Raw genomic sequence first — 261,271 nt, 5'->3', positions numbered from 1 at the left:
TATCCCTGATGAATATGGATGCAAAAATTCTCAACAAGATACTAGCAAATCGAATTCAACAGCATATAAAAAGAATTATTTATCATGATCAAGTGGGATTCATTCCTGGGCTGCAGGGCTGGTTCAATATTCGCAAATCAACCAATGCGATACATCACATTAATAAAAGAAAGGATAAGAACCATATGATCCTGTCAATCGATGCAGAAAAAGCATTTGACAAAATTCAGCATCCTTTCTTAATAAAACTCTCCAGAAAGTCAGAATAGAAGGAACATACTTAAACATCATAAAAGCCATTTATGAAAAGCCCATAGCTAATATCATCCTCAATGGGGAAAAACTGAGAGCTTTCCCCCTGAGATCAGGAACACGACAGGGATGTCTACTCCCACCGCTGTTGTTCAACATAGTGTTGGAAGTCCTAACATCAGCAATCAGACAACAAAATGAAATAAAAGGCATCAAAATTGGCAAAGAAGAAGTCAAACTTTCACTTTTCGCAGATGACATGATACTCTACATGGAAAACTGACAGACTCCACCAAAAGTCTGCTAGAACTGATACATGAACTCAGCAAAGTCGCAGGGTACAAAATCAATGTACAGAAATTGGTTACATTTTTATACACCAATAATGAAGCATCAGAAAGAGAAATAAAGAAACTGATCCATTTATAATTGCACCAAGAGCCATAAAATACCTAGGAATAAACCTAACCAAAGATGTAAAAGATCTGTATGCTGAAAACTACAGAAAGCTTATAAAGCTTTATGCTGTGTGCTGAAAACTATAGAAAGCTTATGAAGGAAATTGAAGAAGTCACAAAGAAATGGAAAAACATTCCATGCTCATGGATTGGAAGAATAAATACTGTTAAAATGTCAATACTACCCAAAGAAATCTACACATTCAATGCAATCCCAATCAAAATTGTACTGGCATTCTTCTCAAAGCTAGAACAAACAATCCTAAAATTTGTATGGAACCACAAAAGACCCCGAATAGCCAAAGTAATATTGAAGAAGAAAATCAAAGCAGGAGGCATCACTATCCCAGACTTTAGCCTCTACTACAAAGCTGTAATCATCAAGACAGCATGGTATTGGCACATAGACACATAGGTGAATGGAATAGAATAGAGAACCAAGAATTGGACCCAAAAATGTATGGCTAACTAATTTTTGACAAAGCAGGAAAGAGTATCCAATGGGAAAAAGACAGTCTCTTTAAGAATTGGTGCTGGGAGAACTGTACAACAACATGCAGAAGAATGAAACTAGACCACTTTCTTACACCATTCACAAAAACAAACTCAAAATAAATGAAAGACCTGACTGTGAAACAGGAAACCATCAAAATCCTAGAGGAGAAAGCAAGCAACCTCTTTGACCTCAGCTGCAGCAATTTCTTACTCGACACATCTCCCAAGGCAAGGGAATTAAAAGCAAAAATGAGCTATTGGGACCTCATCAAGATAAAAAGTTTCTGCACTGCAAAGGAAACAATCAACAAAACTAAAAGGCAACAGACAGAGTGGAAAAAGATATTTGCAAATGACATGTCAGATAAAGAGTTAGTATCCAAAATCTATAAAGAACTCACCAAACTCCATACCCTAAAAACAAATAATCCAGTGAAGAAATGGGCAGAAGACATGAACAGACACTTTTCTAAAGAAAACATCCAGATGGCCAACAGGCACATTAAACGATGCTCAGTGTCATTCATCATCAGGTAAGTACAAATCAAAGCCATACTAGATACAACCTCACACTGGCCAGAGTGGCTAAATGAACAAATCAGGAGACTATAGATGCTGGCGGATGTGGAGAAACAGGAACCCTGTTGCACTGTTGGTGGAAATGCAAACTGGTGCCACTGCTCTGGAAAACAGTGTGGAGGTTCCTCAAAAAATTAAAAATAGAAATACCCTATGACTAGCAATAGCACTGCTAGGAATTTACCCAAGGGATACAGGAGTGCTGATGCATAGGGGCACATGTACCCCAATGTTTATAGCAACACTTTCAACAATAGCCAAATTATGGAAAGAGCCCAAAAATCCACCAACTGATGAATGGATAAAGAAGATGTGGTTTATATATACAATGGAATACTACTTGGCAATGAGAAAGAATGAAATCCTGCCATTTGTAGCAATGTGGTTGGAACTGGAGGGAATTAAGCTAAGTGAAATAAGTCAGTCAGACAAAGACAGATACCATATGTTTTCACTCATATGTGGATGTTGAGAAACTTAACAGAAGACCATGAGGGAAGGGAAGGGGGAAAAAAGTTACAGAGAGGAAAGGAGGCAAACTATGAGACTCTTAAATACAGAGAACAAACTGAGGGTTGATGGGGGGTGGGGGAGAGGGGAACATGGGTGATGGGCATTGAGGAGGGCACTTGTTGGGATGAGCACTGGGTGTTGTATGGAAGCCAATTTGACAGTAAATTATATTTAAAAAAATAAAATAAAATTGGTATAAAAAACAAAAAAGAAAAAAACCCTGCAAAAGCAGCCTCTTTGGAGTTCTGTAATACCAACTATAGAAACAGTCTTCTGTCCTAAGAACAGTAGATGCCCACTCTTGGTCCTTTACATTCTGCTCAACCTATAATTGCCTCTTGTTGTTGCAATGTACAGACACCAGCAACAGCAACTCCCAGCACTAGCCTCGGAGCTGCCTCAGGCCACCCACCTGCCTACCATCTCTCTCTCTTTCAACCCTCCCTTCAGGCTAGCTCCTGGGCTTTCTATTCCTGCCCTGGGCTCATGGTTCTTTTTTTTTTTCCCACCCTTAAATAGCTTTATTGAAATATAATTCACCTTCCATACAATTCACCCATTCAAAATGTACAATTCAATGGATTTTAGTACCTTCACAGAACTGGGCAGCCATCACCACAATGAATTTTAGAATATTTTATCATCCCCAAAAGAAACACAGCAACCTCCAATCCTTCTGCCACCAAACTCCCCATCCCCTTCCGCACTCTAGGCAACCACTATTCTACTTTCTGTTTCAATGATTTGCCTGCCTATTCTGGACATGTCTTGTAAATGGAATTAGACAATGTGTGGTCTTCTGTGACTGGCTTTTTTCATGTAGCATGATGTTTTCAAGATTCATCCATGTTGTAGCATGTTTCAGTGCTTCATTCCTTTTTGTTGCAAAATTATATTCCATCATATGAATATACCACAATTTATTTATCTTTTCTCCCGTTGATGAACATTTGGGTTGTGTCCTGTTTGGGGCAGTTACGTACAATACTGCTAGGATATTTGTATATAACTTGTTGTGTGGACATATGTTTTCATTTGTCTTGGGTGTACACCTAGGAGTGGAATTGCTGGGTCATGTGGAAGTCTATACCCAACCTATTGAGGAACCTCCGGACTGTTTTTCAAAGCAGCTGCAGAATTTTACATTCGCACCAGCAGTGTATAAGGGTGCCAGTTTTCTACATCCCTGTCAATACTTGCTATCATCTGTCTTTTTGATTATGGCACCCTACTTCCCACTATTCTCCTAGAGCCTGTTTGGCTCACTGACCTTAGAAATCCTGCACTTCCTTGATTTCAGGCATCTTCTGGGTTTCCTGTAAAAGTCATTCTCCATCACACTGGCAGACTCCTTGACTTCCTCCACTAAGGAATAAGGCTGGCAGATATTGGGGTTCTCAGATGCTACCCCCAAAATAAAAGAGGAGAGAAAGAGGAAGGTTAAATGTGACTGACAGTACCCCTTTTCTTTCTCTTCTACTCCAGTTGCTGGAGTGACCAGCTGAGGGACCGAGGAAGGGCTGAACTGAGGATGGGACAGCAATCATTCTGGAATTCCAACCTGAGAGTGGCAAGGATGAGATGGAACAGCCAGTGCAATGATCAGTTTAGAGGTGGACTCTCACTTCCTTCGGTCTTTTTATTCGCTGCAAAGGGGAAGGGAGAGGAGTCTCCGCATTAGGTAAGATAGTAATAAATAACTGTTTTTTGCTGATAGTAACTTACAACTGATAATGTTTATCATTCCTCTTTTCAATGACTTCTCTTTTATGGCTGGTTTATTTAGAAACAACTGTTGGTGTTAGTACCTTCTATGCATTCCAGGCTGAAGAGTCCTGGTTTGGGGTGAGACAGATTTCAATAGTACCACAGCTGAAAGAGAAAACCTGTCAGCACAAAGAGAAAGGCCATCAGAAAAGTCATGGATTGTGTTTCTGTTTAACCCTCTTTTCTTAGGCTGGGATGACTTAAGTAGAGGTTTCTGACTTGGAAAATTGACTTGCGTTTGAATCTCTCAACCGTACTTGAATTTTACCCTGGGAAACCAGGCTCAGTGAGTACACTTATTTCAGTAACAATTCTATACACAGCTGAAGGCTTTACTTAACAACCATTTAGATTCAGGAATAGATTAAATCCATTAACTAAGCCAGTGTTTTCTCCCTCACTGTGGTTCTTAACCAAATTGCTAGCATTAGGTGTAACACAGAAAACCATGTTTAAAGATAACCTACACCTACCGTTTTAGCATTTTTATTTTAATGTGCATGATTAGGACATACATTCTGAAACTACATAGTTTTGTAGAATTCAAGTATAAACTTTTAAACGTCAACTTTCTTGAGGTATAATTCACTTAACATTTAAGTGCACCACCTATTTAAAAAAAATTTATTTTGGGGGAGAGAGATCACAAGCAGGGAGGGGCAGAGAGGGAGGGAGAGAGAGAGAGAGAGAGAGAGAGAGAGAGAGAGAGAGAGAATACCAAGCAGGCTCTGCACTTCCAGCTCAGAGGGCTCATTCCTACGAAGTGAACCATGAGATCATGACCTGAGCTGAAACCGAGAGTCAGAGGCTTAGCTGACTGAGTCACCCAGGTGCCCCTAAGTGCACCCATTTTTCAGGGTACTGATTAGTGAGTTATACATTTGTGTAACCACTACTATGATCAAGATATAGAGCATCTCTATCACCTTTCCTCCTGTCCTTTACTGTCAGTCCCCGCACACTTTCCACTCCCAGGGAAACACAAATTTACCTTCTTTTCCTAGATTAATTTTGTATTTTGTGAATTTAATATAACTGGAACCAGAGTTTTTGAGATTTATCCATGTTGTTACTTGTATCTGTTTTCATACCTTTTTACTGCTTGATGTTATTTCTAGTGTATGGATGTACCAAAATGACAAATTAAAGTTTATCCTAGGAATGAAGGATTGGATAAACATTGAAAATCACCAATTACCAGAATAAAGGTGAAAAAGAATGTGATCATCTCAATATATGCAAAAAAGTTACTTGACAAAATTTGTCACCCATTTGTAATAAACATTCTAAGCAAACTAGTAATAGAAAGGAAATATCCTTAATATGATAAAGGGCGTTTACAGGAAACATCATACTTAATGGCTATATTAGTTATCTATTACTGTGTAAAAAATTACCCCAAAACTTAGCAGCTTAAGCAATAAACACTTAACATCTCACTATTTCTTAGGGTTAGGCATTTGAGCGCAACTTGGTAGAGTAGTTCTAACTGAGATTCTCTCATGAGGTTGCATTCAAGATATCAGCTAGGATTATGTCATCTAAAACCTTGATTAGGGCTGAAGGATTTGCTTCCAAGATAGCTCATTCACAAAGCTGTTGGGATAAGCCTTCAGGTCTTTACTACTTGAAGGAGGCCTTAGATCCTCACCATATGCATCTCTTCATAAGTCTTCTCATGGCTTGACAAATGGCTTCCCCCAGAGTAGTGATCCAAGAAAAAGAGAAAGCAAGAAGGAAGCTACAATACCATTTATGACCATTTATGAAGTCACATATAGCCTTTCCACCAGAATCTATTCATTAGAAGCAAGTGACTACTGCTCACATTCAAGGGGAGGGGGAAAGACTCCACTCTCTGAGGGAGAGAAACTAAATGAGACTTAAGTTAATGGAGAGATATGTTGTGTTCATAAATTGGAAGAGTTGCTGTTGTTCAGATAGCAATTCTCTCCAAATTGATCTATAGGTTCAATACAATCTCAAGCAAAATACTAGCAGGAATTTTGTAGAAATTGATGAACTGATTCTGAAATTCATATGGAAATAAGGATAGTGAATAGCCAAAATAATTTAAAAAAAGAACAAAGATGAAGCCTTTCACTACCTGATTTCAAGGTTTATTACAAATTTTATTATTATAAATTATCAAGAATTGTCTTATCCAATTTCAAGATTTATTATGAATCTTATTATTATAAGTCGTCAAGAATCATGAAAAAATATATGGACCCTAGTAATAGGCATTATACACATACAGTTTTTCATAAATATATATGAATTGAAAAAAATTTTTGATATATATATAACCATCAAAAATATTTATATATCTATATCTATATCTATATTCAGTTAATTTTTGAGAAAGGTGCCAAGTTTTTTCAATGGGGAAAGTTTTTCAACAAGTGGTGTTGGGACAACTGTGTATCTATATTGAAAAAAAAAATAACTTTGACCCTTAACTCACACCATATATAAAAATTAACTCAAAATGGGTCATAGGCCTGAATGTTAAAGTTTCAACTATAACATACTTTGAAAAACAATATCAGAGAAAATCTTGGAAAACTTTGAGAAGACAAAAATTACACAGGCTACAAAAAGCACCAACCATAAGAGAAAAAAATTAATACATTGGACTTCATCAAAATTAAAATCTTTGTTCTTCAAGTATAAATGCAACCAAGAGAATAGCAGGGATTAGGGGGGAGAAGGCAGTGTATACACCAGATCCTACGTTGGTGAAGGACAGTGGCCATGTAATCAGTAAATGACAGTGACCAGGAATGAAGATAGTATGAGTGAATATTAGGATTCTCAGAGGGTGGAGCATCCTGGCTTCCTACCAGAGGAACAAGGACATGGACCTCACCTCCTGACCCTGAAGTTTGTATGGTCTGAAAGGGTGATGTCCTGGGTGGGTGGGGGCAGTGGGGGATCAGGAGAAGAGCAAATTTCAGTTAAGGCAGGTGGTGGGGAGAAATGCCCAGGGAAGTGGTTCAGGATATAAGGGGTGTGTAGATCACAGAGTAGGACTCCTGGAGGCTTGGTGGAAGAGTTTGGGAGGAAAAGAAGACATGTTAAGAAGGAGAGGTTCTGAGGATATAGGACAGGAGAGGCATATTTTGGACTGCAACTGCAGGAAAACTTCCTCCTCCCAATCTCCTAAAGCAGTGGTCTTCAAACTTTTTTGCTTGAATAGTCTCACATAAGATTTTTAAAACCTCCTTTACTTTTGTTGTTGTTGTTTTTATTCAAGTATAACTTTTCTGGGGCACCTGGGTGGCTCTGTTGGTTAAGCGTCTGACTCTTGATTTCAGTTCAGGTCATGATATCATGGTTCATGAGATCAAGCCCTACATCAGGCTGTGCACTGACAGCACAGAGTCTCCTTGGGATTCTTTCTTCCCCTCTCCCTGCCCCTCCTCCACTCACATTCTCTCTGTCTCTTTCAAAATAAAAATAAAAATAAATTTTAAATATAACTTTTCTAAGGTACCTAAATCTTAAATGTACAGGCTCAGTGAACTTTTCCATATTTATACACTCATGTTATCACCATCAAGATGAAGATATAGAACATTTCCAGCACTAGCAGGTTCCCTCATGTTCCCTTCTTGTTGATACCTGCCCTCTCCCTCCTGTAGGTAACCACTCTTCTGACTTCTATCACCATCGTCTCACATTTTTCAGTTCACATGAAGATTTTTCTATTATAAATCTAAAGAATTTCAAAGGATGTCACTCCTGGCATATTATATAGTGTACCTTGGCCTGCAGATTGAACCTATTTCGTTTATGGAAATGTCTGCTATCTAATCTAAATGGCAAAGCCAGTCTTCATTCTTAAACCAATTAGCCAGATTGAATTTTCAGTCAGAAGGAGTCTGACTTCATTTATCAACTCATATATATGTGTTCCTAGGTCTCCCTGTGATGGATTTATCTTACTTTTGGATTCCAATTCTAAAACATATAAATGGGTGCATAAAGCTCAGGGGCTTGCCAGACGGTTTGTTACCTGCTTGAACCAAGGCACTGATGCTTTATCAATTTTATGAAGCTCTTCTGCTTTGCCCTCAGGGAACTGCCTCACAGATGCTCCTCACAGGAGAGAGCACACAATCTCATGTCCTTTTTTTTTAGGTGCTCTCTAGGTTTTTCAACTTGGGCAGGTTTATATGGGATTTGGGAGAAGGGTCATCAGGAAAGGAAGGCTGGAAAGGAGAATTGGCAGGCTGTAGCAGCCCAAAGTCAGGAAAGAGTACAAATGGAAACTAAAGATCTGTAACCAGTCAGCTTAAAACAATCTGTGCCTGCTCACTGCGTGGAAGCCTATGTGCACTGTTAGGGCACAGTTTCTGCATCTAAGCACTATTGACATTTTGGGTCCTTTAACTCTTTGTCATGAGGGGAGCTGTCCCGTGCATTGTAGGATATTTAATAATATCTTTAACCTCTACATACCAAATCCTAGTAGCAACCCCCTTCCTCGCATTGTAACAACCAAAAATATCTTCACATATTGGCACATGTCCCCCTGGGGAGCAAAATACACCTGGTTAAGGACCACTGCCTTAGGGTACTCCAGTTTGAGGACTGCTGTCCTGGAGGAGGATAGCTTCACAGACATCATCTGAAACCTGAAGTATGGAAACTATAGTCATAGTAGGGACCCAATTTTCCTTCTCTTTTAAGTCCACAGAAGTGGAACTTGAGTCTCATTTCCCACTAGGCTAGATGGTGACAGCAGCAGGGAGCCCAGGGGTATGGGCCATGTGGTCCTTCTTGCAAGGGTGAGTAGGAGTGGGCAGTGGTCTTCACCCTTGCTTCTAGCCATCAGCACTAAGGAGAGGGTGGGAATCTTTTGCAAATGTAGTTTGATGGCAGCATCAGAGGTGTTCCTTAGAGATGCCAAGAAATAACTGAACAAGATTTTGGAGGGCTAGGATGTTTTAACAATAGAGAAGCGTATTAGAAAACTTTTTTTTTTTTGCTTTAATAAAATATCAATCAACATACCGCTTCCTTCACTGAGAATGTCTTGCTATGAAAGAAATGTCAGCTGAATTTAGTGTTTAATGACTTTAGTGTATAGTGACATAGTTTATTTGCATTCTGGCTCCAGTTCCTTGTCATGGCAGCATTCCACACTTTGTGTGGCTAGGATATGAACCGAGGGTCTTTAGAGGGTCATGAAATCAATTCAAGACTTGCAACCTTGTTAAAAAAAAATAATGAAATGGAAAAAAAATCAGAGTATGTGCTATTTAGAATGAGTATAATTGTATGAATCTTTTGTTTCAGTTATATACATGTATATATACCTACACATGTGTACTGAGTCACAATGTCAAAATACCTTTCCAAGTGTGGGTATTGGTCAGAAAAGTATAAAAAGCACTGGTCTAGGAAAACGTGAAAGTGCAACTGTGCTCATTTAAGGCTGGATTCTGGTCCATTATGATTTTCAGAGCTTTTTTAGCTATCCGTCAGCAGTAGATACTGCCAACGCTTGATCCATATTTTTCAGTCCACCTGGAGTCACCTTCAGACAGCACCTTATACACCTAGTTCCTGCGTTTCTCTGCCTATGAGAGTTATCTGGCCGAGACAGCAGGCTGGGCCTTCCCGAAGGTCAGGACGAAAGTGCCTGAGAGTTAATGCCAAGAATTAGATGCAAATGGGGATGGGAATTGGTGGATATAATTCCAACTTCCTTATCCCTCTGTGGAACGCTTCTAAAGAGTTACACACTCTAAGAGGGGTACAACACAGACTAAAAAAAAGAAACTGAGGTACAGATACATTAAATGACTTATCCAAGTTCACATGCCAGTAACATTTAAATTCAGGTCTGTTTTATTCCAACGTTCACTGTTGTATCTGTGTTATATTTTTCCTCCCAAGATACACTTCCCTGGTCCATAAAGTTATTGACCTTATTTTTTCGTTTGTTTTTTTTTCAAAGTTTTTAAATTTATTTAAGTAATCTTTACATCCAACGTGGGGCTCAAACCCATAACCACGAGATCAAGAGTAGCATGTTCTTCCATGTTCAGCGAGGCACCCCTAAAGTTACTGACCTTCTAACAATTTCTCCAAGTTGACCAATCTTGTTTTCTGGGTCAGTCCTTAGCCTATGTCATTAATTCTCTTGAACTCCTCCATATGACAGGGGCAACAATTCCTACAAGCTCCATTTCCCAGGCTCCTGGGTTAGCTGGCTTCTTCTTGGGTTCAGGTAATGGAAGGCACTGGTAATAAATCACAGAGAGAAGGAGAGAAGCCAGGATATTTGTCCCTCTTTCTCTGTCTCTGGTTACATCTCCAGTACAGCTCTAGCTAGGCAAGTATACCATAGTTCTGGCTTCCCCCACTGACTGGCCCCCGGGCTGTGGTAGCATTGATTATGCTTTTTGTCCCTCCAGCTTAAGAGTGGTGGCACTTTCTGCAAATCTCTGAATAACTTCACAGTACTCTGTTTTGAATCTTAGACTTGTGTAACCCATTCATGGATTAATTTCCTCTGTTTATTTATTTGAATTTCTTCTGTTTTATTTATTTAAAAAATGTTTAATGTTTATTTATTTTTAAGAGAGAGACAGAGAGACAAAATGCAAGTGGGGGAGGTACAGAGAGGGAGACATAGAATCTGAAGCAGGCTCCAGGCTCCCAGCTGTCAGCACAGAGCCCGATGTGGGGCTCAAACCCACTTGAGATCATGACCTGAGCCAAAGTCAGACGCTTAACTGACTGAGCTACTCTCAGGCGCCCTGAATTTCTTCTGTTTTAAATCTTAGAATGGTTTGGGGCGCCTGGGTGGCGCAGTCGGTTAAGCGTCCGACTTCAGCCAGGTCACGATCTCGCGGTCCGTGAGTTCGAGCCCCGCGTCCGGCTCTGGGCTGATGGCTTGGAGCCTGGAGCCTGTTTCCGATTCTGTGTCTCCCTCTCTCTCTGCCCCTCCCCCGTTCATGCTCTGTCTCTCTCTGTCCCAAAATAAATAAAAAACGTTGAAAAAAAAAATCTTAGAATGGTTTTTCTCATTTTCTATTCGGAACTGGCTGATATACTTCCTAATCTTCTATTTCATTAAGAGTGATGATGAGTCCTCTGAGCTCAACATGTATAGTGTAGGGCCACATTATTGATTAAATGATACTCTACTCAGAATCATCCCCAAGATTCCTTGTCAGTGTTTGTCTCTAATTAACAGGATTTTTTTTCAGTCTCATTTTCTCTTTGTCAAGTATGCCAGTGTTCTAGCTCAGGTTTCCTAGAAAACAGAACCTGAGGCAAGGATTAAGTGATGATGTACTTGTGAGTATTTGGGAGATGGAAAACCATGGCAGCAAGAGGATGGAAAAAGGGAAATTAAACAGGGAAGAATGGAAAGCACTGCAAAGTGGTGCATAATCATGTTGCTCATTGCTCTGTGACAAAGCCACAGGAGGCCCAGCAGGTCACTCAGCAGATGCATCTTCTCAGTCACAATGGACATCTCAGGACAGGTTGCAGGAGGAACCAGCACGCCAGAGTCATCCATCCAAGGGAAGGAGGAGAGGAAATTTAACTGCCAGATACCCTTCAGTCTCTCATGTCCCCATTTATCAAAATTTGTCTCCCATGTCCCCATTCATGAAAGTTTGATATAGAATCAAAACTTCCATGTTTCTGCCTTACACCATCTAGCCCCTCCAGCAGTTACTCAAAAAGCCAGATTCTGTGCTCTGCAGCTGGTGTGTTGTCCAAGTGCAGAAGTGGCAAGAAGACTCCAGACACCAGAATGCAGTTCCTTGCGTGGAGGTGATCATCCAGGGCAGAAGCTACGAGTGTGAGAGGCAGATTGGGTGGAAAGAATCTGAGGGGACACCTGTTATGGATTGAATTGTGTCCCCTCAAGTTTCTATGTTGAATTCTGTAGTACCTCACAATGTGACTATACTTGAAGATAGGGCTTTTACAGGTGTGATTAAGTTAAAATGAGGCCATTAGGATAGGCCCGAATCCAGTCTGATTGATGTCCTCATAAGAGGACATTTGGATACACTGACGCCAGGGATATGTGCACACAGAAGGAAGGCCATGTGAGGAGAATCTAAAAGCCAAGGAAAAAGGCTTCAGGAGAAACCTATCCTTCTGACACCTTGGTCTTGGACTTCCACTCTCCAGAACTGTGAGAAAATAAATTTCTGCTGTTGAACTCACCCAGTCTGTGGTACTTTATTATGGTGGCCCAGCAGACTAATACAGCACATAAATGCTTCTGATAGAAAGTTCTTTCTATGTCGAAAAGTCCTCCCCCAAATAGGCTTGTTCTTGCACAACTTTGACATGGTAATTTTGGATAGAAATCCACTCGGTGGTGGGGAGTATTCATTTGTGTGTAAAATTAAGTGTTGGCATGTAAGTATTTCAAAAGCTGAAATACAAGTTGGTGAATGATTATAGTTTTGTAGTGAATCCACTTAGAGAGCCTAGCACAGGGAGCTCATTATGTCCCTTCCTCTCCGAGATAGAGGGCCAGGTAGAGCTGACATGGCTTGTGTGGACCAGGAAAAACCTGCAGTTATGGGTGAGTGGAGGTCCCAGAGGGAACACAGTGAAAGCCAAGGGAGCATGTTCCAATGAGTCATACAAAAAAGGGGGCCCTTAGGAACATTACTCCGTGTGTGACATCAAGGGGAGTTAGTTATCTGAGGTGGGGGAGGGAGCTGGACTGCAACAAGCCAGAACAGGTGAACAATAGGGCTGCCTGACTGCACAGTGAAGTCAGACAGTTCCTGTCCCTGACTTGTCTTCCTGGTACACTTATTGCATGGGGAGGCCCTATCCAACCAAAGGCCAGGGATGGAAGTGATTTGTAAATGGATTAATAAGTGAATGACTGCTGCCTCTAAAATACCCTTCCAGTGATGCACTAGGACACATTGCCTGTTATCGTCATTACTGTATACCTTGGATTATTTGGAAGTGGCTGTAGTCGAACTGGATCCTGATTTACTCATTCATCCAACTTATATTTACTGAGTGTGTGTGCTAGGCCAAGTGTATGCAAAGAGGGACTCAAATGGACACAGTCTGTGTTCTCTCAGCTTATTATCTTTTACGTACAATATAACTCAGATTATTTTACCTAATTGTATGAGCATTACAATAAGTTGATATGATACATATTTTTTTCTATTATCCAGTTTCATAGGTTATTTCCAAAGCTGGTCCCTTAGTTTAAGCATGTTTTTTCCTCCAACAGAGTTTTCTCAGTCTCTTAATTACCAAGATTTCACCTAAGTGCTTTTTGTTTTTTAATAGTTCTTGGTTTACTCACTAATATTTTGATATGAAGAAAACAGCTTAGGCAGATTTGGGCCCAAATTTAACTGTCATTCACAAGCTGGGTAAGTTTCAATTTCTCTATTAGTTTCTTTATCTATAATACAGAGACAATACCAACCTCCAAGGTGGTTGATACACACTTAATAGGTACTCAATAAATGCTTATCATGTGGAATCAACACTGTATTTACATTTAGTTTGTGCAAGCTAAATGAAGAGAAAGGAAGATAAAAAGCTATTTAAATGGCATACTTTTTGATATTCCTAAAACATTTCATAATAATTATTTTACCTTTTAAAGATTTTATTTTATTTTTAAGTTTATTTATTTAGAGACCAGGAGCAGAGGAGGAGCAAAGAGATATAGGGAAAGAGAGAATCCCAAGCAGGCTCTGGCATGGGGCTAGATCTCACAAAGTGTGAGAACATAACCTGAGCCGAAATTAAGAGCTGGAGACTAAACTGACTAAGCCACTTGAGGACCCCCAGATTTTATTTTTGTAAAGTAATTTCTATACCAAACATGGGGCTCCAACTCACAACCCCGAGATCAAGAGTTGCATGTTCCACCAAGTAAGCCAGCCAGGTGCCCCATAATAATAATTTGAAAAGAAATTGAAATGAAAAAAAAAAAAAAAAGTTAGGAAACTTCCACATTGAAGGTGGACCTACAGCCTCTCAAAAAAATCCAGTGAAGTCAATTTTCCTTCAGTATTAACTTGGTATCTCTTTAGTTTAACACCAGACAATGAAGGAGTTTTGTATTTACAGGCCATGCTGTACCAAAAAAAAAAAAAAAAAAAAAAAAAGTATCTTTAAACACCAGAATTACAGTCAGTGCAGCAAGATGCTTAAACTGTGAGAAGCCAACCAAGAGTATGGAAAATTCAAGTCTTTTCATCTCAAGATAAAACCAGAATATTTTCATCAGGGGGATGGAGAGCAAAGTCACTGGCATTCCTTGAATTGTACATTCTTTCTTCAAGATAATTTATAAGTCTATAAAATAAGTCTAGTTCTGTTAATACCCTGCTAATGATCCTGCATCAGCAGAAGTCCCTGTTTTTCCATGCCCTGTGCATTCCATCACAAACCCAGTTCTCCAAACGGGTTGCCCGTTACTTAGTGCTAAAATTCTGAAATTGTCAGTTAAGCTTTTTTAATACTCTTTCTAGCTTCTATTCTAATACAGCACAACAGAATTATGAAGCACTTGTCAGTACTTGAACAGTTGTTTTGTTCAGCCTGTTTTGGTCAGTCTTAGAGAAGTGAATTTTTTTTTTTTTTACAATTAGAGTGACCAAGATATAAGAAGAGATCTTCACCGTATAGTTTTAGAAATGCACATTAAAATGAAGTATATATAATAAGCTTGTAGAAATTATTTAATGCATGTTAAGTCTTCCTGTCTTATATATTTTTAAAGTTAAATATGGTGTGAAGAATGGAGTATTTTGGTCCTTGTTGGGATTTTCTGATAACAGAGACAGTATGTTGTGGAGTAGTGAGAGGCAGAATAATTTTCATTTAAAGACTTTCTTTTCTGACCACTGTCAAAAAAATAGAATGCTTTTGAAGGAGAGTTCTAGAAAGAACAAAGTACAGAAGCAAGCATTGATAGGAAATAGTAAACACTATTTAAGCAAGTATTTTCAATTAGTCTCAATAAACATGACTCCAAGAGGAAACAATTTTTTTCAGATTTCTACATTTCTAGGAACACTAGATAAAAGTCACAGATAAAAATCCTTATATAATTTCATCTAAGATTTTCCCACTTTCTATTAAAAATAAAAAGAAAGGCTAACTCCTGGACTGATTATTTTTCGCAGCACATACCTTTGTATATCATCAAATATATAAGAAAAGTTTGAACACAAATGAAATTAGTGGAGTATTTCTGATTTTTTACTCATAATTCTTTATTTCCAAAGCAAATACCAAAGTTCAGTACACACACATGCACATTTGCCAAAGGATTACTGTGCCTTTTACCACATCCTTTGCAAAATAAATAACTTATCAATTTTAGCTACACATTACATTGAATGAAAACAAACTAAGTAATCAGGAACTGTGTATTGATTACTCTTGTTTTTATAACATGATAAAATGAATACATTCTATTAAATCTTACCTCATTTTAATCTTGAATTGCCTTTTAGTAATCTGTTTTATAGCACATGGTTTGTAATTTATTTCTCAATGATTTTTAATATGCTTCAAAATAAGATTTAACATGCTCATTAGGATTGGCAGTGAAATTAGAAAGTGAAGTCAGATTTTCTTTGAAAGAAAGCAAATCTGACCTGGCAGTGTGGTTTGACAAAGGGGACAGTTTTTGCTGGTTGAGTTGTATGGCAAATATTTTCCACAATCTGAAAGGGCTGAATCTGAAGCTCCATGGTTTTGACAAAAATGTATTTAAAATGTGTGATAAGATGTAAGCGTCCGACTCTTGATTTTGGCTCAGGTCATGATCTCACGGTTCATGGGAGCACAGAGCCTGCTTGAGATTCTCCCTCTCCCTCTTTACTGCCCCTCCTCTGCTCAGGAGCGCACATGCTCTCTCTCTCAAAATAAATAAACTTTAAAAATGTGACCAATATAAATAAAATAAAAGAAAAAGGTTTTATTTAAAAATACTATATTGACAAGAAAGTATTAAAATTAAGAATATGTCCATTTGCCCTCCCTTTTCTGAGGGTGTTGGCTTAAATGTGTGCCTCTAAGAGAAAAAAATAACCAGTACAGTCGTTCATTTGGTAAGTTTTGGCAAAGTCTTTTTTGGTACTCATCAAGATTGATGTGAATTATAGTGAAGGACCGTGAGGACTGGGTAACAAATCCTTTTGTTAAGTCAGGTAGCTTTTAATTATTTGCTTTCAACACAAGTGAAGATGATCAAAATAACAGTGTAAGATTATAAACAATAACGTTTGAAGGAAGATCACTCCATGATATATTACTAAGGAGTTCAAAGAATTCAGTGATGGTTTAGCAACAAAACCCTATTGTGTGAATATGGTTTCTCAGAGTTTACTTCCATACACATAAAGAATAAGAATGGAACTGATGCTAAACTCATTCTCATTCTAGTGTTATATAAAATTTATCCACAGGTACAGGACCTAATTTTTTCAGGTCCCATCCATCTTATTAAGAGATTGATATCTAGTTCAATTTTGATTTTTGTTCAATAAGCTTTAATCAAAATTTGTAATACATGTATATTGTTTTGATTGATTGGGAATTAATAATAATTGGACTGATAATGTAATCTAGAGGGAAATTATTAATTTTGAGTGTCAATTTATAGAGATCTTTTTGTTGCAGAAAAAGATAGTAGGGCATCACCAAAAGACTTTTGGGCTTAAACATATTACACTGGGATAAAGTTCTTTGGATGAAATAGAATGGGAATTTGAGATCAGAGAGAAAAAGAAATCATAAAATTTCCTACTGTTAAAGAAGAAACATATTCTTTATTTATAAAAAAAAAGAATGATGGACATATCAAATTGCTGTGGTATTTAGATTCCATTGCATGCATTTTAAAGTATTAAATGAAGGCTTTCTTTTTAAAGGGCCACCATTACAATATTTTGGGAAGTATATCCTTTACAACTCTTTAAACTTATAATGGAAAAATTAGATGTCAGCTTGGATATGTGGAAAGGGGTATAGGTATTCACAATTCTTTTGAGAAGATCCCTTAAATTTAAAGTTACTGAGTTTGAAGATCTAATTGTGTCACCTTACAAAGGTGTGTTAGCCTGATGCATCTATCATATTTTCTTTAATTTTTTTTTTAAATTTTTTTTTTCAACGTTTATTTATTTATTTTTTTGGGACAGAGAGAGACAGAGCATGAACGGGGGAGGGGCAGAGAGAGAGGGAGACACAGAATCGGAAACAGGCTCCAGGCTCTGAGCCATCAGCCCAGAGCCCGACGCGGGGCTCGAACTCACGGACCGCGAGATCGTGACCTGGCTGAAGTCGGACGCTTAACCGACTGCGCCACCCAGGCGCCCCAATTTTTTTTAATGTTTATTTTTGAGAGAGCGTGGGGATGGGCAGAGAGAGAGAGGGAGACAGAGAACCTGAAGCAGGCTCTGCACTGACAGCAGAGAGCCTGATGTGGGGCTTGAACCCACCAACCGTGAGATCATGACCTGAGCCAAAGTCAGGCACTTAACCAACTGAGCCACCTGGGTGCCCCAAATCTATCATATTTGAAGGATGGCCGTAACTCATGGGTCAGATAGATTCTCATGTCTGTGGACCAGATTTTCTTCTTCTTTGTAATGAATGAGGATTCGCTGTCTTTTTTCATCTCTGTGAATGTTCTTTTCTTTTTTTCTGAAGACCATCCCCCTTCCGTTAACAGTGTTTGTTTAGGCAAAACTTACAATGAATTAGTCTTCTCAGAGACTAGTCATTCATTCCAACAAAAAATATTTGAGTATCTCTCAGGAGAAGTGGATATATTTACAAAAAATGCAAGTAGTTCAATCCGATGGAGAGCTGAATTGCTGGCATTACAGTCTTATCTGAAGCCATATTGAGAACTAATACTAATTGGATGTTCTACTTTAGGGTCTGCAAACTGGAAGTTCACACCATGATTTACTTAATGTGATATATTTGGCCTACACTGTGTTTAAAAATTTAATTAGTTGGCAAGTTTAAAAAAACAGATTTCACATAAAAATCCAACTTTCTAGTTGTTTTTGGAAAATTCAAATGTCTGGAAGCACTGGGCCTACATTCTTACAATGCAAAGGCCAGTCTGAGACTAAGTTAGTGGCTGCCCCTTTTAGGCAGGGTTATTATCTCTTGGTTTGCTATGGCCCCCACTTTTGTCTTCATATTAGCCTACTTCACCTATTTATCATACCTGCCTGACTACCATAGACTTTAACATTGGATAGCCTATTATTTTCCCTTGGGTTAGATGGAATCTGTAGAAAGCTAAATATTTGCATTGTATTACTGTCTTCCCATTAAAACTGCTTTTGGTAGGTCATATAATGACCCTCAACTTTCATGGATGGTCACTAAAAGAAACAGTGTTGTAAAACGAGCTAGTGAATTTGAAGAGGTGGTAAAGGGTATTTCCCTCTACATTACTATGTTGCTGTGTAGTGCAGGCAAGACATTTCTTTTAAAGTGTCCTGAAAAGCTTTGTTGCCATTGAAGAATTTGTGTATTTCTCCTCTAAGACAATGAGAATCAAGAAACTGATAGCCATTATTTATTTGCTTTGTCTCCAGAAAGCTGCAAACCACATCTATGGTTTAACTTTCATATTGTATTACATCTCATTACTTGAATATTCTTGTTTTGTAACTTTTTCTCTGTTGACCTCCTAGTGCATTTTGTTTTACTGGTCTTTTTTTATATTTACATTTTCTTTTTTTATGTATTTATTGTAAAACATCTCAAAGCACACATTTATAAAGTATTCTTGATTTATCTCATTTCTAAAGATGGCTAGAGCATCTATTACATTTTGGTTCTCTTTAGAGGGTTACCATCGTTTTAGTTTTGAGTCTTCTTGCTCTTGGTCCCATCCACCACATACAAGAATTATTCAGTTACAAGGACTGAAATACCGGAGAGACAAGGACTTTTATGGTGATCCTGTATTGCCTACTGTCCAGCACAGGACTTGTTCTCTATATAATGCCACCTGTTGTGTAGTGACAGGATAATAAAAACAACAGTAAAATATAATTTTTTATTCCATTCCCTGGAACAGGGGACTTTATATCTATACCAACTCCTGGAAGTCTTGTCATCAAAGAGAATGAAAGATCCATGTACATAAGTAGACTTTACACACTTTATCATAAAAGGAATGTGTTATGTAAGACTGGGCAGTAAACTTTTTCTCTAGTGATTGGAAGGTGAGAAAGTAGCTCTGCTTCCTTATACTGGAAATTTATTTAGTTTCACTATTTTTCTGTGAATCCTTATTTAATACGTGGCAAAGGCTACATAAACAGTGTACTCTGATGGAGAGAATATAAGCAGTCAAAATTATAAATGCCTATATGTAATCTTTGCAGTTTAATGAAAAAAGAATTTGCAGACGCTCTACTAAGTTCATCCGAGTACATGAGTCTCTGTATTTCTCAGACATGGCAAAATGGAACCTAAGACCACAGGTAGTTTGGATTAGCCAAATTTTGCTATGAAGAAAACGTTTCTCCTAGTGTTAAGTACAAGGCAGGTTGTTGGAGACACTTCATGATTCAGATCCCTGACCTAGTCTATGGGGGCTCATGCTGTGGTCAAGCAGATCAGGGCACTGTTTAATGGCTCTGTCCACAGGGCGTGCTTGCTGCAACATTTCTGAAGTTAATCACCTGCACTTAATTTCAAGCAACTTTTTTTTTTTTTTTTTACTCTGAAAACTCTAAACGCCTCATTGAGGACAGCACATACAACGTGTGCCAAGCCTCTGGTTTCAAAGTTCAGCTTTGACTGGACAAAAGGTCGAAAGATATCTTTCACAGCAGGGAAAGTGTAATTTTCCATGTCTTTATGATGTTTTGAAATGGTTGAAGTGATTTTTCCCTAAAATTTCCATAAATAAATAACTTTTGCCGGGGGAATAACTTTAATTCTAAGATGCCTTGGCAAAAATGTTAAAAGTAACCCTTTGCTCTCCTATCCATAATCGTATCTTCAGCTTCATCGTCCGTGTATTCTCTTGGAGGGGAGAATCAAAGGTGATCCCAGCATAAAAGCAAACCTGTCATGTTTGGACTAAAAGTATGGCAAGTTTTAGAATTCAAAAAAGGCTCTCAATTTCTTAGCAAAAACCTCAACTCTATCATTTAATACTACATGTTTTAGCAACAACTGGGAGAAGAGCTCTATGTCTGAGATCACTCTCCTGTGCATGTCTCTCTGTGGGTGTCCTGCCATACTTTTGATTGTATTTATATCTGACTTACCCATGGATGTGCCAAAATTTTCTCTTCCACATTCTAAACTTTCTTTTCCATATGTATTGTTATTTCTCGCTTCCTGCTTTAAGACAATAGTGTGCCAAGGCAACTTGGCATGATGGCTTGAAGCTTGCAGGATTTACCTCTGTGGGCTACCCATGAACTGTTAATGAATATTTCTGTGTACTTTGCTTAAAGTTGTTCAGGTGGATATGAATCTGCCAGGAGTTAGATTTACCTCTTCCAATGAAGAGGAAGGCACGTGCAGGAGTATGTGTATCTGTTAAGCCTTGTCCTCCCTTCTCCATCCATCCACTTGCCCACAGGACTAGTTTTCTTTTTGACCTAGTTTTCATTTTAAGCAAATGTTTGGCTTTCTGGGATGGAGGTAGAATTTTTGAGACCCGACTCAGGGCCTTGATTCTACTATTTTCGCTTTTCCACTGTTCTATCAAGTGTGTGCCCTGGACTATTTGGTGACTCAAAACCTCTTAAGATCTAATTTTTTGGGGTACGTGCACAGTTTATATTTTGAGTGTCTTCTCTGAATCGTGCAAGTCTACTCATCATTCTTTGCCTTTTTGATCTTTTGCCTGTTCTGTGATTGTCACTACCTTCCAAAGCCTGTCTGGCAAACGATCACTTCCATCGTCCACTCCACGAGCCAGTGCATGTTGACCTGTATCCCCCATTTCTCAGGTCTCTTCGGGAAAACCGCAAGGTGCCCGGTCGCCGCCTCTCATTCTGGACTGACCCTGCCGTCCATCAGTCACTTCTCCCGTTTCCCGGGGTTTTCTCGTGTCCATCAGTCTACTCCATCGGTCACCTTCTTTCTTTTTACTTAGGGAAGTCTGTCGAGTTGTCCCTCCACGTCTCCTGCCGGCCTCCCCCAATGTCCTACCGGACTAGAGTGTCGGTCAGTCGGTCGATTCTCCGCTGCCCCGGCCATCTCTTCGGCCTCGGCTGCCTGGACGTGGGTCTGTCCCATGCCCGAGTTTCCATCCGTCCCCCACTTGCCTACAATTCGGCAGGAACTTTACTCCGACCAAGAAGGGGAGGGCGGGCGAGCGCGGGTGTGCAGCGGCCCGTCCGCAGCGAGCGCGGGGTGCGGCGTGGGGCGCCGGGCGGGGTGGGCGTGCGAGCGGGCCGGGGGCGTCGCGGGCCGCCCTGCCCTATAAGGGGCCGAGCCGCCTCCGCCGCCGGGCGGGTGCCGGGCGGACCGCGGCGGCGGCGGCGGCGGCTGCGATTGGCTCAGGCGCCCCATCCGGGGACTGGGCTCGGCGCTGCTCGTTCGCCCTAAAGGTACCAATATGGCGGAGGTGAGCAGGGAAACCGGGCAGGAGCGGCCGGGCTAGAGCGGGCGCCCGGCGGTCCCCCGCGGCCCCGGAGACGGCCTGGGGGATCCGGGGCCCTTCCCCCGGCCCAACGTCGGGGCGGCGCGGCGGTGCGGGGGCTACGGGGCGGCAACGGGCCGTGGCGGGGCCGGCCGGGGGGCGGGAGCGGGCGCGGGAGCGGTCTCCCTCCGGGACTAGGCCGCGGCGGCTCCGGCCCCGACCCGGCCGGGCGACGGGGCCGGACGGGAGGTGGCGACCGGCGGCAGCGAGCCCTGGCCTGGGGACAGCGCCGTGCCGTGCCCCCCAGGCAGCTGACGCGGGCCGCCGGAGCCTCGGCGCCGCTTTCTAGGGCCAGAGTGGGTGGAAACCGGCCGAGCCCCCCCCCTCCCCATCCCCGGCCGAATTGCAAAGCGGGGAGCGGGCTGCGCCACTGTCCTGCGGGAGGAGTGCTCTGTGCCCCCCGGCCCAGCGGGTCAGGGCTGCGGCGCCAAGGAACCTCACGCTCCACTTTGCTCCGAGCTCGGAGGCAAGCGGGATGCGCGGCCGCGGGGCTTCGCGGGAGGAGAGCGGGACTCCTCGCCCCGCAGCCCTGGAGGTGCGGGAGCCCCTGGGTGTGAGGCGGCTGTCCAAGACTCTCGACGTTTTTTCCAGGGGGCTCTCGGTAGCCCCACTTTCTTCTGGCCTGGAGGAAGGAGGCAGGGCGAGCAAACCTGCCCTGGTCATGTCCCCCGGGACTGGTGAGCTGGGGGGAGGGGGTAGCGCAGCAGGAGCCCCTTGGACTGGAGCTCGTTGGGGCGAGGGGCTCTATGGAGGGCCTAAACACCCTGGAGGGAACTAGCATCTCTGGGACTGAGGGGCCGCGTTTCCAGTTTTGGGAAAGAGAATGGGGGGCTTGCGCTTTGGTTTGGGGGCGAGTGTCCTGTTTCGAGCTGGCCTACGCTCGGGTTAGAGGACAGCCTCAGAATTGGGGCTCCCGGGCCCCAGGGGGTAGACTAGGTGCTCCGAGGGCGATTCCCTTCCAGGAAACGGTGTTGCTTTGCGAGGTGGTGTTTGGTTCCGTGGGGAGCCAGGTGGGATTTGGGAGACCCCGAGATGTCGGAGACGGGACTTCGAGGCGACGGCTCTGGGTTTTGCTTCTTCGTTTTGTAACTTGCTGAGCTCCAAAGGACGGCTTGGGGGCTTGGAGTTGCCTGTTAGACTCTGGGCTTCGTCCCGGGTCTGCGAGTTTGCACACTGGGGACTCCGGGAGGAAGGCGAGGCAGCCAAGAGGGGCCCGAAAGGGGCTGGGAGCGATTGGAGCGAAGCTACGTCTTGTACTTTTGGCAGCTGCGGAGGAGCGCTGGGCTCCGCCTCCTCTGCGCCCTGTTGCCGGCGCTGCCTCTTCCCCGGGCTGCGCGATCTAACCTCACGTTTTCTTCTCTCTCCTAGGCTTCTTTTGGAAGTTCGAGCCCAGGTTTGTCCTATTTTCTTACCTCTTCAGTGGCTCCCACAGGGTAATGGGGAGCTCAGAGATCTATTGCTACAGGTTTTCCCACAAAAATTTGTCCTGCGAGTTTTTCATCACTTTGGTAATTGAATTGTTCGAGGAAGGAACTGTTACACTTCTCTTTTTTTTTCTTGCATGTTGAAAAAATAACTTGTTACAAAGCTGCTAACTGTCAGGTGTTCTTTTTTAAGTACTATGTCTTTAATTCTTACATGTCTTTTTTTGTCCAAGCCCAAAACAGTTAATCCCAAATCAACTTTCCACTAACTTTTGGAATTTAGTGTAGATAATAATTTTTTCCCCGAGAAACCGACTCTTTAATTTGTCGAAACTTTGGGATTACTTATATGGATTATTAACCATGACTCCCTATCTCCCCTTATTTTCTCTTCTAAATTTTTCGTAATTGAGAAATGTCTATGGGCTCTATTAAAATTGGAATATGAGAGTTAGGTAAAGCTACCTTAAAAGAAATATAGAATTTCCAAGTTTGACACAGAAAAGTGCTAATACAGACTTTTTGAGGTCAGAGGACCCTAGATCATCTAGTACAGTGTTTAACCTTTTTGGAATCAGAAACTTCTGTCAGGATATGATGACAGCAAGAGACGGTCTCCAGAAGTCTGCACATATGCATAATTGCATACATTTTGGGGCTTTTGGAGCCCCTGAATCCCATCAGAGAGAGGACAGCTTTGTTTAATTTCTCACCCCCTTTCCAGCCCCATTTTGGCTGCCTCTTTCCCCTCTAATAGTCTCCAGGAAAAGTACCTCTGAACTACGCCAACTCTCTTATTTTACACTTGAGAAGACTTTTAAATAACTCCACTGAGAGTCACCTAGTTAATAGAGCCTGGAAAAGTTCGGAAGTCTTCCCTTACAACATGTTGCTTTAGAGTGAAGAGCCTGTTTGCTTGTGTATTATTTTGTGCAATATTTAGGTGTCTTTTAAGGTCTCACTTGATTATCGTTGAAAGTATAAAATAATTGGTCACCGAGTAGAAGAAATTTGTGGTTGTTTTTAAAATAGCTATCTATGTTTTTACGTTTAAAAATTGTTTTAAAAAGTTTTTCTAATTTTGAGACAAGCATTTCTTTGTCATAACTGATTTCAGGAAGGAATATTTATATACATGATGCCAAACATCTGGATGATAATGGAATTTTTCCATTTTGCATCACTGTCTGCCTTTAAGAAGTTGCAATCTAAATAGCAAGAAGATTGTGTAGTTTTGGTGTTTAAACAAACTTTTATAACCTGTTTTTAATCATTTACCCAATTTTAAAGAAGATTTTAAAGCTTAGAAGAGACTCTTGGTCATCTAAGCCAGCACTATGCATCTTACAAATGAAAAACTGGACTCGGCCCAGAAAGTTGAAATGACTTGCCTCAGGTCCTCAGCAAGCCAGGGACAAAGCCTAGAGTAGACCTCAGGCCCTTTGCTTTCTGGCCCTTATTGAATACCTTCTAGTTTAAGAAGGAAGAGTGCTGTGACAAGTGATATGGGGATTACAAAAGAGGACAGAGCTGTGCCTGAAAGAGGTGGAAAAGTTACCATCTATTTCATCCCTGACCCTTAGTAATATTACAGAGGTTTCCAGGAATTCCTCAAAATAGAAAATTCATAATGGTGGATGTTCTGCTTTTGAGCTCTTTAACAAATATTCATCTTTCTCCTTAAAATTAAGCTCTGTACTTAAAATCTGTACTTCAACAGGTTTTAAAATGCACAGATAATCTTTTAACATTAAAAACATAACATCATATAATGAATGTAAGCTTCCTAAAGAATTAAGTGCCATAGAAATTGTGTTATTTTTAGAACTGATGATTATAGTTCTCCAAACTCAGAATCAAAATCACTGAATTATGTCTGTGGTTTTTTTTCATAGTGAAAAATCTTTGGTGTTGTTCAGCATTTTGGTAATGATTTCACACTGTCCTTAAATGTTTGAAATTTAAAATGTTAAATAGCTTGACGAAAAACAGACCAAACTTTTTATGTTGACTCTGCTTCCTTCCACTTCTCTTTTCCTCTACCCAAAGATTCTGGTACTTCTTTCCTTCTATGCTCTGAGAGTCACTGGTCTGATTGAATTAGATATGAGAGTAAAATGGAGAAAATTCCAGTTTTCATAAATTTGGTTTCATTCTCTTGGGATTGTGGATCTTATTCATTTCTCAACTTGGTTTTAAGAGTATCCTGTTGACTTCATATTTGCTATTAAAAAGCATTACAATTTTATAAACAAATATGAATTGGCCAAAACAGCTTGCAACTGGATACATCTCCCAGAAACTTTTAGATGTGATTTTCTGTTATTTCCTTCACATACCCTTAAAAACTAATTATTAGTAGTCCAAAGAAAAGTGTGCTCTTACAGTTTAATGCCTGTCTGGTTAATGCTGGGGAGCTTGAAATACAGGGGACATGAAAAGTGACAGTAGTTTTAGAGATTGATTTGCTGTATAGCTGCTTCAAAAAAACTTTTATTTGTTCTGGGAACCAGATTTCTATTGTTCCTATTGTTTTGTATCTTTGAGGGTTATAATTGAGCAGAATTTATATTCTCTTTGCCTGAAGTGTTGAGCTTTAGTGTATAATAGATTCTTGTGAAATCTTCCATTCATAGTCCTTGTAACATTTTTCTTTTGCTTTTAGACAAATGTATTAAACTGATAAACAGGTTCAACTTTTCTCTTAGATCATTTTTTAAGGACTGCTCCATTTAAATCACTTTGCTACTATTACAAGTTGTGTTCTCATGGACTAGACTTCTTATTAAAGTGTTGTTAAATTACTCTGCCTTGTTCTTTTGCTGATTTAGATATCTTTTCAGAACTGTATGGTCTTTATAACCTGTTGAGTGTATATAGTAAATGCATTTAATAAACCTTACTTATAAACATTAAAAGGGACTGGCAGAAGAACACAAATTATTTTCTTTTGTAAGTAGCATTGTGAATGTGTAAAGTGATGTAGTTTGTTTCATTCCAGTTGGGTCTTTGTCTTCTGAGGATCATGATTTTGACCCCACTGCTGAGATGTTGGTCCATGACTATGATGATGAAAGAACTCTTGAAGAAGAGGAAATGATGGATGAGGGTAAAAACTTCAGTTCTGAAATTGAAGACTTAGAAAAGGTAAAGGATTTTACTTTCATATCTTAATAACGTAAAGATTTTGAAACTGTACTATAAATTATTTTACAGTCTATCTGAAATAAAATTAGGTTCAGCATCCTTGTTTTTGACCTGACTTTTAAAGATTTTCACTGATTTTCTCATTATTTTGAGGGAAAGTCTAATAAATGAGTAAATTCTCATTTAATTTTTCAAAATTGTTTTATATGTCTTAATCTAGTTTTTAAGTTCTGGAAGCACAGTAAAATACGTACATCTGGTCACCTCACAGATGAGAATATTGGGATATAGAGAACTATCAGCCCTAAACTTGGTTCTGAGTCCTAGCCCAGCCCAGTGCATTATACCACACTATTCTACTTAGGGTCACACTTGAGTTTAACTAAACACTGCAGTAGATACAGGGAGAAGTACTATAGGAACATTGAAAGATAAAAAGTTTTAATTCTATTTTTAAATGTAATAATGTCCCATTTTTCTACCCTTTTTAGTCATCTTTTTAAAAGTTGGCAAGAGTAAATGTAGTTTATAACTCTTTAAATCCCAAATCAGTATAATTTGAACTGAACTGGATTTTAAACAAGTATTTATACCTGGACTGCAGAGAGAGGTCTCCATAGGGGTCACTTGAAAAAAATAGGATTATGCTTACTAAAAGTTAACCTTATCTCTAATCAGACCAGAATAACAAAAGCTTTCAGGAATAATATTGAATAATAATAATCCTTTGAATTTTTATACTTCTTTTTCTTGAAGAAGACAAGACCCTTTCTTAAATAATCTCTTCTGCTATCTTTGTGAGACAGAGATGAGCTCTTATTGCATTTCTCCCTTTGCATTAATATACAGGGAAACTGAAGGCATTCTTCAGGGTCTCGACCCTAGGCTTACTCTGGTGGACCTGAAAATTTCTAAACGTGTTCATTTACTTGGCAGAGTAATCCAACTCAATTGTTATTAGATTTAATCATTAAACCCCCACCAACTTATAGCCAAACAGATTTGGGAATATAGAGATAAAATGGTTGTGAAATACTTAAGAAGAAAAGTTTTGCATATTGCTCCTTTCAGGGGTGATAATAAAATGTTGCCTTTTGATTAAAAAAAAGGTGCCCAGAAGTCTCGAGCTCTGCCTTCGCTTTTTGCAGGCATTTGCTTCCTACCTCTTATGAATGGGTCTAGAATAACAGAATTATAATTCAGCTACTGTTATCATTAAGTCAGGACTGTGGTAGGCTCTGGGAATGCAAAAATGAGCAATTTGACAGTGTCCCTGAACTCCAGCAGCTTACAGTTTAATGTGGAGTGACAAAGGGGAACAAAGAATTTTAATATGATATGCTAAGAACTATGGAGGTAGACAGGCGCCTGGGTGGCTCAGTTGGTTAAGCATCTGACTTTTGATTTCCACTTAGGTGATGATCTCGTGGTTTGTGAGTTTGAGCCCCATGTCAGGTTCTGGATGACTGTGCAGAGCCTGCTTGGGATTCTGTGTTTCCCTGTCTGTTTCTGCCCCTCCCCTTCCCGTGCTCGCTCGCTCTCTCTCTCTCTCTCTCTCTCTCTCTCTCAAAAATAAGTAAATATTAAAAAAAACAAAAAACAAAAAAACTATGGAGGTAATAAGCAGTGAGAGCTGTGGAAGAATGTGTATAGTAAATGGTGTTTAGCCTAATGTGGAAGTTCATGGAATGCTTGTTAGAATAGAGAGTTTTCTCTTGTACAGTTTTAAGTGAAGACACCGCTTTGGGCCTGTGGCAAAAGTTTCAGGTGGTCTCATAATGTGTCTTCCTTGTTTATGTGTTGTTAAACATGGGAAGACAGCATAGTTAACACCATGACATAGGAAAATGGTATAAATGAATTGGACTGCATTTTAGACATGCAAATAGTCTTTTTGTCAGTAAAGTAGTAAGAATTTAAAATTTCATTTAATGTGATAACTCAGTTACTACTTGAGTGTGAGTAATCTGGTAGAGATTTTTATTGGCTCTTAAGATTTTGTTTTTCAGATGTGTAGGTTTTATTCTTCTAGAGATTGTAGTAATAGCTGCTTTGATCTGTGTTTAGTGGGTTTTAAAAGGACATTGGGGAAGATATGGAGAAATAATGAACAGCAAAGAATTACGGAGCTATTCACAAAAATACCTAGTCCTTTTCCTATGATTTTCATTTTGTTTAATAAACACGGGTAATTAATTTTTTTGCTTTGTAATGATATCTGTCACTGAATTTGTAGATTGAGAAAAATTATAGGTCTTTAGATATTTCAACTTCTTTCTACTTGGACAGTTTGGCTTCTTGGTATTCTATCACATTCTTAGAAATTGGGACAGAAAAAAAAAAAAGAAATTGGGACAGAAAGATAAAGGTTATCTTTAATTTATTTTTTTATTAAAACTGTTTTTAATGTTTATTTTGAGAGAGAGAGAGAGAGAGACAGAGCACAGGTGGTGGAGGGGTAGAGAGAGAGAGGGAGACACAGAGTCCATTGCAGGCTCCAGGCTCTGAGCTGTCAGCACTGAGCCCGATTCAGGGCTCAAGCCCACAGACCACAAGATCATGACCTGAACTGAAGTCAGACACTTAACTGACTGAGCCACCCATGCGCCCTGATACAGGTGATCTTAAAACAGCTTCTAGTGAAGACCAAAGAACTGTGTCTCCATCTAGAAGCCTAATCTTCTCTCATTGAACAATGGATAAGAGGAGCTATTTCTTTTTTTTTTTTTTTTTTTTAATTTTTTTTTTTCAATGTTTATTTATTTTTGGGACAGAGAGAGACAGAGCATGAACGGGGGAGGGGCAGAGAGAGAGGGAGACACAGAATCGGAAACAGGCTCCAGGCTCCGAGCCATCAGCCCAGAGCCTGACGCGGGGCTCGAACTCACGGACCGCGAGATCGTGACCTGGCTGAAGTCGGATGCTTAACTGACTGCGCCACCCAGGCGCCCTCTTTTTTTTTTTTTAATTTTTTTAATGTTTTTATTTATATTAGAGAGAGTTTGCGTGAGTGAGGGAGGGGCAGAGAGTCAGAGACAGAATCTGAAGCAGACTTCAGGCTCTGAGCCATCAGCACAGAGCCTGACGTGGGGCTCGAACCCGCGAACTGTGAGATCATGACCTGACCTGAAGTCAGACGCCCAACCAACTGAGCCACCCAGGTGCCCCAAGAGGAGCTATTTCTAAGAGTGACTGACTGCCCAGTTTCTCTGAACTATAATTCTTATGTGTAGTAAAGCATACCTATGTAAATGTGGTCCCTGTTCTTTATTGATGTTTAATGAAACATGAAAATGAATAAAAGAAACAGTAGATAGAGATACCAGTGTAAAGAGTAAAGATTATTTTTAGAAGAAACTTAAAATTATTTCTATATCATTTAATGTATTTTATTAGTCTTTTGTTATTGGAACATTGTTTTAGCTATTATTACATGTTCACAGTCTTAGGGGCTTGATGTTAATGTTTGTTTTTAAAAATTACAGTAAGGGGCGCCTGGGTGGCTCAGCTGGTTAAGCATCCAACTGTGGATTTTGGTTCAGGTTATGATCTCACAGTTCGTGAGTTCAAGTCCTACATCAGGCTCCACACTGACAACGTAGTGCCTGCTTGGAATTCTTTCCCCCTGCTTTCTCTACCCTTCACCAGCTCTAGCTTGCACTCCCTCTCAAAATAAATAAACTTTTTAAAAAAAAAATACAAAAATTACAGTAAATTTTTATTCTGCAAGTAAACAAACTCGGTAGCTTGTAGTCTGTAAATATGACCTGTATTTTAGTGCTTATAAATTTTTAGTTACATTAGATATTATGGAAAATAAGAGACAAAAAAAAACCCCACTTTGTATAGTAGCACTTAGAAGTAGAGAATACATTATGTGACTACATTTATGTCTTTGAACATATAAGGTTTACATCATGTCTTTCTATATTTTAATTTATTCATGTTAATTTTTGCTAAGGTTTTAATAGTCTAGAGCCATCACTTTTAGAAAAGTTATATACATTATTATGTAGATTTCCCCCTTGATAATCACTGTGAAATGAGAAAGTGAAAATCACCTTTCCTACCACTTAAAGTCTGGTATAGATCCTTCCTGTTTTGTGGGGTTTTTTTTTAATTATTTAAAAAAGCTATGTGTATTCTGCATGTTTTATGATATCAGACTGGTATTATATGAAAAGTGATCTGCATTTCACTTAGACCATTTCTGTTGACCAATCTAGCAGCACCATGAGATGGATTGGATGAGTATTAGCATTATTTTCTTGGTTAAGAGGCCTTGTTGATTGTGAAATGTACCATAGATTTAGAAATTATATAGATGGGGGCAGAGACCAACAGTACTATGGGAAATCTGTATGTTGGTAATGGAATGCATCCTGATTTGTGGTATGTGAAGTTATGTATCATAGGATCAAGGAAATTATGATACTCTTTATTTACAGATAAAGAAATGGAGGTGAGGGATTTTAGGTGATTTGTCTATGGTAATGACACTGAGTCCTCTGCCTCTAAATTTTATGTTCTTTCTGATATAAAACCTTTGCATTTAAAAACAGTTCCCTTAGGAGTAGACTCAATGTGCTCCTTAAAATATAAATAGGGTCAACAAAATACCCGAGAAAAATCCTCCTACCTGGAATAAGGTGCTAGATCAAACTTTTAAGATGTTGATAGGCTCTAATAGAAACTTCATTTGTAAAGTGCTTCAGAGATTAGATTCACCTTTTCTGTATTTTAACATCAGCTCCCTTTTAGTAACTAGTGCCATTTCTTGACTGTATTAGTGAAGTTTCCACTAAGATACCCAGCTTCTTTCTCAACAGATGATCATAATTATTTTTATAGAGAAAGTAGGGTTTTCATGAATGACTACCTAGAATCTCCTGTTTGCCCCACACATACAAATATAACTTTTGTACTCATTCTTTCTTCTTTCTTTACTGTCCCTAGAGTATATGCCACATCCCAGGCTAACTCTTAATTCTATCCCTCATGCTCTGAGTCTGTTCTTCCCACTTATTTTTTTTTTTTTATTTCAGCATAGCAAGTCCTACTCATATGTTTCCTACATTTGGAAGAACTTTTTTTTAAATGCCTTATTAAAAATTTTTTTCATGTTCATGTTTTTTGAGAATGAAAGTGAGTGAGACTGTGTGAGGGAGGGGCAGAGAGAGAGAGTGGGAGAGAGAATCCCAAGCAGGCTCCATGCTGTCAGCACAGAGCCTGATGCAGGGCTCAATCTCATGGTGAGATCATGGCCAGAGCCAAAATCAAGTCAGACACTTAACAGACTAAGTCACCCAGGAGCCCTAGAAGAAATTCTTTTTAACCTGTGTTATCTTTAGTGATTCTTTTTTTATAGTGTATGCACTTTTCCCCCCTCTATTCAGTCCTCAACTTTGTTTCTCCCAATAGTCTGTAGGGTCACCAATAATTCCTGATTGATAGGTACAGAGAATTCATGTCTCTCTATATCTCAATTGATTTCTCTTTGATATTTGACTTAAGTGACTATCTCTGGTCTCTCCATAGTTGTTTCTTCCTTAACTTATGTAATTCTGCTTTCACCTAGTTCTGCTCTCCAGTATCTCCCTCTGTTGTATTTATGAGATTTTCTTCCTTTGCCCGTGTTTTAACTGATGGCATTCCCCAGGTCTCTAGATTTTGTCTTCACACTCTGTATGGCCTTTCTGGATGATTTCATTCAGGCCCACTGCTTCAACTTTTGCCTTGAATTACATTTACCATCCTACCCTCCACCCTCAAGTTCATTTGTCTGATGTTTCTGTTTCATAATGGTGCTATAAGTATTTAGCCTTTTTAGGCCAGAAACGGGCAGTTCATGTAGACTTCACTGTCACTTACTTTCACTTTATCATGTAGGCCAAGAAACAGATTCTTTTTTCTTAATTTCACTCAGATAATTCCCTTCCTTAGTTGAGGTTCTCATTCTTGGACTCCCCCCAGAATGTTACTTTCAAAATGCATATTTTGTTTAAAATTTTTTAGATGTGTCCCATTGCCTTTAGGGTAATATATCTGAAAGTTCTTCTAATAAACTATATATTCCTTTCTCTTTTCTGTCTACCCTCTCAACTTCTGTGGCTTTTTTTTTTTTTAATTTTTTTTTTTTCAACGTTTTTTATTTATTTTTGGGACAGAGGGAGACAGAGCATGAACGGGGGAGGGGCAGAGAGAGAGGGAGACACAGAATCGGAAATAGGCTCCAGGCTCCGAGCCATCAGCCCAGAGCCTGACGCGGGGCTCGAACTCACGGACCGCGAGATCGTGACCTGGCTGAAGTCGGACGCTTAACCGACTGCGCCACCCAGGTGCCCCTCCTGTGGCTTTAAATATCATCTAGATGCTAATGAATGCCAGATTTATATCTTTAGCCCAGCTTGATCCTCTAAGCACCAGGCTCCTGGACAACTTGACTCTTTTGCTTAGATGTTTCATAGTCCTCTCAAATTTAACTCGTGTCTTCTGCAGGACTCTTAATTTTTTTCCTTCACAAACCTTTCCTTCAGTCCTTTCTATCTCAGTAAAAGTTATCACCATGCAGGCAGTTGCCCAAATAGAAATCTGGGGAATCCTCCTTGTCTCCCACTTTCACTCTCACATCCCGGAACTCATTTGATTCCACCTCCGGATGTATATCATCTATTTACTTCTCTCCATGTCTGTATCACTACCTTAATCCAGCATGAGGCTCTTAGGTCGTCTCCTTGCTTTTTTCTTACCTCTCCATCTTCTCACACTTTTCTTTATGTAGCTGCCCAGCATTGAAGAAGAAATGAAGTCATGGCACTCCCCACCTGCCTTTTTTTTTTTTTTAAGTCTCCATTTACTTCCCACTGTCCTGGGAGTAAAGGACATTGTCTTTCCTTTGACCTGGTGAAAGTAGATTCTCTACATTATTCTGTATTTCAGGACCCTGTTTATTTCATTGCATTCATCATAATTGGCAATTCTGTATTTGTGTATTGTCACTATCTCTGCGCCCCCGCCCCCTCCCCCCCCCCCCAGCCTTTGCACTTACTGTAAACTGTAGAAGGGCAAGACCTGTTTTCATACCAGCACTTGGCACACTGGCCTACTGGCACACAGTAACTGCTCAGTCAGTGTTTCTTATGATATACCATGAGTCCCTAGTATACAGCCCTCATCTGTCAAATCCCTCTTCATCTTTCAAGACTTAGCTCAGTCTTTCCATCCTATGTGGTACCTCCCTAACCTCATGTATTCCCATGAGGAAATGCCATTATTCCCAGAGTGTAGTTCTTCCCTTCTCTGTACTCAACAGTGTATGGTGCTATTTCCAGAATTGATTAATGCAGCCAACACATTGTATTATAGTTGTTAACTTACCAGTTTCTTCCATCAGGAGTACAGTCATTGAGAGCAGGGATTTTTCTATAAATTTTCTTTTCTCTATCCATAGCTAGTAGGCTCTGCACAGTATCTAGAATGCAGTAAATTCTGTATTGATGGAAAAGTGGACCTGCCTGTGTATGATGAGTGAAAATTGACATCTCCTCAGGTCACGGAGAGAATCTGAAACTTCTGAGGTTTTGGAGAAATACTGATGACAGATGGTTTGCAAAGGCTGCAACCTAGTCTCCTCTTAAAACCAATATGAGCCAAAGGGAATAGGCTGCATGGAGTCTGCAAGGAGCAGGGCTAAGGAGACTCTAAATCTGGTTCTGGGCACATTTGAGGGGTTCTGTTCATTGATTCAGGAGAAGAATAATTCACGAGGTTTCCTCATGGCATGGGTGAACTTCTGTCCATCCTGACCATCCAACTCAATTTGTGCTGACTCCATGCTACCAAAGCAGCTTTTTAACTGATTTCAATCCCAAGCTGAAAGGATTTCATGAGTGACATGATTGGTATGGTCACTGCAAAAGGCACATGTCTCCTACAGCAAATTTACAAAGTAGCATTCTGTCCTAAACCTTATTCCAAATTCATTTCGCTTGAATCTGTTTTAATAAGGCACAGTGAAAAATATAAGTTCTAGTAGACCTATAAAGGTGAAGGTCAGGTTCTTGGGCACCCCCAGAACCTGAATTCCCTGTGGGGCCTGGTGGGCAATCAGTGGCTTTCTAGAATCATCACTGGCTTCTCTCAGCTCACTTTGTGATATGCCGAGGATATATTTTACATACTCTGCTTTAGCATTTCATGCTTTTTGCATCATGACTTAGGCATTTTGCCTTAAAAAGAAAACTAAACCCATAAGCAAGCTTAATGAATCTCTTAATAGATGGGCATAAACATCTTTACAATATTGAAAAAATTAGTCTATAGATACATTGTTTTGTGTTTATATATTTGAATAATTATAAATAGTTCTATACACTTTAGTAGTTGAATTAAGATATTTTTAAAAAGGAAATACACTCCTTATTTTCTGATGGATTAGTTGGGGGAAGAGGGTGCCAGTATGTGGCACGGCATAAGTACTCATTACACAGGAAGCACTGCAGCCAAAGTATGTGGTTTTATCAAAGCAGTGCTGCCAGTAAGTGGTACTAGGATTTGAACCCAGAACTGAGCCTTCTGTTTTGTCACCTGTAAAATGGTGGTAATGATACAAACTTCAGTAGATGGTTATGGAAGAGAAACCTAAAACAACTGTCCAGAATATAGCTATGATAGTAGTAATATAAAAGGATAATTTTTAACAGTAATATATAAATATTGTTGGTGTTAGTGAATGCTCAGCAGTGGTTTCCCTTCAGGTATCATTTCATTAATATGAAGAATAAACCAAGTGGTCAACTGTTAATTGTGAAGAAACAAGCTAAAAATTACATGAAGTTATTGATTGATTAATTGTGAATGCTTTCAAGGCAAATCATTATACCAATGTGAATGCTAAAAAAATAAAAGTCACTAAAGCAAATATTTGAGGAATTTTTTAAAGGGTGAAATGATAGGGGGGCCTGTGTGGCTCAGTTGGTTAAGCATCTGACTTCATCTCAGGTCGTGATCTCCTGGTTCGTGGGTTCGAGCCCTGCACCAGGCTCTGTGCTGATAGCTCAGAGCCTGGAGCATGCTTTGGATTCTGTGTCTCCCTCTCTCTCTCTGTGCCTCTCCCCTGCTCACGCTCTCTCTCTCTCTCTCTCTCTCTCTCTCTCAAAAATAAATAAACATTAAAAAAAATAGTGAAATGATGCTGGAAAATAAAAATGAAGATGTTAATTTTTAAGGCTTTTGTTAATATGTTAATAAAAGCTCTAAGTCTTTAAGCCTATTTTCTAGCAGTAGTACAAAAAGAAAAACTAAAACTTGGCTTTGATTTGATACTGCTGTTTTGTTAATCTGTTTTATGAACATTAAGTTTATCTGTACTTCTGTATTGTGGCATTTACTGAGTTTATGTTTGTGCCTTGGCTTGACTAGGAAGGAAACATGCCTCTAGAAGATTTACTGGCATTCTATGGCTATGAACCTACAATTCCAGCAGTTGCAAATTCCAGTGCAAATAGCTCCCCAAGTGAACTTGCTGATGAACTACCAGACATGACACTAGACAAAGTAAGTAACAAACATTTAAAAGAAAAATTCCAGATCCAAAAATAGCCATTATCATTGGTTGTTTTTGATTAGTTTCCTTTTAATTGAAAGCATTTTATAATTCTGAAATGTAAACTTCTTATTGGCCCCCATTGCTCTTGTCATTTTGGTGACCCAATTTAAATATTGTTTGGATTTGATCACACTACTTTAAAAGTACTAATAGCTTCCCGCTGCTTTGTATGTTTGAGTGTTCTCCCCCAATTTTTTCTTCCCTATGTTGATATATTGTGTCTAAACTTAGATTTTGCCCTCACTTCTTTTGATCCTCTGACTACTTGAACGCATTGATTAATAAATCCCTCAGAAGCCTTCAAACCAAGCTGACTTAGATGTGGAGTGGTTAGAGAGAAGTTCTGTTTTGTTGGGCTCTGTGAGTGACAGCAGCCACAGTAGACAAGGCCATTGTGATATATCTGTAACATTGTTGGTTGTGGGGAAGGCATAGTTCCTGCTGAGGAAAGTTCACACAACCATGGTCTCTGCTAACTTTCTTTGGTCTTTGGAAAGCTTTCCTTGCCTTTCAGATATCAGGCAGGGAGAGGAATCCACATCTTGGAACCTCTTCCTGTGAGTTTTGTTGTTCCCCCTTTCCAGTCAAATGTGATACTACTGTACCATACCTTAATGACTATAGTCACCTAGCGAATATTGAGTGCCTACTAGGTACCAGGCACAAGATAACTATATACTTAAATAATAAATTCAAATCTGTTCTTTTAAAGTTATATCACTAGTCAGAGCTTTTCATTAGTTAGATTTTTTAAATTATTGGAAGAGAAGAGTTTGGAGAAATTTTTGGTTTTGTTTTATTTATGTTGGCAGAAAATTTAATTGTTAAAAAAAAATTTTTTTTTAATGTTTATTTATTTTTGAGAGAGAGAGAGAACAAGCACTAGTGGGGAAGGGGCAGAGAGACAGAGGGGGGACACAGAATCTGAAGCAGGCTGTAGGTTCTGAGCTGTCAGCACAGAGCCCGACGCGGGGCTTGAACTCACAAACTGCGAGATTGTGACCTGAGCTGAAGTCGGACGCTTAACCGACTGAGCCACCCAGAAGCCCCGAGTTTAATTATTAATCATTTAGAAGTAAGATTATTTTTGTTGTAAAGTCACTAAAACTTAGCCTGCAGCTTCATATGAGCTTTCTGTTTATCCATAAGTTAAGCAAAATTGTTTGTTAAAAGTGTGTAAGCAGTAAAGTTATTAAGTATTATATGTAATTAAATATTAAGTGTTACCACTATTTATGTATATGAAGTAAATTATAAGAGCATTTCAGACTTACTTATCTCAAAACTAAGGGGGCTTCAACAGATTCTTACTTGTATCATAATACCATAGTAATACATTTATGAATAATATCATGAAGACTTTTTCTTAAATTGATGAGTTGGAATAATTTTTTTATTAAATTTTTTTTAATTCTTAAATATTTTTATGAGATGTAATAATTTCTAACTCTAACACTGCATTCCTATTCTTATAGGAGGAAATTGCTAAAGACCTGCTGTCCGGTGATGATGAGGAAACTCAGTCTTCTGCAGATGACCTGACACCATCTGTGACATCCCATGAAACTTCCGATTTCTTTCCTAGGCCTTTACGATGTAAGAAACCCAATCATTACTGATTAATAGTAGCATTGATACTCTAGCTCAGGTACACTTAATGGCATTCAATAGTTTGTCAGAATATTCTAAGTGTTTTCTTTAATTGACGTGCAGTCCTTTAATAATCCAAATAAGATTATCACTTTTTTTTATTGGGATAGAGGTAAACTAATATGTCCTTTAAAAACCTAAAGTATTTGTTTAGTTTTGCAAGGCTGTATATTTTCTTTCCCAAGATTCATCTGTTACTATGGGAAACAATTCTTCAGCCATGAAATTTCATGGACATTTTTTGGACTCTCTTAAAAGGCTCTTTACTCTCCTGGTTTTGAAAACTATCAGATGCTCAAAAAGTATTTTTTAGCGATTTATTTCTTTATTTTTTCGTTTTAGTTCTTGGTGTTATCTCTTAATGTATATCAGTAATATTGAAATGTTTTTGAAGTGAAATAATTTCTTATCTGCAAACTTGCTTATTTTTTTAGGTATTTTGATTGTAGAAGAACTGTTCACTTAACAAATGCAAATACATATACGCTTGTATGTGCACAAAAATATAATTTTGATGGACTTAATGTGCATCTTGGTCTATGTCCCATTCTGGGTTAGTATATAATAAGACCTCCAGTGCTTTCTGTTCTTTTTTAAGGTGACCGTAGTGGTTTTCCTTTTACCTTCCTAAACTCTTTGACAAGACCAAAAATTTTTAATCTTTATTTTTGAGAGAGAGAGAGACAGAGCACGAGCAGGGGAGGAGCAGAGAGAGAGAGAGGGAAACACAGATTCTGAAGCACAGCTCTAGGTTCTGAGCTGTCAGCACAGAGCCCAATGCGGGGCTCGAACCCACAAAAGCAAGTTCATGACCTCAGCCGAAGTTGGACACTTAACTGACTGAGCCACCCAGGTGCCCCATGACTAGACCAAAAATTTTTAAGGATATATACACTTTCTTAGTATTTTCAGTGTCTTGTTTTGACTGGTGTTAAGATCTGAGAATAGTACAAGAAGTTGAGTATATTTGTGCTACTCTCGTGTATTCAGACTTTTATAATGTACCATGTGCCAGCTGTTCTTCCGGGTGCTGCAAAAGTAGGCAAAAAAACCTTTTTAAAATTTACTTTTCTTCTTTTAAGCAAATACTACATGTGATGGAGATAAGGAATCAGAAGCTGAAGATGTTGAAACAGACAGTGGTAACTCACCTGAAGATTTGAGGAAAGTAAGTTGAGTTACCATCAGAAGTTAGTGGACTGTTTGGACTAACATAACTTTTAAAAACATTTCTGAAGTAACTTAAGATAATTTTGTTGTTACAAGATGAAATTTCTTTTGACTTGTAACTGATTAATAAGTTGGAACTTGTTTTTCAGAATTTATTTTTATAGGGTGTTTTTACTTCTGAATTTTCTTGTAGGAAATAATGATTGGTTTACAATATCAGGCAGAGATTCCTCCGTACCTTGGAGAGTATGATGGTGATGAGAAAGGTAAGGAGGCTTTTGATTTTGATATTGATAATATTTGGTAGGCTGTTACCCCTTAATGTGTTTGTTTAGTTATCTGATTATATACCAGCCTTGGCAGTATAAAGATAAATTTGGAGTCAGTGAAAGTTTGGGACTGACTTAGGAATAATATATCGAAATGAACTTCGGAGCTTGGAGAACCACTCTCTTCTCCGTACAGTGCTTCTTAGCCTTACAGGTATGCGAAGGCAACTGCTAAAGTAGTGGGACGTCTCTGAGGGTGCAGCTGCTTGGCCCACATCCCACTTTAGTAGAAGTGGGTAGAATCTTACCACTTGAGATAATGAGTATTTGAGAGAGAAAATCCTCTTGGAAAGACAACTCTTAATGAATAAAGAATATAGATGAAATTTTGTGTGAGCCCTGAAAGAGAAGGTGGTAGAATACAAGGATTCTTCTTGTTTTGTACACCCCTACTTAAGTGTAATCAGTTTTTTCTTCACAATTTTGCTAGATCCTAGTTAACAGTTGGTTCTGAAAATGTGGTGGAAAATAAAGATACAGGTACATTTCTCTAGCCAAAATTGGGAAGCCTGTAGATTTGGCCATGTGCATTTGACCTTTTCCCTAATGAGTTTATTTGTTCTTATGACATGATGGGGCCAAAGCGTCACAGTGATACAACCCTTCCTGAGTCTTTCTTCCTTTTCTTTGTTAGCTCATCCTCTATTTAAAGGAAGGAAGGAAGGACTGGCTACTCTAGGGTTCTTAGCCTTTTCAGTCCCTACCAACAACATTTTCCTAAACTGCTTTCAAAGTGATATGCTCCCAGGGAAGCAAACAGTAGTTGATCACCTTCAGATGCCCCAGTTGCCCACCTAAATGCCACACAAACCTTGGAAGTCAAATACATGCTTAGCAGCTGTCAGTTCTTAGATTAGACATAATGGAGGTAGTCATCTCTCAGTTCTACACATTCAGAAGGAAAGATATACCTTCTCTATACTTAGAGGGAATAAACCCAAACTATTTTACCTGTTTCAGTTTTGACCGAAGAGGAAAGAAACTGGTTCCAGAAATTTACATGAAAAGTCAGTCTTATTATTTCACAGGCATATTTTATTTTTAACTTGCCTGCTCACTGGGAGTGGTGATTCCTGTGGTGATTCCCAACAGTTGTGAATGTAAAGCACTTACCACGGTCCTTGGTACATAGTGAGATTTCAGCAAATTATTTTATTACACACTTGAAGAATGCATTGCACTTGAAGCAATGGGATAAGTACTTGGGCCTCTGTGTTACTTAATTTTGTGAAGTAGAAGCTTTAATTATGGTGGCAATGTGGACATTGATAGAATATATACCTTATTTGAGTGACATGTCACTCATTAGTATATCAGCCTCTTGAAGAGATTTTGGAAAGTTTACGTCTCTTACTGTTAATCATTCATTTTTGATTAATTTGCTTCCTCCTTTAAATAAAATTCACCTTTTGGGAGGAAATCAGTAAAGTAAAAACCTACCTTTCTTAGGTATTTCATTATTGGCAGATATTTTGGTTTTTATTGATCTTTGTTTGCTTGTTTTATTTCTTTACAGTTTTTAACCTGTATATAATCATCATAAAGACAGGGAGTTCAGTGAGGTTATTAAAGAATTTTCACAGGTTATTTTTACTCCCTCATTAGGGAGAGTATAAAACCTCTCCTCTGAGTTTTACATTAGATTTTACAGGGCATAGAAAGCCTTCTGATTGGATAGTAAATACAACCAGCGAGAAAGCTACTTGCTCTAGCCACTGGAACACTTGGCCCTTAATAAAGTTAAAAAAATTTTTTTTAAACCTTTACCAATGAAGGACTCACCTTGCCAGGCAATCAAATTGCTTGTGTCCTCAAATAGTCCCAGTGTGTAGCATATCAAAGAAGAGGAAGAACAGTTTGTATACATCTATGAGCATGTTCATTATTTAGTATGTTAATGGGATTTTCTTTATCAGTGTATGAAAATGAAGACCAGCTACTTTGGCGTCCTGGTGTGGTTTTGGAGAGCAAAGTTAAGGAGTACCTTGTTGAGACCTCATTAAGAACTGGAAATGAAAAAATAATGGATAGGATATCTGCAGGAACACACACAAGGGACAATGAACAGGTATTCTTCAAATTTTGTCGAAACAGCAGCTAACTAGTCTCTGCTTGATTTTCTTATATTCGATTAAAATATTTCTTACATGTGAACTGGATATCTCTTTTTCTGATAGATTTTAATTTTTTTTAAATGTATGTATGTATGTATTTATTTATTTATTTATTTTCCCCCCCAACGTTTATTTATTATTTTTTTGGGACAGAGAGAGACAGAGCATGAACAGGGGAGGGGCAGAGAGAGAGGGAGACACAGAATCGGAAACAGGCTCCAGGCTCTGAGCCATCAGCCCAGAGCCTGAGGTGGGGCTCGAACTCCCGGACCGCGAGATCGTGACCTGGCTGAAGTCGGACACTTAACCGACTGCGCCACCCAGGCGCCCCTGTTTTTATTTTTTTTTGAAGGAGAGAGAGACAGAGCATGAGTGGGGGAGGAGCAGAGAGAGAGGGAGACACAGAATCCGAAGCAGGCTCCAGGCTCTGAGCCATCAGCACAGAGCCCAATGCGGGGCTCGAACCCACAAACTGTGAGATCATGACCTGAGCCGAAGCCGGACGCTCAACTGACTGAGCCACCCAGGCGCCCCAATTTGTTTTTTTTTTTAATGTTTAGTTCTTGAGAGAGAGAGAGAAACAGAGCGTGAGTGGGGAAGGGGCAGGGAGAGAGAGGGAGACACAGAATGTGAAGCAGGCTTCAGGCTCTGAGCCGTCAGCAGAGCCCAGCACGGGGCTTGAACTCATGCATCATGAGATCATGACCTAGGCCGAAATTGGACGCTTAACCAACTGAGCCACCCAGGTGCCCCCTGATAGATTTTTGAAACTTGGAAAATACTGGCTTATAAAAAGTCCCAAGAGCTGGTAGTGATAACCATTCCATATTGTTTGATGTCTTCTGGTCTTTTCTTCTATGTATATGTGCACATCTTAATTTGAGTCACTTACTTTCCTTTGCCATTGAAAATTCTTTAGTATCTCATTCCTGATGATTTTATGTATTCCATCTGTAGCTATAATGTCACTTAATTTAAACATTCTCTATGCTTAGACTTGTAGGTTTTATAATAAAGATATTCTTTGGATTACTCTCGAACTTTATTCAGGAAATGTTTGAAAGTATTTTGTATTAAGGTTGTATAAATTTGCTTTAGGAGCATTTGTTAAGCACTGTGTACCTATAGATGCAGAATACTCCTGATTGTATGTGGGATGGGGCTGGGAGTAATACCTATTAGGGCTTTTTTTTTTTTTTTTGGATGCCCCTAGTTTTGCCCTCTGATACCATTTTGCCCCTCTTGTATACTCTTCACCCTGTATCTTTAGCCTAGGTGATCCTAACTGAAATGAATATCCAGTGATAGTTGGACTCAGCCTTGAATTCCCAAGTAACATAGAGAAGTTATAGAAACTGAATTTCAGAGTATCTTTCACCTGTCAAAAAGAAATCCCATTGGGTTTTTGTACTGATAATCCATGAAACTATAAATTAATTTTGCAAGAATTAGTGCCTTTAAAACATTAAACCTTCCAGTTCAAGAACATGGTCTGACTTTCCATTTATTTTACTTTTTTAATCACTCAAATGTTTTTGTTTGTTTGGGTATCACATCCATCTAATTAACTTAATTCTTCAATATTTGAAATACTTACGTGATTTTAATACTTTTGTAAATGGGATCTCTATTATAATGGTATGTTGTTAATATAGAGAAATACCAATTTTTAAAAATTTATTTTTTCTCAAGCTGTTGAAACTAATAATTTTTCAGTTGTTTTTATCAGGCTTTCTAGTCTTTAAGTAGCCATAACTCAGAGATGTTTGGTAGTGATAGTGATTTGAGGCCTGCTTTTGATGGAAAGTAATCATCTAAGGTTTTTACATTAGGAATAATACCAGTGTGGGGCACCTGGGTGGCTCAGTCAGTTAAGCGACCAACTTTGGCTCAGGTCATGATCTCATGGTTTGTGAGTTCAAGCCCTGTGTTGGGCTGTCTGCTGTCAGCACAGAGCCGGCTTTGGATCATCTGTCTGTCTCTCTCACTACCCTTTGCACCCACGCCTGCTCTCTGTCTCTCTCCTTCTCTCCCTGTCTCTCAAAAATAAATAAACATTAAAAAAAAAAGAAGAAGAATATTGGTGCTTGGTTTGATATAGGTTGTCTTTATTATAGTAAGGTAGTAACATTCTGCTTACACATATAATAGTTTTTGTCTTTGCGGCGCCTGGGTGGCTCAGTCAGTGATGCGTCTGACTTCGGCTCAGGTCATGATATCACAGTTCGTGAGTGAGTTCAGTCCCTGCGTCGCGCTCTGTGCTGACAGCTCAGAGCCTGGAGCCTGCTTTGTATTCTGTGTCTCTGTCTCTCTCTGCCCTTCCCCTGCTCACACTCTGTCTCTCTCTCTCTGTCTCAAAAATAAACATGAAGAAAAAAGTTTTTGTCTTTTTTTTCCATGTTTTTTTTTTATTTATTTTTTTAATTTTTTTAAATGTTTTTGTTTATTTTTGAGACAGAGAGAGCCAGAGCATGAGCAGGGGAGGGGCAGAGAGAGGGGGAGACACGGAATCTGAAGCAGGCTCCAGACTCTGATCTGTCAGCACAGAGCCTGACGCGAGGCTTAAACTCACAGACTGTGAGATCATGACCTGAGCTGAAATCGGACGCTTAACCGACTCAGCCAGCCAGACGCCCCTTTTCATGTTTATTTTTGAGAGAGAGAGAGAGAGAGACAGACAGAAACATACATAGTGTGAGCGGGGAAGGGGCAGAGAGAGGGAGACACAGAATCTGAAGCAGGCTCCAGGCTCCGAGCTGTCAGCACAGAGCCCGACACGGGGCTTGAACTCACAGACCATGAGATCAAGACCTGAGCTGAAGTTGGACGCTTAACCAACTGAGCCACCCAAGTGCCCCTGGCTTTTTTAAATTAGAAATGGATATTGATTTACCAGATGCTCTTTTAGCAGCTAGATTGGTTTTTTTTTTTTAAGGTTTTATTTATTTATTTTGAGAGCACGTGGGGGGAGGGGCAGACAGAGGGGAAGAATCTTAAACAGGATTAAAAAATGATACGTTTCATAGTAGACAATGAGACTGTTATAAACCCAAGTCACTAAAATACGCATCCTCTTCCAGGCTAGCTGCTGTTTCCTTATATTGACACTCTAAAAGGCAGGGAGTAGGTGATGTGAAGAACAAGACCATATTTATACTAATTTTTCCCAACTGGAAAAATCATCTAAAATAGGGAAATTTCCCCAGCTCAGATGGCCTGACAATAAAAAATAAAGTCAAGAGTGATACCAGTGGGTGACTTCTGAGGGGTAGAGTGAAAATGAACAAACTTCTGAGATACTTGAGTCTATCATCAGGATAGGTATGTAGACTAAATGTTTGGACAAACATACCCTCAAATGTCTTACATATTTAGAGAGCATTTCAGACAGTATTTGTCAGGACTGTTACTGGTCCTGGTTGTTTGTCTGTTTTAATGCTATTAAGTATGAATTTCTGATAATTTTTATTGAATAGTTTTTTTCTTTCTCTTGTAGGCATTATATGAACTTCTCAAGTGTAACCATAATATAAAGGAAGCAATTGAAAGGTACTGCTGCAATGGAAAGGCATCTCAAGGTAAGCAAAGCTTGGGATCAAGAGAGGGAAATGACAGGGGATCCTCATTTGGGGAGTAGAATAAGCAAAGTATTATAAAGGATGGAGCAGTCCTGTAACAGTTTTGTAAGATCGGTGTTCATCTTCATAGCGAATAATTGTTTCCTTTTCTTGCCCTCTATTTTTAGACGTACCAGAGATTTTTCAAATACACATTAGTTACCCCCCTGTCACCTCCACTTCCTTGAAGAAATAGTTACAGAACAAAGCAGACCCCAGAGATGACAATATATCCAAAGTAATTAAAAAGAATGATTTTTATGATTTCACTGAACAAAAAGTTGTTTTTTTAAACCAAACAGGAAATGGAAAGGAGATTAAAGATAAAAAACATGTATAAAATATTCCATTGAATTTATTACAAGAAGGGTGTTTTTAGTAATCATGTAATAAAATTTTTACAGCGCTTAGGTTTTGCTTTGTGTGTGTCAAGGAAAATGGTTAACTTTAATTTCAGTAGTTTTGTTATTATATAAGTGAATTGCATGCACCATGGCTTTCATTAAGTAAGTAGGTAAAGAAATAATACTCTAATATTATATAAATGGCTTGGCAAAAATAGAAAAGCTGAAAAGAGTATGTTTAAACTTGTAGGTTGAGACAGTCTTTTGGAATGTTTCCTTATAAAAGTTGTTTTTTTAAAAAACTTATTTTAAGCTCTCCTAATGTTGAGAACTAAATACTGGGTTTTTTTCTTGAGTTCAAACTATGTTTTATCTTTATGGTGGACTATTCTTCATGGGGATGTAGTCTCCCATGTCTTTGAGGAAAAAACTCCCAAGTCTTTTCTGCCCCAAATAGATTTGAGTTTATTGTTAGTGTCTTCTGGGAAGTTGAATGGGATTTAGTGTTTTGAGAACATGGGCTGTTTCTTATTCCTGTTAGATTTCCAGAGTGTAGCACTCTGCAAAAAGACTTTAAATAAATGTATATTGATTACTCATGGTCTCTACTTAAAGCACTATGGTTTTGTTATAATAGCAAAATAAGGAACTTTTTTTCCCATAAAGGAAATAACCTTTTTTTCTAATAAAAAAAAATACATGCTTATCGTTTAAAAAAAATTAGAAAAACAATGAGCATAAGTTAAAAAAATTACATCCTTATCCTTTCATGCAGAGAAAAAAAATCTAGTTTTTATATTTTGGTATTGTAGATTTTTAAGTAATATTTATAATGTGTATACTTTAGGTAATCCTAACTGAAATCATTGGATTACAGAACTGTGTGTGTGTGTGTGTGTGTGAGAGCGAGCGAGAGAGAGAGAGAGAGAGAGAGAGGGAGAGGGAGGGAGGGAGGGAGGGAGGGAGGGAGGTACAGGGAGAGGGAGAGGGAAGGAGTTAGTTAATGGCCTTTTATAGGGGGAAACATACTGAAAGTAAACTAGCAATTCGCATAAAAGATGTGAGGTCAATCAATACATCTTTTTTTTTTTTTTTTTTAACATTTCTTTAGAAGGAATGACTGCATGGACAGAAGAAGAATGCCGGAGCTTTGAACATGCACTCATGCTTTTTGGAAAAGATTTTCATCTTATACAGAAGAATAAGGTAAATTAGGCAGATTAGTACAGATTGCTTAGTAATTACAATGAATATGAACAAATAAGTTTTAAGTCACTTAGGACAAAAGAAAGGAAGAACTTGTTAATGCTTTCCTGACATTAACATTTCTCATATTACTCTAAACACGACTGGGATTTGCCAACACCTACTCCTGGAAATGCTGATAGTGTACTCACCTATCTTTTGACACATATAGTTGTCATATTCATAGAATATGGATTCACTTGGGATGCCTGGGTGGCTCATTCCCGTTAAGTGTGTGCCTTTGGCTCAGGTCATGATCTCGTGATTCATGAGTTTGAGCCCTGCGTCGGACTCTGTGCTGACAGCTCAGAGCCTGGAGCCTGCTTCAAATTCTGTGTCTCCCTCTCTCTGCCCCTCCCCCGCTTGCACTCTGTCTCTCTCTCTCTCTCTCTCTCTCTCTCTCTCAAAAATAAACATTAAAACAGAAAAGAAAATGGATTTACTATATTTTCCAGGTAGTCTTAGTCTTTTACCATTTTCCTTGACTTTGATTTCTTTCTAAGCTATTCAGAGGTTTGTGGCCTCAGAAATGTTTCCCTTTAGTGGCCAGAACTGCAGTTGCTGAAAGAAGAAACATTGGTTATAAAAGCAACTATAAATGTTACCACAGCATGAAATGCTGGTGAGGTTGTGGAGCAACAGGAATTCTCATTCATTGCTGATGAGAGTGTAAAATAGTATGGCCACCTTAAAAAGACAGTTGACAGTTTCTTGAAAGACAGTTTGGTGTTTTTTTACAAAGCTAACCATACTCTTCCCATATGATCCGGCAATTGTACTCAGTGGTCTTTACCTGAAGGAGTTGAAAACTTAAGTCCACACAGAAACCTCCACACAAATATTAATAGCAGCTTTAGTCATAATTGCCAGAACTTGGACATAATTAAGATGTCCTTTGAATAGATGAATTAACACACTTTGAGAGGAAGATGGATAAATACACTGACAGATCCATTCCATGGAATATTATTCAGTGCTGAAAAAGAATGAGCTATCAAACCACAAAGACATGGGGGGACCTTTAAACGTGTATTGCTAAGGCAAAGAAACCAATCTGGAAAGACTATATACTGTATGATCTCAATTATATGACATTCTGGAAAAGGTAAAACTATGGGGGCAATAAATAGATTAGTGGTTTCAAAATTTTTCGTGGAGGGAGGGATGAATAGGTGCAGTACAGAGGATTTTTAAGGCAGTGAAATTATTTTGTATCATGTTATACTCGATAGATGTATGTCATTATATATTTTTCAATACCTATGTAATAAGTAATGACTGAGTGAACCCTAATGTAAATGATTTTGGGTAATAAACCCGTGCTGGTATAGATTCATTGATTGTATCAAGTGCCACTGAGGTGGGGAATTGATAGTGAAGGGAATTATGCATGTTTGGGAGCAGGAGATACATGTGGGAACTTGGACTTTCTGCTCAAATCAGCTGTGAACTGAAAACTGCTCTAAAAAATAAAGTACTTTTAAAAAAGTGTATGTGTGTGTGTATATTCTAGTAGTTTGTAATAATTTTCATTAAAGTATGCTTTGTTTATTATTATCTCTCTTTATCCTAAAGGAACATAAGATTCTGAAGTGTTTAGATGGGTAGGTCAATATTTTCTGCCTTTTTCATTAATAGACTTTGTTTTTTCGGGCATTTTGGTTTACAGAAAAATTGATCAGAAAGTACACAGGGTTCCCGTGTATCCCCTTACCCCCACATACACAGCTTCCATTATTATTAATATCTTACATTAGTGTGATATATGTTATAATTAATGAATGAATATTTATATATTATTAACTGAAGTCCATGGTTTACATTTGGGTTCACTTTTTGCGTTGTATGGGTTCTGACAAATGTGTAATGACATGTACCATTACATGTATAATGATATCCACCATTATAGCGTCATACAGCATAGTTTCCCAGCCCTAAAAATCCATGTAGTCTAACCTCTTCCACCCTATTCTTTCCCTCCCTGCAGCCCTACTCCTAACACCTGGCTTTTTACTGTCTGTATACTTTTGCCATTTCAGATGTCATATGGTCGGAATCATATAGTATGTAGCCTTTTCGGATTGGCTTCTTTGACATAGTAATAACGCATTTAAGGGTTTCTCTATTTTTTTTCATGGCTTGAAAGTGCATTTCTTTTTATCACATTTCTTTCTATCCCATTGTATGGATATACCATCTTATCCATTCACCTATTGGAGCACATCTTGGTTGCATCCAAGTTTTGATAGTTATAAGCTGCTATAAACATCTGGTTGAAGGTTTTTGACTTCTTTGGCTAAATGCCAGTGAGTGGGATTGTATGGTAAGAGTATGTTTGGTTTTGTAGAAAACCTTCCAAATGTCTGCTAAATTGGCTTTACCATTTTGTATTCCCACCAGCAATGAGAGTTCCTGTTGCTCCACATCCTTGCCAGCATTTGTTGATGTCAATGTTTTAGATTTTGGGTGTTGTAATAGGTGTGTAATGTATCTTGTTTTCTGCATTTTTCTGATGACATATGATGTGGAGCATCTTTTCATTTGCTTATTTGCCATCTCTATTTCTTTTTTGTAAGGAGGTGTCTTCTGTTAAGGTGTTTAGTCTTTTTTTTTTTTTTTTAGCCTATTTTTTAACTGGTTTGTTGTCTTATCATTGAGTTGTAAGTGATCTTTACATAATTCCAATAACAGTCCTTTATCACATAGGTGTTTTACATATATTTTCTCCCAGTCTTTGTCTGTCTTTTCATTCTCTTTTGCAAAGTAGAAGTGTTTAATTTTAATGAACTTCAACCTAACAAATTTTCTTTTATAGATCATGCTGTTAGTATTACATCTTAAAAGTCATGTCATCCCCAAAGTCATCTAGATATTCTCCTATGTTATGTTCTAGGAGCTTTATAGTTGTGCACATTACACATTTACATCTGTATTCCATTTTTAGTTAATTAGTGTGAAAGTTTTTAAGAACTGTGTCTTTTCTTCCTTTCTTCCTTGTTTTTTTATTTGTTTTTACATGTGGCTATTCAGTTGTTCTAGTACCATTTGTTTAGAAGATGACTTCATTGCGTTGCCTTTACTCTTTGTTAAGGATTAGTTGACTGCATTTGTGTGTCTTTTTCTGGGCTCTCTATTCTGTTGCATTAATGTGGGTATCTGTTTTTTCACTAGTATCACACTGTCTTGACTCCTGTAGCTTTATAGTAAGCTTGAAGTTGGGTACTATCAGTCCTCCAGCTTTGTTTTCTTTCAGTATTCTGTTGGTTATTCTGTTTTTGTTTTGTATTGTTTTGCCCTTCCCATATAAACTTTAGAATTAGTTTGTCAGTATTTACCAAATAACTTGCTGGGACTTTGATTAGAATTGCACTGCATCTATAGGTTAAGTTGGGAAGAGCTGACATCTTAACAGTAATGAGTCTTCTTATCCATGAATGTGGGATATCACTCCATTTATTTATATCTCTCATTTCTTTAATCATATTATAATGTTCCTTACATAGGTCTTGCATGTATTTTGTTAGATTTATACCTAAATATTTCATTTTGGGTGTGCTAATGTAAATGTTGTGTTTTTAAATTTCAAATATCATTTGTTCATTGCTGGTATATAGGCAAGCAATTGACTTTTGTGTGTTAACTGTGTATGCTACAATCTTGCTATAATCGTTTATTAGTTCCATGAGTTTTTTGTGGATTCTTTGGATTTTTCTTTGTATGGTCATGTCATCTGTAAACAGAGACAGTTTTATTTCTTCTCAATGTGTATACCTTTTATTTTTCTTATTGCTTTTGCTAGATATTCCAGTATGATGTTGAATTGTTTAATGCCTTTTTGTATGTATGAAAATCTTATGTTTTCTCAAAGATGAGATGAAGTATTTAGTGAATAGATAAAACTTTTTTAAAGAAGGCTGGGTTGTTGAAGTCAAAATAAAACATAAGTTTTACAGTGACTTAGGAAATTTATTCGTTTATTCCATAAATAATGAAGTTCTACAATTTACTGGACGTTGTTTTAAGCACTAGGAATACATCAGTGAATAAGACAGGAAAGTTTTCTGTTCCCAAGAAGCCTATGTTCACCACAAAGACTTCTAGTTAATGATGTTTATTGAAATGTACACTTTATTTCTTGGCTTAGAAAGCTTGTTCCCTGGAAACCAATTTGACAATAAACTTCATATATTGAAAAAAAAAAGAAAGAAAGAAAGCTTGTTCCTTATGTTATGCACTTATGTCATGATCAGTAATCAGGATAGAGATGCTAAAAGTTCCTCATAGGATACTGATTAAGCAGTGGAGAAAGTATTTATTAGAGAAGGACACAGAATTTTGTCTGCATGTTTGAACTCATACCTTTAGCTGCATATAGTTTGAACAGCCCTAGTCTGGATGTGGAGACACGTTGGTGAGGCTCAAATTTTATTGTTTTTGTTGTTGTTGTTACCCAACTCCTGTAGCTGTGAACCAAACCCACGTTGAAGGAAAACACCCTGCCTTTAGCTAGAAAATCATCTTAAATTGCAGATGCAGTAGAGTGCTGATCCCTTTTCTAAGAGTTTTTAGTCTCTTTTGCATTATGGAACCCTTTGAAAATCTGATGAAGCTGCAGCCCTTTACCCCAGAAAAGTGTACCTACATATAGTTTTCGGATTTAATAGATGCCCATTAATCCCATTCATGGACCCCTCAGGGTTAAGGACTCCTGCTGCAGTCAGAATCACAATGAGTGTTCAGTGAGGAAAAAAGTAAAGGTTGCCAGTGTTTTAGGATTTTCAGCATCATTTCTGGGTACACATTTATTTTATAAACTAATACATTCTGATTGAAATAACAAACCTTGGCCTTTTGAAGGTATCCTTATTATTAAATAGTATAAATATAAAGCCTTTTTTTTTCTAATAAAATGTTCAGAATTTCATAATTCGGGAGATAGAAAATAAGACCCATGGATTAAAGCTATAGTTGTATTAAAAAAATTACTAAAAAATGGATTGGGTTTGTTGGTTTCTACTGAAAAATTCAACTTTCTTTTGTTAGGTGAGAACTAGAACAGTTGCTGAATGTGTAGCATTCTACTATATGTGGAAGAAATCTGAACGTTATGATTACTTTGCTCAACAGACAAGATTTGGAAAGAAACGATATAACCATCACCCTGGAGTTACGTAAGTACCGTGGGCTTTAGAGACTTTTGTTTTAACTCTGATATGCAGTCATGAAATTATTGGGGTATGTTTTTCAGGGACTATATGGATCGTTTGGTAGATGAAACAGAAGCTCTGGGAGGGACAGTAAATTCTTCAGCCTTAACTTCTAATCGACCTGAGCCTCTTCCTGATCAACAGCTGAACATTCTCAACTCTTTCACTGCCAGTGACTTGACAGGTAAAATGAACATCTTTTTGTGTTCTTCAGCTTAGGGCAAAATTGTGTCTTCTTTGTTTCATGACACAGGACAACTTACTTAAACCATTTTCCATTTCTTTTTAGCTTTGACCAACAGTGTAGCAACTGTCTGCAACCCCACGGATGTTAATTGTTTGGATGATAGCTTTCCTCCATTGGGCAACACACCCCGTGGACAAGTAAATCATGTGCCTGTCGTAACGGAAGAGTTACTCACCTTGCCTAGCAACGGGGAAAGTGATTGTTTTAATTTATTTGAGACTGGATTTTATCACTCGGAGCTAAACCCCATGAACATGTGCAGTGAAGAGTCAGAAAGACCAGCAAAGAGATTGAAAATGGGCATTGCTGTTCCTGAATCCTTTATGAATGAGGTTTCTGTAAATAATTTGGGTGTGGACTTTGAAAATCACACACATCACATCACCAGTGCCAAAATGGCCGTCTCTGTGGCTGACTTTGGCAGTCTGTCTGCCAGTGAGACCAATGGCTTCATCAGTGCCCATGCTCTACATCAGCATGCCGCCCTTCACTCTGAGTGACACGAGTGAGGAGCCCAGAAACAGTGGGTGTGCAGAACCAGTAAACTTGAGGAAAGGATCAGGTTTGCTTAGTCTTTCACTGGAAGTTTGAACCTTTTTCACTATGACATCAGTGATGTCAGTATGTATAGAACTATATCTTGATTTATCAAGAGTATTTTCATTTTTCAATCCATAAATGTGGAAATGAACTATGATCAGCAGAGTTGGGAACTAAGATTGAACTCTGTGGTGCAGCTTTAAGCTCTGCTTATCTCTTCCTCATCCCCCAGTACCTCTTCTCCACTCCCTTTTTTTCTATTCTTTTCTGTTCCCCACTGCCCTCACTCCCGATTTTAAAACCTGTAGACAGAGGCCACCGGCTCAAAACCAGCACAGATGTTCTGAACTGAATGGAGTGGCTTCTTTTCGTGTAAATTCCTTTTGCCGTAATGGATGCAGTGGAATAACAATGTTTACAGGTACCGATCCCAATCCCTGCTCAATGTAGCATTTTTTGGTTTTATTTTCTTAATTAAATAAAAGCAGGGGTAGGTTTCTTTAAACTGCACAAACATGCAAGGATTTTTTTAAAATGGAAACTTCTCTCATGTTATTCAACTAGAGCACTTCAGTTTACAAAACAGCAAGTCCATCTTTATGGAAGCCAGCACGAGGAACTGCGTGCAAATTATGAAGACACTTGCTTGGATCCTGTTTCAAAATTCTAGACCAGGGCTACCTTACACAGAATCTGTCATTTTACTGTGGGAAGAGTTCTGTGTACCTTCATTGATTGGCTAAAAATTTGGCTTTTGAAGATGTGGTATTTAGATGGGGTTTTGTCCACCATTGTCAAGATTATAATTCTAAAAATCATACTGGTATTGATAATTTAGTTTATCCTGAGGCAACTGACTTGCAGGACACAGTCTACAGAGCCTAGGATGTTGCCACTCAATGGTTTACATTTGGGACACTTCTTATGTTGTTTGTAGCACTGCAGTTCAAAGTGTTCATATTTTGGAGGGACTTCTAGATTTTACACTTAATGCAGTAGAACCTTGAAGTATATTTAAACTTTTTTTGTTTAGCTTGAACAGTTGGCAAGAAAAATGTGAGTTTCTGTCTATTGACATAGAATGGTACTTTACCACTTTAAGTTTTAAAAAGTGATAGACGTTCAGATGCATCTCACACTCAGTTTTATTTCTATTCCAGACATTGTGAATGAGAAGCCATTGTCATAAACTTTGGCCATTTTTGCTCTATAGATATGCATCTTTAAGTTAAAAGGTGAATTCACATGATACACAATACAGTATTAGGATGTAATAAGCTTTGCTTTTATAGTTCAGTTACAATGGAATTTTGCTTTTTTTTTTTTTTTTTTGCACCATCTTAGTTGAAATTTTCAATTTCTGCTAGTTGTCGTGCTTTGCAAAAAACTTAAATGTTTGGCTGCATTGCTGATATTTGTAAGAATAAGTTGCTTCAAGGTTGTGCTGTTGAGTAGATAGGTTGTAGTGACCTTAGTAGTGATGGAAAGGGAGGGTATTTATTATACAAACTGTGAACTGCAATGACATCCTTAGTTTTGGATGATGTGTATTCTTATTTTTGTTTGCAGCATTTTAATGAAGATTGCTTTGAAGTGTTTACGCAGTAGCATATTTACTATAAAATTTAGTTTAGCGCAGTGGACAAAAGTAGTTAAATTAATAACTTAAAATCAGTCTCTAATTTATACATCTAAAGTCTAGCATTCCTGTATGCACACAGTAAATAATGGGTAGCCTGGGCTCTATGTTGCTTTCAGATATTTTTATCCAAGTTATCAGCTTCTTATTGCTGTGGTGTTGTGCTAAACTTTGAACCTTATTTCTTTTGTTAAAAATCAGTATACCTTTTATAATTTAGTAAGATACTGGCCATAATCTTCCATTGTTATAACTTTAATTTTCACTCTGGGTTTACAGTGGCTGGTTTGTATAAAATAATTTACACAAAGATGACTGAATGCTAATACCAGTTGCACTTAAATGAACATGCCCATTCTCAGTAGCTGATGCAGTAACATAGTCAGTTTATCTATGCATTGCTGGGATCTTGATATAAGATGGAAACAGTGTTTCTTATCTAAAGTTTTGATTATCAGCAAGTTGAATGGACACTTTAGTTATTTAAATAAAGATTTTTGACCAAAATCCAGAAAATGATATGAGAGAAAAATAAATTCCAGCTAGTTTAATAGATTTTTAAATGTCAATCTGATTTTAGCCTCTTAGAGAGTGCTAACTAGCTGGTAACGTTTACTTTTAATTCCTTGTTAAAATGAGGCAATAATTTGCAAGATTTTTGTATATATATGTAAATTCTTCATATCTTTTTAGATCTAATTCAATATTTTCTGACTGCTTCCGCCATGTATAATACCATTTTTGTGCATGCTTGATGTGACATTCATAAATTGTACCACTATGACTTTATCCATGTAAAATAGCTATTTATTGAATTTTCTTTTAAAAGCTGGATTTACTGGGTTTTGTTTCCTCCAGTTAAGCATCTTAACAGAGAATTTGTTGCTGTTTATTAGAAGAATTGCGTTTGAGAGCATGAAAATAACTAATTTGCAATTTTATGAAGAAACAATAATGCCTTTATTATGAAGTGTGAAGCACAATTCTTATAACAAACTGTGATAAATTCTTTTGTTTTCTTTTGCCGCATTATTTTCTTATGAACAAACCAAAAATCCATGGTGAGCAGTTGCATTGTTGGCTGATGTATCTTTTATGTACAGGGAATTTGAAGAGGACAACGGATCCATTTAGGAGTGTAACTGGTGCTGTGATTATAGCAATACTTTTGTTAGTCGTACGTCATCTTTTCCATGCTAGCATTTTAAATGTTTAGTTTTCCTCTTGTCACGGTCAACTGCTGAATTTACTTGAAGGATGTAGAATACTGTTTAAACAATACTAAAGTGTGTACAATTAGGTCAAAGAATTGTGCAATTGTTTCCTTTTTAATTTTTAAAATTGAGGGTCATAAATATTTGAGAACGTCAGATTTAATAGAGCATAGTGATACTATTTAATTTAACCAAAGTCTCTAGTGAATATTTCAACTTTGAATGTAAACTAATGAATAAACCTGACCACCAAGGAGATTGTTTGCCCAGAGTTTCAAAGCACATTGTCTACAAATGGAAATTGAAATAATTTATAAAAATATTGACATTACTATGTTTTTTAAAAAGTTCTTAATTTTTTCACTAAAAGGAGGAAACTATTAGTTTTATTGTTAAATATGGTAGATATTAAAATTCCTCTTAGATGACCAGTGATTCCAATTGTCCCAGTTTGAAATAAGTATCCTGTGAGTATGAGATTAATTAGTGACAATCACAACAAGTTTTAGTATCAGATGTTCAAGAGGAAGTTGCTATTGTTGCATTGATTTTAATATTTGTACATAAACACTGATTTTTTTGAGCATTATTTTGTATTTGTTGTACTTTAATACCTGGTGTACAGTTCCAGAAATAAACATCTGGAAATCTTTTTTTTTTCTTGGTTCGTGTGAGTATTTGCCACAATTAGATTTTTGTTTAATGAATCATAAGCTATAACTCATGGGACATGGGTAGATATTTAACCACTGTTCGGTTGGTTTTTGAGGCAGTAAATAAGATATTTGATAGTGACAAATGGCAGATAAAATACTTTTTCTTTAAATCCTCTATAACAAATTTCCATATGGAATAAAACAGCCATCCCAAAATGAGGCTAGCTTATACTTTCAATGTAATTCAGGAAATATTTGTTGAATGTCTGTTTTGTTTCAAACACTGTTCTAGGTAAGTATGTCTTTTAGGAAGACGTGATGTCTATTAATTGTGTTGTTATTTGACAATGTATTTATGGTAAACTAGTCTTTCTTATCCTAGTATACATAGTTTAGTAGCCTCATAGAAATATCTTTTCAAAACCTTCATCTTTCAAGCTGAAGATCTCTTAGTCTAATTTCACAAATTTGTTCGCATATTTCATTTCCTCTGAGCAGAGCTTTATCTAGTGTTTTTTTTTTTTTGAGAGAGAGAGAGAGAGAGAAGGGGGTGTTGGGAAGGGGAGGGCAGGGAGAGAGGGAGGGAGAGAGAACCCCAAGCAGGCTCCGCACTGCCAGTGGGGAACCTGATGTGGGGCTTGATCCCACAAACTGCAAGGTCATGACCTGAGCTGACATCAAGAATCAGATGTTCAACTGACTGAGCCACCCAGGCGCCCCTAGTCCATTCTTAATATGCAGTGATCAGATAGCACATAGGGTCCAGATTTTGTACAAGGACACAAAGAGGATAAAATGAAAGCAAACGCTCTTGACTCCTCTTCTTTGGTTACTTTTCTAAAATCACATTCCTTCTTGCACAGACGCCACAGAGCATAAATGTTCAGGGGTCTGTGGTGGACACAACACAGTAGTGCCTTCAGGTGGGGACAAGTACAGATGTTTTCAATCCAGCCAAGCATGTGGCCAAGTACCATGTGAGAGCTACAAAGTACTTAAGGCTTTTAGGGGAGAGAGGAGAGCCTTGTGGGAGCAGAATAATCTCTCCTGACTTGTAGACTTTATCTTTCTTGGCCATAATTTTCATCAATGATAGGCTTTGAGCCTGCAGCTTCTCTGACTTCTCAAAGGCCTCAGGGTATCTGTAAGTTACCTATTTCATTATGTACACTTTGAATTTATTTTTAAATTTTTTATGTTTATTTCTGAGACAGAGACAGAGCATGAGTGGGGGAGGGGCAGAGAGAGAGGGAGACACAGAATCTGAAGCAGGCTCCAGGCTCTGAGCTGTCAGCACAGAGCCCGACGTAGGATTCGAACTCACAAACCATGAGATCGTGACCTGAGCCGAAGTCGGTCACTCAACCGACTGAGCCACCCAGGGGCCCGTACACTTTGAATTTAAACTAGCCCCTGGTACATAGCACTGTTTACCATTTCCCATCCAGGTAGGCGTTCTTTAATCCTCACCGTCTATTTCTGTGTCTGTGTGGATTCTCTGGCAAAATTGTATACTAGGGGACTGAATTCATGGTTCTAGACCAGGAGTGCTCACGTTTTTCTACGTTTAATACATTAGTTCACATTCACTTTCGAGAGACACACAGGCTGTTGTGTAACTCAATTTTGATGAGATGCTTACACAAAGGTAAAGGCAATACTGCTACAAAGTTGTTTTCTGGTATAGAACTCAAAAGCATTTTGTAAGCATGTCAGAAATGAAATTAGCCATTTATAAATCTAAAAAAATTTTTAGTAAGAAAAAAGATAACATGGTTTTTCTATGTTTTAAAATGTCAGTGTTACATTAAAAAAAAAATTCACCCCTCCAGTGCAAACCAAGTCATGATACTAGGCAAGCTTTATACTCTCACCGTGAGCATTTTATGAGGAACCATGTTTTATTCTTTGTATATCCCAGGACCCTTCACCTAGTAGGTATCACTGAATGCTTGATGGCCTATATTACTCTTAAACTAATGGTGACTTGTCCCCTAGCTTTGAAAGAAAGACTTTTTAAGACAAAAATTAGAATAGTATAATGAACAAACCAGATTGAACTGACATTTTCCCATATTTGATCTTTTTCTATATAACATATTTTTTCCCTGCACTAGTTAAGTTATTGACATTTCAAGAGTTCACTCCTAAAAACTCCAGCCCATCCTACAGCCCCTCCTAATATGTCCACAGGAGTTAGTATTTCTGTATTTTATATAAGGTTCTGGGTAACAGGATCTTCTTGGTCAAGTAGATTGTTTTGGTTTTTTTTTCCAAATAAGATTAGTTTCTCCTGGTTTTAAGGATCTTACTGACACAAATAGAAGACAAAGGAGGCTAAGAAAAAGAATCAGATGCTGTCGCAAATATACATTTACTATTTATACATGATACATATGATAGAGAAAAAAAGTGTAATAGGAAGTTTCAGGGCTGGCACTTAGGGATTGTGAATTGTGATTGTACGATGGTTGGCAAGGTGACAAAAAAGGGGAAGACCTTTGCAGGCACAAAAAACTAGTGCAGAAGCCCTGAAAGTGTGCGTGTGTCCAACAGGTTCAAGGTGTGGGAAGGAGGCAGATGTGCCTGGGGTAGAACGAGCAAGAGGTGAGATCAGAGGTAGTGAATGGCTACATCATATATGTGAAGGACTTTAGCATTTATTCCAGTATATGAGGAGTAACGAGAGGATTTTGAGCAGAGGTGGGTCAAGATCTGAGTTACATTTACAAGAACCTCTCCGGGTGATCAATTCTGTAAAACTGGCAGGAGTGGAAACAAGGGAAGGCAATTACGATGCTATTGAAATTGCAATAAACTGAAGAAAGTTGTTGATGTAGCAGTTAAGGTGGTTAAAATCTGGTTCCATGTTAGGATTTGAGGTGTCCTCTCCACCCAAGATTGGAACTGAGAAATGTGGGAGTCAGGTTGATGGAGATCAAGGAAAGATTATGAATGAAACTCACTGGAGAATGTGGCTTCAGAGCTGTGGCCAGGTGAGCTCACTAATACTCCACCTCCGAACTACTAGACTCACTCTATCACTGGCTGAGCAGAGAGAAGACCAGGACACCCTCTCTGCTGGCAGAGTCCACAGAAAAAAAAAAATACAGGGGTCTGGGCCATGGGTGCCTAGTTCTCCTCCAAAGATAATTTCAGAAAATCATTCTTCCTCCAATGGGTATAGAGAGAGGCCAGGAGCATCACTATTGGAAGTGCTCCCCCTTGGAATAAGAGAATGGGGAGGGGCACCTGAGTGGCTCAGTCAGGTAAGTGTCTGATTCTTGGTTTCAGCTCAGGTCATGTACTCAAGAGTTTGTGAGTTTGAACCCTGCATTGGATTCTGTGCTGACAGCAAGGAGCCTGCTTGCTTGCTTGCTCGCTCTCTCTCAAAATAAATAAATAAACTTAAAAAAAAAAAGAGAATGGGGAATACATGTTCCTCCCATCACCACTATCTTATGACTTTATTTCCATGCTAAAAGCTAAAACAATCCTTAAATCACACACACACACAAACACACACACACACACACACACACATACACACACACACACACACAACTCATGGCAACAACATATATTTTTGGCTTTAGTTTATAATATAAAAATAGAGTTTTTATTTTATTTTTTATGAAATTTATTGTCAAATTGGTTTCCATACAACACCCAGTGCTCATCCCCAAAAAATGCCTTCTTCAATACCCATCACCCACCCTCCCACCCCCCATCAACCCTCAGTTTGTTCTCAGTTTTTAAGAGTCTCTTATGCTTTGGCTCTCTCTCCCACTCTAACCTCTTTTTTTTCTTTTTTTTTCCTTCCCCTCCCCCATGGGTTTCTGTTAAGTTTCTCGGGATCCACATAAGAGTGAACACATATGGTATCTGTCTTTCTCTGCATGGCTTATTTCACTTAGCATCACACTCTCCAGTTGCATCCACGTTGCTACAAAGGGCCATATTTCATTCTTTCTCATTGCCACGTAGTACTCCATTGTGTATATAAACCACAATTTCTTTATCCATTCATCAGTTGATGGACATTTAGGCTCTTTGCATAATTTGGCTATTATTGAGAGTGCTGCTATAAACATTGGGGTACAAGTGTCCCTATGCATCAGTACTCCTGTATCCCTTGGGTAAATTCCTAGCAGTGCTACTGCTGGGTCATAGGGTAGGTCTAAAAATAGAGTTTTTAAAGACGTTTGTACACATCAACAGTGCAAGAAATGGTGATGATTTGTTAAAATTTTATAAACCACAGAGATACAAAATAAAAGAAAAATTGAAATTTTAATTTCAGGCAGTAGGTTTTAATTTAATAAGCTACTGTGTTTTTAGGTGAAAACCAATTAAAATTATAATTGCATTATAAATTTGAAATTGTAATGAAGGAAATAGCTTTTAATATAAACACATTAACATCAATAAAAACAAAAAATTCCCACTCCAATTAGGCCTCAAAATATTTGTTCTATAGGTGGAACTCAGAGATACAATTAACAAAAACATTTAGAATAAATAGCTGAATAGAAAACCTAATTTCTAATTCATAGTTAGCTGACAATTGTATAGTAGTTTGAGAAAAGCTCTTCTCCTTGTTTGATGTCCCTGAGTGCTACAAGAATGACACATCGAAGTGGGCTGAGGACAAAAAGAATACACAAAAGTTAGAAGTATTAACAAATCCAAGCTCATATTTTTAATATAACCAATTTAGCTGTTATAGACATAATTTTATTCAAATTTTTTACTATTGTCTTAGCTATTTGATTTCCATGAAGAAATAGTTCCTATCCCTGATGGAGACCACAAATCAGTAAGTTTAAAAAAAACATTTTTTTTTTAACATTTATTTTTGAGAGACAGAGCATGAGCAGGGGGGAGGCAGAGAGAGAAGGAGACACAATCCAAAGCAGGCTCCAGGCTTTGAGGTGTCAGCACTGAGCCCAATGCTGGGCTCGAACCCACGAACTGTGAGATCATGACCTGAGCCGACGTCAGACGCTTAACTGTCGCTTAACCGACTGAGCCACCCAGGTGCCCCTGTGGTTTAACATTTTAAAATTAATTTGTATCTTTGTATTCTGCAAAGATGAAAACATTACTTAAAATTAATTGGGATTAAAAAAATACTTTTATGAACACCGTAAGACATAAGTAACCTTCAATGTTCCTACTCAGTTAACTTTTCCTGTATTTGTTGAACAGTAGTGATATTATGCTCCAGAGCATATAGCTAAAAAAAAAACCCAACTGTTACATACACACACATAGAGACAGAGTATGTATCAAGTACAGAGAATAGTCAAAGTTTGTTGTGTTTTTAGAGTAGGAGTCGGGGAGAAGGGAAGGTGCGGGGAGAGAGGGAGAGGGAGAGAGGGGAGGGGAGGGAGAGAGGGGAGGGGAGAGAGAGAGAGAGAGAGAGAGAGAGAGAGAGAGAGAGTGAATCTTAAGCAGGCTCTATACTCAGTGTGAAGCCCAACGAGGGGCTTGATTCCATAACCCTGGGATCATGACCTGAGCTGAAATTGAAAGTTGGACGCTACCTGTTTCCGATTCTGTGTCTCCCTCTCTCTCTGCCCCTCCCCCGTTCATGCTCTGTCTCTCTCTGTCCCAAAAATAAATAAAAACGTTGAAAAAAAAAATTAAAAAAAAAAAAAAAAAAGGGGCGCCTGGGTGGCGCAGTCGGTTAAGCGTCCGACTTCAGCCAGGTCACGATCTCGCGGTCCGTGAGTTCGAGCCCCGCGTCAGGCTCTGGGCTGATGGCTCAGAGCCTGGAGCCTGTTTCCGATTCTGTGTCTCCCTCTCTCTCTGCCCCTCCCCCGTTCATGCTCTGTCTCTCTCTGTCCCAAAAATAAATAAAAACGTTGAAAAAAAAATTAAAAAAAAAAAAAAAAAGAAAGTTGGACGCTCAACAAACTGAGCCACCCAGGTGCCCCCAAAGAACAGTCTAAGTTTTAAATCTCTTTCATCTTAAAAGGACAATTTAATGGGGCCCATAAAAAATAAAGTTTGCTAGCACCTGGCAGCTCAGTGACATGACATAAAGATTATATTTTCCTATAGCACTGTTGATAAAGAACTCTACAGAATTACTTACATTTAGAAATTGTTACTTGAACACTTTCAGACTTTCCACTTATTGAATACAAATGTTACATTAATAATATGTATTTTCTGAATATTTCCTCTTTTTTTTTAATGTTTATTTTTTTGAGAGAGAAAGAGAGAGAGACAGTGTGAGTCGGGGAGGAGCAGGGAGAGAGGTAGACACAGAATCCGAAGCAGGCTCCACGCTCTGAGCTGTCAGCAAAGAGTCTAACACGGGGCCCAAACCCATGAACTGTGAGCCAAAAGTCAGGCACTTAACTGACTGAGCCACCCAGGTGCCCCTGAATATTTCCTCATTTTTCATTAAGTTTCCAAACGGAATAGTGAAATGAGCAAAAGAAAGAATAGTGTAATTTAGCCTTTTTCTTCAACTGGGTGTTCTCAAGTGAGATGAAGAACATAATGCTTAAAATGATTAAAAAATGTATTTGAAGATTTTGTAAGTAGAAAAGTAACAATGAATCACTTGAAAAAAATTTTAAGGTTGATACTTATAAAGGACTACATAGAACGAAAATGGGTAATAAGAAGCAGAATGAGCTAAGTTAATGAAAAATATTAAACTTCAAATGAGCCTACATTAATACATTAAGGTATGATGAAAATCAAAATTTAAGTTATAATTTTTTCCTAAGAGAAATTATTCCAAGTTCTGTATAGCTTTTTCTTGGAATATATATATATATTTAAAAAAAATTTTTTTAAGTTTATGTATTTATTTTGAGAGAGGACACACAAGAGAGGCAGGGGTGGGGGGCGGTGAGAGAGAGAATCCCAAGCAGGTCCACATTGTCAGTGCAGAGCCCTGTGTGGGGCTCGAACCCACAAACCGTGAGATCATGACCTGAGCTGAGATCAAGAGCCAGATGCTCAACCAACTGAGCCACCCAGGCACCCTCGAATATACATGTTTTTTGAGTACAGCAGAACACAGGGGACAGGAAAAGACTAACCTTTGTTTGTCACAGCTGTAGGCAATGTTTGGAAGATACTGTTTTAGCTCTATAGGAAAAACTGCAGGCACATCAAATTCCTGGTAACAGACATTAGCGGCTCTGTCTAGGAACAAGTATATAATTTTTAGAAATAGCCATTTTAAAAAAGGTCATGGAAAACAGAACTGAATTTTAATACTTGATGCATGGTTTTCTAAATTATTAGAACATTTTCAAATTAATAATCACTATTACCTTCCAGGCATTACTAGATTATGTATGTTTTATTATTTACTTTTTGAAGATCAGAAAACAGAGACTCAGAAAGATTGAAGGTTACGTAGAAAAGTCAGGTTTCAAGTTCATATCTCCCTAACACCAAAACCTATGCTAAATGTAGGCGAGATCAAACTTATATTTTTAGGAAAGTCAAGCCCTAGAGAAGGTAAGTGATTCACAAAAGTAGCAACAGAAAGGGGATACCAGTCTAGTTTAACCTACAAGGTTCTACTGAGGCTCTGACAAAATGATCTCTAATGTTCTCTTTTTTTAACTATTAAAAAATGCTAAAATTATAATGATCAAAGGAGCATTTATCAGTTACCTATATTTACTGAAAAACCAGAAGAAAAATAGTAAATTAAAGAATTCCAATTAATGTATATCATTATTTCCCCAACTTCTTTAATATCTGCCTTCTCAGCATTACAATTTATTTACAGGCTTTGAAAAGCTGAGATGTTAAATTTAACTGCCTCTGGCACTCAGTCATATAGCAAAGGAGGAAAATTACTACTGCTATATTTATATCTTGTCTCACAGACCCATAATGTCAACTTACCATTTGAACAATTGTTGACATACTGTCCTACAGCAAGTGGATTACAAATTTCTGATGTTAGCCATGTACTGTCACTCATTTTTAAAGGACCAAGTTGATCCCTCCCATTGCAAGATCTGAAACAGGTGAAAGCATTAGGTAAGAGATTGTTCTTTTATGTCTTACAGTAAAATCCAAAAGTACAAAATTAATCCTAGAACTGAACAAATCCAATTTCTCTTAAAAAGTTTTGTCTAGTCTGGGATGCCTGGGTGGTTCAGTCAGTTAAGCGTCCAATTTCAGCTCAGGTCATGATCTCACAGTCCCTGAGTTCGAGCCCCGGGTCGGGCTCTGTGCTGACAGACAGCTTGGAGCCTGGAGCCTGCTTCAGATTCTGTGTCTCCCTCTCTCTGACCCTCCCCCGTTCATGCTCTGTCCTTCTCTGTCTCAAAAATAAATAAAAAAAAAAAAATTAAAAAATAAGTTTTGTCTAGTCAATAGGGCAGCTGAGTTGCCACTTAGCAGCTGTCTAAACAGATTTTTATTTAAAGTGAAAAGGCCAGGGTCATGGTCATTTTCCTGTGGCTCAGTGTCCTATCGTTATGTTTGAACATGGGCACTAACTTACCTGTATACGACTTTTGATATTCCTTTGTCATTTCCATCAATAAGTACCCCATCCAGGCATCTAAAAATAAATGGATTTCCAATGGATTGGAAAAAGATTGGCTCATACTTCTGATATACTGTACCTATTATAAGATAAGGACATAGCAATATGTAAAAATTATTAACATCATGATAAGCACCTCTCTCTGGAAAATAAACATAACATGAAATGAACTATTTTATTTTCTCTACCTTTTTCTAATATTTTACTCCAGTCTAGATTATCACATTCTCTTTGGCTACTTCTTCCCTTTAAAGAGTGCCCAAAAGTAAATGGAGCAGAGAATCAACTTGTTCACATAGCCAAATAAAATGTGACTATTTTGATTAATTAAAATGTGAACACCACATTTGAGATTCAGCTTTACAAAATTATAGGGGCTTTTTGTTTTGTTTTGTTTTGTTTTTGCTTTTTAAAGTAGAGTGTTATTTGACATCCATTAAAAAGTCTTTTGGGTTCCTGGGTGGCTCAGTGGTTAAGCATCGAGCTTCAGCCCAGGTCATGATCTCACAGTAGTGAGTTCGAGTTCCACATCGGTCAACTCGAGCCCTGCTTTGCCTCAGGTGAGCTCGAGCCCTGCTTCAGGTGAGCTTGGTTTCTCTCTGCCCCTCACTGACTTGCGCCCTCTCTCTCTCAAAAAAAAAAAAAAAAAAAAAAAAAAAAAAAAAAAAGTCTTTTAAGAAATGTACCTGTTAATAACCAGTTAAATAATGTAGACAAAATGGGAATAAATGAATCTGATATTCAGGTTGTTTCCCCTTTCGCTAGCAGTAGAGGAAAGGAGAAAATTAGTATTTACTGAGTGTGTCCTATGTTACTGGCATCCTAATCTATTAAATTTATTCTAGTATTAATTTGTTGCCAGCTTGTTCTATTTAGCCTTTACAGAGTTAGTTGTGTAGGAGGAAACCAACTCTTTTGCTTAGGGATGTAAAATTAGAAAACAGAATGACTTTTTGAAAACATGTCTGAATTAAACATTTACAAATAATGTAATCTTAGTTTAACAAATAACATACCCTACTAAGCATTCTAGTCAATGATCTTTTTGCAAAGAAGCTGCTTTACTTTCAAAGTGTAGAAATGGCAGGAAGGTATTTATTGATTTACAGGTTTAAACTCTGTCATACCTGTTTTAACCCGTACTATTTTTACCTTTAGTTATCAATTATGTAAGCCAACTGACTTATTCTCTAGTGCTTTCTAAGTAATTCATCTTATCAAAGTAGGCCATACTATATTCTACATTTAAACATTGACTACAAAAATTTCCTTAAAAGAAAAGTGCTTTTATTCAAATAAATACTCAAGGATGCTTTCTAGCACATAAAATAATTTGTAGTTATTTTCGAAATCAGGATTTACAAATGTGTGGAAATCTCAGTTTCTTTTTTTAAATTTTTTTTTCAACGTTTTTTATTTATTTTTGGGACAGAGAGAGACAGAGCATGAACGGGGGAGGGGCAGAGAGAGAGGGAGACACAGAATCGGAAACAGGCTCCAGGCTCTGAGCCATCAGCCCAGAGCCCGACGCGGGGCTCGAACTCACGGAGCGCGAGATCGTGACCTGGCTGATGTCGGACGCTTAACCGACTGCGCCACCCAGGCGCCCCTCAGTTTCTAATTCAACTCCTTACTCAAAGGATTATAAGAGTAAGTATTTTGTTGGACTTATATTAACTGATAAATAGGAAACTCTTGGCAAAGCACTAATTGTGTCATTACCAGGATACATAGCTACAACCGCGCCTTTTGGTACCAATCCTCTGGTAACGAAGACACCTTTTCCAGCAGAAATCAATGAGCTAGTTGCTCGGGCAACACTGAAACCCAGTGTCTTATAAAGAATTTCTTCTGGTTTAAAGATATTTTCCTGTTGATGTCTGTATTCAAGCAGTTTCACCCTTGGATGTTGAACTGACAGTAGGTCATGATATTTTGATTTAACGGTTTCTGGAAGCATAGTCAAGATATCTGATTGCTTATTGAAATCATTAATGAACAGAGCCTGGAAAACTTTCAGTAATGTTCCTAGGACATCTTCATCTGAGATAACTTTGTCTTTGGATTCCTCTGGAACATATCGGACGGTCCTGAAAACAGGAAAAGTTTCCATTCACTACCCTTCAAGTGATAAAAGTCAGGCTTCATGCCTTCATGCCTTCTAAGTTACTGGGCTTAATGATTATTCTCATGTGTTTGAAGGGCATAAAACTAAAAAGTTCAAGAAAGAATTGTTTGGGGATAGTTCTAGTTCGCTAACTCCTGGCAATACCTACCCAAGTTACAAATAGCCAGTTATCTGTGAAAAGTCTATCTGTACCAAATGCTGTTGGGTCCTTACATTCATTATCTCATCTTTGCAGACAGGGAAACTGAGGCTTGACGTTGGGGTGCTTGCCCAAGAGCCTAAAGCTGTTAAGCTGGAAAGCCACAGCTCAAACAGAACTAGTTCTTCTTCCCACTACATCCCTGGCCATTATGTGAATATCGCATAAGAATCCTCATATATTTTATAGGCATTTAATTACAAAGACAAATTTAACATATACTTTGTCACATTCTCTCCCGGGAATACTTACTTCTTTAATGGCTGCATCATTTTTACTCGCATAATGGTATTATTTTTTACTTCTTGACAAAAAGAAAGCCATTCCGCTTCACAATTCTATAGCAACGGTGGCCCTGAATTCACGTTTCCGCGGAATCAAACTTTGGAAAAGCTCTTCGGTTATTAACTGGCCTTCAGTGGAGCTAGCTTTGCCTATTTAAGTGAGCATTACGTGAGCTTCTTCACGATCGCTACCATGCCACTTACTAGAGCCGGAATTAACAGTGACTCCACCGCCACCCACTCAACTAGATCCCTTTCTTCAGGCATGGACTATTCTAAACCCCACATTCGGACGTGTTTTTAGTGACATTTTGCTCGTTTTTCTGCGTCAGCAAGTTGTTATCCTCACATCCAAGCCGGGCTGCTTTCACCATATAAACTATGGAGCTATGAAAATAAACCTCAGTTTGGCTTTTCTAAGGAACTTTGAAGTATGCCCTGGCGGAGAGAAGGCCATGCACCCTCACGCTGTATAAACTTCGCTCTTTTTCAAAAGTTTCTATTTTTTGCCCGGACAGAAACGCCCGTCAGCGAAGACCTCTAAAGGAGAGCACGAGCCGCACTGCCCGTGAGGGACGCCCGCCTCACAAACCTCACAGCGCGGGGTACTCTGGGAGAAGAGGCCTCACGTCCCACCCTCCTAAGGCTCCTCCCCACGGTCTTCGGTATCCCAGCTGTCCTCCGACTCCACCAGCCTCGGCTTCGCCCACTTCAGGCCCCGCCCCACCTCAGGTTCTGCTCGCTACGGGCCCGCCCACCTCGGGCCCCAGGGTCGCCTGAGGCTCCGCCCACCAGAGACCGCCGTTTAAAGTGCTTTTCGCCGGAGGTTCCGCCCACTTAGGGCCCACACGCCTCCAGTTCAGCTGCCCTGGTGGCGTCGTGGGGCTGAAAGAAGACGTCCCTGGTCTGCCGGCCTCGCCCTCTCACCTCGGGTTGTGGTTTAGGTTCAGCGCGATCCAAGGAACGAAGCGGTACTTGTAACGACGCCATCGCTGCCACAGGCCCCGCAGCAGGCGGCCCGGCATGGCCGTCCCGCGGCGCTGTAACGAGGACAGCGTCGGAGAGGTGGGTCACAGTCTCGGGCCCGCCCTGGTCTGGGGAGGAGCGGAGGCCACGCCGTCCCGCCCCTCTTGGGTCTCCGCCTTCAGTGCCTTGCTCCTTTGCCCTGGGACTCCCTTGGATCTTGTGGCCTCCGTCCCTCTCCTTTATTGACCTCAGCTGGCTGAATCGTAGGTGCGTATAGCTGAGGGAAGCCCTCTATTCCCCTTTTCTTTCTCCATTCGCTCGTGTATTTACACACACGCGCGCGCACACACACACACCCACTTCGGAGAAGTTCAGACCACGCTTAGTTCCTGTGGATGCAAACTACAAGAATCTCTGAAATCAGTACGTGTTTGTTAAGAATTTATGGGGTGCCTGGGTAGCTCAGTCGGTTAAGCTTGGTGGGTTCAAGCGCGATGTAGGGCTCTGCGCTGACGGCTCTCAGCCTGGAGCTTGCTTCGGATTGTGTGTCTCCCTCTATCTCTGCCCTTCCCCCGCTCACACTCTGTCTCTGTCTCTCTCAAAAATAAATAAATAAACATAAAAAAAGTTATCAGACTGATATGTTTTCTACCAGTCTTATTTCTATGTGTTTGTCTTATTTCAGTCGTATTTCTATGTGTTCTGTATTCCTACAGAAAATCATAGATATATGTGTGAATGTTTTAAAGCTATTACAAATATCCACAACTTCTTTTATTTATTCAAAAATGTATTTTGGAGTTTCTCCATATTAGTTTGTATAATTACACTCTATTATTCTGTTTCTACGGTTTTAACATCGTTTATTACTATTTAATTTTCTGGTAAGTGTACTTCGAATCTAAAAAGTTCTCTTCTAGTTTTGGTTTGTCAAGAATTTTTGTTTTAAGTTGATGAGTATCACATGCTTTTCTTTGCTATTTACTGAGGTGATCACATAATTTCTCTATGTTCTTTTGTTAATGTATGAATTATACATTGTCAGATGTTACACCATGCTTGGATTGAGATAGCTAGATAGTTATGAGTAACACATTGGTCATACTCTATAGGTTTTTATATGCTTTTGTTGTCTCAAATTTATTTCGAAGTGTGTTATAAAATTTTCAGTGTCGTGGCTTGTTTGTAGTTTTGTTTTCAGGTTTTGGTGTTAGACTTTTGCTGACCTCATAAAATGGATTGAGAAGTATTCTCTTTTCCTCTACTTGTGAAAAAAGACCAAAACATTTGTATAGGAATGGTGTTATTCCTTCCTTGAATGTTGATAGAATTCACCAGTGAAACCATTTGGGTTTGTAGTTTTCTTTGATAATGAATTTAGTTTTTAAAATTGAAGTACAGTTGTTATACAATATTAGTTTCAGGTGTACATAGTGATTCAACATTTATATACATTAGTAAGTGATCTCCATCAGAAGTCTAGCTACCATCTGTCACCATACAAAGTTGTTACAGGTTTTGAAATAGCAAGAATTCTTTTTTTATGGCTGAGTAATATTCCATTGTATATATTTATACCACATATTCTTTTTAAAAAATTTTTTTGTAATGTTTGTTTATTTTTGAGACAGAGCATGAGCAGGGGAGGGGCAGAGAGAGAGGAGACACAGAATCCGAAACAGGCTCCAGGCTCTGAGGTGTCAGCACAGAGCCCAATGCGGGGCTTGGACCCATTAACTGTGAGATCATGACCTGAGCCCATGTTGGACGCTTAACTGACTGAGCCACCCAGGTGCCCCACCACATATTCTTTATTCATGTTTTGATAATGGACATTTAGGTTGTTTACATATCTTGGCTATTGTAAATAATGTTGCAGTGAACATGGTGGTGCATATATCTTTTCCAGTTAGTGATTTTGTTTGCTTCGCAGCTGTGAAATTGTTGAAATGTATGGTATTTCTGTTTTTAATTTTTTGGGGGAACTCCAGACTATTTCCCATTGAAGCTGCACCATTTTGCATTCCCACCAACAGTATACAAGGTTTCCCTTTTCTCTGCATCTTTGCTGACACTTGTTATTCCTGGTCTTTTTGATACTAACCATTCTGACAGGTGTGAGGTGATATCTCATTGTGGTTTTGATTGGCATTTACTGAAGATTAGTAACGAGTATCTTTTCATGTGTCTCTTGGCCATCTGTATGTCTTTGGAGAAATGTCTATTCAGGTTCTCTACCCACTTTTTAATTGGATTTTTTTTTTTTATTGAGTTGTATCAGTTCTTTATATATTTTGGATATTAACCCTTTATTGTTTTATTAGTTGCAAATGTCTTCTTCCATTTAGTAGGTTGCCTCTCATTTTGTTGATGTTTTCATTCACTGTGCAAAAGTTTTTTAGTTTGATGTAGTCCCATTTATTTTTGCTCTTGGTGTCCTTGCCTGAGGATGCAGATCCAAAAAAATACTGCTAACACTGATGTCCAGGAGCTTACTGCCTATGTTTTCTTCTAAGAGTTTTATGGTTTCACATTTAAGTCTTTAACCCATTTTAGTTTAATTTAATTTCGTATGTGGTGTAAGAAAGTGGTCTAGTTTCGTTGTTTTGCAAGTAGCTCTCCAGTTTTCTCAGGACCAAATTATTGAATAGACTGTCTCTTCCTCATTGTATATTCTTATTTTCTGTGTTGAAAATTAATTGACTGCATAAGTGTAAGGTTTTTCCTGGACTCTAGTCTATTCTGTTGATCTATATGTCTGGGTTTGTGCCAGATCACACTGTTTTGATTATTATAGCTTTATAGCATAGTTTGAGATCAGGGAGTATGATGCCTTCTTAAAAATTATTTATTTATTTTTTTAATGTACATCCAAGTTAGCATATAGTGCAAAGGTGATTTCAGGAGTAGATTCCTTAATGCCCCTTACCCATTTAGCCCATCCCCCCACCCACAACCCCTCCAGCAAATCCTGTTTGTTCTCCATATTTAAGAGTCTCTTACGTTTTGTCCCCCTCCCTGTTTTTATATTATTTTTGCTTCCTTTCCCTTATGTTCATCTTTTTTGTACCTTAAGTTCCTCATGAGTGAAGTCATATGATATATTTGTCTTTCTCTGACTAATTTCGCTTAGCATAATACCCTCTAGTTCCATCCATGTAATTGCAAATGGCAAGATTTCAGTCTTCTTTTTTTTTTTTTTTTTTATGAAATTTATTGACAAATTGGTTTCCATACAACACCCAGTGCTCATCCCAAAAGGTGCCCTCCTCAATACCCATCACCCACCCTCCCCTCCCTCCCACCCCCCATCAACCCTCAGTTTGTTCTCAGTTTTTAACAGTCTCTTATGCTTTGGCTCTCTCCCACTTTAACCTCTTTTTTTTTTTTTTTTTCCTTCCCCTCCCCCATGGGTTCCTGTTAAGTTTCTCAGGATCCACATAAGAGTGAAACCATATGGTATCTGTCTTTCTCTGTATGGCTTATTTCACTTAGCATTACACTCTCCAGTTCCATCCACGTTGCTACAAAGGGCCATATTTCATTTTTTCTCATTGCCACATAGTATTCCATTGTGTATATAAACCACAATTTCTTTATCCATTCATCAGTTGATGGACATTTAGGCTCTTTCCATAATTTGGCTATTGTTGAGAGTGCTGCTATGAACATTGGGGTACAAGTGCCCCTATGCATCAGTACTCCTGTATCCCTTGGATAAATTCCTAGCAGTGCTATTGCTGGGTCATAGGGTAGGTCTATTTTTAATTTTCTGAGGAACCTCCACACTGCTTTCCAGAGCGGCTGCACCAATTTGCATTCCCACCAGCAGTGCAAGAGGGTTCCCGTTTCTCCACATCCTCTCCAGCATCTATAGACTCCTGATTTGTTCATTTTGGCCACTCTGACTGGCGTGAGGTGATACCTGAGTGTGGTTTTGATTTGGATTTCCCTGATAAGGAGCGACGCTGAACATCTTTTCATGTGCCTGTTGGCCATCTGGATGTCTTCTTTAGAGAAGTGTCTATTCATGTTTTCTGCCCATTTCTTCACTGGGTTATTTGTTTTTCGGGTGTGGAGTTTGGTGAGCTCTTTATAGATTTTAGATACTAGCCCTTTGTCCGATATGTCATTTGCAAATATCTTTTCCCATTCCGTTGGTTGCCTTTTAGTTTTGTTGGTTGTTTCCTTTGCTGTGCAGAAGCTTTTTATCTTCATAAGGTCCCAGTAATTCACTTTTGCTTCTAATTCCCTTGCCTTTGGGGATGTGTCGAGTAAGAGATTGCTACGGCTGAGGTCAGAGAGGTCTTTTCCTGCTTTCTCCTCTAAGGTTTTGATGGTTTCCTGTCTCACATTTAGGTCCTTTATCCATTTTGAGTTTATTTTTGTAAATGGTGTGAGAAAGTGGTCTAGTTTCAACCTTCTGCATGTTGCTGTCCAGTTCTCCCAGCACCATTTGTTAAAGAGGCTGTCTTTTTTCCATTGGATGTTCTTTCCTGCTTTGTCAAAGATGAGTTGGCCATACGTTTGTGGGTCTAGTTCTGGGGTTTCTATTCTATTCCATTGGTCTGTGTGTCTGTTTTTGTGCCAATACCATGCTGTCTTGATGATTACAGCTTTGTAGTAGAGGCTAAAGTCTGGGATTGTGATGCCTCCTGCTTTGGTCTTCTTCTTCAAAATTCCTTTGGCTATTCGGGGCCTTTTGTGGTTCCATATGAATTTTAGGATTGCTTGTTCTAATTTCGAGAAGTATGCTGGTGCAATTTTGATTGGGATTGCATTGAATGTGTAGATAGCTTTGGGTAGTATTGACATTTTGACAATATTTATTTTTCCAATCCATGAGCAGGGAATGTCTTTCCATTTCTTTAAGTCTTCTTCAATTACCAAGATTTCAGTCTTCTTGATTGCTGAGTAATACTCCATTGTGTGTATGTGTGTATATATATATATACAACATTTTTTTTATCCATTCATCCATCGATGGACATTTGGGCTCTTTCCATGCTTTGATGTTGTTGATAGCTCTGCTATAAACATTGGGGTGCATTTGCCCCTTTGAAACAGCACACCTGTATCCCTTGGATACATACCTAATAGTGCAATTTCTGGGTCATTGGGTAGTTCTGGTTTTAATTTTTTGAGGAACCTCCATACTTGGCTGCACCAGTTTGCATTCCCACCAGCAGTGCGAAAGAGATCCTCTTTCTCCGCATCCGGGCCAGCATCTGTTGTTGCCTGAGTTGTTAATGTTAGCCATTCTGACAGGTGTGAGGTGGTATCTCAGTATGGTTTTAATTTGTATTTACCTGATGATGAGTGATGTGGAACATTTTTTCATGTGTTGGTTGTCATCTGGATGTCTTCTTTGGAGAAGTGTCTATTCATGTCTTTTGCTGATTTCTTCACTGGATTATTTTTTTTGGGGGTGTTGAGTTTGATAAGTTCTTTATAGATTTTGGATACTAACCCTTTATCTGATATGTCATGGTCTTGGATTCTTGTGTATTGAGAGTTTTTTGATTACTGATTCAACTTCATTACTAGTTATAGGTTTGATCAGATTTTCTATTCTTGATTCAGTCTTGGAAGATTGTATGTTTGTAATTTACCTATGTCTTCTGGTTTTTCCTATTTGTTAGCCTATAATTGCAGGATTTTTCTTATAATCCTTTATATTTCTGTGGTGTTCATTGTAACTTCTCTCTCATTTCTGATTTTATTTATTTGGGCCCTCTTTGTTTTTTTCTTGTAAGTCTGCATAATGATTTGTTGATTTTGTTTATGTTTTCAGACAACCAGCTCTGTATTTCATTAATATCCTCTGTGATCTTTATTTCCTTTCTTCTACAACATTAGTATTAGTTTGTTCTTTTTCTAGTTCTTTTAGGTGTAAGTTTATTTGAGATTTTTCTTGTTTCTTGAGATTGGCCTGTATTGCTATAAGCTTTCCTCTTAGAACTGTGTTGTCTGCATCCTGCAGGTTGTGGACCATTGTGTTTCCATTTTCATTTGTCTTAAGGTATTTAAAAACATTTTTTTTTATGTTTTTAATTTATTTTTGAAAGAGAGAGAGAGACAGAGAATGAGGGGGGGAGAGCAGAGAGAGAGACACAAACAGAATCCAAAGCAGGCTCCAGGCTCTGAGCTGTCAGCACAGAGCCCGATGTGGGGCTCGAACTCATGAACCGTGAGATCATAATCTGACCGAAGTCAGATGCTTAACTGACTGAGCCACTCAGGCGCCCCTGTCTTAAGGTATTTTTTAAATTTCCCCTTTGATTTTTTTATTAGCCCATTGGTTGTTAAGTAGAATGTTGTTTGGCCTTCATGTGTTTTTTGTTTGTTTGTTTTTTTTTTCCCATTTTTTTTCTTCCAAGTGATTTCTAGTTTCATACTGTGTGGTCAGAAAAAATGCTTGATATTATTTAATTCTTCTTAAATTATTGAGACTTGTTTTGTGGCCTAACATGTGATCTATTGGGAGAGTATTCCCTGTACACTTGAAAAGAATGTGTAGTCTACTGTTTGGGGATGGAATGCTCTGTATATCTATTAAGTCCACCTGGTGTAACGTGTCGTTTAAAACCACTGTTTCCTTGTTGATTTTCTGTCTGGATGATCTATCCACCAATGTCACTGCTACTATTTCATTTACTGTCAATTCTCACCTTTATGTCTGTTAGTATTGCTTTATATGTTAGGTGCGTCTGTGTTGGGTGCATAGATGTTTATAGGTGTTATATTCTTTGGTTTGGTTGATCCTTTTATCTTTTGTAATGCCATTCTTTGTCTTCAGTTACAGTCTGTATGTTACTGTGTTTTTGTCTGATATAAGTATTACTCCAGCTTTCTTTTTACTTCTATTTGCATGGGCTATCTTTTTCCATCTCTTCACTTTCAGTCTGTGTATGTCTTTATATCTGAAGTGAGTCTCGTGTAGGCAGCTTATAGATGGGTCTTGTTTTTTATGTTTCTTTTTTTTCTTTTTTTTTTTTTTTAACCCATTTACACACCTTATGCCTTTTCTTTGGAGCATTTGGTTCATTTAATGTAGTTATTGATAGATAGGTACTTACTGCTGTTTTGTCAGTTGTTTTCTCTTTGTTTTTGCTGTTCTTCTCTGTTCCTTCTCTTGCTCTCTTTCTTTGTGATTTGGTGACTTTCCTTTGTGTTATGTTTGTATTCCTTTTTTGTGTATCTGTTATTTATAGGATTTAGTTTTGTGGTTTATATATAACATGAGGTTCATTCTGTTTTAAGTTGATGGTCATTTAAGTTCAAGTTAAAAGCACCATAGTTTAACCACCCTTACCACATTTTATGTTGTTGATATTATATTTTACATATTAATATGTTGTGTATCCTTTAAGTATTGTGGGTCTAGATGATTTTACTACTTTTGTCTTTCAGTCTTCATAACTCACTCTGGTTGATCATTTATCTTTACTATGTGTTTACCTTTACGAGTTACATTTTTTTTTTTTCACAATTTTCTTATTTCTAGTTATGGCCTTTTCTTTTTTCATGTAAAGAAGTTTCCTAAAGGTTTCTTGTAAGGCTGGTTTGATGTTAATGAACTCCATTAGCTTTTGCTTATCTGAGAAGCTCTGATCTATTGTTCGATTCTGAGTGATAACTTTGTCAGGTAGAATATTCTTGTTTTAAATGTTTTCTTTTCAACACTTTGAATATATTGTACTGCTTCCTTCTGGCCTGTGAAATCTGAAAAATCAGCTGATAGTTTTTTGAGGGTCCCCTTATACATAACTAGTTGCTTTTCTGTTGCTACTTTAAAGATTTTGCCTTTAACTGTTGACACTGATTATTATGTGTCTTGGTGTGGGTCTCTTTAGGTTCATCTTGTTTGGGACTCTGTGCTTCCTGGAATGGGATATCTGTTTCCTTCACCACGTCAGGGAAATTTCTGTCAATATTTCTTCAGAGAGGTCTTCGACCCCTTTATGTCTCTCTTCTTCTGGTACCCATTATGCAAATGTTTCTCTGCTTCCCACATGTTGTTGCTGAGAATGTTGCCCCAGAGGTCCCTTAAGCTATCCTCATTGTGTTTGATTCTTTTTTCCTTTTGCTGTTCCAGTTGGGTAGTTTCCACTATTCTGTCATCCAGGTTTCTGATCCATTCTTGTGCATCATCTCATCCACTGGTATTTTCTTCTAGTGTGTTTTTTCATTTCAGTTTTTCCTGGGCTCTGATTGATTCTTTTTATATGTTGTTTGTCTTTGTTGAAGTTCTCAGTGTGTTCATCCATTCTCCCGAGTTTGGTGAACATCTTATGAAAATTAATTTGAACCTTTATCAGGTATATTGCTTCTTTCTCTTTTCTTTAGTTCTTTTTCTGAGGTTTTGTCTTGTTCTCTTGAGCATATTCCTCTGTCTCTTGTGCCTGTTTGTGTTTGTTTCTGTTTCTGTGTATTAGGTAAATCAATTATATCTTTCAGTTTTGAAAGATTGGCTTTATGCAGAAAGTGTCCTGTCAGGCCCAGTTGTGCAACCCCTCTCCCACCTCCTCATTCTTGAGCCAGGTGCCTTAGAGGACTCTCCTGTGTGGGCTGCACGTACCCTTCTTTTATAGCTGGGTTGCACTTGGTGTGAACTCCCTGGTGTTCAGGGCAGTTGTGCAGCTTTTTGTGAGGGCTACCCATGTCGACTCTGGATGTCCTGGTGAGTGGGGCTGGTCCTTGGTCTGTCTGGCTGAGAGTACAGGCCATAACCACTATGGGCATGCTTGTGTCAGAGTTCGCTCCTTCTGCAGCTGGCTGTGAAGTCCTGCTGCAGCAGCTGTGGCCATGTGTGTGGGTGGAATAGGCTTCCACTGTGGCTGGCTGTGACCTCCAGGTGTAACTATTGCAGGTGCCCTAGTATTTGGCTCTTTTCCCCTGGGGTAGAGGCTGCTTGCTGGGGATGGGAGTAGTGGGAGGCCAGGGCTCCAGTACAGCTGCCTCCACCCCCAGGTGTGGCAGGGTGGGAGCTGCTTTGGAGGGGTGCTGGGCTGGGCTGGCACAATCTGCAGAGAAAGGCTGGGGCCAGGTGATTGGTGTTAGCACAGTAGGTAGAGTGTCAGAAATGGCTCCTGCCAGGCTGGACCAGCTAGGTAGAAGGGAAATAAAAAAAAAAAAAAAAAAAAGAAGAAGAAGAAAAAGGTGTCTGGTAACACACCCGTCTCTGGAGAATGTTCTAACAGATCCCTGCCCCTCTGGCACATGTCCTGAAATTGGTCAGTGAATCTCTTTTCAGCACCCAGGTGCTTTTCCAACTGCTGCCTCTGCTCTGGAACTTGGGATGATTGAGGTTATGCACCTGTCCTAAAGCATGGAACATAGGTTTCCTATTGCCTTCTGGGTCTCCCACACATAAGTCCACTGGTTTTCAAAGCCAGATATTATGGGCACTCATCTTTCCCGTGCTTAGCATAATGCTCTCTAGCTCCCAGTCTCTTAACTGGGGATCCAGATGTGGGGCTTGGACTCCTTGTTTCTCTTGGAGGGCCTGTATGTTTGATACCCTCCTGCAGGGGATCATTGTGCGGGAGGAGGTGTGGGTACTAATTAGATAATGTCTTCACCCCCTCCCACCCATATTAATGTGGCTTTTTCTTTTTTTCCTTAGTTGTGTATGACATGTTCTCGTAGTCTTCAGTTTGTTTTCAAAGATAGTTGTTCTTTACATAGTTGTAGATTTTGGTATGTCCATGGGAGGAAGTGAGCTCAGGATCTTCTTACTTTGCCATCTTGATCCCTCCTCCTGAATTCAGTTTCCTTGAAAGATGAAGCACTCTTGAAAATTTCTGTTTCATTTTGTTTCAAGTTTGATAAAAGGTTCTTCGTGAAATTTGTTTATTTATGCTGTCAAACTTTTGACATAAAGTTGTTCATAAATATAGTCTTATATATGATCTGTAGTGAGAACCCCACTTTGATTCCTGATTTTGGTGATTTTTTTTTCCTTTTTCTTCATCTTTGTAACTCGGGTTTTTTCTCCAAAGAAACAGCTTTTGTCTTAATGTTCTCTTTTGTTTGTCTATTTTACATTTTATTAATTTCTGTTCTCTATTATACATTCTACTTACTTTGGTTTTACTCTTCTTTTTCCAGCTTGATTAGTAGAACCTTACATCAATGATTTGAGACCTTCTGTTCTTTTTGTTTCTATGTATGTGTGTATGTATTTTAAAGATAAAGTGGGTATTTATTTGTACTTAAACCTATAAACCACCAGCCAAGCTGGCACTCAGCTTTCTACAAATACTGGAATAATGAACAAGTTAGGAGTTGTAATTAAACCAGCACAGGGGGCAGAGTAAATCAGTGATGCACATTATAACTTAACCCATCACCATAACAGTTGAAGTTGTTAACAAGCCTCACAATCTCAGAAAATACAAATAATCCTTCATCACATGTCTTTGTATTTTTACTTCCCATTCTTGAGGTTGAATTCTGGAGCCGAAAGATGTCCAATTTAGTATTGTATCTAGTTATATATAGCCAGAAACATCTTTTAGCATGTTGTCTATAGCAGCCAAAGCTACGGAATCCTCTTTGATTAGACTGCAACCATACCCCCTTGATTGACAGAATAAGCATAATGAAAAACAATATCAAGGAAGAGATACAGACCGTAAAAGACAAATCCTAGGAGAAGTAATACAGCCACCACCCACATTGAGATTGATATATTTATCGTCACACATCTTTAGGCTGTATGTTCAGAGTAATTTGGGAATAAATCTATTGTTTCCTGAGTACTAAAATACTTAGTGGTTTGCTGTATTACACTATGGCTTTCCCTAGCAGTTAGTTTTTGTCTTTCTGTCTGTCTTAATGTTTATTTATTTTTGAGAGGGAGAGACAGAGTGTGAGTGGGGGAGGAACAGAGAGAGAGGGAGACACAGAATCCGAAGCAGGCTCCAGGCTCCGAGCTGTCCGCACAGAACCCGACACAAGGCTCCAACCCATGAACTGTGAGATCATGACCTGAGCCGAAATTGGATGCTTAACCTACTGAGCCACCCAGCTGCCCCTCTCCAGCAGTTTCTAAGATGGACTCCAAATTGCTGACAGAATTTTGCTGGAACTGGATCTGGGCTGCAGGGATTCCTCTCCACAGTTGTGGAGCTGATTGTTCCAGGCCTGGCTGTTGCAGGCTTGGGGGTACCAGGTCTGACTGTTCCAGTAATGGTTGCTCCATATTGGAAGGTTTCCGGAAGTGTTCATCAGGTATCCCTGGTGATAGGAATAGAAGTCTGGGTATTCTGGAGAGCTGAGTCACCCTTTTGTTATTCTTTGGCCAGTTGTTTTTCTGCCATCTCTTACATTTCATTCTCTGGTTTTGGAACCAGGTCTTAAACTGCTTATAGCTAAGGTTCAGAGTGTTGGAAAGTTCTTGCATCTGCTAGAGACTGAGGTATTTCTGTGTCTGAAATCTCTCATTGCGTACATACAGCTGGGTTTGAGATAAGATGGTTCTAATCTTCTGTTTGTTGCCCTGAGCTGTATCTTCCTTCTTCCCTGTGATCTTCTCTGTAGAAGTGGGTAGTACTTTTACTCTGGGACTGGTGGAAGTATTGGGCCTGTACTGAACAAGCAGATCCATGGAGGAAGGAAGAGGAGGGATGGTCTCTGTGTGTAGGGTCTCAGCAGATGACATTTGCAAGGATGCATAATTTCCTTCAGGCCCATAAACCTCATACATTGGAGAAGAGTCCCTAGAATTGGGTGCTTTAGGGCAAAGTGGGCATTGGGGTTGAGCTAGATCCACACTCATGTTGCTGAGTAGAGGGTAGGTAGAAAAAAAAGAGGGAGATACAGGCTTATGTATTTAGATGGAAGAACTTAGAGAAATATGAAGATCTCCAGAGGTAAGAGTATCAGAAAGAATGAAGTGGCGTCACCACTGAAATAGCTAAGCGTCAACCAACCCAATTTACCAAAACACTCAATTTTTTATTGAAATTCCATCTAGTTACCTTATAGTGTAATATTAGTTTCAGGCATAGAATTTAGTGATTCACCACTTCCCAGTGCTCATCACAAGTGCCCTACTTAATACCTATCATCCATTTGACCCATACCCCCGCCTACCTCCCCTCCAGCAACCCTCAGTTTATTGTCTATAGTTAAGAATCTGTTTTATGATTCTTAAACAGAATCTTTGCCTCTCTGTCTTCTCCCCACCCCACATTCATCTGTTTCGTTTTTTAAATTACACATGAGTGAAATCGTATGGGATTTGTCTTTCTTTGATGGACTTATTTTGCTTAGCATAATACTCTGTAGCTCCATTCACGTTGTTGCAAATGGCAAGATTTCATTCTTTTTTAATGGCTGATAATCTTCCATTGCATATATATAACTTCTTTATCCATTCTTCTATCGATGGACACTTGGGCTCCTTCCATAATTTGGCTATTGTAAATAATGCTGCAATAAACATAGGGGTGCATATATCCTTTCAAATTAGTGTTTTCATTGTTTTTATAATATAATATTTTTATCACTATATTTTGCCATTTTTATTACAATATGTCTTGGTGTGCATCTGCTTTTGTAATTTTTGGGAGTTCTCTGTGTCTTCTGGATCTGGATGTCAGTTTCCTTCCCCAGGTTAGGGAATTTTTCAGCTATTATTTCTTCAAATAAATTCTGTGCCCTCTTTTCCCTTTCTTCTTCTTTTCTCTTCTTCTCCTGTAATATGAGTGCTACTCTGTTTGATGGAGTCACTGAGTTCCGTAAGTGAATTCTTGTTTTGCATAATTCTTCCTCTTTCTTTTGTTCAGCTTGATTACTTTAATTACTGTGTCTTTTAGGTCACTAATTTGTTTCTCTGCTTCTTCCAGCCTGCTGTTTATTCCGTCAAGCATGTTTCTCTTTTTTATTGAGCCCTTTATCTGTGCTATGTTATTCCATATCTGTATGTTAATGGTCTTGCTGGTGTCCTCCACTCTTTTCTCAAGTCAAGTGAGTATTCTTATGATCATTGCTTTAAATTCTCCATCAGGTGTGTACTTATATCTGTTTCGCTTAGATCCCTGGCCATGGCCTTGTCTTGTTCTTTGATTTAGGTGAAATTCTTCTGGTGCCTGAGTGGCTCAATCATTGAACATCGGATTTCAGCTCAGGTCATGATCTCACCGTTTGTGAGTTCGAGTCTTACATTGGGTGAGCACAAGCCCCGCTTCAGGTGAACACGAGCCCTGGTTCTGGCAAGCCCCACTTCTCTCTCTCTCTGTCTCTCTCTCTGTCTCTCTCTCTCTCTCTGCTTTTCCTGGGATTCCCTCTCTTTCTCTGCTCCTTGCTTACTTTCGCCCTCTCCCCCTGCCCCCCAAAAAAGAAATTCCTCTCTCTTCTCATTTTGTCTAAGTCTTTGTGCCTGCTTCTGTATGCTAGGAAAGTCAGCTATACCTCTTGTTCTTGAGAGTAATGGTTTTATGAAGAGGAGGTGCCTAAGTATAGTATCACCTATTCCCCGGGCCTGGTGGTTTCTAGACTATCTCCATTGTATGCAGCGTGTTCTTGCTTTGCTGTTGTGTCCTGGCTGCTTTATCTCTCAGGCCAGTAGTCTGCAGAGGCTCTCTTTGTTGTGGGCAGTGTTTCGTCCTTGGCCTGGATGTGGTGAGTTTTACCTAGGTGTCTTCTGGTCTGCTTGTGATGTGAGACCTGTCACCACTGTGCCACTGCTGCTAGAACCAAGGGTCCCCCAAACTCCCATGTCAGGAAATGAGGTGTGAGCATGGGTTTGGGCTGGTCTGGGAAGGGCCTGCCATGTTGGGACTGAGGCAAGCGTGACAGGAAAGGACGCCTCCACCAGAGTGTGGGGTGTGGGCCTTGGTGTAAGCAAGTTAGGTAGCAAGTGTCTGTGCTGGTTCCTACAGGTGGTCCCGTGCTTATGGTGAGGGACAGGGTGGGAAATTGTGCCTGTGAGTTCTTTTCTTCCAGAAGGGGACTCTCTGTGAATACTCCCTCTCTGTGACATGCTCTGAGATGAGCAACTACTAACCTCACCATGTGTGCCCCAGGTTCTTTTCAGATAACTGTTTCCATGTCCTAAGTCTACAGAGTATTTGACCTGCCTTTTCTTCAAGAGTAGCCCGATATCCTCCAAGCTCTCCCAGAGCCAAGCTGACCTTTAAAACTGTAGGCTTTAAGCACAACTGGGTGCAAGAACTCAAGCAATTTGGGCCCTCTTGCTTTCCTAGCCAATTGCTCTGGGGATTTGTTTTCCCCCTGTGCTCCCCTCTGTGTTTGTCTCTTGCTTTTCTCTGTGGCCACAGCTCCCTCCTCACTGCAGTGGCCACAATGTATTTCTCTCCCAGACCTGTCTCGGTACTTGCTGTCTTCTTCGATATGGCCTCTCCCTTTAGTTGTGGAGTTTGTTTTGCCAGTCTTCAGGTTGATTTCTGGGGTATTTAGGATCATTTGATAGTTATCTAGATTTGTTTGTGAGGAAAGGTGAGCTTAGGTCCCCCCTACTCTACTAGCTTCCCCTGTCTCAAGAATCCAGTCCTTTTATTAAGCCAGAAAGAAAATACCTTTGCAAAAATAGAAAAAATGTCATTCTTCTCACTACTTATGGGGGAAATGGATTAACTGTTTTTTATAAAGGTATGTCATCCACATTAAGATGTAATAGATTTTGAAATTTTATTTTTATTTTTTTTTTTTAATTTTTTTTTTCAACGTTTTTTATTTATTTATTTTTGGGACAGAGAGAAACAGAGCATGAACGGGGGAGGGGCAGAGAGAGAGGGAGACACAGCATCGGAAACAGGCTCCAAGCCATCAGCCCAGAGCCTGACGCGGGGCTCGAACTCACAGACCGCAAGATCGTGACCTGGCTGAAGTCGGACGCTTAACCGACTGCGCCACCCAGGCGCCCCTTTAATTAATTAATAAGTAAATATTTTAAAACATCAGTTTTCATGTGATACAGGAAATATCAATGGATATATCCCATATAAACGAAAGCTCCTTGGGGACTCTTGGTAATTTTCAAAAGTGTAATAGAGTCTGAAGACAAAAACGTTTAAGAATCGAGTGTTAGAACTACAAACTGTGATGCAAAATTTTGAGGAAGGACATTTCATTGGAGTTAATGCCCATTCTATGAATTACAGTAGTGTATGGCATATTGATAAAATTAGAGACAGAATATTTTGAAGTTATTTTGTGCCATAGGACCTAAAATATTTCATTAAAAGCAGAAGAAAAAAATGATCTCTGCTAGTCTTCGTGTGGATTAGCAAAAGCCACTTTTTTTTTTTTTAAGCAAAAGCCACTTCTTCCTTCAGCCACTTTACTGCCATCTAGTGGAAAGTAACTGTAATAAATACACAACTCTTTTAGGACTGTAGTGTGAATGATGCCCCATAGAATTGTGTAGTACACAGTTGGTTGTGGCAGCTTTGAATATTGGTTCTCAACCACTTCTCAGACAAAACTATGAGTTCAAGAAGTTTGAGAACCACTGGCATGAGCAAAGGTACAGAGATGGGATTGAACACAATGGGTTCACAGAGCAAGACTACAGTGATCTGAGTACAGCAAACAATTGCATTAGGAATGGTAGGAACTAAAGTTTTTAGGCAGACTAAGATCATTGGAAATGTTGAGGTTTGAGGCATTAGGTGGTTGATGGTCATTGAAGGTTCAGAGCATTAGCATGTAGAAGTAGTTTAGGAAGCTAGATCGGTGGGTAAATAGATGGTGGATGGATGGGTGGGAGCTTGAATGGCCAGCTAGGAGCTGGGTGGTCTTCAGAACAGAAGATCAGCAAAGAAGTTACCAAGTGTCTTGATACACCTTCTCCTTGGTTGTAGCTGTCTGTCAGAATGGGAAAATAGGAATGTCCTGTCAGACAATAAACATTGAGTCTAGATTTTAGATTGAAAAAATAGAAGTCTCGGTGATTGCCTTTTGAGCTTTTTAATTTTCTCAGAGGCACACTGACACAACTGCTTTATTCATGAGAGAGAGGTGACCTAGAGGCAAATGTTCAAATAATTGGTAAAGTTAACACCAAGATCATCCTTTATTAAAGAAAATTTTTACTTTGCTGCCCTCTTCTGGAAATTATATAATTGCTTAAATAATTCTTAACACTGTTGGTCAATTAGTGTGGGCTGAATTGCCATTGAAAGGCTGGAACGAACTGCAAAAGAAGGAAATCAAGGTAAAATATAAAAAAGAAATGAAGCCAAACCAAAAAATATACAAATTTAGAAATATTTTACCAACTTATATTTGAAAATTTCTAATCTGTGGAAAAGTACAATGAACAGCCATCTATCTTTTTTGTAGTTTCACCAATTGTTAATATTTTGCAATATTGCCTCCCTTTCTCTTTTTTTTTTCCTTTCCATTTGAACACGAATTCTCCATATCAGCTTTACAAGAACAACATTTTTCTAAGTAATCCCAATATCCTGTCTTTTAAAATGAACATTAATTCAGTATCATGACTATATAGTCCATACTCAAATTTCTCTCATCTCAAAAATGACTTTGCTAGCTATTTTTTCTTTTGTTATTTGTTTTTTAAATTGGATCAGAGTTTACGTATTGCTTTTAGTCTGTTTTAATCTGGTCTAATTTAGTCTACCCCTGCTTTTGTTTTTCATGACCTAAAACTTTTACGAAGAGATCAAACCTGCTGTCTTACATAACTGTTTTATGTTCACCATTTGGTGAGAGGGATATTTATGATGTATATTATATATAATGTGTGCTTCTTACTGCATCACATCAGGAGGGACATCATTTCAGGCTGTCCTAGTATTGTTGATACTACATGTGATCACTTTTTTAAAAATGACAACAGACCTTCACTGGAAGATAATGGTTTCCCTTTGTATTTATGAGTAATCTCTAGAGTGATGCTCTGTGACCATGAGAGTATCCTTTTCCCCAACATTTCACAGTGGTTTCAGCATCAATGAGGATTTTTTGCCTGGTCTGTTATTACACTGGGGTTCATGAAGTGATGTGTTTTTAATTTTTTTTTAATGTTTACTGATTTTTGAGAGAGAGGGAGAGAGCATGAGTGGGGGAGGGGCAGAGAAAGAGGGAGACACAGAATCTGAAGCAGGCTCCAGGTTCTGAGATGCCAGCACAGAGCCCGATGCAGGGCTTGAACTCATGAATTGTGAGATCATGACCTGAGCTCAAGTTGGACCCTCAACCAACTGAACCACCCAGGTGTCCCAAAATGATGTGTTTTAATTGATCCCCATTTCTATATTTATTAGTTTATTAGCTGATATTCGTTTGTAAAAAACAGCTTTCCTTTTCTCATTCTCTGCCCTCTTGTAATCACTGTGGATTCATGGGTCTTTTTTTATTCAGCATGATAACGTCGTTATCCCACTTACTGATCAAATTGCCCCAAATTTATTCTGTAGGAGCCCTGTTAAGCTGCATCCTTTATTTAATTAATTTATTTTATTTTGTTTTGTTTTATTTTATTATTTATTTTATCTTTTTAATGTAATTTTTCTAAATTTACATCAAAATTAGCATATAGTGCAACAATGATTTCAGGAGTAGATTTCTTAGTGCCCTTACCCTTTTAGCCCATCCCCCCTCCCACACCGCTTCCAGTAACCCTCTGTTTATTCTCCATATTTAAGAGTCTCTTATGTTCTGTCCTCCTCCCTGTTTTTATATTATTTTTATTTCCCTTCCCTTGTGTTCATGTGTTTTGTCTCTTGAAGTCCTCATATGAGTAAAGTCATATGATATTTGTCTTTCTCTGACTAATTTCACTTAGCATAATACCCTCCAGTTCCATCCATGTAGTTGCAAATGGCAAGACTTCATTCTTTTTGATTGCTGAGTAATACTCCATTGTATATATACACCACATCTTCTTTATCCATTCATCCATTGATGGACAGTTGGGCCCTTTCCATACTTTGACTATTGTTGATAGTGATGCTATAAACATGGGGGTGCATGTGTCCCTTCAAAACAGCATACCTGTATCCCTTGGATAAATACCTAGTAGTGCAATTTCTGGGTTGTAGGGTAGTTCTGTTTTTAGTTTTTTGAGTAACCTCCCTACTGTTTTCCAGAGTGGCTGCACCAGCTTGCATTCCCATAAGTTGCATCCTTTAAAAAAAAAAAAAGTTTACTTATTTATTTGGGGAGAGAGCATGAGTGGGGGAGGAGCAGATAGAGGGGGAGAGAGAGAATCCCAAGCAGGCTCTGTGCTGTCATCTCAGAACCCAAAGCTGGACTCAATATCATCAACTGTGAGATCATGACCTGAGCCGAAATCAAGAGTCAGATGCTTAACTGACTGAGCCACCCTGGCACCTGAGCTGCATCCTTTTGACATGTCCCATTAGGCTTATATACTAGGCTCACTTCTTATTTTATTGTGCCAGATCTGAAAGTAGCTGTTTATATGAGGATCCCTGTTTTGTTTTGTTTTTCAGCCTTAGAAACCAAGATTGAGAAGCTAGGTGTGCTCAGTGTTACTAAAAAGTATATTTTAAAAACCATGCGTTCATATCCAGTTGAAATTTACTAACATTTGATTTTTCCCCACCTCCTCCATTCACATTTGTATCTTCCTTCTCGCACACTGAAAACCCTCTTCCTTGGTGGCATCAATATATTTCTTTTTTTTTTTTTTAACATTTATTTATTATTGAGAGACAGAGAGAGACAGAGCGTGAACAGGGGAGGGGCAGAGAGAGAGGGAGACACAGAATCTGAATCAGGCTCCAGGCCCCGAGCTGTCAGCACAGAGCCCGATGCGGGTCTTGAACTCAGAAACCGCGAGATCATGACCTGAGCTGAAGCGGGACGCTTAACCAACTGAGTCACCCAGGCGCCCCAATATTTCTTATTCACTGTATCCTATAAAATGCAAAATGCTTTGAGAATTAGAACATCACTACTGAAACCAAATATGTATTTGCTTTCCTTTGTTCTTCAATATATCCCACCAGGAATATACAGTCAGAAAACTGGTCTCGTTAAACTATAAATATATTTTAAAAAATTTAAGTTTATTTATTATGAGAGAGAGAGAGAGAGAGAGAAGAGAGTGCATGCATAAGCAGGGGAGGGGCAGAGGGAAGGAGATAGAATCCCAAGTAGGCTCCACACCATCAGGGCAGAGCCTGATAATGGGGCTCCAACTCGCTAACTGTGAGATCATGACCTGAACCAAGATCAAGTATCAGATGCTTAACCGACTGTGCCACCCACGTGCCCCATTCAGCTATAAATGTTTTAATTAAGTTAGAAATCAACTGTATTTTTTTAGTCAATAATTTCTCCTTGCCATTTAGTTCAACAAACCTGAGTCTGTTTCAGTCTCTGTATTAGTCAGTGAAGGCACAGAAATAAGATACTGTTCTTACAGCTGCAAAACTCACAGTCTCATACAGAAGAAAGGTAATTCAAAGAGTATAGGCAAGTAGTGAGAGGACCAAAAAGTTAAGTTAGGGATGCCAAAGCATTACAGAAGAGAATCATCTGACTCAGCATGGGTAGGGGTGACCTTTAGAGGAATTAAGAGTAAGTCTTGAAGGACAAGTTGGAGTGAATCAAGTGAAGAGAGGGGCAGGGGTAGAAGAGTGTGATGACAAAAGAGACCATATCATATGTTGGGAAATAGCAATAGCAGGGAAGGTATCTTGGTCATGAGAAGGTGATAGTTTAGAAGGTGATGGAGTAAAGCAGAGGTCAGACCATGAAAAGAACCTCTTAAGCATCTAGACTACTTCGCTTTGCTTTTACTCCTACATAAGTTTTTTTTTTTTTAATGACATACAGTATTGTATTAGTTTTACAGGTACAACAATGATATATGTGTATTTTGCAAAATGATCACCACAAGAAGTCAACATCCATCACCACACGGTTATAATTTTTTTCTTGTGATGATAATTTGTAAAATACTCTCTCGAATATACAATATAGCTGTCACCATGTTGTGCTCATTACTGTACGTCCCTAGGACTTACAGCTGGAAGTTTGTACCCTTTAACCACCTTTACCCATTTTGACCTCCTACTAACCCCCCTGCCCTGCAAACTGGCAACCACCAATCTGTTCTCTGTATCTAGGTTTGTTTTTTTTTTTTTTTAAGTTCTACATATTTGTGGATCATACGGTCTTTGTCTATTTCTGATGTAATTATTTCACTTAGCTTAACATCTTCAAGGTCCATCCATGTTGTTAAAAATGGTAGGATTTCTTTCTTTTTTACAGCTGAATAATATTTATACACACACACACACTGACACACACGCATCTTTAACCATTCATCCATTCGATGGACGGTTAGGTTTTTTTCATGTCTTGGCTACTGAAAATAATGCTGCAGTGAACATAGGGATGCAGATATCTTGTTGAGAAACTAATTTCATTTCCTTTGGATAAATACCCAGCAGTGGAATTGATGGATCATGTGGAAGTTTTGTTTCTATTTTTTTGAGGAGACTTCATACTGTTTTCCATAGTGGCTGCCCCATTTTACATTCCCTGAGGTGATGTCTCTTTGTGATTTTGATTTGCATTTTCCTGATTAGTGATGTTGAGCACCTGTTCATATGTTTAGCCATTCGTATGTTACCTTTAGAAAACTATTCAGATCCTCTGTGCATCTTTTAATCAGATTGGTTTTTGCTACTGAGTTGTGAGTTCTTTGCATATTTGGGGTATTAACCCCTTATGAGACACATGATTTGCAAATATTTTCTACCATTTAGTAGGTTGACTTTTCATTTTGTTGATTTTTTTTTCTGTATAGAAGGTTTTAGTTTCGTATTCCACTTACTAATTTTTGCTTTTGTTGCTTCCACTTTGGTGTCCTATCCAGAAGATTGTTGCCAAGAATTTTTATCCCTGTGTTTTCTTCTAGGACTTTTACATTTTCAAGTCATATGTTTAAGTCTTTAATCCATTTTGAGTTAATTTTTATGAGTAATGTAAGATCAGGGTCAGTTTCATTATTCTGAATACAGTTATCCAGGTTTTCCCAGCACCATTTTGAAGAGACTTTTTTCCCCTTACTGAATATTCTTGACTCCCTTGTCAAATATTAGTTGCCTCTATATGCGAGGTGTATGCCTAGACTCTTCATTTAGTTCCATTTGTCAATGTGTCTATTTTCATGCCAGTACCATCCCATTTTGGTTACTATCGCTCTGTAGTATAGTTTGAAATCAGGAAGTGGGAACTCTCTAGCTTTGTCTTTGTCAGGTTTGCTTTGGCTTTTAGGTGTCTTTAGTGGTTCCATACAAATTTTAGAATTGCCTTTTCTTTTTCTGTGATAATTATCGCTGGAATTCTGATAGAGATTGCATTGACTCTATGGCTTTGGGTAGTATGGACATTTTGACAGTATTAATTCTTCCAGTCTATGAACACAGATTATCTTTTGATTCATTTGTGTTTAATTAAGTTTCTTTCATCATAGTTTTATAGTTTTCAGTGTCTAGATCTTACACCTCCATGGTTACAGTTATTCCTTTGTCTTTTATTGGTTTTGATGCACTTGTAAATGAGATTGTTTTCTTTTTTAAAAATTTTTTGTAATATTTTTAAGCTTTTAAAATTTATTTTGATAGAGATAGAGAGCAAGTGGGGGAGGGGCAGAGAGAGAGAGAGACAAAGAATCCCAAGCAGGCTCTGTGCTATCAGCCCAGAGCCTGATGTGGGGCTTGAACTCATGAACCCTGAGGTCATGACCCGAGCTGAAACCAAGAGTCGGAAGCCCAACTGATTGAGCCACCCAGGCTCCCCTCTTTATTCTTTATTTATTTTTTAGATATTTCATTGTTAGTGTGGAGAAACAGCTGATTTCTGTTCTTTTGTTGTTAGTTTTGTATCTGCAACTTAAAAACTTTTTTTAAATTGAAGTATAGTTGACATGCAATCTTGTATTAGTTTGAAGTGTACTAAGTAATGATTCAATATTTAAATATATTATGAAATGGTCAACCAAACAGTTACTTGGTATTATTTTGTTTTTAATTTTTTAAAATATTTATTTTTGAGAGAGAGAGACAGAGCATGAGCAGGGGAAGGGCAGAGAGAGAGATAGAGAGGGAGGCACAGAATCTGAAGCAGGCTCCAGGCTCTGAGCTGTCAGCACAGAGCCTGATGTGGAGCTCGAACCCACAAATGGTGAGATTATGACCTGAGCTGAAGTCGGACGCTTAACTGACTGAGCCATCCGTGCACCCCTGTTTTGGTATTGACTGTATTCCTTATGCTGTACTTTTGATCCCAATACTTACTTTATAACTGGAAGTTTGTACCTCTTAGTCCGCTTCAGCTTTTTCCTCATCACCCCTCTCACTCTCTTGCCATTCCACTCCCCTCTGGCAATCACAGGTTCTCTGTATTTATGAGTCCATTTGTTCACGTGTTTTGTTTTTTACATTCTACATATAAGTGGAATCATGTGGTATTTGTCTTTCTCTGACTTTTTTCACTTAGCATAATGTACCTGCTACGTCTATCCATGTTATGACAAGTGGTTAAGATTTCATTCTTTATTTTTTTATGGCTGAATAATATTTCATTATGGATGTATATATACACATACACATACCCCACACACACCACATCTTCTATTTCCATTCATCTATTGATGGACACTTGGGTTGTTTCTGTATTTTAGCTTTTGAAAATAATGCTGCAGTAGACATAGGGGGAAGCATATATATTTGTGATTTAGTGTTTTTGTTTTCTCTGGATAAATACTGAGGAGTGGAATCACTGGATCATATGGTAATTCTAATTTTAATTTTTTGAGGAACCTCCATACTGTTTTTCATAATGGCTGCGCCATTTTGCATTCCCTCCAGTAGTGCATAAGGGTTCTCTTTTCTCCACGTCTTTGCCAACATTTGTCATTTCTTATCTTTTTAATAGTAGCCATTCTGATCAGTGTGAAGTGATTCTTCACTGTGGTTTTGATTTGCATTTCCCTGATGATTGGTGATGTTGAGCATCTTTTCATGTGTATGTTGGCTTTCTGTAGATGTCATTTGGAAAAATAACTATTCAGGTCCTCTGAATAGTTTTTTAATCACATTGTTTGCTTTTCAGTGTTCAGTTGTATGAGTTCTTTATATATTTGGATATTAACCCCTCATTGGATATATCATTTGCAGTTATCGTCTCCTATTCAGTAGGCTGCCTTATTGTTTTTTGATGGCTTCTTTCTCTGTGCAAAAGGGTTTTTTTTGTTTGATGTAGTCTCAGTAGTTTATTTTTGCTCTTGTTGCCCTTGCCAAAGGAGAGAGAGCCAAAAAATATTGATAAGAATGATGGCTAAGAGTTTATTTCCTATGTTTTCTTTTAAGATTTTCATGGTTTTGTCTCCTGTGTTTAGGTCTTTAATCCATTTTGAGCTTATTTTGGTAAGTGGTATAAGAAAATGGTTGTTTTAGTTTTTTACTTATAGCTGTCCAGTTTTTCTAACACCATTTATTGGAGACACTGTCTTTTCCCCATTGTATATCCTTGCTTCGTTTGTCATAGATTAATTGACCATATACGTGTTGGCCTATTTCTGGGCTCTCTATTCTCTTACATTGATGTTTCTGTGTTTAGGCCAGTACCATAATGTTTTGATTATTACAGCTTTGTAGTATAGTTGAAAATCTGGGATTGTGATACCTCCAGCTTTGTTATTCTTTCTCAGGATTGCTTTGGCTACCTGGAATCTTTTGTGGTTTCAGACAAAGGTTAGGATTCTTTGTTCTTGTTCTGTGAAATAGGCTGTTGGCATTTTGATAGGGATTGCCTTGAATCTACAGACTGCTTTGGATAGTATGGACATCTTAACAATATTAATTTTTCCAGAGCAGGAGCACGGTTTATCTTTTCATTTACTTGTGTCATCGTCTGTTTCTTTCATTAGTGTTTCACAGTTGACAGAGTCCAGGTCTTTCACCTCCTTGGTCAAATTTACTCCCAGGTATTTTATTCTTTTTGATGCAGTTGTAAATGGAATGATTTTCTTATTTTTCTCTTTCTGCTGGTTTGTTCTCAGTGAATAGAAATGCAACATATTTCTATATATTGATTTTTGTATCCTGCAGCTTCACTGAATTAATTTATTAGTTCTAACAGTTTTTGGTGGAGTCTTTGGTATTTTCTATATGTAAGATGATATCATCTGCAGACAAAGACATTTTACTTCCTCCTTTCTGATTTAGATGCCTTTTAGTTCTTTTTCTTATTAATTAATTAATTATTTTAGAGAGAGAGCATGCGAGCAGGGGAGAGGGGCAGAGGGAAAGAGAGGGAGGGAGGGTGAGAGAGAAAGAAAGAATATTAAACAGGTTCCATGCTTAGCACCAAGCCCGATGTGGGACTTGTTCCACAACCCTGGGATTATGTCTTGAGTTGAAATCAAGAGTTAGATGCTCAACCGACTGAGCCACCCAGGTACCCCAGTTCTTTTTCTTATCTAATTGTTCTGGCCAGGAAATTCCAGTACTTTGTTGAATAAGATTGGTGAGAGAAGGCACCCCTGATTGTTCTGGGGGGAGGGATCTGATCTTGGAGGGAGAGCTTTCTACTTTTCATCTCCATAACAAAGTTATGTACAACCCTCATTCTGTCAGCATATTATGTAAATGTTGAGAAATCTCCTTGAATAAATTGACTTTAAGTTACAGATATGAAAACTTAGTTGAGTATGTTAGTGTGCTTGTCATATATAGCCTTTATTATGTTGACATATGTTCCTTCTGTACCCAAATTATTGAGCATTTGTATCATAAAATGATGTTGTCATTTTGTCAAAAGCTTTCTGCATCTATCTGGTGTATCACATTTATTGATTTGTAGATGTTGAACCGTGCTTGTATCCCAAGAAATAATTCCTCTTGTTCATGGTATATGATCCCTTTCCTGTGCTGTTGAATTGGTTTGATAATGTTTTGATTTTTTCTATCTCTATTTATTAGGGATTTTGGCCTATAGTTTTCTTATAGAGTCCTTAGGGCTATGTTATCAGGGTAATGGTGGCCTCATGAAATGAGTTTGGGACTGTTCCTTTGTCTTCATTTTTTGGGAAAAGTTTGAGAAGGATATTAACTCTTTAAATGTTTGATAGAATTCACCTGTGCAAAAATCTAGTCCTGGGCTTTTCTTTTTGGGGAGTTGATTACTGATTCAGTCCCCTTACTTTTATCAGTCTGTTCACTTTTGCTTTTTCCTCATGATTCAGTTTTTTTTTTTTAATTTTTTAAAATGTTTTTATTTATTTTTGAGAGAGACAGAGACAGAATGAGAATGGGTTAGGGGCAGAGAGAGAAGGAGACACAGAATCCGAAGCAGGTTCCAGGCTCTGAGCTGTCAGCACAAAGCCCGATTCGGGGCTTGAACTCACAAACCATGAGATCGTGACCTGAGCTGAAGTGGGACGCTAAACCAGCTGAGCCACCCAGGCTCCCCTCCTCATGATTCAGTTTTGATAGGGACCTTTTTATGCTGCCGTGATGTCACTCTCCCTTCTTAATTTCTTATCTGGACACTGCAGGTATCTTCTGACTTTGTACCTGCCTCTGCTACTAACTGGTTTGATTCTTTAAGATGCTACTAGAGTGATCTTTACAAAATACAAATGCAGTCATGCCACTTGGTGCCAAGGATTTTTCAGTATCTCTCATACCATGTTTTTTCTCCCTCTTCTCTTTCTCCCCCTTTCACCCTAGTCACACCCTCATCCTCAGTATGTCTTTATACACGTTGAGAAATCTCCTTCAGCAAATTAACTTCAAGGGGAAATAGCATTTAGTAATCTCAAAAATAAACTCTGACAGGAATTTCAGTACTGTGGGAAAAGGAACTTGGTGCATGATGCCTTTGCCTCTTACATCATCAGGTTAGCCCAAGTTTATCTCTACATGGCTGGCAAAGTAGGAGGGCCATGAGGCCTGGGCTATGGTGATTCTGGGTTAATTACAAAGTGGTAAGACTGGCTTCAGTCATGGATGGAGTCCTTTAGTCACGGATAATGCCTATCTATTGTCAAATAAATTCACAAAGTTATCTAGATCACAGTAATGGTATATTTGAATGCTCCATATGCAGAATTTGCTACCTGCTAATCACACTTTAGTGGTAAACATTTCACATCAGCGCATATAATTAGACATTGATTTTCTCTTCAGAGGTTAGTTTTCTAGCATCTATAATCAGCATCTCCACTTTCTCCCCATCTCATAGCTCTTTGAAGACAAAAGTCCTAGACCCACTTTTCCAAAGTGGCGATTCTACTCCTGTTTTCTACCTTCTTTTGTTTTATAAGCCTGGACCAAAATCAGAGATTAATAAGTGGCTAGCCACAGGTCAAATCTAGCATATGAATTTTGGTTAGCCTACAGTTCCTAATCCAAATTTTAAATTAGTTTCTAATGTTTAAAAACCAGGAAATTACAGATAAAATCCAGATTTCCAGCTTCTTTTGAAAATTTAAAGGCTTTGGCAGTACTTTTTGTTTTGTTCTGTTTTTTTTCCCCCATTTCAGTGTGGTGAGCTCTGACCCCTTTCTTGGATGTGAATTTGGCATAAACTCTCAGGTTGGCCACAAGCCCTGCTAAAGACCCTTCTAGCCACAAAGAAGTATTTGAGTCTATGCCCTTGGGGTCACTCATTCATTCATACAAACATATATTGTGTATCCAATGTACCTGGCAATTCTTGGTCACTTACATAGGTTCTTCTCCTTCACATAACATTGTCACTTTGATTTCATAGAAGCAGAAATGGAGGTTCAGAGAGTCAAATGGCAATTGGCAGAGCCAGATGTGATCTAGGTTATGTTTCATGCTCTCTGGTTTCTAGGTCCATCCTAATGACCTACTTTAAAAGGCCCATCCTTTCTTCCCTTATGTCATTTTAACCTGAGATTTTTGCTTACAGCTTAAAATTAAGAGAGGACAAACCTAGGGGTAGCTTAGTCGGTTAAGCATCCAATTTCGGCTCTGGTCATGATCTTGTGGTTTATGAGTTCAAGCCCGAGTCAGGCTCTGTGCTGACAGCTTAGAGCCTGGAGCCTGTTTTGGATTGTGTCTCCCTCTCTCTCTGCCCCTCCCTCACTCATTCTCTGTCTCTGTCTCTCAAAAATGAATAAACGTTAAAAAAAATAAAATAAAGGACAAACCTAAAAATTGTCATGACACATAAAGATAGTTTGCAAAAGTTTCTGTTAGTCACTGTTTTCCCCAGTGGCTTCAGTATTTCCTGCATTTTATTCTGTAACAAGTGTATTACTGTATTAGTTCACGTATGCATTCATTGGCTTTTCTGTGTAAGCATGATACACCAACATTTTTCTAGATTATCTCTAACCTGACAGTATCATCCTTTTACACAATTATTAACATCACTTAAATAGAATCAAAGAACAATAGAATTAAAAAAAAATTTTTTTTAACATTTATTCATTTTTTGAGAGACAGAGCATGAGTATGGGAGGGGCAGAGAGAGAGGAAAGACGCAGAATCCAAAGCTGGCTCTAGGCTTTGAGCTGTCAGCACAGAGCCCGACGCGGGGCTCGAACTCACAGACTGTGAGATCATGACCTGAGCTGAAGTCGGACGCTTAACCGACTGAGCCACCCAGGTGCCCCACAATAGAATTTATTTTAATTCCTGAGGCAAAAACCTGTTCTCAAAAGTAATGTTTTCTGAAAATGACACAAGTGTACCCTTCAGCAGTAATATCTAGAGGCTATATAAAAGACACACATTTTCAAATAATACAGAAGCTTTAAAACAGATGTAGACACAAAATGCCCTCTGAACCCACACTTACTCAGTGACATTACCTGTTTTGCAGGGTTGATTCATCTTGTTTCTGTTAAGTTTGGTCCTGTGAGAAATGACTACTGGCAGAAAAATGAAGGATAAAAGTGGAAATGAGTACATAACCACAGGTACAATCTAAGACTAAAACTGTGGGGCAGGCCACGTGAGCTCACTGGCTGGTGTAGCTTGAATTGCAGAATGATTGAAATTGCCCCCTTTCTGCATTTGTGAAATGGAGTATAATCACTGTGTTCCAGGGTGTGACTGACAAATACTAGCTGGTGAGTAAATCTTCATTCCCATTCTCAGCAGGTTAATGTAAGAGGACAGTTTTTGTTTTTTTTAAACACCATACGATTTAAACAGTTGTGTGAACAGAATTAATTAACAGAATCAATTAAGTTTCATCTATGCTGCCTGGGAACAGTAGTAGTATTTATGTGAAAGTACATAACTTGTAAAGCCACATAAGGTAGATTATGTTAAAAAGAGTTAGAATTTTCACTTAAAATATATTAAAAAAAATTTTTTTTAAAGAGTTCCTCTTCTTGTCAAAAAACCCTTAGATGTTGATAGTGGGCGGGGGGGGCTGTGAATAAATGGGGCCAGGAGGAATATTGGAAATCTCATACACACACACACACACACGCTATAATATATGTGACTTTTATGTATACATGTAAGATAGCTTTAAAAAAAAAATATATATATATATATAAAACATATATACTAAAGCCCATAGGTAAGCTGGAACAAAGGCAGTCCAGCAGGGGTTGGGCCCCAGGGAGAGAAGGCAGCCTGAAGGGGATTAGGAAGATTGGAGATTGGTTACGTGGGTGGAGGACTTGAACAAGATATATTGAGGTAAATGGGAGTCAGAGTTTTTACTGTCCAGGAAAGGAGTTAAAAATATGTAAAGAGGGACCCTGTTTTTATTTATTGATTTATTTAAAGTTTATCCATTTATTTTGAGAGAGAGAGGGAGAAAGAGAGATTCCCAAGCTGGCTCTGTACTGCCAGTGCAGAACCCGACATGGGGCTTGAACTCATGACCTGCAAGATCATGACCTGAGCCAAAATCAAGAGTCAGACACTTAAACAACTGAGCCACCCAGGCACCCCCCACTTTTTAAATAAAGTGTATTTTGAGAGAGAGAGGCAGAAAGAGAGAGTACCATCCTGTTTTTAAATACCAGTTTCCATCAAAGAAATCTTTGGAAAATGGCTTATCTCCAGGCTGAAGTGGAAGACACACAAGATAGGTCTGAAAGTATGGAAGTGTTCAGAGAAGAATGGTGGCTTGCCAGTGGACAGAGAAGCTAGCTTTCAGAGGCACCCAGTGGCTAAGGATGACAATTTGAACAAATACATGATGACAATAATGGATTTGCTCTCACTGAATAGGAATCTGCAAATCCATTTTGTTATAAATAATAAGTCATTATAGCAAAATTCCCATTAATAAAATACAGAAGGAATGCAGGAACTAGAAAATCACCATCTGGCAACTAAAAGAGTAATAATTCAGAATTCAAGAAAGCAAAGAGCAGAGAGTTAATGGTGAATGAAGAACAAACTATGTAGGCTCAAAATATTACCTCTGCAAAATACTTAACATAAAGCTACATATTAATTATAAAGGGAAAGGATAACTTTGTATTGGTGAAGCCTACTCAGATGATCAGTTAATTAATATCACCAGCATCTGGACAGACTGACTTCGTAAGCGCCTCCTGGTAAGACACACTAAGAAGAGCATAGCATCACCTCTGTGATAGTCCTGTCACAAAGGCATACTCTGAATCCAGTCATGAAGAAGCATGAAACTCCCAATGGAGGAACCTCTATAAAACAGTCACCTTGTTCTGGATTTGAATGAGTCTTGACAACTACTAGGAACATGTGATGGTGGTTTGAATACTTCAACCATAAAAGACATAATGGGGCAGCTGGCAAAATAAATAAAATTACCAACCTTTGTTCAAAAACTTTTATTTACTATAAAGACAAAACACCAAAATAGGTACAAATACTATAAAATTGGTTCAATGGGGTAAAAATTTTAATTAAAATATCTTGATATATTTAAAATAACAAAGGATACATTTAAGCCAAATTTTCTTAACCCAGAGATTTTTTTTTTTTTTTGTAACATTTGCTTACATAGTAAGGTGCTAATAGAAGTTAGCCCTTAAGCCCTGGAAGTCTTAGGAATCATAGTCACACAGCAAATATAATTTCATTGTGAAAGTGAACTTTGGTAGAAGAAAAATCTATAGGACACCTGAGGTAGTAGAACCTGGAATAAACAGCAGTAGACATTATTTACAACTTGAGTACCAAATAACATTAAGAACACAAAAATAATTACACAATACAATTTTCAGTCCAGCTTTGATCCAAAGAAAATAAGAATATTATATCACATTTGCATTGAAAACAAAACAAAAAACAAAACACCACAATTACCAGCAAGCTGAGGGAACTGCAAACAAACTCAAACAATGGATTTGGACATCTAGAGGCAGTTTGAGTTTGAAATGTGGTGGGCATGTGATCTACAAAGTAATACTGATTAGCTGAGGTTCCTCAGTTTATACAGTTTACATTTCTGTCAGACACAGTATTGATCTGACCAGTGATCTTCCAGTACATCAAATGGCAAGAGTGCATCCGTTAAAGCTTGCACATGAGAAACTTGGAAACAATCTTATTAGAGTTGTGAAAATTCTAAGTAGTCACACACAAAAGATAGAAAATAAAAAAGAAAGTCAAGTACAACACATGTAGAGCTACCAAACTTCACATTTCGGTACTATTTTTAACTCTTCAAATATTGCCAATCTTCCAAAACAAAGGAATGTAAAATTTCACTAAGAGACACATTCACATAGAAAAAAAACCAAAAAAACAAAAAAACAAAAACCCAAAAAACCAAAACTGTCTTTTAAAAATTATATGCAATATATCCCTGTAAACTTAACTTGTAACTTATTTTACTTCCAATTTGTGTTGTACATTTAAAATGTACTCTATATAGCTTATTTAGTTTATCCTGAGTCTTTGAGAATAACCAATTCTGTTTCATTCTGCAACAATTCAACTGGCGTCTGAAGAGTTAAAATTTAACATCTCAAAAAGCTGTATTAAATATTTAATCAGTACTTGATTTTAAAAGACTCGCAAAAAAAGGATAAAAGAGCTGCCATTTTCCTTCTAGATTCCATGTATCTGAATTCCACTCAGATGAAAACCATTAGATAATTGTGCAAAATTCAAGGATTAGTAAGTGGAATCCATTTGACTTTTCTTTCTGAACACATTTTCAAAGTCCCAAGCAGATTTATTTTGTACAAACGCTATTATTAATAGTTGGGCCATTAGTTAATTTTTCTTTAATGGTCAGCCAGGCCTAGTGGAAAGAGATGATGCATGGTAGAAGGAAAATAGCAGTTTCATGTTATTATTAGTGGTGATGACGAATGATGGATTGTTACATACAAAGTAAGACTTCAATGGTGTGAAGTTTCCTATGAAAGAAACCAATACATTAAAAGAACTCAAATAAATTTCAAGGTAATCTTGATCTTGGTTGTGAGCTGCATCACAAAGAATAGTTGATTTTCACTGAATTTATATTTAACCTGCATGAAAAGAGCAGTGACTGACTCAATGAAGGTAGTATTTTATTATATTCCAATTTAAAAAAACAAAATTAATCTGTATTAAAAAAAAACACTTGCAATAGCAAGATATTTAATAAACTCTAGTTCACATCTAGTTCTATTTTTTTTTTCTGGTTTGAAAAGATCACCTTTCCCTGAATATTAAACAAAAGTGAAGGTGAAATGAAAATATAGAACCATAATTTCCAAAAACGAAATGAATGGGCCAACAGTAAAATGCACAGTGAACCACAACTGCCCAGGCATTTAAAAAATAAAGGTCAACTGTGGTTCATAAAGAAGTCATCAACTTTTAAAAATATATTTATTTACTGCTACTTATAGCATATTCCGATCTAAAAGAGGCAGATACTGATTTATAGCCAGTGACAAAAAACTGAACGGAATTGCAGAACCCCCTGCCTGTGATCATGATATGAAATGGAAGAATAATTGAAACATTAAAATAGATCCTGAGCCCCTCAGCTGCTAATATTGCTGAAAAAGTGCTCCAAAAAACCCCAAAATATGCTGCTGTTCATTAGTCATGCAAACTTCATTGCTTTTCTGTTTACCTATGGCCAGTTCTTTGAAAGGCACAGTTTATAGTGTCTGCACAAACTGTGGACTTTTGCATACTAAGCTTAGGTACAGATCATGATTTGTCAATCACATACTTAGGTAAGGGTTCCCACTGGTCTTGTTCATAGCTGTTCGTTGGCATGAAGGCCAGCAGATTATCAACGTGGTTCCCCACAAAAGTTTTTTTCTCTTGATGAGCATCCTGTCCCCATTATAGTTTGTGTCAATGGCTACCATGTAGTACGGAAGACTGGATGCTTCAGTAGCTCTCTTGATGGAGGTCTATCCTGAGGTTGAAGTTCCAAACACCGAAGAGCCACATCCCGTAAACCAGGAGACAAATGTGAAGGGATCGATGGAGCAGTAGTTGCACTTGCAATCTGTTAAGAAAACCACCTGTGTTGAAACTTGCCACGATTGGAACTTCTGATGTATTAGTACATGTGCATAGATTTCAAAGCCTCTGTACGTGCATCCTGTACACAGGCACTGAGGCTACAGTGGATGGACTTCCTTCTGACAATCTGTGCAAAAACTCACCCGCTGGATGGGAGGCTTCATTCAAGAACCTTCAAATTTTAGGATTTTAGATTGATCAACTACATCCGGATCAGGTCGATCTATGGTTTTCCTTACTGTCTCAAATGAACAAGACTAAGTGCATCAAAATGGTCAGACAGGAAGAGTATTCAGTTTACTATATGCTTTACTCATATTCATTCTCCAGTATGGCTTTTGTGATCTTTGCTTCATCATGCATTTTCTAATATTCAGCACAGCGAGCTATTCCAAGTGAGTAAGACCAAACCTGGCCAGTACATTAGAAACACACCTGCACTGAATGAGGAAGTTCTAGGAGTGTGAAAAGGGCTGGAAGAAGTTATGGCAGGTGTGAGGTGCTGGGGAGCCAGTGCACAGGACTGATACTAGTCACTGTGCACACAGACAGCTGTGTGCTAAGGGCTTCACTAAGACCCAGAGGTAATTTTGTTTGTTCCCATAATAATCCCATGAAGTAGGTGCTGTTATTATACCTATTTTATAACCAAGAAAACAGAGGGTAGACAGAAATCATTTCCCTAGTCACACGGCTTTATGGAACCAGGGTTTGAAACCAGGTCTGTATGGCTGCAAAGCCCTAGCTTTTACCTAGCACATGTCTGGATCAAAAGCTAAAAATCTCAACTATTCTATTCTTTGATGGAAATGGACAGACAGGATTTGGCACCTGACTTAGGTGTACATTTTTTAAATACAGAAAATAGTAAATCAGATTGTAAAAATTTGTGGATTATATACAGGAAGGAAGAGCTTTACATTTTTACACTTGAAAGTCTGAGATATACACGTATTTCACCTAGGAACAATGACTCATTATTTGCTAACTCATTGTTCACAATGACTTTATGGAGCCTAACTACTGTGAAAAATGAGAACCAACTGTACATGCTGCCAGCATTCACCGCACCATATGAATTCCTGCATATGTATACATACATATTTATTTCAAGGAAGATCTACCTGGACATTAGATTGAGAGTTAAGGAGAACCCATGAAAATCTTCCTCCTGCCAATTTTAGTGGAAAGAAGTAATTTTTATATCATAAATACCTTAAATATCAAAGCAAGATGATTGGAGTGTTTTTCTGCATTCCAGGGTGGTTTAGCACAAGCCATTTCTATAATAGCACAGCCAACACTCCATACATCACAGCTCCTACCATATTGCTGACCTCTTAGTACCTAAAATAGAAAAAGAGAGTTAATTTGGAAATAGGATCCATTAAAAAAAGACAAAGACATTCTGTAGTTATGGATTCTAGTTTTTTTATTTCAAACCAGAACAATGGTACAAACAGCAATTCCATGGACTAGTCTGATGTCTCATTTATTTCATCAACAAACTTAATCTGTGTGGTACAAAAAATATTTTGGAGAACTGGGAGATTCTGAAGAAGGATCACATCACAGAATTTCAAAGCAGCCCCAGTGCACTTAAAAGTTAACTATGGGGCCAAAGGACAACCAGTTATCATTACATATGAACACAAAGAGTTCTGAACACAAAAGAAGCCTAATTCAGAATTGTAATGTTTACTTAAACTTCTATTAAGTCCTGCTTCTGTGTCATCTCCCTTTTGAATAGAGAGAGAACAGTTGTTAAGATTTCTAATTATGTGCACTTTGGGCTTACTACAAAACAAGTAGTATAAATTACCCCAAAATTCTTTGTTAGAAATAGCTTTTAAGCAAATCTACAAAAACCCATCTTTTAAAATTTTGTCAAGACCAAGATAGAAAGGCAGGGATTAAGAGTCTGAAATCAAGGATACCATTAAAACCTTATTTTTAGACTCATGGACTTCTAAGTGGTAAGCATATACTGAATAACACCGCAAACTAATTTGCTATAATTCTGTCACATAGAACTCCAGATATTTTCTTTCAGCACACTCAAAGCTGCTTCTCACCTCAGGTGCCATAAATGCAATTGTCCCCAATAACTGTCCCTGAAACTCTCCTGCACCAGTTCCTTTTGATGCCAACCTGGCTGCAGCTCCAAAATCTGCAATTCTCAGTCTCTGACCTGTGCTGTCAATTAGCAAATTGGCACCTGTCAACAAAAACAGCAAATGACTTTGTATGTTAAAAAACAAAAGGATTCAAATCTCAGTAAAATACTACTAATAGGACAATCACAGAAGAAGTGGGTATGTCAGAGGTTCAGAGAACTCTCCCCTCTCAATTCGAAGGCACACAGGTATCGACATGTAAAACAAATAAAATCCCAAATCCTCAAAGGGAAGATGAAAGTAAGAAGGCATAAAGAGATACAAAGGCAGACATTTAGTGAAATGTCACTAAGTGTTGAAAATCTTTAATATAATGAATCCCAACAAAAACCTTCCCTCAACATTAAAGTTTTAGTGTAGCTTACATTTTAAGACAAAATTTGTTGAAATATACCTAAGACCAATTCAAAATACACACTGTCAAATACTAGCCAAAGACTTTCATGTCAGGAAACCAAAGCTGCTCTTAAACAAAATAAACTGCAAAAGATTTGAAAGGCTTTTTCTCAAAAAAGTTCATAATATCCCAGTTATTTTAAATAAAACCAGGAATGGGAACTTTTGGGGAGGCAGTAGAAATCAGGAGACCAAGAAAGGTAATCAGAGACCTGAATTTTATACTTGGTTTGCCATTAGTTATCAGACTGAAAAAAAAAAAATCAGCAGTAAGAATGGAAAAGTCACAGCCTAAGGAAGGCAGATTATATGATTCCAAAGGTTCCTTTTGCTTAGAATGATTCTAGTGATTTGAGTTACTCAGGGGAAACAGTCCCATAGATAATCTCAAGTTAGAAATTATCAACAAAGGTCTGAGTTTTAAAACTACATTTGATTTCTACCTCTTGCTAATAGGTAGTAATGAAAAGAATTCTTACCTTTGACATCTCTGTGAATGATCTGGTTTTCATGGAGATATGAAAGGCCACGAAGTAATTGTTCAGTATAGTTAATAACTACTGATTCTTTGAAGGCTCCATATTTACTGAGCAAATGAGCCACAGATCCCCCTTTAAGACAAACATGTAATGATAGTTATCATAAATTTAAGCCAAATTAAAACCATTGATTACATTTTGGTTACATTAGCTTGCACCACATGAACTCACATTCATGTATGGAATGTTATATTTATACACTGCATCAGAAGTGAAACTGATTTAAAAACTAACACATTCCTAACAATTAGACATTTTCATCAAACTTTCATGAACTAGTTTTTTGGGAGGTCAAGATTTCAGAAAGCTTTAAAACTTAATAGTTTTACATGGAGCCATTTCTGAAATGTACCATTCACCTCTCTTTTTGATAGATACATAAAACACTTTTTTTTTTTTTTTTGAGAGAGAGAGCATTATAGGGGGGAGAGGGAGAGAGATTCTTAAGCAGGCTTCACCCCCCAGTGTGGAGCCCAATGTGGGGCCTGATCTCATGACCGTGAGATAAGCCAAAATCAAGAATCTAATGCTCAATCAACTGAGCCATCCAGGTACCCCCAAAATACCTTTAAAAAAACTTTTTTAATGTTTGTTTGTTTTTGAGGGAGAGTACGTGAGCAGGGGAGGGGCAGAGAGGGAGATAGAGAATCTGAAGCAGCTCCAGGCTCTGAGATGTCAGCACAGAGCCCGAGGTGGGGCTCAACTCACAAATTGCGACATCATGTCCAAAGTCAGACACTTAACCGAATGAGCCACCCAGGCACCCCCAAAATACCTTTCTTAATAATAAGACTTAAATAAACAGTGCTAACATGTTACTTAGCAGAAGGTAAAGAGAATAGGAGGAGCCAGAAGATCGAGCATTAGGCTTCATGTTCTATTATCTACTAGTTGTGACCTGGTACAAGTCACAAACTCAGTAAACCTCACTGAGAAGTATTTGTAATAGTCAACCTGAAAACAACCATCAACCTAGCTATGACCAACATCAGAGAACATATTAAACACACACAAACACAAACACAAAAAATCTAAAAAGTTAAACCACTTATTCATTCGTTACATCCCAAGTTACTTGTTTTACTGTATATGGTATATTTTGTCATTATTTATTCACATAGATAAGGTTCAATTTTATGCTTCATTGCTTAATTTTTCCAAGTTGTATCTTTTTTCTTTTTTATTTATTTATTTATTTTTAACATTTATTCATTTTTGAGAGAGAGCACGAGCTGGGGAGGGGCAGAGAGAGAGGGAGACACAGCATCTGAAGCAGACTCCAGGCTCTGAGCTGTCAGCACAGGTCCCAATGTGGGGCTTGAACTCAAGAACCATGAGATCGTGACCTGAGCCCAAGTCAGATGCCTAACCAACTGAGCCACCCAGGTGCCCCTCCAAGTTATATCTTAATTTCACTTTTATATTGTCATGTTAAAACATCTCAAATCTGTCCAACTAATGACAGCCACCTGGAAAAATATGGGTCTTATACATAGCAGTTTAAAAAAAATTATTCTTATAAAAGAATGCTATATAATCATTTAAAAAGAAACACAGAGGGGCGCCTGGGTGGCTCAGTTGGTTAAGCGTCCGACTTCCGCTCAGGTCATGATCTCGAGGTTTGTAAGGTTCAGCCCCGTGTAGGGCTCTGTGCTGACAGCTCAGAGCCTGGAGCCTGCTTCGGATTCTGTGTTTGCCTCTTTCTCTGCCCCTCCCCTGCTCACACTCTGTCTCTGTCTCTCTCAAAAATAAACCAGTGAAAAAGTTTAAAAGTTAGAGACAATATTTTATTTGTATTTAAAGACAAGTTATTTAGGGGCGCCTGGGTGGCGCAGTCAGTTAAGCGTCCGACTTCAGCCAGGTCATGATCTCGCGGTCCGTGAGTTCGAGCCCCGCATCGGGCTCTGGGCTGATGGCTCAGAGCCTGAAGCCTGTTTCTGATTCTGTGTCTCCCTCTCTCTCTGCCCCTCCCCCGTTCATGCTCTGTCTCTCTCTGTCCCAAAAATAAATAAACGTTTAAAAAAAAAAATAAAAAAAAAAAATAAAGACAAGTTATTTATAGTTTATATTATTAGGGTGATTTGCTTTTAGAAATTCAAGCTACTTAATAAAAATATGTATTCATCAGTTTTTCCTAAATTTAACGTCAACCAGAAAGTTAAATTCATGTACTACTATTGGTAATTTAAAACATGAACATACCTGCCATCCATTCAATGAAGAGATTATAATTGCTCTTCTCACATGTGGCTCCCAACATCCTAATGATGTTGGGATGATTCAAATGGCTCATCATTCTGATCTCTTCTCTTAATGCTTCCACTACTTCTTCTTGCTCAGAAGATGTATTTCTGACATATGTCACCTGTTTCAATAACCACGTTTACAAGGTTTTTAATTCTGATGAATTTCTATTTACAGTTTTCACTGACAATCTGATCTAAAATGGGCAAATTCATATTAGCTTATATAATAGGAATTGGCATTTATGCTCATGGATGCAATGTAGATACTTCATGAGAAGCCAATTCACACGCTTTTAGACAGGGTGTGGCTTAAGCAGTGAAATATCAGAAAAGTGACAAAAAGATGGGACATAGCCAATCCTCCCAAACCGAAGACAGAATGAGAAAAGCCAATTCATGGAAGAACCAATGTGATTTAAAAATGAAAACTTCATTATTTTCTTATCTTGATAAGCATGCTCATCATAAAAAGTAAACTACCAGAGCCCCCGAGATGATGGTACATTGGTAACATTGCTAAAAGGAGTAATGAAACCATACCTCTGTTTATAAAAAGCACAACCAAAAACCAAAAACAGCCACTATGAGGCCCACCTTGATGTTGCATCTTAGAATCGTCATGCATAGTCACACTTAAAGACTGTACTTTGAGGGATCGTTTCTATAATTTGTTAAAATAATCATGCTTCAGCTTTTCAATAGAATTCATGATGCTTTTGGTGCTTTGGCAGTATTTACTTTGAAATTTAGGTTTGTGATAATCAAAGAACAAAAGCATATACACAAAGGGACCTAGCCTTTACTTTTCTTATTTGCTCATGCTTCATTTTTATAATTTAAATCATTTATGTGCTCACCAGATATTTACCTGTTTAACAGCCATTAAAGTTCCAGTTCCCACATCTTGAGCCTGATAACAAGAAGAAAATGCTCCAAGGCCTATCTGCTGACCTTTTAGCCATTCAGTGTCTTCTCTGTAAGGTTGCTTTGCTTTGGTATGTCCTGGTAGAGTTTCGGGTGTCTACATATTAAATGAAAGCAATCTTTTTACTATTAAGTTAAAAGAGGAAGGATCTGTGAAATTAGCCTCGCAAAATATTATTCTTGTTCAGTCTGGCTTCCCAAACTACCTATAAAGTTGACCTCTGAATGGGCAGTGTTGGTGACCAATGGCAAATGCAGAAGTGATCACCATTATAGAACCAACCAGAAATGCCTTTGAAATAGTCAAGGAGTGTGTGTTTAAGCAATGACACGATATTATATACAATGTGTAATTCTATGTGAAAAATTGCTTCTAATTAACTTGTGTAAAAAACATCATTTCTGAATTAGATTTTAGCGGTACAAAGAAACTCTAATCTCTTTAAGACTTGTACTTACATCCTGTTGAATAATGATGATATCCTCTCCATTTTCAACCTGTAGTTGAGGAACTATGGGGAGGGCATCCTGAGACGCTGACATTGCCATGGCAATTGCTAAAGCTTCTTCTTCTTCAGCTTCCATCTTTTCTTTGCACTTCTGATTATGATTCACATCATCTTTGTAGGTATCATCATTTTCATCCTTTTCAGGAGACAGGACAGCAACTTCTGACTTAAAAGTTACTGTTGTGTCACTTGAAGGCATAGATGCTTCAAGAAGGTCCTCAATGCTGGAATTGAGTTCTGTATTGACGTCTAATCTGCATTTCTCTTCTACTGGGGTGAATACTGTCTCATCACTGGGTATAACAGCACTACTGCTATTGCTGCTGCCACCAAAGCTGTCATCACATTTGGAAGTACTACTTTTCAGATCAAGTGTCATGCTATTCTTTGAGACATCTCCTTGTTTACTTGTATTACCTGGGGTAGGTCGAGACGGCTTTGGCCTGTGTATAGTACTAGAAGGCAGGGGTCTTGACTGAGTAAAGATGGGGGAAAGTTTATCTGAGTCTCTGTTTTCGGAACAGTTTCTCTGGAACTGTAGAGAAAACTTACGCTGTGTTTGAGGAGATGCAGAAGGTATTTTGCAGGGAATGAATCCCTGAGGTCTATGCTTAGCGATATCTGTTCCGGTACCAACTGGTGCAGATGGGGCAGATGAAGAAGGAGTTGACAAGGATGGAAACACTAATTGGGAATGATGAGATAAAGGAGAGGAGTTCAAACACTGACTGTGGGGTCTGCCTTTAGTTTGAACCACTGGCTTTGGTTGCTCCATTGTTGTTGAACTAGGAAGTCCTACTGAAATGCTGCCCAGTCTGTCAGTAATGTCTTCTGAATTGGCACTCAGTTTTGTGGCACACAGCACTTTTCCAGTTTTCTCTAAATGGTCTGTGTGCTCAAGGGAGCTGTTCTCTGTGGTTTCAGGAAAGCTGTTAGAGACAGATGCCTGCAAAAAGCTGTCATGTTGACCATCCAAATTGTCTTCTATGCCCAGCTGGATGGCCTCAGCGATTTCCACCTCATCTGCAATAGCCATCAGACGACGACGCATCCTGGTAAAATGAGTGGAACTGGAAACATTCAGCATTTCTAACAGTTTTGAAAATACATGGGGTACTGCAGTAACCATTCTTGCAGAACTCAAATAGATCCTTCGGGAGAGTTTGCCAACCATTGAGTGGGAATTATCAATGGACTGCAAAGCAAAGGTTAAGAGGGACAGCAGCTTTTTATACCTGAAAGAAAAAAACACATTCAATTACAAGTTAAAACTACTGCAAAATATACACAAATAAAAAGAAGCTTATACATTTAAAAACAGTCCTTTCAGTACAAAGGATCTATATATTTTCAATTAAATAGCCCAGGCTTGAGGTTTTTATGTCAATCAAATATTAAGGTATTAGTAGTAACCTGTATATGTTCTGTAGTTTCTAAGTCTTTCTAAAATGTGTCCTTCTTTGGGGAGGGGGGGGCGGGGTAAGGTAGGGATGGGGTAGGAGGGAAGAACAAAGTAATATATTTGCAGAAGAAAAATTACCTGACTTCAACAGGCTCAGCTTGTGAAACATCAGTACTGGCAATATGAGGGTAAAATTCAGCAGGAAATTCCAACAGCAGTCTGTCCATAAGACAAAGGCGGCCCAGAAGTTCTTGCCAGTTGTTTGATTCAGTTTGGTTTCCAAGAATACAACTTAAGACATAATCAACACCACCAATACCAATGGATCCTACAAAAAGGAAATAACAAATAACTGAAAAATAGTGATACTAAAATCTAAAACATGATCAAAATAGCATAAAGACCAAGAAAAATACTCTAATTATATTCATTTTAAGTATTGTTTAGATTAATTCCTATTTCTAATGTTAGCTGACTGAATCAATTTACACAATTACTTCAAAATCCTATATACAGCTGCCCTATCAGAGATTATGGGATTATGATAAGACCTGCTACATTTATTTTAAGTAAAAAGATTTTACCAGCTTTAAGTATTTCTCTGCCAACTGCCAACTCTCCTGCTTGGCCTTTGCACAATTCCAACAGGGTTGATATAGACAGCTGACTTGTGCGACTAAAAATGAAAGAAGCAACATCAGACTTGGATCTTATCCTGGATAAAATACAAATTAAAAGGACAAAAGGACAATAGTAATGTAATGCCATATGAAAAGGTGGCAAAAAATAGTTTCACAAGTGTTTGCTTTTCCACCACTAAAATCAATTTACAGTGTTGCTACAGATAATATTCATTATTTAAGGTCTAATTTCATAAGCTTTACCTCATCTATGTTAAGCACAGAATCTTTACTAGTGGCTCTTAGCAAATGTTGATTTAAATAGCAAATCAGATAAAAGGCATATTTTGATTACTTCATTAAAAAAGACAGAAGACTCATTTTGATTTCTGAATTTTCACTAAGAATCTCTTGAATTAAAAACAAAACCTTCCCCTCCAAAACCTTCATGTTCTCTTACATAGCCAGAGTGAGTTCCAAGTATCTTAAAACCTCTACTGTATTTTTTATAATGTCCATCATCGAAGCAACCAGGTAAACAATCTAACTTTAGAATTCTGGAAAGCACACAACTGCCACAAAAGCAATGAAGTTTTCAGAAAAATACTGATTCTCATACTGCAAACCCATGTGGTTTTTCTGTGCATTTTGCTAATGATTTGTTAATTTGCCTGTTAATGTTCTTGAGATATTATAGGACTCTCCTTAATAAGAAAATCTCTAATACTTTCAATCCATAGGCTTGGGTAGAGAAAACAATGGAGGAAAAAGACGTAATGAAATGTGAAGCAAATCAAATCTAAGCACCTAATTTTTTTTTTTTTTAATTTTTTTTTTTTCCAACGTTTATTTATTTTTGGGACAGAGAGAGACAGAGCATGAACGGGGGAGGGGCAGAGAGAGAGGGAGACACAGAATCGGAAACAGGCTCCAGGCTCTGAGCTATCAGCCCAGAGCCCGACGCGGGGCTCGAACTCACGGACCGCGAGATCGTGACCTGGCTGAAGTCGGACGCTTAACCGACTGCGCCACCCAGGCGCCCCATCTAAGCACCTAATTTTTGAGACCAGTTACAAATGACAGCATGCGATGGAAGGAGGAAGACAAAGGCTGGGCTGAGAGAGCTCCAAATGGGTGTAATGGCAGAGGCACAAGGGTGAGTCCATGCTTCCTTACCACCTGAGACCGGCTGGATGTGAAGAGGTGAGAACCACCAAACAACTGTTCCCAGCTATGCTCACTAAGTGAAAAGTCATCTTTTCCTCCCACTTCACAGAACGGGAAAATAAAAGTGAACCAGTGGTCTCATAAAGGCACAGCCTGAGCTTATTTTACTATGATCATGCCTCACTTCTCTACCTTACTATCTCTACTCTCCCAGTTAGCAATACTCTTGCTCCTTGTCAGTTTTTATGGATATTGCAACGATATATGCAATTTGTTATTGTTGTTTTAAACATAAACTGTCAGAGTAAAATTCCATTACACAGCAAATATGGAATGGTTGGGTTTTTTCAACCAGGTATAATGATCTTATAGGTTCCTATCCTGTGTAACTCATTCTCTAAAATGAGATTATATTTATATCAGCTACTATTCTTACCAACTGGCCTTGAGATTAAGGACATTGCTTTATAATAAAAGAAAATCACAACACAATAATGTGGTTATCCATGCAGTTTGTTAGCCTGGTTTTTACTTGCCATTAGCCCTTCTCCCTAGTGCTGAAAATCTTTCAGTGTTACATTTTAATTTCAAATCTCATTTTAGAAAACAATATTCAAAGCCTCATTTAATAAATATGTATCAAATACTCACCAGGTATGAGGCTTGTTGCTAGGCTTTTAATATAAGAGGGTTTGAAGCAGTTCATCAATAGGGCCTTACCTATTGGCATCTGCACACTTGACTAGGATGGTGTCTACAACTGGCCGGAGAAGTCTCTGCAGTTTGATTCTTTCTGCCAAACTATGGCAAGGAGTATATACCAGCATGGCTCTCAATGTTTTCTGGGGGGGGGGGGGGGGGGGGGGGGAGGGGAAACCTGAAGGTCAGTTTAACTGCATTTGAAAAGCATCAGAGACTCTGGTATAATCTGAGACAATTTAATAAACAATACATAATGATAGGAATAGATTTATAACCCATAAATAAAATAATCCATGAATCCATATTGATACAAATAAAAAACAATAAATAAATAGATGGGGTAGAAAGAAATGCTCTGAACTATTTCTATAATTTTTAAAGTATGTATTTCAAAATGAAAAGAGTTTCCAGTGGCCAAAACTGGAATAATATGAGCAATAACTTAAATGATGACAGGATTGCATTATAACCCACAGACTAAAATACTCATCAGCCTATATTGATAAAATTTAAAAACTGAATAAATACACAATGAGGCAGAAGAGACAGCTCCTCTTTATAGAAGAATTCCTATTAATGTAGAAGGAATGAGAGAAATAGGAAGTCACCATTAGAATACCACAATAATAACTGCTGTAGACAAGATCCACTGAAAAATGCTAAAACCAGTGAGCGAAATTCTGAAGAGAAACAGGGTCTTTGCATAGTTTCAAAGTATCTGCCTCAAAACATTTATTGTCATTTTATAGCAAGGAACCCCATAAACATCACCTTTACCAAGTGAATGAAGGACAGCATCACCAGTACTTGGCACATCATGTACCCCTTGATACAGTGCATTAAGAATGCACATAAATCTCTGATATTCTTGTGAAAAATGCATAAACTGAACCTAATCATGAGGAAATATCATAAACCCAAAATGAGGGACATTGTTCAAAATAAGTGGTCAGCACACTTTCAAAGTGTCAAGATCTATGCGAGACAAGGAAAGACTGAGGAGCTGTCACAGATGGGAAGAGATTAAGGGAGCATGATAACTAAATGCTATGTGAGTTTCTGGACTGGATCCTAAAACAGAAAAAAAGACATTATGGAAAAACTGGTGAAAACTGAAGAAAGTCTGCAGCTTAGCTGTAAAGAACATTGCTGGAACAGAAGAATGTATTTGTTCTCAAGAGATATATGCTAAAGTATATGAGGTGAAATACCATGTCATGATGCCTACAAATTAACTCTCCAAAGGTTCAGCAAAGAATTAGGTATGGCGAGGGAGAGGAAGAAAAAGGAGGACAGAGGGGAGGGAGAGCTTTAAGGGAAGGAACCACTTCTGCCTGCCTTATGCTTGGCGCACTAAGTAATTATAGAGGAATCAGAATATAGTATGATTCTGAGTCCCTTCCCTCTACAGCTCACTAACTAGATGGGAAACCATCTGAACTTAAGCAACAACCAGACAGGCAGTCTATTGAATAGTCAAGTATGTCTGAAGGTTTGTGTTAGATAACAGTAAGAAGAAGGAGGTTAAAAGTTGGGCCAAGAACATTGGTCTTTATGTTATGCTGGTCCCTGAATATTCTACTTGAAAAAATAGACCAAGGTAAGAAATATTTGGGAAATAATGCATCCTACTCCTTGATCTCATAGATTTCCAATGTACATTAGCTTACTGAAGGTTCTTAGAAGCCTTCAGTGAACAACTCATTTAATTTGTGTAATTCATTGCTTATCAATTTTAACTGAACAAAGAACTCTGTCTTCAAGGGAAGTTTTCACAATCCTGCCAAACTTCCACGGAATATACTTTTGGAAATGCTGCTAAAGCAACAGAAACACCTAAAGGTTTCTAAGCTGGGGAATAATCAAAGTGGTCTTTAAGGAATACTGATGGCTACTGTATAGTCAATGTTCAATGTTCCAGACATTATGATTAGAGGTTTTACATAATCTCATTTCAAACCTAAGAGATAGTATTTTCCTTATAGGTGAGAAACCTGAAATTAAAGAGTCCTAAAATCACAATGCTAGCCAGTGGAAGAACCAGAATTTGAATCAAGGTCTCTATAATCTTAACCTTATGTCCAGATTACCTATGCTAGTCCCAGTTGAACTAGCAGATTATTTAAGTATCCTAGTTAGGATGATAAATTATGAGGTCACTCAGTTCTGACTCCAAATTCATGTTCATAACCATCAGGCTATACTACCTCTCAAAAAGAAGATTTATTAGGCATAGGTGTTATAGGGTGATTAGAAAAAAAGTGGAAGCAGAGGGATTAATGAGTTTTGAAACTGGCTAGGTAAGAATTATTCTGAAGCAGTGGTTGTGAATTGGGGCAAGTGCATCCCTCCGGGGACACTCAGCAATGCCTGGAGACATTCTGGGTTGTCATGATGGGGAGGAGGGGTAAGAGAGGTGTGTTATGGGTATCCAGTAGAGAGAGGTCAGGGTTGCTCCTACACCTCCTACAGTGCACAAGACAGCACCCTTGCCCCCAACAAATAATTATCTGGCTCAGTGTCAATACTGCTGAGGTTGAGAAACTGTTCTAAAGTTATGTATACTCAGAATGAAAAAAGTCAAATAGCCTCCAAAATTACAAATGAAACAAGCTCTTTATTCCATCTCATTTATGAAACACAACTTCCAATAGGTTAAATTAGAAAAACTTAATCATCTGTGTCCTAGAACCTTCCTCTGTGAAAAGAATCCTGAATTTACATACAACAATATTAACAATCAGTTCTCCTTAATGTGTAACTAATGGCAAATTTTCAAAAAAATCTAAGTAGCTTTGATCACTTGCTATCCATTAAGAACATTTTTAATCTGATCATATGTAAGGTGTAAGGAAAATGTAAAGATATGAAGAGCAAGACACTGTTGTCTTAGGGGAGAAAAGGCAATAGTATATAATAAAACTTGAATAGATTAAAACAAGTAAAATCCAAATGAAGAGATTAAATGGAAAATTGTAATTCTTGGGATTATGGAATAAAAACTTGAATTTTCCAAAATTAAATCAGGTAAAGTAGTTTTACTGGATTTTAAGGATGATATCTATTAGCTTAAAAAAAAAAACACCACAACCATAATGCTTTGGTTATATAATAAAGCTACTTACTAAAGCAGCAACGTACACTTTGTAGACAGGGTCAGCACAGACCATTGATAAAACGTTGCAGCATGCCTCTACCACATCTCCTGAGATACTGGTCTGGGAAGACCCACTGGTGGCTCCAGCACTCGGGCTGCTTCTACCATTGCTCCCAGAATTTCCAGTGCTCTCCCCATTTGCCAATAGCAGAGCCCCACTAACATCATGGGAAAGACGCCTGAGAGCCATCTCTCTTACATTCCAGTTTCTAGAAAATAAGCAGCCAACGAGTTCCATTCCAAATACCTATAATCAAAAAAACACAATGAATTTAATGTGAAGAAAAACCAATAAACCTAAAGTATTTGGAAATAAGCATGATTTTTGAAAAATTGCGGACATTTCTTAAGTCTCTATCAATCTATGCAGGTTCAAATATGTCTAGCCACTTAAAAATCCTAAGGAGGAATTTAATACTCAAGTTTAACTGGTAATTATCAAAAGCCCTTAACATTTATTAGCTCAAATAAAATTAAGAGTGAACTCCATTAAGTAATTAGATGGATATTTATACATTTCTGTACTCTTATGCTTACCAAAGAAAAAAAACCTGTGAAGAACACCAACTCTGAATTCATATTATGGTAGTTACAGAGAAAAAACTGAAGATAAAGCCAAATCAAAACAGGCACTGGACTGTCCAAGGGATACAGAGTATTTCTCCTACAGATGACAGTGGTAAGTCAAAAGCTTTTAATGTGATTTCTGTCTTGTAGAAAAAGGTAAAAGAAAAAAAACACTCAGCAAAATTAGATGGAACTATAATGAATGGAGTGGAAAAATCTAAAGCTAAAAGAAAAAAAAAAAACTCTTGTGTTCAAATCAGCAAAGGATAATGATATGCCTATAATTAAAGTGCATGTTGGGGCGCATGGGTGGCTCAGTCAATTAAGCTGCTGACTCTTGATATTGGCTCAGGTCATGATCTCACGGTTGTGAGATAGAGCCCCATGTCAGGCTCTGCACTGGGCGTGGAGCTCGCTTAGGATTCTCTGTCCTTCTTCCTCTGCCCCTTCCCTGCTTGCACTCTTGCTCTCTCTCTCTCTCAAAAAAAAAAAACAAAAAAAAAAAAAACAAAACAAAAAAAACAACACATCATTACCATGTCTGCAAAGCCAGAGTCCCTAAATAATGGAAAGAGTACATGGTCTTGACATTATGGGACAGTTAACTAAAAGTAAACTTAATACCTAAGAAAATTTATCATATGAAAATTTTTGAAATTTTAGAGATGAATAAACACCATTCTGGGGAAAACAAATGACTTATTTATAGATGTTTTAAGTTAATAAAGGAGAATAAATTAACTAGAATATAGTTAAATTATTATATGCCTGGCACTCACTGTTAAAAAGCATACTATGATCAAAGTCTTAATTCTGTCTTATATTCTTAGTAAAAAACTAGGAATAGATAACATTAAGTGCAACCTAAAGCTTAAACAAAACACACTAGACCACTGCCTTGAAAGAATAGCATCCAATAGCTCAGTATCAATTTGAGAGTTCTCCTGAGGATTTATAGGTGAGGGCCTATGTTAAATATCATTAATGAACCAGTTAAAATAAGGTATGTTTATTAAGTTTGGAAATTTTATTAGATTCATGATAGGTTGATTACATGCTGAGAAGAGTTTCAAAAGCTGCAGGACTATAGTGGTCATAAAAAGAAAAAGGAAATAAATCCTAATGACATATAAACTGAATGAGTTAGTGTGTCCATTGACAAATTTAACAGTTAAACAGAACTTAACAGATTATTGAAAATATTTTACTTCACTTATCTACTGGAGATATTGGTTTGGGATTCATTCGTTCGTTCATTCATTCATTCATTCATTCATATTTTACAGAGAGAGTGAACGAGGTGGGGAGAGGGGCAGAGGGAAAGACAATCTTAAGCAGGCTCCATGCTTTGCGTGGAATTCAACACAGGGCCGGATCCCATGAACCATGAGGTCATGACCTGCGCCAAAATCAAGAGTTGGACACTTACCTGACTGAGCCACCCAGGCATCCCTGGGATTCTACATTTTTAAATATCATGGACTAAAATAACAAAGAAAAATCACTAGAATCCAAGCAAACAACCAGTAGAAATTCTGATTAAGGAAGAAAAAAATATTTCATCCAAAGAGAAAATAAAGGAATAGGAACTGCCCTTACAAATAAAAATGACTAATATAAGGCAAATATCATACATTTTTTTTCAACCACTCAGCAATTATTAAGCAGCTATTATATATATGCCATGAAGATACAGAAATGAGAAATAGTAGGAATGGGATTAAACATTTGAATAAGTTAGCACTGAAGGGGTCTAGTGTCTATCCTTGGATAATCCTTAATGTCTGATGGTTCTAGAGATGGGTGGTGAGGCTCCAAAAATTTTTGAAATTTAAGCTTTATAATAAGCAGCATAGTATTAACACCAAAGGTAGAAATTTCCATCGAGTAAGAGTCATGATGGAGGCAAAGTAAAAGTATTTTCTTAAACTATAAACAACTGGGAGACAACTACATTAAGTGGTCTATAAAGGTTTATTTGAGAAATGAAGAACAAGAACCATTTACCTGAATCCATGGCTCAGCTAAATCTTTGTAAGCAGGAGGAATCTGCTGAGTTCCATAATGAGTAAGGTTAAAATTGCTCTCCTGACTCCTTCGTTGTGATCCAGCCAAAGGCTGCTGCTGTATGGTTTGCTGCTGTGCAGCTCGCAGGGAAGAAGGGGAATCCACAGGGCTTGACAACTCATGGCTAATTGAAAATTAATAAATCTTGTTAAAAATAATTAACAGATTTAAATAACATTTAGGGAACATTTTAACTTTTTATTAGATACGTCCAAATCATTAATTCAAAACTGTTACCTGTAGAAATCGTGAGATCTCCATTTAGACCTACAAAGGGGACATATTAAAGGTTCTCTATTTCTTCTACATTCTTCTGCCCCTGAAAAATTAAAGGGAAGAACTTTACAAAAATATAAATGCTTAACATTAAGTAGTTATATATAATAATTGTTGCTAGTGGCTAGTATAGGTTTATATTGAAAGAACCTCAAAAAACAACCTGATCTATTTACCTAGAAGCAGGCAAACACAGTAGGTTAAATTTTATTCTGATGCACATACCTCTTGCAAATGCTGTTTTTTTAGTTACAACATGTATTTTGCTAACTATTTTTCAAAACATTCTGCCCACTTGATTACCTGGTAATGTTATTTCAAACTTGCTTTGATGTTACCCTGTCATGCCTGCCCAGGTCTTCTACCTCTTCACCTCCATGTACACTTCAAGACCAGAATCATGTTTCTAATTCTGTGCACTCCTTCCATTACTACATGTATCACACTATGTTACATTTCTTTGCTCACACAGCTCATCTCTTAAAGGATCCTAAACTCCAATTCATTGAAAACTTTACCTAAGGGCCTAGATATACTTCCTTTCTTCTCTCCCTAGTCTCCACAAAAGTCATGTTAAAATCCTAAATAATATAGTTGGATCATAGAGCAACTATTCTGAGTGAGCAGGGGGAGGAAAGAGCCACATACAGATTGACATGCAGTGGTGATGCAGCTTGTTCCTGCAGCCGTCTTCACACACAGTAAGACTTTCTTCATCAAGCATGCCCAACAAGCAAATAGGACACATCTGTTCCTCCTCATCTTTGATACTGTAAGGAAGGGGAAATGAAAGCATTAAACAGAAAAGAATATAATACAGAATTAATGGCATAGCTAAAAACAGTTTTGGATTCTTTACAATATGAAAAAATAGAAATTCTTGTTAGGAAATCTTACATACAACTATTTGAGAAATTTATTTTTCCTATTAATTAGTAGAGTAACTTTAAATAAGATTTTGAGTTAAGCTTTCCTTGCTATGAGTACAATTCAGTATATAAACTATAATCTTAAGAGACCCATGTAGCCCCCAGATTCTGCTGTTCCTGAAAAACTGGTCTGAATGAGTGATAGTAAAGTAACAGTTTTCTAAAAAACGTTCCTGAAAGCTAAACAGGTCTAGCAAAGTCAGGATGCATGATTCCTCAGGTGAAGGCATACTTACTAGTCTCTCTCCCTCCTGACTATCTGCCCCTTTTCTTTATCTCTTTTCATAATTATGGAGCTACATGGAGTGGGGAAATGCTGTCAAAATATGCATGCAGCAATGACAAAAGTTAACAAATACTGGAGAAATTATTTATACAACAATCTATAATAAAAGTATTAATGGCAAAGATGATCCCAGCTCAAGCAACTTTTCAAATTACACCAAAATTAGCTTACTCAAAAGATTTAGAAAAAAAAAAATTCCACAATTCAGTCCCACTGCAAGTATAACTTACTACTGAAATGCTTTTCTGACTTAAAAAAAAATTCCATCCTGGAATTTTTCTGCTCATCTTTTTACAGTATATATTTTGTAAACATTATTTAGATCATTTATCTATAGAGATGTACAATTTCATATTCTACTTGTTACTAAACTCTTCATATACATAGTAAAAATTTAATGGTGGCATCATTTTCCACTGAGTAGATAGATCTAACTACATAAGCATTTATTTATTGTTGGACAAAAGTTGTTTCTGTATTTTCACATTTTAAGAAATAAGTAGAAACCTCTTTGTGCCCACTTCTACATTTCTGATTTTCTTTTCTTTAGCAGTTTTTTCAGGAGTCAAGTCATGTGAGTAGAGAGCAGATATTAGCATACTACAAGGGGATCAAATTAGCCTGTGCCAGCTTTTGTAAACAAAGTTTTTTTTTAACACAGCCATCCCCATTCATTCACATATCTTCTATGGGTTTTTCAGCTACAAGGGCAGAGATGAGTAGTTGTGACAGAGACCCAGTGAACCTTAAAGCCCAAAGTATTTAAAGTATAAAAAAGTGTAATAATGCCACTTATTGATAACCATTAAAATTTTTGGTCATTATAGTATGTATGTACCCATAATACCCTTTATATATATAAAAATTGGGTTCATGCATGACATACAGCATTACAACCTAGATTTTGTTTCATGCCATTCAGTATTCTTCAGAAGCATAATTTTAACGGCTGCATGAACTATTCCTAATATGGGTATACTTTAACCACTCCCTTGCTCCATGTTTAAGCTATTCCCAATTTTTCACAATACTGTGACAGTCATATATATATATAAATCTTGTGCATTTCTCAGATTAAAATTTTTTTCTTAAAAAAAGGTACATTTACTGGATCAACAAATACAAACATTTAAAAAAATCACATTTTTTTTTTTTTCCCCAGAAAGGCTATATAGCACTTAACATACAGTGAAGCAAATCCTTACACAAGAACTGAATGGTCTTCATTACAAAGTCTCTAAATAAATTTGATACCTTTTTTTTTTTAATGACCATTTTCTTAGTTATCAGGTTAACTAAACCATTTTCATGTTTGTTTCCATTTTTTTTTTTAAGTTTATTTACTTATTTTGAAAAAAGAGAGAGAATCCCAAGCATGCTCCACACTGTCAGTGCAGATCCCAACATGGGGCCTGACCTCAAGAACTATGAGATCATGAACTGAGCTGAAATCAAGAGTCAGGACGTTTAACCAACTGAGCCACCCAGGCGCCCTATGGAATTCTTGTGTCAATACTGTCTTTATGCCCTTTGCCCACTTATGTACTAGGACCTTAGGTTCCTGTTTGCAGCTTTAATTTTTTTGGTAAAGTTTTTAAAGTATATTCCAATTGTCCTAATTGTTTTTTTTACTGTTTCTTATATAATTTAAAATTAATACAATGCAATCAGGTTTCCAGATAAGTTTCTTTTTATTTTAGTCTTTAGATATAAAAATTTGTGATTACGTGAAACATAACCTACTTAGCAACACAGTATAATCTCAGTAAAATCTAGATTATAGCTTCTGTGGTTTCTCTGCATGGATACATTAATCCAAATGAATTAATATCCATAGTATAGCCAGCCCATATTTGGAAGGTACCTTTGTTTATTTTAGAGAGAAACTTTCTAACTTAACTTTGGCTACCTGGTTTTAAAATTTTTTATTTTTTCCAAAATAAAAAGCTACAGGAATGTCAACCAAAAGGAGAAAGGGTCCAGAATAAGTTTGGGTCAGGAAGCTTGAGAAATAAAATTCATTCTTTTCATCTATTTAGAAGAGATAAGTAGTAAGAGAAAGAGTTCTGAACTAAAAGTCAAGATGCTGAGGTTCTGGTTCTGCCTTTGCTCACCTGAGTGGCATGACCTCTTTTGGCTTCACTTATCATGGAACCACATAAACTAGAAATCTCTAATTCCCAAAAAGCTTGTAAAACTCTATGATTCTAAAACAAATTCATTTAACCAAAAATAAGGAAATTCAAACATTTACTTTTCCTATAGGTGAAAAAACTGGTCTCTCCATTTTTCACAAATCCCTTGATCTGATTACTTTCTATTTGTGAATTCTGAAGTAGTTACAATACGTAAAAAACTGATGGATGAAGATGGGATTTAATCACTTAGACCCGTGCTTCTCAAACAGGTGCCTCAGGAACACATAGGAGGTGCCCTTTTAAGAAAAGCAGCACTCTTTTCTGGAGTGATTTAAAAAACTCATTTTTACATTAAGCCCAATAAGGAACTTGGAAAAGAAAGATAACTGACAAGAATTTTTATAATACTAGAGACTTGAAAAATTTTTCACACTGGTCATTTTAGGCTATATCCTTCAGTATTGTATGTTCATTCTTATCAGCTAGGCAATGAAAAAGTTTGAGAAGTGCCGTAGATTTTAAATAATAATTGTGATTAATGGCTACTGTATCTCTTAATTACAATTGATTAGTCTGTTTCCAAGAGTATCCTTGGGCTCTCACAAGTAAAACAGCCTGTAATGAGGATTCCCTGAAAAGATCTATGAAAGAAGTATTGATGTCATACAATTTAGAGATCCTGCATTTCAAAGTGATTTTGGAAAACCATTTGCCTTGTATATAATTTGTTAATAAAACTATAGACATATTTTTTACACAGTGCTGCACCTTCATTATCTGCAAAAGAGTGATAAAACCTACCTAATGAGGTTGGCCTATGAACAGAATAAGACAACGTATTAGATGCTTGGCACAAAGTAATGACTGATAAACAGTAGCCACTTATATTTATACTTGCCACTTGATTTTTCTTGTCAAATGACTCTACTATATTCTGATATTTAAGGTGCCATTTTTCAACAGTGTGGTTTTTCAGGACGAGAAGTCCACATATATATATGCATATATATGTGTGTATACACACACATGCTCAGATGATCTATGTTGTTTACCCTTGATTTTAACTTCAAAGCCAAGGTTCAATAGGTCAATTACTTTAGAGCAACTTAACAAGTAGGTATAAAAAATTACCTCTAAAATCAAAAAGTAACACTAGATTAATGCTTTTAATTCCTTAAATAGTACTAACCTGTTTTCTGAACTAGATGTAGAAGTACTAGATGATGACAATGTATGAGAATTTGACATGCGTGAAACAAACTTCTGGATGGTGTTACGAGATGGAGCTTTGATCCTTGAGCTACGCCTACTGTGATATTTCTGGAACAAACTTTCAACCTAACATTGAAAAAAAAACAGTAACAATGATATTCATGCCATAATAACATATAAAGAATTCTATAGAGGTTGAATTATTTGTCTTTTATTTCATAAGTTTTTCACAAAGCCAATTTAAGAGCTTCAAAATAACAGAAGGTCAGTGTTCACATTCTTTTCAGTCTGGAGGAAAAAGTCAATAGATTATAAGAGATAAGGCTCAAATAATTCTTCTGTGTCTTTATAACTTCAAAATGACTCCTCATGGAGAAGTGTCAGGAATGAGCCGTTAAAATTTATTAACAATTTTACTCTAAGGTACTTATTAAAAATTACCTCAAAATTCTTTAAAGTTTTTCTCCATAACATTGGGTCTGAAGGTTCTAGTTGAAACACCCGGAGCATAACAAATAACAGATGGATACAAAATGTTCCACGTCCACAGCTGCAGTTCTAGAGAGTTAAAAGAGAACTTATGGGTTAACAAATCTCTAGCTCTATTAGAATTCCTAAGATGATCACTTTTTTTTATATTTCCAAGTTTAACAAAGTTTCTATTTGCTTCATTATTCTTATGTAAGATATATAAGGATATGCAAGAAAAATCTATGTATGAACTAATCTCTTATTTTTGGTTAATTTATTAAATAGATCAAATCTGTATTCTCAAGTAGAAACCTTCACAAATACATTAAATAAAAATGTTTATCAGCCCAAAATATTTTTTAAACTCACTTTAGTTTACTGAAGAGAAATAAGTCATCTAAACTTAAGAAGAACAGATACTAATAAACTGTAGAATGGTGAAAGATCCTACCTGAGGCCCAATAAACACCCGGTATTTATTGTCTGGGCTGTCTCCTCCAATCAGGAAAGAGTTGGGTCCTATTTGTTGCAGTAAGTACAGCCTGGCCCGCATGACTTTGTTTACACGGCGGTTTGTCTCCTCAGGGCTGTATGGTGAGAAGCCATCCGGGGAAGGGGCTCTTCTAGGTGGTGTGATTCTCCCGCTCTGAAACTTCACAACATTGTTTTTGTATTAGGTAAATTGCTTACTTCTTGATAAGAAACACTTACCTTAAAAAAAAGGTCGTATCAGATGGCCATGTGGCATTTTATATTCTGAAAAAATGCCCCCAAATATAATGGGACAAAATGCATATTACAAATGCTTTTATTTGACATACTCATCACAAAGAAACTTCTAAAATCACAGTCATCCCTATAAATAATGATAAATATCTGGCCAAGTGAGACAACCATGTGATAATTTTACAAATTGTAAATATTTGAGTTCTTTGAAGAGTATTATGTAAACCAAGATGGAAAGCATAAAAATTCACTTAGAAGCAAGCACAATGACTTGTTTCTAGTGATAAAAATTAAATATCCAGTTTCCTCACTTCCACTTAAGGTGTTACCAAATGCTCTTTTGCAAGAGCATATAAATGCTGCCATGCAATTCCTCCCATGGTGCAGTCTGTAGAGAACTAATGGCAAGTGACTTTCCCCAGATTAAGACATCTCACCAAAGGCTGATAAAACTTCTGTGGTGAGGGTGACATATACCACTCTCATTCTACCTCACTGATTCCCCTAGAACTTGGTCTTTCCATCAGTGGTCAGTGGGAATTCTAATTCTTTTTGACACCTAATTTAATCGTTAAAGATAATAAATGTTGGTGAGAACACGAAGCATTAGAACCGTGCTGGTAGGGAAATAAAATGGTACAGCTCCTATGGAAAACATGACCCGGCAATTCCACTTCTAGGTATAAACCCAAGAGAAGTGAAAAGTTATGTCCACCCAGAGATTCATATACATATGTTCACAACAGCATTATATATAATAACCAAAGAGTGGAAATAACCCAAATGTCCATCAAATGATGAATGGTTAAGCCAAATGTGTATATCCACACAAAAGAATGTTATCTTCTATAACTTAAAAGTATAGTACTTCTGGGGTGCCTGGTGGCTCAGTTAAGCGTCTGACTCTTCATTTCAGCTCAGGTCATCATCTTGCAGTTCGTGAATTTGAGCCCTGTAACCACAGTGACAGTGTGGAGCCTGCTTGGGGTTCTCTCTCTTTCCTTCTCTCTCCGCCCTTTCCCAGCTCTTTCTTGCTCTTTCTCAAAATAAATAAACTTAAAAAAAATGGAGTACTTGTAAACATAAAGAGAAGTGGGTGTATCAGAAATTAGTTTTGAATGTTAAACAACAAAAAAGAGGAAGAATGATATGGCACAACTAATACTTTGTGTTAAAATATGAATGCACATGGCAAAAATTCACACACTGATAATTTAAAAAAAATTTTTTAATGTTTATTTATTTTTGAGAGTGGGAGCAGGGGAGGGCAAGAGTGAGTTGGGAATAGAGGATCTGAAGCAGGCTCCATGCTGCTGACAGCAGAGAGACCAATGTGGGGCTTGAACTCATGAATAGTGAGATCATGGCCTGAGCTGAAGTCGGATGCTTAACTGACTGAGCCACCCAGGTGCCCAATGCACACACTGATAAGTAAACACAGTTTGTGGGGGAAAACAAAACTAAAAGAGAGTATGGATACAACTTATATGAAGCTGTGTGAAAGAAGCCAGTCACAAAAGACCACATATACTGCATGACTCCACTTACTGTATATGTAATGACCAGAAAAGGCCAATTATATATAGTCAGAAAGTACATTAATGGTTGCCTAGGGCTGAGGATAGACTGCTCTGGGGTTTCTGGGGTGATGAAAATGTTTTAAAGTTGACTGCTGTGATGGCTGTAACTCTGAGTAGACCAAAACCAAGGAACTATATAACTTAAACAGGTAAACTGTACTGTATAGGAATTATATCTCAATACAGCCATTATTTTTTAATAGGCAGTTATTAAAAAAAAAAAAAACAAGTACACGTGTACATGTTATATGACCTAAGTATTCATATTATGGATTTGCTCACAGATGTGCAAAATGATGTATGCCTAAAAAGTATGTTTGCATACTTTTTAGTAATGAAAGTGAAGAAGGAATATAAATGTCCATTAGTATGAAGTTCATTAAACTATGATTTATCCAGATAATGAAATGCTAAGTTGCTGTTAAATGAGGGGTAACTTTGACATCTATCCTAAAGTGGGAGAGGGCAGGGAAAATGTAATTTGTATGTACTCGTGGTAGACTTTTACTTTGATGGCTCCTATGAACCACACTGCCCAGTACTTGCACCCTTGTGGAGTCCCCCACCACACTGATTCTGGGTTTGCAACTGGCATGTAACTACTTTTGGGCAATAAGGCATTAGGAAATAAGGCAGCTTTATAAGAACTTCCACACTGGACTTGCCCTCCTGATACACTTTTTTTTTGGCTTAACAGAAATTTGTTTCACAGTTTCAGAGGTTAGAAGTCCAAAAGCAGATGTCAGCAGGGTGGATTCCCTCTTAGGACTGTGAGAGAAAATATGTTTCATGTTCTCTCTTACCTTGCAACACTTGGTGTTGTGCTGTGAGAACGAAAGAGATGTCAGCAGCCCCCAACTGTTCTAGCATCCCAGCTGAAACACCAGATATGGGAGTAAGGAAGCATTTGGATATTCTAACTTCCACAGATGCCATGAGGAACAGACAGAAGTCACTCTTGCTGAGCTCCACCTAATTTGCAGATTCATGATTGTTCTTATTTTAAGTTTTGTTTTTTTTTTTAATAGCTCATTTAAAGGTGTGTCAACATAAAGCCAATAAATACTGGTAGGTATCTTGGGCTTTAATGTGAAAAGATTCACTTAATTTTACTTCTGGAAGGACTTATATGCAAATCTCCCCTTGGTAGGCATGACCTTAATCATTCTACCATTCACTCATTTGCTCTTCAAGTTTAGAAAGTCAATTTTAACTTGCATTTTGCCACTAGAGGTCTCATTCTTTCATTTTCTCTCTGGAAGTTAGCACCTATCATTTTGTAAATCTCTTTGATGTCTGATTTAAAATAGAAGACAGCTGGATTCTCATTGATGCTTCTGCATTCAGTCTGCTGTGATACTATGTTCTGGTTAAAGTACATGAAGAAAATGTGGCTTTACAAATATATGTAGCTGGGAAAGGTATTGTAAAAGACAATAATTATGAACACTCTTTTGATACTACTCCAAAGAAGTGGTTTCTTAAAGGAGACTGATATGGAATCTGAAACCACACCAACAAACTTTTCCTACTGTTACACATTAAAATCCAGATGGTATATCTCACACAATTTGAATGGATCATTTACCTAAGGATGGTTTTGTTTCATCATGCACTGGTCGTCGGGAAAATACTGGTTCACTAAGTTATGCAGATCTCTCAAATGTTCACACATTTCACTGTGTGATATATATGGAAAAAAAAATCACAGTTGATAAAATCACTGATCTCATTAGAAAATTCTTTTAAGGATTGGGAAACTGTCAAGCTGACAGTGGTAGATAGTTTTCCAAAATTCTAATTTTTGCGTGAAATCTCAAATTTTACCACTGGTGAAAAAACATTTCCGTTGCCTTCCTTCAAGTTCCTTCCTTCACTTAACTAGTCTTAAGGAAAATGCCAAATACCCAAGTGAAGAATACATTTTCTATTGTCACAGCTTTAATTCAGGTGAATGCACCAGCAGCTTTACCCACCAATTTAAATGTTAATGCAGTGAAAGGGGCAAATAACATCTCAGTTTTATTACCAAATTTGCTTTGAATTAACGGATCCACAGAAAAGGTCCCAGGACCTTCCCTCTTCCCCCAACGTAGGGCTTGTGGACCACACTTTGAGAAGTGCTGCTTTAACAGATGTCTAGCAATATTTTCTGTGTTACAGATGAATCTAAAAATTGTAGAAACTTAACATGCTTGTTGAAACATTAACTTACAGGTACGGGGGAGACTCTCTTTCTCCTCACTCCTGGAGATTCAGATTTCACTGTGCGGCCCGCCGGGGAGCTGCCGGGAGAAGGACTGCGGCGGCCCTTGGGAGCTGGTGAAGCGGTGCTTGCCTGGCTTTCTCCTGGAGACTCAGCTGCCAAGCTGTGAGTTTCAGAACCGTCTCCTTTAATAGGGATTGGTTTTACCACCTAAATTAAAATTCCAATATTCTCATTACTTAAAAATATAAAAAATAAGTAAATTTGAACACAACAGACTAAGAGATGAACTCAAGTTTTTCATCACACAATATTATACAAATATAACAGACAACATATCAACTTTTGTTTAGTCTTACTTCAAATGATATAAATAAGACTTTTTACCCACAGATTTCATTAACGTAGGCTTTATCACTAGTTAAAATGTTATTATGTAATTTTAGAAATTTAGCATTATCTGTTATTATGTGCCCTAAATCACTTAACATTAAAAATCAACAATCACAGGTTAGTAAACAAATGTGAAAAATAAGCACTTATACCTTCTACAGTTAACTTATTCAACTAGATTAAAGTAGATGTTTTTTCATTTCTATTGAGAAAATGCAGGATCTTGAAAACAATAATGGGAGTAATTTATGTGCCCAAATAGTCTAATCGATACAAAGCCATTTTGCCTTTTTTTTTTTTTTTTGCAATGTTATGTTACAATAGTTTTGACATATATTTCAGAATCACCAAAAGAAGCTAGATATTTAAAAGATCAATCTCTCAAGCACAAATGCAGGCTATAAAACCTGCTATTTCTCAACAGACCTAATCTAGCTATGACCAAAAGGCCATACACTGTAGCCTTAGCCAACCATCCCCGCCTTCCTTCCACTACTCTTCTACTAGCCAGCTGCTGTGCCTACCACACACGCCTAACCTGGCCTTGTCCTGCACTCTCACTCCCACTCTCCCTTCTAATCCACATCTCTAGCCTGCAGCATACCAGGTAGCATACCTTCACCTGGTGAAAACACCCATCTTTTAAGGCTCGATTAAAATCCTACCTTTAACAAAAGTGCCCTTAACTCTGTCAGCCTGACATTTTTCTTCTAAGTCATCATTGCTTTCTGCCCACTCCACACATTTGGTGTATACTCACAAACTGTTCTGTGGTATTTCATGCCTTTATTTTTATTTATAAGTTGCATTTTCACAACTGGAGATATTTATACCTCACTTACATTTCAAGAAGGATCTGATGTAATTTATATAAGACACAAACACAATCAGATTTCCCAAGTAGACTATAAACTTCTTAAGGGTAATATGAAATCTGTAAACTGTTAACATACAGGGTAGTATAACTGAGCTAAGGACTACGTGTCACATGTCTTATTCCACATATCTCTTCCCTCTTTAGCTCTGTCTTGTATTTAAGGATTTGCCAGAAAGGGGACAGTGAGAAAAACCAAAATTTCGTCTTAGAAAATGGAATGTCCTTAGTTTATATGTAATAAAGGATTGGCTTTATTGGCTTCTTTTTAAAAAGTTGTAATTTCTGCTTTATGGTATTCTCAAAACATTTAGACTCTCCACTAGCACAAGGAGCTCCAGAAAGCAACACATTCAAATGGCTTTACCTACTCAAAAGTTCTTTGTAGTAACTGGGTAGAAATTTACTCCCTTCTATAAGTTATTTCAGTAGAACTTTCGCTTTTCTAAGATAAATTCCTGATTTCTTCATCTTTATCCTCTGACATGATTGCTAAAACAGTGAGGGGTTCTCGCCATACTACTTCCTATGAAAAACAAATGGAAGAAATGTGGAAGCTCAGCTGGAAAGGAAAGGACTCATGAGTAACACAGCTTAAAAAGCTGGTAGATAAAGGAACAATTAAATATATTCTATATTGGGGGCGCCTGGGTGGCGCAGTCGGCTAAGCGTCCGACTTCAGCCAGGTCACGATCTCGCGGTCCGTGAGTTCAAGCCCCGCGTCGGGCTCTGGGCTGATGGCTCAGAGCCTGGAGCCTGTTTCCGATTCTGTGTCTCCCTCTCTCTCTGCCCCTCCCCCGTTCATGCTCTGTCTCTCTCTGTCCCAAAAATAAATAAACGTTGAAAAAAAAAAATTAAAAAAAAAAATATATTCTATATTGGCTCCATGGGTAAACACCAGTAGGTAGAACGTGCAAGACAACACAATGATGAGGGATGTCTATGTGGCTATCAAGCACTTGAAATATGGCTATGTGGCTGAGGAACTAAATTTTTACTTTATTTACATTTAATTAATTTCAATTTGAACTTAAATAGGCAAGTGGGATGAATGGAGAGCTAGCTGGTCATTTGGCAAGGGTAAAGGTCAAGGGTTTCAAATGTCAGGTGAGTAGCTTGCCCAATAACTTTTATGATTATGCCCACCATCCCTTTGCCTACCCCAAACCTAATCAATCTTAACTTATCTTTGTTTATAAAGGACAAAAAACTTGCCGATACAGGCTGATACGGGATCACTTAACAATTGAGGTCTACCTCCTTTGTAAGAATGAGAAGCACATTTCATAGTACTTGTATACCTTAAAAGAGAATAACCATGGCAAAAGATGGAGTATGACGTTCTCTCCTAATCCTAGTAATCTGGGTTTCTTTCCTCAAACCCTGGGCATCTTTTAAATTTACCTCAAACTCTATGAGGCTATTCAGTTTTTGGTTTCCTGGATGATTTCTGGAACTCAGATCTTTGGATCCTATCTTAGAGAGAGAACATTAGAAAAATTGCTTTTCTTTCTTAAAATACAGTATAAATCTCTACCAAAAGGATTTTAGACACTGACAGTAGGGGGCAGTGTTGCTTTAAGCATTAGCTACCCAATCCAACCAGTTCAGTTTCTAGAACAATTGAAGGTGCTTAATGAGCATAGTTTTAGCTATGTTTTATTCCAAGTGGCTAGAATGGTAAGCAAATCAAATAACTGCACTTAAAATCAAGAAGAAAAAAAAAGCTTACAAGAGGATCTACTTATGCTTAATTTCCCATCTCTTCCTATGCTTTCTTCCTTATGGCAGGTAAACAGACACTTACCACAGGGCCCCTCCTATTTCTTCTCTCCAGCCACTCGTGTTTCCAGGCTGGCATACAGGTTGCCTTCAGTTTCTCCCTGATCATTCGTTCTTCTGGGCGATCGTCCATCTTATGCAACCCCTTGAGAGTTTCTTTATTCTCCATCTCGCGACTAAAATGGAGGGAGCAATAAGAAGGAGATTAGTATATAAAAAATTTCCAAGAATAAACAGTATTTTATATTTTCAGTGGACATGTAACTAAAAAGGTAACTCCTAAAACCTCAAACGATTTAAGCCAAGTATGAAAGAAAGTGTCACTGTGAATCGTACATACTCTGTTTTTCAATGTTGTATGGTAATGTGAGTGTAATAATGCCTTTAAAAAGAAAAGTTCTATTTAGAAGGTGCAGGCTTACTAATACTACTAACACAGACCTTTGTTTACAGGTAGTTAACAAAATGGATCCCAAGACATTAAGTAACTGCATTAAGAAACACATTCATGAAGACTGCACTGCTTCCATTTATACCACTCTCACATACTTGAAGTATTTAACAGACAAATATTTAGAAGAGCATTTTACTACTCTAGGATTTCCAATAACTTAAGGATTTCCAATAATTTAAGTAAATATAGATAGAATCTGGTGGATATTCTCATTTTCCAAAAAAAGCTAAATCAATATTTAATAAGCTAAGTGAAACCTAACCACATCTTCTATGATCTCACAATATTTGTTCCAAGCCTAAATGATTAGATTTGTATTCTTGTAACATTATTTCCACATCAAAGTATTGGGGACACTCCATATATAAAATGTAAAAATTGGTAGAAACATGTGACCTTTACTCCATAATATACTGTGGAGTTATCAGAATAAAATAATCTGTAAGCTAGTAATTTTTGAAAATTAATCCTAAAAGGCTCCTAAAATTATTTAGCCTTTAATAGGTAAAGCATCCACTAATTTCAAATACACTTATATCCACATGCAGATATACACAACAGATATAATATACATATGCATGGATTTTAAAACCTGATTCATAAGGAAACAGTTAAAGCATTTGCACTCTGGGAGAAGTAACAATTTAAAAAATACTAATAAGCTAAGTTCAATAACTATTTTGGAAATTCTATAAAGCTACAGAACTGATTTTTTTACATAGATAGGAAAAGGAAATACTCAAGGAAATACCAGAGATGATAACTGCAAGCTTACTAAAAAGTGAAATGCAAACTCCTCTAGGAATTTTCCAGATAATTACAACCACAGAGCAGCAGTATCTTCAGAGAACCACCAAAACTTAAAACTAAATATGCACTAGAAAGTAAATGGTTAACTGGTTTTCCTAAAGCATCAATTCTGGAGGGGAGTGAAAATCAACAAGTTAAACATCCCTGTGCAGAGATTGGTCTAGAGAGTTTTAGGAATGCAAAGAGTACAAAACATTTGAAAACTTGCAAATCGGCATTAAGAGCATGTAGTAGAGTATTTCCATCACATGGTATAAAAAAGCTGTCAAAAAAAAAAAAAAAAAAAAAAAAAAAAAGGCTACCTGAGAAGAAAAAAGGTAAAGGAAGGAAGGAAGGAAAGGAAGGAGATTCTTTTATTTACTTAGAAGTGCCTGGCTGTTTTTCCTGCTCTGATTATAGTATAAAATATAACTTTTGGGGTATAGAAGAGAAGACTAGAGAAGGAGGGAGGAGAGGGAAAGGAAGAGAGGAAAGAAAGGGAAGGAACAAGAAAGAAGAAAAGGAGAGGAGAGTGAGAGAGTAGGGGGTGGGGAGGGCTAAGGGAAGGAAAAGGCAGGGATAGAGAAACGTTTTCACAAAATTTCATCCTGTTCAGTTACTACTTACCCAGGGAAGCTCAGATTTACAGGCAACTGAATTTATGGGCTGACTGCATACCAAAAATTCACTTAACAATTCTCTAGTTTGAAAAGCAAACACTTTCCCCTCCAGTAACAACGTTGCAAGGCGTGGCTAGGTTCCCAGGCTAGTTCTCAAAAAATAAGTCACATGGCAGAACTGCAGTACATTTTACACCAGAAGCTCCTGCACTCCCAGACAAGAGAGCTTATCTTCCCTTTGGTCCTAAATGTCTCTCCTCCCCCACATTTGTTTTAGGAGTATCTCTTCTCCATTCTGTATTTTCAGTGTCTATCTCCCAGGAACCCACCAGAAGACTCTCCCTGTCTAAACACCTCTTCCTGGAAGATGTGGCCTCCTTAAAGTTGGCATGAGTTGCCTCTTTCCTTTTTGCTTGTTTGAAAATACTGTAATTATTTAAACCAATTTCTCAATAAATAATAGGGAATGAGCAAACTAGTAGTTCAACTTTTACATACATCTGTTTCTTCAGAACAAGGGAGTGAAATGGAAGTGCTGGGTCAGACCGTACACAAATTTAAGATTCCTGATAATACTGGCAAATTATCTTCAAGAAAATGTATCTTCCATTCACAATCCCTCAGGTCAAGTTGCCATCTTAGCTGGTCTGTACTAACAGACTCCTAAGGGGGCTTCTTCACTTTGAATCTTACTCCAGTCCAGGTTTCACAGAGCAGCCAGGGTCACTTCCTCTATTAAAACCCTCCAGTGGTTTGCCCTGGGCTTAGACTAAAATGTTTAAAAGGTCCACTGTGGCTATGCACCATGTGGTCTTATCTCAACTGAAAATCACCTAGACCTCTACCCTACCCTTGTGTTTCTTTCACTGTCTAAAAAATTCCAACATCTTTCCTGCCCAAGACTTTTGCACAGACAGACTTTTGCAGAGCTGTTAGCACAAAGGCTGATGCAGGGCTTGAACCCATGAATCCGAGATCATGACCTGAGCCAAAGTTGGACACTTAACCCACTGAGCCACCCAGGTGCCCCTTAATGTTTATTTAACTTTGAGACAAGAGAGTGTGAGTGGGGAAAGGGCAAAAAGAGAGGGGGACAGAAGATCTGAAGCTGGGTCTGTGCTGACAGCAGAAAGCCCGATGTGGGGCTCAAACTCACCAATCAGGAGATCATGACCTAAGCCGAAGCTGGATGCTCAACTGACTAGGCCACCCAGGCACCGCCCCCACCTTGTTCCATTCTTTGACAGCACTGTACTTTACCTTTAAAGTACTCATTGCAATTTGCAAACCTATTTCCCGACCCCCCACCAAGAACTATAAACTCTATGAAGGCAGGGACCAGTGTTTTATCCATCATTATATATACAACATCTAACAATGTCTGGCTTATGATAGGTATCAAAGCATATATTAAATGAATAATCATGTATTAACATCTTTGACAGCCCTAAGAACCTTCCTAGTTTTAAAATTTAATGACTACTCATGTTATTCTTTTTATAGTTCTGTTTTTAATTAAGACTACAGTTGCAGTTTAGATGTTATTTAGTAGAGCATTTTTTTTTGTTCCTAAATCTGTAAATATAAACCAAAATATTCTAATATCTTCATAAATAATAATTATATATCATTAATTATAAAATGTGTATTTTTCACATTTTAGTATCTCTGAAATCTGAATGCCTCTTACAATCAAATGTTGTAATTTATGGCAGGGTTTATATAAAATAATGGTTCCATTTACAACCAATGGGATCTTAGCTTCACTGAAATATACAGTAAATCCTAATTCTACTGACTAGGAAAAAAATCATGTGTGTATGGATAGAGAAGTCATGTATCATCTTATCCAATTAACATTATAGCTATAATAATATTAATATTAAATCTTAATCTTAAACCCACAAACTAATCTAAACAGATAGTTGCTAAATCACCAGGAGATTAGAGGGCCTCTAATTCATTTTGGTTAAACAAGAGTGTTCTGGAGAGTTATTTTTGACCTAGTACCTACAACCAATACCTGTTATTTTATCTAAAGTAATAGCTTGTATATTTCTGACTCTTTGACAAAACAAACATAATGTATTTTGGGAAAGTATTTTGAAGACTTTAAAAATAAATGAAATTTTAGCCAGACAAATATGAGAAACTTAAACACTGTTACAGATTAAGCTTTATCTTCCTTTCCTGTTTATTTAGAAAACATGAGGTTTCTTGCTTTTTTTGGTTCTAAACATTCCTCAGAATAAATTTGTGATCAATCTAGAGTGTCAGAGAACCTTTCTCTTCTGAGGTTAGGCTTCTTGTTCTAGTCTCTTTCTAGAGACAGAATTTACCTGCTAATAAATGAAATGGTTCAGTGGCCCCTTCTTAATGAAGCCATTTGGTCCTTTCTTTATCTGACCTCCCACGGTACCAGCTATTATTAAATGGACTGTCACTCTTATAGATGTCCTCTCCCTTAACTTCTAGATGATTTTTTCCTATTTCTGCTTCTGACTCTCTGACCTCACTGGTATCATATATAGACCCTCTTCCAGGAGCCCCTTAAATACTAGTCACTGCCCTCTTCTCAATACTCTCTTAAGTACACCAAGATATTTCATACCTCTCTGCTACTGCAGATGGTTTTTTTCTCCTGACAGAACCACCCTATCATCTTACATGCCTTCATCAAGAACTTCCTACTCCCACTCTACAGCAGTTGCCACTCCCTCCCACCATGTTAATATTAATTATACAGCATAAAGTCCAGTATTGGTTTAAGTATCTGCTTCCCTCACCACACTAGGAGCTCTTCTGGGACAGACTGCAACATCATGCTCATTTTTGTATCCAGGAAAATGTCCTGGACAAGCCACAAAAGGCACCCAACTCGAAGCCAGGGCACCTATCTAGTCATAGCCACCTCCCCTTCTGAAGGTAGTGTCTGATGCTCAGGGGCACTATGGTTTATAAACGTGAATCCCTCCAGCAGTCACAGTTGGCCAGTGCAATAATTTGCCCTCGTCCAAAGACCCTCTATACTAGATGGTATTGTTATATTTTAACCAGATCTGCCCACTGTGGGAGTTTGCAAGATACATGGATGTGTCACTGTAGGAAGAATGGCACCAAAATAGAGAAAAAAGCAGTAACTAGGAACAGTGAGACAAAATAAGGGAGAGCAAAGAGAAATTAGAAGGAAGATGAGGTCAGCGATGGAAGGACGGAAAGAAGCAATGAAAATAAACATGAGAGTTGTACCTGGGTCCCCTGATACGTTGTTACCCGATAAGAGCTACTTTTACACTTCCCTGGGTGGTGAATAACCAAGTTCTCCAGAGACTGCATGTGTTCGCTGCAATGGAGGAAACTTCATGGGTCCTTTTTACATTGTACTGAAATAAACTCCATAATCTCTCTCTTCCCTGCATCCCCAAAGAGTCTGACTACAGCACTAACACAGCTCATTGCTCTGGCACACAGAAGATATTCGAAAAACACTCAAAAATAGAATCCTACCAAGTTAACTATAATTTTTAAAAGCTGTTTCTTAGTTCATTTTTAGCATGGAAATATGTTAGTCAACTAGTAATATGGAGAAGTAATGGCCAGACTTACATCATAATAGAAAAAGTAAATGTTACATGACAGGCAAGGTGTTAAGTGCTTTATATATATTTACAGGTACTTCACCCTCCCAATAACCACATGAGGTCATTACCATCTAAGGCTTGGAGAGGCAGGCTTACAAGCCTGGGGTCAGACAATATATAAGGAGCAGGACCAGGATTCAGACCTTGGTCAATCTGACTCTGACTGCTATGGCAGGTCACTGTCAATTCTGATTTTGTTTTTACAATGAGTCAACGCCAGGTATCTGTGCTATTTATCTATTTGATAAGAATACAAAGAAGTTTAAACAAGTTTTTACAATGGTGACTAAGAATTTAAAAGCTCATTAATTCTCTTCATTAATAGAGCATTTCACTGTAATAGGAGTGTATAATGATCATATGAAACCTTTCTGGAAATTAAGAGGTTTAACTTTAGTATATATGAAGATTGTCAAACAGTTCACATTATGGATAACTTTATATAGAAAGAATCTTCATTCTTTCAGTATCCAAGGAATCTCACAGAACCCTGGAAATACACTGAATTATTTGGGACAGGCACAATTAAGAGCCACACAACTGAGGTCCGCTTGGGAAGTTCCCATAAGAGTAGGAATTCTTATGCTAAAACCCACAGATTTTGTTACCAAGGGGAGAGGAGAGTAAGGGAAGAACCCCCTTCCAAAACAAAACTAGTCTGTTGTGGGACCCTTAAAATTTAAGTTTCCAAGTAAAGGTCAGGAGAAGGAATGACTTAGGTAAGACTGGGGAGAGAGTCTGGTGAAGCATATGGCTAACAAAAGAGGCTAACAATCCCTTAACATCGACAGGGCACTGTGCTAACAGTTCCACATGGGTCACCTCAGTCAATTCCCAAGACATGGAACTTTTATTATCCCATTGGCAAAAAAAACAAAAACAAAAATAAAAAGCCAAGGAGGTTAAGTAACATCTCCAAGGTGATAAAGTCTATATGTGAAGAATACAGGATTTAAAGCCACATATGAATGGTTCCACAGTCTCTTATATCCTCCTATAGGGCAAAAAGAAAATGATTACAAGTGCTTAAAATTTGTTGACCAAGATATGAGGCCAAAATATCTGTAACAGCTCTATTTTCCCATGAGATAATTTCTCGAGAGATGTGGGCTGCTACTGAGCAGGAAAGATCAAAATCAATGGCCAGTCCAACCTTTCCGTCTTTTTTTTTTTTTTTTTCCCATCTTCCAGCATTTATAACATATCTAATTTTACATAAGAAATAATATATAAAAATGGCTCATGTTATGAAAATTAGTCCCCAAAAGATTTTACTCAAGTTATGTTCAGTAATATATGAACCTGAGAATGATGGCACAAGTCCTACTGATTTACAACAAGAAATAGGCAATTGCTTTTTTTTTTTTCTATACAGAGTAAACCTTTGTCACAACAAAGGTCTACTGATTTATTTATTTTTCTTTTGGTTTATTTATTTTGAGAGAGAGAGGGAGCAGGAGAGAAGCAGGGAGAGGGGGAGAGAGAGAATCCTAAATAGGCTCTGCACGGTCAATGCAGAGGCCAACGTGGGGCTCGAACTCACGAACCACAAGATCATGACCTGAGCCAAAATCAAGAGTTGGATGCTTGGGGCACTTGGGTGGCTCAGTCAGTTAAGTGTCTGACTTCGGCTCCAGTCGTGACCTCATGATTCGTGAGTTCGAGCTCCATGTCGGGCTCACAGCTCAGAGCCTGGAGCCTGCTTCGGATTCTGTGTCTCCATCTCTCTGTGACCCTTCCCTACTCAGTTGCATGCACTCGCTCACTCTCTCTCTCAAAAATAAGTAAACATTAAAAAAAAAGAGTTGGATGCTTAACCAACTGAGCCACCCAGGCACCAACCCCCCTACTGATTTGTTAATGTGGGTATGGCCATGATATAACCAGTTTTATATTATATAGACTTTCTATCAGAAGTCTTTGTGGGGGAGGGGGGCTCAGTTAAGCATCTGACTCTGATTTCAGCTCAGGTCATGATCTCACTGTTCGTGGGTTCAAGTCCCACAACAGGTTCTGTGCTGATAGCATGAAGCCTGCTTGGGATTCTCTCCTTCTGTCTCTGCCCCTCCCCTGCTTGTGCTCTTTCTCTCAAAATAAATAAATAAATATTAAAAAAGAAAGTCTTTATGGGGGGAGACAGCTATTTCTAGTATTGTACAAATCTTATTTAGTCCTTTGAGTGATACAGGCACAGAATCTCACTTTCAAAAAGCCCGTATTCTGGTCAATAACATCAAGAGTTAAATAATATGGAGGCCAAAGATCAATGACAGTAATACAACTTATTGTCAACAATGATTATAAGCAGTTTAATACCACCTTAGTGATTCTGATGGATTCATATTTATAAATTATTCCAAAAATGCTAAAAATATATGCTAAATATATGCTAAAAATAAACAAAAATCAGTTTATCTGACCTCATGGATTAGTTTCAACCAAACTGTCACTCATTTGAATTTTAAGATTAAATTTAATTAAGCAAAATTGACGAGATTTGGAAAAGTTGAAAGTGGTATAGACAAATGAAGAGTATGTATGAAATTAACCAAAATTAAACCAATAGAATATATTAATGGGTAATCATACTGCAGTCATTTGTTCACTAGCTAACTTAGGCCAACCTAGACAAGAAAAGTGCAAGTGCTTTGATGGCAGGGCCTTTCTCTGGCACCTCCTATAGCTACGAACAGAACGCTCAGAGCAACGTATGTCATGGGCTCCATAAACAATTGCTGATTCAGAGTCAGAGTAGCTGGTTATCACTTCTAATAAACAAATACCTAGGAAATAACACTGTGCAGATATTGTACCCAGCAGATACACACAGCCTATTTAACTCATAACTTCTAGCATAAATTAGTGCCTCTGGGACATAAAAACAATTTCAAAGAGAACAAGAAGAATATTCAAAAGCTTTTTTAAAAAACTTATTTACTGTTTAATTTCCATCCAAGTTAGTTAGCATATTTTGCAACAATGATTTCAGGAGTAGATTCCTTAATGCCCCTTACCCATTTAGATCATCCCCCCTCCCACAACCCTTCCAGTAACCCTCTGTTTGTTCTCTATATTTAAGAGTATTTTATGTTTTGTCCCCCTCCCTGTTTTTATATTATTTTTGCTTCCCTTCCCTTATGTTCATCTGTTTTGTATCTTAAATTCCTCATGAGTGAAGTCATATGATATTTGTCTTTTTTTTTTTAATTTTTTTTTAAACGCTTATTTATTTTTGAGACAGAGACAGAGCATGAACGGGGGAGGGGCAGAGAGAGAGGGAGACACAGAATCGGAAGCAGGCTCCAGGCTCTGAGCCATCAACCCAGAGCCCGACGCGGGGCTCGAACTCATGGACCGCGAGATCGTGACCTGAGCTGAAGTCGGACGCTTAACCGACTGAGCCACCCAGGCGCCCCGATATTTGTCTTCCTTTGACTAATTTCACTTAGCTTAATGCTCTCCAGTTCCATCCATATAGTTGCAAATGGCAAGATTTCATTCTTTTTGATTGCCAAGTAATACTCCATTGTGTGTGTGTGTGTGTGTGTGTGTGTGTGTGTGTGTGTGTATACCACATCTTCTTTATCCATTCATCCATCCATGGACATTTGGGCTCTTTCCATACTTTGGCTACTGTCAATAGCGCTGCTATAAACCTTGGGGTGCATGTGTCCCTTCGAAACAGCACACCTGTATCCCTTGGATAAATACCTAGTAGTGTGATTGCTGGGTTGTAGGGTAGCTCTATTTTTAATTTTTTGAGGAACGTCCATACTGTTTTCCAGAGCGACTGCATCAGTTTTCATTACTACCAGCAGGCAAAAGAGATCCTCTTTCTCTACGTCCTCACCAATGTTAGCGAGGTGTGAGGTAGTATCTCATTGTGGTTTTGATCAAAAGGTTTTCTGACTTCTAAATCAGTAATTTTTAAAATACTGAATGAACAATCATTGTGCAAATATAACAACGGAGTTTACAAAAGGCAGAGAGCCACTAGACAGTATCAAAGCATTCTTCAAGGTAGCAACTCAATATGGAATTTTTTTGGCAGTCAATTACCCATGACCGAGTCTATGGAGTAAACTATATGCCTGAAGGTCTCCTTTTAGAGAATTCAAGTGAATCAAAAAGAAAAGCGTACTGTGGGCATCTGACTGACTCAGTCAGTGGAGCATGGGACTCTTGATCTTGGGCTGTAAGTTTGAACCCCATGTTGGGAGTACAGATTTACTTAAAATAAAATCTTAGGGGTGCCTGGATGGCTCAGTCAGTTGAGCACCTGATTCCTGATTTTGGCTCAGGTCATGATCTCATGGTTGTGAGATCAAATCTCACACAGGGCTCTGTGCTGGGCGTGGAGCCTGCTTAAGATTCTCTCTCAAAAACAAATAAAATTTAAAAAGTGTATTTTAGCTACATTGTTCTGTACCATATGTTCTTAGATATGTAGTAAAAATATATAAGTATATTTAAAGCAAGACTACAGAATAATGAATAAACACTAACAGATTGATAAGTGAATTACTGGTAGTTGTAACTGTTACAAATTCAAACACCATTAAAATGTTTTTAAATGTAAATAACATATTGATAACTACCAACTAGGACAATATTATGATGAATGGAGAATACATTATTCTTTTAATTTTTATTTATTTTGAGAAAGGTACAGAGAGCAAGTGGGGGTAGGGGTAGAGAGAGGAGACAGAATCCCAAGCAGGCTCCATGCTGTCAGTGCAGAGCCTGATGCAGGACTTGAATTCACAAACTGTGAGATCATAACCTGAGCTGAGACCAAGAGTTGGACGCTCAAACGACTGAGCCACCCAGGTGCCCCAAGTGAAGAAAGAAAAGATTCTAGATTGTTTTATGAGCTGCATTTGTATTTAACTCTACTCAACACTATTTTATGATTAAAAGGCACCTTTCTTGGTCACATATTCATACCAATATTCAAATATGAGTCTGATAAAACTACTTTACAGGAAAAGTAAATATTGTATAATTAACACATGAGGCTAATGGATGGACTTCAGGAGGTTCCAAAGTTACTGACACAATGAAGGTAAAACACCAAGGCTAGTCTTTCAGGTAGACACACTTATACATGAGTAAATATCAAACTAAAGGGGCTGTTTTTCCTGTGCCTACATAAATCAAGAAAAAGATACAATGAAAAATGAATGTTCAAAAATACCTCTTAGTCCCAGGAAGAATATAAAGCAGCAATGCAAGTAGGTACTAAACTTACTTGATTAGTAAGTTTCCTTGGTACATCCCTATCTCTCAGCTGACACATTCCATTAAGAACTACTATGTTTAAGTTAATTAATTTACCACAAACAGATCAGTCTAAATGCATTACTGGTAACATCACACAGTAATGGAACTATGATGTGCTATCCAAATCTGGGGTAAAAAAAATCACTCTGCCTTCTAAATGTGCTAATAGATGAATTTGAAAATCAATAAATTTGTATCAAATGAGAATAATTATATATACTTTATCAAGCCAGAGGACATATAACAGTCATATGTAATGACAAGTATGTGACGGGCCAGTCAAGAAAATGTCTACAACAGAAGTTAAAACTTGCCAGGAGGCAATAAGAATTTATTTATTTTTGTTGTTTATTTTTAGAGAGAGAAAGACAGAATACAAGCAAAGGAGGTACAGAAAGAGAGGAGAGAGGGAATCCCAAGCCGGCTCTGTGCTATCAGCGCAAAGCCCGATGCAGGGCTTGATTTCACTAACTGTGAGATCATGACCTGAAGCTGAGATGAAGAATTGGACACAAACGACTGAGCCACGCAGGCTCAGAATTTAAAGAAAATTAAAGGAAGTAAGATGAATCAAGGTAGTAATCAAGTTAGGTTAGTAAGGAAATAAAAATCCTAGAAGAAGATTAGTGATTTGAAATCGAAAACGTTTTTAAAAAGGCACTCAGAGAAAAACGAGACGGTGAAGGCAGACATCTTTTCTTTTTTTTAAAAAATTTTTTTTTTCAACGTTTATTTATTTTTGGGACAGAGAGATACAGAGCATGAACGGGGGAGGGGCAGAGAGAGAGGGAGACACAGCATCGGAAACAGGCTCCAGGCTCTGAGCCATCAGCCCAGAGCCCGACGCGGGGCTCGAACTCACGGACCGCGAGATCGTGACCTGACTGAAGTCGGACGCTTAACCGACTGCGCCACCTAAGCGCCCCGGCAGACATCTTTTCAAGGTCACACCCCTCATGTATGTGCATAAAAGAAAACAAATCAGACTAAAGTGAACCAACAATGATTCAAGTTCAGTGAAATTCATGGACTTGTCACAAATTATGAACTAAAATTAAATGGCAATATTTATGGTAGATGAGTGAAAACTATAAAAACTGTCAGAATTGAATAGAAATGAGTTTTGTGATTTAAAAAAAATTTTTTACTGTTTATTTATTTTTTGAGAGAGACAGAAAGGGAGGGAGGGAGAGAAAGTCTGACATAGGGCTCGAACTCACAAACTGTGAGATCATAACCTGAGCCAAAACAGTTAGATGCTTAACTGACTGAGCCACCCAGGCACCCTCAGTTTCATGATTTTGTAAGATTGATCAACTCACAAAATACATGAAAATCCTTGTGACAGAAAAACAATGCTATTCTGCTAACAATGACAGACAAATGGACTGATAAGTTGCTGCCAAGGGAATGTTTATTACTTAAACTAAGTATTTTTCAAAAATACTTGTTTTACTCATCACAGTAATGACCTTTGTAACAATATTTCTAAATACTACTATTCTTCCACCCATCTTTCCAGGGAGAAGATTCATACTATTCTTTTCTTCACACCCACGAACTTGGGAGATCTACCAGGCCTAATGTAAACTAGTTTCTGAGAACCACTGTTTACAGAGGGAGTTTAAGACCAATAGGGTCCCATTTCTCATTTCTTCCTCTCCAAAAAACACCCACGGAAGCTTCAAAAACTTTTAATCCTGAGGCTTGTATTCTTTTGATAGTCACTGCTAAAAATTCCAGTTTATCCCCCACTTTGTTGTGTCCTTGATACCTGATGAAGAACCTTTAGAAACCTTTGAGAAAAATGGGACATATGAGCATCCTCTTCCTGAACTGTTGATCACAGATTAGTAAGCAAGGAAAAGGATACTAATACTTTATAGTATCGGGTAAATGTCTATTTCCTTTTAAGAATTCCCCTTTGTGCTACACGACAAATCTAGGGTTGTGTCTAAATGACAACCAATGGATAAGTATAGGGGGCTTTTACAATACGTTACAGAAGTAGACTGGAACTCCCTACACCACTACTGGGGACAGCTTCCCACAAAGCACTGTCTCCTGTCCTCAGTCTAAGAGCACTAGTACATAGTCCATGGCACAAAGCAGGTATTGGGGGGTGGGGGGAGGGATGGCTGTTCCTTAACCATTTTGCTTTTCATCAAAAAGATCCCAAATCAATGTTATATGGAGGCTCTGGTGTATGCTTTTCTTTGGAACTTTCTCCAATGGGTGTGTTAACTACATTTTTACTAAGTCAATTATTTTTCAAAAAGCATGGCAGTTCAGTTTGAGTATTCTTTTAAGAGATCAAATGAGTACGGCTAGTAATTGGAAGACTGGACTGTTACTGTATATATTCCTCTCTTTTAAGAAAAGTTGGTTTACAGTTAAAAATGTAACAATTTGAGTGAATACCATCTATGTTGATAAAAAACCCTTGGGCTACTTTCACTGTTCCCAGATTAATGGAGGAGAGTATGATATAGCACCAAATTAGAGCACAAAGCCCTCTTACATCCTTTGCTAGGAGAATGATTTCTTTCAAATGCCGCAGAAGAGCTGATACTATTTCTATAGTACTACTTCCTTCTAGCTGGTGGAAAGGCATGTTAACTGGGATGCTCAAAATGAGGAAGAATGACTTCCTAATAAATGTTGCTTTTCTTCTTTATGCTTTTAATGCTAGAAGCCCACTCTGTTCAATGAATGTTGGCATGTCTACTACATGTAAGCTCTGGTCTAAGCATCAGATATACAAAGTGGGATAAAGAAACAAAAGATAAATAAGACAGGACCTCTATCCCTCCAGGTGCTTAGTCTAGCACTTTCTCTATGGTAAAGAAAATATGAGGCCATCTCTGCAACAATAGAAGTATTTTAACATACCATAAATAGTTGCAAGGATGGAGTGGATCTCCATCCCTTAAATTTATCTAGGGGAATCCTGGAAAGATCCACAGAGAAGGTAACACCTGAATAATTTTAAAGGAAAGAGAAGGACTGGCATGGAGTTGATAAAGGCTGAAAGATTTTCTAGACAAAAGATCTAACTTTGGTGAAAATGTTCTATAAAATACTAAACAGTTTATAACCCTACTGTTAGGAAATATTAGATAAAATGAAATTAAATGAGTTTATTTAAAGACCTATGTGCATCTTAATTTTCCAAGAGGGGTGAAAAAAGAAGATACACAGCATTCCTCACATTGGCACAGAAGCCCCTTTTAGCAGAACACCTTTGGTAGAGTAGTGGTTCTTGGTATATATTGTGAGAAATCTGTACTGAATCATCTACATAGTCCCTTTTGGCTCAAATAAGTCAATATATCTAAGAAGAAAAATCTAGAGAAGAAACTGAAACTAGCTGTCTTACTATCTTAATGTAAGACTTCTCAAGCTATCATAAAATTCAGCATGTCTTTAGAGCAACTAAGGCTCTAAGATTTCAAAATATGGGGAAAAAGATTATTTGACAGCCAGCTAGAGAGATGGGTAAAATCACCTGATGTGAACCCATCCTAAGAGAAGTGGGTGTCAGACATGCAAACTTGGACTAATCTAACTACTAGCAGAGGCCAGAGTCTGTCACCAAGATTTGCCCCTGTCTACTCACTCTCTGCCAAGGACTTAGGTCTTGGGTAAACGTAAGACACCAGCCAAAGGGGGAAAAAAAAAAACAAAAAAGCAAAACCTGGACAAGCCATTTTCTCTAATCTCTATATGCCTAAGGAAAGCCCCAGAATATGAAATAAAAAAGGCTCCTGGGGCACAGTCTTCACTTTACTGCAAACACCCAAAGCTCTGGCCCAGTGGTACCACTCTCATGTTTTTGGCACTGATGGCCACATTCCTGGTTTTTATCTTGACCAAGTCCCAGTTGTTCGTTTTTGCTTTTGTTTCCCTTGCCTCTGGAGACACGTCTAGTATGAAGTTGCTATGACTGAGGTCAAAGAGGTTGCTGCCTGTGTTCTCCTCTAGAATTTTTGATGTTTTCCTGTCTTACATTTAGGTCTTTTACCCGTTTTGCATTTGTGTATGGTGTAAGAAAGTGATCCAGGTTCATTCTTCTGCATGTCACTGTCCAGTTTTCCCAGCACCATTTGCTGAAGAGATTGTCTTTTTCCACTGGATGCTCTTTCCTGCTTTGTCAAAGATTAGTTGGCCATACATCTGTGAGCCCATTACTGGGTTCTCTATTCTGTTCCATTGACCTATGTGTCTGTTTTTGTGTCAGTACCATACAGTGTTGATGATTACAGCTTGGTAATACAGCTTGAAGTCTGGAATTGTGATGCCTCCAGCTTCGGTTTGCTTTTTCAGGACTGCTTTGGCTATTTGGGGTCTTTGCTGGTTCCATACAAATTTTAGAATTGTTTGTTCTAGCTCTGTGAAGAATGTTCTAGTTCTGTGTTTTGATAGGGATTGCATCAAATGTGTAGATTTGGGTAGTATCGACATTTTAACAGTATTTGTTCTTCCAACCCATGGGCATGGAATGTTTTTCCATTTCTTTGTGTTTGTTCAATTTATTTCAAAAGCTTTCTATAACTTTCAGTGTACGAATCTCTTACCTCTTTGGTTAGGTTTATTCCTAGGTATTTTATGGTTTTGGGTGCAATTATAAATGCGATAGATTCCTTTATTTCTCTTTCTGCTGCTTCATTATTGGTGTACAGAAATGCAACCAATTTCTGTACATTGATTTTATATCCTGCAACTTGCTGAATTCATGTATCATTTCTAGCAGTTTTTTGGTGGAGTATTTCGGGTTTTCCATGTAGAATATCATGTCATCTGCGAAGAGTGAAAATCTGACTTTTTCCAGGCTGATTTAGATGTCTTTTATTTCTTTGTGTTGTCTGATTGCTGAGGCTAGAGCTTCCAACATTATGCTGAACAACAGTGGTGAGTGGACATCCCTGTTGTGTTCCTGATCTCAGGGAGAAAGCTCTCTGTTTTTCCCCACTGAGGATGATATTAGCTATAGGTCTTTCATAAATGGTCTTTATGATCTTGAGGTATGTTCCTTCTATCCCTACTTTCTTGAGGGTTTTTATCAAGAAACGATGCTGTATTTGTCAAATGTTTTTTCTGCATCTATTAAGAGGATTGTCTGTTTAATTATATACACACACACACACACACACACACACACACACACACATATACATACATACAGAGAGAGCACATGCGTGTGAGTAGGGGAGGGGCAGAGAGCGAGGGAGAGAGAGAATCCCAAGCAGGCTCCATGCTCAGCATGGAGCCCAATAAGGGGCTCGATTTGTGCGAGACCATGACCTGAGCCGAAACCAAGAGTCATATGCTTAACTGACTGAGCCACCCAGGCACCCCTGATTCGTTTATTAATGCCACTATATAAATGCTTTAGTCCTACAAGGGAGATATAATATAAACAAAAATATAAAGCTCAACATGACCCATAAACTCCCTTATTTGTTAAATCTGGAGAGTACCTTCTAATAGTTTATTTGTGTAAAATATTCTTTGCTACTCCTATAATCCTGTGGCTCCCAGTATTTTAAAATCTGAGAAGCCTTTCTTACCATCAGCAAGCTACACATGTGAATCCATAGACCCTATGAAAACTCAGGCTAGGAAATACTAAACTTACAGACTCTGTACACTTGATAGTCATTACATAAAAGCAATTTAACCTCATTACGAAAAGAGGTGAATATTATATTTAAGAGTCTATCAAAGCTCTCTCGGAAATGTCAAACACCTATTAGGAAGAACATTCAAGAAAGGAGAGACCACAAAAACATGGACTTTCAGTTGTTTTACATTAAAAACTCTTCTAGTTTTTTTTTTTAATTAAACACAAATTTCTCTTTCTTAAAAGAACAGCCATTTTTGCATATTTAAGTGCTACAAGTCAAAAAGATGTAAAGTAGTACCTACCCTGAAATGAGAAATGAAGCATGGCTGGTTTCTGGTCAAGTCTTGGCTGCAATGGTGACAATGGTCCAATTTGAATTCTGACTCCCCTGGTCCAGAGCTCTCTGCAGACATACAGCCTGCTTTTATCCTAATCTGGTGTCATCATTTCAGAAATGCTTAATATGGAGGCATTTGGGTGGCTCAGTCAGTTGAGTGTCCATTCGGCTCAGGTCATGATCTCGTGGTTGATGAGTTTGAGCCCCACATCAGGCTCACTACTGTCAGCCTGTTACCACAGAGCCTGCTTCAGATGCTCTGCCCCTTCTCTCTCTGCCCCTCCCCAACTTGTGCTCTCCTCCAAAATAAACGTTTAAAAAAAAAAAAAGAAATGCTTAATCTGTGTCACAGAAGTGATGGTTTGCTTTTTGTAAATGAAGAAAAGCTGAGATGTTAATATTTAATGTGTCATTTTGAGTGCTAACCTGAAAACACAATTACTGTAAAATCTTTTTGATTTTGTATTATTAAATATTATGCTTTTTATATTTAGAATGCTTATCATTCATTCAGCCAATTATTACTGCTTATTTAAGTAATAAAAGTAGGTATCACTTAAACTTTTTTTTTAAGATCTGCTGTCTTAGATACAATTCATTCCTCAAACTGAAAAAGTGACTAACCTTTGGTTAATTACATCTGGTATTTAGGACACAAACTTGACATATTTGAATAAAAAACATAAACATTTTATATGGAATAAATTCTAATACCTTACACAATGTATATATGATTTTTTAGTTCCAGATTTTAATACAAAATGTCATTCCTCTGTGGGCTGTACAATTACTCTGTCTATATCAGCAAGTATAAATCAATCTAGTGTACTGTCTAGCTGTTCTGGTAAGAAAAAAAATTCTCTACTTATATAGTCCAATAAACAAGTGGAAAAAGCTGCAAATGACTGACGCCTAACAATAAATTAAGCCAAAACACCACAAATGTGTCAATAAACTACAAGTAATGGCCATGTAAAATTCTCAAATATTTTAATTCTATTACTGCTGTGTTTGCTAGTGTTCACGTTCTCAACCTTTCACTGATGAGATGACATCTTGTTAATAACTATAAAAGTACCTTATGGATTATTGTGAAATAGGTATTTAGATTTCCAACTTGACTTCAGGAATCTCCTCAAATGACCTACAGCCAAGTTGTGATCAAACTACTTCTGTACTAACATTCTAGGTGACTGAGGTCTCCCCCAGTAGATGTTGACCAATTTCGTATGTTCCTTATTCCCCTTCAGTTATTTCTTGGCATAATTTCTTCCCAGACATTTGCTCACCTATTCCTACTCAATGAGTGTCCACATACCCATCTTGAAACAAAACAAAAACTTTGGGCCAGTGAGTACATTACAATCATGGGAAGGTTTTGAAACTTGCAAAGTGCTGAATCGTGTTTAGGTTAAGGTTTTATTTTCTGCAACTGGTTTTGATGGCACAAACCTCCTCTAAGAATACTAGGCACACCTTATTTAATCCACTGGAAGATGAGATCAGGAATGAACCTAACTTCTTTGTTCTTTGGCTGGCATAAGCTATCTATATATAGTTGAAAAAACTAAGAATTCAAAGTGAAACAGAACATTCTAGAATGGAATGAGAAGAAAAAAACTTCATTCAGCAGGTGGCACTCTTTCCTTAAAAATGTAACCTAAGTGATTATTACTATCAAAGATGTCATCTGCCCCACTAATCACTTTAAAGAGAAAGTACATTAATTCTGATATCCGGTCCCAAATATAGTCTGAATCATTACTGTCTACCTAAATAACGTCTTCCTTATTTCAACAGAATTCTGGAGGTGTTCCTGAATATGCCAATTTCTTTTCACTGTAGCAAAAGGTACAATTTAGTAGAATCCAATAATTGCATTAATTTTAAAATGGCAGGTTTTGACTTATGACAGCCTAGTACATTCTTCAAAAGACAGTCATTTTAACCATCTCTAATTTTAATTAACTCAGTTATAAAAGAATGATCTGAATGAAAATGGGGCAAAGATTATATATATATAAATTGTATTATTGTGTTATTCCTGTTTTATTATTTTTTTATTATTTATTTTTTTTAAATGTTTATTTATCTTTGAGAGACAGAGAGAGACAGAGCGTGAGTGAGGGAGGGACAGAGAGAGAGGGAGACACAGAATCCGAAACAGGCTCCAGGCGCTGAGCCGTCAGCCCAGAGCCCAATGTGGGGCTCGAACCCACGGACTGTGAGATCATGACCTGAGTCGAAGCCTGACGCTCAACCGACTGAGCCACCCAGGTGCCCCATGTTATTCCTGTTTTAAATCATGGCAGGCACCAACTCTTTTTCCTAAGCATGTATATGAATATTCTTTTTACCTGGAATAACTTTGACTCAATTCATTACCATTCTGGCTGATATGCAACCTCGAAACTTTTAGGTTGAAAAATGGAAACAAAGCTGACAATAAAATGTGAGTTTATCTAGTACACAGAAGAAGGAAAAAATAAAAATAAAATTTGTCCAGTTTTCCTTGGCGTATCTCTTGGTCTCAATGCCCTGTAGTTGTCACCTTACCACTCAAGTTCTAGGGTCATCTCTACCTTAGAGAAACTGTCCCAGAGGCTGGCTTTCAGTCTGAGTTTGGAGTGAGGGATAGATTCTTCCATCCCCTCTCAGCAAATTGCACTATTAAAATGGACACTTATCTGTCTCCAACACTTGACTGTGCAATCCTTGAGGGCAGAAAGTGGGGGGGGGTGTCTCAACATTATGTCCCCCACCCTAGCAAAAAGCTTGGCATATGGGAGATACTTAATAAATACACGCTGAATAAAGGAAAAGACTGATCTTTCCCCTTGTGCTATATTTTACTTGAGGGTAAGACCAGGTCTTACTCATTTTCCATTCTAATTTCCATTTCCATTCCATTCCAGGTCCATTCATTTTCCATGGACCTTCAAATGCTTGGTACCTATACACGGCAGGCTTGGAGGAAGGAATGCCTTTCCAATATGAGCCTCCAGACCATATCTCTATGACCACGCTTTGTGGAAAGAATGAAAAGTGGAAGATTTCATCCCAGTAGAACACTAAGAGATGGCCGGTAAAAGAAGCCAAGAACCACAAATTTAGACATCTGTATTTCAGTGAAAAAAACTTTCCCAAAGTTTGGGAACTTGAGCATGACTCTCATTTTGTTAATGCCTGATGATTTTCCTGTGGTTAGTAAGAATAAAAAGTCTTGAAGGAAAACCCAACAGGATTTGTGCATGGGAGGGGAGAGGCAGAAGTCATGAGACTACTATCTTACCAGGAAGGAACCTCAGAGGGAATTAGCCAAGGGGGTTGATGAAAGGGGGTATGTCCAGGGAAGCGGCAGTGTTGGAAGCCCAAATCTAGACTCCTCAAACATGGACTCTCCTAGTTTAGGGGAAAACAGCTGGTGGGATGCATTAGAAGCCATAGCATAAGCATGAAAAATAGACCATCAATTTCTAAAAGACCAATTTTATTCTAAGATTTGGGAGTGAGTTGCAATGAAAGTCTTTCATTGAATATACAAATGTGACTAGGGGCTCCTGAGTGTCTCTGTCGGTGAAGCATCCAACTTTGGCTCAAGTCATGATCTCACGGTCCGTGAGTTTGAGTCCCATGTCGGGCTCCGTGCTGATGGCTCAGAGCCTGGAGCCTGCTTCGGATTCTGTGTCTCCCTCTCTCTCTGCCCCTCCCCCACTCATGCTCTGTCTCTGTTTCTGTCTCTCTCTCTCTCAAAAATAAAGATCAAAAAAAATTTAATTAAAAAAAATACAAATATGACTAAAAAATAAAATTCAAATGAATTCAATGTTAGCCAATGACACAAAGATGTTCATTGTTCCAAACAAGCATTCTCAGGATGGCAGACTGCATGGGACACTCCTGGGTCCTTCAGCAGAACTGAATGGATGTCCAAAGTGTTCACAAATAAGCTAAAGCAGCTGTTCTCAACCGTGTTCCCATCAGTTTGATGTTTACATAAAGATATGACAAAACTTCAAAAAACTGTTCAGAGAGCATAATTTATCAAGGCCACAGCAACTAGCCATATATAAGCAATAAGTCACCCTCTACCTGAGGCAGAGAGAAGATAAATTGCATAACTGCCAAGCATACAGCAGATCTCTACCACTTTCCACCCAAGAAAGCCTAGCAGTTATATATGTTATACAACAGAGTAAGTAATATTTATAGGGATATTTCTAAATATGTCCTAAACTATTTTTCTAAAAATATTTTAAATCTTTGATACTTTATTACCAAGAAAGTACTATGGGATCATACCCCTACATGCATCACCACACCACACCTTCAGCATCAAAATGTGACTGGCTACCAGTTAGGTATGCATGCTGACCAAGTTAAAACAGGACCAGGTTACTATTTCTTTTTTTTTTTTTTTTTTTCAACGTTTATTTATTTTTGGGACAGAGAGAGACAGAGCATGAACGGGGGAGGGGCAGAGAGAGAGGGAGACACAGAATCGGAAACAGGCTCCAGGCTCTGAGCCATCAGCCCAGAGCCCGACGCGGGGCTCGAACTCACGGACCGCGAGATCGTGACCTGGCTGAAGTCGGACGCTTAACCGACTGCGCCACCCAGGCGCCCCCCAGGTTACTATTTCTAAGAGGCAACTGTAAGTGACAATTAGGAAGAGGGTAGAGAACTATCAGAGCCACCAAGACGGCTTGGACAGAAAGCAATCTTCTGAACACTTGGGGCAGGGAAAGTCACTTAAAAAAAAAAAAAAGTGTTCCTTGCCACCCTCAGGGAAGTCTGTAAGACATGAACAAACTGTGCATGTAGAAACCATGAAATGGGTTCCAAGTACAATCACAACCGTGTTTTGTTAGAACATAATGTCTGTAAGAGCAGGAATTTTTGTCTGTTCCCTCACTGCTGTATTCCTAGCGCCTGGCACATAGCCAGTTCTTAATAAATTTGTTGAGTGAGCGAATGTTTTGTTACACCATGAACTACAATAATTTAAACACAGAAAAAAATGCCTATCTACATATTTCATAACCATGGCAAACTTTTAATCACAGACTGGCTTCCTATTCACCATTCAGTCAAGTGCCCTCCCAGCCTCCTCCTCAAGAAACGTCTGTTTCAGAAAAGCACGCTCACTACTTGAACAAAACCTCCTCTCTTTGCTCCATCTTTTCAGTCTATAAGCATTCTCCCCTCTCCTAGCCTTAAAATAAAGACCAATCACATCAATCCTAAATGCTTCTTTGCCTTTGCTAACCCTTAGGCTTTCTCCTCTCTCCCCTTCCATCTTCTGCCAGCTTCTCAAGAGGAGCCTGTGCTTCCTCACCGCCCTGTTACTCCTTAACGAAGCACAGGTGCTCCGATGCCCACCACCCCACTAAAACTGCTGGTCAGAAGACAGTCACTACCACTTTCACATTCCTTGCCCAATGGCACTGCCACTGCTGACCATTTTCTCCATGGACAATGTCCTCTCCCCTGCCTTTTGGGTGTCATCTGTCCTGTAACATCTCCTTTGCAGGTTCTCCTCTGCTCTCTTCCGTGAAATCCTGGCACTCCTCAGAAGGAGGAATCTGAGCTAGGATTTCCCCACTACTCTTTCAGAGGTCCGGAAATGAACCGGGGCTGATCTATCAAGGAATTAAAATTGCCCACAGCAACTCCCCATTCATTCTTCAATCTTCAGCAATTGTGAAAGATTCTGAGCAACCCAGGGTTCAAATGAGCAAAGGTATCCTTACAAACATTTGTAAGAAGCCATGAAACTTCAATCCCAAAGGAGGAATTATTATCACTGTAATAAGATATGTAAGATTAAGCATATCTTACTTTCCACAAGTTATTTTCTTAAAAGATGTATATAAGTAAAATACACATAATAAAATCATTTTCAGGAGTTTGGCACTGCATCATTTTTGATTGTTTTCTTAGGAGAGTGTGTGTGTGTGTCAGCTTACATTTTTTATTAAGAGGCCTTTCTTACAGCACAATGGTATTTCTTTCTTCATCTTTTTTCTTCAATGCCTACATCATCTGTACCCTAAAAAGATAATCAGTAGGCAGCATTTATGAACTTGTCCTCATATCCAGTATATACATGAATACTGTCAAATCCAGGCAGAATGGACAACTACCCCTATTTTCTCCAAGAGTTTCTCCTGAACCTAGCTACCAGTAGTGCTATAACCAGTCAGAGGACACAAGAAGTCAATCATCTTTTTACCTCCCCAAATGAGTTCCTAGCACAGTAGTATGCACACAGTATGCCAGTAAACATGGCCTGAGTTGAGGTGACAGTTTAAGTTTCTACAAGGAGCACGTATGTAAGTTTTACAGGACAGCAAAAACATTACTATGATTTTTAAGAAAACAAAATAAGGGAATAAAAGACAGTTAAGGGCAAAGATATTTATCTTGCCCTGAAGGAGATTTCATCTTTACCTGAGTGGAGTTTCTATAGTTAAAGATAATCGCCTTTGTTTGTTAGGGAGGCATAGGGTCAGGGAGATTACTGAATTTTCTCAAAGCCACTAAGCTCTTCTAATTATCAAAGAAGATGTCTGCTGAACACAAAATAAAGATTCCACATTTGGGAGGCAGGCATTTGTTAACTTACATTACTAGTAGAGAACAAACATCAATAAGAGAATAAATGGACTAGAATTCACTTAGGCATACTTCTATATTGGATGTTAGCCTTAGATGTTAATATCTTTACTCAAATTAGTAAACAGGCATAACCAACAATTAAATTACACCAACCAAAAAAAATGCTGAAGTCTGAATTGAATCTTTATTTAAAACCACTGGACATGAAAAATATTTTTTTAAGACCCACTTACACAAAGAGTTCTAATAACTACATTTAGGTGTAAAGAAATAAATTTCAAAATGCCTGAAATACCCAAGGCAGCTACCTTGGAGCATGCACTAGGACACTCAGGTGCAAGCTGAGGAGAGGCGGCACAGGAGGGAGTGGGTGTAAATACAGAACAGAGGATTACTACTCTGTCTCTTACTACTTCATTTGCCTGGAGAGGCTGCTTAACTCTTGTGAGGTATCTCCACCAACTATATAATGGGAATAATGGCAGTGTCACAGGGTGCAGGGGAGACCAAGTCTGTGCGTGCACTCTGTGAAGGGTGAAGGCTCCACGGTGTTAACAATGACTACTTCTAATGCACGTGCACTCCAAGCACATCTCCCATTCTGTTGGCAAAGGTCTGTGCATTAAGAATCCAACCATATTTTGGGAATGCAAACTGGTGCAGCCACTCTGGAAAACAGTATGGAGGTTCCTCAAAAAACTAAAATAGAACTACCCTAAGACCCAGCAATTGCACTACTAGGTATTTATCCAAGGGATACAGGTGTGCTGTTTTGAAGGGACACATGCACCCCCATGTTTATAGCAGCACTATCAACAATAGCCAAAGTATGGAAAGAGCCCAAATGTCCACTGATGGATGCATGGATAAAGAAGATGTGGGGTGTGTGTGTGTGTGTGTATATATATATATATATATATATATATATATATATATATATAAAGAAGATGTAGGGTGTATACACACACACACACACACACACACTGGAGTATTTCTCGGCAATCCAAAAGAATGAAATCTTGCCGTGTGCAACTACATGGATGGAATTGGAGGGTATTATGCTAAGTGAAATTAGTCAGAGAAAGAAAAAAATCCTATGACTTCACTCCTATGAGGACTTTAAGAGACAAAACAGATGAACATAAGAGAAGGGAAACAAAAATAATATAAAAACAGGGAGGGGGACAAAACAGAAGAGACTCATAAATATGGAGAACAAACTGAGGGCTACTGGAGGGATTGTGGGAGGGCGGATGGGCTAAATGGGTAAGGGGCACTAAGTAATCTCCTGAAATCATTGTTGCACTATATACTAATTTGGATGTAAATATAAAAAAATTAAAAAAAAAAAAAGAATCCGACCATATTTGCACCCTAGAGCCTACTCTCTTCTCTGGCACAGTAAACACAATGAAGTCTAAATTTATTTGTGTTTACAATTGGCTTTATTTTATACCAACTTCACATCACAATGAAAAATGTTAACATGGTTCAGTGATGCTTCCTGTGTATTCTGGAAGACTTAACCGTAATTTAAAAAGTCATAATCAGATATGATTTTTACTCCAATAAAAGGCAAGAAAAGGAAATAAATAAAAGATAATAAAATGTATGTGCTGGGGTGCCTGGGTGGCTCAGTTGGTTAAGTGTCCAAATCTTGCTTTCACTTCAGATCACGATCTCATGGTTTATGACATTGAGACCCGCGTTGGCTCTGCCTGTCCTCCACTCATGCTCTCTAAAAATAAATAAACTTTAAAAAAATGTGCTGATGTAACTCAAACCTATCTCCTGATTTAAAATATATGTGTAACGTATATAAAACATATATTTATATATATATATATTGTGTATATATATGTATATGTGTGTGTGTATATATATATATATAAAACATATATTTATATATATATATTGTGTATATATATGTATATGTGTGTGTATACATATATATATAAAAGATTATCAAAAAGGTTAAGAGCACACAGTCTTGGAGTCAGACTACCAGGGTTCACATCCAGGCTTCAAGGTCAACTAGCTGCCAAGTTACCTCAACTCTCAGAGTGTCTGCTTTCTCAGTTGTAAAATGGGAATAAAACTTCAAAAGGATGGTGTAAGTCTTAAATGAGAGAAGCTATAGGATGCACCCAGTGGACCAGGCACGGAGGAAGTGAGCTATTACTGCTCTTTCCAATAAGAGCAGCACAGCAGGAGTACGCTGCTGAACTAGGATGAGCTGATGGGAACTCAGCACTGGCCAGCCCCAGCCGCCTCAGCCCAGGACTCCACTGCTCCAGATCTCTAATGCCACTGTGATACTTAGAGAGGCAGGTGCTTGCACTTTGGAATTCTGAAGTGCTGGGACCATAAATCCTAGTGCTGTATTGTTACCCTTTGAAAGCACTTTCATAGCCATCATTTCATTCAATTTTCTCAAATGCTTGAAGTATGAAAGACATTATTTCCCATTCATAGATGAGGACAAACTCAAAGTGGTTCAAGTACTTTACTCAATGGTCTGCACAGGTGGGAAGACAGTACTGGGTACAGGCCTGTTGGTGTGAGCTGATGCTAACACGCCGTCTACCACAATCAGCTCCTGGAGAGCAGGTTTGATGTTTTTCAACTAAAGACACAGAAAATTCCCTATACAATAGCTGAAAGGGGAAAGAAGGAATTAGATGTGTCCATAAAGAACTCTTGAATTTGAAATGAAATTTGATTAGGCTTTTCATTTTAAATGAAACAGGAAAGAAAACTTCAATTTTCTATCAGAATAGTTTTCATTTTCAAAGTATTATCCACATTTTCTCACCTTTAAGTTGGGCTACTTGACTCTTCAGAGGTCAAAGAAAAATTCTTGTGGAATTCATTTGTTCCTAATTTTTTTCATTAGTCCTACATAAGCAATAATAAACATCTTGAAATAGACTAAAATATTCACGTTTTTAAAGAATGTTTAAAGTTCTAAGAGAAAGTAACAGGTAATGATTCAAAATATCATTTAATAAGTGAAGTGAACACGCTACCAATTTTTTGAAAGGGCAGTCTAAAGGCCCCACTTGTAGATAGTCTGATTAAACTTGAATCACAAAATGAATAATTAGAAACACATGAAGTTACAAATCAGGGGCTAAAAAAAATTTAGGCCTAGGTGTTTTGTGGTCCATCTGCCTCTGTCAGAGTCTAGCTATCCCGTAAGAAGCTGATCAGGTTTTGCAGTTCACTGGCCGTAAAGATCGATTTCAGTTCCTCCTGCCACTGCCATCACTGCCACCACCAGCAGCCCCTCTGTTCTCCATCCCATTCCTGATCTAGTCGCCTCTAAAAGTCTCAATGGCTGCTTCTGTGCTCCAGCAAGGGAGAACAGGTCAATATCCTGAGCAAGTCTTATCCAGAAGCAGTTCTCTGGTACCTGAACTGATATAAGCCAGGGATTCCACCCTGGCTTCAGCTGCAGCATAGCAGCGGACCCCTCTGATGTCCAGGATCCAGGGTGAGACCCAGTGATATTTTGCTTCTCAGACTTATACAGGGGAGACCCCAAAATAACTACTAGGCAGCAGGGCAGAAACTGAAAGCCACAGCAGCCAAGAGTGCTAACTTCACCATTTCCTCACAACAATCACAGGTGACATAATCCTGGAGGGGAGGTGGTGATGGCTGTCATGTCTTCACAGTGACCACAGTGTCCAAACCCCAAATTCTTACACATCATCTTAAGAAAACAAGATTTTATCCCATTTTCACAGGTAAAAGAACTGTGGAAGAAAGGGCTGAAATTCTCAAATTATAACATTTCCAGGATATTTTAACGGTTTATGGAAAAAAACACTGTATTTAGAAAGATTTGATGCACACGGCTAACTAAGCATATGGGGGAAAAATGAACACTTAAAATATATCCCTTAAGCAGAAACTTTTTACGAAATGTAAATATCAATTGTTTTTAATGTTTTTAATGTTTTATCAATGTTTTTAATGCAATTTCTCACAGTACACTTAAAATCAGTCCCAGATTAGCTATTTAAAAAATCAGTAAGTGGGGCGCCTGGGTGGCGCAGTCGGTTAAGCGTCCGACTTCAGCCAGGTCACGATCTCACGGTCCATGAGTTAGAGCCCCGCGTCAGGCTCTGGGCTGATGGCTCGGAGCCTGGGGCCTGTTTCCGATTCTGTGTCTCCCTCTCTCTCTCTGCCCCTCCCCCGTTCATGCTCTGCCTCTCTCTGTCCCAGAAATAAAAAAAAAAAAAAAATCAATAATTGATAGTGTATTATTTTTCTAGGTCTTTGGGCTAATTTCTGTGACGGATTTAAAAACAATACGGCTTCAGCCAATATAAAATGTAGCTCCTGTGCTCTGTATTCCCATGAAATAATATATTGGGGCAAAAGTAACCCAAAGCATGAGGACAGAAATCAGCCTATGAAGAGAAGGATGGTATAACTATCCAAAGTGTACAGCAAATTGATCACAAGGGCAAACCCTATCAATGCTTAATAAATAATTTATAAAGTAATATTTATTTTTAATAAAGGACTAAGAAATAGAGAAAAAATGTGATTGCAATGGCATTATAGGAAACTTGCTAAGGCAAAGAATTCAGTGCAGGTGGCTTACTAACAGCAAGTCTTAGAGCTACTGTCCAGCACAAGTGAAAAGTCAAGACCTGTCTGTGTTTTGGGGGGTCAGGGGGCAGGGGACATGACATGTGTATGTGTTGTAGGCAGGGAATATTAAACAGAGAAAGAACTCAGAAACACAAATTTCATCTTGGCTCGGTATATGGCCAACCATATTCTCTACTCCTATAAGAAATTTCTACTCATTTGCTTTTAGTAATTAAAATCTGTGACATTCAGTATTTTGGGGAACCTTCAATCAGAATAAAGCATTATATTACACAATTTAATTCTTAGCAAGTTGCTGTATTTAGAGATAAGATGACTTTCAGACACTGATGGTTTTAGATTTTATCACCAAAACTTGGCCCAGGAAGTAAGAGGGAGAAGAGAAATCAAGAAGTTTGCAACATAAACCTTTTCTCTTGGATGCCCAAAGTGTCTTTATGGATCTAATCCCCAAAACGGAAGGCTCTGTTCTCACACATCTCTGGCATTATTTAAAACTCCTAGAGAATCCTCTTGCAGTGGAGGAAATGTTCTACCATGCATTTATAAAACTGCAGGATGATTTCAGTTTGCATTGTGCAAACTGACAGTCTACCTGCCTTATTCAGTGGTAACAAAAACTTTTGCTAGTTATCAGTCACAATAAGCTAAAGGAATAGTGCTAATTGCAACTGAGACTCAAAAGAACTTTGCTCTATTTCTCATCACAGCTGTGTCTGTGGATAAATCAGGTGCTAGCAGCATGTAGTAAGTGCTCCCAAATATCTGAATAGCTGATCCCAACATTCAAAATCCAGGAACTGTATGGGTTGTGATGGAAGCAGAAAAGGTCAAGTATTCTTCAGTACCAGGAATCCAAAGACAAACAGTGATTAGTACTGGATGTGCTCAGCAATGAATTAGAAGCAGCTTCAGTTCTGTACATGAAGAATAGCAATGGGCAAGAGATTTTCTGTGGCTATGCTTCAAGTTGGTACAATCACAGTGATTAAGTCAGTTAAAAAGCCTTATTCCAAACCTACCTGAAAGTCATATTCTTCTAGAACTTGAGCACCAAGCTATTAGATTAAAAAGAAAAAAAATTCATAATGAAATTCATACTTTCTAGGAATTGCCAACTCTGTCCAAATTATGTGAAAAGAACCCCCGCAATACAGTTAAATCTGAATTTTCAATATCAGGAAGCAATACAACTAAGTGTCACTGAACAATGCATTTTAAAGTTTTAAGTAAAAAAGAATGTATACATATGGGCATTTATGGAAAAACTTTACAAATTTAGGAAAAAGACAAAAGAGGGCTTTGTTCGTTAGAAGATATCCCTGGGGATATCCTTTCCTTATAAATTAAAGCTAAACCAAAAAAAACCCAAAAAACAAAACAGCTTTTAACAGTATAGTTACCAAAAATTAGATTCAAAGTTACTTTCAAAACTCTTCTCTAACCATAGCTGTTAAACACGAACATGCTAATTACTCAGTCCTAATTTTTCTCCACTTTGCAAAATACTATACTCCCAGTACAGTTACAGGCTTTAAAAAAAAGTAAGGATTTTCTCATCATTTAATGTCAGTTAATAAACATGATTCCACTTTTCTAGGCCTTCATTTATTTTCATTTGTATTTCTTGTTAGGGCTGATATCCAGGTTTAATATTTCAAGAGTATGTAAGTTCACAAAAGTAATCATTTCAGTAATTAGAACTAAATACAGCCACAAGCGGTAATTTTCAAATTAAATTTTTGTAAAGTTGTTAGATCTTTAAGGGAACCAAGAGATTATGTAAGTCACCTCTTCTTTTCACAGATGAGAAAACCAAACCCAGAAAACCAGCCCTATGTCCTCACAAAGTGATGAGAACCTTGATCTATGTACTATCAGTGATATGCTTTATCCCATATCACATAATTCTGAAAGTTGTGTTTTCCATTATTCTAGTAAATAATTTCAAAATAATAAAAAATAAATTCCTCTCAAGATGACACATAATCTATATACATTACCTTTCCTAAACTAATGGTAATTAGTAAGGTAACCTTGAGTGTCTTAACCTCATCTTCATTTGTACAAAGTTTTAACTGGTCTTCATAGTTATTTGCAGTGATATTACTGACAGTTAATGAGTACTTAAAAAATTTTTTTTAATGTTTACTTTTATTTATTTTGAGAAAGAGCACAAATGGGGAAGGGGCCGAAAGAGAGACAAGACAGACAGACACAATCCAAAGCAGGCTCTACGCTCTGAGCGGTCAGAATTAAGCCTGACGTGTGCCTTGAGCTCACAGGCTGTGAGATCATGACCTGAGCCAAAGTCGGATTCTTAACTGACTGAGTCACCCAGGCGCCCCTACTGAGTACTTTACTGGGTCAAGAATCATGCTTTATTATTTCATCTCATCACCCCACTCACACCATTTTTGACGGGAGAAATATGAGGGTCAGAGAAGTTAAGTGACTTTCCCTGAGTCCAACGGTATTAAGTGGCTAGCAAGTCTGACTCTTAGGGCCCAGGTTCCTAATCACTACAGCCCAGTGTAGTGCAGTTCCAAAACCACATTCAGGTTCAAAGTGGATGGAATTTGTTTTGCAGGTAAACACCTCCCAATCTGTGGACCTCTGCAACTGTGGGAGCTGCTGGCCATGCAAGAGTCGTAGCTTCCAGAAAGACTTGTGGCTGCAGACTACCTTGCACCAGCTCTGATGTAACTCCTTCTTTGGGCCTCCTGTTCCACTTCCTAGCACACTGTGGTTACCTGTAAAACTACAAAAGCTTTTTATTTTGCCCTAAGCACAGAGATCTAAGGATTGACCAGTGGGAGCAATAATGAAGCAGAGAGCTCTGCACGGCTCTCTGGGCAGAGACAGAAATCTTGTCCACAGGTTGGTTCCTGAGCCCCATGTACACTCTACTCTCCACCCATTTAGAGCTATTTGAACTATACTTGCAGTTCACTTATCAGCAGAGGGCCTGTGTCTGTTCCCCCTGCACCTCATGAAGTCTCCCTGTAAGCTCCTTTCACCTGTTTCACAACTCTGCATTCTTCAGAACTTGGCATGGACCTCCCATTTCCCTGAAAACCCTCCCTACACCAGTCTCACTCCCAGATGACTAAGAGCTGCACAACCCTTGTCATCAGTAGACTGTTACCTTGTTAAACTCCTTTACACGCATCATCCCTCTTGGGTCCCTAGCACCTTGGAGCCTGGTTCACAGAAGTCACTCAGAGTGCTCTTAAAGGCACGGATGGTGGCGGTGTAAGGGGGGATGACAGCACTGGTAATGGACATTCACCCTGGCATGTTTACTACTCTAGCCTTTGGTTTTTCTGGAAAGAGTATGCAAAGACTAGACAAAAAGATATTTGAAATGACCCCACATCTGACAGGCCTGTCTTCCTATAGCCCATTGGCTTCCTGGGACCTTGCCTGAGGAGGCCAGGCAGCTGATATAAACCTTGTGATGATGTGCCCAGGACACAGTCAAGCCCTGTGATTGCAGCATTTCAGCATGTTTGTTCTCCTATGGGAGATGGTCTTGGATTATTCCCAAAGACAGCAATACATTGTGTGGCACCAAAATATTCTCCCAACATTGCACCTATGAAATTTTCACATAACCTGAAAAATCCGACTCACTTTATAATAACGTACACTTTACAAACAACTCTTTGTAAACACCGTTGTTCAGTTAAGACATGACTACATACGCAATCACAGAGGAAAAACTGAAGAGGTTTAAAAGCGGCAAATCTAATTCAGATACTGAGGAACTTTAAATCAGAGTTCAGCAGAATTCACAATACAGTATTGACTTCTGCAAAAAGCCACACTTACATTTAGTAGAATACCAGTAATTCATTATTGCAAAGGGAGTAAAAACATATTGAAAACCATTTCACAGTGGAGATGAGGAGTATTCCAGATGGAGGAAACAGCACATTGAAAATAAAGACGGTATCCTGAAAGGGGGAGCTAAGAGGGGAGCAGACCTGGTCACCAGGGGCTTCTGAGCTAGATTAAGGAGTCTGGACTTTATTCTGAGGATGAAGGAAAGTTCCGTGGACAGAAGTGTCAGGGTCATACCCTCACTGTAGAAGCCTCACTCTAACTACAGTGTAGGGAAAAGACAGGAAGACATGTCTAAAAGCAGGAGGCTGGTTAGGAAGGAGGCTTTGCAAGATCGGGATGAGGTGACAATAATGTGACCCTGGATTAGCAGCCGTAGGGTGAATTCCAAGGCTAGCAGGGAACTGGCAACAGTACAACTGGAGCCTGCTTGGATGCTGAGGATAAGAAAGCCAGAAGAATAAGAGCACAGCAATGAGGGAGACGATGGCAGGAGTTACCAACAGGCACCCAAAACAAGCAGGAGAACTGAGGGAGAGGATAGAGAAGCTGGGGGGCAGGGTGACAGGGATTCAGTGTGGACACAGGGCTACAGCACCTGCCGGAGCTGCACCTTCTAGAGAAACTATCCCAGAGGCAGTAGGATGCAGGGTTCTGTCAATGAAGCCAAGACATTTCAGGGACCAAAATCAATAAGAATGAGTCAGCAAAGATATAGTTAATAATCTCCTGATATATCCTTTCTCTCTAGTTAATGTCTTTCTTTTAATCTTGAAATGTGGCTATTTAGGAGTTTAGGCCCTTAGTGCAAGAAAAAGATCTGGAATAAAGAAATGTATCTGGGAACTTCCAAATATCTGAGAATTTAGTATGTGATAAAGGGAATACTTTTAATCAGTAAACAGTGCTGGGACACCTAGTTAGTCATTTGGAGACAATGAAGTTAGACCCTGTACCATTCCTTACAACTTCAGATGGATCAGAAGTTAAAGTGTTTTTTTTTTTTAAATACATAAAAATATTAGAAAATGCTGGTGAATTTGTATAACTTTACAATAGGGAATAGTAAGAACCATTACTTATATGGTGTTTACTGTGCACCAAGCACTCACTGTCTGAAGAGCTATATAAACACTCAGTCCTCATTATAACTATGAAATGGTATCTTCATCTTACAGTTAAGAAAAGTGAAATGCAAAGAAGGTAAGTAACTGCCCAGTTACACTACCTGGCAGTGGTGACACTCTGACTATAATTCATGCATCTGCACTCTTCAGTACTACACAGCACTGCATCTCTAGAAGGCCATGCTATAAGACCTAAATGCAAAAATAATGAAAAGAAAAAACTGAAATCTGAAAAGACAATTAAACTTTCTTTGTGGAAAAACACTCTTAACTGAAATTCATAACACAACACAAAAGTGGAGGAAAACAAATGCAATACATGTCAGAGCTATTCTAACATACAAAGGGTGATCACAAACCAACAGGAAAAAATAAACAGTTCTTACCCATGTATGAAAGAAAATATACCAAAGAAATATGAAACTGTTAATAAATATGACAACTTGTCCAATAAATTATTATGACAGCTTGTCCATAATAAATATGGCAAGTTGTAAAATGATGTTAAAAAGCTAAAAAATGCAAATTAAAATAAGAAACCATCTTTCATCCAGACTGGCAAAAAATGAAAGATGGATGATGTCCAATGATAGCCAAAATGTGGGGCCACGGGCACTCTCACATACTGTGAAATAAACAGAAATAAATATAAACTGGTACAATGTTTGATGATGCAATTCAGCTATACAATCAAATTTTAAATATCCATGTCCTTTGACTCAGCAATTCCACTTCTGAATATTTCTTTTATAGAAATAAATTCTCTAATACATAAAAATGCATATACGATGGCAGTCACTAAAGGTTAATATAACAATCCAAACACAAACAATATAAATGTCTAAAAACAGGAAACTGAGAAAAAAATAGAAAACTGGCTAATGAGACATTCATATAACAGAATATTATTCAGTCATTAAAAAGATAGCTCAGGGACGCCTGGGTGGCTCAGTCAGTTAAGTGACTGACTTCGGCTCAGGTCATGATCTCTCAGTTAGTGAGTTTGAGCCCTACATTGGGCTCTGTGCTGACAGCTTAGACCCTGCAGCCTGCTTCAGATTCTGTGTCTCCCCCTCTCTCTCTCTGCCCCTTCCCTGCTTACACTTGGTTTCTGTCAAAAATAAATAAACATTAAAAAAAACGAAAAAGATAGCTCCATGTTTATCAACACAACTAACAAAATACTGTCAAGAAAAAGGCAAATTTATGGGGCGCCTGGGTGGCTCAGTCGGTTAAGCGTCTAACTTCCGCTCGGGTCATGATCTCACAGCTCGTGAGTTCAAGCCTCACGTCAGGCTCTGTGGTGACAGCTCAGAGCCTGGAGCCTGCTTTGGATTCTATGTCTCCCTCTCTCTCTGCCCCTGCCCTGTTCACACCCTCTCAAAAATGAATGTTAAAAAAAAATCTAAAAAAAAAGAAAAAAGAAAATTTTGTAGTCTCCAATGTACAGTCCTTTTTGTTAAATGATAAAGATACAAATTAAAAAAATTGTTCTATTGCTTTCAAAAGGGCTGTCCAATCATTTTAGTAATGAAGTTTAATTCTATAAGTTCTGAATCCCAAAAACATTATTAGGACCTCATAAAACAGCACGGAGACGTCATTGTATCAGAAGATTGAAACATATTTTCATAATTCAAAATAAATTTAGATTAAAAAACCTAAAACTTTTCAGGAATATTAATATCTACATTAGTCTGTCACATCTTTTATAAAATCTAAGTTTCAATTAAAATTATCTTATTTACTACCCAAGCAGAATTTAAGAATATTAATAGAAATCCAGAAGATAAAGAGATGCAGCCAATTAACCTCGAAGGAGAAAAAAGGAAGAAATGTGAATGTCTGTTTCAAAACACTTATCACCTTAAAGCATACAGACTTTTCCAAGTAATTAAACCAAAAACCTTGCAGTCATTAAGTAACTTGATCAGTGTTAAAAAGTCAGAGCTTACTGCTTCACTCTTCACAGTCTAACTAGGAGAAAGGTCAGGATATATCCCTAGTGGTAGTGATTAAGAAGTATCGTAAAGAAACTGCAGGGTAGAATATGATTCAAGCCAACAAATAGAACAAAAAAGATTTTCCCACAGAGACAATCCACACGACATTTCTAATGAGTGGCATACAATTCAATTATTTAGTATCATCAGGGCTATGTAACTACCTATTCTAGATAATTTAGAAGCTTACCACTTTAAGGATCAAAATACTTGCTACAACTATCTTGAATGAAAATCTTACTCAATATATTATAAACATTCTAATTTCCATTCGCTGAATAGAAAGAAACACCACAACTTTGTTATGATGAGCCACACTCGCCATTATAAAAAACAATCTTCTTCATAGTCATTCTACAAATAAGGAAATTGGTGCTCAAGAAGTAATGTGGAAAGTTTTGTCATTCAAAAAATTCATAATCTGAGAAGCTATCCAGGTATGTGGAACAGAATGTTCCCACACCAGGTGTCCCCCAACAGCAATGCTGTGACATCCTCCTCTCCCTCCCTCTCTCCTCTCTGGCTGTCAAAATCTCTCTGCCAGTATTGCTGCCATCAGGGAACCTGTCCCTCATACTCCTAGTCCTTCTGATTGGCTGCTTTTGATTGCTGTGTTTTAGGGACACCAAATGGACAAGAAAACAAGAATATCTTAAGTAAGTGTCTGTGAATCCTGAGCCAATGCCCTTGGAACTCTCATAAGTGTAAAATCAAAGAACTTCAAAGGACAGATTTCGTTACAGGCTCTTTGGCGGCTGAGAGCCTTTTTTCCCTACATCTTAGTGCTAAACCATGTTCTAGATAAGGGAGGCTGCTGGGTTTAGTTACCATCAGTAAACTTTAAAATGTTTTCTGTTACGTGGGCTCTTGGTTCCTGAAATCTCATACAGTATTTGCCTAGCAAATCTCTTTAGTGCAAATGTGAACTTCTATTTACTACAAGTTGAATTACTATCAAAAACAGTTTAATAAATTTTACATGAAGTCGGGTTATATTGGGACAAGAATCCTGGAAATGGTATTTTAAGTTTACATTATATTACTAGTTTGTGAAAAAGGAACAATTACATTAATGAATAACATCTTTATGAGTATATTTATTCATATGAATACATTGGGACAAGAACCTTAAAACGATATCTTAAGTTTACATAACATTTTGAGAACTTGAAAAAAAAGGAATCATTATATTAATGCGTGGCACCTTTATGTGTATATTTATTCATATATACATAAATATGCATACACACACATTTTCAGTACCCTAGTAAGTGCAAAAGAATTACATACACACAGTAAGCTCTTCTTACCTACAACAGATTACCATGCAGTAAAGCAGTCTCCCCTTATCCACTAGGAACACATTCCAAGACCCCCAGTGGATGTCTAAAACCAGAGATAGTACCGAACCCTATATAAATTATGTTTTTTCCTATATGTACATACCTACGATAAATTTATAAATTAGGCACTGTAAGAGTAACAGTAACTGATAGAACAATTATTACAATATAATTTTATAAAAGTTATGTGAACGTGGTCACTTTCTCTCCAAGTCTTATTGTACTGTACTCACCCTTCTTGTGATGATGTAACATGATAAAATGCCCATCTGATGAGATGAAGTGAGGTGAATGATGTAGACTTGGAGACGTAGTGTTAAGCTACTAATGAACTTTTTTTAAAAAAATTTTTAACGTTTTTATTTAGTTTTGAGAGAGGGAGCATGAGTGGGGGGTGGAGGGAGGAAGAGAGAGTGAGAAAGAGAGACAGAGACAGACACACAGACACAGAATGTGAAGCAGGCTCCAGGCTCTGAGCTGTCAGCACAGAGCCCAACGCGGGACTTGAACACATGAACCGTGAGATCATAACCTGAGCCAAGTTTGGATGCTTAACCCACTGACTGAACCATCCAAGGCCCCCCCCACCCTTTTAAAAAATTTTTTTAATGTTTTTCTTTATTTTTGAGAGAAAGAGAGAGAGAGACAGAGCATGAGTGGGGAAGGGGTAGCACTACTGAATTTGTGATGACAGTGTCAGAAGATGGAAGGAGGATCATCAGACTGCGGTCGGCCGACTGAAACCTCGGAAAGTGAAACCATGGGAAAGGGGGTAAGGGACTACTATATAGCTATTTCCCCCACGCTACATTAAGCTGTTCTACCTCAGTCAAGGCACTTGGCATGTCTAATAGCCCATATACCTCCCAATGAATCTATCACAAACTGAGAACTTGGAAACAACAATCATCTAGGCTTTTGCTGTTTATTCGTGTCTCAGCTAGGTCCAAGGGTACTGTGACCCAAGGCGACAAACAGATGATCCACTAGGTTAAACTTGCCATTATTATCCTCACTCATTTATTCCACAAATATTTACTCTGGGGGTCTACTCTGGGCCAGGCATTTGCTAGGTGCCAGGTCCCCATCCAGGCACAGGCACTGCCCACACAGGTCTTATAATCTTCCGGAGAAGGCAGCAATTCATCAAATGAGATAACAAATGTAAAATCACAACATTGACAGTAGAGAGACACTGTGCTACAAGCCAGTCTGAGAGACCAGGGAAGAAAAGCTTCCCTGAGGAAGTATCAGTGAGCTAAGGTTTGAACAAGGAAGTACTGACTTGGAACTGGGGAAGAGTGTTCCCGGCAGAGGGAGCATGCAGTACATGCCAAAGCCCTATGGCGAGAGGTGGAATGCTGAGTTTGAGGAAATGAAAGAAGGCAAGCCAGCAAAGAACAAGGGCAAGTGTGATCTGAGACAGCCTGGAGAGGCGCAGGGCCAGACAGGGCAGGGACTGGATAGAGCATGTTAAGGATTCTCTGTTTTTAACCAAATAGAAAGCTTCTGAGAGTTTTTATATTTAATCTTATTTACTTTTCTAGAGGAAAATTGTTATAATCAGATTAACATTTTAAAGTCATCACTCTGTGGGCACCTGGGTGGCTCAGTCAGTTAAGGGCGTGAGTCTTGATCTCAGCCAGTCTTGATCTCAAGGTCCTGAGTTCAAGTTCTGCATTGGGCTCCACACTGGGCATGGAGCCTACTAAAATAAAATAAAATAAAATAAAATAAGATAAGATAAGATAAGATAAGATAAGATAAGATAAGATAAAATAAAATAAAATAAGATAAAATAAAATAAAATAAAAATAAAAATAAAATAATCACTCTGGCCATATAATAAGGAGAACAGATTAGAAGGGAGAAAGCAGGATACAGGGGCAAGTCAGGAAGCTACTACATTAGTCTAAATAAGGGATCATGGAAACCTGGCTTAAGGATGTGGTAACAGTCAAATCCTCAGCCTCTGATGGTGGACTGTACACAAGGAGCTGTCAAGGGTAACTCCTAGGTTCTGGTTCTGCCATTCCATAAGCCAAGAACGTATTAGTAGAACAAGGTATAGGGAAAGTCCTGAATTTGATTTTAGATATCTGAGTATGGCTCTGTTACACAGACAGTTAGATGTTAAGTCTGGAGTTCAGGAGAAGTCATGGTTAGGAAATTCGGCAATCATTTGTGAACAGTCAATAATTGATCTCAAGGCATTAATGAGGGTAGGGATGGAGAAGACAAAATGAGAGAAGCCCTAGGATCAACCTGAAGATCTTCTAATATTAATGTTCAAGAGAGTGATGATGGGCCACCAAGCAAGAACTGTCAGGGTGAAGAAGATAATCAGGAGGATTACCCATCAGTCCAAATAACTAGCCACTTGAAATATCAGAAACTCATTTTCTCACTATTTGATACTTTGAGCATGGCTCTAATTACTTTGCAACTACACTGAGCTGTTAAACTAATTATTTTGTTATACATAATATGAAATCAATCAATATGGTCAGTGATTGCTAAACACCAACTATTGCTACTAAATATCAAGCCTAAGAGACAGTTCTTGACTTCAAAACTTGCGTTAAGCTAGACCATGATTAAAATCACATCAAAGTAAATTATTGTAATCTTCAGATACACTAATTTAAAAATAACCACTTTGAGAAAATTAATCCATCCTAACATTTATGGGCACCTAACATTCATGGGTAGCAGACACTAGTCTAGGTACTGGGCAATGGTATAAATAATAAGACAGAGTTCCGCATTTGTTAACAACTGATATTTACTATTCAGAATGCTGTTAGACCAGTTTGAAGGTTATTTGATAATATATCAGTTAAATGACTTATTTAGGCAACAACAAAAAAGTAATGATCACGTCCATTTGTCAAGAGTAAAGTCTCCACCCAGTGTCTACTCTCTCCTTACTCCACATACACTCAATATATTTCATGTGATAAACTTAGTTAATGCACTAACTACAGCACTGTGGAAGCTCCAGGGACTTCCTCCATTCTTCAAGAGGTCTGATGGCCTCATTAATGATTTCCAGGTGACAGACTGTACTCTCAGAAATATATGCTTGGTGGTTATTAAGAACTTAACAGTTCTTGGCACTCTATGACATGTCAATCTATTAAACTAAACTAACCAGACTGGTATTCCAAAGGACTCCGTCACTAATAAAACTCCCTTCCATACCAAACATACCTAAACCAACTGTGATATGCCATAGAGTATATAAAGACAAGGATATTTTCTTGATTATCTTATGCCATAGAGCATAATTTACATTTCCCAATATTGTTTTCTTAACTAGCAGAGTTGCTGTTACTAATAATTAAGACTAAACTTTAAAAGCACCATTGGCATATATTGAGTTTCTTGTTCCCCATACCCCCATCTTCTCTTTCAAGAAAAAAAATCACATCTGAACTTGTAGTTCTGTATATATTCCTCTTAAGAGTATAGGCAGAAACAGTTTGAAACTCATCTGTATCTAGATTTCCTTTTTCCATTACTGTAGAAATGGAAAAACTACAGCATATACCTGTCCTAAGAAAGGGGAAAAAGACCAAATGCCCTGCAGAAAGTAAAACAAAGCTACCACCCTTAACTACTAATCTGGAAGGCCAACTAATTCCTGAGAAAGTTAGGGAGGTACCATCATATTCACTGCATGAATACAGTGTGGAATGCTGTGGATGAGATTCAGAACACTAATTTTTAATCTGGGTGTCTCTCTGAATTCACATCTCTCTTAAAGCACTTAACATGGTACTGCTAACACATGCATACTAGAACCCACCAAGAGAAACAGAGACCATGCATTAATGATCTTTTTCTCTAATACAAAGACTATCATCTTGTAGAGATTCTTAAATGTTGGATGAATGAAATAAAAAAAGAACAACAACAAAGGAGCAAGGTCCAGCTAGACAGGAAGTTTCTCTCCATGTATGATGATTTAGATAAATGAGTGATTTTAATTTCAGCTTCACTTCCCTCCACTTCCGATTTAATACAGCACAAATCAAGAAATCTAAGAAAAACTCAACATGAATCAATTATTTTTCGTGCCTAACACAATAAGGTGATCTAGTACAGTCTACTTATATTACATATACAAGGCCAGGTTACAGAAAACTATGCAGTATATACATATAAAGAGACAAATACATTGGCAATGGCACTCAGTGGAGACCTATTATATTTACTATGACTCCTGCAGAGTAACTTCCTCGTTAAAAATTATCAATTAATTTAATTATTAATTTGAAAAAATAAAAGCAGCATAGATGGTGGAAAGAAATTAACTGTGGAGTCAGACTGACGGAGCTCTGTCTTCTAGTTATGGGATCAAAGGGCTTTAGCATCACCTATAAGTTTCCACCTCTTGAAAACAGAAATTACAAAGCCTTGGAGGGCTGTAACTTGTCTGACCCACAGAAGGGAAGAAAGGTGACTACATAAAATGAATCCAAACATATCTGTATGCTCAATGAACATGTTTTAGCCATAGCTAAAATCCTCTTACATATCACCTGGCTAATCTCACTGTTTTGCAACAAACCATTTACTTTAATTCTGTTCCTGATTACTTCTTTCATGTTAAAAATGTTCTTCAATTATTTGTTAGAGACAATGTGGATCTATTCCTAATACTGAACATTTGCTTACATTTATCTTCTACCCATTCACATTTTTAAGTAGCTCTAACTTTTGGCTTAGGATATAAAAAGAGGCCAGGATTGAGGAAAACCACCAAGTCTAAGGACTATACTTGGTATGTGATATAATCAAAACATTACCAAGGTTAGAGGCGCAATATACTATAGTTCCTAAGCAGCCTCTGGAGACTATTACTTTTCCATACCACGTTTTTCTACTGCCTTTATAGAGAAAGGCCCCTCAACCCAAGAAAATGGGTTACAAATGCAAAATCGTGCTTTCTAACTCAGAGCACTTCTGAATGCCTCATATTTTCCCTCAGGGGAATCCATTCACCATTAACTGCCTTGCCACCCCATTATTTCTTCTGGAATGTTCACAGCCAGTGTCAAGGACTGATGAGCAGACAGCCTAGGCAAGCTGTAGCTGGTTATTTTGCACTCGATGAAAACAAAGAACACTCCTTTCTTTCTATATTTTGAAATCTTCAAGTCAGTAAGTCAATGACCGTTTTTCTAAGACAAGCAACATAGACTTGAGGCACTATGAGGAGGTGAAACAGTACCAATGAACAGGGCTACTTCCTGGTTTTTGTATCTAACAAAATGGAGTTATTAAAGAGTATTGGAAATCATACATTAAGGAATGTTGGTTAACCAGTTACCCCTGCCAAAATCAGATATGAAAAGAAAACAAAAGTTGGCAACAACTATAACTGATATTTTTCTTTCAGAATTACATTTAATAAGGATAATCTTTGAAGAATGCATTAATTTTCTTACTTGATTTAATAGAGAGTTTGGAGATAATTCATAACTACAAAAGTTACAAATTCACATATGTTAGCTTATGTAACTCCCTCTACTGTTTTGTAAAATCGTCAACTTAATTTTTTAAAACTTATTTTTAGGTAATAATGTTCCTGTATCTCCTCTAGTAAAAAAAATCACTAAATTATATTTTTAACCCAGTAGCTTCTAAAAGGAAGTGAAAGCTGAGGGCTATATGAGGATATAAAAGCAGCCTATGAAATAGCTTTAGTTTTAACAAAAACTAACATTAACAAGTACAGCATATCTTGTTCTTTCATGGGGCCAGCAAATTGATAGTTAGGGTTTTTTCAGCTACAAAAATAGGATAGAGTAATTATAACTACCAAACTCACAACAGCCTGTTCAATGGAGGATAACACTGCAATTTTTCTTCAAAGACAATAAATAGGAAGAAAAAGTTCCTAATTCTGTAATGTAAGTTAAAATCCCAAACCTTTGCGTGCCACTTTCAGGCACAAAACTTTCATGGTTTCAATTATTACCCTAAAGGAGAGGGTCAGACGTAAACTTTTCTATTTTTAATATGAGTATAACTTACATAATTTATACTGCACAAATATATTTTCTACATTTCCAGTTTCTACATCCAAAGGTCAAAAACCTGAAGGAAATTCTGAAATTAAAAATCATAGGATTCTCTTTAAAACATACAATAGGTCTTTAGACAGAAGGGGTCTCCAGACCCTTACTACTACTAAAACATAAAAATATTTCAAAATCTCAAGGCTAAATTTTCCTCCAGAAAGTACAAATGAAACTGTCAAAAAAGTAAAATGTAGAGTTCAATGAACTCTTTATACTCAAAGTATTTATACCAACAAATGCAAATGAATTTCAATCCCACTGAGAAGGAAATTGAAAGGAAAAATCACTATATTTCAAAAGTTTAGGGAATCAACATTTTGGTGTAAATGAAATTTGCAGGGATGACTTAGGGTGAACAAACAGCATTCTGGCTAGTGAAATTCATTTTTAAAAAGTGATTATGCTGATTAGCCCATTATTTCACACATTGCACAATTATAATCCACTCCTTAAACAAAGAGGGGGAAAATACCTACGTTATGAAATGCAAAAATTAAGCATAAATTACCGTTTCTGAATTCTACCTGCCTCCATCTTAGTCCTCTTATTTTGTGTGGAGACAACACTAAACAACTTCTACACATTATTTTTTACAGTGGTTGCTCTTCTATATTCATAGCTCTTTAATGACTAGAATGCTGGTACTAAATTATTTACTGTATTCAAAAGTTGCTTTCGTCAGAACAGATAAAATTAACTTCTCAAATTTAAGGTTTAATATTTTTATCTGGAGCTCATTTGTAGTATCAACTGCCTTCAAAGAATTATCCTACTGACTTTTTACTCCAATCTGCACGGAAGCAGGAAAGTGTAGAGGAACTTAATTCTCGTAAAACTAAGTTATATTTACAAGTGCACGCAGAAAACTATCACAGCCATCTCCTTTCAAGATTGCCATGGCACAGTGTTGACCATAATTTTTAGGGTAATTTTGGGGGGGGGGGGCGCGACTTCCTGGTAATAAATGAACTGTGGCTTTAAATAAATAATCAAGCTCAAAAAAGTGCCAAAGAACTTTAGATAACCGAAACCAAGGATTCCTACTGTCAGATTCGTCTCACAAGGAAAAAAATCTAAAACAGTCTTTAACATACTCAGAATAAAGGTCAGGAAACTACAGGGCAATGGGTAACTATCACAAAAACATTTCCAGCAACTCAAAATACTCATCAAGACTGTGCTGTGCAAACACTAGTCAGATTTTCTAAAAACATGGATTATGGCTGTCACACTTAAAATAATTTCCTTTAACATAAAGATTTCCAGTAGCCAAAGAAAGGGTCAGGCCAGGAACGTCTAGTCTGTTACCTTACACATACCGTAATGCATTGGCACTACAGGACTATGTGAGCCGAAGCCCACCGCACTGTGACCCCTGGAATCCCTCAGTCAGGCGGGCGGCCCGCGCAGCTGCACCGAGCAGGAAGCACCGCACCCGAGCCGCGGTCCCCAGCCACGCCAGAGAGGCTGCGGGGAGCAGTCACCACTGCTTTGAAACTGAATGGCTGACACATCCGGTCCTGGCTCTTACACCACTCCGCCAAATGCAAACTTCAAAGGCCAATTTCAAACTCCAAACAGAAGTCACTCAAGTCTCAGTGGCGCTGTCCGCATTCCCAAGAACATGTGGAGCCCCTTGAGGGACGCAATGAGAAAAACCAACTCCAAAAATATTACAAGTCCCCGAGTGTGCAGTCTGCCCGCCCACAACGCTTTGACAGGCGTTACAGCGCCTTCCACCAGGAGCCCCTGTGGTCGTTCTGCCTCCGTCCGGGCCGGGCCCCGGGTACCTGCTAAGGGTCCCTTGCCTGTCAAGGCCGGGAGGACCTCACCGCGTTCTCCTCCGTCCCGGGCCCCCCACCCGGCCTCGGGCTGGGCTTCCCACCCACCCCGCCCCTTTTTTTGACCACCGCTTGTTTGCAGGCTCTGGCCTCACCCCAGAGATCCCGGGACTCTCGTCTGGGGGCGCCGCCAACAGGCTCCTGCCCGCCCCCCAGCCCAGCCCCGAGGGCAACGCCAGGGTCCCACGCCGGGGGTCCTCCAAGAGTCCCGATTCCGGAGCCCCACAAAGCCAGCCCGGGGCCCCACACCTTATCTCAACGGGTCCCTGCAGCGCGGCTCGCACGCCTGTCACATGTCTACAAACAATAACAAACTCTCCGGCACGTCCCCGCCCCGGGCCCCCGTTTCGTCCCGCAGGCCAGGTCCGGGGCGCCGCCCGACGCCGGAGGGGTCAAAGGGGGTGCCCGAAGGCTCAGATCCCGGCGAGCGGCGCGCAGCTTAGCTGCGCTGAGCGCCGGGACGCAGTGCGCGGTGTCCGGGGTTCATTCATTGCCCTCGCCCGCCCCCCAAGTCCCCGCCGCATCCCCGGCCGCGCAGCTCACCAGGCTGGGGCCGCTGCAGGAGGCGGCTCGGCGGCGGTCGTCCGCTTCTCCCCGGACTCGGCCCCCGCGGGGCTCGGAGCGCCGCTGTCCGGTGCGGCCGCGGGCTCCGGAGGGTGGGCGCCGCCACGGCTCGCGACTCCGTGGGGTTGCGGCACGGCCACAGGCTGGAAACCGCTCCCGCCCGCCGCTGTGTCCGAGGGCTCCGGCGACGGGGAAGTGGAGGAGGACGGCGGTGAGGCGGCGAGGAAGAGCGGCGGCTCCGGCAGCTGGTCCAGCTCCACACTCCGCACTTTGCGCAGCTGCCGCCGCCGCCAGTCAGCCCGCTCGCGGCCCCCGCTGCCCGCCTCCCGAAGTAGCCCCGCGGCTGCTGCGGGCGCGCTGCTAGCCTTGAGAGCACCTCCACCGCCACCCGCCTCGGGGCTCGCCGCCCGGGCGCCCGGGAATCCCGACGACGAGGCGCGATTCCCCGCCGCCGCCGCCATTTTCTCTCGCGGGCTACATTCGCTCGGCCCCTGCGAGGGAGGGAGGGGGCGGGGAGAGTGCAGGGGGCGGGCGGACCGGCGGGCGCTGCGCCGCTAGCGTAGGGCCGCCTGCGCCAACTGCGTGAGCACGGCCCGCCGGGTGCTTGGCCTGGACGGTCTGGCAGGCTCACCGGGCACGGCCAGGGAAGGGGGAGGGTACGGCATGGAGCAGGTGGAAGGAATAGGCAGTGCGCCCGGCGTCCCGCGCTGGCCTGCGAAGTGGGCTGGAACGTTGCAGTCTCGACAGTGCCCTGAGCTTTGCGTGCTGCACCCAACCCCCGCCCCTGCCCGAGCCGCCAGGTAGTCCCGGGCTGTACCGGCGAGAGGAGGAGCCTCCGTGGCGGCAGCGCGCAGCTTCCTCTCTGCCGCAATCTCGGCCTGGCTCGGTGGGAGGTCGGCCAACGGGAGTTTCAATTAGAACTTAGGTGTGTGGTGCGTTGAAGGGAATGCCGGCGAGACAGTTTGCGGTTTGTCATTCTCGCTGCCCTTTGCAGTGGTCGTCGGGGAACCCGGGCGAGGACCAACCCCCTCCCCCACCCCGCGCGGGACGCGCAGGTGGCGGCCAGGGTTCTCGGCTTGATGGAAAGCGAAAGAAACTCAATTTTCAGCAGACGTGCAGCCGCGGACCAAAAAGAATACGTTTTTTTTTTTTTTTTTAAACGTTTTTCTCTTCCTTTGTCCTCCTCCCCCACCCCCCGCAACACGAACTACAAATAAAACTTCAGCGTTTCCTGGAATATCTTGTTCACGACTTGACATCACCGATTTGGGATACCCCTCTCACCTAGAGAGAGACACGGAGGGCGGGTGTCCCCTTATACATCTTTATTTTTTCTTCCGCTGTTTTGGGGAAAGGCAGCGGTTTACGGGACCACATAGAGCGAGTTTGGGGAAGGAAGCTAGGCTGTGCAGGAAAGTGCTCGATAATATCATCCTCGGCCAGTCCCTCCTTCTCCCCCCCGTCCCCCCCCCACCCCGGCCCTGCCCCGCCCCGCCCCGCCTCTAAATCCGATGCCTCTAGCAGCACGTCCTTCCAAGGAGGGTCTGGCCACGGTCTGGGTTCCCTCCGCCCCGACCCCTGCAGTCCCCAAGTTGCCTAACTTGGCGTTCCGAACCCTTCCAGTCCCTGGGGCAGTCTCGGCGATAAGGTGACTTGGAATGGAAAAAGTACCATTTACATGTTAATGATTTTCTACCTTTCTTCTGGCGAGTAGATCTTCTGTGTGACGTTTATTTCTCCCCTCCCTTCTTTTCCTCGAGCATGTTTGTGAGGGGAAACGTCCCACAACCCGGGACCTGCACCTCTATATTTCTTTTGTGAAACGTTAATTAAAACATAGCGTGGGGGGATGGAAGGGAGAGGGTTCCTCACTAATACAAAGTAGAGCGCTGTCTTGTCAGTCTTCATAGAATTAGAAGTCTGAACTGTCTACAAAACAATTCATTTGACTTCTCCAAACTAGAAAAAATGAAAGCCCCATTCCCGAGTATAAACGTTAACTTAGGAGTGTGGTGATATTGGAGGGATTTTTAAAATGGCAGTGTAAATTAGCCCAGTTTTGAATACTACTGCAACATCTGCCATAGCATGGTTTTAGATAGTTACATTCAACGGTACAAATTTTGAAAGTTTAGATAAATCTGTTAAAATTTAAAGTCTACATTTAGGCTATAATTATATGCTCTTTTAATGGTAGCCAGGTGTATCATCCAAACTAAACACCAGTTGTTTCCCAGATCTTCCCAGATTGCCACACCCACCAAATCCCAAATTGAAAGGATAAACTGTCCTCTTTCCTATTTAGACAGAAAAACCTTAAAATTGTGTACACACACACACACACACACACACACACAGAGTTACCCGTAATTAGCCTTTCAAAATCGTTCTAATTTTAAAGTTAGGCCATAGTAGCAAAGTAGAAGAGGATTCCAGTAAAACTCTTTATTTGTAGCAAATGCAACACTATCAACTAGCCCCACTTCTCTGACCTCGTCCATTCACCACACACCACCACCGAGAAACCCAAGTACTGGTCTTTTGCCTAGTTTTTGGTGCTTTGAGGAATTTTGCCCTTGATCTTTTATGTAAATATTTGGGTTGTCATTATGCACTGACAAATGGATTTTTTTTTTTTTTTTTTTTTTTTTTTAGAGAGGGGAGGAGAGAGAAATAAGCAAAGGACATGCTTGACTGCAAAGGATGTTCTTTGTCTGCAATATGTTAATACAAAGTCTTCTTTAAGGACAATTTAACCCATGGGATTGCCACTGTAGTTTCTCAATCTTAAGCATGGTAGGACTCTAGCTCTGGTTTTGGTACTGTTGGATCCTGATGTTGAAGTGCCTTAATCTGATTACTTTAATGACATAAAGGAGTCTTGTGTCTCTTCGAAGGTTGCTTGTGCATTGAAAACTTCAGGTACTATTTCCAAGTCCTTTAGTTCTATGCTTTCCCAGATAGAAGTATTGCAATGATTTCACTCATCCCATGACAACTTTGGTAACCTTTATCACGCTTTGGTTGCTACACACATTCATTTGGAGAATCTAGCTTAATATTGGTGTGTTTCTTGATTGTGCATAAATATCACTGACATCAGAATGAGCTGATTTAGTATGCACTGGCAGAAATATTTCAGCCTGTATGTCATTCATCACATATTTATTGAGCACCTAGCATCTACTATGCATATGCAGGGAGTTTTCCTCTTCTCTGGAGATATTGTTTGTTATTTTTCTTATTTACAAAATTAAATAAAAAATTCCCATCTGCAAATATTTTTATTAGTTATTTTTCAGGCTGACTCTGAGAGAATTTTCAGATCTGTGTGTGTGTTTCCATACTTTTTTTGTAAGATCTATTTTTATGTAGACATAAAGAGCAAGAATATAATGTGCAGCATAGAACGAAAAGCTTGTGTTCTATGAGGTTTATATATATTTATATATTTAGTACAGAGTACTTTCAGGAGAGCTGGGCTAGAATTTGGTTTCTCCATGTTCTTTCCAGATACCATACTTCCCATTTGTTTCCAGATGTTCCAAGTGAGGAAATCTTGTCATTTATGGGATAACTGGCCCCCTAAAAGGACATTTTCAAAGGGATGCCAGAGCACAACGAATGCTCATGGTGCCTGTATGCTTCTCCTTCCAGGTGAGTTGTGGGCCCGAAGAAAATCTGTCATACTTGTTCCCAAACCTGATTATACTGTTATAAGTGTCCTTATGAAATTTAAATACTGTCAAATTGATTGTTAATAAAACATGGGTATGCAAATGCAAAAGGAACGTTGTTCCAATGAAAACTAAGTTAAATGCTTTGGAAAATGCAAGAAGGTAAGACCCTGAAAAAAGTCTTTATGAAATTAGTAGTGGATGTGTTAACTGTAAAAGATTGGAAAAGCAGGTATCTATCAGTTCTCACTTGGCTTTAAAAAAGTAAAAGTGAAAATTGTAGGCAGTGAGATAAGTGACATAGATACATGGAACTCTAAATAGTGAACCCATACTCAACAAACCAGGGCCCCACAGCCACGTACTGGTTAAGAAATCCCAAATCATACAAAACAAAATACTGTTATTTATGTTTAAGCTAAAATAAGATATTTAAGGGGTGCCTGGGTGGCTTAGTTAAGCATTTGACTCTTCAGGTCATGATCTTATGGTTTGTGAGTTCAAGTTCGGCATTGAGCTCTCTGCCGGCAGGGTGGAGCCTGCTTGGGATTCTCTTTCTCCCTCTCTCTCTGCCTCTCCCCAGCTCTCTCTCTCTCAAAATAAATAAATAAACTTTAAACAGTAAGATATTAAGATATATGTATCTTATAAAGATAAACATATACATTTTTATGATTCCTTTTTATTAACCAGCCATCTAAATATTTTACATAAATTTGCATGTACTTAAAATCAGACCCTAAATTTTGTAGTAAATAATGAAAAACAGATAATTTGGGTTTTTCTACTTAAAAATAAAACTACAACTTATGAAACTAATCTATCTCACAGTTAGGAAAATTATACTACATTTGCAACACCACTGATTCTTTGAATTCTTTGAATGAGCTTTATTGGTTATTGTTTTTGATGTATGATGAGATATTCTTTTTTCATTTGACCTTTGTGGTTTATTTATGACTATTAGTTTTGCAAAAAATATTTGAAGACTTCATACATTTTCTCAAGGTCCTCCTGTAATATTCAGTTGCTTTCTTTGAATTGTTGTCCCTGTTCCTTTTCTCTTCCTTTGTGGTCTGCTGGTTCAACTCTGCTGAATCCTACACTGGTAAGGCTTTACATGTGAGCTAAGAAGTTCACTGCCACTTCCGATGGGTTAGTTAACTTCTGCATCTTTTGCAACATTTGCACCTTCACTTTGCAATTGATTTGCCTTATTTTGGGACGAAAACTGCTAAATAGGTATACAAAATTGATATCTACTAGAACAGTGCGGTCTAATAAAATATAACGCAAGCCACAAATGCCAAGTCATATATGTAATTTAAAATTTTCTAGTAGCCACATTAAAAAAAAATTAAAAGAAACAAGTGAAATTAATTACAATAATGTGTTATTTTACGTAATATATATAAGGTGTTACTCTTTCAATATTTAACCAATACGTAGAATATTACTAATGATAACTTTTACCATTTGTTTTTGTACTAGATTTTTCAAATCTGTTGTGTATTTTATACTTCAGAGCATCTTAAACATCATTTTGGACTAGCTATAATTCAAGTGCTCAAAAAGCCCGTGTAGCTAGCGGCTAGTGCATTGCACTGCACAGTCCCAGTGCCATTGTACCTAACACTTATGAGTTTTATGGATTATTAAATCCCTGGTGAGGCCAGATTGGTGTATAATAAAAAAAAATTATGCTAAGTGATATTAGTTGGTCAGAGAAAGACAAATATCATATGACTTCACTCATATGAGGACTTTAAGAGACAAAACAGAGGAACATAAGGGAAGGGAAACAAAAATGATATAAAAACAGGGAGGGGGAGAAAACAGAAGAGACTCATAAATATGGAGAACAAACTGAGGGTTACTGGAGGGGTTGTGGGAGCGGGGATGGGCTAAATGGGTAAGGGATATTAAGGAATCTACTCCCGAAATCATTGTTTCACTATATGCTAACTAATTTGGATGTAAATTTTAAAAAATAAAAAAATAAAATAAATCCACATTTATATGTTCTGTAAAGAAAAAGTCACAACAGATGGAAATTAGTAACATATAACTAAGTAAATTATTTTCTACTTCCAGTAGTTAACCTCTCAAATAAATTTCAGGTGTTATTGTCAGTTATCTTACTAAACTACAGTTCTGATTCTGTCCCTTCTCCTCAAACTCTTTAATGGTTCCACATTACATAGAGCATAGAATCCAAATTCCTTCTTTCATTCATTCAACAAATGTTAAATGCATTAACTCCTTTTTAAAAAAAAGATTTGTAGTTTTAGTGTTTTATTTATTTTATTTATTTTTGAGAGACACAGAGACATCGTGAGTGGGGGAGGGCAGAGAAACAAGGAGAGAGAGAATGCCAAGCAGGCTCCACACTGTCAGTGCAGAGCCCACGGCGTGGCTCAGTTCACTAAACTGCAAGATCATGACCTGAGGTGAAACCAAGATCAACGCTTAACTGACTGAGCTACTTAGGCACCCCTAAGTGCATTAACTCCTATGTGTTAGATACCATGCAAGGCCCAAGAATATCATAGGATCAAAGTAGACATGCTTTCTACCCTCCTGGAACTCTCAATCTATCTCCTCCTTCATACTTTCCACCATTAATTATTTTGGTCTCACCATTTACTCTATCCTGAGGCCTGAGCTCCAGCGACAAATAACTGTTCCTCGCATCACCCTGTATAGCTGTAGCTGGGAAACAGCTGCCCAGTGAGGGACTCTTTCTCAGCCATCCCTGCAGTTACATATGGCCATGTGAGTTGTTTCTCCAATAGAATGGGAACCGTGGCTTTAAAGAAATGGCCCTGGCTGGGTACTGATAACTACAATACCCCCATGGGATGTCAGAGTCACAGAATAAAAAGGGTCTTTAAGTGACTAGGTAGAGGACAGCCCTTCTAGAAAACCTGAATTCATTCCCAGGGATAACAATTTATCGTTTTATGCCATTACTTATTTAGATTTAGTTGCTATGGTAATTTAATCTACCATAAATAATACAATATAATTTTCTTTGTTCACTAATGCATTGTAGATACCACTTGCTTTAGGAGAAGCGGCAATACACAGATACAAGAGGGCTTCGGTATCAGCTAAGTTGGTGTTGGAATCTCAGTTCTTCCATTATTAGTGACATGACCTTTGACAAGTTGTACATACTTTAGTCATCATTAACATGGGGATTTTCTGTTGGAGCCTCCCCTTCTCCTCCTACCGTTACCACATTTCCATGCCACCAACTACATCTCTCTGGCCTCTAACGCTCACTTTGCTGACTATATAGCCTGCTGGAAGTGGACCCTGCTCCCTGATTCAGAGCAGTCTTTAACCAATGACAAGGGTTACAGTGGTGTACTACAGATGCTTTGCACACATTTGTAAGAACCTATAGTGCACATCCCAAATGCTACAAATCAGAACTTGGGGGGCATGGGTGGTCCAGTAGGTTGGGCGTCTGACTCTTGATCTTGGCTCAGGTCGTGATCCCACATGGGTTCTGTACTGACAGCTTGAAATTCTCACTTTCCCTCTCTCCCTGCCCCCCACCCCCACCATGCTCTCTTTCTTAAACTTAAAAAAAAAAAAAAAAAGAACTCTCCCATCGTCTACCAGAGCTGTTTGTTAAACACTGACCAACATACCAGAATGTCTTACCCTTAGGGTGGGATCATTCAGGAGTGTGGTTGGCAATAATTTCCAGATTTTTTCCCCAGCAGGACTGATCTCCAGTTACCCATAGTGGTAGCTAGCTTGGAAATACAAACTTTATTAGCTGCCTTTCCTGTCCCAGGTCTCTACTCCCCTGCCTTCCCCTCTCAAACAACTATTTGCGTTAGAATCCTGTCTAAAGGTCTGGTTTTAGGGCAACTCAAACTAGGACAGGGACTAGCGATAAATAAAGTTGAAATTATGTAAAGTGCATAGAGCTTAGCAGGTGCTCCACAAATATTAGCAGTTCCCTGTACTGAAATAATATATGGGTAAACCCAACTCAGCAGAATTTAAGGGTTAATTAGCCATAATAGGAATTAAAAGTATGCATTTAAAACTCAATTGTCCTAAATACATAAATCACCTCTGTGGACTTTTTAAAACTTTCATTATTTTAAATAAATTTTTATCATAAAAAATGCAAACTATACATATGAAAACTTAAGGTAAATCTCTAACATAACCAAAGAGACAAAATTAATTCAGGAATGTAGTCTTGTGAGATGTAGATCTCCAGGCTCTCTTCACACTGCTAGTAGCTGTAGCCTTCTAATAAATTTAAAGTCTCTAATGCCTTTATTCATTGATACTGATTTTTCACTAGCAACTGTCAGTTTTGTCTTATTTTGGTTTTAATTTTAGATTCTTGTCTTGACCTCATATTGTATGTCACCTTTGAATAGTGATGTATGCCAGGATCTGAATATTCTAGGATTTGCAGTTGTAATTGTGGAGCCATTAGAAAGCTCTTTCATGAGGTCACCATTAAAAAGCTATAACCTCCCTAGATATTTCTCTTTAAAAACATTGGTATCCCCAGCTTTTTGAAAGTTTTCCTCTTTGCTTTTATGAAAGACCTGCATTGGTTCCTGTTTTTGCTAACCAAAAGAAATATGAACTCAGGAACCACACTCAGCATCAAGCTGCCATAGCTTTGAACTCTGTCTGTGAGCATCTGTGCTTTATCTCGATTTATTTTGGCATCCATTAGCAAGATATGTCCTATGGTATCAGAAAAGGCTGAGAGTTTTGTTTTGTTTTGTTTTGTTTTGTTTTGTTTTGCAGGGGGTCTGGGAATGCTCAAAAACTTTTCTATATAAATATATTTTTTTCATTTTCTTCATATTCTTGCCAACATTGTTGTTTCCTGTATTTTTTAATAATTTTTTTATTTAAAAATTTTTTAGTAATTTACATCCAAATTACTTAACATATAGTGCAACAATGATTTCAGGAGTAGATTCCTTAATGCCCCTTACCCATTTAGCCCATCCCTACTCCCACAACCCCTCCAGTAACCATCAGTTTGTTCTCCATATTTATGAGTCTCTTCTGTTTTGTCTCCTTCCCTGTTTTTATATTATTTTTGTTTCCCTTCCCTCATGTTCATCTGTTTTGTCTCTTAAAGTTCTCTTATGAGTGAAGTCATATGATATTTGCCTTTCTCTGACTAATTTCATTTAGCATAATACCCTACAGGTCCATCCACATAGTTGCAAATGGCAAGATTTCATTCTTTTGGATTGCCAAGTAATACTCCGTTTGTGTGTGTGTGTGTGTGTGTGTGTGTGTGTGTGTGTGTGATATATATATACCACATCTTCTTTATCCATTCATCCATTAATGGACATTTGGGCTTTTTCCATACTTTGGCTATTGTTGATAGTGCTGCTATAAACATTGGGGTGCATGTGTCCCTTCAAAACAGCACACCTGTATCCCTTGGATAAATGCCTAGTAGTGCAATTGCTGGGTCGTAGGGTAGTTCTATTTTTAGTTTTTGTTTGTTTGTTTTAATTTTTTTTTAACAGTTATTTTTGAGACAGAGAGAGACAGAGCATGAACGGGGGAGGGTCAGAGAGAGGGAGACACAGAATCTGAAACAGGCTCCAGGCTCTGAGCTGTCAGCACAGGGGCCCGATGCGGGGCTCGAACTCACGGACCGCGAGATCGTGACCTGAGCCGAAGTTGGCACTCAACCGACTGAGCCACCCAGGCGCCCCTATTTTTAGTTTTTTTGAGGAAACTCCATACTGTTTTCCAGAGACGCTGCACCAGCTTGCATTCCCACCCATATAAATTAATTTTAAGTGCTTCTTTGCTTTATGCCATTTTGGCTTACAAAGTTTTCATAGGAAAGCTCTACTTTTAGAGGGGAAACCTGTAGTCCTTTGTAATGTCTCTATGGTGAAATTATGAATAGCATTATTTACCTTATTATATTTCAAGAGTAAATGGGCTCTTACCAGACACAAGGGCTGAGGACATTTTGGAGAAGCCAAATTATTAGTTTCTGAAAGGAGAACATAATTTATTAAGAAAAACACCAAACCCAGCGTCAGGAGTCCCAGATTATTGCTCTCTCTGTCTGTGTCATATTGGGTGAGTCATTCAGTCACTTCCTTTCCCTGGGTTTTAGTGTCCCCATTTTCAAAGTAAGGACACTGAACAAGATGGAATTTAATGTCTATTTCAGCTCTAACATTTTATGGATGGATAGGTGTGTTTACACCATAGGAATTATTAGCAAATAGCATTTTATCAGAGTGTGACACATGTGGACAAAGGACCCAGTTCAAATTATGTAGCCATCATTTGCTAGTCCTATCTTAATATGTCAAGGTCTGTAAGACAGTAAGAAAAGACTTCTGGTCATGTTGTATCCTTGTTATTATCTTTGTCATGTCAGTTACTGTGTGAAAATCAGAAAGTACTACCTTCATCTGGGGGAAAAAGGCAACAAAGTATTTTTCCTTAGGGTTTTAATGTTGGAAGAAATGAGAGACTCTTGATCATGGTTTACTTGCTGATGTTTTAAAGTTTGTTTTTTTTTTTTAATATGTAACTTACTATTATTCAGACTTGCAAATTAAAACAGTGAGATTTATTTATTTCCTATAAGACTGACAACATTTAAAAAGGTGGACAATGCCTGATGTGGCTGAGGATGAGAAGAAACAGTCACCTTTGGTCAGGTTTAATCTGTACCTGTCTTAACTGAGATCCCCCCAAAAGCAGAGCCTGAGACCATGGAATAGGAGTGGGGGAATGAAAAGGGAACGGTAAAGCCCATCCACGGGGAGCTTTTTCCAGTCGGTCACCACCCTTGTAGGCAGTCAAGGGCTGGATCTCTCAGGGACCTTCTGAAGGGTTGTGTGAATTGTGACTCATAATTGCCCACCTAAAGAATGGGAGAGGGGAGGGGAGCATTTACCCACCAGATCCTGTCCTCATTGGATAAGAGTCACACCAAGAAGTGTTAGCCTTTCGTATTCCAAGGTGTACACACTGGTGAAAGCTGATTAGTGTCCCCAGGCATCAGTCAGACAGCCTGATAGACCCTGAGGAGAAGTGAGAGATAATGAGGTCAGGCTGGAGTGAGATGCTGTCGTGCTGCAGACAGCAGCACAAAGCTGCAACAATAATGGAAATAAAAGATGTGCAAGATGCAGGTGGACACAAGAGGTATCGAATACAGAACCAAAGAGGGCAATGTGAAATTGCTTTTAAAAATTTAAACAAAACTATGCTTTGATTTCTTTTTTTTTAATGTTTATTTATTTGTTTTGAGAGAGAGCTAGTGAGCAGGGGAGGGGCAGAGAGAGAGAAAGGGAGAGAGAGAGAGAGAGAGAGAGAGAGAATCCCAAGCAGGCTCCACACTGCCAGTGCACGGAGCCTGTTGTGGGGCTTGAACTCATGCACTGTGAGATCATGACCTGAGTCAAAATCAAGAGTCAGGTGCTTAACCAACTGAGCCAACCAGGTGCCCTTGCTTTGATCTCTATTCTACAGAGCAGTGTTGATAGTCATGAAAGAGTAACAGTAAACTTGATCCCATTAGTAGTGGTTAGATTGTTAAAAATTATGCTACTTAAATGAATATTTAGTCACAGGGAAGAGTGAAATAGCTTGTTCTACTTATTTCTTGTACTGACAAAGAAAGATGTCTAAAGTGTAGTAAAGTGGAAAATCAAGCAGCAGATTATAATACAATTACATTTTTGTAAAGTCTATACTTATTTTATATATGTTATATATAATGCTAATGTGACAAATTTTTATATATTTCAAATACATGTAAGATAGTTAATACTAACTCTTGGGAGTTGGGTGAAGGAATTTTCACTTTTTACTTCTATGTTGTTTATACACCTTATAACAGACATGGATCTTTCTTCAATAATAAATTTAAATAATACATACAAATATGAAGGAATAAATCTTTCCCAAAAAAGTATGCCTTATTACCAGTGATTTTGCTTTGGCTAAGTTTTCATTAGACTCCTATAACTTTCCTAACTTTTGAAAATAAAGGTGTTTCTATAACAAGGGCACTAATTTATATACATTATGAAGTTTAAATTTTAGGTAGAGGAATAGTCAGGGTGAAATTAAATGCTAGAATGCCAGGTTTTCTTTTGGAAACATAAAATTTATTGACTTATTTTCCCCAAACTTTAGTGCTAAAACTGAGTTGGTTGGTTATGAAGCCTTTGCACTCCAGTCTGAAATTACAACACTGAAGAGTAATCCTCGCAATATATTCAGTGTATGCTGTGGACACAGCATATTTTTCAGCACAGTAAGTAACTAAATAAAGTGTTTTTTGCTAGCTTAAAAAAAAGGAAAAAAGAAATACAACTCACATGATGGGGGAAACAATCTTCACTTTTGGACTTAAGTTTTGTACCTCTCTGCATTTCTTAAGAGGACACCTATCACTGACTTCCAGCGTTAATTAAATTACAAAGAAAAATAATTTCTAAGATGAGAAAGTAAGTGTCATTGTATCAACAACTCTAAAACACAGCCCATCTCTCTAGAGTGCCCTCCCCTTCACACATATTTATTGGCAATTGCAGTATACATCTGTTGCTTCAGATGATTTTTGGCAGAGAATCTGCTGGGCCAAGCTGTAGGAAAACATGGCAAGATGAGGAAGCTAAGCAGAAGCATTTACTCTCCTCAACTTGTAGACTATAAAGCAAGTCGGGTCATATCCCAGTCTGAGAGAGGCAAAGGTAAACTAACAATGGCTTTTCTTTGAGAAGTACTCCAAAGGGTGGCAAAAATCACAGAACTATCTTCTTTATCAGTGTAAAGTGGGTGGGCATTGTTGTTATAGCTTACCAGTATATATGAAAACATTGGAATGCCAACTTAAGATAAGAAAACACTGGACTAGGCAGGGTCAGACCATGGAAACAAACTTTTCATTTCATTTCATTTTGTTTTATTTATTAATTTTTAGATGTTTATTTTTGAGAGAGAGAGCGAGGGAGGGGCAGAGAAAGAAAGAGAGTGAGAATCTTTTTTTAAAAAAATTTTTAAGGTTTATTCACTTTTGAGACAGAGAGACAGAGAGACAGAGAGACAGAGAGACAGAGAGATAGAGAGTGTGAGTGGGGGAGGGGCAGAGATAGAGAGGGACACACAGAATCCAAAGAAGGCTCCAGGCTCTGAGCTGTCAGTATAGAGCCCTACCTGCGGTTCAAACTCACAAGCCGTGAGATCATGACCTGATCCGAAGTCAGATCCTTGTCTGAGCCACCCAGGTGCCCCAAGAGAGTAAGAATCCCAAGCAGGCTCCTCACTGTCAGCACAGAGCTTGACTCAGGCCTCGAACTCATGAACCGTGAGATCATGACCTGAGCCGAAATCAAGAATTGGATTCTTAACTGACTGAGACACCCAGGTGCCCCTTTTTCATCTTATTTTAAACCACTTTTCATATTGCAGAGGGTCTCAAAATTACGTTTTAAGATTCATGTCCTTCTTTAGAAATAGGATATTGCAACGTGAATTGAAGAAATCCAAAGAGCTAGGTTTTTAAAAAAAATTTCAAATATTAAAATGATCAGTGATGAAAATTATACAGAAATATCATTGAGATCAAAAGCTTTTGAAATAGGGGTGCCTGGGTGGCTCAGTCAGTTAAGCATCCAACTCTTGATTTCCCCTCAGGTCATGATCTCCCGGTATGTTGGACTCTGTGCTGACAGTGTGGATCCTCTTGGGATCCTCTCTGTCCCTCCCTCTCTCTCTCCCTGCTCCTCCCCAGCTCTCTCTCTCTCTCAAAATAAATAAATAAACTTTAAAAAGCTTCTGAACTATAAGAACTTTTCTAAGCTGATTTTCAAATGGCCAGATTTTCCTAAAAGCAATTCTTTACCTTTCTAAAACAGTTGACCATACGTTGGAACTTAGATTGTGTATTGAGGGTTGAGGAAACCCAGAACATTAGCATTTTTCTATTCTGCAACTGCTTTGCAGCCTTGTTGGCTGGGCCAGTGCTCCTCACTGCAGTTTCAGGGCCAGGCCCAGCTCTGCCTATTCATGTGACAGTTACTGATCATCACGTCTGGCAGAGGACAAGGGGCAGCTCCCGAACAGCCTGGCCTGTCTCATACTGGAGTTGTCAGCCTCCTTAGAAGCTGAGCATATGTTCAAAATGGCCTCTTCTAACTCAGGTGATTTTTGGCTCCTTCAGTTGTATCTTTTTCTCTTTCCTTGGATTCTATTTTCATTTTATTTGAAGCAAAGTACCCCAGCAGCTGTCATAACTCTTCATATTAGTCTAATCAACAACAATAACATCAGCTTAGGTAACTGCCAAGAGGCCATCATTGACCAGAGGATGGCATAAAATCATAATCGACTGAGTTCTCTCTGAAATGCTGCAGTTGTACTTACCCAGGGAAGTTACTATTGGATGCCCTGCCTCCTTTACCCACATACACTCAGGAGCCTGGTGGCACTCTGTGGTCTTACTAATACCTCAAAGTTGGTCTTAATCCCTTCTATTGGCATTGTAATATTTAATATTCCTATTATTTTTGCTTCCATCTGTACTTTGCCAAAAATAAGTTGATTATTTTTAAGGGAGGAAGAATACTACATAATCCAGAGAACAAAATAAATAGATTAAAATTATTGGTGGAAAGACTAAAATTGAAGACAAGCTCATTCACAACAACAGAAAATTTAGGATTTGATTCATCCAACATTTGATAAGGGCCCCAGTCTGTCAGGTGTTCTTGCATACTGTTACCCACGTAATTCTTCCACAGGTCGTTTTGGAGACAAAGTTTCCCCGTTCTACAGACTTGGAAATGGAGCCATAGGGAGTTTTTTTGTTTTTGTTTTTTTGTTTGTTTTTTTAATCCTGCTGCAAATCACTTAGCTGGAAAATTGGCAGGATAGGCTGCTAACTCTAAGTTTGGTCTTCTTCCCATTATACATCACTGCTTCCAGGAAGAATAAATGTATTCTTTGTGTAACAATCAGACATCTCTAATCAGTCAACAAATGTTTATCAAGTGCCTATCAGGTACCAGGCACTTGAAGGTTTTCTGAGTAACGATAGTATAATCACTCATGGTCCTCAACCAGTCCTATTTTGAGCAGTAGCAGAAAATTTTCCAGCAGGTCACTGGGGTTAGAAGTTTAGTGGGGGGTAAAAGTAACAAAATTTCTTTTAATGACTCCCAGTAACTCAAACAAGGACCATGATTGTCATCTCAGCTCATTAGCATTATGTTCTAACTCACTGAGTTATCAGCCTCTCCAATGTAGGCCTGGAATTCCAAAACAGATTCTTAGGCATTTCGGTAGAATTATCCAACACACACCCTAGGCTTTCAGAATCCTCAAATACTCATATAACACTCTCAGTTTTGTATTTTCTCAGTTTTTCAAATTGAGTGCTTCACATTTACCTTCTCAGTAAGTCCATTTCAAAGTTCAGTTCTTTCATCATCTTCTTCTAAAGATGCTCACACGGATAAGGAAGAAAATAAATCTAACAAAGATGCCAAGAAAACACTGTGCTTTGTAAAGGCCTCATAACTGAAGGAATGCTAATCAAACATTCTCCCTAAATTAAGTTTTGGGTTGACTTCAATATGGAAAGCTCCAGCGACAAAGGATGAGTCCCAGAAATTTGAAAAACCTGAAAATAGGTGAGGTTTTATTTATTCTTTATCTTTGATTCTAATCTTTCCTATCAGCATCCAGTATGGCTGATACAAGTCCATTGGGGATGGACATATGGAGATGGTTAAATACAAAAACAGACAAACAAATAGACTGGCTGGTCATCAGTGAACAATAGCAGATAAAAATATCATTGTTCTTCAACTCTTAATTTTACAAAAGCTTTTGGGTGAAATGTCACCTCTCTTTCCTGAAGTGCTTCCCTTTACCAAGTAATTAAAAATTTAATTGAACTCAAAAGGGCAGAAGAGGCCCTCAGCATTTTACACTTGAAGTATAATCAGCATGTAATTTGTTTAAATTCAGGGCTAAATGATGAGACATTATACAATAGCACATGGCGTATGTTTTTATCATTTTCCCCTCTAATATTCATATGTCACCGAATTAGAAATAGTATCATAAAATATTGGTTTCAGGCAGATGACATGAAGGCCCCATCAGAGCAACCCAAGTCTGTTTTTTCTTAAAATGATGGTAAATCAACGCTGCTGCACTTGAAAACTCACCACAAGAATCTATGTGCAATTCTGTTTTTTCTTACCCAGCACAAGGGAGAAAGAAAAGGCATGAGGCTTTTCTACCCAATAAGTGCATTCTCATTGCCAGCACTCTACCCTTTAGGAAACCTCATATGGTTGCTGACTTGATTGCAGGACAGAAGAAGTGAAAAGGTTGAGATGGTGTTTGTTTTAGCAGAGCAAGGGAAAGAGCAATTCCTATGGACAGCAGATAGCCAGCCAGTTTTGGCAGTGCAAAGTGAAACAGGTTTGGTAGAGGAAAAGAAAGGGCTCCATTAGTGAGGCATCTGGTGACCAAGGCATTTCTCTCCCCTCAGCCTTTTAATTAGCTCCTCGGTGACCCATCAGGCCAGAGCAGCCACAACAGCAATGTGGAGCTTCAAGGTCTCCCTATGGTCCCACGATAGGATTTAGAGTAGATAGAATGTTCCTTTGCAGTGGGGAATTGTATCCTGGAACACTCAGTTGGAACCATATCCATTATTTTCTCCAAAACAGTATTAAACATGTTAGTTTGGTGCTATGGGACTGTTAACCTTGTACTATAGATTCAAAATTACAACAGGTTTTCTGTTACAAGGTTTTCTAAACTGCAGGTCAAAACCAATTGAATGATTAAGAAATCACGTTATTGGGTTGTAACTATTATTTAAAAAAATAAAATAAATAGGATAGAAAATATCAGAGTGCATTGCCTGGAGTGAAGGCAATGTGAATCTTTTGTGTGTGTTGTGTGTATGCATGTGTGTGCATGTAGTCTTGCTGCAAAGTGTATTCCTTACCACAGGTTGCAGTAAAGTAGGATTCAAGATCATTGTGGTGGAGACTGTAGGACCTAACCTACATTTATACATTCCAGTTCTACGTGTTGCATCAGGCCCATGCAGCAAAAGTCAATTCATTGATAATGAGTGAATTTGCCACAAGCTAGTTCACCAAAAATCGATTCCACAAGTGATTTATTCACTGACCCATTACTTCATTGCTTTACTGGGGACTTTTCCCACATTCTAGTGTCCTTAAAGCTTTGCTATAGGCCTGCAGCTAGAGATTTGCTAGACTTGTCAAATTATCAATGTTGGTTATTACACATCTCACAATTTAGATACCTCTGTCCCTTATGCCCCTGGACATGTGGGTGGCTCATATGGTGACATAACTGCGATGAATTTTCTGATAAATTTCAGCACATTTGTGGGGCTCAGTTGGTTAAGCATCCAACTTCAGCTCAGGTCATGGTCTCATGGTCTGTGAGTTCAAGCCCTGCTTCAGGCTTTGTGCTGGAGCTTGGAGACTGCTTCAGATTCTGTGTCTGCCTCTTTCTATGCCCCTCCCCTGCTCGTGATTTGTCTCTCTCTCTCAGAAGTAAATAAAAGTTAAAAAAAAAAAAAAGCCAACAGAGCTGGCTTAATGCCTGGTAAGGGAGGGTATTTTTTTTTTAAAGTGTTTATTTATGTTGAGAGAGAGAGAGAGAGAGAGAGAGAATGTGAGCAGGGAGAGGGACAGAGAGAGAGGAGAGAGAGAATCCCAAGCAGGTTCTGCCTACACAGGGCTGGATCCCAGGAATCATGTGATCATAACCTGAACTGAAATCAAGAGTCTGATGCTTAACTGACTTAGCCACCCAGGTGCCCCTGTTTGTTTGTTTTTAAATTAAAATTTATGGGGCATGTGGGTGGCACAGTTGGTTGATCTTCCGACTTTCGTTCAAGTCATGATCTCACAGTTTGTGAGTTCAAGCACCAAGCCTGCTTTGGATCCCCTATCTCTTTCTCTCTCTGCCCTTCTCCCACTCATTCTCTCTCTCTCTCTCTCAAAAATAAATAAAACATTAAAAAAACTTTTAAATTAAAATTTATACTCTATTCTGGTGAGGGAGTGAAACCATTTTGTTTACATTTTGTCAATTATGAAGGTTGTGTATAGAAACTTATGTGAAAAAAATAAGATATATCTCTATATTTCTACATCTATCACAATGTCATTTGCATAAATTAAAAATAAATGTACACTCCTGTACTATTATGACTTATGCTTATCTCTATGTGAATGCTTTATATACACGTGCTTTAAAAAATATACCCCCAAAGCCTATTATTAAGACATTCACTCGGTTTCAATTTGAGCAGCTCAACTGGAATCATCAGAGATAGAGCAGTTGTTCAAAAAGTCTCAAGAGTTAAAAACAACAACAACAATACAAAGAGATGAGACCTGGTCTGAGGAACTTTGAGGAAGAAGGAAGAATTGCCAACCTCACAGAAGGGCTTTGTTTGGAAACTGTCTCAGTCAGTTTGAGCCAGAGGAGCCTTGACTTTTAATCAACCCAGAGAAGGGAAGGGCAGAGCACCTCCATAAAGAGGAAAAAGCAGTTTTACATGGAATTATCATTAGGACTTTGTTTCAAAATCAGCTATAAAAAGGATATGTGGATAAAAATGAAACATGCTATAAATTTAAAAATATATGCACCAAAACAATCTTGAAAAAGAACAAAATTGAAAGACTCCTGCCTTCTGGTTTCAAAACTAACCATAAAGCAACAATAATCAAGATATTATGGTACTGGTATATGGAACAGACATATAGGTCAGTGGAGATAATCCAGACAGCCACATGTGAAAGAATGAAGTTGGATCCAAACCTCACAGCAGATACAAAAATTACGCAAAATGGATCAAAGGCCAAGTGTAAAAGGTAGAATTATAAAACTTTTGGAAGATACCGTAGGAGTAAATCTTTGTGATCTTGTATTTCATAATCGTTTTCTTAGATATCACACCGAAAGCACAAGCAGCAAAAGAAGAAACAGACAAATTAGACTTTATAAAAATGAATAACCTTTTTGTTTCACAGGATACTATCAAGAAATTGAAGGGACAGCCCCGACAAGGAACTTGTATCTAAAATATGTAAAGAATTTTTACAGCACAATAATAAAAAGACAACCCAATTTGGAAAGAGGCTAAGGATTGGAATAAACATTTCTCCAAGGAAGATATACAAGTGGTTACTGAGCACATGAAAAGATGCCTAACAGTAACTATGAGGAAAAGACAAATCAAAAGCACAGTGAGGAGATGTTTGTCTGGCTCAGACATTAGGGCATGCGATTCTTGACTTCGGGGTTGTGAGTGTGTGCCCCATGCTGGGTGTAGAGATTACTTAAAAATAAAATCTTTTTTTTTTTTTTTAAAAAGCACAATGAAATACCACTTATTACCTACTGATGGTTATAATAAAAATGACAGAAAATGGCAAGTGTTGGTGAGATTGTGGAGACATTGCTGTACAAATGTAAAATGGAGCAGCCACCCTGAAAGTGTGGCAACTCCTCAGTATGTTACACATGGAGTTACCATACAACCCTGCAATTCCACTCCCAGTTGTATATCTGAAAGAACCAAAAACATAGTCTACAGAAAGACTTGTACATGGGTGATCATAGCAGTATTATTTGTAAGAGCCCAAATGTTCTTCAACTGATGAATGGCTAAAACAAAATATGACCATACAATGAAATATTAGCCAGCCATAAAAAGGAATGGAGTACTGATTTGTGTTACAACATGGATAAACCTGGAAAACATTATGCTTAGTGAGAGAAGCCAGACACAAACGGCCACACATTTTAATTCCACTTATATGAAATGTCTACACATTTTTATGATTCCACTTATATGAAATGTCTAGAAGAGGCAAATCTGTAGAGAAAGAAAGCTGATGACTGGATGCCAGGGGCTGGGCAGAAGGGGATGAGGATTACTTCTTTAATGGGTGCAGAGTTTCTTTTGAGGACGATAAAACTGGTGTAAAATTGATTGTAGTGATGGTTGCACAACTCTATGAGGATACTAAAAACCGTATAGCTGTACACTTTAAATGGGTGAATTCTATGGTATGTGAATTATATCTTGATAAAGCTGTAACAAATACATGCAGACAAAAGAATAATATCCATTTTGTAAGAACACCAGCAAATGTGACCATACACGTTAAACAGGTCAAATATGTCAAATATTTTCTATGAGGGAAAAGGGAAAAGGGAAAAGGGAGTGAAACATGGAGACAAGAGGGAATAAATAAATAAACTAAAACAAAATGAGCAAGGGACATTGCCTGGTGCACGATATTGGGCATGAACCAAGGTGTGTGATGAACTCAGCCCTCTACAACTGTGTTTAAAAAAGAGAAAAGAGAATTTTAAGAATTGAGTTTAATGGCACTGTATTTCCAATATTTCAAGTGGTAGATGTTTTTGGTCTTCCTGAGATTGACCCACTAGCCCTCCCCTTTATCTGCAAATAGTTTTGACCTGATGGTTTGTTTCAACATTGGAGCAAGGGAACCAACCCTCTTGCCTAACTGATCTGTGACTTGCCTGTCCTTCAGTGTTTCTTGGCTAAATAACAACATGTTCACATACAAAATTTTGTTGTATAATGATTTCTTCCATTTACTAAAGCATTACTTTTATTTGGAGTTTATACCACTGATTGGACCACTGGCCATAAACTGCCTCTGTCTGCTTTCATGTTATTTTCATATATTGTAATTTATGTTTCAATGTACTTAAATCTTTTCTTCCTGACCAAATTATAAATCTCTTAAAGGCAAAACTTACACGTCATGCTCTTTTATAGTTCATACAACAATATCATGATTCTTTTCATGTAATAGGTACTCAATAACACTGATTAATTGACAGATTGATAGTGTTCTTGGATTTACCAAACCATAGTCTTAAAAAAAAAAAAAAAAGAAAAGAAAAGAAAAAGACAAAAAAGGTCCCAAGTGGTATTTCCTACTATACTATTGTGTATGATTCCTTTGGTGAATTTCTTTCTAAAAATCAGTATATTGACTATTTAGATTTTTTAAAGTTTATTTATTCATTTTGAGAGAGAGAGAGAGAGCAAGAAAGGGGAGGGGCAGAGAGAAAGGGACAGAGAGAGAATCCCAAGCAGCCTCCACACTGTCATCAGCACAGAGCCTGATGTGGGGCTCAAATTCACAAACCTTGAGATCATGACCTGAGCTGAAACCAAAAGTCAGATGCTTAACCAACTGAGCCACCCAAGCACCCCTGTTTAGAATTTTTGTGAATTTTAACATATATACTTTTTTATGTCTTTAGATAACTGGAAAACAAGTGACTTACTATGATTTGCAATGTAACAAATGAACACTTCCTCCATCACCTGATTGGGAATTGTATAGAAAATCATGGAGTTCCTGACCTCATTGAGTTTGCTAAATAAGTTTATAAAAATGTAAAGCCCTTTGGCAAGATTGCATGGGCTTAAAATTAATTGGGTTAAAGCCATGCCCACTTCTTACAATTAACCTTATTTTTGAAACTTGGGTGTGCATATTCCTGAATGACCTTTATTTCCAGAGATCTGTAGCGCTGGCTGGAAAGGCATTTCAGCCATCTTGTTTTAGTAATTGCACTGTAGCAAACACAACAAAAGCTGTCCAGAAGCTGAAGAGCATGGTCTCTTCAAAAAGTGTTCATGTAGCATATCCAGAAGGTTGTAAGTCCAAATTCCACCGATGTCTTACAGTCTAGTTTTGTGGGAGAGAATGAGAAATAGAAATTTCTATCTTAGGCTTCAGTCGCATGGTACTACTCATTCAATTATGTGAGCTTTTGCTGTGTCAGACTAGAATCTGAGTCCTGAAACCAGTGAGAAAACTTAAAACCTATAGTAGTTTTCCTAGTTACTTAGGAGGTTTGGAATAATGGGTTGCCATAAAGAACCCTTTAGTTTATTGGTAACTGAGACAGTACAGGACTAACCAACAGATTATGACGTGTTCAGGGCACCAGCAATGCAAGGGCACCTTCTCTTCTAAAAATAACCAAGTTAATTTCGACATTTTTGTCCAGAACTTCACATTCAAAAATGTAGAAAAGAATTCTTAATTTTTTTAATTTATTTTTTATCTTTAAAAAAATTTTTATTGAAGTATAGTTTACACACACTGTTACATTAGTTTCAGGTATACAACACAGTGATTTGACAAGTTTATACATTATGCTGTGCTCACCAGAAAAGAATTTGTAATTTTGGCATGCATGGAAGTTTTGTGCCATAATGAAATTTTGAATTACCAGCGGAGTGGGATGGGAGGACTCCATAATCTTTTCAATGTTTAGAATCTCCAAAGGGCACTGGCTGTAAGAAGTCACACACTGTATGTACAAAGTCAAATAAAAATTCTCTAACACCTCATATGTAAATCAGATAATCTAATTTTTGCAGGTGAAATTGAGATAATGTTTTAGCAGCTGGGCATATGGCAACTTTACCTAGCAAAGAAATATCTATTGGAATGAAGTCTAAATGTGCCTCCAAGTTTGCTATCTTGCTTCATATACCCAAGTAAGTCACTCAAGTCCTCTAAAAAAACCCCCCGAAGCACTGAACAATCATTTCTAGCTTCATTTAAGCAGTGCATTCTATCTAGATGGGTTCATGAGGATAAATTACAGTCCTCTTTTCTTCCTTATAGTCTTCATGTTTATTCTGGACACAGAAAATTCTCTTTGCCATTCATCCCACTTCAATAAAAACATTTTATTTATACATAATAAATACATTTATACATAATAAATAAATTTATACAAAATAAAAACATTTTATTTACACATTTAAATATTTTTCTTCACAATTTTATAGATACCTGATATCATAGTGACAATTGAGAAAAATAAAGTTTGCTACTTTTTTGTCATTATTTTTTAGAGAAGAATACTTTTCTCATACATGCTTGTAAATTTAGTTGATGATTACTATTTGGAACAAAATTTTAGGAATACAAATAAATGAAGCTTGTAGTATTTCATTTCTTAAATTATTAAACCATACAAGACTACAAAATTGGTGGCAATAGTAGAGTTAGATACTGTGTAATATGTGCTAATATTTTGTTACTTTTGCTTCAAAAATTTCTTTTTGAAGTAATAAAACCTAACAAATAGGGGCACCTGGGTGGCTCAGTCAGTTAAGCATCTCTTGATTTTGGTTCAGGTCATTATCTCACAGTTTGTGAGTTCGAATGCCAGTTGGGCTCTGCACTGACAGCACAGGAGCCTGCTTGGGATTCTCTCTCTCTCTCCCTCTCTCTCCCTGTCCCTCCCCCGCTTGCGAGCATGCACACACACTCTGTCTGTCTCAAAATAAATAAGTGTTAAAAAACCCTAACAGATAAAGATAAAGGCCTGCTTTTCTTATTCCCTTCCCTGAACCCCAAAGGTAATCACCATCCTGCAGTTGGTCTATTTTTTTATGCTCTTAATACATGTGTTTGTATCCATAAACAAAATATAATATTGTTTCATGGTTTGTAAAAATTTCCGTACATGTGTCTTGAAATGTTTTGAGATTTGGTTTTTTTTTGAGATTTAAATATGTTGATGCATGTGGAAATATTCATAGGTTTTAAGACTCTATAGCATTCTGCTGTATAAATATACTTCAATTTTTTAACCTATTGATCTTTCAGTGAATATTTTCTTGAGATAAAGGATGCTAGCTGAAATATCCTCATATAGATTTCCAGTGAAGTCTTGAAAGAGGGACTCCAGATCAATTCTTAGAAGTAGAATTGCTAGTTTGTATAATATGTGCATTTTCAATTTCACTAGATATTTACTAAAATTTAGTAGCAAATTTTATAGAGTGCATTGAGGGTGCTTGCGTCCCCTCATGCTCCTTATTTACATTATTAGACTTTTAATGTTCTGCTAATCTTTTGTATATAAAATATTTTTCTGTTTGCTGATTGAGAAAAATAATTTTTTTTTACATATTTATTGATCATTCTTGTGTGAATTCTATTCCTATCCGTTGCCCATTTGAAAAAACTGGATAGCCCTTTTTAAGTTGATTTGTATGATTCTAAGAAATTTACTCTAGGGATATTGGATTTTAAATACATTGTATGTATCTTCTCTTAGTGTGTGATTTGTCATTTAATTTTGGTGTGTGATATCCTTGTTGCCTAAACACCTAATTTTAATTTTTTTGAAGTTTTAAAAGTCTTATTTTTCATACTTGTGCCTCTAATCAGCATAGATTTAAATATGTGGTTTTGTGAGGTGAGGCCTAATTTATTGTTCCTAATTTATTGAGGCCTAATTTACTGTTCCATATGGAGAGCTAATTAGAATACTACACTATTTCCTCCACAGATTTGTAATCTTTCTCTGTCTACATAAAGTTCTCATAGACACGACTTGTTGATCTGCTCCATTAATGTATTTATCTGCCGTAGTGGTTTATATTATCACAGAGGATCATCTTGCTCTTTTTGCTTCTTCAAAATCTTAGATATTCTTTTTTTTTTAATGCTTATTTATTTTTGAGAGAGAGAGAGACAGAGTGCGAGTGGGGTAGGGGCAGAGAGACAGAGAGAGAGGGAGACACAGAATCCAAAGCAGGCTCCAGGCTCTGAGCTGTCAGCACAGAGCTGGATGCGGGGCTCCAACTCACAAACCACGAGATCATGACCTGAGCTGAAGTTGGATGCCCAACCGACTGAGCCACCCAGGTGCCCCCCAAATTTTAGATATTCTTGTTTTGATTCTTGCTTTTCCTCTTCTATATGTGTTTTAGGATCTGCTACGAGTTCGATGATTTTTCAATGGGGATTTTGATTGGAGTTTGCACTGAATTTATAGATTAATTTTGGGGGAGGATTGACCTATTTTATTGGGTCTTTATATCCATGAGATGATGTATCCTTTCATTTACTTAGTTTGACTCACTCTCCTCATATGCAAAATGAAGATTAATAATACTTACCTGAGAGGTTTTTTTTGGGGGGGTTGAGAGTGTTAATTCACAAAGTGTAACTTAGAATAGTGTGCAGCTCATAGTAAGCACTCACAATTATTTTGAAGTGCTGGGGTTTTAGGAGATAATTAAATAATTCTTTTTCCCTCCCAAATTGCTCTATTGCAGATATAAATGGTGATCAAAATATCACCTTTACTATAGGTGAAATGGGTCAGGGAATGTTGCTTTAGATTAGTGAAGGCTTTTTTTTTTTTAATGTTTATTTATTTTTGAGAGACAGAGTGCATGTGAGGGAGGGGCGGAGAGAGAGGGAGACACAGAATCCAAAGCAGAGTCCAGGCTCTGAGCTGTCATAAGGATTGAACTCATGGACCATGAAATCATGACATGAGCTGAAGTCAGATGCTTAACTGACTGAGCCACTCAGGATACCCTGGTGAAGGTATTTTTTACAATGCTATTAGGTGATGTTGAGGCTGCTCTCCTGGTCCAGCAAACCACACTTAAGTAGGACTCTACTTGCTTTCTACTCATTAAAACGAATCATATCTTTGACAGATGTTACTTTTGCTAAGTAGTTTAATAGTGATCCGATTCAGCAAAGATTTAGCAACACTGTTGTGGACATTGTCCTGAAGAGGAAATATAAAGACAAGACAGTCACAGCTCTCAGAGTGAAATAACAACTTTGAGAGGCAGTATTACAGAACAGTGGTAATTGCATTTGATTGCTAAAAGAAGCACCAAAGAACAACACTAATCAGCTCAAATAAAAAAATTATATATAATGTAATTATATATAGTTAATATTATTACATATGTAATTATAGCAAAGAAAGTCCAGAATTCAACTTCTATAAAATCATCTTTTATTTGAAAGAATATAAAGCAATGAAAAACAGACACAATTATATAGTATTTAGATGAGGCCCATTACATTACATTAAGTACATCATTACATTTGTTAAACAGTCATTGTTTTATTAGAGGCTTTTGTATTTTAAGCTACATACAGTAGTAACTGGGGTGAAAATAGCACACATTTATTACAGTGTGTGTTTGGGTCAGAGTGCCTTGCAGTTTTTCCAGCTTCAAATACAGGAAGGAATATTTCAAGATTTGGATAACATCCTGGTGCTGGTTTCTGTCACTCAAAATGAAGAAAAGGAAACATGAAATGTCATGTTTTGGGGATATCAGTCTTGCAGTCTGGGTAAATTGTGTTGTAATGAACCATATTGCTAATGGAAGTGTAACCACATATGCTTGATTAAGACTGGAATGAGACCTGGATATCTGGATTCCACTTCATGGAAGGCAAGTCCACCATTCATTCATTCATCCATCTTTTTTTTTTTCCTGTAGGTATCCTGGCTAAGGTTGTAATGAAATAGATTTCCTGTTGACTCCAGAGCATGAGAGCAGATTCTCTTTTTGTTTTGTTTTAAATTTTTTAAATGTTTATTTACTTATTTGAGTGAGAGAGAGGGAGGAGAGAAAGTATACATATGTGGGGAAGGGGCAGAGAGCAAGAGAGAGAGAGAGAGAGGGAGAGAGAGAGAGAGAGAGAGAGAGAGAGAGAAATAGAATCCCAAGCAGGCTCCACACTGGCAGTAGAGAGCCTGACATGGGGCTCAAACCCACGAACTGTGAGATCATGACCTGAGCCTAAATCAAGAGTCTTACCTGACTGAGCCAACCAGGTACCTCTGTTTTTTTTTTTTCTTTTTTTATGAGATAAAATATGAATAAGGTTCCCAAGAGACATTATTTCTATAAACAATATTCCTATCTTTCTACTTTCACCTTTTTGGTTTCTCTAGGATCAAAAGATTGGAAGGCCCATGGGTAGGACAGTATTCCTACCTGAAAGAGCTCGGATAACATCAAGTTATTTTTCTATGTGTTTGCTTAGAAATGGAACAATATCCCATTAAGAAGAAAGTCTGGGTAGGGGCGCTTGGGTGGCTCAGGGGGTTGGGCATCTGACTTCAGCTCAGGTCATGATCTCATGGTCCATGAGTTCGAGCCCTGCGTTAGGCTTTGTGCTCATAGCTCAGAACCTGGAGCCTGCTTCAGATTCTGTGTCTCCCTCTCTGTCTGCCCCTTCCCTGCTCATGCTCTGTCTCTCTCTGTATCAAAAATAAATAAAAACATTAAAAAAAGAAGAAGACAGTCTGGGTCAATCCATCCATATGCCCATTTTTAAAATCTGTTTTCTCCTTCATCTAGCCATTTATTCAACAGATGCTTTCCAGATACCAGGCACTGTGATTCAAATATAAAAGTACTCAGTCCTCGAGCTCAAGGAGTTTTCATTCTTGTGGGAGAGACAAATATTCAAAACAACAGTTATAATATGGTAAGATACATGCCATTATGAAGGTGTTATGGAAACTAATGCATAGAAGCCCCTATTTCTTACTGGTATAGTATAATAATAATGTGCCAGGCATTCAGAGTTTCAGATTAGCTAAAGTCTAACTCTAAGTTGCCTGGATTTAAGTCCCATCCCTTCTCCTTTGTAATTGTGTGGCCACAGACAAGTTAGGTAACTAGTGTGTGACTTGATTTCATCATTTGTGAAGTGCAGATAATAATTATTGCTTCTTGCATAAGGCTGATACCAAGATAAAACAAGTTAATAAATGTAAAGCACTAGAATTAGTAATATTTAGCAGTATTTACGTATATTCTAAAAATTAATTATAATTGTCACTCCTTATTTTGAAAATAGATTTACATTCCATTACAGCAATAGTCTCTAAAGGTAATCTATTGGTAGGAGGAAGAAAATACTAGAAATTATTTTCTATTTATCTTTCTTAACTATTTTCAATTTCTATTTTTGTGTGTCTTATAATATGTATACTGTATTAGTAGAGAAGTACACATATATAGTTTATTAATGAATAAAATATATATACAGATATTGGGGTAAATGTTAATTTCTTTTAACTGATATTCATTCAAAAGCTTAGATATGATCACATTACCGAAATATATGACACTTTTGTATACAGAAGGGACTTATAATTTGTAATTTACCAAGCACCTTTACATACATCATCTCAAGTGTCAAGAATATACTGAGTATATTAGTAACTATGTATTTTTTCTTTTTTTTTTAAACTTTAAGTTTCTTAATGTTTATTTATTTTTGAGGGAGAGAAACAGTGTGTGGGGGGGAGGGGCAGAGAGATGGAGACACAGAATCCAAAGCAGGCTCCAGGCTCTGAGCTGTCAGCACAGAGCCCAATGTGGGACTCCCACTCACGAACTGAGATCATGACCTGAGCCTTAGTTGGATGCTTAATTGACTGAACCACCCTGGCACCCCAGTAACTACGTGCTTTTCATCAGCTTCTGATTCTTGCCACATCCAAGGGGACAAAAGTGAATGGTAAGGACAGGCATACCAGAGTAAAACACTTGAAAAGTCAATTCTTACACCCTTGATGAGGCATGTGCTAGGCTTTGCAGGGCCTCAGAGAAGCTCTCTTGTATTTGCTAGTCTATTTGCTTATCGCACACACTCAGCTACTGCATGTCAATCTATATGAAACATAAAAATCGATTGGAGTATAAGTTGAACATATCATTGGTTAACATTTTCTCCTGTGTGATGGTTAATGAATGATCTTTTCTGGTATTTACTTTCCTGAGACTTTAAAAATTCTAAGAGGCAAGCATACCAAAACATTTACCATGTAAAGCAATCTGGTCTTCCTGTCCACATGACTCATTTTCAGATTTTTTTTGTGTGTAAAAGAAACTGAAGATGCCACCAAAACAACAGCTGCTTAGCTATAAATTACAAAAACAAGCCTCTCCTACAAAATTATTATTGAAGGTCTTTATTTAAAGCAATTTACAAATTCATGAAGGATTTCACTTACTATATTCACACTTGATATAGCTTTTGAAGGCATTTAGAGAAGGTGTAGGGATTACACTGGATTAACCCCTTTTTCTTTCACTGATAATTTGAAGATTAATTTATGTAAACAAAAAGAAAAACTATATTTGATAGAAATTCCATAAGCTCACTGCATATTTAACTACAGTTCCATAAGAGCCTGTTCATTAAAAGGTAAAGTTTCTCTGGTCAAAAGAGAGAGTTATCATCAACTTCTCACTAGAAAGATAAAACAGAGGAGATGGTGGTAATTAGCGGGAAACTTTGGGACATACAAATTATTAGTTTTGGAAATTCTGTTCTTAGTTTAAAAAAACCCATTCCCTTACTAAAACTCATTTTTCTAAACTGAATTATTTTCTCCTTTGGTTTTGTTCTGTTTTCTTGGTTTTTAAGAGACAAAAATCCAAAGCAATTGTCTCAACATAGAGTCTACTCTGCATTTGATGCTGACTCATGCTTGCCTTGGGCCAGTCATTACCTCCTCCTTCCTCAGTTTCTCCATCTGCAAAACAAGGATAATAACACCTACCTCACAAGCTTGTTGTGTGAGTTCATTAGCTAACGTTGGTGAAGCATTCTAAAGATGGAATGTGCTTATTATCGTTACTTGTGTTATATTTATTTATATAATTTTGCATATATAGTCTGAATTTTTTTTTTTTTTTGATGAGAGTAAACAAACGTCAAGTTTCTCTTCTTTTGATTGTATAGATGTGCCAGTGTGATTTGGTCTTTTAAGAAAAACAAATTTTATGAACTGCTGGTTAATTTGTTAATGAAGTATGACTTACCATGAATGTTTAATTGACAGACTTTTCTTATGATATTCATAAAAGTGTTGCGATGCATAAAAAGGACTGTACTGTCTTCTTTTTTAATATTTATTTTAGAGAGAGAGAGGGGGGGAGGGGCAGAAAGAGAGGAGAGAGAGAGAGAGAGAGGGAGAGAGAGAGAGAGAATTCGAAGCAGGTTCCAGGCTCTGAGCTGTCAGCGCAGAGCCCGATGTGGGGCTCCAACTCACAGACCTCGAGATCATGACCTGAGCCAAAGTCAGATGCTTAACAGACAGAGCCACCCAGGTGCCCACACCCGTGCAGAAAGATAGTTGAAGGCTGTGAGGAAGGCAGCCCAGCTTCATAGCGCAAGCCTCATGTGGAGTGGTGGCCATAGGAAGCAGTGGCCCTTGGTTTGTTCTTGTGCTTTTGGCTCTCTTTTTTTTTCTTTTTACTTTTTTTGATTTTACACTATAAACAATAACAACAACAATAACCAGTAACCTATTGCTCTTCTTCATATTCATATGGATTTTAGGGAACTACTGTTTTTTTCTCTTGAAGAAATCTATAAAATTCCAGAAGTCAACAGCTTGAAGACAACCTCCGGGGCAGGGAAGAAAACACATGTTGTAAAAGACGAGACAAGCACATACAAGGACAACTAGCTGGGGCAAATGGCTGTTTCAATGCCACCTGACCTAAACAGTAGGTATTCTTTTTCTCCTCCCATCTCCTGCCACCACCTCAAAGGCCTGATTTGGTCTAAGTTCTGCAGAACTCTTTTCAAATGACATAAGAGACAGTTTGTGGAGAGATGCAATAAGAAAAATTGAAGTATGAATAAGAATCACGCAAAGTCAAAAGTCAGGGAAGAATCCACAGGGGACAGGACACTCAGAAAGGTTGATGTCTCACTACTTCAACTAATTGCCTCCATTGGACTCATGACAGAATCTCAAAAAAAAAAAAAAAATTGAGGTTTCAAATCAGCATATAGACTATGTCCTTACAAACCCTGTTGGGTTATTTTTCTGACTGGATGATGATAAGCTTATGTCCTGAAGGAACGGAGAGAGATTCTGAGATTGCCAATGTTAAAATAAGGTGGAAATTGTGCTTCCTTCAAAATGAATTGGCTTCTTAACTGCTTTTTCTCTTGATCTAGCACCTACTTTCTTCCATTTTGCTATAGGTTATCTATTGCCTTAAGCTTGAAAGGAAAAGGCGAATTAGGAGGTGTACAGACTGTGCAGTCCTGAGAGGTCACCAGATCTGGAAGTACAGTAGTCAGATGCTATTTTCTTAATGGCTTGAACTTCCTTTAGTTCCAAAAACCTATCCCTAAGGTTGGTCTGAAGTTCATTTGCAATCCCGGTGGCCATTTACTATCACCTACAGTGGGAAAGAGTGAGGTTTTTAGTCTTGCACAGGTATGAAATATCTGAGTTTAAAAAATAAAATCACAGGGGCGCCTGGGTGGCTCAGTCAGTTGGGCATCCAACTTCAGCTCAGGTCATGATCTCACAGTCCGTGAGTTCAAGCCCCACGTTGGACTCTGTGCTGACAGCTCTGAGCCTGGAGCATACTTTGGATTCTGTGTCTCCCTCTCCCTGTGCCCCTTCCCTGCTCACACTGTGTCTCTGTCTCTCTCTCTCTCTCAAAAATAAAGATTAAAAAAATAAAAAAAATTAAAATCACAGTTTTTTTGCGGTTGGGCTGATTCTCCCAGCCATATTTGTAGGCTGTAGATATGGCCGTGGGGCTTCTACTGAGGTCTGAGACTGTTGAATGGGTGGGCACTGGAGCCAGCAGTGAGGTAGGAAATGTGCGGTAGGAACCCTACGTATCAGGTCTCAGTGTCTGCAAATGGGCTATGAATGAAGAGCTGGTTGCCTCTCATTGGAAGGAGGGAGTCTGGGTGTGTGGAAGGCAGGATCTCAGATTCTTATTGCAGGAGCTGCTAGCCCATGAAGCCAAAGCTGGGGGTGACCACCACACTCCTCCTCTGCCTGATGTAATTGAAGGCATCCTTCATGCAGAATTGCTTGCTTTTCATGAGGTAAACCATGCAGATGGTGGGTGAATGACAGATCCCAGCCTCACAGTAGACCAGGACCTTGCCTCCCCTTTCCCTGACATAGTCATTGAAGCCCATTTGCTTCTTGAAGTGAGAGCTAAGGTCAGCCACATGGCTGTCTTACACGGGATCCATTTGTACTGCAGGTGGGTCATGCAGGACTCCAAGGTCCACCGTGAGGCATTTAGCAGAGCTGTGATGTACAGATTGGCCAAGAACTCCCACTTGGAGGCACTTCCAAGGTGGAGCAGCTGAAGGATTTCAACTGGGATGCTCTGGTCCTGGTCATAAGCTGGCACTGATTTCCCACACTGGCTCTTGAGGGCTTTTTTGGTTTCAAACATCTGTAGTGAAATGAATTTTACACCTATGCAACACTCAGGATATTCCCATTAGAAAGCCTCCCATCCTGGGGCACCTGGGTGGCTCAGTCGGTTAAGCGTCCGACTTTGGCTCAGGTCACGATCTCACAGTTCTTGAGTTCGAGCCCCATGTCGGCCTGTGGGCTGACAGCTTAAAGCCTGGGGCATGTTTTGGATTCAGTGTCTTCCTCTCTTTCTCTACCCCTCTCCCACTCATGCTCCGTCTCTCAAAAATAAATAAAAAATTAAAAAAAAAAAAAAAAAGAAAGAAAGCCTCCAAAAGGAGGAGGTACACCGGCGGGCCGACGGGAAGCCACGTGACAAGTGAGGAGTGCAGCACGCCCACATCGTCGCTCTCCTCAGCAGGTCCTGGTCTAGCACAAGGTTGGGCGCTGCAGCAGCCGCGCATGTGTAAGCCGCCTTCTCAGGCAGCACGCAGTGTCGCGTCTGCGCTGACCGTGTCTGAAGCAGCACCACGCAATGGAGGTTGACCGTGAGCGACTGGCTCTGGGTTTTTGGTTATGCATTTTTGCTGGGTAGAGCCGTTGGATGATCCCAGCTGGAGTCTGCCTTCACACGTGAATGAGATCTTTTCTGTCAGGTGACATGGCTTTACTCTCAGGTGCACAAGTAAGTAGCTGGTGCTCTGGTTCCTGTCAGGGAAGGAATGTTCCAGAAGCTTTCTGGTAGCATTTCGTGAGGATGGGGGTGGGAAATCGTGGAAACAAGCACCTAAGTCTACTGATGCCCGTAAGTATGGGCTGTGGCTATCAGTGTCCGCCCTCCTGTTCTGTGTTCCTTCAAGGGCTGCTTCTACCTGCTCCTGGCTCCTCCAGGCCTGTCATCCCTTAACTCAGACTTTTCTCCTTGATGGTCCAGGATGATAAACTCGAGATGTGTGTGTAACACGTGAACACATCCCTGATAGAAAAGTGTGGCTACTTTGGAAATACTCTGGAGGCTCCTGCTGGCCCCGCAGCCACTCAAGTCTCAGGACTCCAGTGAGGGATTGGCATTAGTTCTGACAGTGACAAGAGAGCGTTGGAGGGAGGGTGAAATTTGGTTTCTGTTTCTCAAAGCAGTCAGAAGGATGGGTTTATGGGAGTGATGCTTGTCTCACATGATGGCGGCCCCTCTACCGCTATTCTCATCATCCTCCTCACGGAGGGGAGCTGGGCCTTGTTCTGTCTGAATGTCTGAATACTGCTGTGCCCTAGACTGTGTGTTGGCCAGGATTAGTGCCACCTTCGAGGTCACTTAGGTGAGGAAGGGGGAGCTGGAATGGGCGTATGTTTGCCCTTGGGCAAACTTGTATTGTTGAACAGGTCTCTGGTTGGGATACAACCTATTCCCCTGTTGTTGACCTTCTTTGTATCATCTGCCTTAGGGCTGCTCCAAAGCTGACCTGGACGTTGGGATGTCAGTTCGTCACCCTTAGCATTCCCAGCCTCTTTGGAATATTCTGTCACCGGCTAGCTTGGGTATAGGACACTAAGGCCTTAGCTACTGGTCAGTGTCAGGTGAGAGCCTGGGAATCCCCAGGTTTGGAGGACATTGCTAGAGAATGACCACTGGTTGAGGGGTGGACCTTTGGTCTCACAGAAAGGTTAAGTTTCTCATCATTTAAGGAGCTTTCTGACTAATGACTGCTTAACTTCTATTATTAGCTATGTAATTATTTAATATTATTTATATTAGCTATTTTAATGTTATTTGTTGAATGAAACTGATGAGGTATGGAAAACATGTCAGCATCATTTACTAAGATTTTTAATTATCATTAATAACATTCTTTAACCATAGTACCAAGGTTGTAGTCCCTTATGTTGGATATGTATCTCCTAGGCAAAACTGGCATAAATAATATATTATTCCACTTATATGAGGTACCTAGAATAGTCAGATTCATAGACATGGAAAATATAATTGTCATTGATAGGGCCTGGGCAAGGAAGGGAGTGGGGAGAGACTGTTTAATTGGAATTCGAGTTTCAGTTTGGGATGATGAAGAGTTCTGGAGATGGAAGCTGGTAGTATTAGCACAATAATGTGAACATACTTCTGTGCCACAGAACTGTACACTTAAAAATGGTTAAGATGGTAAATTTACTTTGTCTACTTAGCAAAAATAAAAATATATATCTTCAAAAAAGCAAAACTGATACTGTTAGGATAGTAGTTACTGTGAGCTGGCAGGTTGGTCAATAGTTTCCACAGTGGAGCATGAAGGGACCTCCTTTAGGTGTGCGGAATGTTCTTAATTTGGGTGGTGGTCCTATTGGTATGTTCAGTTCATGAAAATTCATCAAGCTGTATACTGACATGCACTTGTGTCTGTATACTACAGTGCAAAGTTACCGTGGAAGAAAAAGAAAGCAACGTCAAGTTATGAAGTGCTTTAATTTGTGCTAGAGTAAACTACTGAGTGCCATGTGTAAGGCAACTCCCACTCACTTAGCTCTATTACAACACTCTGAGGGAGGTGCTGCTTTATGAAAGGATATTGAGGAACAGCAGTTTCCAAGGAAAAAGTAATCATTTACAAGTTTGTAGTAGGAGATCTCAAATATCTCAAATCTTCTGGGTGTACATCTCTAAGGGTACATTTTCTTGCCTACTCAGTTTAAAGTGTTTCAGTCTTTAAAATAGAACTTGTAATTCTTAAATAAGACTCGGTGTTAAATTACATGTGTCTCAACCAGAAGGAAAAAAAAATCTCCAATTTAAACTAAACATAAACTTTCTCACTCATGTAAATTTCAGGGTGAGTTGGGATCATAGGATTATCTGCTAGCTCTGGATAGTTCAAAAGCAATCATGGTAGTCTTTATTATTATTTTTTTTAATCTAAGTGATTTTAGAAAATTATAATCCTCTTAAAATTTTTTAGAGGGTGGGGATCAAACTAGGAACCCATTTGGAAAGGAAAATCATCCTCAGAGCATATTTCAGAGATATTTGGGAAGATGTACATTTAAAAAAGTACACAGTATACTATTTTGTATTAAAATATCCTATTCTTTTTCATCCCTATTTATTTTAGTAGAGGGAGAAACATTCTGATATGTCTTTCCTTCTAGATTCTGGTTTCCTTTGTCTGTCTTTTGTCCTCACCCTTCTATTTCCATATTTCTCTGAGGCATGTTTGTCCTTCCCTGAGTTGTTTTACTGAGCTTTGCAACAGTAGCACATCTACCTTTAGTCTCAGCCACATCCAATTATCTCTGGCTGGCTGGTTAGAACTCACAGCAGCCGTGGGTGGGATCCTTCTGCAGTACAGAGAGGCATGTGCCCTGGCTGGCTGCTCTGGGCCTTGTTCTCTGTCATACCCCATCAGATTTTTGAGACTGCATCTTGCCCCAGGGATTGGATCTGGTTAAAATAAACTGTTCAAAACGCTTGCTCATAGAGTCGTTATCTGGGGAGGTTGAGAAAGAAGGCAAGGAAGGAGAATTATTTTGAAAACGATAAAGAAAACAGTACAGGAAATGGGTAAGAGACAGGGACAGAGGTTAGTTCTTATCACAGCCAAACTGGTGCATCTTGCTCTGTATCTTCTAAAATATCTTCTCTGACCAGCACTTTGTAGGATGTCTGCTGGTAACTGCTACTTATTTCACAATCCTGAATTCAAGGGTGCCCATCAGAAAAGAATACAGTCTCTATTGAAAAGACTCCCACATGAAGCCCATTGTGCTATCCCCTAATTTTAGTTTGAATTCAGGCATGCTAACATGTTTTAAATGGGGAATCTGTGTGCAACCTCATTCACTGCAGACAGGCTATTCTCCTGCTATGTGGAAACATCCCATTTCTCTTCCCAACTGTGTCTTTGGTCAACAGTTATAAACTTTCTGAGACAGCTGGTTGCATATTAAAGTCTATTTATAACAGTCAACGGACAACTGCTTATTTATGGGGAATCATGGCAATTTTTGCTTAGGAAGGACAATTGGGGCATTTCTTCTGTTGTGGAGCGGGTTCAGCCGCTGGACTCCACAAACATTGCCTCACTTGTCTTCTTACATTCTGTGGACTGAGGTTACCCTGGGTGCTAATGATGAATTCAAACCCAGCACAGAATGCTGGTTCTTCAGTCAAGGTTCTTGGGGACTGGACAATGGAAAACATGAAACAATTACACTTTGTGAGGAATAAGGAAGTACAAAAGTACCCATAGTTGTGAGGAACAGCATACTATACTCAAAATCTGAGTACAGTTCATGAAAATGTAGATCCCCCCCCCCCAAACCCTTGACACTTTCATGGCTCTACTTAAAATAAGACCATATAATAACTTGTTAGCATTGGAAACAAAAGAAAATAAGATAAAAACTGTGTATTCTGGTGGGTCTTGGGGTGCTTTTTTCAGATTTTTTTAAATAGAATATAATACAAAACTAAAATCTGGTCATGAATGAGTGGTGAAATAAATATGTGAACAGGAAAAAATCTGTTTGAATTCCTAGAGAATATCTTGCATAATGCTTTTTAAAACCAGCTCTAACTTATATGTGATGACTTTGTCTCCTTCTCCAATTAAAAAAAATTTTTTTTAAATGTTTATTGTTGAGAGAGAGAGAAAGAGAGAGAGGATGAGCAGGGGAGGGGCAGTGAGCAAGGGAGACACAGAATCCAAAGCAGGCTCCAGGCTCTGAACTGTCAGCACAGAGCCTGATGTGGGGCTCAAACCCATGAACTGCGAGATCATGACCTGAGCTGAAGTCAGATGCTTAACTGACTGAGCCGCCCAGGAGCCCCCCAATTTTTAAAAATAGAACAGGTAATGATATTTAATTTTAGAATAGCATATATTCAGTTTTTAATATAAGAAAACAGAAAAAAAATTAGAATGGGCTATATCCTCACTGCCCAGGTGACACTTGTTTTATTAAAAATAAACTGTCGTCGGGTGCCTGGGTCGCTCAGTAGGTTGAGAGTCTGACTTGGGCTCAGGCCATGATCTCACAGTCTGTGGGTTCGGACCCCATGTCGGGCTGTGTGCTGACAGCTCAGAGCCTGGAGCCTGCTTTGGATTCTGTGTCTCCCTCTCTCTCTGCCTCTCCCCTGCTCACACTCTCTCTCTCTGTCTCTCTCTCTCTCTCAAAAATAAACATTAAAAAAATTTTTTAAAAAGAAACTGTCACTAGTATATGGTTAGAAACTCAATTGGACAGCTTTAAACTGAACGTGAAATTAAAACTAAGCATAATTGTTCATGATTATCAATCAGTCCAGGAAAAAGTTGTGCATATGTATCTTACACACATGCAGATATATCTGTACCCATGGAGAAGTTTTAAACAAGTGTATTAAAATACTGAAACAGACCTTGTCTACCTTTTTATTGTCTGATTCTGATTTCACTTTATTCCACCTCATCTGTAAAACTGAGTACATCTCACTCATTTTATTGTATCTTTTCCAGAAGGTGATAATAATTCTAATCATCATTTTGATGACTTTTTATAATTAATAATTTATATAACTTATAAATTAGGATTTCAGAATTCTCAGTCAGTAAGTTATCCCTAAATGACTACTTATCCCAGTTTAGATGCTTTTGTTTAATTTAGTAACTTTGTGAACTGTTTAACTCATTTTTATGTGTATATTTATTGATTTTTTTTGAAGACCACTTTGGATAAGAAGCAGCCTTGTGTTGCTGAAACAATTTGTTCTTAATTCTGTACTCTTCTGGGATTCCTTTTGAGAAACAGCAGGGTAAACCATGTCCATTTCATTCAGTAAGGCCTCTTTTTTTAGATTTGGTTCTTGTGCATTTTTCTTTCCATCTCTGCAGCAAAAGGTAAATTAATAATGAGGTGCTCATGAATCAAGCCAAAGTCCTTTCAAGAGGAGACTGTACAGCAATATCATGGTTTCAGTTCTTACATTCTGCTTAAAGTCTCAGATTCTTTTCGGGTGTAAAACTGCAAAAGTAGACATTGGAATTGGTTTCAGGTAGTTCAGACAAGATCATTAGTCTCATTCTTGATTCTCACCAGAAACAGAGGTGAAGGTTGAGCTACTTAAAGCTTTTTCTTGTGGCCACATAATTGTTCAACTCAAATATGGGGAGAGAGAACAGTCATTTCATCTCAAAAGTCCTTTTCTGTGGATTTATCAGTGAAAACTAGTGCAAGTTTTACATTGACTCATGTCTCTGTGAACTATTTGCAGTGGAGATAAACAACTAACATGGAAAGATAAAGATTTAAATAGTTTAAAAGAAGTATTTTCAGAATTGTATTCCATATGTGAGTATACAACAAGAATAAGGGAGTAGTCAGTAGAAAGAACAGTGGTATATCATTTTAAGCAAAAACCCTAGATATGTCTGTTTGGGGCCATATGTTAATATGTTTTTGCTGGTGAACAAAATCAGTGTGGTTTTCCTTTTAGCAGTTAGAAGGTCTGAGATTTTTAAGAACTGAGCACTCTTTGAACAGTAAGATCCATGTAATAAAAGTCTTCCACAGACTATGTAATGTAACTTTTAGAAAACAGAAGCTGCAACTTCTTGTGGTCATTTGGTCCCCAAGATACAGATGACCCTGTATTCAGAAGAACACACTCAGCAAAATTCCTCTCAGGCAGTTTTGGGGCAGGAGGGGTCTGACAAGTCTTCCTTACTTTATTCTTTTTTTTTTTTTTAATTTATTTTTGAGAGAGAGGAAACGTGAGTTGGGGATGGGCAGCAAGAGAGGGAAAGAGAGAGAATCCCAAGCAGGCTCTACACCGCTAGTGTGTGGAGCCTGATGTGGGGCTCAGACCCACAGACTATGAGATCATGACCTAAGCTGAAGTCAGTCGCTTAACCAACTGAGCCACCAAGGTGCCCCTCATTTCTTAATTCTTAAAAGTCAAAGGATTGGTTCCCAGGAACAATGAATGGTAATTTGTGAGCGTCCTTTTACTTGTTGTTTTTGTTTTTTGTTTGTTGTTGTTGTTGTTTATCCCCCTCCTCCCTTTTTTGTTGAAACCACAGAAAGAGTGGTTTCCCAAACTCACTGAAAGGAAGGAATAGATCATGCTTTCACCAAAGCTTTCTAGGAAACTTTGAAAGGGTGAGGGCGGGGGAGGTGGATCATCCAGGAGTGACTTAAGGTCTTTCGTGGCAGAGCAGAGAATGAATGAGAGAGGGAGAAGAGCAAACCTAGGAAAAGAGCTATAGGTGCTGCTGGATGGAGTAGAAATTCTGGGGAACTGAGAGGATGGAGAAACCACTTGAGAGTCCTTTCAGAAGCAGTGGGTGCTCCCAGCACCATTTAGTGCAATGCTTCTCATGCTGGTTGAATTGGACTGAGGTGGGCTTGAAGCTGCTCAGATGCAGTACATTAGAATCTCTGTAGGGAGGTTTGCTGTATTTAAAAGCCTGTCCTGGTAATTTTAATGTGCAAACATGAAATCAGCTTCTGATCATGGAAATAACACGTAGGGTTTGAGGGAGTGACTATTCCAGAAAAGATTTTGTAAATTCCAGCATGGAAAGACTCTTAGGTGTTAACCTTGGGTAACACTTGAGGTAATGCCTACTTTGTGGAATTGTTGGGAAGATTATCCTTGTGGTTAAGCTCAGAAGTTTGTAATTAAATACACTGGATTCAAGTCTAATTACCAGGTGTGTATTCTTAGGCAAATTGTTTAATTTCCTTAAGCCTCAGTTTCCCTATTTGTAAAATGGGGACAAAAAATACTTGTTGGTAACATTTAGTTCTGTAACCACCCTGAGCATGCTACTTGACATATGGAAAGCGTGCAAAAATTGTAGCTATTCTTTTCCTTCCCTCCACCTCTTATTGTTACTCTTATTATATCTAATGCCTAACAAAATGTATAAAAACCTAAATGTTAAACTTTCTTTCCACTTCTAAACTCTATTAGTTAATGCTAATTATGGGATAGTAAAAGACTGTGGAACATTATTTTATTATGATATCCATATATGTGATATGCATATAAGGTATATTGTCTGCTGCCTATTGATTTTTTTTCTTTTTCTTGATGTGGACAGAATAGTGTAAGGACTAAATGCTGTTTGTCTGGGTGTGGTTTAAGCCAGATGAAGTGTGACAGCCCTTTCTGGGAAGAAAGAATAATGACATCACCACCACTTAGATAATAACTGACTATGCTAAGCACCTCACATGGACTGCCCAATTCAATCTTTACAGCATCCCTTTGAGGTCATTAATAGAATTGCCTCTGTTTTTTTTCGATAAGGAAATGAAGGTTTACAGAAGTCAAGTCATTTGCCCAAGGTCAGAGAGCCCGCGTGAGATGGAGGAGGAGGAATTTTAACTAACTCAGACGTAACTCTGCCTGTAACCTCTTTGCTAAATAGGCCTCACTTGCTATGGGTCACTGTCAGGTTCAAGGTCCTCCAAGGCAACTCTAAGGGAAGGGGGAGTACCAAGAAGCCCTTTTCTCCAAGTTGCTAAATATAAATTTTCCTCATACATTAATTATTGGTACACTTTTTACACTGTTATTTTTGGGCATGGTATGTTATGTTCCTGTGGCTACATTATTTATGTATATCTTCACATTTCTGCAAACCTGTATGAAAGAAGAAGGATAAAAAGGCAGTGAGAAGTCCTGAGAAAAATAATATCAACTTTATGTTTTGAGATTTGTTTTCTTAGTATAAAACCGGCACAAAAATCAGAGTATAAGACACTATGTATAATATCATTGCCTATTTTAAAATGGACATTTATACATGGAAATGTACAGAGGAAAACAAATCCTAAATGTTAACACCAAAAGGTTGACAGTGGTTATCTTCTATAAAGTGGGCTTGGATTGACTATCACTTTACTTTGATGATTTCTTTGTATTGTTTACAAAATAGGCATTAGTTACTCTCATAATCATGTCCAACATAGAAAACTTGGAAAATCCAGAGAAGCATAAAGAAGAAAGTAACAGAGGCGCAGGAAGATGGCGGCGTAGGAGGACGCTGGGCTCACCGCGCGTCCTGCTGATCACTTAGATTCCACCTACACCTGCCTAAATAACCCAGAAAACCACCAGAGGATTAGCAGAACGGAGTCACCGGACCCAAGTGCAGACGAGAGGCCCACGGAAGAGGGTAGGAAGGGCGGCGAGGCGGTGCGCGCTCCACGGACTGGCGGGAGGGAGCCGGGGCGGAGGGGCGGCTGGCCAGCCAAGCAGAGCCCTCGAGTCCGGCTTGCAAAAGCGGAGGGGCCTGACGGACTGTGTTCCGACAGCAAGCGCGACTTAGCATCTGGGAGGTCATAAGTTAACAGCTCTGCTCGGAAAGCGGGAAGGCTGGAGGACAAAGGGAGGGTGAGCTGCGGAGCCCCCGGACGACAGAGCTCAGTTTGGCGGGGAACAAAGGCGCTCGCCAGCGCCATCTCCCCCGCCCATCCCCCAGCCAAAATCCCAAAGGGAACCGGTTCCGGCCAGGGAAATTGCTCGCTCCGCGCAAACACCCAACTCTGTGCTTCTGCGGAGCCAAACCTCCGGCAGCGGATCTGACTCCCTCCGGCTGCCACAGGGCCCCTCCTGAAGTGGATCACCTAAGGAGAAGCGAGCTAAGCCTGCCCCCCCTCCCGCCGTGCACCTTGCCTTCCCACCCCAGCTAATACGCCAGATCCCCAGCATCACAAGCCTGGCAGTGTGCAAGTAGCCCAGACGGGCCACGCCACCCCACAGTGAATCCCACCCCTAGGAGAGGGGAAGAGAAGGCACACACCAGTCTGACTGTGGCCCCAGCGGTGGGCTGGGGGCAGACATCAGGTCTGACTGCGGCCCCGCCCACCAACTCCAGTTATACACCACAGCACAGGGGAAGTGCCCTGCAGGTCCTCACCACACCAGGGACTATCCAAAATGACCAAGCGGAAGAATTCCCCTCAGAAGAATCTCCAGGAAATAACAACAGCTAATGAGCTGATCAAAAAGGATTTAAATAATATAACAGAAAGTGAATTTAGAATAATAGTCATAAAATTAATCGCTGGGCTGGAAAACAGTATACAGGACAGCAGAGAATCTCTTGCTACAGAGATCAAGGGACTAAGGAACAGTCACGAGGAGCTGAAAAACGCTTTAAAGGAAATGCAAAACAAAATGCAAACCACCACGGCTCGGATGGAAGAGGCAGAGGAGAGAATAGGTGAACTAGAAGATAAAGTTATGGAAAAAGAGGAAGCTGAGAAAAAGAGAGATAAAAAAATCCAGGAGTATGAGGGGAAAATTAGAGAACTAAGTGATACACTAAAAAGAAATAATATACGCATAATGGGTATCCCAGAGGAGGAAGAGAGAGGGAAAGGTGCTGAAGGGGTACTTGAAGAAATAATAGCTGAGAACTTCCCTGAACTGGGGAAGGAAAAAGGCATTGAAATCCAAGAGGCACAGAGAACTCCCTTCAGACGTAACTTGAATCGATCTTCTGCACGACATATCATAGTGAAACTGGCAAAATACAAGGATAAAGAGAAAATTCTGAAAGCAGCAAGGGGTAAACGTGCCCTCACATATAAAGGGAGACCTATAAGACTCGTGACTGATCTCTCTTTTGAAACTTGGCAGGCCAGAAAGAATTGGCACGAGATTTTCAGGGTGCTAGACAGCAAAAATATGCAGCCGAGAATCCTTTATCCAGCAAGTCTGTCATTTAGAATAGAAGGAGAGATAAAGGTCTTCCCAAACAAACAAAAACTGAAGGAATTTGTCACCACTAAACCAGCCCTACAAGAGATCCTAAGGGGGACCCTGTGAGACAAAGTACCAGAGACATCACTACAAGCATAAAACATACAGACATCACAATGACTCTAAACCCATATCTTTCTATAATAACACTGAATGTAAACGGATTAAATGCGCCAACCAAAAGACATAGGGTATCAGAATGGATAAAAAAACAAGACCCATCTATTTGCTGTCTACAAGAGACTCATTTTAGACCTGAGGACACCTTTAGATTCAGAGTGAGGGGATGGAGAACTATTTATCATGCTACTGGAAGCCAAAAGAAAGCTGGAGTAGCCATACTTATATCAGACAAACTAGACTTTAAATTAAAGGCTGTAACAAGAGATGAAGAAGGACATTATATAATAGTTACAGGGTCTATCCATCAGGTAGAGCTAACAATTATAAATGTCTATGCGCCGAATACCGGAGCCCCCAAGTATATAAAACAATTACTCATAAACAGAAGCAACCTTATTGATAAGAATGTGGTAATTGCAGGGGACTTTAACACCCCACTTACAGAAATGGATAGATCATCTAGACACACAGTCAATAAAGAAACAAGGGCCCTGAATGAGACATTGGATCAGATGGACTTGACAGATCTATTTAGAACTCTGCATCCCAAAGCAACAGAATATACTTTCTTCTCGAGTGCACATGGAACATTCTCCAAGATAGATCATATACTGGGTCACAAAACAGCCCTTCATAAGTTTACAAGAATTGAAATTATACCATGCATACTTTCAGACCACAATGCTATGAAGCTTGAAATCAACCACAGGAAAAAGTCTGGAAAACCTCCAAAAGCGTGGAGGTTAAAGAACACCCTACTAACGAATGAGTGGGTCAACCAGGCAATTAGAGAAGAAATCAAAAAATATATGGAAACAAACGAAAATGAAAATACAACAATCCAAACGCTTTGGGACGCAGCGAAGGCAGTCCTGAGAGGAAAATACATTGCCATCCAGGCCTATCTCAAGAAACAAGAAAAATCCCAAATACAAAATCTAACAGCACACCTAAAGGAAATAGAAGCAGAACAGCAAAGGCAGCCTAAACCCAGCAGAAGAAGAGAAATAATAAAGATCAGAGCAGAAATAAACAATATAGAATCTAAAAAAACTGTAGAGCAGATCAACGAAACCAAGAGTTGGTTTTTTGAAAAAATAAACAAAATTGACAAACCTCTAGCCAGGCTTCTCAAAAAGAAAAGGGAGATGACCCAAATAGATAAAATCATGAATGAAAATGGAATTATTACAACCAATCCCTCAGAGATACAAACAATTTTCAGGGAATACTATGAAAAATTATATGCCAACAAATTGGACAACCTGGAAGAAATGGACACATTCCTGAACACCCACACTCTTCCAAAACTCAATCAGGAGGAAATAGAAAGCTTGAACAGACCCATAACCAGAGAAGAAATTGAATCGGTTATCAAAAATCTCCCAACAAATAAGAGTCCAGGACCAGATGGCTTCCCAGGGGAGTTCTACCAGACATTTAAAGCAGAGATAATACCTATCCTTCTCAAGCTATTCCAAGAAATAGAAAGGGAAGGAAAACTTCCAGACTCATTCTATGAAGCCAGTATTACTTTGATTCCTAAACCAGACAGAGACCCAGTAAAAAAAGAGAACTACAGGCCAATATCCCTGATGAATATGGATGCAAAAATTCTCAATAAGATACTAGCAAATCGAATTCAACAGCATATAAAAAGAATTATTCACCATGATCAAGTGGGATTCATTCCTGGGATGCAGGGCTGGTTCAACATTCGCAAATCAATCAACGTGATCCATCACATTAACAAAAAAAAAGAGAAGAACCATATGATCCTGTCAATCGATGCAGAAAAGGCCTTTGACAAAATCCAGCACCCTTTCTTAATAAAAACCCTTGAGAAAGTCGGGATAGAAGGAACATACTTAAAGATCATAAAAGCCATTTATGAAAAGCCCACAGCTAACATCATCCTCAATGGGGAAAAACTGAGAGCTTTTTCCCTGAGATCAGGAACACGACAGGGATGCCCACTCTCACCGCTGTTGTTTAACATAGTGCTGGAAGTTCTAGCATCAGCAATCAGACAACAAAAGGAAATCAAAGGCATCAAAATTGGCAAAGATGAAGTCAAGCTTTCGCTTTTTGCAGATGACATGATATTATACATGGAAAATCCGATAGACTCCACCAAAAGTCTGCTAGAACTGATACATGAATTCAGCAAAGTTGCAGGATACAAAATCAATGTCCAGAAATCAGTTGCATTCTTATACACTAACAATGAAGCAACAGAAAGACAAATAAAGAAAATGATCCCATTCACAATTGCACCAAGAAGCATAAAATACCTAGGAATAAATCTCACCAAAGATGTAAAGGATCTGTATGCTGAAAACTATAGAAAGCTTATGAAGGTAATTGAAGAAGACTTAAAGAAATGGAAAGACATTCCCTGCTCATGGATTGGAAAAATAAATATTGTCAAAATGTCAATACTACCCAAAGCTATCTACACATTCAATGCAATCCCAATCAAAATTGCACCAGCATTCTTCTCGAAATTAGAACAAGCAATCCTAAAATTCATATGGAACCACAAAAGGCCCCGAATAGCCAAAGGAATTTTGAAGAAGAAGACCAAAGCAGGAGGCATCACAATCCCAGACTTTAGTCTCTACTACAAAGCTGTCATCATCAAGACAGCATGGTATTGGCACAAAAACAGACACACAGACCAATGGAATAGAATAGAAACCCCAGAACTAGACCCACAAACGTATGGCCAACTCATCTTTGACAAAGCAGGAAAGAACATCCAATGGAAAAAAGACAGCCTCTTTAACAAATGGTGCTGGGAGAACTGGACAGCAACATGCAGAAGGTTGAAACTAGACCACTTTCTCACACCATTTACAAAAATAAACTCAAAATGGATAAAGGACCTAAATGTGAGACAGGAAACCATCAAAACCTTAGAGGAGAAAGCAGGAAAAGATCTCTCTGACCTCAGCCGTAGCAATCTCTTACTCGACACATCCCCAAAGGCAAGGGAATTAAAAGCAAAAGTGAATTACTGGGACCTTATGAAGATAAAAAGCTTCTGCACAGCAAAGGAAACAACCAACAAAACTAAAAGGCAACCAACGGAATGGGAAAAGATATTTGCAAATGACATATCGGACAAAGGGCTAGTATCTAAAATCTATAAAGAGCTCACCAAACTCCACACCCGAAAAACAAATAACCCAGTGAAGAAATGGGCAGAAAACATGAATAGACACTTCTCTAAAGAAGACATCCAGATGGCCAACAGGCACATGAAAAGATGTTCAGCGTCGCTCCTTATCAGGGAAATACAAATCAAAACCACACTCAGGTATCACCTCACGCCAGTCAGAGTGGCCAAAATGAACAAATCAGGAGACTATAGATGCTGGAGAGGATGTGGAGAAACGGGAACCCTCTTGCACTGTTGGTGGGAATGCAAATTGGTGCAGCCGCTCTGGAAAGCAGTGTGGAGGTTCCTCAGAAAATTAAAAATAGACCTACCCTATGACCCAGCAATAGCACTGCTAGGAATTTATCCAAGGGATACAGGAGTACTGATGCATAGGGGCACTTGTACCCCAATGTTCATAGCAGCACTCTCAACAATAGCCAAATTATGGAAAGAGCCTAAATGTCCATCAACTGATGAATGGATAAAGAAATTGTGGTATATATACACAATGGAGTACTATGTGGCAATGAGAAAAAATGAAATATGGCCCTTTGTAGCAACGTGGATGGAACTGGAGAGTGTAATGCTAAGTGAAATAAGCCATACAGAGAAAGACAGATACCATATGGTTTCACTCTTATGTGGATCCTGAGAAACTTAACAGGAACCCATGGGGGAGGGGAAGGAAAAAAAAAAAAAAAGAGGTTAGAGTGGGAGAGAGCCAAAGCATAAGAGACTGTTAAAAACTGAGAACAAACTGAGGGTTGATGGGGGGTGGGAGGGAGGGGAGGGTGGGTGATGGGTATTGAGGAGGGCACCTTTTGGGATGAGCACTGGGTGTTGTATGGAAACCAATTTGTCAATAAATTTCATAAAAAAAAAAAAACAAAAACAAAATAAACACTATAAAAATATTAAAAAAAAAAAAAAAAGAAGAAAGTAACAATCATCCAATAGCTACCACTCAGCTAAAAATGCTAACATTTTGGCCAGTCATCTTTCTATATGTCTATTAAGTGAATATATATATATATATATATATATATATATATATATATATACTACTTATAATTTGGGGCACTCAGTTTCTTTCCTTTTTTTTGGATAAATATATTTTAAGCATTTTGTGATACTAAAAACCCTTCTTAGGCATTATTTAAATGGCTACATAATAAATTGTATATATAGTTTACTTGACCATTGTATTATACTTTTTATACTCTTTTATAGCAAGCATCAATGGCAAATTGAGAGAGAGAGAGGGAGAGAGAGAGAATCCCAAGTGGGCTCTGTGCTGTCAGTGCTGTTGTCAGCACAGAGCACAGTGCAGGGCCCAAATTCACAAATCGTGAGATCATGACTGAGCCAAAGTTGTATGTTTAACCGCTTAACCTACTGAGCCACCCAGGCTCTCTAGTTTGATACAGTTTTAAGCAAACTTGTGAAATGGTTGAATACTTTGAATACTTACAAAATTCCACAGAAAGAAATTTCTGTCAGAAAGAAATCTTAGTAATGCCCCTTCAGGAAGGATGAGGGAGAGAAACAGGCCTATCAAGATTGGCTCTCCTCAGCAGGCCTAAATATAAAGGACAGTGAGGGCACAGCTGGGATGGAGTACTAACTAGTATGAGATTGTCTTGAATGACTTGTCATGCCTCAGGCAAACATGGAACTTTCTCATTATCTGAAGTTTGTTTCAGGCTGTTCCTGGCCAGTGTAGACCTCCAGGGCCAAACCACAACCTGAGCAGATTTGCCAGGAGAGAGGGTGGGGTAATGCTGGCAGGGCAGTGTCCTGGGGCAGCCCTAGAGGGACAAGGGCAAACTGTCACCGGGAAGAAATTTGAGATAGAGAGGACTGTGAGGGGAGGGAGGAGGGAGGTATAGGGCAGGGTGACAGAGACAGAGATACTTTACTCTGGCCTGAATATACAATTTATCTACAGTGTTTAGTAGTGCTGGGCATATGTCCACTATGACTGTCTTTCTGGAAATGGTGGTCATTTTGCTTGGTGTGAACCCTCCACAGAAGGATCAGAAATCTAGCATTCTGCATTGGTGGAAATGCACCCACAAGATGTTCGGAGGCTCTGAAATACTTCAGGAACAGGAGAAATGAGGACTCCTTCATCTGCCTCAAATGTTCCTCTTCCCTGCTCGTATCCCTCTAGAGCTCCCCTGTTCCCTTCACCCCTGCCCTTCACCGAAGCAATCCTACCGTCCTTAGCTGTCTCAAACCTTCATGAAGACAGGGGACAATAGTGATTAGGAGCTTCTGGAGCTCACTGCTCAGATTCAGAGTCTGCCTCTACCACTTAATAGCTATGAGTTTTGGTAACTTGGGTAGTTTCTCTGCACCTTGTCTCCCTCATCTATAAGAAGGCTATTTAAGGATAGTCTCATCAATTTAGTTATAGTGAGGACTGAACGAGGTAATTCATGTAGCTTCTTAGAACTATGTGTGGCACACAATAAATACCATGCCTTAGTTATTTTAACTTTGTACCAATTTTTCAAACTTAACTTTTTTTAAAATTTTAAATAGACTTTATTGTTTTAGAGCAATTTTAGGTTTCCAACAGAATTGAGCAGAAGGTACAGAGATTTCCAGGTATGTATGGCCTCCCTCACTATCACCCTCCCTCTCTGGAGTGGCACATTTGTTATAATTGATGAATCTACAATTGATATATCATTATCACCCAGAGTTCATAGTTTACATTAGGGTTCATGCTTGGTATTGAACATTCTGAGGGTTTTAACAAATGTCTAGTATAGTATCATGCAGCCTAGTTTTGCTGCCTTAAAACCCTTGGTGCTCCATCACTTTTAATAACAACTTGCCTAAAATTGTAGATAACGGAGATTTCTTAGGTATGTTTTGTTTCTTCTTGTAAACCAAAGCTGAGTTAGTTTATATGATGTGTATAATTGCTTCACAGAGCCAGGTACAGCACAGTGCAAAAGTATACTGAATAATTGATAGGACACTTGGGCAGATGAACAAGATCTGTGGATGGGTATAAAAGACTCAAACTGACATGAGATTTTAATTAAAAAATTTTTTTTTAATGTTTATTTATTTCTGAGAGAGCATGAGCATGAGCATGAGCAGGGGAGGGGCAGAGAGAGAGGGAGACATAGAATCCCAAGCAGACTCCAGGCTCCAAGCTGTCAGCATAGAGCCTGACGTGGGACTTGAACTAACAAGGCATGAGATCATGACCTGAACCGAAGTTGGATGCTTAACCGATTGAGCCACCCAGGAGCCCTGAGATTTTAATTTTTTAAATACTTAATATTTCCCACATTTTCTCCTGTGAACATATTAATTTTATTTTTATTTATTTTTCAAAGTTTATTTATTTTGAGAGAGAAAAAGACTGTGTGAGTGCACACACACAATCGGGGGAGGGGCAGAGAGCAAGACGGAGAGAGAGAATCCCAAGCAGGCTCCACCCTGTGAGCGCAGAGCCCTACATGGGGCTTGAACTCATGAACCGTGAGGTCATGACCTGAGCTGAGGTCAAGAGTTGGACATTTAACCAACTAAGCCATCCAGGCGCCCCAAACATATTATTTTTATAGTCAGTAAATACATTTTTTTAAAGTTTATTTTATTTTTGAGAGAAAGAAAGAGCATGAGCAGAGGAGGGGCAGAGAGAGAGGGAGACAGAATCTGGAACAGGCTCTAGGCTCTGAGCTGTCAGCACAGAGCCTAATGCAGGGCTTGAACTCATGACCCATGAGATCATGACCTAAGCTGAAGTCCGATGCTCAACCAACTGAGCCACCCAGACGCCCCTATAGTTAGTAAATAACACCAAAGGTAACTTGTGTGTGTGTGTGTGTGTGTGTGTGTGTGTGTGTGTGTGTGTGTCTTAAAGGCCTTAAATTTGTTCTTTGTTCATCGGCCCCTCACTAATTCTTAGCCCTGACTCATCTTTGGCAGTGAGCACCAACCATGTTATCTGTGGCGGGAAGTACTGAGTTTTTATTTAGTATTCACTTGTATAATTGTTAAGGGCACAGACCCCAGACCCAAATGCTTAGGTCTGTATCTCAGTTCCTCACATCGTAGCTTGTGAATTTGAACAAGTTATTTACTTCTCTGTGCCTGCTTTGCCTCATCTGTAAAATGGGTGAAATGATGGTAACATACTCACTGGGATTTGTGAGGATTATCTGAGTTAGAGCATGTTAAGCGCTTAGACAGTGACCAGCTCGTAATATCTGCTTGTAAGTGATAACTCTACAGCTTGTTAGGGTACCCAGGATTATCCCAGAGAAGTTTCTCTTCCAGTTAAGCACTGTCAAGGATACCTTTGTGCCCTGTCCTACACACTGCCACAGCATACAGTGGCCTCAGGAAGTACATTTCTGACAAACGAAGCTGCATTTTCCATTTTAATACAAATTTAACTGTAGGCTTCTGTTACCTTTTGAACTAAATCTCTTAAAATATAATAAAGACGTTAAGTGTAATTATTTTATTAGAGTTACAGATTGCTCCTTCGATCCCCCCTTTGCCCTTTAATGGCAACAGCAAGATGTAATAAAACCAGAATGTGAGTTGAGCCATTGCTGAAATTGTCTAGTCAGAGAAGGTCCAGGCAGGTCTTATCAACCTATATCCCAGCTTATCTTGGCATGGTGTATGAGAATTTCTATGATTGGAGGTTATCACTCTCATAGCCAAAATGTCAGTCACTAGATCCTTCATTGTTAGAGAAATGTCCAGTGTTGTGACTTATTCCAATTGCAGTCAAACCTGAAGTTAAGTCCTCTTTGGTTATTATAATGCTTCTCTTAGCCTGGGGTTTCCTCTAAGTTCCTACACTGAGCAATGCTTAATTTGGTCAGGATAAAGCTCAAAACAAAATGGTCCTATTTGCAAATAATGACCGATGTGTTCCTTTACAAAAATGACTTCATTCAACAAACAGTTTTGAGTAGTTGCTGTCTCTAGGCACTAGGATAGGTCCAAGGGTATAGTGTTGAACAGGCCAATGAAGATTTCTCTCTTCACGGAGCTTGCAGTCTGGCCAAGAGTCAAAGACTGACCCTGAATCAATAATGTTCAGTGCCTCAACAGTAAGAGATAAAATAAAAGCCCCATACCCTAAATATTTTTTGTAAAGCCCCTGGGTTATTTCCTGTGATTCCAAGTCATATCTCAACTAAGAAGGTCTAATCAACTCTCTTTTCCTTCCCCTTCTCTTCATCAGTCCCTATTTCTGTATCCTTCTTTGCCACATCCTTCTTTTGACATCCTGTTCAAAATCTGGAGATAGTGCCTTTGATTGGTGGCTGTTTTAGTCTGGATTCTCCAGAGAAACAGAATTAGTAGGATATATAGGATTTATTGTAAGAATTACATAATAAGCAATAAGATTTATTATGAGAAATGTGTCATATAGTTGTAGAAGTTGAGAAGTCTCAAGATCTGCAGTTGGCAAGCCTGGAGACCGAAGAATGCTGATGGTATAGTTTCATTCCAAGTCAAAGTCCTAAGAACCAGGAAAGCCAATGGCATAAGTTCCAGTCTGAGTCTAAAGGTGGGAGAAGACAGATCTCAGCTTGAGGAAGTTTAGGCACAAAGAACACATTTTTTCTACTCTGCCTTTTTTTTTTTTTTATTTAGTCCTTCCATGGATTGGACAAGAGCCACCACATTGGAAAGGGCAATCTGTTTTACTCAGTTCATAGATTGAAATGTTAATTACATCTAGAAACATCCTCACAGGCACACTATCACACACATACCCAGAATATTGTTTAACCAAATATCTGGCAGCCTGTGACTCGGTAAGTTAACACATCAAATAAGCCATTACAGTGAGCCATCAAGTACCCAAATTCTAGCTGCAAGGGAGCCTGGAATAATGAAATGGAAAATAAGCTGATACAATGAAGGATGGGCTCTGTGTCTTAAAATGAGAGATTCCTCTAACCTGTAAAGGAAGGGTTAGATGCTGGGTCACTAAAAAGAATGGCATCTGTTTCCTAAAATCTAGAATCCAGTTTTCCTGATTCCAAGTCCAGTGCTTTCTTCACTACATCTTGGTTGTTTCTTTTTTTCCCTTATTTATTTTCAGAAAACAGGCTGATACAGTGAGAGAGCATGGAGAATTCCATTCTTGAGTGTGTGTTTAATTATCTCTACACTGGAGCAAATGCCATCAACTGATTTTTTTTTTTTTTCATGGGAATTCAAACCCCACTCTCTTTGGCAGAAAGTCCTAACTATTTTTGGAAGTTGGAAAAAAATTCAGAGAATCTGGTTCACTTTTGGTCATGTACAGTAATGTTATTTTTATGTATCTAGGACAGTGACATGGTCAGTGCTTATTTTTAATTGGCTTTCTGGGGACACAAGGGTGGGGTATGAGGTCAGGAACAAGGCAGGGAAGTCACTCACAATTGGCTGGAATCCTATCCCCTTGGTCTGTACTCTATCACAAATCCTCTTGTCCCTGAGTGCCTGAGATTGCTTCCCCTCAGAGCCTACCAGGCCTCTCTCTGGTCTTCCTACTTCCTTTTGATTCCAACTAGAATGTTCTCCAAGGGTTGGCAGAAAGTGCTTTAGTCCAATAATCAGGACATCTGCATTTGAGTTGTAGCTCTTTCACTTAATCACTGTAAGTGTTGAACAAGTTACTTACTTGGAATCTCAGTTTCTTTATCTGTGAAACAAAGTTACTGGATTAGAAAATGCTTGAACACAGTACTTTTGGCTGAAAATCATAATATCCAAGTAAAAATGACCTTAAAAATAAGGGGTGCATTATGTCAAAATAAAAATTTTGGACTTAAGATTATTTCATGAATTGGTTCAACAGCTCCATGTTATTATCAAGGACACAAGCTCTTTTGTCTTACTCTGCTGTCATCTTTAGTTTGGTGTGTCTCCTAATGGTTGCATATGGGTGCCATGGTTTGAGGCCTCAAGAGCATTACTTCCTTGTGAGGTTGGTTTCTTTTGTTTTGTTTTTTTTTTTTAAATCAGGTAGGAAGCCTTTCATAGAAGACGTCAGCAGACTTCTCTTTAGGTTCCATGCCATAGTCCCAAAGGAAGGTAGGAAAGTGACTGTCAGACATTTGAAGCCTCCATAGAATGATGTCAGGCTCTATCAATGAGGGTGAAGACCTGAAAAATCCTTTCAATTTCCAACATTTCTTGATGTTATTCTTCAGTGAATACAAGGATCAGACTCTGACACTGCTACTTGAGTGTTGGGTCTTGCATGACTTTGGAAGGACAGTGGCCTCTTCCTCCTATGAAAGGTACATGGAGTGGATCTTGGCAGTACTCTTCAGAAAATTTTTCATGGAGGACATAATGAATTGCCTGTTTGGGGGGCTAATTTCCCTTTGTAAAAATATAGAAACATACAGATACACTCAGTATATGCTTCCCATGAAGTTCATATTTTTTCCTTATTTCCTTCTGTAATGCATCCTCATCATGTGGCAAAGTTGGAAATATCCAATTTACCCAATCATAGATTGGTTCTCTGGAAGAAGACACTGAGACAGGTACTAAAACCTGTAGTTTTCCATAGTATATAATTCTTTTACTGAGACTTGCAATCAATTCCAAATGGCATGTTTTTTTATTACTGATAGTTTAAAAACCATAGTGTCTGCAGATCATATGGCCTTAGTGGCAGGGCTATTTTTACCATAACTTGGACCTGCTTTACAGTCTTTTCTATTCTAGGCCATCCAGAAATCTAGCAGCCTTTTTTTTTTTTAATTTTAATTTTTATTTTTTTCAATATATGAAATTCATTGTCAAATTGGTTTCCATACAACACCCAGTGCTCATCCCAAAAGTGCCCTCCTCACTACCCATCACCCACTCTCCCCTCCTTCCCACCCCCCATCAACCCTCAGTTTGTTCTCAGTTTTTAAGAGTCTCTTATGCTTTGGCTCTCTCCCACTCTAACCTCTTTTCTTTTCTTTTTTTTTTCCCTTCCCCTCCCCCATGGGTTTCTGTTAAGTTTCTCAGGATCCACATAAGAGTGAAAACATATGGTATCTGTCTTTCTCTGTATGGCTTATTTCACTTAGCATAACACTCTCCAGTTGCATCCACGTTGCTACACAGGGCCATATTTCATTCTTTCTCATTGCTACATAGTACTCCATTGTGTATATAAACCAGAATTTCTTTATCCATTCATCAGTTGATGGACATTTAGGCTCTTTGCATCATTTGGCTATTGTTGAGAGTGCTGCTATAAACATTGGGGTACAAGTGCTCCTATGCATCAGTGCTCCTGTATCTCTTGGGTAAATTCCTAGCAGTGCTATTGTTGGGTCATAGGGTAGATCTATTCTTAATTTTTTGAGGAACCTCCACACTGTTTTCCAGAGTGGCTCTAGCAGCCTTTGTATCACCAGTATGTGGGCTGGCAAAGTATCCTTGCATGTGGATATGTTGTCTCTAGAACTCAAGAGGCTCACCAGGTTTTGTGCTTCCTTATTAATGGTGTAGTATAGTCCTTTCTCCTAGGAATTTGTCTACATCTTCAGGCAATGGGTTTGGAGCCGAAAACCGGCTCAGGTCCAGAAATTGGCAAGAACTATGACAATTTATTGGGAGGAGTGCTCTCACCTGCCAGGTATCTGTCCTTAACTTTCTACTAGTACAAGTTGAATAGTATTTTGTCTGCCATTTATTATTTGGCAGCATCCTTTGGATGCTGTGCTTTGAGTTAGGCAGTCTAGACTGCCACATCAGTTCTGCTGATCCCTGTAATGACTGTAAACTGCTGGGTTTTGGACCGTGTGTTCTGGAGCCCTATTATTTCCTTGCTGTCAGTCAGTCCAGTTCTGTAATGGTATCTCTTACCCTGGTCTGCCCTGGCCTACAAGGGGAGCCAACACTGTGTTGTTTGTTTGTTTGTTTATTTATTTATTTACTCTTCTCACTGGTGTATACCTTATGGCTTTACAAATGGTGCGTCCTTTGGGTTTCCTATGGAGCACTATCTTCTGATGGTCTTCTGGCCATAAATAGTATATCTATTCCAGTATGGCCACTTCCCTGAGCTCTTAATCCCTTTGTCCACTATCCACCATGGTAATTCTGTCATTTCAACTTCACTCAGCATGTCCATCCCTTTTTCCAAACTTCTGGGAGTTATTGGAGTAGTGAGTTTACCATTTCCTAGGATCTTCTCCAAGGTGTTAAATCCTAGATCTGAGAAAAACAACCCCAAGTGCACACACTATCTACCACCCATTTTTATGTTTCAGGCTCTTGATCAAGTACCCTCAGAATCCAGTCCTACATATCTTCCCCCAGACCTGCTGGTACATATAGCTAGTTTTTGGCAGTCTTTTGTGGTATGGTTCCTATAGTCCCTTTCCTCCTTTATTAGTTTGTCACCAAGGAATATTTGGATGGCACAACTACTTGTTTCCCATAATCCCTAACCTGTTGTTTGTTATCCTAAATATCAAACACAGTGATATCCCTGGGGGGAGGAAAATTTGCTGATATATACTAAGAGTCCTGGAGCTTCCACTCAGGGGTCATGTCAGTGAAGATAGATTAAGTCATGCCTAGGTAACATAACCCTCCAAATCTCCTTGCTTAATGGAACATAGATTTATTTGTTGCTCATATCAGAGTCTGACTCAGGTCAGGTAGTTTTTTTTTAGCAGCTCATCTTAAAGCTATGACTTAAGGATGCAGTTGGACTTTCCTCATCTAACTATGTTATCTGGATACATGATTTCCCAGGTTACCACGAAGTGGGAAGAGAATGCTAGACTATTGAGGGAGATATTTTTGATGACCATTGTAACAAGTGGTTTCAGTACATTCATCTATGTTCCACTAATTCCCAACCTATGTGCAGAGAAAGCTGGGCCATATATTCTGTGTGCTCACAAAAAATGGTGTAGTGAGCATATATACTGTTTTGTAACAGAAATCAAACCCCAAATTCCCTGTCCCCCTCTCCCAAAAGCGACTTCTTCAAGTCCACATTTGCATATGCTTGTTTTTGATTCAAGCTCCAGACATGACCCTTTGAATGCCCTTAATGATGACTGAGAGATTTGGGGGACCAGGTTCAATCTGTGAGTGTATATGTGGGTGACCATCTCTGAGGGATCCCCAAACTAAGTATAGATTAAAAGAATTATTTGTGTGTTCTCTAAACACCACTGTGGTAGCCAGTTGAGACTGTTCCTCCATTCTACTTAGGGTAAGATTCTGTGTCTACAAGATCTAGTGCTAACTCTTCATGTTCCGTAAATCCTCACTTAGTGCCTCCGAGGACTGTAGCTGAAAAAATTGTTTGTGAAAACATATGAGGACTGCCCTCCTTTGTGGTTTCCCCAAAATAACTGGAGAGGGATGTGTATTTCACAAAGGCAACCAAATACTCCATGGGAACAGATGAAGCAAAAGCAGGATTTGTGTATTATTCTTGACTTTTCTGTGACTTTTTTTTGTATCAGTGGTTTGGTTAAGTGTAGTAACATTTGAACTATATTAAATTTTTTTTGGTGTCTTGTTTTATCATTTTAAGTCTTTGTACTTTATAGTATTGTAGTTAACTGTTAAGATTTTGGAATCAAAGAGGCATGAGTTGAATCATAGCTCAGGCACTTAATGTCTTTCGGTAAATGATTTACCCTTCCTGAGCCTAGTTTCTTTGTTAGCAAAATGGGGATAATAATACCTACCTAAATTGTTGGGGAGAAAATAAGGTAATATATATACAGTACTTAGAACATTATCTTCAACATAACCGTTTAATAATGACATACACATTATAATTATCTTCCCACCTCTATTTTAGGCTATAATAAGGTAGGGACAAGGCCTTTTTTTAATCACTCACCATGGCTAGCATAATGTCATGAACATTATAGACACTGAATCTTTGTTAAGATAACTTAAAGTAACTTCAGTAATACTTCAGTTTCCATTAGTCAAAATGCCTTGTACAAATTCAGGATGTAATAAGAATTACGTACGTACTAATTTAAATCATGCTTTTTATTCCCTATCAGTAGAATAAGCATTTTGAACGTTATTTGGCAGCATTGTTGGTTTTTTATTGACTCAACTCTTGACTGCTTGCTAAGTCTCCTTTGTGAACTTGGTAGAAAGCATGATGCAAGATAGTGAGCTGAGGTTGGGGCGAATGGAGTGAAACCAATGACAGCCACAGACACGCAGCTGCAATTTGGCCTCATTAGCACAGTGCCCTAATTAAGTGCCAAGTAGATATTATCAATAATTCAAGTATCCATAATGAGCTAATTGCCTGAGCCAGAGATGGAGGGTCCAGTGACAAAAGTAGAAATAAGCAATAGCAGAAACTATCACTGTTCTAATAAAATGGTTCACTCAATGTGAATGCTCTCTGTACTGCAGAAAGTTTTTAAATTTCATTTCTACCTATAATTGAATGAAGCCTTAATAACAGTGGGGCTTGCCCCATGCTTCTGTCAGAGTATATTTAGTTCTATAAATCAAAATCCAACAGAAGTTTTTCTTATAGAACAAAGACAAGGAAAACAAGGCAACTGAGGTTACAAATCAATTCAAAGTAGCACATTTAAAAAAGTAAGTATTAAATTATAGAGTACTTTCTATAATATAAATACAGACCTAACAATCAAATTGAAAGAAGTTAAGAGTTCTACTTGCAGACATTAATTATAGGTGAAATGAGTATACTGCTGGGTAGGGTAAAATGGGCAAGTGAATCAGTATTCAAAATTTATTTTAAAAAACTAACCAAGTGGGGCACCTGGGTGGCTCAGGTGGTTAAGTGTCCGACTTTGGCTCAGGTTATGATCTCATGGTTTGTGGGTTTGAGCCCCGCATCGGGGTCTGAGCTGACAGCTCGGAGCTTGGAGCCTGCTTCAGATTCTGTGTCTCCCCCTCTCTCTGGTCCTCCCCTGCTCATACTTTGTCTCTGTCTCTCTCAAAAATAAAAAAAAAGAAAAACATTAAAAAATTTAAAAAAGTAAAAAAGCAATGAAACACATGTTAAGAACATATTTTTATAAGTAAAAGCCACCATGGAAAAGCTTTTCTAGTAAACTTTTCTTCCTTGCTAGCTGCTGGTATTTACTTAATATTCACTGTCATTATCACTCTCCTAATTAACTCTTCAGATATATCAACAATATGGATAACAAATTGGAATGAAAAAAAAATTTTTTTTTGGTGGGGGTAGAGTGCAAGGTTAGTGGTGGGTACAGAGATAGAATATGAGCCTGGATCCTGAAATCCCCCAGAACCACTGGCCTAGAAAACACATCAGGTTAAGAGTATTCAAATCTTAAATTTGTCTACTGACTTAACTAAATTAGCTAAACCTTGGGTACCTCCATTTCTCCATCTGTAAAGTAGAATTACTTAGAGGTATTACTAATACCACAGGAATTGCTGGTAGATAAATCATGTAGGGTATGTGGGGAAACTATTACAGTGCCTCTTCAGTATTTTCTGTACACAACAAGAAAAGACCTTGTGTATATACCCTTTACCCCAATTGTTCCTTCTTGTTACCCAAACAGCACCAATAATCTCATCAGCATCAGTGGAATGAGAGATGCCACTTCTGAGTAATAAGAACGAGGGTTTTAAAAATACAAGATAACAAAAAAAATTCATACCAAAAATGAAAAGTGCAAAGTTATATATACTACAAACATGAATTCTTGGAGCCATACCATGAGATATTTATTCAAGATCTAGGGGTCCAGCTTTGCGCAGTGGCAGTATCGTAGCCAATGAGGTTTATCCGAGGCGCGATTATTGCTAATTGAAAACTTTTCCCAAGATCTAGGGGTCCAATTTTGGAATGTGGGGAGGTAAGGAGCTACTCAGCTCCTCTCTTGAAACTTCCTTGTAAATATGGGACTAGAGCATGGAAATATGTGCTCCAAAGAAGTCTTGCCAAGTAAGCCACAGGGACAAGGAGGGGACCCCCTGTGATATCTGGCATTGCAGTGTCTTCATTGGAAAAACCTAACTCACAGATGCCAGCAATATTTTGCCCAAGTTCCCTTTCACCTGAGGCTATCTGGAATGCAAGATACCAGGCCTCTCTTTCTTGTTGGGGCTTCTGGCATTTCCACTGCCTGCCAGATGTGGTAATTGGGTGATTGGGTGATTAAGCACCGGCTGTGAATCAACTAGGTCAGGGTAGTCATTGGGATTCCTGGGTTCTTCCAGTCTCATTTTCCTAACCTTCTTCTGCAACTACCCCCTCTCCATTCTCATGGCTACTATCAACCACCATATGATGATGTACAAAGCGAAATATTTTCAAATGAAAATGGCATTTCAACACATAACATTTGATCCTCAGTCAAGAGTCTTCATTCTGGTAGGCCTTCTGCTCAGTAACCACACTACAGAATTGCATAGCTATTGTCTCCTAGAGAACACAGTTTACAGATGATGTTTTTATGTGAGCTGTAGTATCCTCCATTGGTTCTCAAGGTGTGAGCCACAGACCACTGGGGTCTCTAAGACTTTTTCTGCAGCCAGCAAGGTGAAAACAATGTTTATTATAGTAAGAGCTTACTTTTTATCTGTGTTGACATTTGCACAGATGGCACAAAAGCTGCTAGTGCCTCAACAGAAATAAAGGCAGTAGTACCAAATTGGACTAGTTGTAATGGTATTTATTCTTCACCACTCTGCAGTTGGCACAATTTTTAAATATTCTTTGTGATGAAATGGATGTCTGCTTCATGAAGCCCTTCTGCTATAAATTGAAGTATGTCATCTTGAAAAGAGGAAGTTACATAAGTTTTAAAATTTGGAACCCTGTTTTTACCTAAGGAATGACTGGCAAATAATAGATATTTAAGTTTAGGTATTTGGCAGACATTTTCTTTCTTTGTTAATTAACAAAATTAACAAAAAGGAGGACTGCTACTTTCGGAAAAACAACTGGCAGTATCTTTGCCAGTGTTAAAACCTGAGATTTCAAACAAAAATTAAAATTCTAAAATACTTGTGTCTATCACTGTGAGTTTGATAGTTTCCCAATGTTTAATGGGATTTTTTTATGAGATTTTTTGGAGATTTTTTATGAGATTAGTGTTACCTTAATAAATATTTTATGCTAGCATTATTATAATCAACAAACTTCCAAACAAACTTCTGTTGTTTGGAAGATTTTCATAACTAGTGAACTAACCGTTTCCAAATGATAGTGCATGGTTTTACATTATAACATGGGTAAAAGATCCATTAAAATGCAAAAAATCAATGGATTGTAGTGTAACTATGAAAAATTTGTTGTTAGGGTTTTGTTTTAGATTCCACATTGCAACTAATTTTTAAAAACCTATTTATTGTGTTTTGGTATAGCATCAAAAAAGAATATTCACAATTATCCGCAAAGTTTATTAAAATGCTCCTCTCTTTTCAACTGCATATGTGTCTGAGAGTGGATCTTTTTCATATACTTTAACCAAAACAACATATCAGAATAGATTGAATGCAAAAGGAAGACTCAGTTATCTTCTATTAAGGCAGACATTAAAAAGATTGACGAAATTTAAACAGTGCCACTCTTCTCACTAATTTTTGTTTGTTTTGGAAAATATAGTTACTTTTTGTTAAAATACATTAACATATGGTTTTTGATGAATAAATATTTTAAAATTTTCTCACTTTTTAAGTTTCCAATACAGTAAATGTTGATAGATATAACCTACATAAAAAAAAGTTATTTAAGGTCTTCATTAGTTTTTAACAGTGTGAAAATCTCCCAAGACTGAAATATTTCAAAGGCACTAGTCTGTTAGAATAATTGGTTGAATTCTGTAGGGTGATCATAAAGTTGGACATATGTCAAGTATACATAATAAATGATATTTGTATTATATTATGATACGTGATGTGTTCTTTGTGTTCTCGTCAGCAACACATAGTTTAGTGCTCTGTGCAAAATTAAAAAGAACCTATGCATTAACCAAATACTTACATAAATCTTTGCACATGCATCTCAGATAAGTAGTCTCAAATGATTTGTGACTCTGCTTTTCACTAAGTACACCTGTGCCTTTAGCACAACCCAAAAGAAGTAATCGAGGGGGTTCAATCTATGGGGGAAAGAAGTATGTTTCATACTTAATTGGCCATCCTGTAGTTCTGACCCCACTCATGATGCAACCTTTAGCTTTGCCATAACTCCCTATGTTTGTGAGGTGAAAGAAGATAAATAAAAGAAATGTATTTTAGGTCCTTTATAAGTAATCGCCTTGATTGATGTAATAATTGCTTTTCTTCTCTTCCATTCTTTGGTAGTTTGATTTGCAATTATTAATTTTGAAAGAACCATCACTCATTCTTCTGTATCTTTAGGAAACCTCGTGGTCTCTTGATTTCCTCTCTCAAGTTAAATATATCTTAAATGCCTTCAGGTCCTGAGGAAAATATGCTATGCCAATCTGGAAGAAAAAGATAGCCATTTGGCTTCTGGCAAACAAATTACCTTTGAATTATATTTTATTGAGAAATGTCTGTCTTAAATACTGACTTTGTCAGTAAAAGTCGTGATTTAAGACTGCAAATGGGATTGAAATAGATTGGGCTTTCTGTTTTCTGACTGATATTGTCAGTATCCTCAGCCTTTCCTTCATCTGACCCACCCAGAGTGTGAGCTCTCTGACACTGGCACAGTAAATAGATAATTCTTGAATCAATGTGACCTCCTTTGGGGCTATTAATATTTTGTACGTATATATAGTCTTTCTATCCCTGATGAAATATCAAGCCTAGGAATTAAGAGCCTAGTTTTTGTGGAGGGAAATAAGTCATTTGGGAGGGAATTCAATTGTGTTAGAAATGAAAATGTGCTGATATTTTCCCAAACGCAGCTTTTTATTTTTCAGGCTTGTATTACAACTAGCCATCCTTCAGAATGAAATCTCAGGACACCCCTAGGTTTTAGCTCTGCTGCTAACTACTCTAAGTGGGCAAACTGAACTGAGTGATTTATTAGAGGCATTAGTGATCTTCCACTTAAATATTGCAGACATTCTGCCAAGTATAATGATACCTTTGTCTTGACAGTATTAGCCAGTAGGCCCATATGTTTCTAATGACTCCTCTAAATGAGATTGAGTAAAGACATAGAGGAGGATACTTGTTATAAGCAAGAGACATTCTTTGAATTTACTGTAGTTTTACGAAGCAGTTTGGAATAGCCCTGTTTGATGCCATTTACAATGGGGAGTAGTAGTAACAAAGTTAGCAAGTGAGCATCATGGTGAAGAACAGTATTCTGGAGTCAGAAACTGCCACTTACTTTGTGACTTTGGACCTGTTAATTTTCTGAGTCTGTTTTCTTAACTGTGAGTTGGAGATGATAATATGTGTCTCATAGGGTTGTTACAAGGATTCAAGGAGATAATCCATGTAAATACAGCATGTAGAATGGGCCTTGACACAGAGTTAAGGCACTATAAAAGTTAGCGCTATCTGTGTATGTATTATTGATGTAACTATTACTCTGGAAGAGTATGATACAGATTCTAAACAACCATTGACCTAGAAAATGTCAAAATTTTCTGTTTGGACTGAAGACAATTCATGCCTCTGAAATGATAGACTGGTGAAAGATTAGTGAATCATGTGAATTCTGTAGTATTATGTTATTTAAAACAAGCTCAGCAGTGGGATAATTATGCCTGAAGTCTGCTTATTCTTAATCAACTATACTTATTTAGGGAACCATACTGTTTGAGTCCAAGGAGGAATTTGATGATTTGGTGGTTAACTGGGGGATATAGAGGATTTCTTACTTTTTGGCAATGGGGTGGATCACATTTATACCAATTCTGGGAGCACTATATCTCCTGAAACTTTTTTTTTTTTAATTTATTTATTTCGAGACAGAGAGAGGGGCAGAGAGTGGATCCCAGGCAGGTTCCATGCTCAGTGAGGGGCTCGACCCCATGACCCTGGAATCATGACCTGAGCTGAAATCAAAAGTTGGATGCACAACTGACTGAGCCATCCAGATGCCCCTGTATCTCCTGAAGCTTTAATTCAGTTAACTAGAATGGCCCCTTGAGGCCCACCAGACAGACCAGATTCTAAACCATTCTGGCAAGAAATCTTGTCCTAGAGGCTTTTTTAATTTTAGGCAATTAATCAGTGATTTTATAGTAGGTGAAATTATTAGCTCCCAACCTAGGATTATCCTGGAATTTACAAAGTAAAAAGAGACTATTTAAGGACTGTATAATTAAGTGAAATAACTTGCCATCAGTGGAAAATTGTGCTATAGCAATTCCTATTTCACAACTCATTTGGGGAAGAGGCATTAATATGTCTTAAAGTAGGCATTTTTTATATTTTTTGATAGCTGAGTCAAAGTTTCTAATTTAGGATTTTCAAAAGAGGTATAGTCTTTGTGAAATATTTTCAATAATGGTTAGGCTTTAATTGTTATTTTGCTTTATGATAGTTTTTATCAAACAAATTATAAGATGATGAATTTTTCATTTAAGAGTACTCAAGACTGGCTTTAGCCCTTTATCATCTAGAAATACACATTTAAGACAATTTCAGATGAAAGATAGTATATGTAGAATACTGTATATGTAGAATATGCTGTCATTCTTCAGATCCTTGTTACTCAAAGTGTGTCTGTGGCCTGGCAGCATAGGCATCACCTGGGAGCCTGTTAGAAATGGAGACTCTCAGGCTCTCTCTAGACCAACTGAATCAGAATCTGCTTTTTAAATAAGATCTCTGGGTAATTTGTATTCACTTTATATTTGAGGAGCTCTGTTAGAGAGCAGGAGAAACTAATCAAATAATGTGAAAGGTGCTTCAGCCTTCAGTATCTTATCCCAGAGTCTCATCATTCTGCTTGACAGGGTCAGAATAATTTTATGAAAACTTTTCTTCAAAACTTACCATAAATTAACAAAATTAAGCTGAGGTATTTCAAAAACACAAAAAAATGCAGAAAAGAATAGACTATCTGTAAACCTACCACTGGGTTTAAAGAGATAGCAATTTTGGCATTCTGCCAATTTTGATTCACCTCCTTCTCCCCCTACTGAAGAAACATTTTTATTGAGATGGAAGCTACATAACGTAAAAATTAGCATTTTAACTCCTTTTGAGTGTACAATTCAGTAAGATTAAATACACCCATGTTGTACACCACCACCACTATTCATCAGCAGAGCTTTTTCATCATTCCAAACTGAGATCGTGTATCCATTAAACAATAACTCTTTATTTATTTATTTATTTATTTTATTTTATTTTTTTTTTTAAATTTTTTTTTTCAACGTTTATTTGTTTTTGGGACAGAGAGAGACAGAGCATGAACGGGGGAGGGGCAGAGAGAGAGAGGGAGACACAGAATCGGAAACAGGCTCCAGGCTCTGAGCCATCAGCCCAGAGCCCGACGCGGGGCTCGAACTCACGGACCGCGAGATCGTGACCTGGCTGAAGTCGGACGCTTAACCGACTGCGCCACCCAGGCGCCCCAAACAATAACTCTTAATTCCCCCTTTCACCAGACCTTGGTAACCACTATTCTACTTTATGATTTGGCTATTCTAGGTAACTTGTATAAGTGAAACCATACAATATTTGTCATTTCGTGTCTGGCTTATTTCACTTAGCATAAAGTTTTCAAGAGTCTGCCTTTAGCCATGACTGTAGCGTGCATCAGAATTTCATTCCTTTTTTAAAACTTACATTGCATGTATATATTACATTTTGTTTATTCATTTGTCTGTCAACAGACATGGGGTTGTTTTTGTCTTTTGGCTATTGTGAATAATGCTGCTATTTGTTGGTCTACAAATATCTGTTTAAGTCCCTCCTTTAACTTTTTTTGAGTATATACATAAAAGTGGAATTGCTGGATCAGATAGTAACTTCATGTTTAATTTTTTCAGAAACCATCATACTGTCTTCCACAGTGGCTGCACCATTTTATATTCCCAATAGCATTGCCCAAGAGTTCCAGTTTCTCCACATACTTAATACATATTTTTGTTTGTTTGTTTTATATAATAACCATCCTGGTGGATGTGGTGTCTCATTGTGGTTTTGATTTGCATTTCTTTAACAATTAGTGATGTTGAACATCTTTTCATGTGATTGTTGCCCATTTGTGTATCTTCTTTGGGAAATTATCTGTTCAAGTCCTTTACCCATTTTTAAGTTTTTTTTTTTTTAAATATATTTATTTTTAAAGTTTATTTATTTTTTGAAAGAAAGAGAGAGAGAGAGCACACATGCCAGCAGGGGAGGGGCAGAGAGAGGGAGAGAGAGAATCCTAACCAGTCTCTGACTGTTAGCACAGAGCCTGATGTGGGGCTCAATCCCACAAACTGTGAGATCATGACCAGAATGGAGATCCAGAGTGGGATGCTTAACTGACTGAGCCAATCAGGTGCCCTGGGTTGTTTTTTTGTTTTTTGTTATTGAGTTGTAGGTGTTCTGTATATATTTTGGATATTAATCCCTTATCAGATATATGACTTGCAAATATTTTCTTCCATTCTATGGGTTGTCTTTTTACTCTGTCAATAGTGTTTGATACACAAAATTTAAATTTTCTAATCTGATTTATCTATTTTTTCTTTTGTTGCCTGTGTCTTTGGAGTCATATTTAAGAAATCCTTACCAAATCCAATGCCATGAAGCTTTTCCCTTATATTTTCTTCTGAGAGTTTTAGGATTTTAGTTTTTATGTTTATGTCTTTGGTCCATTTTGAACTAATTTTAATATGTGGTATAAGGTACGAATCCAACTTTATGAGTCATTCCTTTCCATGTGGATATTCAGTTTTCCCAGCATTATTTGCTGAAAAGACTGTCTTTTCCCCTGTTGGGTGGTTTTGTCACCCTTGTCAAAAATCACTTGACAATGTATGCAAAGGTTTGTTTCTGGGCTCCCTGTTCTACTCTACTGGTCTGTATGCCTGTTTTAATGTGAGTGCTATACTATTTTGATAACTGAAAGAAAACATAAATCTTTCTAAAGGTTTAAAAGAATTACAGGTAGAGCAAAGCTCTTTTTTTCTGTCTCTTTCCATCTCTAGAGGTAACCATTTGTGAAGTTGATATGTGTAATTTCCATGAATATTTTCATACATTTATTTATTATATCTTTGTATGGACCCATTTATAACTTATTTTGTATGTTTAAAGTTTTTACTTAAATACTGGTGCTATGATTAGAATGTATGTGCCCCCCCTTCCATTTATATGTTTAAATTCTTTTTAAAAATTTTTTTTTCAACGTTTATTTATTTTTTGGGGACACAGAGAGACAGAGCATGAACGGGGGAGGGGCAGAGAGAGAGGGAGACACAGAATCGGAAACAGGCTCCAGGCTCTGAGCCATCAGCCCAGAGCCTGACGCGGGGCTCGAACTCACGGACCGTGAGATCGTGACCTGGCTGAAGTCGGACGCCCAACCGACTGCGCCACCCAGGCGCCCCTATATGTTTAAATTCTAACCCCTAGGGTGATTGTATTAGGAAGTGGGGCCTTTAGAGGTAATTAAGTCATGAGGGCTCTCATGAATGAGATTAGAAGAGACCCCGGAGAGATCACCTGCTCCTCTACCAAGTGAGAGCACAGCAAGAGGTTTGTAGTCTGTACTGGAAAGAATGCCTTCACCAGAACCTGACCATGATGTTGGGCTTTCCAGCTTCCAGAACTGCAAGAAATTTCTGTTTATAAGCTACCCAGTCTGTGGTAGCAGACCAAACAGACTTAGACAATTAGCGTACTAAATAAACTTTTGCAGTTTGCTTTTCTCTTTCAACAATATATTTTGAGATTTATCCATCTTAAAATATGTACATTCAATTCATTCATTTTATTTGTTGTATAGCATTTTGCTGTATTTACATTGATTGTAAGTACTTAAACCCATTTCTCCGGTGAGGGGCAGTTATTTGTAACTTTTGAAAAATGTCAAACAGCATTGCCACAAACATTTTTGTACATGTGTAAGAATTTTTCTAGGGTAAAGGGATACAGGAGTACTGATGCATAGGGGCACTTGTACCCCAATGTTTATAGCAGCACTCTCAACAATAGCCAAATTATGGAAAGAGCCTAAATGTCCATCAACTGATGAATGGATAAAGAAATTGTGGTTTATATACACAATGGAGTACTACGTGGCAATGAGAAAGAATGAAATATGGCCTTTTGTAGCAATGTGGATGGAACTGGAGAGTGTGATGCTAAGTGAAATAAGCCATACAGAGAAAGACAGATACCATATGTTTTCACTCTTATGTGGATCCTGAGAAACTTAACAGAAACCCATGGGGGAGGGGGGGGGGGGGAGGAAGAGGTTAGAGTGGCAGAGAGCCAAAGCATAAGAGACTCTTAAAAACTGAGAACAAACTGAGGGTTGATGGGGGTGGGAGGGAGGGGAGGGTGGGTGATGGGTAGTGAGGAGGGCACCTTTTAGGATGAGCACTGGGTGTTGTATGGAAACCAATTTGACAATAAATTTCATATATTGAAAAAAAAAGAATTTTTCTAGGGTAGAAAACTAGAAGTAGAATTTTTGGTGTTATAGAATATGTTGGGAAATGATAACTTTTACCAGTATAACCTAAACATTTAGGACTTAGGTGGATATAAGCCATTAGAGGCTATTTTTTTAACTATCACTAGTTAATTGGTTAGATTATATGTGTTATTTCCAATAAGTTTATTCTAAGGGTTGCTGTTTTTATTGTAAAAATGTGATGATGGATGAGTTTGACCATCTGGTGTCATCACTTGGTCACATGGCTGAAGTCTTTTAGGAAGCAGATCTTCTAATGGATCACTGCCAGCTTTGACCTTAAAACCTCCCAAATTATTTTGTCACTGTTAGACAACTTGAAACCCTGATACTCTGAAGCTAATCAAGTTGGTTTCAGAAACATACAATTATAAGTACAAAGACATCCTTAATTTTTAAAAATAGTTTCTCATTTTTAATCAGGAATCTGCATTAGAATTGAGAGAGAGTTATAAAAGCAGATAATGCAGAGGCTGTTACTAACTGAAATCAGTTAACATTCTAACTTCTCCAAAAATGTGTTTGGCAGAGGGAGTGCATGAAGAAAAAATCTTTTGAAAGTAAAATAGATATTAAAAAGCTAAGTCATTCAGATTGCTAGAATAAATAATGGCTGATCTCATCACCTCTCAGGCTGTTTGTCATCCTAGAAATAGGTAGACCTATCCATTATACAAAAAGCTATCAGGAGATGTCTCCATTTGAACCAGAGAACCAGTATACTAGTAAGGTCCTTGCTTTGAGCCAGAAGGCTTGGGATTGAGTCTTGGTTCTGTCACTTACTATTTTGGTTGGTCTTGAGTAAGTCTCTCAGCCTGTCTGATTTGCAATTTTTCACCTACCCAAAGGTGATGACAAAACCATACTTACTTGTAAGGATTCTGAGGATTTGATGAGATGATGCATGTAACAGTTGTTGAAGAACTGTAAAACCTGTACATTGTTATAAATGTTAATTGTTCCCTCATAGTCACTGAATGCCCAGGTCCTGAGCAAAAGCAAGAGTGGTACCATTTCTTACATACTGGTTGTGTTTTAATAATAGGTATGTAATGTCATGTTTTACTCTTTCTTCTCTTGATTCTCTCTTTTCTGTGCGATTATGATTTTTGCCCATTTTAGTTTTGCTGACTGATGCAACTCATGGACCTAACTCAAGCAGATTGATAAAAGATTATATTACAAACTAAGGCCATGACCTTGAAAAAACAATCTGTCTGAGTGGTGGGGGTTATTTTATTTTTTATTTTGGCTGAAGTTTAATGAGTTGTTTCAATAAAACATTCAAGAACTTTGAGATAAAGGCAATTAAGAATCCCCGATGGTTCATCCTATGAGCTGTGCTCAGATTATAACTAGTTCTAGCATTTTGTGTCTAGGCACAGATTGTGATCCTGACAAATATAGTGATGTGATGAACAAAAAGCTCTCTTAGGGGCGCCTCGGTGGCTCAGGTCATGATGTCAAGGTTCGTGGGTTCCAGCCCTGCATTGGGCTCTGTGGTGACAGGTCAGATCCTGGGGCCTGCTTCGGATTCTGTGTCTTACTTTCTCTCTGCCCCTCCTCTGCTTGCTCTCTCTCTCTTCCTCTCTCTCAAAAATAAATAAACATTAAAAAAAAATTAAACCCCAAAAAACCCAAAAAGCTCTCATAAAATGAACAATACAGGGTGCCTGGATGGCTCAGTCAGTTGAGTGTCCAACTCTTAATTTTGGCTCAGGTCATGATCTTGCGGTTCATGGGTTTGAGCCCCGTGTCAGGCTCCGTGCTGATGGTGTGGAACCTGCTTAGGATTCTGTGTCTCCCTCTCTCTGCCCTTCCCCTGTTTGCACTCTTTTTCTCTCTCAAAAATAAATAAATGTTTTTTAAAAAATGAACAAATACATGCATCATATGAAACATGACAAAAGATAAAATGTTCCATTGGGATGTTTTGATATAGCTAGTTTGGAGAAACAAATTTTTCCAGCTATCCTCCCCCAACCTCAGTTACCAGCAAAATTCTTTGATTCAAAACAGGATTTCCTGTATGCTACCATAAGCATCTGTGACTTTTTTTTTTTTTGACAGTTTATCTAAAGTTCCCCATTTGAGGGGCGCCTGGGTGGCGCAGTCGGTTAAGCGTCCGACTTCAGCCAGGTCACGATCTCGCGGTCCGTGAGTTCGAGCCCCGCATCGGGCTCTGGGCTGATGGCTCAGAGCCTGGAGCCTGTTTCCGATTCTGTGTCTCCCTCTCTCTCTGCCCCTCCCCCATTCATGCTCTGTCTCTCTCTGTCCCAAAATAAATAAACGCTGAAAAAAAAAATTTAAAAAAAAATAAAGTTCCCCATTTGAGACTTTCAGTCTCTTGCCTGCATTTTTCACAAACCCAGGTGTGGTATGGTGTAGGCTGTGCCTTGCAGAAGGGCATCTGATCAAAGGGAAGAGTGAGAGCTGAAATCAAGCCGTGCACCTTCGCATCAGTTTGTGTGCTCACAAGGGTGCTTTTCCTTATGGTCATACTGTTGTTGCGCACAAGTGCAGCTTGTACTGTGACTGTGTGCTTGCATGCGAACTCTGCCATCTTCCTCAGTGTCTTGTTTCTCTCTGTTCTCCTTCATATCGTGTTTTCTATCCCTTGGCCTTTAAGCTGCTTATCACCACACATCTGCCAGATCTCCTTCTAGTAACCCTGTCAGCCTCTGTGCCTCTCCAGTTGTCCCACAGGCCTCTTTAAAGCATCCTCACTGTCTTGTTTCCAGAAAACCTCTTCTAACTCGAAAACCTTTTATAAGATAGATTCAAGTGTATATTTTATAGTGTCATAAAACAAATTTCACTGGTTTGGTGCATTGATTTTTGTGACTATAAAAAAATTAAAAGGATGAAACCCAGGTTGAGTTGAAATGTAAAATTGTCAAAAGCAAAACAGGAAACAAGTGTTTCTTGGTCAGCCATTTCCTACTGAGGCTCTCTGTGTAATGTGGTCTATGAAGAGTTCTCTGTTCAGCCTTAAACAGATTGAAGTGATCGTGGGGGGAAATCACACCAAACCCAGGGGCTGTGTGGAAGTGATGTGCAGCGCCAGGCCCCTGAGCCGCTGTAGAAAGGCGGGTTGTGAAGGCCCATGTGTCTGTGTTAAAGGGAAGTCTTTGAAAGCTATCTTTCTAACAGGATAAATGTGAAAGCCACTGGGGAGGGGGGAAAAAAAAGAAGCACAAAACGGCCACTTGAGCATTGCTTCCTGCCCATGGAGCTCTAACTCTTTGCTGACAGTTATTCTTAGGCCTTCTTTGGCTTCAAAGGTTTCCTCTTTTCTATTTTTGGTAGCAGAATATGGATTTAGATCTGCATAGTCCCTCTCAACTGCTAATCCATGCCCTGAAGAGAGTAGGGCTGCTGTGTTCTGTTAGCTATCAGTTCTCTTTTCAGCACCTCCAAATGATTTTTAATATTAAGGACACAGATTTATGGGAAGGAGTCATTGAGTTTTCAAACTGATTTGTAGTCTCCTAATTTGCACATTCCTTTCTCCAGCAGGGGCATCTCAGAGATCATCTCAAGTAATGGGGCCTGACTTCTGTGATGAGTGAAAGAATCCAGGTTGGTAAAACAGATGGCCATCAAATGACCAAAAAGTAAGCAAAGATGATTTGCACTGGAGTAACATGTAACGGATTAAACACAGTTCCATTTTGGAAAGAAATAATTGATGCGTATGTAATCTAAGATTAGCTTAATCTGTATAAACTCCAACAAAAAGCTATAAACTATCCCAGACTGGAATGCTGAAGCCCTGGCCCCTGCAAAGGATAACCCATAGCTGAGAGCAAGCATTTTTAATTTTATAGGTGTTTAATTCCATGCTCTCTGATTCTATTTCTTGAGTCGCTTCTGTTTTGCCCAATCTCGTGACTGCCTAACTTTACTGGCCCACTAATAACAATTACCTTACAAAGGCTGTCTTCTGTCTCCAAATACCTCAACATTTTTCAAAAAGAAATATTAAACGCTCAAGTCCTCCAGTAAAAATATGTGGCTACCCCCTTGGCTGAATGCAGAGCTGGAGATGAGAAATGCCACCCCCTCACACCAGCGGCCTCTGCCACGTGCTCTTAATTAGGGTCTCCCTCTGTGGCTTAAAAAAAAAAGTGACAGTTTTATGCTTGAGAAGGATTATTGAGGGAAGGTGTAAACTGAAGCATCAAGGGGTCACCACACCTCCTGGAGGTTACCCACACATTTCTGTCTACCACAGCATCTAGTTTGAACTTCATAATTCTCTAGAGACCATGAACCCTCACTTCAAAAATATTATATGTATGCCATTGATTTTGTTTTGTTTTGCAAAGAATAAAATGAACGGAAGTGTACTGGGATTGGAGGAGAGATGGAATTTTGAGAATTAATTCTAGGCACTTTGCAAATGGATAATTGGCAAGAAAAAACCCAAATCTAGGTCATATGTAGGGTTTTCAGCCCTGGGAAGGTGTCTTTAAATACATTTTACATAATGGTTTTGAGCAGCAGACAGCATTGTCTGCTAAGTGGAAGTATTGACAGTGAGCTAAAAAGCTACATAATAGAGTTAAAAAGAAAGCCTCCCTTAACTTTCCCCCAGAGCATTTGTACCCTGCTGAATTTTTTCGGGGTTATTTTAAATGTGTCCCAATGTCAGACTTGTTCAGAAAGAGAGCATTGTGTCTCCCAAGAGAATGATGATTTTCTTTCTTTTTCTTTTCTTTCTTTCTTTTTTTAAAAGTGGAGCAGAATGCTAACTTATAATAGACTAGCTTTTTCCGTATAGAATATGTCCTCCCTCAGAATTCCTAGGCAAATATTCAAACTCCTGGGTTGGGAAAGGTTAAAAGGAACTGGAAAAGTCTATAGTGGTTCTTTCTGAGATGCACTCCAACACTTGGCAGGATGAGGTGTTCATAGCAGGTGCTGGATTTGCTATAAATGGACAATTTATAAACAGATCTGACAACTGGGAAAACAGAGCAGTGGGGAATGCTGGCATTCCAGGGGCCCATGGTTGATTTCCTATCAGATGGTCCTCAGCATGGAATTATTGATAGCTGCTGCTCTGAAAGAAGGCCAGTTGGCTGATGCATAAAAGGGCTGTACCTCAATTCATGCCTGATCTGCTGCTAGATATTTTAAATAGGTCAGTGCAAATTAGCTTCTTCAGGTTGGTACTTCCTTAATTAGCAATTTAATTGCAAAGTCTTCTTCTCCCTCCTCAACATTGACTGAACTTAACTCTCTTGTCTGAAATGTAGGAGGACAGAGACCTGTGAGAAGTATGATCGAAACAAAAGAGGAGCCTGAGGGCAGTGGGGGAGGATTCAGAGCAGCATTTAGTGCCCATGGCCAACACAGAAACCTAGCTAAAGCAAGTCTGGTGTGCCACTGACACTAGCATTTTCGGCTGTGTGTCTTAGGGGAGAAAGGAGCAGGGTCTTTGTGCACTGAGCCCTGGGGGAGAATCCATAATATGCAGCAAATGAATCTCATTTTTCTTTTGCTGTTTGTCAAGGGCTGCCAGTACCCTAGGACATTTCTAAGACCCCTAGGCAAAGTCTACTTTTGGAGTAATCTCATGGTCCATTGTAATGATCACATCCATAGTTTTCATTGTTTTTATTTATTTTTTGGACAGGATTCCCACCCCCCCCCCCACACCCAGACTAGAAAAGTTAATGGTTTCTGTATGGATGGTATTGGATAGCATCCTTCATATGTATCTGCTGTCTTGCATTGGCATAGTTCCGCTCAGAGCTAGTGGAGTGGCCATACCTGTTTGTTGTAGCTATACGAGTAGTTTTTCCAGGAGACAGTTTGGCTAGGTCTCTACTTTTCTCCTGACCACACCCTATTGTTTTTCTCTTCAGAGGAACAGACTGAGAGCCTGATCCTGAAAGGAATTTTGACTTCCATACAAGGACTGAAAACTGGACAGGCCTAAAGATTATGTTATGGAATTGAATGCTCACCTAGCACAAGGGTTGGCTGGGTGTGAGGGCTCTTGGAGTATAAAGCATTGGGCTTTGCAGGAATCCAGAACAGGACTGTTTGGTGCCACATAATGGCAAACATAACTGGAGTAGAAAGGGATCTGAGGCATTGAAGCAACTGACACTTTTGTTAGTTGTGGGAAGTCTTGTCTGTGAGTGGAAACTCTTGAGAATCTTGCCTCTGGGAATCTCAGTTTCATCAGCTGTGGTGAGCTCTCTGGTAAATGTGTGACAACTCTTGCTGTAGCATCTATTATTTACATAGAACCATACTGGGTACAGGAGGTACAGAAAGTATAGGTATAGTACTGCCAGCTAAAGTTTATGATGTGGTTAGAAAGACACACTATATTCTTGTGAAAAAATAGTAAGTCTGGGAGTAGCAGGGTAAGTAAAATTCATGGACTACAAGGAAAGCTCTAGAAGTGCCCACGAAGGTGTGGTGCTGGAGGGTGAGAGAAGCCTTGACGAGAAAGATAGGGCTGGAACGGGCCTTGAGAAGAGCAGGAGAATTTCAGTAACAGGAAATGTGCAAAGGAGAGTATTCCAGGTGGGGAAATGTCATGCTGATAGCCCTGACGAAGAGATGGCCTCTGTGTTTGGGAGGAGAGAAAAGAAGAATGTCTTGGCAGGTAAGGCTGAGGAATTACACAGATTAGAGGTCACACAGAGTTTGGAGTTCATCTTGCTGGACATTTCTGATTAGGGAAGGGAGATGAGGAAAGCAGTATATCAGGAAAGTGAAGACAGAAGAGAGTGGCAGTCACTGCAAGAGGACCTCACAGGGTACGATCTCGCAGTAACCAAAGCTTAGGTCTGTGGAATTTAGTGGACTGTGTGGTGTGTTCTGTTAAGCCACCCTGTGTAAACAGAGCCCTCCTTCCTTGATGTCTCTCTCCCTCCTTTACAGCCCCTGCTTGCCATGTGGCTAAAGTAGGGTCACATAAGCTTCTGCCTATGGAGTTTCCCTGCAAACACAGAGCCAAAGTGAAACAAAGGCAGATTCATTTTTTAAAGTTCACTGCTTTGACTCCTATTTGCTCACTCTGGGATTCCCATTAGTGGTGTCCTGGTTGATTTGAGGCCTTTTCTGGACACTTGGATAATTGCTTATTTTCATAACTCAGAAGGTCATCTCTGAGCTCTGGGAACATCTGCTCAACTTGACGGTTAAGGCAGAGTGGGGGTGTGTTTTGCCTTGGTTAAGGAGGGCTCACCTACTGACACTCCTGGGAGGACACAAGTGTGGACTCTCTTTCCTCATACTTTTCCATCCGTTTTTTTAACATCTCAATGTGTGGCCTGCAAACACCTTAGGTATCACCTTGGAAAGCTCCACACCAGACCTACTGGATCAAGATCTGCTGGTTTTTGCCACATATTGTGGGATTCATATGCCCATTAGTTTGAGAAGAGCTGCTTTTACCTTGCTGGATGGAAGGATCACCTTGGAGTTTTTAAAACATTCCCTAGCATATTGTATAGCCAAGATAAATTAAGTCAGAATCTCTAGGGGTGGAGCCCTAGCACTGTTTTGGTTTTGTTTTGTGTAAGTTTCTAGGAGCACCCTGGTAGCTCAGTTAAATGTCCCGACTTTGGGTCAGGTCATGATCTTGTGGTTGTGAGTTCAAGTGCCACATTGGGCTCTGTGCTGACAGCTCAGAGCTTGGAGCCTGCTTTTGATTCTGTGTCTCCCTTTCACTTTCTGCCCCACCCCTGTTCACCCTCTGTCTCTCTGTCTCTCCCTCTCTCAAAAATATATAACATTAAAAAAAAAAGTTTTCCAGATGATTCTGTGTGCTGCCTGAGTTGAAAACCACTGGATTATGGTCTGGGTTAGCCATTCTGTTTCCAAGGCACCAAATTCCCCTCATGTTGTAAAACAAACATGACTAACCTTTAGCCACAGATGTAGACAAAGTTAAAATAATGTTAATTAAGCATTTATCCAGAAGCTGGTTAGAAATCCTGGCCAAGACCAGATGTAACCATTGGATTCACTTGTAAGTGTTAAGAAGACAGATTGTTAAAATTCCTAGTCGTAAGTATTTTTTTTTGGCTTTGGAGGGTGGCTCCAGGTAGAACTGGGAAGATGGTTGACCTTGCCCCTAATCTTTTTGATGTCCAAGTAGAGGTACCCAGGCCTGTACCCTGAAGAGTCATGTTCCTTGTATTTTAGAGCAGAAATTCACTGAGGAATTCATAGTATTGATTGTCACACAAATGCTCACTTTTAGGAAAGACAAAAGGGTTTTAAAAGCAGTGTCCACCAATCCTAGGCTAGGGTAGATGTCGGATTTTGATAACTATTTTATAGTTATTTCAACACATTTTTTTCCCCATTAGGGCCTTTTAAGTCAATACCAGAGTGCTGAGAAACTTCACCCATGAATTTAAGTGAGTCTCAAGATAGTCTCTGATTTCCCTTAGTCCTCCAACTCTGCTATAATACCAGGAAATTTCTATGAACAGATTCCAGTCTTGAGCCAATCTCGGTCAAGTCTTTGAGGGTATTCGCAACTAGGGTTCTTCTTGCCTTGCACCTGACTTACCCTGCCCTTGCTATGGCCATGAGCCTAAGCACTGCTGTATGAGCATAGCCTTTCTTCCCATTCCTGATTTTTTGTCCTCTTAGAACTAGGTTTGAAGTGCAGCCTACTTAGCTGGAGTGTACACATGCTCCTTAACGCTTTCTAGTGACTTTTTTCCCTGGACTGGATCCTGCTTTGAACTAAGGTATCTAGATTTAGTGTGTTGATACTTGTCTGTCTGGGGTTTCCTGGTGCTCTGTCCACTCAGCGTCTCAGACTGCCGTACATATTGCTCTGCACCGAGCTTGAGATCACCTGGTCCTTTTGCACACTGTGGTTTAGACTGCTGGCCACTCTCTTTAAGGGCTCACATCTTACTTGGTCATGTTCCCTAAGCATTGGCTCCCTCACTTTTTTGGTTTTCTTTCTTTTCCCTTTGGTTTGGCATTAGGGTCTCAGCACAACTCCCTACTTCTACCCTCGCTCAAGGTACTGTAGTAGCAGTACCCACTCAAATATGACTATGGAGACAGTGTTGCCAGGACCATCACCATTCTCAATAACAATAGTAACATTATTTTTTGATGATGAGGAAATGGATTTGGAGATGAACTAGACAGTGGTTGTGAGAAGACCTAACTGTCTCACTTACAGCTTGAAACATCTAAGACTTTAGTGCTGTATCATAACTTTTCAAGTCAAGATGACCCACAGAAAAAAATCTGAATAACTAAATGGAAATTCAGCACTGATGCTAACCTGAAGTGACATTTATGTTGGCTTGCTCATTGGTTCATGTATTTGTATTTGTGTGTATTGTATGTATATAGAGCATATATATAACATGTATATAATACATATATAAATTATATATAAGTAAATACATATGTACGTAAATTATATATGTTTACTAAAAACACAACAGGGTGTTTGTGAAGTGGGCACCAACTCCAGAAATAAAATGTTGTTTTACTGAAGGTAAAAGACTATCTGCTAAGTGCCCTGTGAGTTTCCTAGGCTGCCAGTCCTGGCGGCTCTTTCAGGAACAGCAGATCACTTGCTTCTCTCTGGAATAAGATTCATGAGGAAGATCAGAGGATTTTCGAAATTGTTGCTGTCTGTAAAAGAATTTATAATTTGCACCTTCCTGTGCCCAGGTTGCTCCAGGCACCCTCACTCTGGTTCTTGAAGTTGGTATGCTTTCTGTTCAGACAAGTAGCTTCTTGGGCTATTAATTATATAATTAAAAGTCTAAACCTTTTCATTTTAAATGATAATAAAATGTCTAAAGGTATGTTGCTTGTAAACCTATATTATTTTTTGTCTTTCCATTTTATTGCCTTTTATTGAGGGCTGCTAACTGGCCAAGCCAAGCTAATTACTGCCCTGTTGTTTGTGGAAGACTAGGTGACACCAAGACCATTAATGACTCAATAAATTGGGGCTACAGAAAAGCCTGACTACTTTCTTCTTGCTCCTTCTCTTGTTAGTCACATTGTTCTGCTTTGGCCAAATCTGAGAGGATGGGCACTGTGAAGTCAGCTGTTGATATGGCTGAGAACACTGGTGGATAAAAAATATATATATCAGAGTGAGCAGAGGACTCCAGGGACTAGGAGAATGAGAGGGTCAGGGGGACCACCAAAATGTGAAAAAAGAAAGGGGAAAGATTCCAAACTGAGAATTCCACCCGATATTAGAAAGATGTCCACCTTCTGATTAAGATCCATGACTTTCTCTAGCACTGAATCAATATTAAGTTGATTCTTAACATGAATTAGATTCCATTGACTCACCTGAATTAGAATGAAACTCAAGGCAGTTCTAGGGTGTCTATGCAAAGGTAAATGTTAAAGGATCAGAGTAGGTGGCCAAGTCTCTCTTCTTCCTATCTTCTCATTAAATCTAACAGAGTGAAAAAAAAAAATCTAACAAAATCTTTTGTAAAGTGAAAAAAAATCTAACAAAATCTTTTATCCTGGAATCTTGCTGTTACTAAACTTTATAAAATAAAGCCTGATAGTCATTTTTTTGGAGGAATAATATATTGCCTATCCCATAATGGTACTTAATAATTATGGAATAAATGAATTGTTACATCCTTGATAAGCTACTTGTCTTACAAGTTATACTGGATATACCTTTATTTTGTTTTTAGATTTATTTTTAAAATAAGGTATATTAACTGCTGTTAATATTTTTTACATTTTCTTGTAGACTTTTCTATCAAGATTTTTTTTAAAAATTTGTTTATTTTTTGGCACAGAGGGGTTTGGGCAGGCAGAATGTGGATATAATACACACAGTTATTTTAAAAATTTAATTCAATAAAATTAATTTGGATTAGGAGGCTTCTGCCATCATTTGGAGTCACTGGGGATTCTTTAGCACATTGTAAGTATTTTATTCTAAGAATTTAGAATAATAGAGTTAGAGCTCAAGCAGAAAGAATACTCCTTGTTGATGAAGAAATGAGATGTAGAAAGGTTCAGTAACCAGTTAGCTGGGCAAAAACTGTCCTCTAGGACCCTCAGCCCATGTGTCCTCTTTCCTTCAAATAAATATCCTAATAGCATAGCCACAGTGAGGTGAAGGAGGTAACCAGAGAAAATTAAGATGGCCTGGAACTCCTGCAAAATATCTTACTGTGAAGTAAGCTGATTGCTTAGAGTAAGAGCAAAATGGTTAAAAGTGTGTGCTTCAGAGTTACAGTTTTGGGCCCAAATTCTGGCTCTACTGGTTACTAGTTCTGTGGCCTTGGGCAGTTTTCTTTAATAACTTTTACTCACCCCATATTATTGACTACCAACTATGTTCCAGGTACTCTCATGTGCTATGGATATAGCAGTGAACAAAGCAAAGTCTACTCCCAGTGAGGCTTAAATTCTAGAAGGGCATATAGACAATTGAAAATGTAAATGTATTGGTTGGAAATAAGTGACAGGGAGAAAAATAAATCTGAGAGGGGAGAGGGAGTGCCACAGAAAGATTGCTGTTTTACAAAAGGAGCGCTTCCTGATAAATGACACTTGAGTGGAAATCCAAAGGAAGCCCCTTAGTTTTTCCCAGCCATAGTTTTCCTCATCTACAAAGGGGTAATGATAGTATCTGCTAGTCTCAGATAATGAGATCTCACAAGGTAGCATTGAAAATCCAATGAGAGAATGCACTAAAGCAAAATGCTCCACTGATGATAGCTATAGTTATTATAATTTGTTTCCTTCTTTGTCAAATGGAAAAAATTAGGTCGATCTGTAAGGACCTCTGCAGGAATAACACTCCTGTGATGAGCAGTCTGACTTGTATAATGACACATGCTTTTGATGGAATCTGGACCTAATTTTTACTCCTGTTTATACTTAGCTATATCTGCCAAAACTGCCAACCCATTTGACATCAGGTGGAGATCTTATGCACAACTGAGAACAGCTAAGCCATGTTGAAGGGATGAGAACTCAAGGTTGAAATCCCTATGCAATACAACTTTTCACTGTCACCTTTGAACCAAGATGCTCTCTAGTGGGCGGGCGAAAGTAAATGAGAGACTTCTGTTCAGATTCATAAGGATATTTCTGTGGATATAAGACTTGCCCTTGCTTGAAGGGATAGTATTAAAACTCATTAAAGTTTGAGTACAGTGGTACTTAATATGGCAGAACTGTAAAAAACAGCTAAGAGCTTTGCCTTGTTGGCATTTCTACAGTTAATGCATCTTACTTAAAAAACAGGGATTTTGCATATCCATGGTCCTGCAAGGTTCTGAAGTCTGTGTTCATAGACACAGGTCTGAGAAATGACTTTGACTACATTTGCAAATTGAATAAAGTACTTAAATCTGTATGCAAATGTTTCATGTACCAGGAAATATGTTTTTTCTTTTTTTAAGTGATGGGAAATATCTTCTAAAACAAGCATTTAAGAGAATTGCTCCCATGATTTCTGAATGCGTTTCTTTCTTTTGATAAGAACTGCTTTCTCTAAATCCTGTGCGTTGGGGATTTGCTTAGAAACATGGATCTAAACCTCACTGAAAGACATTGATATCCACGAATGTTTTGATTTGCCCATTGACATGATAGATCTGTTTTGTTTTGTTTTTTAGCGGGTTTGATTCAAAGTGAAGAGTGGTTCTCTGTGAGGCTTTGTCAGATAGGCCAGACTCTTGTATGCTTCTGAGTCCTCTTGATACTCTGGAGAGGAGCTGGCAGATCATTCCAAGAGTCAAATTTTACCCTAGTGCTTTAGCTTAATGTTGTATAACTTCCTTCTAATTGCAGATCTATAAATGGATTTGTATTTATGGGAGAATTTGACCTTTCCATTTTAAAGACATTTCCCATTTTATTTTATTTTTTTAAGTTTATTTATTTTTGAGAGAGAGAGCGAGAGAGCACGTGTGGGAGGGACAGAGTGGGAGAGAGAAAGCATGAGAGAATCCCAAGCAGGCTCCACACTGTCAGCGAGGAGCTCCATGTAGGGCTCGAACTCATGAATCATGAGATCATGATCTGAGATGAGGCTTAACCAACTGAACCACCCAGACACTCTGGCATTTCCCATTTTAAAAGGATGTGTTGGCCAGGATTCCTTTTATGCTCGTGACAAAGGTGCATTGATAGTGGTCTGAAAAACTTTATTGGAATGAGGGAGGCTGAACCCGTTTGTCAGCAGTGAGTATACATAGGCTCATGTATTGCTGTTTCACAGCAATGTCTGATTGTTTAAGGCTGTGCATTTCTTCTGTTGTGCTTTCTTGGGCCTCTTTACCATGAGCCCTCCTGGAGTATCACCGAATCTTTAGTAGCTACAAATATTTGAAACTAAAGGTTTTCAATCTGTATTTGTAAGAATTTTTCCCAGAAGGAGAGCCAGATTTTCAATAGGTTTGGGCTACCCACCCCTTTTTTAAACAAATCTTCAAGAAGCTAAGGGAACAACAGATAGGTGCTGTGTTTTCAGTAGTAAGAGAAATACCCAGCATGCCTAACCCACATCAGGTAACAAGAATCTCCAAAGACATAAGAAATATATGTATTTTTTTTGGTTGTTTGATCTTTGCAATTGGTCCATTTTATCGCTTGATGTGCAAGTAAACACAGCTTTCACAGCAAAGGCCTCTGATATATTACCTTTCTTACATTAGCATGTGTGGCAATGGCAGGTGCATATGACACTTTCTTACTTAATGTACACCTCATTGTCATCTACTGGCCTTAGTCATGGATTTGACACATCCAGGATTTACCGGTTCACAATAATGCCATATTCACAATAATGCATAATGCTATGCTACCAGCATAGCCATTATTACTTAAAAGAGGCATGTGGCTAAGGACAGATATCCCCAGTTATGTGATTGTGAGGCCCATCATACTTCAACAGTTTTCATTAACATATATCTTTTAGTGTCTGTTGATTGAGAAATTACAAAATGTAAATAAAAAAAAAGCTATTGAGAATTGAGGTACGTGGTATTTGTTTAAATGCATTTAAATATAACTTTATTAATTTTTAGTTATATAATTAACATATGTCTATATTTTCATTGAATAAATTAGATACAACCCACAAAACTGTACCTTCTTTCTCGTTTCTTGACCTGAGCCCCAATTCCAGGCCTCTCCCTGGAGGAAACTGCTATTAGCTCTATAGTTTGTATCCATCCATGCCTTTTCTCTGCTATCTTATTAATATATAAAAATCTCTATATTTGGTGCTGCTTTTATGTATGTACATGTGTTCTCTAACACACACTGTACCTTACTGTATGTATTATGCTGCAACTCAACCCTATGTCTTGGAAGTTATTTCATGTCAGTTCATAAAGAACCCCACTTATTCTTTTTAACCCATGTGTACTACCATTGTTTTTTTTTTAAATTTTTTAAAACCTTTATTCATCTTTGAGAGACAGAGAGAGACAGAACATGAGTGGGGAAGGGGCAGAGAGAGGGAGACACAGAATTGGAAGCAGGCTCCAGGCTCAGAGCTGGCAGCACAGAACCTGACGCGGGGCTTGAACTCATGAACTGTGAGATCATGACCTGAGCTGAAGTCGGACGCTCAACTGACTGAGCCACCCAGGCGTCCCAATACCGTTGTTTATTTATCCATTCCCCAGCTGTTGATCATTTCTATCTTTCCTCATATTTTGTTACTATGAAAACTGTTGCAAAAAAAATCCTTGTGTATATATGCCACCTTAGGACTGTGTAGTCCGCGGTTCTTTGGGGGTAGGTACCAAGAAATGGACTTGCTGGGAGTTTTCCTTTTAAATGAAGTTATATTTATTAATCACAAAATCTAGGTATATTTGAAGTGTAGTAGAATATATATGTTAGGCATTGTTTTCAGGCTGAAAAAACAATGCCTAGACCCAAAAGGATTGAAGGACCCTGTTGAGGAATCTCTAGCAGAGTGGAAAGAATATAAGTCTAGCTGTAGTAGATTTTGATTCATGCACTGGCTATGTGACTTAATAGGTCTGAGTATCTTTTTATTCCCTCATCTGTAAAACTGTGAAAAAAAATTCTGTTTACCTCAGTGTCATGATGAGCAAATGAGAAAATTACATAAAAGTTCTTTGGATTTTTGGTCCCAGGATCATGACAGTCTATTGTAGCAGCCCTACATGCAAGAAACACATAAGAATAATTTTAAAAAACCTCATAAAATATTAAAAATAGAAAGTTGTACTCAAAAGGAAGAAAGTGAAATCTCCAAGTCCCAGAAACAAAGAGGGAACACAAACCCAGAATGGTAAGCTAATGAACAGATGTCTCCATGGCCCAGAAGAGAATTAGACTTTGATATATGCCTCAAATGCCTCGGTAGATGGTGGGGTTTCAATGCCCAAAGATCTGTCCTTGGCTTACTCAAGGCTCCTGAGATCCTAGCTTAAGGCTAGGACAATGTCTGCTCTTTCAGTAAAAGGTGAACTTTAAAAACTCTCCACTGGCCCAGCAAAGCTCTGAAAAAGCTCATGAGTACCTGGGTTCTGGTGGAAAAAATAACATCACCATGAGTGTGCTGTGCATGGGTATAGAATCCAAATTTACTTTACCTGCATCTTGAGGAATGTCAAACTGAATTAATATGGAAACTGATTGTGGAGTAATGAAATCTCTGGGGTTTCCTTTATAGAAGAACTCATTCTCTAAGTACATTTCTTCAGTTCACAGCATACAAAATTCACACACACTTAGACAGACACACAGACACCCCCCCCCCCGACCGCCTCGTGTGAAGATTTATATCCCCGGAACTTAAAGCAATATGAAATTTAGGATACTATAAAAGAAGTATGTTTAAAAGAGTGAAAGATTGAGCATGTGACTTTGGCTCAGGTCATGATCTTTTAGTTCGTGATTTCGAGCCCCAGGTTGGGCTCTGTGCTGACAGCTTAGTGCTTGGAGCCTGCTTCTGATTCTATGTCTCCCTCTCTCTCTCTCTGCCCTTCCCCTGTTTGTTCTCTCTCTCTCTCTCTGTCAGAAATAAATAAACATTAAAAAAATGTAAAAGAATGAAAGAAATGGGAAGTGGGGGCTGGGTAACATGGGTGAAGGGCGGTGGAACATACAGACTTCCAGTTATGGAATGAATAAGTCATGGGGATAAATGTACAGCATAGGGAATATAGTCAATGGTATTGTAATACCATTGTATGGTAACAGATGGTAGCTACACTTACTGTGATGAACATAGCATATGCATAGACTTGTCAAATCACTATTTCATACATCTGCAACTAATGTAACATTGTGTTTCAATATATTTCAATAAAAAAAAGTTATCAAAAAATCTATGGCGTAAGAAAGAAATAAAATAATGAAAAATAAAATAAGGGGAAAATCATAAAAATGGAATGAACGCTAATAGAGAGCAGGTTCTTTTGAGAAATATCACATAAAACTTTAGAAGGGAAAACTATAGTTATTGAAATTGAAATTGTGCTTTGTAAATAACATACATGATGTAAGGTTAGATTTATTATTTTAAGATATAATTATTAGTGATTAAATAGTGAAACTAAAGCAATGGTCCATATTAGGCTATTACTAGTATGCTATAAATAGTTGTAAGATTTCCTGTTCAGCTAATTATTTATGTATTTTTTATTGAAGTATAGTTAACATACAGTGTTCTGTTAGTTTCGGGTGTACAACATAGTGATTAAACAATTATGCGCATTATGAAATGCTCACTGCATTAAGTATAGTTACCGTCTGGCACCATACAAGGTTATTACAATATTATTGCCTATATTCCTATGCTGTACATTTCATCACTACTTACTTATTTTATAACTAGAATTTTGTACCTCTTAATCTCCTCCACCTATTTTGCCATTCCCCCACTCCCTGTGCTCTGGTTTGTTCTCTATATTTATGTCTCTTTCTGTTTGCTTGTTCATTTTTTTTTAATTCCACATATAAATGAAATCATAGGGTATTTGACAGGTAAATATAAACTAGTTCTGAAGGCAAAAGGGAAGTGCCTGAAAGTTGAACTCTAACCTCAGAACATCTTGTGTCTCATCAGAACAATGAAGAAAATCTTGTTTGCTTCTGAGATTTGGCATGGCTATTACCAGGGAACTAGATCCCGCTTCTCTTCAGCAGTAAAGTCGTCCACTGCGCTTAGATTGCCAAGAACCTCTAACTGATGGTGGTGCTAATGAAGTACTTGCTTATATTCCACACCGAGCGGACTGTTAGGCACAAGAAGAAGCCCCCAAATTTTGCTTTATATAGTCCAAGGAATCTTCTGAGGTATCCCTTGTTGTTGGCTTTGCTGCTGGTAATTCCACCCTCCTCCTGTATCACGGCTGAAGGCTCTAGACCTTCCTCCTGCTTGGTTGTCACATGTTTTCTTGTCTTTTAAAATAGAATTCTCCTGGAGTCCCTGGGGTGGCTCAGTTGGTTAAGCATCTGACTTTGGCTCAGGACATGATCTCACAGTTTGTGAGTTCAAGCCCCAGGTACAGCTTTGTGCTGACAGCTCAGAGTCTTGAGGCCAGTTTCAGATTCTGTGTCTCCCTCTCTGTGCCCCTCCCCCGCTCATGCTCTGTCTCTCTCTCTCTCTCTCTCCTGCAAAAATAAATAACATTAAGAAGAATTTTTTTTTAAACAAGATTCTCCCAGGAATGCTTATGTATTCTGTGTCTCCCTCGCTCTGCCCCTTCCCCACTCATGTTCTGTCTCTCTCTCCTGCAAAAATAAATAAACATTAAAAAAATTTTTTTAAACAAGAGTCTCCCAGGAATGCTTATATTTTTGTTTCCACAAGTTTGTAACGCCACATTCTGAACTGAGCAGTCACATGAAATTTGCTAAGTATGAGAGGATATTATCAATTCTTGCCTGAACTTTCTAATCCATCTCCTTTACTTAGGAATAGTTTTGTGGTTGCTGTCTTTGTTGCTAATATTATTCATCCCTGACAATAACAACAAATGCTAAGAGATTTAGTAAAATGAAAAGATTAACTTCTAAATTACTGTGGGAAAGATTGCTTTTTCACAGATCATATAGAAAGTGTCTCTAACTTTGATTTATTGGAAAGCTTTAGGTTAAAACATTGAAATAGGTTAAAACATTGAAAAAACTGATATAACCGACTAAAGAGAAAAGAAAGAAAAAATTTAGAATTGAATGATCTGCAAAAAGGAAATAAAATCCTGTTCATGTAAGAACAGTTGAAAGTAAGCCAAGCACCATCCTATTTGAAATGATAGAATTCATGCTTAAATTGCAATTTATTTTCAGCATTGAAGACTGTTAGACTAGAATAGCGTCTTGGAACCAAATTCAGAGCTTGACAGTGCAGGCTGGAAAGGGAGGCATGGCTCTCTGGTTGGAAACATTAAAACTGTAAATAATTTCTTCTGAGTCTCTTTTGTTTTGGTAGAAACTGAACATGCCATGGTGGTGTGTACATGATGCCAGAACATCTAAATGAAAATTAGAATACAGATGCATGCCTTACATCCATATGTAGGAATAGTCTTCAGAGTGGCAGCCTCATTCCAGTCAGGGATCAGGAAATGGCACTCAGGGTACAGAGGGCTATTTTTCCCTCCCAGTTGACGCTCTTTGGGACTTCCATTGGCCTTCCCTATCTTTTGTTGGCTTTGCTTCTGCTAAAAACTGCACCCTCTTCCTGCTTCCCTTTGTTCTTATTTCTCAAGTAACTTCCCTGAGTCTCAGTTTTCTCATTTGTAAAATTGTCCAGTGCCTGAACCCTGGTAAGAATTTAAGAAATGCTCATTCCTTGTTTAATACACCCTATTCCCACACAAGTGGTGGAAATGAAAATAGCAAAAAGGAGGAAAAGAAGACTGGAAGCTGATTCTTTTGTAGGTGTTCTCCCTTTGCTATTCACATATAGGAATCCTTACCTCTACCTAATCCTCTAAATCTCCCTCCTCACTCTGGTGGTGCGGGTGGGGGTGGGAAGAGGCAGGGGCAGTGATCAAGGGAGTCATTAGCATGGAATGTTACTCTGAAATGTAGATGTCTGTTTTTCTATTAGGCTTCTGTGTACTTTGATGCCACCCTTTTCCCTATATTGTCTTTCACTATAGAATATAAAAATTATGGGGTAAATTTAGGAGAGAGCTTTTAACTTTCTTCGTAGCCCTAGCAACACATACTCTTAGAGAACCTC

At 38.6% G+C, this 261,271-nt stretch overlaps 3 protein-coding genes, 2 long non-coding RNA genes and 2 pseudogenes across 8 annotated transcripts; 4 read left to right on the top strand and 3 right to left on the bottom strand.

The window, feature by feature from the left end:
* The first annotated feature begins 21,663 nt into the window (after nt 1-21,663).
* On the top strand, nt 21,664-55,905 carry MIER3 (MIER family member 3). 2 transcript variants are annotated; one of them, XM_030321261.1, is made up of 13 exons: nt 21,664-21,681; nt 23,125-23,149; nt 26,182-26,327; nt 35,748-35,882; nt 37,410-37,530; nt 38,667-38,752; nt 38,948-39,020; nt 41,000-41,151; nt 44,694-44,775; nt 46,273-46,364; nt 51,447-51,574; nt 51,652-51,794; nt 51,900-55,905. In XM_030321261.1, the coding sequence occupies exons 1-13, from the start codon at nt 21,673-21,675 to the stop codon at nt 52,355-52,357; spliced, it is 1,650 nt and encodes a 549-aa protein (XP_030177121.1). In that variant the 5' UTR covers nt 21,664-21,672; the 3' UTR covers nt 52,358-55,905. The 2 variants fall into 2 exon arrangements, with proteins under 2 accessions (XP_030177121.1, XP_030177110.1); XM_030321250.1 differs by having other exon boundaries at nt 46,270-46,364.
* A 4,275-nt stretch (nt 55,906-60,180) lies between these two features.
* On the bottom strand, nt 60,181-68,120 carry SETD9 (SET domain containing 9). Of its 2 annotated transcripts, XM_030321226.1 has the most exons (6): nt 67,987-68,120; nt 66,171-66,538; nt 64,404-64,527; nt 63,797-63,912; nt 62,974-63,079; nt 60,181-60,550 (listed from the first exon to the last, which is right to left on the bottom strand). In XM_030321226.1, the coding sequence occupies exons 1-6, from the start codon at nt 68,082-68,084 to the stop codon at nt 60,463-60,465; spliced, it is 900 nt and encodes a 299-aa protein (XP_030177086.1). In that variant the 5' UTR covers nt 68,085-68,120; the 3' UTR covers nt 60,181-60,462. The 2 variants fall into 2 exon arrangements, with proteins under 2 accessions (XP_030177086.1, XP_030177089.1); XM_030321229.1 differs by lacking the exon at nt 60,181-60,550 and having other exon boundaries at nt 62,997-63,075.
* On the top strand, nt 68,056-108,248 carry LOC115518043. The gene is made up of 3 exons (XR_003970153.1): nt 68,056-68,124; nt 95,869-95,965; nt 108,197-108,248. It is a non-coding gene; the product is annotated as an uncharacterized LOC115518043 (long non-coding RNA).
* On the top strand, nt 73,235-91,025 carry LOC115518049. The gene is made up of 3 exons (XR_003970154.1): nt 73,235-73,276; nt 75,119-75,120; nt 90,943-91,025. It is a non-coding gene; the product is annotated as an uncharacterized LOC115518049 (long non-coding RNA).
* Nucleotides 78,730-79,810, bottom strand: LOC115518032 (annotated as a pseudogene).
* Nucleotides 97,814-175,137, bottom strand: MAP3K1 (mitogen-activated protein kinase kinase kinase 1). Of its 2 annotated transcripts, none has more exons than XM_030321212.1 (20): nt 174,623-175,137; nt 129,853-130,003; nt 126,788-126,988; nt 122,718-122,918; nt 122,237-122,353; nt 121,773-121,921; nt 117,879-118,000; nt 117,192-117,273; nt 116,895-117,078; nt 114,289-114,567; nt 111,182-111,303; nt 109,259-109,350; nt 108,813-109,002; nt 107,223-108,507; nt 106,708-106,860; nt 105,796-105,958; nt 103,534-103,665; nt 102,557-102,699; nt 101,697-101,828; nt 97,814-100,464 (listed from the first exon to the last, which is right to left on the bottom strand). In XM_030321212.1, exons 1-20 carry the CDS (start codon nt 175,102-175,104, stop codon nt 100,315-100,317), a joined length of 4,530 nt encoding a protein of 1,509 aa, XP_030177072.1. In that variant the 5' UTR covers nt 175,105-175,137; the 3' UTR covers nt 97,814-100,314. The 2 variants fall into 2 exon arrangements, with proteins under 2 accessions (XP_030177072.1, XP_030177079.1); XM_030321219.1 differs by lacking the exon at nt 174,623-175,137 and adding an exon at nt 158,850-158,875.
* A 58,103-nt stretch (nt 175,138-233,240) lies between these two features.
* On the top strand, nt 233,241-233,362 carry LOC115526041 (annotated as a pseudogene).
* The last annotated feature ends 27,909 nt before the right edge of the window (nt 233,363-261,271 follow it).

This window comes from Lynx canadensis, chromosome A1 (assembly GCF_007474595.2).
Source record: "Lynx canadensis isolate LIC74 chromosome A1, mLynCan4.pri.v2, whole genome shotgun sequence".
NCBI lineage: Eukaryota > Metazoa > Chordata > Mammalia > Carnivora > Felidae > Lynx > Lynx canadensis.
The sequence above is the reverse complement of the archived record's forward strand: the minus strand, read 5'-3'. Positions and strand labels throughout refer to the sequence as shown.

Bases quoted from the DNA above. Each gene is read 5' to 3' on its own strand.
- MIER3 (XM_030321250.1), top strand. The intron at 44,776-46,269 runs GTAAGCAAAGCT...ACATTTCTTTAG, and splicing joins CAATGGAAAGGCATCTCAAG to AAGGAATGACTGCATGGACA. The intron at 46,365-51,446 runs GTAAATTAGGCA...TTCTTTTGTTAG, and splicing joins ATCTTATACAGAAGAATAAG to GTGAGAACTAGAACAGTTGC.
- SETD9 (XM_030321226.1), bottom strand. From the start codon at position 68,084: ATGCCGGGCCGCCTGCTGCGGGGCCTGTGGCAGCGATGGCGTCGTTAC. The intron at 66,539-67,986 runs GTGAGAGGGCGA...TCCTGTTTTCAG, and splicing joins AACCTAAACCACAACCCGAG to GACCGTCCGATATGTTCCAG. The intron at 63,913-64,403 runs GTAAGTTAGTGC...CACCTGTTTCAG, and splicing joins ATATCAAAAGTCGTATACAG to ATCTTGCAATGGGAGGGATC.
- MAP3K1 (XM_030321212.1), bottom strand. From the start codon at position 175,104: ATGGCGGCGGCGGCGGGGAATCGCGCCTCGTCGTCGGGATTCCCGGGC. The intron at 109,351-111,181 runs GTAAGGCCCTAT...TTTCATTTTTAG, and splicing joins AAGTGTGCAGATGCCAATAG to TCGCACAAGTCAGCTGTCTA. The intron at 105,959-106,707 runs GTAAATATCTGG...TTATTGAAACAG, and splicing joins CTTTAATGGCTGTTAAACAG to GTGACATATGTCAGAAATAC.